The sequence below is a fragment of the Astatotilapia calliptera genome, chromosome 10 (genome assembly GCF_964374335.1).
Source record: "Astatotilapia calliptera chromosome 10, fAstCal68.1, whole genome shotgun sequence".
Lineage (NCBI taxonomy): Eukaryota > Metazoa > Chordata > Actinopteri > Cichliformes > Cichlidae > Astatotilapia > Astatotilapia calliptera.
The window spans coordinates 18,576,036-18,832,496 of NC_137431.1; the positions used below are offsets into that span (position 1 = coordinate 18,576,036).

The following is a 256,461-nucleotide window of genomic DNA, read 5'->3' on the forward strand; positions in this document are numbered from 1 at the left end:
GCCGTGTTACAAATCCTTAGCAGACCCTACCTGCACATGTCTGAGTGTGCAAGGCGTTAATACATAAACTACACAGTTTTGTTTTAAAGCATCACCTCACAAGGTGTTTACTGTAAGATGCATTAGATTACTGTGCTCAAAGAAATGAAGAGAAGATTTTATACAAACATCAAATCTCAATAAACAAAATCATCAACCCTTTGAGGGCTGGATTCATAATCTACAAAAATCAGAATTACTAGCTGAAATTGCTCATTCAGCTTGCATTATACTGTGGCTCAGTTGTGTATGTGGCTGCATTGCAAACCCTGATTCTGATGAGACAGCAGATGGTGTCCCGGGGGACCCCCCCCTCCCCTCCAGACCTGGATGCCAGCACCAGTGAGCCTTATTTGGTGACGTCAGTCACTGATTCATAACATCCCAGAGGTTCTTAATTGGATTCAAGTCTGGGAAACGTGTGTCAGTCAGTGGCTTCACTGTCTACATCATCCAGGAATTGAGTAAACTCTGGCAACATGGGCTGGACAGTGTCTTTCACCAGCAGAAGGTCTGACGCTGGGTCTGAGGACATCATCCCAGCGCCTATGAACAGTCACAGCAGTCTGTGTGACCCTCCCAGGAAATCCCTCATCCTCCCCAGTGCAGACATCCTGGATAATGTTTCAGGGGGTGAAACGTTTCATGTGCTCAGTGTGAGCCTGCTCTCCTCTGAAGGGGACGGGTCCAGTTCTGGTGTCTTCGAGCGAATGCTAGCTGAGCTTTGAGGAGAGGTCCGACTAAAACATGCGAGGCCCTCTGACTGAGTGTGTTTGTGACAGCGTGCTCAGATATATGCACGACTAACCTGCTGGAGCTCATGATATAGAGTTTATGAGACTTTCTCCGGCTCTGTCCAGTTCTCCTTGTGTAAGCGCTCATCTTCTAGTATCTCCTCCACACTGTGCTGGGAGGCATAACATATGGATGTGTGATCCTGAAGGATCTGGACTACCTGTGCACCCTGAATGTGCAGCAGGTACTCATAACAAGGACACTAACAAAAAAGCAAGACTGGAGAAAAATCAGTCAAGAAGGATCCAGAGAAAGCAGTGATCTGTTGAACCACCTGTAAAAACCATTTTCTTTTGAGGGTTTTCACCTGCTGTCAATTTCATTTACAACCACCTGGCTAACACCGAGGAGCGCCCCCCCCCATAAAAGCTCCAACCCAGTACCTTTGGGGCTGTCTTGTAGTGTCATGCAGTCATTCTTCACCAACGGTTTTAAAGTTCTGGTTAAACAGTGCAGTTGTTTTGAAGTCTACTGACATTAAATGTGTTCACATAACTGTTTTGATTACAACTGGATATTATACAAGCCCTTTAAAAAAACGGCTCACCCTTTTCAAACATTCTTAATAGCTAAAATATCTCTATTCACGACAGCCTCTGGCATCAGAGCTAATCATACCGATAAAGCACAAACCACATCAAAGTAAAAGAAAGAGAAAATGAACATGTCAGGTTTTTATAGAGAATTATATTGATACAATGGAGGGTCTGACTGGGTGGATGTGAAGCCAAGTTAATCAGCAGTGACAAAAAAACCAAAACAAAACTAAGAAACTAGCAACACAGCTGCTCATGACTTCCTTCTATCAGCAAGTACAAACCTAAAAATGAGACGCACACTACAATCGTTTCCAGAAGCAACTCTACAGTCGGACAGTTCTGACACTTTCTTTTTCAATATATGGTTTTAAAAAAAGTTTTTAATATACAGAGCTGTAAACAAAAGAGCACGTTTTATTTCTTTGTTTAAAAGTAAATTCACACAATTAACATTACATTAAAAAAAAAAAAAAAAAGGTAATGGTTAATCTCTTTCAGTTTTTAAAAGTTGACACGGAGGGAGGTTTGATAAGCAACGCCGCTTTTTGGGAGCACTTTTAATAACATGAGTGGGCAAAGGCTTTACAGCATCCGCCCAGTCAGCGTCAAACACAACAACAGAACATGAAACAGACATAAGAGACTATTTACAAGAGCGATCTATTTTTTTTCCTTTGTTTTTCCTCGTTAAAATCATTTCTACTTAATGTGGCTTAACGTCATCACAATGCAGCACAAAGCAACAACCCACAGCTGACGATGCGGATGTATTGATGTAGTGTGCACGTGGAATATGCAAGTGTGTAAAGTCGGTGTAACAGTAGGAGCGTCGGCTTATGAAAAGTTTTAAAAAGTTCAATGTCCATTTATTTTGTTTCGTTCTTGCGTCATTCCTCCGTGACTCTCGAGGAGACGTGCCGTCTTCTTTTGTCCTCTGTTTTTGTTTTAAAGTTTTTTTAGCTCATCTTCTTCGCCCAGCTGCCTTCTTGCGACCCTGAAATGAAAAAGGATGAAAACTGAACAAATAACCAAGCATATAAACTCCTTTAAAATACTTGAGTTGTTTTAAAAGACACTAAAATGGATGTGACAACACTTGACACCTTCGGTGTTGGCTCATCCTCCTCTTCCTCCACTTCTTCCTCCTCCTCCTCTTCATCTTCTTCCTCAGACTCATCCTTAGTGGCAGCTGCCTTCCATCGGCCCCCGCGCCTGTATCCGCGGACAGAACAGGAACAGCTTAGCGTGCACATATTACATTTTGTGCCCTTGGAGGAGCAGTCGCAGTCGCTGATGTGCATTTTTGCAAAAGTGAATCTTACGTTGGCTTCTTGGCCGCCGGCTGAGCCGATTTAGGCGGACGTCCTCTCCTTTTCTGCGGCGTGGACTCTGCAGAGTCAGATCTGTTAAAGGAAGACAAAACAAAACGACTTCCATCAAAAACGAAGCTCGCTGACAGAACTTTGAAGCACATCTCGTGTTTCTGCGTGCGCCGGCTGTTTTCGTACCCCTGTGATCGTCGTGGCGCCCTGGCTTGCCTTCCTCCCCTGGTCTTCACCTCCATGTTTTCACTGCTCCTGTCGTCGTCCTCGTCTTCATCCTCTACTTCCTCCTCACCCCTCTCCTCGTCCTCCTCCTCTTCCTCCTCATCCTCCTCGGGTGGAGGAGCTGCCTTCTTCCGCCCCCTCCTCCCTTTGGCAGGCGTGTCCTGACTGGGCGTAGCAGACTTCGGAGGCCGGCCCCTGCGGCCTTTCTTGGGCGGACTGTTCTGTTCGTCCTCCGGCCGGTTGTCTTCGTCCCACGGGTCCTCGGAGTCAGCCGCTGCGGTGGTGTTGGCAGTTGCCTTCTTACGTCCACGCTTCGGCTTGCTCTCCTGGTCATCGCCGGAGGTTACGCCCCGTTTGCGACCCCGGGGCTTTTCGATATCCTGCACACAAACTCAGTGTTCACCATTTCTTTGTTTCACAGTAAAAAAGACTGAAATTCAGTTTTTACAGCAGCACAAAGAAAAGGAAGAAGAAAAATGGTGATGAGAGATAGAGATTTGAGATCTTTGGAGTGGTTTCTCACACGTGACTGGTGAATTGATCTGTAAGCAATAACACACAGAGCCCTTCTGTGACCTTACCGAAGGCTGAAAAATTACATAAGTCGTCTCGATTCCTGAGGTTAACCCTTCTAAAACCCACAAACTCAGTGAGAAACTCATGTGAAATTCATATTTTTGCATAAAAAGATACCATTACTTTTTTCTGTTGTTTGTTTTGAAAGGAAGGATTTCTGAGTCAGATGAAATCATGCATGCAAAGCAATAATGATGGTTTACACAATTTGTACACGTTAATCTAGTCTCGACTTCAATCCAGCTGGTGTTTGCACAGTCGTATCATAAAGCAGAGACACGGGGATTTACGACAGGCAGCACTCTGCCGAATCACGGCAACGCTCCCTTCACTACTTTCCATCAGCTTCAGTATAATCTTTTATCACGGTTTTGCTTATTTGCTTTTGTTTTACTTTAAAAACAAACAAAAACCACCCCACACTAGAAAGAATAACTTACAATAGAGTAAGTCTGCACAGCCTCTTTGCTTTTAGATTACAGTCATATCAATTTCAATCAAGGTTGTAACAATAACTACTCCAATACACTTTTTCAACACATATTATTAAACAATACATCCTGTTAAGATCTCATCAGAAATAAAGACGTGATCGCCACATCGACGTTTATCTTCCAATCAGTCTCACAGCGCCTAAAGGAGATTTACCTTGTCGACACTGTCTGCTCTCTTTAGGCTGATGTCCTCGTTTTCACTGTGATCCATCTCTGTGCTGTCATGCCTGAAAAATACCATCAATCATTACTTGTTACTATTTTAGTTACAAACAAAACAGGGTGCAACAAGTGACACAGTCTCCTGAATTTTCAACATTTGAAAATGATCCATAGACCCTACAATATTAGAATGAAACCCCAACAGTTAGACAAACCCCTATGAGCAAGTGCTTGGCAACAGTGGGAAGGAAAAACTCTCCTTTAACAGGAAAAAGCCTACGGCAGAGCAGCTACGTATGGAAACATCCTACGTGCAAACACGGAGTGCCTGGAGCTAATCCGAGTCTTTTATCAGACCAAAATATTGCTGATACGTTACGTTTTCTGAGTGTGGGAGTCTTGCCGTTATATCTCCTACCTGCTTTTGCTGCGCTGCGGAGAGCCCGGGTTGGACGAGGAGTCGTTACTGGTGGTCTCCATACGAGAAGCTTTACTCTGGAGTTGTTTGCCCGCTGATGACAAGGGCTTGTTTACCGCCCCCAAAACGTTAGCAGACTTGGGCTTAAATAGGAAGGAGAGGCGGTCAGAGTGGAGCAGTGAGCTGGATGTGTGATCAACAAAACTAGTGAGCCCACATTATCATTTAAAAAGCTCGAGCTTACCTTTCCTGGTGTGAAGAATGCCTTCATCTCTGCTGGGAGATAATTTTTTGTGTTGCTGAAGTTCTGAAAGAGAGAAGCAGAGAGAACAGCAGCAATTAAAACAAAGCAGAAACACAAGCAGACGATCTCATTAGACAAAACATGCCTGCTTTTTTGTTTTTTCCCCCTTTTTTGATAATTTCTCTTCAAACAAGGACACGTTTATACAAAACTTAAGGCAGCTACTTTCTCATAACTCTTCGGAAGGATCTGCTAACACTAGCAATGCTGTCGTTTACTCATTTTAACAAAGTGAAAAATGTTTTGGATGCTTTAAACTCTTCAGAGCGCAGAGACCGACCTTGTCTGGTTTGGTAAAGAAGCGTGATGGCAGCACGGGGTCCTTTGGAGACTCCAGGCTGTAGGTGGTGCTCTTCGACATGATAATGTGCATGGCAACGTCACACACTGTGTAGAGTTTCTGCACAAGGAAGAAACAACAAACGCACGTCAGGGCAGCACTGATGACGGCGGCTGAAACACTGGCTGGATATCTACTGTCCATATTAGCTGCACGTTAAATGAGCACCTCATTCGTTTTGGGATCGGTGGCAGCCTGGGCGTCTTTCGTCTGCTTGATGTTTTCCACCATTTTTCTTATGAAGGCGTGGCTGTTGTTCTCATTCTTGGCCATTATAATCTCGAGGACAAACCACAGAGCCCTATCCAGGACAGCAAGTTTGACATTAAAAGGTACAAGTCATGATTAACCATCATAAAAACAGACTAAAACGTGACTGAAACCACAAACGCCAGGTTGGAATATTAAAAACCCATTTAAGAGATCATACACCGCTTACTCTTTAATTTCCTTTAGCTGCTCGATGTCTTGTACTTTGACATAGTCCGGGTCGTGTGCCAGAAGGTGGATGGTGTAGGGCACCACATACTCCGGCAGCAGAGAGAACAGCTTGTCTGTGGGTACACACACAGTGAATATGACACCACCCTCAAATGTCATCCGAAATCATCAGATATCGTTTGGTTTCTTTACCGCTGAGGGCAGCGTGCTGTTTGAGGTACTCGCGGCGTATGTTGACGTTTTTCACCAGGCACTGGCGAGCGTGAGCCCGCCTCTCCTTAACGGGGTCCTTGGCGCACAGAGCGAACACTGCCATGTATTCCAGCGGTAGCCGCAGACGGCACAGGCCCCGGTGAAGCTTCTGGGCAAAACACTGTCGCACCTGGTAGCACTCATCCTATAGCGCAAAGACGAGGACACGGAGAACAGGAAACGCGATGATGAGGAGGATGAAATGGGACAATATCAGGGAGAAGAGGCAGAGGTGGAATAAAGATGAGCTGCACAGAAAAGGACTTTAACTGAAAACGCAGAGCCGGCAAATTAAATATGGCAGTTCTTACATTAATGACGAGCGCGCACAACTGATATTGCTCCAACGTGATGATTTCGTGGTAGCAGGGCTCCTGTGCCAGCTTCAGCAGGGCGCACGCCGCCGCCAGCCGCAGCCTCGACATGTCCGGTTTGCTAGAGAGAAACAAGAGGAAGCAGATTTATTCATTTATCTACAAACGTTCTTACCATCAAAACCCTCAAAGGTCCAGAGCACCCATTAAAAGTGAGCGCTTCACTGAAAATTGCACGACCTTAATCTGAGGACAAAGCTTTCTTTGAGCTGCTCAAGGGCCTGACTAGGTTTGTCTGAGAAGCAGAGTTTATTTATTTTAATTACCCCATCTTGCCCTGTTCTGTTAGGTCTCCATCGCTGTGTAAGATAGCAGTCAGCATCCTCAGGGTGGAGTTGCCCGATTTGCTCTGGTTGTTCTTCACGCCTAGTAACCACCTCACCATCAGCTTGATGCCCTGGATCTGAATGAGGAAGATGAAAGAGTGAAAGATTAAGTGTTTTGCATTAATACATCAAGAGTGTGACAAAGTAATTAGGAGAATTCTGGCTCAGAGTAATCTTCAGATTCAACTACTTAAAAAACAAAAACAGCAGCCAGACGGAGCTTTTGAAGAGACACACAAACGTTCACTGCTGACCTTGGCCATGGTCTCTGGGGACACTTCATCATCGGGAACCCAAAGTTTGGTTGTTTTCTTTCCTGGGATCTACAAATAACACAAACAATTTGAATAATTCACATAAACTGAGACTTTAGGTCAACACAGCTGGGAATATTTATACAGCACATTTAAGCCAAAGTGCAATCAGAAGAAAACCCCCCACTTATAATAATTAAATGAGTAAAACAAGACTAATTACATCAAAATGAAAAGTAATAAAAAAGTTACAAATAATAATAGTAAAGGAGAAGCACTAATCTTAGGCTCAAAAGGCTAAAGAGAAGAGGCGTGCTTAAACACTGCAGAACAGTAAGAGGTATACGTGGATGCGTGTGTATACCCTGTCGTTCATGAGCAGATCCTTCACAATGAAGTTGGCGACTAGAGATTTGAGAGGTGCGGCAAACTGTTCTGGGGCCAGCTGGGCCAGGTGACCCAGGGTGGTCAAAGGAGTGATGAGCTGCTCCAGGTTAGCAGTGTCCAGACTTTTATGAAGAGGCTGAAGAAACACAACATGTCACTGACACAGTTTTAGGAGCACATAAAAAAAATAAATTAAAAAATCTCAGGATGGATTTGATGTAAAGTTAATGCAGACGTCACATTGGGGTAAATATTCTGAGCACATCCATGAATGCAGACGGATTCTCTTTGTAACACAAAAAACAGGAAAATCGGCTGAAATAACACAATTAAAGGGTAAAGCACTCCAAACCACATTGGTTTCCCCTCTTAGATTCAGTTGCTTTGAAAGTTCCAGATAATCAGCAGTCACCCAATACTGGCCCAGAGTTCACTCACCGTCTAAAACAACATGTTTTAGGTCTTTTCGCCTTCCTTTTAAATCGAATTTCATTTTGATTGGCTGCCCGTCACAAACAGGATTTAAGCCAGGGATAGGGATATCCTCTCTCATTGACCACATAGATAAAAACCTGGCACCAAAGTGACTGACCTCAAAGATTTGGGCAAAGTGTGTGTCTCTGTTGCTGAACATGGCGTTGATGCAGTGGATGGCATATTTAGCCTGGCGGGGAGGGCCTCTCTTGGCTTTGGCCTGTAGTACCGGCAGTAGAACACTTGGGGGAGCAGACGGGAGAACACCACGAACAACAAAAACACAGCAGAAAGTTGGGTCACAAGTCATGCACAGAGCAGCGTGTCCTAAGTAAGCGTATAAATAATGCATCCCTGCATTCCAGGAGTGTCACTGCACATTACACAGCGCTACAAGGCAAACAAATCAGCCAAATTTAGCTCATCAAACTCACGATTTGATGTGAGGAAAACTCTCCTCCATCTTGCTGCCTGTATTCTTGAAGATCTGCAGCGCTGCCTCTGCCACCTTCTCGTCATCCATTTTCAAACAGCCCAGCAGAGACTCAAACGTCTCTGCAGAGTGGAATGACACTGGATGTGTGAATGACAGCACCTGCGAGTGATGAAAGGTGAGTCAAACAGCTGCGCAGAGTACAATCAACACCTTTTCACCTTAGAAAGAAAAGAAACAAGCGTGATTGATATTTTAAGCAAACCGTAAAGGGTCGAAAGGATGTGTGTGTGTTTTACTCATTAATTATCTGTTGTGTTTGTGTCACTATAAAAAGGCAGGACTGCAGGAGACATCATCCATCACCGAGTGCTTCTTTTTTCCCCCGTCACTCCACAATTTCAACCAACAACAATTTATATATCACTGATTGCTAGACTGCAGGTAGCAATTGACACGACAGCAGCAGAAGTTACTGAGCGACTGCAGAGCCTATAATTTAGATTAATTCTTGCAGGTATTCTATTTTTGTTAAATGGTGCACTCACGCACGATAATGAAAAGGCTTACAACAGAGTATCCATCGTGTCAATCTGCAGATAAACACCACAGGCGTTCGTGTTTATTACCGATCTTTACCTTCAGCAGTTCCAGCCCTGCTCTGATGGCCTCTTCAGTGGGAACACCTTCCTCTTCGTCATCAGCTGTTCCATCTATAGATTTGTTTACCTGTTTTATCAGAGCACTGAGAGATGATGGTAGAGGTTAAATTTCTGCACGCTAGACTCGGATATGGCTGTTGTTTGCATTCTTTTTATTTATTGGATGAGCTAAAATTTACATCCTGACGCACAGTACCTGATGGACTCTGTGTCGATGTGCACAGGAGCAATCCTCTCCAACAGGAACTTCACCATTTCCAGGAATGGATTGCTGGGTTGTTTGGGGCTGCCAAGTTTTTTAGTGATGTCTCTCTGAAAGGACGACAATTAAGAACTTCAATTTATTTATGTAGCACCAAACCACAACAATACGAAGACCCTAACAGAGAGAAAACTCCACCAATCAGATGACCCCCTATGAGCAGGCACTTTGTGGCAACGCTTACAGCACCAGCTCAGGGTTTTATGGCCGTAATATTCTCTGTGCCTTTTCAGTATTTCCAAACCAAAGCCACCTGGAGTGATATTTCACAGCTGGACTAAAATCTAATGCTGCTTTTTTTCTTTTTTAAAATGTGGAAATACAAACACAGCAGCATGAACGCCCAACATCTCATATACTCACAGCAGTGAGCATCATCATTTGGTTCACTTAATTGTTGCCAACTTAGCAAATCTGCCGCAGGATTAAGCAACAAGAAAAAATACCAAAAATACTTTCTAGTGAAATACTCTATTGTGCAAGTGTCTCATGCTTCCCCTCATTTCTTTCCATTTTCCAAGAAAAATGGGAAAGAAGCACAGTGATTTATGTGCAAACAAACGTAAATACAGTGTATAAAGCAAAAACAGAGTCTGTGCAGTTCTAACAGGCTTGAAAGTCAATATTTGGTATGACCACCAACTCTCTTAGCTGATTTTTCCTGTAATTTCTTTAGTTAATCTTCAGGAATACTTCTCCAGACGTCTTGAAGGACATGGCTGCCTTTCGTTCTGTTCTCGGTCAACATGAAAGCACACTGCTTCAATGCTATTGAGGTCAGGGCTCTTGGAAGGTCAATCCTTGACAGATAGTGTTTCATTGTGTGCTTTTCTATCCAGCTATGCTTTTAGTGCACTGGCAGTGTGTTTGTGATCATTGTCATCCTGAAGCTGCTGCCAATCAGATGCTCTCCATGCTGGATCAAAATCTGGTGGTACTTTTCTGCATTTGTGCTATTGATTCTCAGTCCAGGTCCTGTATAACTTGGCATACCTGAGCCTTTTCTGTTTCCTTTAAGAATGGCTCTTCCACTGAGACCATTTCTGATGAGGCTTCAGTGAGTAGCAGATGGATCAACTGAAGGTCTCTAGGCATTTCTGAGGTCCTCTGTCAGGGCTTTGATATATTTTCCTCCCCTAATTCTTAAGATGGATCTTTAGGTCTGCCACTTTTTTTTTGGACTCGACTTGTCTAGTTTCCTCAAATTTTAAAGGACACGCTGCACATCATGCTGAGATACGAGTTTTTGGCCAGTAGCTCTTTTCGAATGACCGTCATGTTGCAAAAATACCACGTTGCCAAGACTGTTACCTTTGGCAACGTTCGCAGATTCAACTAACGAACCAGGAAAACGTTTGTTTATGCATCAGGCTGCTACTAACAAAGTGTCTGAGGACGCAATGTAAAATTGTGTCTTTGCTAAGTTGTTTGCGCAGACACAACGCTGGCGCACAGGTGCCTTTTTGTGCTTGAGTGATTCACAGGTCAATGTTTTACAAACAAAAAGAAATCCTCTGTATATGATTAGGTACCATAAATGGATTAAAAATGAGTGAAAGAGCAGCCGACGTCCAAAGAAAAACTTTGAAGGATCTTCAGAAAGCCGGGAGAATTACTGCTCAAGACCGCTACAGTCACACGTCTCAGTCTGTCTTCTGTGTTCGGCGAGACATCAGACAGAGAGACAGAAATTATGGCGGGCAGCCCTAATAACATCCTCCTTACAGCGTGGGTGGATTGTTTCAATACATTTCCCCACCGTGACAACGATCGGTCACTAAAACTGTCATAAAACCAAGCTTAAACATTTTAAAACCACCTTTGGAATGTACTCAAGTCGAGTTACTGCTCATTTAAAGGTTATTACAGATTAGATATAATAAAGACAAGGACACTTTGGACTCAAAATACTGACATGTGTATAAAAGTGTTGTCTTATGCACAAAAATTGGAAGATGTGAACTCTATGAACAAATAAGTACATTTACGACTACAGTACCTATATGAAGAATCGGGTCAAATAACACAAAGCTAGTGGAGGGATGAAAGTATTTCGCTTAAAGGAAACCACATCGTTATCTCAAAGGAACTCAACACTCACCACACAGACTTCAGCTTGCTTGCAAGAGCACGCGGGGCTGACCAAGGTTTCTAACTGATCTCTGATTCGCTCATCATCATCCAAGACCTGAGCCAGCTTCTTCACAAAGTCCTGAGCCTTGCCAGGGTCTGGCAGGTTCCCTGTTCACAGAGAAATTTCAGCATGTCACAGTGAAATCGATGTGAAATCAGGGTGAGAAGGTCACCCTGCGATCACTTTTGTTCATTTTTCCTGTTTGAAAGGACGTGCTGAATTCAGAGAGATGCCTTACTTGTGATCACCATGACTTTGGCAAACACAGCCTTGTTGGATGCTTCAGACTGAAAACAAACAAACACACAGTTACAGAAAAACCTTTTAGAGACAAGTATAGTGCAGTTATTACAGTCTGTGGTGTGCGTTAGTTACCTTGGGTTTTTTGATCAGGTCCAGCAGGTCTTTGACATGGTGTCTCAACAGATTCTGGCACTTCCACATCTCATTCAAAGCTCTGCAGGTGAAAGAAGCAAGGGACACAATGATGTGTTTGCCAGGCCTCCTTTAATACACATGTTGTTGCATAACAATTAAAAACTGACTTACTTAACAGCATTTGTGTCCAGGGTGGCATACAGGTAGTACAGACACTTCATTCTTTCAGTGGTTTCCAGGTTGTGAGGAACCATGTACTGGGCAAAAACCCGCTCCACCAGCAACCTGTACGTACAGAGGGCACATTTTATGGAGAAAATTAAATTAATAATAATAAAATAATAAAAATGTTTGGGTGCGAGTGGTTAGTAATAGTTAATAGATCCTAGCCGGTACAGAAAGCAGCAGCTGAACCTTTAACTAAAACCAGAAGAGCGATATGACATCACTGAGCATCTCTACACAGGTTACTGATTTGATTTAGTACTCTTACTAATGGCTCCTGGGAGCTTTACTTTACTGCAGACATTACTTCATTACTTATTTAAATTAGCCCATTAGCCTGTGGGCAGCCAGAAACCCTCAACAAAACCCTGCTGGCAGCTCCTGGGTCTAAATTCAAGTCTAGACGGGACTGCGCCTTTAACGTCAGGGCACCTCGGCTCTCGAAGGGCCTGCATTCAGAGCTCAGACCCAAACTGCCATCAGCACATCGACTGATCCTCTAAATACTCTCTTTCACTCTTGCTTCTATCCTTCTGTAACAAATCACCTCTGAATCTCCACCCACTCCACCCTGCCTGGACTAGGGATGGGTATCGAAAACCGGTTCTTGTTGAGAACCGGTTCCCACTGTTTCAACTCCTTGGAATTGTTTGCCATTTTTGCAAACGATTCACTTATTGATTCCAGTCGCCCCGAATGACGTCACCACGTTGCGGAGCGTCATTTACCTGGCAGGAAACACGGCGCCTACGCGGCTCAAACGCTCAAAAGTTTGGTTATACTTTACGAGAACGGATGACAATGGGGCAACTTGCAATACTTGCAAAGTAGATATTTCATTTAAGGGAGGAAACACTACGAATATGCAAAAGCATTTGCTCACAAAACACGCAATGACCTTAAATGAATGTCGTGTTTTTAATTCCACTCCGGACTCGTGAATCTCAACCCAGCAGCAGCGTTAACGTTTGCACGTCCTCTCCCCTTAATACGGCAGGTAAATAATCAACTAACAGTGCATATTATGTTAGCGCGATCTGCCTCATTACAAAACCTGCTATTACTGTGCATTTAGGTGACCATGATGAGAGAGACAGACAGAGTCTGGCTCAGATGCTGGCAGTTCTCGCTGCAGTCTACCGGTAGCGTCTCCTTTCAGGCCAGGATAGACGAATGTCACCGAGCAGTGACCAAGTTTGTGGTCAAAGGCTTGCACCCATTTGCCACAGCAGATGCCCCGACATTCGGTATGTGAATGTGTTTAATTGTAGGCAGGGACATTACTGGATATTCTTGTGTAATTGCTACAGAATAATTTATGTTATACTTTGTTATTGCTACAGAAGAATATTTATTTTATTATTTTACATTTACAATTTTTTTTCCTGGGGACCCTGTGACACCCCATTGAAGAGCCGTAGGCTGTGGATCTCTTAAGATCTCACTGCTGGGTTTGTAAGGCCATGTTACTCCTAAATCTCTATCTTGTTCAAAGAGACGATATAAAACAAAGTTCTAAGCTAATCAACCTCAGTGTTCTCCTTTTTAAAAAGAATCGATAAAGAATTTAATCGTTAAACAGAATCGAAAATGGAATCGGAATCGTGAAAATCTTATCAATACCCATGCCTAGCCTGGACCGTCTTCTTCACCTCTCTCGTGCACCACCTGCTGCTTTGGATGGCTGACCGCTAGAGCTGGGCGATAGAACGATAACGATATGTATCGCGATATAACTTTTACTCGATAGAGAAATTAAGCTATCGCGATAGACCTCGCCGCTCTTGTCCTCTTAAAAAAAAAAAAAAAAAAAAAAAGTCAGCCAATCCAAATTAAGTAGCGCAGAGCCGAACCAATCACAGCCGCAGCGTCACGTCGCATGACTTGTTACGTACAGCACAAGTGCCAAGCCGCACGTGTGTTTGTTTGGGAAGCAGCCAGCGGGTAATGGAGCCAGCGCGTAATGGAGGAAATGAGTGTGCTGACTAGAAAAATCAACCGAGTGTGACCGAAGAGAAAACAGATGATGGTTCCAATGCCGGAGAGATTGTCAAACGGAAGAGCCATAGAGGTTCCGTAGTTTGAAGGTATTTCGGCTATTTCAAGTCTGACAAAAAACAGAGTAGCGTGCACTGTGAAAGCAAGTCTGGAAATACAATAAACTGGTGCATGCGTCACACTGTGCGCCACGTTATTGTTTCGGTGAAATGAATTTCTACAATACTGTTAATTCTACTCTCTGCAGTGTTTAAATGCTTACATATACACACAGTTACTGTCCCTCCACACACACGACTCGGTTCTGCTTCTATGCCCCAGCTTTGTTTACTTTTTCCCACCGAGGCTTCTAGACTTCTGATTGGCCAACATTTCGGCACGGTTAGGAATCTAGCGCCACCTGCTGCTTTGGCATGTTCATAGCAGCGTTTTCCTTCATTTCTGCCTTTATGTGTGGACGGGATTATTTTTTAAAACGAAAGCGGAAAATCTCCGTTTTCAAAAATACCCGTGTACGTGTGGACGTAGCCTCGGTCTCTGACTGGAAGCGCTAATTCGTCATTCGGCTTTTGTCAGACTAAAGTAACTGTTAAGACTGTTTGAAAAGCTCAGCTATACAACAAGGAGAGATTGAGAATTTCCTTTTAGTTCTCAGTTTATTTGATATTGACAAAAGTTAGTCAGTTTTGTCTGTTCTTCTGTAAAACAAACTAAGATTTATTTTTAGAATTAATATTTTGTTTCTAAGTGGAATTGACAATTTAGTCTGTTTCGTTTGTTCTATTTTGAAACTTAAACGCTTTAGCGGCTGCCTTTTGTGTAGTTTGCAATATTTGCCTTTATTTATCTGAAAAAGTCTCATGTTCCTTAAGTACATCTACCCTGTTGAACTTATTATGGGAAATAAATATTTAAATAAAAACAAGCTGCTGATTATTTCACATTTTACTTGTGAGCAACGGCACATTTAAATCTTACAAATATAGTTATTTGGCTTATATCGTGATATATATCGTTATCGCCTGAAATGAAAAAAACATATCGTGATATGAAAAAATCTCATATCGCCCAGCTCTACTGACCGCACATATTTAAACTCACTCGCTTAAACACACTTCCTGCCTCCCTCTCATTCACACACGAGTATTCTGACTTCCTTCTATTGACTTTCATTCCTCTTTACTCCACATCATACCTCCACCTCTCCAGGGTGTCTTCCACCTACTCCCACTTAAGATCAGCCTTCTGTCACTGTCTCTCAGCCCTCATGGTGCTGCACCACCATCACACACCTCACTGATATGTAAATTAATTAATTCAAACATAAGCTCAAATGTCAACACTCGTCACAACAACAACGACAACAACAAAAAACCCTTTTCAGCCTTTATGTGCTGAAGTTTTAGAGCTTTTCAAGGGGAAACTGCTGAACCAACACAAGTAAAGCTACCCTGCTGTTCACACAACACACATGCATACACTCCGACCACATCGGGCACTTTCCTGCCAGCAGCTGAGTGACTCCACAGCAGCAGAGATCACCTACACCCACAGAAAGTCCACTGAGATTCGAGTCCGACGCCTCGTTCTCTTCCTCTCCCTTTTCTTTTACTCAATTTAGACTTTAAAAACCCATCTGAGTTTGCCTCGTATCATCTAATCTACTTCTAATTCAGCTGGTGACATTTTGCAGAATGATGGTTTCCATGTTGAGTAAGTGTAGGTGGAGAGATGGAGAAACAATCACACACCATCAAAGGAATGCTGCTCAAAGAATAATAAAAAGTCCCACGCACACAACTCGCTTACAAAAATATTTGGGACTGCTCTACATTATGAGCCTCGGCAGGGTGACAGAACCAGTCTCTCTTCCTCCATACAGCTATGACACCGCACTGATAAATGCAGTGCAGAGAAAGGTGGATATTAAAGGCAGATTTGAATGTTTCTGCTGGGAAAAAACTTATTAGAGCTCATTTTCTACATTCAGTTAGTTATGCACAGAGCAGGAATTGTTCATCACAGTAAATTAAGACTCTGAAATGCACCACTACCAGCTTTTTCCTCTGCAATCACACAAAAAGTTAAAAAGTTAAACTCCCCGGTACTAAATGAATACATTTTGAACTGTAGCCAACAGAAAAACATGCACACAAACCTGTCATCAATGCTGTTCTGGTAGTAGATGTGCAGCAGCTTGTCTTTGATCCAGGAAATCTGTTTTGAGGCCTCCCTCCCGCCTTCTCCCTGCAGCGAGTACTTCCTGTAGATCGATGCAAGGCCCATCATGGCCTCCTTACGCACGCGCCACTGACGGCAAATTAAAAAGAAAACGTTTCAATGAAACTACTAGTTAGAAAATAAAATATTCAACGGGCAGGTGCAGCGGCTGATGTGACTGTTTACTGCCATTTAAGCCAAACGTGTACCAACAAAAATATTAATAATCAAATTATAAATCTCACTATTAGATCAATAAACCCAAAACAAACAACAACAGTGTAACTATATCTGAAACAATCTGATACATCAATAATAAAATAATACTAATAATAACAACATCATCATCATTATTGACCAGGATTTAAAAAACATGACTTACTCTCTTGTCCAAAGTCCTCTCCTTTACATAATTGAGCAGTGCATCATTGACTAGAGACAAATCCTTCTTGGCAGCAGTTACTATAGAGACAATGACATCATGGCGAATAGCCTCCTCTGGGTCATGTGATCTGACCCTCAAGTATTCTGGGGAAGGAAACAGGAACAAATGAGTGGGACGTGAGAGGACTGGCTACCTCGAACGCAAAGAAAGCACCAGGCAGCTGCTTCTCATTTGACGTCGAGCACACACTCGAGCGGCCTTCACGCACATGCAGTTCTCAGCACACAAAAGCACGAAAGTGTCCGTGTGTTTTTACCTGTAAGGTCTTTGGCCAGGTCTGGGTGGTTCATGAGACAGTGACTGGCGAATTTGACACACTCCAATCTGATAGGCACGTGGATGTCATTAAACCTTTTTTTGATAAAAGAAACGGACGTTAATGTCGGCGACTTTAAAAGGTGGCTCGTACATGAACATAGCTCTAAGAAGACGGCGTCTCATGTGGGTACACAACATACATCAACAAGCTCACTTTATATTACACTCTGTCACATGACTCCCGCCAAACCCTCCCACATATTTTGGACACGCAGTAAAATTCAGGTATATTGGGGCCGAATAAGTCTAACTCTAAGCCAGATAAACTAGCTAAGCTGCACTTGACAGGGTCGAACCCTGTAAAACTAATGAGATACAAATTACAGCCCAGACTCTCTTTGTGGATTAACAACAACATGTAATCTGTTTAACCGTCTACAGACAGGCTTCACCAGACTCTCCCAATGGGTTTAAGAGATATATTAAGGTGAAAAAACTCACACTTCTGGTGTGTGACGTGCTCACACACACCCTGATATAAGAGAACCCAGTAGATTCTATTTTATTTCTCATGGTAAGAGCAGGAAACTGTAGATACGCTGCATGTAAGCAGTCTACTGCTAACGTTTGTTTCCATCCTGTGCTCTAATCTACTCTACTTTAATACATAGTATTATCTATGAGCCATTAAAGGGACAGTTCATCCACAATTCCACACCTGAAAACTGCTTGATCAGCTGCAGGAAGTATTCTCAACTCTTCCCTTTGTTCTTTGCAAGACTTGATTTTATAATACAATTGTACGACTGTTCAATGCAACACCATGACACGCGTACATTAAAGACAAGCACAGTTCTATTTTTCTCATTTATTTTAATTATCTACGGCCTCGTGCTCACACCCGATTCTCCATCTGTCTTTGTTTTGATCATCTCTCCGGCCTATGGCAAACAGTTCGCTGTGTTTTATCACACAGGATTTGTGTGGCATTTATGTAGTAATAATAAAGTGAAGAATCCAGTGTAACCACAACAAAAAGAAAATATATTTAGTTTTAATATGGTTTAAAATATAGTATTAATCCAAAAGTGAACCAACCAATTGATACTAAATGCAAGCTAAAAAAGAAAAGATGATTCTTTTGTCTCTTTGAAAGCAAAGTTATCAATCAAATCGCGATTATAGAGACATTTGTCAGATCCACAACACTGAATCCCACCTGCCCAGGTAACACTGCCAGAGTGGTTTGTTCTGCGCAGCCAACTCAGAGTCCTTGGCTCCAAACATCTTAGCCAGCAGCTTCACCACCTGCAGCCTCTCATCATTATCATTACTCTGCAGAGACGAGCGGGGAAAGACAAAGAGATGGGGAGAGAAATGATGCACCAAAATCGGCTGCGTCGATTGGAACGAGGTGCCAAGTCATTTACATTAACTACACGGGAAACATTACCGTTTTCATAACAGACAATGGCAGTACTTTCTTTGGTATCAATCTTGTTTGCAAATCAGAAGCAAGACAAAGGGAGACGAGGAAGGAAGAGGAAAGGGGTGAGCATGAAAGAAAGACAAAAGTGCAATAGGGGGAGGAAAGAGGAAAGAAAGAGTGAGAGATAAAAAGATGAAACGAGCGTGAGTGAGAGAACGGCAAAGGGGGAGCAAGCATCAGAAAGAGAGAGAGAGCGAGAGAGAGAGCAAGAGAGAGAGAGAAAGAGAGCGAGAGGGGTTCTGGTCTAAAGCAGAGAGATTTTATCACAGCTATTATTTTGAGGAGACAGCAGTGATCCTCACTCCCCATGAACAGTTAATGAGCGTTATCCATCAGCGGGATGCCTTTATGAGACACTGCAGAGGCAACATTATGCTGACTGGCTGACTGCTTTATCTTTCTAATATGAATCAACAAACCTGCAGAGAAAGTGAAAATGTGCAGTTCTGTGTGTAATGGCTACAAGACTTAAGGCTTTTGCAGTTTGACTGTAGTTATAATATCAATACTTATTGAAGTATTGCTGCTTAATCTAAAACTACTGCTAACATCACAATGCAACTGCTTTAAAAATATTAAATTCTTGTAAACATCATAATATTATGCAAAACAACTACACAGACAAAGATAAAATAAATAGATAAATGTGGATTTTTTCCCCTATACCTTGAGCTTGAACTCCAGCTGTGGCAGCACTGAGAGCAGCAGGTGGCTGTCTATGTTGTAAAGCTCCAAGATGAGGTCAAAAACGTGCTCGGACAGATCGCTGACTGAGGTCTTTCCCAGCATCAGCACCTGGTTGAAAAACTGATGCAGACGACAGAGCAGGAGGAGTAACGATTACTGATGAAACTCCTACATGATCGCACGACTCAAACTCGGACTGCGTTAGCGGAGAGAGGAGTAAGTACGTGTGTGCAAGACCATAAATCATCTTACGTATCTGAGATCCATCACAGAACAGCTATTGAAGGTGGGAGGGATTCGGTATTTTAACCAAGGACGTGTAAACCACGTGGATTAGGAGGCATTAGAAGTTTGCCGTAATGTTCACCATATCTCTTAGCTTCATTAGCACAGATATGAAACTCCTACAGCACAGAAACATTTCAAGCATGGCAGGCTGTGCTTTAAGTAGAGTTAATATCACATTCTTCATATCACACTACACGCCACCGACTTCAGAGCCACAGTTACACCTCTGAATGTATCACTTTTGAGTGTTATGACTGTTAACAGCTTTAAATATGACTATGTCTCCTGTGTAAAATGAAGTAAAGGATTAAAACAGCACTATAAATAAGAGTGTCAAAGATTTCATCTTACATTGGTGATGTAGGGTTCAATAGCCTGGGCAGTCCTCTTCAGCAGAGCTTTGGCCAGGTCATATGCTTGTTTATTCAAATTCTGGATAACAACAACAAAAACAAATTGGTGAATAAAACAGCAAATCACAGCAATGTTCAGAGATGTGGCTGTGAAAGACGAGGGTGTAGTCCATCATCTCTTGTCTGAATGCCATTTGGATAGTTCGGGAGCAGATGTCCACTTATTCTTGTGGACCAGTGCTTAAGCTGCTTTACCTCTTCCCACCTGCAGGGGTCTCACTGAATTAGAGAGGATGGAAAATCATACTGGCCTCTGTCTAGTGAACATTTCAATTTATTTTTTAAGGTTTTCCTTTACTGAGCCGGTTCTACTTGGATCATCTCTTGTGGCGGTACTACGAGCGCGTTACTGAGACAGTTAAACGGATGCGCATCTGCACTTCACCCGACATACCTTGTGCGCTGGCACTAGATTGACCAACACGGTGTCCAGCAGCTCCTGCGATACGGTGTCTCCCTCACAGATGATGGAGCTCATCAGATCCACCATATGCATGTGCACTTTCTGGTTGTGCCCATTGCTAGGGAAACAATGCACAAAGATTAAGGACGGACTCTTTGTATAACTGATGTGACTTGTTTTTCTGACAGGACCTCTCATTTCAAAAAGTAACCTTCCTCTCAAACAAAACACTATGCGTCTTTGAAAATGCACCGCTCACACAAAGGGTGGGTAAACCTGCTCATAATGATCTGCACTACAGCAGGGCAGCAAAGCTTATTAGCTAAAGTTAAATCTGATTGACTGTCTTCCTTAACAGTACCAAGCATTACCAGTCTCATTATGTGGCACTCTCTGGAAACACCACTTCCACACATACTAACACCATCTCACCAACACCTGCTGGATCACTGAGAATATTTTAAATGGAAAGCAGGCTTCTTTAGATTCTTTCAATGCAGTAAAAAGAAAATAAAAAGAATTAAGCACCGTGTTGGCACAACCTTGACACAGACAACCACAATCTTTCCAGTGGCAAAGAGCCAGATTCTGTACTGCAGAATTTAGCCCTGGAGGTTGTGTTCAGCACAGTAAAATTGAGAGGTGGGGGTTTAGAAGAAAAAAGAAGAGAGGCGAGAGGGCAATCACTTAGAAACAACTGTACCGCTACTGTGCATTTTTACGATGCAGCAGCAAAGACAATTTTCAGATGTTTGAATCACAGCAGCTTAGTGCTGTCAGGACTGCAGGAAGGCAAAAAAAAAAAAAAATTAAGGAAGGAATTAGAAAAAATAAAAATCTGGGCACAGACTCACATGCAATACACCATGAAAACCGAGGTGGTTGGTTGTGACTTATAAATAGGGACTCACTTGATGACCTGGAAGAGAGTTCTGTAGAGCTGGGTGAAAATCTCGTTGCTGTCTTCAAGCTCAAAGCAAATGTTGTAGGATTTCACCCATGCGATGTTCTGGGGGGAAAAAAAGAAAAAGAGGCGACAAGATATATATGAAAATATTCATGCAGCACAGCTGTGTTTTCTTGTCAAGTGGTTAAAACACTTATAGGCTTCAAAGTTGATATGGTGACAAAATTCAGCTCTTATGAACGAGCAGCAGCTCAGTGAAGTGTGCATGCGTCTACCTGCTGAATGCTCCTTCCCCCTTTAATTCAATTGTATTTATCTAGCACCAAATCACAGCAGCGGTCTTCTCAAAATGCTTTAAATTGTATCACAGAGATAAAGCCCAACAATCAAAGAGCACCCTTTGAGCAAGCACTTGGCAGTGGGAAGGGAAAAAAAAAATCCTGAGAGAACCAGGCTCAAGGAGGAGCAGCAATCTGCTGTAACTGGTTTACCTTCATTTCTGGTCTCCACCAACCTCTGAAGCCCTTTAACAGTTCAACGCTCCAATAAGTGTCTCCCATTAAGTTCACTTCCCATTTTCTGACTGGGTTGAGCTGGAGGTTGGTGCTAAGTGGGTGCTAGGGTTGGGTACTAAAATATTATGCAGGTTCCAAAACCTAATAGGCTGTACAAACAAAAAATATTGTGCCACTTATCATTAATCCATAAATATACACTGTATGGACAAAAGTACTGGGCCACCTGTATATAACATCTACAGGAGCTGCATAGATTAACAGACTGTAGGGTCCAATCCACCTGTCCTTATCATGTAGCTGGTAGAATCCTCCTCTATGGAAGGCTACTGCTACTGTCAATCCAACACATTTGCAGTTGTTGTCAAAACTCATATTGCTTTACAACATTTAATGGAAATGCATCTTGATGCAATACATGCAAAATTGTAGTTTAACATAAGCAGGCAAACACCAACAAGTACGAGAGACTTACAAATAAAGCAATCTTGAAACAATAAGTTGCAGCAAGTCTGACTGCTTTAGAAGTGCCTACTGTACCGGGTACAGTAATGCATGCAATCTTATGCTAATGGAACTTGCTAAACAAGAGGGAAAAAACCAACAAACAAAAAACCAACAGCTATAAATGCAATCATTTCCAGGTAACATTCAGTCTTGTTTTTTAAAATAAGCCTGAGGGTATTCAGCTGTGACACCGTGACCAGGCACCAGCCGCCTCTTAAGAGGACTGAAATTGGACACTAAAATAAAACTCGCACTCAGTCCCAACAGGTAAGGACAAATGACACCAGAGGAAACAGTATTTCAGGGCAGTGACCAAGTTTAATGATAAAGCATATCAATACTGGCCAGTGCAAGGGCTTCAGTGTATTAGGGCTGCATGGCTCTGGATCTGGCTTGCTCTGATACACACAGCAGAAAGCACTGAGATAGCATGACAGTGGAGAAAGCAAATGTTGAGAAAGAGTGAGAAATTGTTCTTCCAAAGCCAACAACTACTCTGTGTGCTGTTAGCACAATTAAAACCTTTGCAGTTGAAAAAGCAATTCAAGTTCTTCATTAAGCCACCCACTTAACATGCTTAAAAGTGACCTTTTCCACTACTCCCACTCTCCACTGATATGTTTTACATATCCACCGCATGCTTTGTAAGGATAACATATATTCTTTAAAGCTAGTTAGTATGAACTTGGCCTGCTTTGAAGTTAGTGTGAGCTGACTCTACTGCAGGAAGATTACTTCTTCATCAGAACTGCTTAATATAAGGCTGAGATGAGCTCACAGTGATCTTGACCATCAAATTTGAATCAGTTCATAAATTAGGCCTGTGCCATATCAAACCATCTGTTATAGTAAGGTAGAGATATTTGTAGTGATATAAAAATGTCAAATCATTGCCATGTGTTTATGTTTCCTAGTGCATTTTACAACACAATAAGCCCAGGCACGTCTGAAAGCGAGAGTTGTGTGTCAGCCTCTGATCCAGTACCTAAAAAGAAAGCTCAACAATGCACAATACTTTGTAAAATATGCAAGAATACTGTTCCCTCTGAAGGTGGAACATTGAAGTTGTTTCACTGCTTGAGGCTAAAACACACCGCCGAGTACCAGCAGTCTACAGAGGAGGAGATACTAACAGCTGGTGACATGTGACCCAAAGGTAAACAGACAACTCCACTGAGCTTCACTGGAGCACTCACTAGCTGCGCTCCATATGACAGTAAGAGCAAACAGTGGATGAAAATTACTGATGCAGCTACATGGTGGCAAAGCAGGGCTTTAAGCATTTGGTTAAAAAGACTGAGCCAAGTCACAACATCTCAGGAAGACAATATTTTCCGATTTCATCACATGGCAGTATTTGTGCAGGTTGTTGAAGTGCTTCAAGGCTAAATTTCAAGCAAAAACATTACCCAGGTAAACGATATCTCTCACGACCATCATGAACACTTGTGCTTAGTTTAAGCATGTACAACCCTTGCCCCTCCCCCAAAATTCAATAGGTGTAGTTCCAGCTATTAAAACTCTGTATTACACACTCCCACAACAGATCATTTGGACTTCACTGTTGCTGTATTAACAATAATCATAAAAAAAAGAAGAATAAAAATGGCAAGATTTCCCTCGTCTTCAAATGGCCCATTTATGCCACAGTTAGAACTGCAGCTTTAATTACAATCCTAATAATCATTACGTTGCATACAAAAGACAATGACTTGCAATTAAAAGCAGTTTGTCTCTTTCAATTTGTGGGGAAATTGCTTCTTGGCACAAACTCATAATTTAATGAAAAACGCACACACACACCGCAATGAACCACACAAGCAGGAAGACCGAAAAACAAAACAAACCATTAATGAGGGAAAAATCAAATCAGAACGAGATTCTTCAAAGAGCTTCCAAAAATGCTAAAGGCTAATTTAGTTTAAATAAATAATTTTCTGAAGGCGCAGTACATTTTTTAATCCTTTAAACGGAGTTCAGATACGGTTAGCTACAGTCATTTATTATGCAACCAGGAGTGCACACATCCATTAGGCCTCAGTCGCACAAAGTTGGAAGGAAAAGGTGTACTCTCCGACCAAACAGAGAGTGGTTGCTAGGAGTTGCTGAGTGAAATCTATTGCAAAGAGGAAGCCATCCTTTCTCAGTGCACGGCTGACCTTTTACCTGCACAATGCAACGCATGCTGAATGCGGTGGCACTTTAACATGCCTTTCAGAGACATCAGAAATACTACTTTATTGTAAAAAAGCATCTCTGCTGCCATTTAGAGATAGCATCCACACACAGAGCAAAGCCTTCAGCAAAAGAAGTAACCAATATCCAAGTGGCTGTTCCTGACAGTTCTGTGATGCACAAGCCTCCATTGTAGCAACCAGGTGTACACCTCTTGGTATTTAATGTCACAACAAACAACTCCACACACTCCACTGTTGCAATTAAAGAGCCAGGACAGCACAACACAACACCACAAATTTTGTAAAAGCTCAAATTAAACTCCTCGCTGTATTTTGATCAAACTACTTGGGACCAAATTCAATTTACTGTGACCAAAGCCCCAGTGCTACACGTTAGCCACAAAAGCTCAGTCACGCACCTCCAGCAGGTAGAAGTATCTGTTGAACTGTGCGCTTTTAGTGTCCTCCAGGCCTTTCAGTTGTCTGGTGATGAACATGAAAATGTCCTAGACAAAACAAAAACACGCATACAGTGAATCCTTCATGTGAGCAGCTCTACTAAGCAAAATTCAGGCATGATCAAAAAATTACACTAAAGTAAATAGAAATACATTGAAAATGTTCAAACTGTTAATAAAAGGACACACATTGAATGAATTTCAAGTACACCTGTTGACTGAATATATCAATTTGTCCAATTAGCATTAAATTATTCCTCTAGAGAAGCAAAAGCAGAGTTGTCTAATTACAACAGTAACTCTAACAAGACAGAGTGAAGACATTTCGAGAAAATATGAATCACCCTACCTTTAGTTTGTCTGGGGAAGTGTAAGGGGCCTCTGGGGCATAAATCCTGAATATGTCTGCCAGACAGCAGGCCACCAACAGACGCACATCTTTATCTGGGTGTTTGAGAAAGAAGTCTGAGGCCAGGTGGAGGGCCAGGTTCAGGTAGAGCTCCTTCTCTTCCTCAGAGTCCTGGTCCATGTCCATGAAGGTCTTGACGACCATCTAGAAAAGAGATGGGGCATTTTAAATGGGGGAAGGCAAGTCCCCGAGGTTAATGGCCGAGCAAGGGGTAAAACAATCATCACTCCAAGACAATGAGGTTTAAAATGGGTTTATTCAGGTACACCAAGCAAAGTGAAACATTTTGTTTTAAAAAGATGATTATTCTTTCACTGATATATCAGCAATATTCCTCAATAGAAGACGACTCCTAAAACTACTACTGAAGCAGTAATGACCAATCTGACACTGACCTTGAGCCTTCGAACCATTTCCTCCTTGGAGATTTTGTCAGAGATCTCCTTGACCCCCGGGGGGTAGGTCACCTTCCCGTCTGTGGCTCGAGCTTTAGAGTGAGCCATCCTCTTTAGCTCTTCACTGCCTGCAGAGAGACACAAGAGCATTAATTACAAACACAAGAGCAGCAATACTATTTTGACAGAGAGCAAAGGAAGAGAGTCAAACCCCAGAACCTTGAAAACTTGCTGAATCTTGATTTTTTTTTTTTTTTTTTTTTTTTGGGGGGGGGGCATGAAAAGGCACAATGTTAACTTCTTGAGACCCACAGGAAATCTTTTACTTTAAAGCTTCTAAAGCAGCCTGAAAGAGAGCAACCTCTGAAATATTCAGTGAGATATTCACAGCGCAGCAATAGCTTCCTACAAGCTGTGTCCAGGATGAAATTGCTGCATTCAGAGAGCAAGGCTGATTTTTTTTTTCCCTTCCTTGTGAGCTTCTGCTACCATTGTGCTCCACATTTCATTACCGCAGCCACAAGCATTTCACGGATTTACACCCAGTTTGCGTTTTAGGGCATTCACATGATACAAAATGTGCTTTGACGTCCAATTTAGCTGCTCTTAACCAGATAATACATGCGGCACCTTTCAAACACCTAAATGAACCATTCCCACTGTGGCTTTCCCCCCCATTAATGACATTAAAAGCAACAGAAATGTGTGCACCCAGTAAGAAGAATTTACTCTTCACCTAAAGCCTGAATTGTCAGACAAACTAAAGCCCGGCTAAGGTTTATGACTATACCAAGAGCTTGAATGAGCTGAGGGGTGCACTATGAAATCATTTTGACATAGCTAGGCTTTCTTTGTGTTAGCTGGCTTAACAAAATCCCAGTCAGAGATAACAGGTATCACAGAAGCGGTTATCGGCTTTCTTTGTTAACCCGGGATTTCTGCTTCAGGCTCCGTGTGCTCTCAGACAAAAAGAGGCATAATTTAACTCTTCTTCTGCACAAAATGGATTAACTGAGTGCAGCCTACTTCAGTCAGAGACATTATCAGAGGAACATGTGATAGAGATCTACAAAAAAAATGTTACTGCAGAAGTTAACAGTGGCAAATATGGAAAAAGAGCAAAGCTGCAGAAAACGGTTAATCTTTTAAGCAGATATCTGTATTCCCCCCCCCCCCCCACCCGGTGCACTCTGAGTGCTCTCAGGCTTTATAATTAAAGCATTTAAACATCAGTGCATTCAGTTCTGACACGGTACCACAGTCTAATAACAGAGAAGGTTGAAATCAAATTAGTTTTTAGTCAGATCAAAGTAAAATTAATTTTACAGATTTAAAAAGTTTTGGTGATTCAAATGAACCGATTCATTTTCTCATTTGTGGGCATTACAGCAGTTTAAAAACAGACTTGACAGCTCTTTAGGATCACAAGCCAACTAGAGCTGGGCGATATAAGATTTTTTCATATCACGATATATTTTTTTCATTTCAGGCGATAACGATATCTATCACGATATAAGCCAAATAACTATATTTGTAAGATTTAAATGTGCCGTTGCTCACAAGTAAAATGTGAAATAATCGGCAGCTTGTTTTTATTTAAATATTTATTTCCCATAATAAGTTCAACAGGGTAGATGTACTTAAGGAACATGAGACTTTTTCAGATAAATAAAGGCAAATATTGCAAACTACACAAAAGGCAGCCGCTAAAGCGTTTAAGTTTCAAAATAGAACAAACGAAACAGACTAAATTGTCAATTCCACTTAGAAACAAAATATTAATTCTAAAAATAAATCTTAGTTTGTTTTACAGAAGAACAGACAAAACTGACTAACTTTTGTCAATATCAAATAAACTGAGAACTAAAAGGAAATTCTCAATCTCTCCTTGTTGTATAGCTTAGCTTTTCAAACAGTTTTAACAGTTACTTTAGTCTGACAAAAGCCGAATGACGAATTAGCACTTCCAGTCAGAGACTGAGGCCACGTCCACACGTACACGGGTATTTTTGAAAACGGAGATTTTCTGTTTTCGTTTTAAAAAATAATCCCGTCCACACATAAAGGCAGAAATGAAGGAAAACGCTGCTATGAACATGCCAAAGCAGCAGGTGGAGCTAGATTCCTAACCGTGCAGAAATGTTGGCCAATCAGAAGTCTAGAAGCCACGGTGGGAAAAAGTAAACAAAGCTGGGGCATAGAAGCAGAACCGAGTTATATGTGTGGACGGACAGTAACTGTGTGTATATGTAAGCATTTAAACACTGCAGAGAGTAGAATTAACAGTATTGTAGAAATTCATTTCACCGAAACAATAACGTGGCGCAGTGTGACGTCAAAAAATGCGCACACCTTTGACGCTGCGTTTTCTCCGTTTTTCTAGTCCACAGTAAATGCAAAAACGGAGTTTTTAAAAATCTTTGTTTTCAGTGACCAAAAACGCCGTTTACGTGTGGACGAAAGGTGCAAACGCATAGAAAAATCTAGAGAAAAGTTTATTGTATTTCCAGACTTGCTTTCGGCACAATTTACAGTGCACGCTACTCTGTTTTTTGTCAGACTTGAAATAGCCGAAATACCTTCACGGCGGTACGGTGGCTGGCTGCTTCCCAAACAAATACACATGTGCGGCTTGGCACTTGTGCTGTACGTAACAAGTCATGTGACGTGACGCTGCGGCTGTGATTGGTTCGGCTCTGCGCTACGTAATTTGGATTGGCTGTTCTTTTTTTTTTTAAATTTTTCTATCGAGAAAAAGTTCTATCGCGATACATATCGTTATCGTTCTATCGCCCAGCTCTACGAGCAACCAACTGAATGCATGGGCACCGCTGTGAATAAGAGCTGCATTTTGATCACTTGTGACTTAACCTCTGCAGCATTAGTACGACATGACCCAACAGTTTGCATATATAAAATGCTGATGGCCCTCGCTGCCCCTTTTCTGCCCCCTATCTAATAAAGTCAGAAGCCTGTGACACAATTACTTAAAAATGGTACTCCAGACTATTTCAACTCAACCTGCTTTGGGCCAGGTTTTTCTAGCTAGGCAAAAAGCCAGTCATCTGTAATGTTGAGAACGCAAACTTTAAGCTCGACATACCTCGCTGACTCATTAATTTAGCTTTGCAGTGCTCCCCTGTGGGCACTTCATGACACTCAGTTCTTGTTGTTCTACCCTCCACGACAACACTAATAGCTATAGAGAAAAAAGTGTACATGTGAGACTACATTGGCATGATTTAGCCAACCCTAATTAGTGGTAATAAGGGTACTAAGTCATAACATCTGTCTTGTTCTTTATAATCTTTGCAGGCTGTTTTTTAAAAACATGTTGTGGCTTAAAGAGAACAGCAGGCTGACATTAACTAACAAAATGTCTGCAGCTCTTGTAGCTTTTGCACAATGTTTAGGCCCAGTGAGCTGCTTGGTTTAAATATATCAAAACCCTGATATTAGAAACTAGAATCCAAGACATGGCAGCTTTCCTCGGTTACAGCTCAGAAATGCTGCTATTAACCAAAACAGTAATTTTCTCCAGACTCACGTCTTGGTCTATTTTCATGTCAGTTTTCTAGCCGTTAACATAAACTCACAAAAACAGCTAACAACGCAGACATGTAAAAATATTTAATAGATGAAGCAGATTAATGTGAATGTAGGTACTTAGCCGAAGATCGTGAGTGCACAGACTCATTTTGCAGTCGTTTACTTTTCCCATTTCAATTCAATTCAATTTCCAGAGAACCATCAGAACATAAAGTCCCCTCAGGATAGCAAGATGGTAAATTGTTGCATCACATGTAATAGGAAGCAATTTATAATTTGCTATGCTGTCCAAAGAAACATTGACTAAAAGAGCCAGTATTCAAAGAGTCATATAATGGGTTTCTCAACAACAAACCAAGCAATCTGAAGACGCTTCCTTTGACTCTATGTAACTTGGGTGGGCCATCTTTTATATACAATTATAATTTACATACATCTCATTATTTCCTTATAATTTTAGTTATTTAAAATAAAAATGAATCAAAATCAAACTTGCACATAGTCAGTCATACATCAGTAATGAAATCAGATCAGATGGCGGTTTAAATAATGCAATCAAGTTTCAGAGCGAGTGATAATGATTACCTTTGTGAGTCATATACAAAAACCACACCGCAAAAGCGTCAGTGTTAACACACACAGGTTAGATGTTCTAGCTTGATATTTCTCTGCAACTTTAGTGGCGGCTAGGATAATCAGCAGAGGTGTTAGCTGCTCGCTGTTGTGCGTCGCTGTGGAGGAGTTTGTTTGTTAATTTTCTCAGACTCTCCCACATCTCATAATGAAATTTAGCTCCCTACTTGGGGATGTGATTACTTTGTGTCGTGCCCAAGTATCCGCCCCTTTCCGACTCGCCCGCTGGCATGCACTCACACTGTGCTTAATGATCTGGGTATGCTTCAGTTTGTCTCGCACCTAAACTCCTCACACAAAGTCACTGTCGCTTTCAGTCCTAGACAGTGACATTCGTGATTCTCTGCATTTTCAGGTTTAATGGGGCCCTTTTGAATGTGATGACAGACCGTCCAATCACGTGGCTTATAGATTTGTCAACATGGCAAGGTAGCTGTCCCTGAGGAAGCTTTAGAGTTCCATACTTTAGAGCAGTTAGGGCATCACACCGCACTACTATGCCGATGTACAACCTCTTTAAGCAGCCCCCCCCCAGAAAAAAAAAAAAAAAAAACAAAACAGAGCATCACCGAAACGTCACATGCCATGGAGCAAGCAGCCCTCATGCATATCATGGGGCTTTCAGTTTTTGCAACCTTGCATCTGTGGCATCACCACACACTGAAGGAATGAGTGTATGATAATGATCTAATGATTCATCAGAGCAAAAGATTTCCAGATTATACCAAGGGAGACGTTGGAAAGACAAAAAAAATCCCAAAAGACTTTTGTACTCCAGTAATAACACTGATGTGGAGGTTTTGTATGAGTGGTGACACCTCTGCCGCTTAGGAGAATACTGGAGCCAGCCCAGTGCGCCCTCACTGGTGATATAAATGATGACGTCACTACTTGTGTGCACAATGACCACTGCAGCAACCATAATGAGCCCTTAAGCGGTCATACAAAGGTGGCCATTATCTCAATAAGTCAACCAACAGGTAAGCATGTTAGATCTCCAGAATAACTTACCATTGCAATGCACCCCACTAAGAATTAGACTCTTAATCACCTGATCACACTGAAAACTGGGTAAAAGCTTGACGGTGCTTGGATCAATCCAAATCTTTCTTCATAGCAAAGGCCTCTGGTGTATTCAGGATATGTTAACATAGCAAAAAACCCATGTGCACTTAGTAGTCGTGAAAATGTTACCTGATTTAATGACACACCAATGATCTTGGCCTTCATTTTGCTCACTGTCACATCCACACTATGATGCTATCCTATTGACAAAATCTGTCCATAAAGAGAGATATGGACACCAGCTAAAGGCACATGAGGCACACTTCAAACCCATTGTGAGTTCACCTTAGGGCAGCAAATTACTGTTCTTTCAATTCAGGATATGCAGGCACATGCTGATAACTTGACTGGCAATTTGGACGTGTAATGTCAGGTCACACAAGCCTAGAGACCAGTCTGCAATCACCTGGCAACCACTGGTCATGAAGGAAAGAAAAATGGAGTATCCACTAGGGCTGGGCCATATTATACCGTTCACGGTAATACCGGTATAATGTTAGGCAACGATAGGAAAATGAAATATCGCGATAGAATGGGAGTAAAACGCGCATGCGCAGTGCCTTTGTTTTCATACGCACATGGCCGATTGTTGAGTGAAACAGATGAACCAGAATTGGTTTGTAAAAATGGTGCAACTTCCGTGATGTGGAACTGGTTTGGTGTTTGTCCGTCAGATACACGACAAAGCACATTTTTTTGCAGAACATGCAAGCGGCCGTTGTTATTGTCATATTTGTCGGACTAAGATGCTCTTAAATCTGGGAGTAATCTGGGTCCTAAACTCTGTATGCTTCAGGTCAAACAACACTGCAGCATCACTTAGAGTTAAAAACTGTCTAAATTCTTTCATCTTTAATAAAACGATCAGCATTGCTGCTTTACCAGGTGTAACTATGAAGTTTAACTTCCAGGCATCCATGAAAACTAAAGTTATTACATTTAACGGAGTTAGACGTTAGCAGGAAGCTAGCGGAAGTTAGCTCGCTAGTTTCGCTAGTTACCTAAGCATGATATAGCATGTTCTGACTGAGAGATTTCTGAAAAAAATCAAACGTACAGTTCTGCTATCACTTCCAACATAAATGAAGACAGGAAACTAAACAGCAGTGACGTTTGTAGGGTTACTGAAGTTGGGCTAGCTAATGATGTGCTACGTGATCGCTAGCGACACAGCTATGTTAGCATAACATAAACAGTGAAGCTGGAGGACGAACACTAACACTTTTCCACTTATAAAAGTTAACGTGAAGGTTCTTCATGGTTAGAGACAAATGCAATCGCATGGCAGGATGTTGTAAACGGACCAAACTTCAGTCAGGAGAACAACTGAGATAATCCATCCACAATATGAGGTTAGTCATTAATATACTGCAACAACATGGGAATAGAGCAGCTGCCAGAGAATTCAACATTAATGAATCAATGGTACAGAAGTGGAGGAAGCAAGAAGAATGAGTTTAATAAAGTTTGATTTATCTGACTGCTTTGTTTCGCTTAATGTGCCTTATAATCCCGTGCACCTTATGGTCCGAAAAATACATACTGCACACTGCAGTTTAATGTTGCAAAGCACCTCTTTTTAACTTCAGTGGATATTATACATGGTTATGCTCAGGATATGTCAGCCCATTTCTACTGGAAATGCCTTTTGGTTAAACTTTCAGCAAGGAATTTGCATTTGCACTGTTACATTTTTATAAAGCTTTAATGTACATAAAAACCAGCTTCTTGTTTAAGTGAAAATAAATGGAAGGTTGTCTTTTTGCGCTAGTAATGTTGTGGAGTTGTATTTTGTCTCGCATCAATTATATCGTCGGTTATATCGTTATCGCAAATTTTCAAATATATATCGTGATAAATATTTTTGGCCATATCGCCCTGCTCTAGTATCCACAACTGGTGAAAACCACCATGCTGCTTTGGTTCCTAGCTGATTCTGCTGTCACTCGTAGTATGCACAGAACACGCCAGCTTGTCTGCAAACACTCGCCAGCTACTCCTCCAGTAGCAGTGATAATGTGAAAACTGCCAAAACTGAGACAGTTTGCCTTCAAAGTACAAACCAGGCCTTTGCAAAACTTGCTGACTGTCGTGCTGAAACAAGTTTTACTCTGAAGGCAAATGCAGTTTTCTTCACACTTTTTCCAAGTTTACTACTGCTCGGCTAGCACGTTTGCAGAGATTTTTGGTGCAGCAAAAATCTCTTCTTTGTAACCAATTTCACCCAATAACCACCAGCAACATCCAGGAATTACTCACCAAGCACCAATATGACAGACAGCTGTCAAGCAATGTGCATGACATGGTGTTACAAACTGCTATATGACTGCAGAAACCCAGACTACGGTTGGGTATTCTGAAAAAAGGGATCATATCCCAATCTTAGTTTCTGCAATCCTGTGGTTATGCGTGCATATAGATCTCTATTCAATTCAATGTTATTTATATAGCAACAAATTACAACAACAGGTACTTTATATTGTAAAGTAAAGATCCTACAATAATATCTATTAATACCTCTGCAATTTCTCTCTGTAAAAAGGCATCACGTCTGCTCAAAAGTAAAAACTTATTTCACAAACCCCAGTATCCTACTTGGAGCTTTCAAAATATAACCTTTCAATATAATTCGAAGGTTGGTGATTCGATCCCTGGCTGCTCCAGCCTGCATGCCAAAGTATCCTTGAGCAAGCTACTGAACCACAAGTTGCTCTCTCATGCGTTCATTGGAGTGTGAATGTGTCAAAGTGTTAGACAGAAAGCATTTAAGCTTAGTAAAAAACAACAACAACAACAAAAAAAAAACGCTCATATAAATGAGTGTGAATGGGTGAATGAGGAAAGTTGTACAAAGTACTTTGAGTGCTCAAGTAGAAAAGAAAAGCACCATAGAAGAACCAGTCCATTTACCATAACAGATAAGTACCTTTTAGTGGGGAAATCTGTACGATTCCTTTGGAAAGTGCACAAAATGCCAAACCGAGATCCTCCTCATCCAACTGCTCACTTCAGCTTCCCTGACAGGCATTTGTTAGGCTGCCCGATCCACAGTTCAGACCAGGCAGCATGAAATTTAGCCAAATGTTTTTTGTTTTACTTGGCTCTAATATTATCTCCTTCTGCTCCTTAAGAAAAAAAAAAGTAGTTGTTTTATTCAATACAACTACATAACAAAATACAATTAAAAAAACAAAACACTGCACATATGCAGCTATTAGAAGCCCTGAAAAATGAACAGATTATTTTCTTCTCTCACAACTGAACTGTTTGTTCCTTCAATTTCAGCTACTTTTAACCCCGAAAGAAAAACTGATTTATGAAGCGGCCTCGGTCAGTGGGTCTGCCGTCTGACAAAAGCGCTTGATTTAGAGACCAGACTCCAAAACCTAGTTATGAATCACAACCAAACAGTTTTCTGTAGCTGTAGTTGAGCTTTTACAAAAACACACAGACACACACACAGGACATTGGCAAGCTGCCAGATTGCTTGATTCTGACCTTCTTTTCCACCCACAGCTGCTGCCAAATTTGAGTCCATCCCTCTCTCATTCTGCCACACTGATACACAGTTGAGCTCTGGCAGCCAATCACAGCAGATTATTTCTCAACCTAGGGAGGCTGCGTGGGTACCATCCACCAGGGAACCAGCACTAAATAATCACAAAGGAGCAAGCTGTCCCATACACAACCTCCTGAACATGAGCTACTTTCAGCTTATTACTGGTTTATCACAGTAAAAACACATTTATCCCCCCCACCGAAAGCCTTTCCTGCCCCCCATTAGTTGCTTATGCTCTTCCCACTTTTGTCTTTTAAAGGCAGCTGCCAGCAGAAATGTGAGAACTTTCCATTCTTCGAACCTAATTCGAACTCTGACAGAGACATCCTTGATTTTAACCCCCCTCCCATTTGGGTGATCACAGGGATGAAGGTGAATGTCAGCAAACAGAGAGGGAACCGGACACCGGCCAGCTTTAAGGGCGAACTCGTCAACCTCCGCACGGGCACTCTCACAAAAACAAAGCGATGGAAACTGGCTGAAGAAGGGAAACGCTTTCAAAGAGTTGAGCTTTTCCTCAGATTAAATGAAATGGACAAGTGAAGGCTGAATCACATCTCTACGGGTATTAGGCAGCACACACATCATTACTCCTCTGTATCCATTCACCACAAGGCAACCATCAAAGAGAAACAAACTGAAAATCTTGGTTTTGAAGAGGAAGAGCTTGACTAAACATAATTGAGCTCAGTTTACAATTCAGTTAATGCTTAAAGGAGCACAGCCTGCATTTGATTTTTTAAATAGGGCCAAATTATCTCTTGAAGAAGTGCAAAGCAGCTCCTGATAAATGAGTTCTGCCTGTAGCATTATTTTATTTGCAATTCGCACAAAGAATGAATACATTAAAATCCTATTTGGGATTTTAAATTGTGTTATTTTTAAGAGGATTTTTTTTAAAATTTATTTATTTTGTTTGTGTTTGTGTGTGTAGAGAAATCCATATGAAACAAATATCTAACCCAGCGTTTCATGGCCATGTAATCAGATATTTTAGACTGCTTACAATCTTTAATCCGCTCATCAAAACGCAATGCTGATGATGAAGCGATTTAAAAACAATAGCAATAATAAAATTAAAAACATATACAGAGATTATATTTTTCATATACATATATAGACTGATAGCGGTCACATCAGATGCCCTACAGCTCTCTGGAAGCGACTTAGCTGCAAAAATAAATATGTCCTATTTGATCACACGCTACTTTTTCACCCCCAAAGCTTCTATTTGTGTTCATATTTTCATTGTTGCGCAAACTCGTTAAGTAAAAGTCTTTAAAATCTCGAGAAGCCTTAAATACACAATTACCGCTAGAGGATCAGGTCTCTGCAATTTAAAGAAACAAAAAAAAGTAATGCGCCTTTCACTAAAAGCCCGCAATAATGAGCGTCACAACGAAAATACTACGAGATCACTACCAGAGTTAGGCTAATAATTTATTCTCAAGGCCGATTTCACGTGGGTGAGTTTATTACACAGTCGGGAAGCTGTTCGTGAATAGAGGGTATTGTTATTGGTACAGCAGCGTGTTCAGGCCAGGCTGCCTTATTGCTGTTATGTTGACTGTGGCTAATCCATCTAGCTGCTGTTAGCTCGCTAGTATCCACGCTAAAAACTAGCGTGCCGAGCTAGCGTTAGCAGCAGAGCAATCTCAGTGACAGAGGGCGGACTGAGAGTAACGCTGCACCGAACAAAACACACCGGCTAACTACCGTTATATCCATATCAATATCCCGAGCCCGCTCACACAACCAGCCCGACCCCCACTGTCTGTTCGTGCTGCGGGGAGCCCAGTCAGCAGACTACTATTTTACTAGCTAACCATTTTTTTGTTCCGCCGCAGGACCAGGTCAACCAGCGCTGTGAATCGGACAAGGCTGCCGAGAACACAGGCAAGCGAGGCGGGCTCTGCTCCGCCTTTTTTAGCGCTGGAAACCCGGGAGCTCCGCGGATACATCCTGGATCACATCGACTCTGTGGCAACGACGTCCGAAAATATCGCTGCTTTTCAATCAAAACGATTCGCTTCGTTGTGCATTTTCTTACCTGTTACGGTGAATTGTGATAAATCGTGTCCTCCTCTGCAGCTCTCTTCCCCCTCCTAGCTCCAAAATGGCGCCAATATGTATAGATTCAGTGCCCGTGGGTAAAAACCATCGATGGGTGGGTAGCGCCACCTATAGGGCGAGTTCGGGTACTTCTGCTGAGCCCTTCACGTGACGCGCAGAGCGTCTTTTTCAGTTTTTGTTCGTAAAAATTTCCAAAAAGATTTCGAGTATTCAAACACATATAAAATAAAGTTCCTGTAATATATCTAACAGTCCTCGTGAAGCGCACTTTAAAGATAAAAGCAGGTAATTTGCAATAAAAAAAACCCCACACTAAATTAATTTAGAGTGGATTTTATTTAGCACAGGCCTATAAAATACACGAACCCTGCCAAATAAAACATTAGTCTTCTTAAACAGAGATTACATTTAATCCCACAGTTTTAAAAATAGAGTTTTAAACATCCAAACGATAATGTTTTGACACTATTCTATAAGGCATTGTTGTCTGTTTTGCATATCAAACGGAAAACCCAGGATTCCGACAGAGCCTGAACTCACCACCAACCCATGATTCAACTAAAGGGGTTTGTGCGTGAAAATGATCGCATGAATATGACAGTAATGGTGCATTTACGTTAATCCTGTGTAAACTGGAATTACAAATATAAATAGTTGCTGCTGAATGGCCCTTCTGGCGTTTTAAGTGCACCCCTACTGTTAGAATATATACCATATAAAGTCATTTATTCACACAGACATTTTAAAAATAAAAATCGCATTTATGGGACAATGCCCATGGGTATTTATTTCTCAATTTCCTTTGTCTGCTAACCTACTCATTCACATTTTTAATACGTCTAACACATTTTTGGCTTTCAAATGATAGATTTTCTGACTTCAGTGGCTTTACTAAAAAAGCAATATTACTGAAGTTATACAACCTTCTTGCCAAGCTAGTTCACATAACGTCCAACTAAAAATAAATAAATAAATAAAGATGTAACTGCATGCCTCATTAATCTCCTGCTTGCTTTGTCTTTCTCCGATGGGTCTCTGGCCAACATGAGCCAGCCCATAGAGGGAGCTCCAATATAACATTTCGGATTTGGATCGTTCAAATAAAGCATCGCGCTTGCTGCAGAAGTGGATTGGGCACAGAGTCTTGTTTCAGCAGAGATTTTCTGTAGTTTTTTGATAAAAACAATTTTAATTTAACTTAAATTTTAAAGATGGCCCCAAAAATGTACCACTACACTTTCAAATGCATAGCCAGCCATTCTTGCTGTAGTCAACAGAGCCTTATTATTAATAAATAATAGAGGGCACCGTATCTCTACCTATATTCGAGCCTGCACGCCGCTGTTCTCAATTAACCAATCAGTGCCTAGAGAAGGTACGCGTAGGCTATAAATCTCACGAGCACGAAGTTGGACTGGTTTCATGGCTCCAGGATGGAGGGGTTCCTGTCCACGTTTCCACCATACAATGTATATGGTAACCCTGTCTGCGCTTCCCCGGCTCAGGTCGGCAACTGGGGCAAGAGAGATGGTCGCTTCATGAACCCCCAGAGCCTCAACTACCTGGAGCTCTACAAGACCCTCCTGTCCCAGGTCAACCCCAGTTTACCCCCTCAGCTCAAGAAGGCGAACACCAAAGAGTGCGGCGTGCAAGTGAACGCCAGGGTGGATAAAATTGTCCAGTGCTCTCTGGGCCCCAAAACGCTGTTTTTCGATGAATTTCCCACTCCCTGCAAGCTCCCCATGAGCCCCGATGCGTCCACACCGGAGGAGAAGGCGCAGTGCCACACGCCGCCAATGAGCAACCTGCGCTTCCTGAGGCCCGTGTCCATCTATTCGCCGGTGTTTGACCGCAGGCTCTTCCTAAAGAAACTCGAAGACTGCGCTGGTGAAGGAGAAGGTGAAGCCGCCGCCGAGCAGGCCACATCCGAGGCCGATGGGGATCAAAGTGGCGAGGAAGCCCCAGAAGACTCCAAGACAGCTTTCCACCGGTCTCCAAAGGGATCCAACTTTCAGGTGGATGCGTGTGGGGAAATGGCAATGAGCACTGTCTTTAGCTTTCCAATCCACGATGTAACTCAGAAAAGTCCCTCAGTCATCTATGGTTCAAGCCCTCAAACTATAGCCTAATTAGTATGACTGTCATTTAAAACCTATTATCCATCCGAAAATATAGATTCTTTTAGTTAATTGGCAAATGTCATCGTAGGCTCATTTAAATTTGTTCTGATTTTAACTCGGTACTTTTTTACACTAAAAAACATCTAACGAAACTCGATTTATTTAAGATTTAAGAAGTGTAAAAGATCATAACGTGTTCAAAAATACAAAGAAATAAAGGGCAGTATAAGATACTAATTGCCCAGACTGTTCTGTATTTAGAAAAGATAAAAAAAATGTTTTTAAATTGAAAAACTATCTTGTTTATTAACTACTTTGTAGTATGAATGGTAACGGGGTAGAGCCATTATTAATGGGAAACTCAAAACATATCATGATAGTTAAGTTCAAAATCTATGCACTCACTCACATTCTCCATAAAAGTATCATCAGAATGTTTACAGTCAGTGCAGCCCACAGGGAAAAACCCAGCTGTGGTAAAAAAAGATTTTGTACAAATTTTATTTATCTTTGTTTTTTCCAGTTCCTGGAGCAGAGGTATGGGTTTTTCCACTGCAAAAAGTGCAACATCCGGTGGGAGAGTGCTTATGTATGGTGCATCTCTGGAACGAGTAAGGTTAGTGGTAACGAGCATTGCACAAACAAATGCCTGCTGAGCTAAAATAGAGCGACTGCTTTGGCAGGTGTACTACAAGCAGCTCTGCCGGAAGTGCCAAGTGGGGTTTAACCCCTACAGAGTGGAATCTATCCTGTGCAAGGTACGTGAACTTGTTTTTGAGGAACTTTCGCAAGATGATTTGTTCACTTGGACTTAAAGTGGAGTCGCAGGGTCAGTCAGATTCTGTGTGGGGCATTTAAATAAACTGGATCACATTTCTAAGGCACTATCAGTCTCAGTAAGGAATTCCTTCTGTAGGGATGAGAAAAGCCTGTGCTGTTTCTTATGCTGGTGATGTTCTTTTACACCCCCTGTCAGGGTTGCTCTCAGACTTGCTGCATCTGTGAGAAGAAGCAGAGGCACATTAACATGAAGAAGCCTCACCGTCAGGACCTGTGCTGTCGCTGCAAGGGAATGAAGCTGTCCTGTGACGCCACCTACAGCTTCAAATACATCGTCTAAGTTGCCCGCCGTGAAAGCCTGAGGTTACACCAATAAGGCTGATGTGTAAAGTCATGCCACAAAGAGAAGCTGCCACCGCCCCCAGTAGCAAACTTGAAGAGTCACTCCAATCGCTGCCCTGGTTTGAGCCAACTTTAAAAATTCATTCCCCCTCACTGATCCTGGTACCTAACATGAAAACTATTTTTGTATGAAGAAATAAACACTGCACCTTAAAAGTTGAGATTCCTGAATGTATACATACACTATGAAGTCAAAATGGAAATGATGGGGTGCTTGCCTATTATACACAGTAGACTATGTTACTCTACTGCAATGATACAATGTTCTCCCATACAAACTGATGGCACAATTTCTAAATTACTCCAAGCTTCTTTTAACAATACTAGCGTGTCTAGCTAAAAATGTTCAGATTTCAAGCTGTTAAGATCAGGAGAAAGAGGATTAGAAATGAATATACCTGAAGGACCATTCAGGTTGAGCATTTTGGAGACACAGTGAAGCAAAGCTGAGAGGGTTTGGACATTTGTAGAGGAGGGATGTTAAAGATGGAGCTGCCAGGAAGGAGGAAGACTGCAGAGAACATTGATAGATGTAGGAAGAGGGCAGAGCCCCTTGAATACAATTAGTTTTTCAGTCATTTATAAAGCACCAAAAGACAACATAAGTTATAGGTCTTTACTTTAACAACTTTTACAGAGCTTCAACTCAAAACAACTTCACAAAGGCTGTGAAAATATTTACAAGGTGAAAAAACAACTACTGTCTTCATCTAAAAAGCTTTAAAAATGTGCAACTTCTTGTTTGGCATGCAAACACATTCTCCCACACACAGGAAAAAGAAAAACATACCCGCGTGAGCTTGTGGCTCCCTTTTGTACCTCATACAAACGTATCTTTCAGATAAAATTATCTTGTTAATAAATATTTCAAACACTCCATACAGTAAACAGAAAATGCATGCATGGCAGTTTGATTTGAGAGAACAAACATCATCATAAAACTTAAGTCAAATAAGTGTCGTTTCATATCTGATCAGATATAAATAGGAAAAGAAGACATTTGTACAGCAACAGCAAAATGATTGCTTGATCCGAACCAAGGGAGAGTCTCTCACACACACACAAAAAGGCTGACAACGACGAGTTCAGATTCAGTAGTGTGTAGCGTGGGTTTCATTTCGCACATCTACAATGAGTGCAGAATGTCAGCATTTCCCTTACGTGTAAGGTAACTACAAACCACACAAACATATCCTACTATGGTTGTGTGACAGTAACGATTAGAAGTATACAGACGGGCAAATACTTGACTGTGTACATGCGCCATCTTCTCTGCATGTGAACACCAAGTCGACAGAAATATAGTGTTTACGCTCACTAAAGATGCTACAGCTAGCCACGGAGGGGTGCACGCCACGCACGGATAATGGCATGATTACTCTACCAATGTTTACAACAGTAGTCAGGGGACAAGTTGATTCACTGATACAGAATATCAATAATAGAAACAGGCCAAAGAGCAGCGTAAAGAAATGCGCTTGAATATTCTGCATCTGCTCTGTCAGCAAGTCTTTCAATCAGGCTGAGGTCAGACGTCTGGGCCAAGCGAAAAGGACAGGACGGGAGCGTACAGTAGAAAGCATTCAGCTGGGTCATGCATTGCACAGTTTCCTCCAGAGGAGGCCTCAGAACAGTAGAGACAAAATCACTCCAGCATTTGGCTTTTCCTTCTTAATAAAAGTGACAGCCTTTTTCTCTCACAGTAACAAAACATACATGATCTCCTTTCTACAACATTTAGAAAAAACGTATAACAAAACTCCACAGAGGAAACTTCTTCCAGTGATGCTACGTAGTGTCACGGCTCATTTCCTCACTGTCTCTTTCATCCTTCCTGAAGGAGGCAGCAAGTGTCAAGCATGTCTAAAAGTTCCTCTGGGAAGCCAGTTTAAGTCCAAGCTAAAAGCCTTCACAGGTCCTCGGAGTGCAGCACAGATTAGATGCTGAATTATGACCGTCAAGCGGGACTTAAACAAGGAGGTACATTATTTTTCACGACATCTAGCTTTAGAAGCAAAGCCTGCGCTTGTATATAATCACATCAGGTCATTCTTATCAGCAGGCAGCAATCTGTAGTATCCAGAGATAAATCCCATTATACATGGGATATGATTCCCTGTCCTTAAACATTTAAAGTGTCCAGTTATTTCTGGTATGTCATTGTCTACTTTTCAGATGCAAAGACCTGATGTTGGATCGTTAGGTCCTCTGGCGTGGTAACTTTAAAGTCTCAGGTTTGGACATCTGACGGTTCAGTATTCAGGAGCCCCCCTACTGTCAGTAAGGGCAGGGCAGCTTGTCCCACCTTCCCCAGGTAGCGAGTCAAAGGCGTAGCAGCACCGCCGAAGGAGCAACAACAACCCCAAGCTGCAGCCTCTCCTGGGCCGGTGGGACAGGGAGGGGGTGGTGGGGGAGGGGGAAGAGATGAACTCGATGAAGGGCTGTGAGTTAAGACCGTGTCACGGCCCGGGTGCAGAATCGAGGACGGGCTTGAGTGTTTGTACGGAGAGCATGGGAAATGGGGAAGATGAGAGCCCCGGGAAGAAATGGGCGATGGGTTCGTGTAAGAGTGTGTGAGCAAGGTGGGCGCTGAGGCCACAGTTGGGAGAGAGCTGGATGTGAGAGATGATATCGGGTGTTTGCTGCAGTGGAAATGTGATTGCGGTAAACTGCATGATGGATGTACTCTGATAGGATAATAAAGGCTTGCGTTCTCATCTAGATAACGTCTCTTTGGCTCTTGTGTGAGCGGCAGTGTAAAATGTGATTGGCCTGGCGTGTTGGAGCTATGAGCAGAGAACAGGTCGGGGGGTTTGGGAAAATTAAGTAAAGAGGTCTCAGAGTTTGCAGTGGATGAGGATGAAGAGTGGAATGAAAGGTTTAATTCAGGTTCTAGTGCTGGGCAGGGTGGTAAGTGGGTATCTGCCTGGAGCTGTGAATCTGGGGCAGCAGACACATAGGAGGCGGCAGGGGCCAGGTATGTGGGTGCTGGGCCCCCTCTGTAAGAGCAGGCTGAGAGGATTGCAGAGGTTGTCTTGGAAGGGTCAATGGCTGCAGTGATGGAGGGAGTAAAGGTGGAGAAGGAGGGGGTGGGGGGCTCCTGAAGTCCTGTCAGAGACTGGTCGCGGAGGCACTTGAATCGGGGAGGTAAGTTGTGACGACCCGGTAACCCTGGGCGTGGCGGATCATGTCGCAGATTTCCCCGTTGAGCTCCAGCAGCTTGGAGCAGATCAGACTGAGGTCCTGCCGGGAACCGACCAGGGCGATTGTGCCCGTCTGGCCCAACGTTTGGTGACGGAAGTAGACGTTGAGCAGCGTCTGAACCTCACTCTCTGAGCTTCCGCCAAACACTCCGTTGGGCCACTGCCTCCTGAAATGGACACAAAAAGTATTATAATTATTACAGGTAGATATAAAGAGACATACTTTCTATATTCAATATTCAATGTAGCTTGATTCATTGGATCAAGCTACAAAGTATAAATACACAATTAATATATTCAACTTGATGAAATGTGTCCATAAGTACAGGAATGCCACTAGACCCACATCTATACCTTGCCAAATAACACCATATAGAATAAACTACGCAAGTAATTTTTCAGTTCGAACTCTTGCCTAAATATTCTGTAATTTATACAGATGCTATTGTTAAACATATCAGGTCTATCAATTTTGCCTCAGGTTTGGATATTCTCATCTTAACAGCTGCTTTTATATAGCGGTCATTCACCACTCCGGTATATCCCCATAAATAAGACAATCCCGTATAATCAAATATTTGTTTTAACTTCCCTAACCGTAACTTCAAAACACCTTTATCATATTGATTCTTTGGAAAAATAGACATTAAAAGTACAATTTATTCCTATTTCCATTCGATAATCTAAACCTAAAACCAATCATCCTACATTTAACTTTATCTTTATCAACTTAAATCTCCCCACTTCTTGATCTCAATAAGTCAAATGATAGGGTGAGGCAAGGTCTAAAAATGGTTTCACCCGAAGCTTACGCTGATAATGGACCACACCCTTTTTTTCACACCTTGGATCATGTGATGAGCCACATGAGCAATAGTGGGTCAACGACCCTCTTACGGGGCAATCCCCTCTAGGGCTTAAAATCTGGAAGTCTTCATCATTTGGTCTTAGAACTGAAGAAGCTTCTTGGATGAGAGGTGAAACATCTTCAAGACATTTAAAGAAGTTCAGTTGCTTTTCATTCCAAGCTCCTTAGAACAGGGGTGTCAAACTCAAATACACAGTGGGCCAAAATTCAAAACTGGAACAAAGTCGCGGGCTAACATTAATATTTACTGAAAAAAAAATCTTCCTCCAGATTTAAGAATGAATCTCTTCTTATGGACTCAAACAAGTTTTGCTGGAAAACTGAATATGGAACAAGCAAAGCTTAATACTAAACAATATATATATTAGCTGTATAATACCAGTAGGCCAGCTCTAATAATAATTTGGTATGGCTTCGCAGGCCAAATGTAATTAGGCTGTGGGCCAAATTTGGCCCGCGGGCCAGAGTTTGACACCTATGCCTTAGATCCTCCTCTACTTGTATTACAGGATTTCCAAATTTAAAGCCACAGAACTGTCCTACTTTACCTCATGCAAACATTACAATTTTACTTTCATTAGGATTTACACTTTCCTGTCTACACAACATCTTTCTACTCCATCTAAAGCCATCTGAAGCTCTGATTCTGTCAATACTACAATATCATCTGCGTACAGAAGCACAAGAGAGATAGATAGACCTCAACATCTCCCAAGCTTAAGTTTCTCAGCCAGGAATGACAGCCCTTTATAATGTCTACTTATTATATACTTCAAAATCATTTGTAAAGATTGGAGAAAGTGATGGGGACACAGTGTGTTCACATGGTCATTTTTTGGATCATTTGTTCTTTTACGTTGAGACAAAATAATAAAATCATTAAATCCCAGGATACACTCATGTATGCTGATGGCCTCGTGCTGCTCACCTGCATTCCTGGATGTAGCGCACGGCTTTGGTGAACTCATGGTTCCTAAGGCACTCCAGTATGGCCTGCACCGCTGCCTCTGAGGTGGGGAAGCTGGGCACAACCATGGCTGCCACCTGGGTGGCGTGTGAGTGAGTGTGGGCCAAGTGTTTGTGTTCCAAGTCGCTGGCTACGGCTGCCTCTGCTGCCTGCAGGCTGCTCTTCAGATCAGTAAGCTCTCGAGACATGTTCAGCAGCTAAGAGGTGGAGGGACAACAGATGGTGGTGGGTGAGTGTGTATGTGAAATTTATGTCTATATTAAAAGATTAAATGCTCAAGATCAAGTCTGCAGTGTAGGAGGGTTTTTCTAAGGGTCAACATCATTTTAATTTAACTAGTAAACCATACATATACTTATAAAAGCATATGTCTATTTAATAGGGGTGCAATGATACTCGTATCGATATTGAACCGTTCGATACAGTGCTTTCGGTTCGGTACGCATATGTATGAACAGTACAAAATTTGTAATTTATTTTATCAACTTTCCTTCTGACGATGCTGTCTGGGTTGAGCGCTCAGTGAATCTGCGTTCGACTACTTCGCCTAGGCTGCACTGTCGAGCGCAGATCCACTGAGAGTTCAACACAGACAGCATCTCAGAAGGAAGAGCGCAGGGCAAGCTAGCGAGACAGAAGCTCTCCTTGCAACATGGCAAATTGAACCTCCCCCACCCTCATTCAGATCTGGCGTTTGGAATTATTTTGGTTTTCATGTGACGTATGACCCTGAAGGTAAGTGCGTCATGGACTAAAGTAAAACAGTATGTTGGATGTGCCACGCAATGCTCAATTACATGGGTGGGAACTAGTGTGTTAGCGCAGTTAGCTCGTTAACGTGTTGGCCGTCTAGCCCCATGCATGCGGCGATCAGGGGTAGCTCGTTAACGGAGATTTGCCGTGTTGTGGCGTTAACGCTGACAGCACTAGTGGGAACACAACGAATATGACTGCACATTTACGCCAACGTCATCCTAGTGCAAAGACAAAAACAACAAGCATGCATGCTACAAACTTTACCCGAGTCATTTAGACAGCCGTTAGCACATGATTCTCCTTATGGGGACCTGATATGTTTAATATTGTGGCGAGCTCAGACAAGGTGGAGACGGAGGTGTCGTTTGGTCTTACTTCCCGTGAGCTAGCCAGGGAGCACAGCCGTTTATCGACATCTGCAGAAGAACACTGCCGCTAGCTAACTGCTCAGCGCGGCAACCGCACAGCAACAACACACAGAGCGCCCTCTGACCACGGAAGGACACACCGTCGCAGCGAGAAGGCGTCACCCGTCACTATGGCAACATAAACAAAACATAACTGTATAAACAGACCCCCGAACAGCCCTGACCCGCTACATAGCCCCGACCCGCTACATAGCCCCCACCTAAGGGGTCAGTCGTCCCCGACGACCCCATTACCCCACACAAAGTCCTGCAAATGTCCAGGTGCCTTCTTTTGGCGCACCGGCCGGTCACGACCGGTGGGGGAAAATTCACTCGGGTCAGAACATGGGGTGCCACCATCATCCCACTTCTGACAGCAATGTGGCGAGCTCAGACAGGGAGGAGACGGAGGTGTCGTTGGGTCTTGTTTCCCGTGAGCTAGCCAGGGAGCACAGCCGTTTATTGACATCTGCAGAAGAACACTGCCGCTAGCTAACGGCTCAGCGCGGCAACCGCACAGCAACAACAACAACAACACACAGGGCGCCCTCTGACCCCGGAAGGACACACCGTTGCTGCGAGAGGGCGTCACCCGTCACTATGGCAACATAAACAAAACATAACTGTACAAACAGAACCCCGAACAGCCCTGACCCGCTACAATATGCTGCTGAGAATATAACCCAGAAGAAGCGTATAGTATAGCTTTTATTTTGGAAAGAGCCATTTCTCTGTAATAAACTCTCTTTTCCAAAGATGAGTGATTCCTCAATCAGATACAGGGCTTGCAAAATCGCTAGCCCGACGTCCCGGGGCTAGCGATCTTTTCCAGTCGGGCTACCAAAATCTATCTCTGCCCTGCCCCTCGGGCTATTGTAGGAAGGAAAAATATATGTCAATGCTTTTGCATTCTTTCGGAAATGTAGCTGGGTAATTATGTCATTGGCATCGGTGAGCCACTGTCAATATGTGACATTGAAATCGCGTTTGAATTTGCGCTTGTGTTTTGCTTTCACTTTGCAAATGTCCAGGTGCCTTCTTTTGGCGCACCGGCCGGTCACGACCGGCGGGGGAAAAGTCACTCGGGTCAGAACATGGGGTGCCACCATCATCCCACTTCTGACAACAATGTGGCGAGCTCAGACAAGGGGGAGACGGAGGTGTCGTTTGGTCTTACTTCCCGTGAGCTAGCCAGGGAGCACAGCCGTTTATTGACATCTGCAGAAGAACACTGCCGCTAGCTAACTGCTCAGCGCGGCAACCGCACAGCAACAACACACAGAGCGCCCTCTGACCCCGGAAGGACACACCGTCGCAGCGAGAAGGCGTCACCCGTCACTATGGCAACATAAACAAAACATAACTGTATAAACAGACCCCCGAACAGCCCTGACCCGCTACATAGCCCCCACCTAAGGGGTCAGTCGTCCCCGACGACCCCATTACCCCACACAAAGTCATGCAAATGTCCAGGTGCCTTCTTTTGGCGCACCGGCCGGTCACGACCGGTGGGGGAAAAATCACTCGGGTCAGAACATGGGGTGCCACCATCATCCCACTTCTGACAGCAATGTGGCGAGCTCAGACAAGGAGGAGACGGAGGTGTCGTTGGGTCTTGTTTCCCGTGAGCTAGCCAGGGAGCACAGCCGTTTATTGACATCTGCAGAAGAACACTGCCGCTAGCTAACGGCTCAGCGCGGCAACCGCACAGCAACAACAACAACAACACACAGGGCGCCCTCTGACCCCGGAAGGACACACCGTCGCAGCGAGAGGGCGTCACCCGTCACTATGGCAACATAAACAAAACATAACTGTACAAACAGAACCCCGAACAGCCCTGACCCGCTACAATATGCTGCTGAGAATATAACCCAGAAGAAGCGTATAGTATAGCTTTTATTTTGGAAAGAGCCATTTCTCTGTAATAAACTCTCTTTTCCAAAGATGAGTGATTCCTCAATCAGATACAGGGCTTGCAAAATCGCTAGCCCGACGTCCCGGGGCTAGCGATCTTTTCCAGTCGGGCTACCAAAATCTATCTCTGCCCTGCCCCTCGGGCTATTGTAGGAAGGAAAAATATATGTCAATGCTTTTGCATTCTTTCGGAAATGTAGCTGGGTAATTATGTCATTAGCATCGGTGAGCCACTGTCAATATGTGACATTGAAATCGCGTTTGAATTTGCGCTTGTGTTTTGCTTTCACTTTGCAAATGTCCAGGTGCCTTCTTTTGGCGCACCGGCCGGTCACGACCGGCGGGGGAAAAGTCACTCGGGTCAGAACATGGGGTGCCACCATCATCCCACTTCTGACAACAATGTGGCGAGCTCAGACAAGGGGGAGACGGAGGTGTCGTTTGGTCTTACTTCCCGTGAGCTAGCCAGGGAGCACAGCCGTTTATTAACATCTGCAGAAGAACACTGCCGCTAGCTAACTGCTCAGCGCGGCAACCGCACAGCAACAACACACAGAGCGCCCTCTGACCCCGGAAGGACACACCGTCGCAGCGAGAAGGCGTCACCCGTCACTATGGCAACATAAACAAAACATAACTGTATAAACAGATCCCCGAACAGCCCTGACCCGCTACATAGCCCCCACCTAAGGGGTCAGTCGTCCCCGACGACCCCATTACCCCACACAAAGTCCTGCAAATGTCCAGGTGCCTTCTTTTGGCGCACCGGCCGGTCACGACCGGTGGGGGAAAAGTCACTCGGGTCAGAACATGGGGTGCCACCATCATCCCACTTCTGACAGCAATGTGGCGAGCTCAGACAGGGAGGAGACGGAGGTGTCATTGGGTCTTGTTTCCCGTGAGCTAGCAAGGGAGCACAGCCGTTTATTGACATCTGCAGAAGAACACTGCCGCCGTTTATTGACATCTGCAGAAGAACACTGCCGCTAGCTAACGGCTCAGCTAACGGCTCAGCGCGGCACAGCAACAACAACAACAACACACAGGGCGCCCTCTGACCCCGGAAGGACACACCGTTGCAGCGAGAGGGCGTCACCCGTCACTATGGCAACATAAACAAAACATAACTGTACAAACAGAACCCCGAACAGCCCTGACCCGCTACAATATGCTGCTGAGAATATAACCCAGAAGAAGCGTATAGTATAGCTTTTATTTTGGAAAGAGCCATTTCTCTGTAATAAACTCTCTTTTCCAAAGATGAGTGATTCCTCAATCAGATACAGGGCTTGCAAAATCGCTAGCCCGACGTCCCGGGGCTAGCGATCTTTTCCAGTCGGGCTACCAAAATCTATCTCTGCCCTGCCCGTCGGGCTATTGTAGGAAGGAAAAATATATGTCAATGCTTTTGCATTCTTTCGGAAATGTAGCTGGGCTGTAGCTGGAAATGTAGCTGGCCATTTGCTTCAAAAAGCAAATGGCCTAGATCTTGGTTCCACTTGTCTCTTACCCGTGACTTCAGTGGAAATTTCAAATTCAGGATCTGACACAGACTGATTCATGTCCTACACAGTTCTTACAAGTTCATAGAAATTTCTGTTCAATTAGAACCAAGTATTTGAGTTGATGATTGTAATTTTTATACAATGTTGTAATTTGTTTTTCAACAATTTTTTGATTAATGTTTTGTTTCCTTTACAATATTATACATTAAAGTATAATATTGTAAAGGAAACAAAACAGGAAACAAAACATCAATCAAAAAATTGCTCTCTTTTTTATTCGGGCTACTTACATTTATTTTGGGTTACCAAAAACTGAAGAGTCCCTGCCCGAAGGGCTACCAGGGATTTTGAAATTTTGAGAACCCTGAGATATATTTATTTTTTTAATTACTTTTGTTTCAGCAACATTAAATTTAAAAACTGTACTTTTGAGTTAAAATATATATTTATAATTTTAATAAATGACAAATTAAAAAGGCATGAACATTTTTTTTGTATCGAAAAAATATCGAACCGTGACACCAAAGTATCGAACTGAACCGAACCGTGAATTTTGTGTATCGTTGCACCCCTACTATTTAAATAAAAATAATGTGGCTCTATATATCATAGACATTTTTCTTAGAATGTTCCTTATCATACAGCTGGATGATACAAGGAAAGACCAAGTCACAAGGGGAAATTGCCCTAGTTGATATCAATCACACTGACCTAGAAAACCTCAAATTTGATGGACATTTAATGTTTAACTAATACATTTAGAACAACAACAGTCATGCAGATCTTGGTATTTAATGTGTTTGATTGTGAATTACTTGGACTCTGAATCCTCTCACATAGACATAAGGGAACCAGCATGTTCCTCTGTTAGCCTGCAAGTCACACTTAATGAAGAATGATTTGACTCACCTCAGGCACAGAGCTTATTGCATGAACTTGACCAATGAGCGAGCAGTAGGACTGGAACAGAAGGAGGAGCTGAAAGTGAAGCTTGTAAAGCCTCTGACAAAGCTCCAGTTGCTGGAAGACACAAGTGACAAAAAAAAGCTAAGATTTATCAGAAGCAGAGATCACAAACAATCACAATCACAAATTGTTGTAAGCACATGCAAAGGAATACAAACACGTGACAACAAAACTGACTGATTCAGTTGTGCAAAGTTAATTAAGCAGTTTAAGAGGAATCTAGAGTGAAGTGAAGAGAACTTACTGCAAGAGACTCCATTTGCTAGACAGCGAGAGAGCATGTTAGGGCATCAAGAGTGAAGTGAGAGGAAGACAAAGTATCAATCAAACACATGCACAGCAAGTTAAAAATCCTGACTGTTTACAGCCAGGCTGCCAAGAATTAATCAACACTGTAGAGAAAAAACAGCAACTTTAAACTTAACGACTCCGGCACGGAAAAGAAATTTCAGGAGGATATAACGATATAGAGACAGAGCCAGCGTGCAAAGAGGGCAAACATTTCAATCCACAGAGAAAGAAAGCCATTAATACAACACAAAGATTAAGCTACATAGACTGAATCAATTTGCCAGTAAAAATCTGTGCTTTCATTGGTACAGTAAATAATAAATAAAGTTGTTTGTACCTTCTCCTCTGAATCTCCAGGTTGGCAGGTAACCACACTGTCACCAGGACATCTGGGAAATGTGTCCTTACAGTTCCTGAGCCACTGAAAGACAATAAACGGAAAACTTCATTGGAAAGAGGAGTGGACAGAAGAAAAGGTGGTAAATATTTTATCTGGCACACATTTGAAGGAGGAAATAAGTAAACGTGCACTTACCAATACAGCAGCCTCCTCTTTGGTGTTGTAAGTATCCAGGTACTCTTGCAGCTCCAGTGCACTGAACTTCATCTTTTCGAGGAGGCCGTAGGACATGATCTATACAGACCAACAAGAAGAAAGGAGCAGTAAAAATGAGCTCAGTATTAGATTTGTCTTTGGGGTTTTTAGACTCCCATAGACTGAAGCAGCTACAATACTGTGATCAGCAAGAAGCCTGCCAACTGTACTCACCGTGTCAGCATCAATGTAAATGGTAGGACAATCTGAGCATGTGGTGAGCATCTGTGAGGACCTGAGAAACTTTGATCCAATGCCTCTTAATCCCTCGCCAAGATAAGTGGCAACATCTTTTGTTAAGGTGCAGAATTTTCCCTGGATGTTCTGGAAAAAGACACTGTACTGTAATTCATGCTAATGGAAGAGATATAATATATTATTATACATAATATGAGTGATAGCTTGAAAAAAATGGGTGTACAAAAAACAAGAAATACAAACATAAAAAACAAAACAAAAAAAACCCCTAAAGGTAATCCTTCATGTGATGTACCTTAAAGAGTGATGAGAAGACCTGAAATGTGTAGACAGCACATGACCCATCTGAGTCTGTTACAAGCTGGTTGATGTGGCAGCGCCATGCCTCCTCGGCATCGTCACACACCGTGGGTTGGAACGCTGCCAAGATGGCGGAAAAAAATGGAGAGGGGGGAGGAGGAAACCCAAGGTCCTCCAAATCATCAACATCATCACGCAAGCTTTAACAACAGAGATGAGAAAGAAGTGAGTCTGTGCTGTTTGCACCCAGTACGATAAGTATTTGAAAAATGTATCTAACAGGGTTTAATAATATCTCAAAAATGTTAAAAATAGGCAAAACATCCATGAATAATGTCCCATTAGGTTTTTTCTGGCTTAGTAGTTACGCTTTGGGAGTCATTTTCTGTTGCACTATTAAACAAAATCTACATTTTCTGCCATTTTTGGTCATTATCAGAGTTTCTATTGTTGATCAAACGCAACAAAACTGGTGATTTTCCTTTGGCTTGAGCGAAAACTTCTTTCCGTGTGCCACCAAAAGTTTTTACGGTAGGAAAAACCCTGACAGAGACTCTGGCAACAATCCAGCAGTGTATTCAGCATGCAGGGATTAATATTTAAATCCTGTCTTTCAAACTTACCTGGGCAGACAGTTTGGGTCTAGAAAATCCAGTGGAGGCTGGCAATAGTCTGGGTTAAGACCACGGTCCAGATTTGGCAGCTGATTTTGAGGTTGCCCCGGCAAATCCAGAGTGAAGCTCTCTCCACAGTCGGAGCCGGGGGGGAGCTCGTTGACACTCAGCGACAGTTCATCATCCTGGGCCTGAGTGTCCTCGTCCTCACCACACACCCTCACCTGAGAAAACAAAAGCATTACATTTTTGATGTTTCAAAATGTATCTAGGCAAACAACACATCCACGTCCAAGTCTATTATTTCTCACATGTAGACCAATGTGATCGTCATGGAGAGCTCCCTGGCTCGGGGTGGTGGCGTTGAGGGACTGGGGGTCAGCAGATGTGTCGTATGAAGTAGACAGAGAATCGGTGTGATTGGTTTCCTCTGATGGAGACGGGTTGGTCTGGAACAGGGAGGCAAATCATGAATGTTGACTCAGGAAAAATAATAAGCCTTTTAAGGCTTCAGAGGATTTTTAATGTGTTGATTCAGCAGCTAAGGCTACACACAAGCTGAGAATGGGAGAGGCTCTGGCTAGTTGAAGACTCCTCTTCCTCTGATGACTCGTCTGAATCGTGAGGGTCTTCGTGACCCAGACTGGGGGTACTGCCTGAGTGCTGGCTCTCCTCCAGCAGGTCGCGCAGCTCTGTGCTGTCCAGAGATCGCCGGCGCACACCCCAGTTAAAGTTATCGACAGTCTCACCCTAGATTTAAAAAAACACAACAACAACAAACACACACATACATGTTGGAAGACATGGACACAATGAACGGTAGAAGTAAAATCCCTGCGATGAAGGGAACATTTTTACTTTAATCTCTCAAAACACAAAATAATTGCTTTAGTTACAAGAACAAGATGCAAGATGGACTGTTATTCATGGCATGAATATATGATTATATGTTGGAAAGGTTGTTTTCAGCCTGTAAAATTATCTTTTATAATAACTATAACATATTTATCTCTATTTAAAAAATAGCAGTGCTGTCATAAATGTCGTTCTGCAATCAAGCCGTGAGAGCAAAATGAAGCACAAAGAGGATTTTGTTTTTACGTTCCAGATCAAAACAAAAGAGGCAGGAACACCAAAGAGCTGATGAAGGCTAATGTTAAGTACTCAATGTGAGGGACTTACCTGGAGCTCCTAGGCAGCGAGGGGAAGAAAGAGAGAGACAGAGTTAGAGAGAAAGAGATGAGGTGGGAGGACAGAGAAATACTTTTCAAATATGTTGAAGAAAGACAGGTGGATAAGTTGAAAGACACAGTAAAGGTAAAATGAAAGAAAGGACCACTGTGTCAGCATAAATCAAATGAACACAGGTGAAATACAGTATTATTGTGACTCTCACCTCTCCATCCTCCAGCTCCACATCCAGGAAGTCAAAGTCTCTGAAAACCCTAAACTGCTGCTCACTGGCGGTGTCATCTAATGTGTCCTCTCTGGTACCACCGTCCTCAGATGACACGCCGCTCTCCCGCACCTCCATCATGTCCAAGTCACCACAGGATGAGAAGATCACCTGACAAGAAGACAGAAACAGGTTTTTAGACTTGTCAGAGGCAATTAGTGAAGCCATCTTAATAACAGAAACATCCCCAGAAAACTTTAGAGGTTTTACTCCCTCTACAAAATAGAAACAAAAAAAACAGAAATACAAGCTTGAATTTTGTTGACTGTGTACATAAAGAACAAGTACAACAAGGAAGTTAGCTTACAGATGGGTTCTTGGTAAGTCCAACTTCTTGTCCACATAGAGACAAAACGCTCACCAGCTTCTCTCTGGTTCTTTTCTGCATGTAGAAGAAAAACTCATCAGTAAAGTGATGGATTTTCTTCTCGCTTCACATGCCTCATGCTTTGATGATCAAGGGATAATTTCTAAGCATGTTATAAACAGAAAGTTTTAAATCTGTTTTTCTTGGGCTATTTGAGGTCAGTATGCTAAAGAAGAATGACTTGATCAACACATTTTAATATAATATTCTTTTACAAGTCTTACAAAACCAAGCAGCACTGATGTGAAACCTTAGTTTTGGGCATTGATGCTACCTGAGATAACTGTGGTCGCCTCCAGCTGACAGGCACCAGAATGGTGTTGGAATTGGATCCAGAAGAAGTGGAGGAAGTACTGCGGGTCACAGCCATGGCTCTGGCTTTCCCCTCTCTACCCCCTGATCCTTGGAGCTCATCAAAACGGCGCCCGATCACCGGTGTCTGGGAAGATAACAAACAGAAAGACATGCAAATTTTTTGATGATTTGCATATTGCATGCGTTGAGGAAATCCTTTTCTATTTATGACCTAGCAAAACATGGGGGTGTACTGTAACTGCAAGTCAATGATGGGCATTTACAAAAAGAAGCTCAGTAGCAGCAGCTTTCTTACCTCAGAGATGTCAAATGTGAAATCCAGAGTTTTCCCAGGGAGAGCTTTAGCAGAGCCGTCCCACACTCTGCTGACCTCTAGGTTGGAAAGATCACCCTGTGTGTGGCCGTACACTGGATGAACAAGGCTGGCAGAGCGTGATACCACCAGCTTCAAGATGTTTAAGGCATCCTTCCAGTGTACTGTCTATAAAGTCACATGTCAAAGACAGAGTAAGAGAAACAGCAGTGCATGCAGTGCATTTCTCTAAAATGAAGACCGAGTACTGTCCGACACTCACCTGGACAAACTTCTCAATGGTCTTCAGGACATCAGCGTTGAACTGTTTGACCTGCACAGCAGTCAGGTCCATGTGGCTAAGCAGACAGTAGATGATTTGGAGGAGAGACTGTTGCATACTGGGAAGTCCCTTATCCAGCAGCTTGGAGAGAGAAAGTCACATTCAGTAAGCACGCAGACATAAACCCAATCTTGCTTAAGGGCAAAGTCAATATGTGTATAACCAACTTGTATAACTTGTATAACTTGACTGTAAATTATTGGATTGTCTTTTAACAACTGGCTGAACAGTGAACAGGACAGGCTTCCAACAAATAATCAGCACAAACCACTCACTCAACATTCTTGCACCAGCTTCCATAGAAACATCCGATAAATGTAAAATCCTAAAAATAGAGAAAGATAAGACATATTTTCATATATAGAAGCACTTACCTCAGCCATATAGGTGACCATGTTGAGCGTTATGTCAGAGAAAGCCTCGTGAAGGTAGCGGCAAACCACGCTGACCCAGGAGAAAGGGTCCCTCGTGTAGGAACGTGTCTTATAGAGCGTCATCACATGTGCCAGATGGGACAGCTTTGTGTTCTTTTCCACCAAACATACCTGAGAAAGTAAACAAAAAAGCAGACAGACACGTTATGTGAGAAATATTGCCTTTTTTGATCTTTTAGTTGTTCTTCTGTGTTTTGAAATGTCAGGTTTTTCCAATCCACTCTGGCTTTTTATCTTTCTCCAAATATACATCTTTACTGTTTGTCTAACAAACCTAAAAAAAAGTCAAAGGAAGTAAAGCAAAAGCAAACTAAAGCCTAGACTCAGCCCACTTGAAGAATCCATAGTATTGCAGTACCTGTGCAATCCTCTCAGCACTTTCCTTACAGAACTGATTTGGGTGGCTAAAGTGCTGGACCAGGTGAGGAAGCAGACACAGCACATTCAGAGGAAAGCCTACACAGGGAGAAGAGTTTGAACTTCAGATACAGCCAGTATAAATAAAAATAAACACGTTGCCGTACGACTACTAAACGATACAATATAAAATCCTCAGTACCTACCTATAGACTGTGAGCTGTCGACAACAGGCACGCGGGAGACTGGCGTGAGCTGGCAGAATAGCTGTAAGGTCAGGTCAGATGTAGCCTGGGAGGTAAATCCCTTCAACAAAAGCTGTTGAATCCCAGAGAACCCGCTCCACCTCAGCTGAGCCTGCAGCTTCTCCAGGCGCTCACGGTTCTCTGCTCTGTCTAAGGGCACCTGGGAAATGAGAGATTTTGGCTTAAGTGAAGCTGAAAGTTGCTTGTGGTACTTATTGTCTTCCACCTGCAAACTGAATATCTGAGATGCTAAAACAATGAATGAATCAATAGCCAGTTGCTAGGTCTGTGGTGGCCTTGAATTAATAGGTTCCAAAGCTTTCTTTCATTTTAAAATAGAAGCAGTGTGAGCGTCTTAGGATGACGTAGTCTTCGTGGCATTAAGGGAAAACACAGGTTACAGGGAATGTTTGCTTTCTTCTGCTTAATCTTGGCTTTAAGTTAACTGTTGTTTTTACAGATACATACATTGTCCTCTGTAATCAGCAATTTTTTTTTATCTCATCTACCTTTGACAGCAGCTTGTGAACGAGGCGAAGTGACATCTGGTATTCAAACTCGAAGTCTGACTCCATGAGCGACACCGCCACCCAGAAGACTGTGGCCAGTATCGACGAAGGATGAGACACGTGCGCGGGATCCGACAGAACGCTGGGATCAATGCGATTTGTCGATGATGTGCAGGAGCCTGAACTTCTTCCTGTTCGTGCAAGGCCGTGACTGTTGCAAGCCTGTAGACCGAAAGCGAGTACAAAATTAGCATTAAGGATTTAGCATTAAGGTGTCAGATTACACAGCAATTTTCCTTTCTTGCCTGTATGCGATCCAGAGTTGCACTGCGAGGGGGATCACTCGACTGGTTGCAACACTCGCCGAACTTCTTGGGGACAGAATAGGAGCGCTGGTGGCGCTGCGATGACAGGCCGACAAATCCTGGGCCAGGGAAGTTCAGCTGACCTGTGCTCTTTCTGTTCATTAGTTTGTCACTTGTCACAAAGTCTGGAGAGGATGTCCTACAAATCAAACACAATGAAAGCAAAATGTTGAATCTGTTGGAGTATCAAGTAGCTCTGAAACACCAGAAGGAGGCTGTTTAAATCTGTACATATGTTGTAATCTTCAAATTATTATTACTTCCAAAGATTTAACATTCAAAGCAGACTAACCTGGTAAGAGCTGCCATAAGGTCACTGTTTTTCAGACACTCTGCTAGATTCACCACTACTGACTCCAGAGTTAACAGCACCTCCATCACATAGCCCTGAAACAGGTACAGGTATGAACATCAGCAATAATGTGAATCTTCACCAAATGCATCAGGTTGAAAGCACTACATCTCTATTATATGTCTCTTCTCTCACCTGCACCTCGTCTCCATGTTCTCCCACCACCTCAACGAGGCGTGAGACCAGATCAGAGACAGCATGGTTGTTGATCGGCTGTTTGAGAGCTCTAAAGATCTGGAAAGATCTGCCGGCATAGTGACGCGAGGAGCTGCACAGAGCCGTCTGTAAGGCCACGTCACTAAGCTGCTGCTCCAGGTGGAAGTCTGTGAAGATGGACATATTTCACCCCTTGTGCAGGTCTAAAATGAGTCGATTATTGCTCCATTTGTGAAGATTGGGTGAGGTCTGCTGTAGCTGTTATTCAGTGGTTTCTCACCTGACTTGGACTCCTTGAAGACAGAGACAACGTGGCGCAGGAAGTTGCTGAGCTGCTCTGTGCTTTTGGAGTTGGGGTTCTTTGGTGTGATGTCCTCATGCACCCACAGTGGCCCAAATGATCTGTGCAATAACAACACAGTACTCCAAGCACTGTATACCCACCACCAGTAGCACCACATAAACGTTACACGAGCAGCTCACACAGTGTGGACTACAGTGAAATTTAAGCGCACGTCACACCCACACGCAGTGTCCACCTCGAGAACAGCACAAAAGATGACCAGAGTTGTGTTTACCTGGTGGAGAGAAACTCAATGAGTTTGTTCGTCTTCTCATCCGTCTCATTGGGCGCATCTTCAAGATCCTCCAGGTCATCGGGTGTTACAAGGGGCAGATTTCCAACACTGCCGGCTGTGCTGCCACCACCCAGGCTAGCAGAGGATGAGTTGGAGGTGGAGCTGAGACCAGAGTCCACCACGGGAGATGCCTGCCACTCCCGCAAAAAGTCTGGTGCGTCTATAGGAATATTATGACATGCTATAGAGAAGTGTACTGCTACAGTAATATAATTTCTGGAGTCTTTAATCTGATTTTTGTGTACTACACTGTTTAGTTTCTTAGTTTTCCAATGAAAAGTGGTCCATCAGGTCATATCTTTCTAGTAAATGTCAGAGGACTGTTAAATGCTTGTATACACACTCAATATTTTCTACTTACGTGACTGCTGGTACTCTGTGTGGTAGCTGGACTTGATTGTGAGGGTCTTGTTGTCGCTGATCTCTCTCGTCAGCATCAGTACTGAGGCTATTACCTGGACCCCCAAAAAGAAGTGTTGCTCAGTGAATATGTAAAGCTTTGCAGAACTCAGTAAAGTAAGTTTCAGTCCTACTTCATGTAATAAACTGGCCGAATAATAACAAACATTAAAATGGAAATCTGACCTGAAAGTTGTTGTTGCAGGAGAGCGCAATGAGGAGGTGAAGAAGGAGACGTTTGCTGTGTTCATAGACCTCTGACCTGTAGTGGTCCAGACCTAGAAAACGAAGTACACACCGAGTAAGACAACAACAGCTTTTGTAGTATTACAAAGGCTTGTTGTGCCTCAATTTGTGCAACAGTGAATGAAAAAAGCTAAAAAAAAAATAAAATAAAATAAAATCAAACATGGATTCCTGGATAACTTCATGCAAAAAGACCAGATGATGCTGAATCTCATGAACTTGAAAGTTAGTATGTAGAATATGCTGAGCGCATAATAATACAGCTGGCATCTGGGTGGGGGTAGGTATGTGTCTACATGCTAGATTGAAAGTGTTTCATTGTGATACTTGAGAACGGCCTGTCCACTTCCACGTCTCTGTGTGATGGCGATAAAACACATCGTCACGCTATGAGCTCAGTGGACGTCACAGAAAATACCTTCAACATCTCAAGGCTATTTTTGTGTGTTTGTTTCGGTGGCAAACACCCTGACACCCGCGCCTTTTGATTTTATCTTGTTTTGGTTCAAGTTCTTTTCGATCTACCACGTGTTTCATTTGCTTTATCAGCGTGAGACTGAGGAATTTTTTATATAACCCATCAAGCACTTCCACATTCTCCAAAATGCATGTAGTACATTCTATGCAGGCGATTTTGGCTTATTTTTCTTCTTACCCCATTTTCCCCAAAATTAATCCATACAGGGTTTAACCGATTCAAGCGTGACATGAGTTCAGTTATGCTTACCTAAGAAGAGGGCATGTAGTAGTAGGGGCAGGTGTAAAGCCCAGTCTTCTCTCACACTGTGGTCTACTACCATCTCGGTCATAAAGATCACTGCAATGTTACACCTGAGGAACACAAATTTTATGTGAGTACGATAAAATCTTGGCATGTTTGATGGAAACATTTGATGTTTGATGTTTCCTGTAATCTGTGCTAGTGCATGAACTGTACATGGATCATAGATTTCAAAGCTCTCTACAACAGTCTTCATTTTATTTATTTAGAGTATTGATCTCTGAAGTATCAGGACAGGCAGAGAAGATTAAGTGGGAAAGCTCTTTTAATATGAACTATTTTCCTAGTAGACCCTGAGCAAGCTGGCTTGGCTTCATTCTGTGCTTGAGTTTATCCAAAAATCTGAAAGTAGGCGTAACATGTCTCTGAAACGCTGTCTGGCCCTGCTGATTGTAACATCACTCTTCTAGCTAAGATCCTGTTTTTTCAGAAGTTTACTAAAGGTCATCTGTGTTTGTTCGTGTGCACCTGTGCAGTGGTCCTCTAGGTGTGATAGTTTCTGGAAGGTAGTCAACCAGAGGTGCCCAGCAGCCTCCATTAACAGGCATGGGTAACGGCTGAGGACGGTTGGTCTCGAGAATACTCAGCAGCCATCCAGCGTAAGGTGGAAGTGGGTCATCTATGAGCACAGAAAGATTTGGTTAGTAAAATCTGAAACATATATCCCACCAAAGCAATAATTCTGAATTAAAAGTAGTGCACAATTAACCATTTCACTTAAAAAGCATAAGGACTGATCCTTTGAGAATCCTCAAAGCACAGGCCGAGGAGGGGGAGTGGCAGCAATCTTCCACTCCAGCTTATTAGTTACCACAGACCTGGAGTTTTAAATCAATTGAAAGCTTAACTTTTTGCCTTGTCCACCATAACTGGAAAACTCAATAAAAAGTGGTATTTGTTTTATTGTAGGGACCTTTACCTTTCCTTAATACTGTAGTTGTGATTCAATTTTGTTGCGACTTCATTTTATTGTGTTTGAAAAATACTACCAACTGTAGCGCATACGAGGTTGTCATTTTTACACTTTGTTTTTTGCATGAATGAAACAAAGAGTAAGCTTGAAAGATGGCGTTTGGAGTCAGTGTTCGGTCTGTAGCTGTGTAGTAGATGGTTGATGAATTGGCCTGTGTGACTGGGGCCTTAGCTAGCTGTTTAAATTATAGGAATCATCTAACCTACTTTGACAAGAATGTCAATGGCTGCTATTACAAGGTGCATGACAACACATTTAAAACATTTGCTTTTAGTCTCTGTATCTGGCCAGAAAAAAAAAATATGTGGGATGAGAAGTTATAGCACAAGAACTGTCAGTAACAATTACCATTAAAGTCTAAAGTTAAAATGGTGAAGATTTATCACTGAAAAGTCTACATCCTCAGAGTCTCTCCAAATAACAGCTGTAAGCTGTGAAAACCCCTGGGCTCTGTGTGTGTCAAAGATTGTACTTTATTCCTCATGAGAACCAAGTCAGGGCTTACTTTTTTCATCCTCATAGGAGCCTCCGGAGCTGTTGCTGTAACGAGACTCCAGTCTGTTGTGAGCCCTCGCCCGGCTGTGAAAAATCCACCACATTTAAAGTCAAACTCAGCATTTCCAGATTTGATTGACAATATCCTCATGGTATTATCATCGCTACATACAGTAACTGATACGATGCTGACATTTTTTAGCTATCTTTATGACAGCCTCTTGAGAGACTGTCTCACCCAAATAAAACACTGTATCACCATGACAACCCATGCTGCAGCTATAAGTATATAAGGTATAAAAAATGACTTACCGTTCTTCACTCTCTCTGACCATCTTGGTCTCATCTGTCTCTGGCAGGTTTTCCTGACCAGCCACTACGGTGTTACTACTGGAGGTGGTGCCTACACATTTAACAGAAACACAGCAGAGTCATCCATCTGTCACATGAAAAAAGCTGTCAAGTTCAAACCAGGGGTAAGTGTTGAGATGAAAATCTAATTTGACTCCACAGACTGTGACAGGAACACATCCCCTCACCTGTCTGGGATGTGGAGGCTTTGTTGCTGGCAGCAAAGCGATAAAATGGAGGATTATCACAGTGCAAAACCACAGGGTTGACAGGGTCGGTCTGCTGCAGCTCAAACAGGAGCTCCTCCATAGTCTGGATGGTGTTATTGCGACACATGTAAATCACCACCTTCTTAATCTACAACAGATGAGCAAGCATTAGTTAGAAATTCTGGGTTATTTGCATTACTTCTGCATATTTGTTATGATATCTTTGTGAGGATTACTGCATTTAACTAAAAAATGCTCTTACATAAGGCAGTAATGTGGTGTCACTGCTAACACCACACAGGCTGATGAGGAACTGCAGGGTGACTCGCAAGTTGTTGCTCCACCTCTCGTTCGACACTAGAGCGTTCCAGGCATTCTCAATCTCTGGTCCGGGAACCTCATCTCCATACTGTAAAGAGAAAAAAATCTAATTAGAAAGCTAGAGGTGCGTTTGGGAGTTTTCACAAGTAAGAATTAACTCGGCTTCCCACCTTAGCAGTCATGAACATGAGGTTGTTGAGCACCAATGATGTTGCCTGCAAGGAGCCCCAGCCGCTGCCTCTCAGGCTGGGGGATGCACTCAGGCCCCGAGCCTGACCTCGAGGTTCTTCCTCTGGTGTGCAGGGACTTGAAGCAGGAGGTAAGAGACCTGTGTCCACTAGCTCAATGTTACTAAGCCAGGGTAGCAGGTAGGATAGCATGATCTGTCTGCCATTAGGATGGGTGGTTGGGAAACGTTGGCTCACCTCTGCAAATACCAGGAGAATTCACTTATTCATTTTTTTTTAACTTATGCTGCTTCCTTATTAACTTCTCTTCCACATTAAAGTGTAAGGAGATACCTTTTTCTAAAAATGCATATAGATATATTAGTTAGTTTATATTTAACTGTTCTTTTTTGTTGCATTTGTACCATTTGGAAGAATTCCACAGAAGAACAGATGAGAAGAATTTACCTGAGAAAAGAGGCAGCGTGAGCTCTGGGTACATGCTGGCAAGCTGGATGGAGAGCTGCGCAAGGCTGACACTGTACAGAGGAGGGAGGGGGCCGTGCGTCCCATACAAAATATTACCAGGCTTCTGCTCCACCATCCGCTTGGAGTATGCACACAGCTTAGATTCCAGCACCTGCAGGAAACATTTATTTTTAAATCTTTGCCAGGTTTTGGCTTTATGACTTTGTTTAATATGTGCCATGAAAGTGAGCATACCTGCATCAGCTGCATGGAGATTTCATATATTTCCCTGCTGGTGTCTGAGGCTTTGAACAGCACGAGGTTGAGCAAAGTCACAAGGTCACATGGATAATTCCTGGCATAATAAATAGAAAGAGCTATTGGTTACTGTAAGAACTCAACCAATGAGTATTAACAAGCAAGCGGGCATCGTGGTAAATAAAGTAAGCTTTATATCTACATCTGTTCCCTGATGGTAAAAACATCAGGAGTTCAGATTAGAACCAGGGTGTGATTCCCGACCTGTTACCGCACACTGTGGCGATGGCCTTGAAGCAGCCAGATGCAAGCTGGTAAGACCCGGTGAAGCAGCGGTCCACGGCCCAGTTGAACAGGTTGATCTGATCTGGATTCAGTTCTAAAAGCAGAATGACCACCTCACACCCCAGACGATGCACCTAAAGGACGACATGTTATTGTGTTGTGGTGCATGTATTAAAAACTGATTTGTAACTTCTTAGATTAAACTAAAATGCCAAAATACATGTCATAGAGAGCTAACTGTACAACAAGTTAAACCAAGAAATCCTTGAGTCCACCTACCCGTAAGTCATGACAGGCCAAGATGTTGTCAAGCCATTTGTAGAGATAACCATCAGTAGAGAGACCCACGTTGTCAAAAACTGGACCACAGCACAGAACTGCTGACATGGCCTGGGAGACAAAAGCAAAGCAATGCTTATATTTCTGTAAAATATCCTGAATTACTGCAAAAAGAAGTTTGGTGATTTGGGACCTGCTTACCTTGAGAGCACTATACTGGTAGCGAGTGATCTGGTGGTTGCGGTCACTGTACCGGTCAAGAGGCGTAAACATAACACTGAAGGGCCCGGCCCACTGGCTGAAGAGAATGAAGAGATGGTGCCTCAGAGACTGCTGAGGGAAGAGGAAGCGCCTGTGGTGGACTGCACAGACGTGAGAGAAAGAAAGAGAGACACTGAGGGTGAGAACAAGAGACAAAATGACTCCGAAAAGGCCAGTATGTTGCCTGATACTGAAAAATGGACGTGTAGTAGTCAAACTAGAAAATTACTATAAAATTAAAAGGGTAAGAAGTAAAATAATAATCTTACCAGGCACACACTGGATGAGATTGGCTACCATCCCACTGAAATGAGCTCGTATGTCTTTGAGCACGTCCAGTTCTTTCTCATTCTCAGCCTCTAGAAGCATCCGGGTTAAGTCCACGTACTCGAGGAATAAAGCACCCAAGGCCAGGGAATCACGCTCCAGAGCTCCATTAGTGCTACAGGAAAACAAGGAGGAAAATATGACCTTGGTAAACTAAACGAGACTAGAGTTACAGACAGGAGGAGATGAGAGATGAATATAGTCTAACTTTTTGTGTGCATAAGGATCAAAGCCCAGTAAACAAAACGAGATGACTCAGTGCATGATACATGTATGTGCTACCTGTCACTGATGACTCCTGCGTTAGCCAGTAGTTCAAATATCCTCAGCAGCTGCAGCCTGAGAAGATCCCTCCTCTCTCTACGCTTCTTGTTCTGGAAGCACAGACAGGTTGTTAGTTTCCTGCCACAAAGCAGATCCAGGATGTCAAAGTCATTTTACTTCCTGGGCCACAATCCACCAACTCTGACCTTAAGTAGGTCAGACCAGTGAATCTCCCCTTTTTGTCAGTGTAAAAAACTTGAACTACACACTGAATCCCTCAGATATCTTCAGCTAAGAAAAAAGAAGTGCAGTATTTCTGTTTTTCTACAGGATAATGGAATACTGCTGTAGTAAATGGAAGAAATTAGCAATTAACTCTTTCTTTCTATTGTAGATTTTGGACAAAATTGAACTTTTCTGTCATTTAAATGTTCATCTATTACTCCTTTACTTTGGTGTAGTATATATGGCCATGGTCATTTGTCAGTAGGAAAAGCTTTAAAATGTTAAGGAAAAAAAATTACAGTGAAAGTCCAAAATCGAGATTATCCTCCTAGGACCCGGGGTCCACATATGTGGACATCACATTTTGGGTTATTTAGACCAAAATACTCAGTTTTGCTTTACAAGGGCCTGATATCCACTTACAAGGACATTATACTGTTACTGTTCTATTGAAATTTTAAATGAATATCCTTATATGTGGCTCTCATTTGTCTTAGAAACAAAAATTAGGTAAAACAAAATCTGGTAATTCTTTGTTTTTACATTCATCATGTCCCAATCAGCCCAAAGCATCAGTACAACATGCAGTACTTCTGATTATAGTGGACTGTGGACAAAACCTATATTCCATTTTCATAAACAAAACATTATTAATCTATGGAAAACATCAGCTACAACCCTGATTTTATAGTAATCTAGTTTTATACTTAATCTAGAAAATATTCTCAATTTTGCACAGTCAGTTTTCTCTCACAACCTCGGTGTGTGTTTTACCTCAGGCCTACGTTCCAGTGCTTCTTTCATCAACGGATGGAGTTCTTCGACAAGCTCCCTGTTTGAGGGAGAAAAAAAATCAATCAATCAATGACCTGATTGCCAAAATGCTAAATGAGATATCCTCCCCTGTATATAAATAGTTATTATTCATGGGAACAATGAAGATGTGTGACATAAATCTATGCAGTGCAACCCAAATGTCATGTTCCCTAAAACCACTAATCCTCAGACGCCGTAATGACGGAACAAATTTGTCTGGGCAGACCTTAATCTTTTTAATAACAATGAGAGCCTTTTCAGAAAATACTCTAGGTTAAAAATAGCTGATCTCCTTTAGAATGAAAATGCCATCCTGTCACAATGGAACCTCTGTGCTTTGAAAAAATGTGATATGTCTCTGCCCCTCCAAGAATTTCTCTTCTACATCACTGACTCATTTTCTTCTCTCAGTGTCAGGTATGCAGCTCATAAACAGACAGGTGAGAGTAGGTAAGATAAAACCCACTGAAGAATCGTGTCTTTCTCATGGAAGAGATTCAGATCAAATCTGGCATATCATCTACTTAGAACTGTATTTGTTCTGTCTATTCAGTCTTTTTCAGTTCATTCTCTGCCAAAGGCAAGAATAACATTAGCACTGAAACCAAGGCTAACATCATCAAAGCAGGATTTGTGTTTTATTACTGTTGTGTAGGTTATTATTCCAGTACCTGAAGACCAGAGCATTTGTGCATCCGAATCCCAGCACTAGGGACTCTGTGATTTCCAGACTCTCAGCTCTCATCAGTGGGACGAGCTGCTTTAAAAGCCAGGCCACAGAGGGCGTGCCTATAACCTATGAAACGTAAATAAATAAGTAAAACACACGCACACAGAGATCAATCTTTACATTTTAAAATATCACACTTTAAGTCCATTTTGCTCTTTGTTTCCAGATCCAATCATTTAAGCTTTTCATTAGTTGGAAATCAATAAATAATAAGATAAGATAAGATAAGATAAGATAAGATAAGATAAGATAAGATAAGATAAGATAAGATAGAACTTTATTAATCCCTCGGGTGGGTTCCTCTGGGAAATTCGATTTCCAAAAAGCACAGCACCGACAGAAGTTACAGAATATTATATATACACACACACACACACACACACACACACACACACACACACACACACACACACACATATATAAATACAGAGACAAATATAAATAAAATATATGAAGGGGATAAATAGAATAAATAGGAATAAAAAAAAAATTGTGCACATTTCTAAACTCTACGTCTCTGCTATCAACTGAAGGACAAATGCGCACCTTGTTGTCGTAGGTGACGCTGCCATCAGGTGTGGTGGCAGTGATCTCAGGTGTAGACGCTCTGAGATGGCCAGGTGACATGATGCTTGGCTTAGCCACTCCGAGACAGAGGATTAGGTAATTGCGCCACAGTGAGATGTAGCTGTCGCTGGCGCCTGCCGTGCTCGTCTTCTTAGCGTTCACTGGGCTGCTGCATGAAGACAGGTGAAAATGCATTAGTTTAATCTTTCATACACAAGTTGCTATCATTGCATGTCATTTTATTTAGAGTGAAATCCTTAAAGTGTAATGTAATAAATGTGAATTCATGTACTTGGGATCAACCAGAGGCAGCAGCAGCTGTAGCCGTGTGAAAACGTAGGGCCAGGCGTATCCTAGAGCAACGGGGCAGTGCTTAGGCAGATGCTCTTGCCGCAAAAAGATGTGCAAACAGAGCACCCATGGGTCCTTCACACACTGGGCAAAAATCCAGACATGGCTGGGGCTCTTCACGTCGTACGAACTGCTCACCAGTCGAGCCGTCCACTCCACTAGCCACTGGAGGTCAACGTGGTGGCTGAGAGGCAAGGTGGACTGAGAGAGGCAACAGGAGCAAATAAGTCATTTGTAAAATCACTTATCACATCGATACACTTTTGTTACTGATCACTCTCACATTCTAAGCACAAATATACATACTGAGTCAGAAACAGCCACGTGAACAAAGCTGTCCATTACAGCAGGGCTCAGCTGGTCCATGACCTCTATCATGGGTTTGTCATCGTCCTTTAGGGAAAGACATTTATAGAATCAGCTATTTTTATAACAGCGTCACACAATGCATGTCTAATCACAGCAAGTCAGATGGCTCTTCTTCAATCCTATTTCCATACCCTTTCTCCCTCTTTAATCACAGTTTGTCACAAGATTGCTGTTGCATTTGTTACCGAACTGTTTTTGTATTTTTCTTCACTGCTTTGTTACCGTCTATAAAGTGAGACAAGCTGGTGAGCTGGTAGGAGAAGATGTGAGTTTTCTGTGCTTTACCTCAGCATGTCCCAGTGCCGTGAAGAGACAGCGTATTTCTCTTAACACGCCGACTGCCAGCTTCCTTGTGCTGATCTGACACGAACAGAGGAGCAGCAGAGCAAGGCCCTCCACCGCATGGAGTACTGAACAATGAGGGCTTCGCTCTGGCAGTCTAGGGCTGGCCTGATGGAAAGTTAGGAGGGTTAGTAAAAAGTAATTAAGCATGCATTTTCAGACCGACAAACCCAGAAGACCTCAACAACCTTTCAAGCTCAGTGGCTTCTCTAAATGTTTTTAATATAATTTTAAATACACTGAACATCATGTCTCCTAAAGGAAAGGAAATAGTTGGCTTAAGTGTGACTGTCATAATGATAAAGTACTCTATACAAACCTCAACTCCCCCTCGCATCTTCCCCTGGAGCTGCAGAGCTAACCTCCACTGTGTGAGCAGCTGGAGAAGAAGCTTGACGGATGCATCCTGCAGACACTGATGGGTGTCTTGGACCTGGAAGTATTTAGCATACGACACTCCTGTTGTGAAGTGAACCCCCTTCGGTCATAACTGGTAACAATGTTTTATGAAACATTGTCTTTGAAATTATGAATAAGCATATAATAAAGAGGTCCTATTGTAAGAAGCTACTATGATGGTTCTAAATGTTCACCTTTCAGTTTAAGGACCACATCACTCTGTGAGAATCTAAATTAGTTCTGGGGAAATGTTTCTAATATGTCACTATGTAGGTAGTATGATTTTAACACTTTAGAAGAGCAGCATGAAAACATCCGAAGGTTGTGCTATACCTCACGTAAAAGGAAATGTGTGTAACCAAAAAGGACGTCTTCCCTCCAGTCTGAGAAATCAAGTAACAGGCTCTGCAGGGAATTCTGGGAAATAAGACGAAGCTCATCGTCCATGTGCACTGTGAGTCTGAGGGACAGACAGACAAAAAATAAGCAAGATTTGTGTTACAAAGCTTGTATTTCACCAAAATTAAACTAAAATTGCAACTGAGTGAAAAGAAATTTGAATCAAAAAAAAGGATAAAACAATAATAAAAATATAAGGAAGCAGGAAATCTGGTTAGTTTTTGTGTGTTGTTTGCACTGAATGCCTGTTGTGAAATTCCTACATGTTTCCCCTGAAAATATGCAACCACATTAAGACAAAAAAGCCTTAAAGTAACACAGAAACTAAAAAAACTAAACTGAAACCAAGAACTTGTACTGATATAGTTTGACTTATAATTTAATGTATTCTATTCTTTTAATGATTCAGTTTTTTATTGTATTTGTGAGGAACTTGAGCTAGACCTGAAACTTACCTTGATAGCAAGTCTATGAGCTCAGGCTTGGACATGCCATCAGGAAGGATACGAGGAATGGCAGCCACACATGTCCTGAACAGGTCGATTTTAGGCTTCCTTTCACCACTAAAGATGGAAAACGGAGGAGTACATTGGACACTTATTTTCGATCACGTTTGCAAAATTTCAAACGGAATGAAACTCCACTTTGCAGTTACATACGTGATCATATCCTCTGGCTCTTTGTTGAGCATCTGGACGCTTGTGAGCATCATGCAACGACCCACCTCCTTATCCAAGTGCCTCAGGATGTTGTCCAGAGCTTTTCGCACCTGGGAGTAGTACAAGGACATGCCTGTGGGGAACCAGACAGAAACAGAGACGATGAAGGGGGAGACATTCAAATTACAGCAGCCTCCAGACACCCACACAGACCTATTAGCTTGGCTTCCTCTTCAGTGAGTGTCTTGCTGAGATATGTTTTCTTCTTCTTCAGAGAGTTTCCAGAGGGCAGAGTGGCTCCTGTGTTGGGCATAGGAGGCTCTCCATCCTTCTGTTGGAGAGCATCTGCTATCACCAGGAACGCCCGCAGACCAATGTTCATACGCTGGAAGACAGATACAGCGCCAGTTTTTATGCCAGTTTTTCAAGAGCAATGGAAGATATAAAGCAGAATTCAATGTAGATCAACATTATTACATTGTTTCCCAGTAAGACACAGATCCTGCAGTGAATGTAGCTGAGCGGGATCTATTTATATAACTGTTGATATACTGTCAAAAAGCCTCACTGTGACTGTAAACATCCTTAAACTGTGCAAAGCATACTGCACTGTCAGATTACACCAATCGATAGTTTAGCACATAATGTCCAACACAGGATACGCTCACTGCCAAGTCCATCTCTCCTAACTATTATTAGGTAAAGTGAATATCCTCCGTTTCAGGCTAATTACGTTGAAGCTTCCAGCAGACCACATACTGTTCTTTACATTCCTTTGATAGAAATCAAAGTTGGAATGCTTAGATCTATAAAATGTCCCGGGGAGATCCACTGTTGATCTTTGTGCAACTGAATGCCTGTGTCCGCTCCTTTTTACCTCTGGGTTGAGACTGAAGGCTTTGGCAGGCTTCCCAACACTCAGCAGGTCAAATATGATCTCCTTCATAGCAAAATCGAGTCTCTCCTGAAGAAAGGACAAACATGCTGGAGTTACAGGATTTTAGAGGCAACATGGTGTGAGGCAGCAGGTGTATCTGCTGTCAGCAGTGGGACATTTTAATAAAAACTATTTATAAAAAAAAAAATCAAAGAAAAAAAACAAACAAAACAGGACACTGAAGGTCTTATTTATACTTCTTATTTTGTCGGAGTCACAGAAACTCATGTCATGTAGCAACTGGGGTTTTACACGGTTGCTACATGACAGCAGCAAATGCAAGAGCAAAGAGTGCGCTGCACTTAAACAGCATTAGAGCAGGTTTCAAAACCCTCTGCCGCTAATTCAGACATCAGATAGAATGTAATCAATTTTGATAATGGATTCTAGTGAAATGTAAAAAAACATCTAATGTCCTACATTGTTGGTCAGCCTCTACTTTTCATTACTATTTAGCTTTTGAGTAGTTACTGGAACCGTGTCAGCTCAGAATTTTGGATTAATCATTGCATTGGTCTGTTTTTCAGTAACAGTACAGAAAAAAACACTATGCTATGCACACAAATGTGACTTTATTTCTCTGAGCAAGAACAACACTTTATGTGGTTTGGTCACTCATGCCATTTATCAAGGTATTCATTTTTTACAGATAATGAAGGTTATAATCTTGGTTGTTTCTGTGTTTTAATTTTTTCCTCTTTGACTATATTTAACTGGTTTATGGATTTTTATGTGTGTGTGCTATTAATTTATGCAACTTATGAGCGTACCACTTTTCTTCTTGTCCCCGGACACTCTTGAAAAAGAGATTTTTAATCTTAAGAGTTTATTTTTTTCATGGTTAAATAATAATAATAATGATAATAATAATAATAATAATAATAATAATAATAATAATAATACCTGGGCAATAAACTGGATAATCTTGACAAAAATATTCAGAGGCATGTCTCTGGGCACGACGCTACGACTCCCTTTGGGGAAGAGAGTGGTGGTGATGGACGTCAGGCGACTGAGGGACAAAGAGATGTAAATAATCTTAGCATTGTAATTCCTGATGCATTTGACTATATTTACAAGTGTACCATGTTTAAGGGAAATTCCACTAAATAACTTAATCATACAAGTTATGGCACAATTTTAAAAAAAAGAAGAAGAAGATTATTTCTGGAAAGATAACTAATGATTGCTTAACATGATGATACTGAGCTTCCGATTACATCTTACATGCTATTTTACAGAAAAGTAACAGATGTAGCATTACCTTTGTGTAGCAGTGTTGCTTTCACACTTTATCCGGATCATGTACACCCACAGCAGGCGGTAGAGTGATTCCAGAGCCACTCGTGCCATCTTGGGGTCTTTATTCTGCATTCACATGCATGCAGACAAAAAAACAATTAGACTTAAAACAGGTAGAGTTTGTTACACATTGGTAACAGAAATGTTTTCTCTCAAAACAAACCCTAAGGGGCATTTCTTTCTGTTATTGTACAGGCACAGTATAAATTGTTGCTGTGTGCCCAACATACACTGGATTCTAAAGATTTAAAGTGTAATCATAAACTTTACGAGGCTTTATGAGCCCCGGTCAGTCAGTCTCTAAGCTGCAGTGCTTCACTTGAAGCAATAAACACTGACGGGTGATTTTAAAGCTGAAGGGCTAGCAGGTAGAGCAAATATTTTGTAGTGTTTTGTGCATGTACAGTTCACTTTTCACACATAATTTATTTTTATGAGTATACTGTTTTGGGAAACAAACAGCCCTTTCTACAGTAATTTGTGGATTTGCATCGTACAGACGAAGCAGCTGACCTTGAGGTTCGAGAGGCAGTTGTTGAGAAAAATGTGCCAGCGGCTGAGGAAGAACTGCTTCTGACTGACACACAGCAGGCAGGTCACCAGAGGATACAGGGCCTGGTGCAGGGAGGGAAGACAGATGGGAGAAAATTAAATGAGGCGCATGACAAATTTGGGAGGGATGAACCGACCTGTCAGCCAAACATTGATGTTGATAAACAGCACTTCTCTGATTTGTTACAATTTTACTCTGGATGAAAGCTCAAAGGTAGTGCGATGATGGCACATCAATGCAAATTTCATTACTCATTCTTTCTCCCCAACTACACAAGAGACAGAGACAGTCTGACTAGCTGCAAACTTTAACCCAGGTATTGAAATCCATCTTTGTCCTTTAAAAACAAAAATGTATATCAAACCATCAACAGTGTGAGTTTTCAGAAGTGACTCATATTTACGGATTTTTAACAGAAATTTCATGTCCAGCAGGCTCAGACCTGACATCTCCTCTACACAGTCATTCGTAAAGGTTATGTAAGTCAGAATGCAGATCATTCTTTAAACAAATTCTTTGCTAATGATCAGCGCGGGTCGAGAGAGGCGTCGCGACTGGTTTTGGAACCTCTAACCTTGAGAAGCGCACCTGTCACTCCTTATCAAAGTGAGCACTCTTTATCTGATTCTCGCCCATTTCTTTCTTTCACTCAGACACCCAGAATGCAAATGAATAACAATTATGGAAAAGCACCACATTGCTATCATTCCTGTCATGTTTGTCAATTATGATCTCCCTGACATGGCAGATGACTGCTTGTTTAGTGTGCATGCCTCTGTGTAATTCACTTGGAAAAAGTGAACCCCCCCCCCAAACAAGAACTTTTGTTTGGAGAGAGGTGTGTCAGGTCTTGGCTGCATATGGGTGGCTTGGAGTATGCAGAGAATCTGCAAAAATAATGCAGCACAGCGGCCTGATGGCATGTCTTGTTATCAAATGTGCCCGTCAAATAACCGCAGGACACATCCCAAAGGTGGGGCTACATCTTAGAGAATGCACCACCTCAGCGAGCGTTGTCATGCATCTAAGAAATTTCTGAGAAGTTGTGTCTATATTTTAAGGAAGTTATAGCACTGAAAATCACATACAGTTCAGTAACCTTGTAATCAAAGCCTAGCCTTAGTGCACTGTTTTAATGAGTCAGATGAACTGCTGATTTCCCTGCCTACCTCCATGCTGTAGGCAAACACTGCCCATCTGGCGCAGCTTCAAAAAATAGCCAGTGCGCTGTACACTACACTCTTATCTCGTTCCCACGAAGAGATAAAAGCCCACATGTTGGGAGAGTTACAGTAAGTGCTTTCACCAACTGCTAGTAATGGAGAGGAAATGAAGAGAGATTACCAGTGGTGAAACCGAATACGGGGAAAAAGTTACCAGAGAGTGTTTCTTCCTAGAGGACAGGTCCAGTGTGGTGTCGTACAAACTTTCGACAAAATTTCGTAGACACGGCACGTTCACCTCATTCTTCACGGTCTGGAGGAGGAGAGATAATGCAGAAGTTATGTCGATATACATTGGATTTCATTTTTCCCCCCACCAGAACAATTTCTGTTAACCTGATCGAGACAAACGGAGCATTATATACTGATGATCCTAAGACATCAGACTTATCATATAAATGGAGAGCAGTAATTTCAATCTGGGCCTGTCCTAATGTCTACTCTTTTTTGTTCTGAGGAGTAAGATTAAATGCACTTACAGCAGCTACAGGTACGAGTATTTCCACAAAGAGTCCAGCTAATGAGTGCTTAATGTCTTTATCTTTCACTTCCAGGAAATACTGTGCACACTCCTGCAGACAGAGAGAAGGAAAGAAAGAAAGAGAGAGAAAGTGATAAAAAAAAATCTCTGTATGTGTCCATTGCTTTGTTTTGCAATGGATCATGGGAATTCTTGCAACTACGACTCACATCAGAGGCGTGAAAAACAAGGCAATTAACCCAGATTACTTTGTAGAACTTGGTTAGAAAGCCATATGATGACACTTAAGAGCTTCCAGGCACAAATATTCCAACCAAAAAAAACAAAAAATCTACATCATTCCTTTAAGCTTTCTAAATACAGCCCACTTTGGCAAGGAAGCTATTACAGTAGTAGCTCAGTCTACCTGCATGAACTGGAAGGAAGCTTCAAAGTCTTCCACTGGGTACATTTTGATGCGGAAAAACTTGAGTCCCATGATGAGGCTGATGGTGGACTGGATGACGTACGGGCTCTGCTCTTTCTGCCTCAGCTCCTTGAGCTCGGAGATGAACTTCTTCCTCACTGCTGGGAACCTGCCGAGGAAATGGTGACCAGATATGAGCAAGTCTCGTGAGTTTTAGTAAATACCATTATATCTATGTCTAAGTGGGGGGGGGGGTTACATTTGAAGAATAACTAAAACAAAGCATCAAGAGTCTTCTAATCTCTGTTCATTTGCATAGATTGAGCACATTTAGTCTGCCCCCCCCCCCCGCTCTTTTAAAAACACATGCACATGGGTATATGCTTTTTTGCATATGTACCAACCAGCCAGATAGATTCTACCAACAGTACAACAGTGCTCTACAAGCCTATATTTAGAAAGGCGCTGGAGGGGCAATGTGCAGGGAATATGTACGTGTGTTACTGCAGCAGTTTAGTAAGTGAAATAGTTATTAGCCTTGTTCTACGTGCAGAGAGTTTAAATAAAGCACATATAAACACTGTTATCATTAACTAAACTGAAAAGAGTATGTACTCAAATTTGTCATAGTCCTGTGTGTGCAGAATGCAGTGCAAATAAATAACAGAAAGGTGATTCAGAATGCTACTTGATTAGTGTAAGAACACAAGACAGTTTTTCTCCCTTTGCTCAATTAGATCTCATACTTGGTCGATAACTTTGTTCCATTAAGTTTGTGGATTTTTGGGGTTATTATCTTTGTGTGTGTGTGTTTGTGTGTGACAGTTTGTGAGCTGCCATGTGTAACTGTATTACATAGTAATAACTCAGTAAAATTAGATTTTTTATTTCTTTTTTTATCCTTCATCGCACATGACATTACGTGACACAGTTGGAGGACCCTTATCATTACCCTTATGCACACAAACACACATTCAGACTCGAGGAACACAGCTATTACTACACTATGTTCTTTACTTGTGCTGAAGTCGGAGAGACGGCATTTGTAATCTCAGATTTCACTGAAAATTGGGTCAAAAAGAGGGCAGATAGCAACTGTTGCCACATATTAAATTTTTAACCCAGACAAACAGGCCCACAGCTGTAACACGACCTGGATTCTACTTCAAATTAAAGACAAAAAATACTTTTTTTTTCTCTCTGTTGTATTTCTACTCTATGACCACACATCCTTAGTCAGCAGTTTTTAAAGACTGACGAGACAAGCTGGACTTTTTTTTTATTGTGAGTTCCACAACCCCACTCACTGTAGACATCTGGGAAAACAATAACACTGTGAAATATTAAGATTTCTCGTACCCACTTCAGCTGTTACATTTTGAAAACACTGGCCTCAATATCAAGCACTCGCTTTCAGTTTTCATTGAGCTTTGGCTCTGTACATGTTGGGTCTTCAGGGAGATTTATTTCTGAATAAAAAAGTACTGGCAACAGGTACAATTACATGAGAGACACAAACATTTATTGCGTGCAGCTACACAAATATGCATACAGTGTAAGCAGTAATTAATTCAACAATACCTCGACTGAGCAACGACTCCCACTACTTCAGCATAGAGGTCAGCTACTATGTGCATGTTCCCTGTGTTAGGCCCCAGATACCTAAAAATTAAACATTAACATGAATATTATCAATCAAGTGCACTAGTTAGTTTTTACGAATTTGAAAACTAAAATGCATTTAATGCATTCTATTGTATCAATATAATTTTTATAGGTCGTCTGTCTTACCCTTCCTTGTATTTGAAGTGCTTGAAGGCCAGGTTAACGACTTCTTGGATGAGTCCATCCAAAAGAGGATGGAGGGGGATCTGCAGTAAAATGTAATTTTATTACATTTACTTTGTCACTTAAACACATACGAGCTATTCTGGAAGGACAATAATAATATGCATTATTATCAGTGCTTCTCCTTTAAACATTTAAAAGACGTTATGCCAAACAGATCAGACTGCAAAATGTGCCCCACCTGCTTTAAAACTTCAATAAGCACCAGTGAAAAGATGAAATCTATCGCCAGATCCCTCCGCTCCAATAAGTAGTCCTTCTGTTGCTCATCACTGAGAAAGACAGACATAAGACGATATTAGTACACTTACAATAACGGTGTCTGTTCTGTTAGGCCCAGGTGCACAGAGCTGTGAAGGTCACTTTTGACTGCGCTATGTAATGCATTAATGTTGCCGGGTCTTCAAAGTTGTCATATTTTGGTTTCTACCTCAAATTCTATGTCTATGTTATATTAATGAGTAAGCGCGACATTCACACCTATGTTTGGACAATGACTGACCATCACTCTAATCATCCTCATCTAAATTTCAGGCTGGTTTGGGAATATTTGAGCCTACATTGCTTGAAATAAATCATTTTAAAAGGAAGGTATTTCACGATCCAGTTCATGTGTTCATGTGCACAAACAGCTCCAATATTTTAATCTTCTCTCACTTTTTTGACTTGGTGTTGGCCCGGGGTCGATATTCATGGGATTCGTCCTCCAGGCCATTTTGCCTCTTGTACCAGTCGAACAGAGTCTTCAGGATGGATGGCAGGCAGTACTCAGCAAGAGAACTCATAGAGTTAATCAGCTGGACAGATGACAGGAAGAAGAGACGGAGCCAAGAGACAAAGAGAAAGGATGGCAAAAAGGTTAGTCCTGTTCAAAATATGTGACAGTGTATATAGTATGTGTCCACATGAGACACACACACACCTGGTCAAACTGTGGGTCTTCTCCTCTCTGCAGAGATTTGTTTAGTGGCTTCTCCTGCCAGATAAGAACAGACAGAGGTGGAAAACACTCATGTTAGTCTACTAGCATTAGTAAATATTTTGCTTTGAATTTCAAGGAAAAGAAATTCAGTTCAGTTTCCTGACAGAACAAAATGGTCATTGTGTCCAAAAAGAGAGTGAGTGAGACTCATAAATCACTAGGTCAGAAGGTCAAAGCTAATAGTCGCATTTATTAAATGTAACAAAAAGTGAAGAAGTTTACTTTGTCAAACAGACAAAAAGGTGAGATGAGAGGTTCAATATTCTGGCTCAGACATATTAGGGTTACTTTGTTGTTCAAAAAACTGGAAACACAGTGCGTCTCATTGTGAACCATAAACTGAAAATTATCATATAGAGACAAGCAAAAGTGTAAACATGCACAGTTCAAGTACACTAACAGGTACATGTAAGCCTGTACTATTTAGGACTGCCTGCTTTTTCAAATGATAACAGTACAGAGGAAAAAAACCTTGGGTTAAATGTGTATTTGATCACTGACTCTGGAGTGTGCGTGGGTTTCCAAGGTAAAATACAATCCACTAAACACAGCGATAAAGAGAAGGCATTCCCTGATTTACTGCTTTGTCCATTTATTGCTTGGCTGAATTTTTTTTTTTTTTTGCCTTTCCCATTTGTTTTTTTAGCCATCAGAATTGATGTCTGAACGCCAACAGAGATACCCAACGGATTTACTTTGCCAAATGGATCGTCACGGCTTTGTCGTTTTGTTCCATTTGATCGACCTTTGTTGTTATTATTTATTTTATTTTATTTTCAGTTGTTACAGACAGGACAGACATGGCTGGGGGATAGGAAAGGGAGAAATAAAGATGAAGGAACAGAAAAGGATTTCAAATTCATTTCAATTCAAAAGGATTTTCTGGATAGTTAAAAAAGGTTGGAAACTGTGGATTGCATAAAAATGTCGAGCCAATATACACTGTCATCCAAAGTTCCGATGACTAACATAATGAAATAAGAGGGCCAAAATGCGTGTTTATGATGCTGTAACACAGACAGAAGTGGACTAAGCGTCATGGAGAGAAAAAAAAAAGAACGAATCGAAGCTCGGTCACTCACCAGTGGTTCAGCCATGATGATACGGATCTTGCGTTCAGAGAGCAAGGTGAAGTTGGCAAATAAGCTTTTTAGGACAAACTCGCCCGGCTTGCTCTCTGGGTCCACGTTGACAGGCGCCATGATGACGGGGCCCTTCCTCTCACCCAAGGGACCGCTGGCTGGTGGGATGGATGGCTTCAGCCCCACTGGAGAAGCTGATGACATATAAGACAGGCCAGTTAGTCTGAAGTACTCTGACTCTGTGGGTCACCCCTGAGTTACAGTAAATACTTCTGTGCCCCCAGCGTGCACACATTTTTTATCAGCGTTACTGCTAACTGGAGCATATTTAATGCTAAAGGTTTTTGAACTACAGATCTCATCATTTTTGGGCCTTCAGCCTGCTTTTGCTTTCTGAACCATGACAAACAGCGCTGAATATGCATTAGAAGTTCATATTTGCAATGCTCTCATGGTTGATGATTCTCACTTGTAGAGTCACGAGGAATGGGGTAGTGTAAAAATCATCTTCTTGAGCATAAATTGTATTCAAACTAATAAAAACCACATCTGTGTGTTCAAATTTCGACTGAGTTATGGCTCGGCGATGGACACCGATTCTGGCAATCCTTACACGATCCTCCCTGCTTTGCATTCACGCAGCTGAGTGCTATCTCCTGTGGTAATAAATCTCATACTTGGATAAATAAACAGAATGAAACATTTGCAGGTTTGATTCCCAGAATATGCCGGAGGAAAAAAAACGTGTAAAGTACTTCCCCAACCCCCCAAACAAAACAAAGCAATAATTACCACAACATTTCCCAGATGTGTCTAGTGTGCTTGCATTAAGAACGATGCCAGATCCTGACCTTTCATGACCATGTGACCTGACCTCACAGGAAAGGTGAGATGTAAATACTAACTCATGGACATGACAGGCCCCTTGAGTTAAACCTGAGCACTCAGGCTTTGCAAACAGGTGTTCATATGAATGCGCAAGCCTTTACGCTTACCAAGGCCCTTGATGAAGCTGATCACACTAGCCCTGCTCCATTTCGTTGGCACCTCCATGGTGCAGACAGCCTTACAAGGACACAGTGGGTGAAATGGGAAAAAAAAAAAAGGGTGGGATTTTACAGGCTGTGAAATACAGCAGCCATGATTAAAAACAAAAGCAATTCCTTGCAAGAGGTTAAAGTCACAGAGGACGTTTGTCTACTCCACCATTGTCAAAAATGCTACAGAAGTCCCTTTGATGTAAAGCTTTGGCACCAGGTCGGTTTAACCAAAGCTAAAAGTGTAAATCTCCATCCTTACGAAAATGAACGACAGAAAAAGCGAAACACACGAGCCTGAGGTCAAAAAGAAAACTGTCATGACAGCAGCACTACAGCTCTATCCCACATTCAGTCCAAATCAAACAGGGTGATGAGCTGCAGCCACACACTGGAGGAGCCATAGCCAGAGCAAATCCGCCCAAGTGAAGATGCCTCGATGCTTCAGAGCCAAGAGAGCTCCAGTTGAAAGTTGAAGAGGAGGTGCAGAAGTGTCTTCTTAAAATAAAAGTAGACAACCAACAACCATTTATTCTGTCATAAGGGCAATCTACGAACAGGGATCAAAAAACCTTTCCAGTGTCCTGCTCCAGGAGAGGTTTGAGTAGATTAGAGGCTGCGTAGGGCCTCGTGCTCGAGAGCTATATGAGCCTACAGGTCAGCTATCAGTTTCTACTTTTGCTTCTGCTCCGCCTCCGACCTGCCAACACTGCTCTGCACAACAATTCCTGTGACCTTGAATTCTTTGAAGCCCTTTGGAAAGAAGTATTGAAATTAAGTGCTTCTTTGAAAATGGTTAAGGGCTGTCCTTAAGTAGCCAATAGCAGTTAAGTAAAGTCTGCCCTTTGTGGAGATCTGACCAGAAGAGTTAGGCTGGAATTTCAACACTGCTCCGAGAGCGAGCCGAGGGGCGGAGGGAGGTGCTATATATAGACTGCTGGCGGTCACTCTCTTACATACCCACCACTCCCACTGACCCCTACTCATACACAATTGCAGACACATGAGCACAAAGACATAATATACAGAAACACACACACTCACACACAATAGAAGGTGGTCTCAAACTGAGATAATCTATTACAACTGCTCAGTGAAACACAGTGGTGTACAAGCTTGTGTTTGAGAGTCGAAAGTCGTGGCGGCCCAGGAAAGCTGCGGTGGAGCACTTCCTGTGATCATCTGTAGACCATTTGTATGACTCAGCAATGAAGGGAGTAATTCAGCAGAATTCTACCATGTCCAGTCAATACAAGCCTGCCTTGGTTTAATTACATTTACAATAAATTTCAAATTTTAATTGAGAAAAATGTATTTAAAAATGTGCGAGTGAGAACGAGACAAAGGACGAAAGGGACTGAAATGGCAAAGAGACGAAGAGGAAGAGGAATAAAAAGCAGAATTGACAATAACAACACTGTTTTTCCTTGAGCCACAATTCCACTGAAGGAAATTCCACTGCCGTTTTGATGCTGGATGGAGACAGCAACACATTTTAAAACCCTGACTTGGACTGTGGGCATCAAGTCTTAAAAATAATCAGCAGATTATCTGATAAAAATAGACCAAGTGGAGAGAATTTACATCTGGTGTTTACCTCCAACCATCATGTCATACTAGCAGACAAGCACCCTGGTGGGATGAGTCATGAATAACACGCATTATGAGACAGGGTGACTGCATACACATCTTGATGCATCAACAATGCAGCTGTCACACAGAAATCCTAATATGGACGTTTAAATTAAGGTTAGCATTTAATACCTTTACGTTTTTCTGGGCTTGTGAAAAGACATCAGTTGTGCACATGCTTGCACAGTCTGAGGGCAGTTTAATATGGACTGTGATGAATCACTTGTAAAAGCACAGACAACAACACAAACACACACTGACTCAACTCACCAAGACCAAGAAGAGCTAAACCTGTATGCTGGTAGAGAAGGTACCTGATAGATAAAGGTATTCTGGAGTTTTTATTTATTCTTGGTCATTTTTGAACTAACCCATAGTTGTGTAGTTATGAGAGGTTTAAATTTGAATGAATATCAACAGCAGTGCAAATCTTAGCCACTGTAATCCAAAATACTGCCGTGTTGTTGTGAACATTACAGGTGAAAGAATTTAGAAATGTTTTTAAGGATGTAATTTTAAAAAAGGATTAAAACTAAAGCCGAAGTAGTTGACATTACGCGCATGAATATTTCAAAGCGATGGCAGGAGATGATGAGGTCAGCTATTTGTCTAGTGATTTCACTCCACAGCAACTTAAAAGTTAAAACACCAACCTAAGTTGGAGCTAAAAGCCTGATTCTTGGCTTTTAAGTCTTCTGATTGCTATCGATATCATGACCTTGAGCCAAACAAAACCAACATGTCTGCGTCTGGTCTACAGCTGTGACAAGTGAGGAAACACGTCTGTTTCTGCAGTGATTTCATTTTTTATTACATCACCAATAGCTCAAGGGGAACCATCGACACGGCCCATGAAATTCCTCCTTAACCACTGCACCGACGTAACCCCTGCTGTCAGTAACCTTCAAAGCACACCTGACACATGAGCTGTGTGGAATCTAGAGACTTCTCAAAGAGGCACACATAAACAAACTGAAGACTGCCACAAGAAGTGATCAGCCAGTACAGGAAAATCACTGCAGCACAACAACAACAAAGCCTTGTTTTTGCATTCTCTACAAGGTAAACTACAGGCTGCACGCAGATGAGTCCAAATGGGGCGATAATACAGCGATGTGTTCTGACTACTGTAATGTCTCAGATTTGTAAAGTACAGTATGTCCCAGTTAAAACAGTCGAGAGAGATGCTGCCGGTGACGGACTGCCTCACAGCGACCTACGGTGGCTTTACCTTCTGTTTTGTAAACAGATATTTTGAGTCTTCTGGACCGCACATAATAATATCACATGTAAACAGACAGCTTTGTTTTGTTTTTATTTATTGACAAATTCTGATTGACTTTAGAATTTCTGTAAAAGGCTCAAAGTCAAATAGTGACACTTTTTTTCTGTTAAGTAATGTTATGTATAGAAAACTGCTGAGAAGCCAGATTTACCCTCATTCTCTGGAGCTCTTGCTCAACTACTTGTCTTCCATTATTACGTTACGTAATATTGCCAAATGTTGACAGTGTCGATCACATTGTGTGCCGTCCGTTTGTCCCTGAACTCCAAACGTAAACACAAATAAGCATAGTCTGCACACTGCAGGATCCATTAATGATGAGTTGAGGGCAGACTGTATCACACATTTGTTGGGCACAGCAGCAAGCAACAACAACAGTGATCTGTTAGCTGTACTCACTGCCTCCAAAGGACTTCAGCAGAGACTTGAGGCTGATGTCAAAGAAGCCCGAATCCTGCTGGCTGGTCGCCATGGCTGCAGAGGCTATGTCGCCACGGTGACAGACAGCAGAGCGGGGACAGGACGGCAGGATGAGGCGTTGCAGACGGAGCAAGTAAGAGAAAGAGGAGAGCGCTCCGACAGGAATAAGGCTCGGAGAAAGGGGGAGAAGGATGCGGGTGGGCAGCGAGCGATGCGGATGTTGCGGCTGTCTACTGCTGAGTGTGTGTGTTTGTTTGCATGTGTGCACGAGGAAGAGTGTGTGTATGCCAGAGAGAAAGAGAAATAGTGTCTCTCAGGCTTGCCTGAGCTCTGTGTTGCTATCTTGCTGGCTAACACCCCCCATCCCCTCTCTGTTTTGCTCTCTCAGGACAGTGATACACAGATGTTGGTAGACGCAAGCAGCCAATCCTCTTAGAGGGAAGACAGAGAAAGAGTGCGGGAGGGGGGGGGGGGGGGGGGGGGGGCAAACACACACACACACACACCAGCTAGTGCTACATAGAGGGTATGTTGAAAATAGAGGGCGATAAACTGGGAAGGTGAAAACTAGTGAGTGAGTGACAATGAAAAGGCAGTTTTCATACCGCTGTAGCTATAATGGAGCAGACTAACAGCACTAATGTTTCTATTGTTTTCCTGCTCTGTTTCATATTGTGCTGAGTGAGCATGCCGTCAGCCTGCACTGACCAATAAGAGCCAAGAGTAGCAGTGATAGGCAGGCTGAACCAGCAAATTGCCAGAAACAACTGGTCAGTGCAGCACCACCTCAGGTATCACACACAGATTTTAACTGGCTTCTGACTTTGTGTGGTGTGGAGCATGCTAGATTTTATATAAATATGGATGGAGATCAGCTGGGGATGAAAAAAAATCTCCTTCAGCAACTATTATGTATCCAGAAGGGGCCAGACAGCCAATATATTAATTCAGCGTTCCTACAGAACAGACTGTAAATCATTCCCAACACCAAAAGTCAATAAAAATAGTTTAGCAGCTGATTTCTGTACTTAAACCCCCCAGAACATTTATTATAGCTCTATTATGTAGAAAAAACCCCACTTTTTTCCCCTCAATCTTTTCACTCAAATATTAAGTTAATTTTGAAAAGGGTTTTAAAACAATATTCCCATTCTAAAATGCCATGTCACAATCTCATTGGCAAGGAATCTTAAGTCCTTTGATTATTGATTTTCCATAAATACAAGTGAAAAGCAGCAATTTTTAGTCAGTTTGTTCACAGTCTTCAAACGTTCGACCAGATACATTTGGAAATATTTGGAAACCTTTTCAGAGTAACTGTGCACAGATTCCAACATGTATCCAAGAAAATACCAACAAAGAAAAAAGGATTACGCCGCCTCTCCTTCCTGGTGTGGCCAGCCAATTTCCCCAGATGGCGCCTTATTCATTCAAAGGGCATTAGAGGAAAGAAGGAAAGGAAAGGAGAACTACAACCTACCAAACAAAATTAAACACCTTGAAGAAGAGAAGCTTCAACTCCAGGAGAAGTGAACACAAATAGAAGCACAAAATAGACACCTTGAAGAAAGACAACAACGCCAGCCTGACATAAACATTATTAATGAGGGCTGGGGAATAATGTTTGGTCAAGCACGAGAGCAGATTGCGTTCCTGATTAAAGAGAACAAGAAAAAGAGCGCCGAAGTAAAAGAGATATCTGCCCAGCTTCAAGACAGGAACGCTACTATTGAGGTGATGCAGTGGGATCTCCGAGACATGAGCCAAAAAAATCAGGAGCGCCAAGCAAAACTTGATGAAGCACTGGAAAAATTTAAAGAAATCCTCCAAGAAAAGGAGGAAGAAGACAAAAAGCAGAGAGAAATGCAGTGCAAACTCAAAGGCATGGAGGAACAATACCAAATGCTCAAGGTAAAGCTTGATGAAACAGAATTCAAAAATAAAATGCTTCTTCAGGTAGAAGAAGAACAGAAAGAACAACAGAAACAAGAAAAACTTATTCTCCAGGACGTTGAGAGGAAAAATGTACAACTGCAAGAATTTTGTAATGAAATGAAGGAAAAATCAACTGAACTGGAAGGAGAAAATGAAAAAGTGGAAAAGCTATGCTCGGAGATGCAGCGTAGTATCAGTGGAATTGCAAGAAATAATCAGAGCTCATTAATAGGATCTTGTTGAACTTCAACAACTTGAGGCGCCAGAACAGTGAAATGCAGGCGGAAAAGCAACAACAAGAGAAAATACATGACGACCTGCAGCGTACGCTTAAAGAAATCCAGAGAAGAAATGAGCACTTCGAACACCTGCACAACAACGCACAAGAGAGAAATAGAGACATGCTTAAGGCAAATCTAACACAGGAGGCATCAGCTAAAGAACTGAAAGAAAAGCTTGGAGAAACACAAGCAACATTAGAAGGAGTGAAGCAAAGATGCCAGAAACTGGAGAAGCAAAATGCAGAAACAATTGATGAGTTGACGGCCCTCATCCTGGCCCTCCCGACCCTGTGTTCTCAAATGAACACAGGGTAGAGAGATGATAATAAAATGATAACAATAAACACAATTGGCTACATTTTACATGTGTCAGATCAATGTCTTCATTTAAGAATAATTCATCTTAAGTATAAAAACAAGAAACGGGCAATAGTGTGTTTTTGTGTATAGTATGCATACTTTTCTTGTTGTATCCAAATCCCAGAAGGAAGAAGAAGACAAAAAATAAACAAAAATAAAACTAAAATATATTTCTCTTTCTTTAAATGGATATTTTTAACACCATTCAATACATGTGCAAGTTACATCGGGTGCAGACATTCATGTTCCCTCCATGATTCATCATCATCTTTGTCACTAGTTTGCTTGCAGTGATTTTTTATTCATTAAATCAAGCAAAAGAGTTATTTTTTAACCTTTTTGTTACACCCTTCAGATGAATAGAGATTTTTTTTTTAATTAAATGTGTTGTTGTTGTCAGCCAGCCTAGACATTGACACTGATAATGAAGTCTGACTTATTCCTGACTTATCAGCTGGTACAACTGCTTCACACCTCTGGCAGAATTGAAATGATTCATGTGGCACATGGGAAATTAACCTGTCAATAATTTAGATGCAATGTTCATGCTTTACAAATTTGATCACGTAATTAACAGCGCGACATTTGAGTGAATGTTTTTGTGATCATTTCAGGTGCCTTGGTGCTGCTGGATATCATTTCCAGACGATAAATATTTAATGTGGCGAATGTGAGCTTGATTCTTTGTTTTTTTTGCAAACGAGGTATCTCTGCTGTCTTGAGTGTGTAGTGAGAAGATACAGAGTCATGGTGTGAAAAGTCAAATCGAAGCAAAGAGTTGGCTCCCTTTGCTTATCACAGCTTAAGAGATTTGAATCTGCTTTGCTTGATGAAGCATCCCTTACCTCAGCAGTGCAGCTGATATTTAATTTTGTCTTCCTTTAAGTAGATACACAGGCCAATACCAACACACTGTATGTCAGGACTCTGCTAGCATCTCATAATAACCTGCCACATCTCATAGCTTTAGTTCAACTTCTAACTGAGTCTTTGGTGTACCTAAGTACAAACTAAATTCTTTCTACCTTAAAAAGCCTTTGAAAATGTCTGCCTAAGCATAAAGTTGTGGCAGTGATGTTACGGTTGGCTGAAAAAGCTTGGAAGTACAAGTGGATAATTAGGGTCATTGTGCAATTCCCTGGATGAACAGCGGAAGTGCCACAGGACATGTGAGCGGCCGAGGGAGGGAGAGCAAAAAAATGAGAGTGAGAGGAAGAGTAAAGAGTGTATAGGATACAGTATTATGCAAAGCTTGGCAGCTCACAGGAGAGCTGCCAAGCATGGATGGCCTGGTTCATATTAACAGACAATTACAGTTTAATCCCACAGGAGGAGAAATATATCAAAGAAGCACTGAAAGCCTATTCCTGTCTGCAACGTCTGTTGTCCCATCACAGTGCTGGGCCTGACAGAATAAGCAAATCACAATTTTGTCTGTTAACCTGCATACAAGACAATCAAGCCCAACTGACAATCATTAGATATGAAGCAATTTTCAAAATGTTCTCCTGAAACTTTCAAAACATCCTGTGTATAACAACCACTTGACTTCTGGTGCACCAAGTGCTGTACTGATGAGATGACAACTAAATATTTAAAAGTCTGCACTCTTATCTTTCTCATCCAGTCTTGCTCGTGAGACTGCATGAAAATGTTTGCATGTTTGCTTGTTGACCCACATTAGGTTAAACAGTTACATGTGCCGGCTGGTGGTGGTGGTGGGGCTATATATGGGAAATTTGAATTGTTATGTACTGCCGTTTGACTCTTTCTGCTCTGACTGATGTAAATGAAGCCTGCAGAGTGTTCGCCGGAGCACAGCGCAGATGCACAATAGGACAATCAATTTCAGGACTTACAACGGGGAAAGGGGGCATATTTCCCATTGGGTTACAATGACACACATATGGAGCCTATAAGAAAGAGAGAGAGAAAAAAATCATGGACATAGAGATGAACACACCCCTATGGAGCGGCTGAGATTCCTCACATTCTGAGCAGGGGCCCGGGCATGCCAGCTGTTGGAATGTGACTCCTTTACTCACACAGGCAAACACACATGAACACACACATATATACAGGGTACTTATACATGTGAAGCGTAAATTAAGATTTCATTTATACTTGGTCTACAAGTATAATGGGTCACCAATTCATTTTTATTGTATTTATATGTCTGTTTATAAGTCTAACATAATAACCTGACCTTTTGTGGTGCAATGAATGAGTGATACAATCAATAAGCATGAGGCTGCTCAGCATCAGATAATGCAAACCTGTTGTTCTGAAAATGTGGCAGTTATAAGATGGTTATAAAACAATACATTAGCGAGGAGGTGTGAGGACGTTATCCACATCAAGGTATGCTACCTTTGAGCCTCGGAAACATCGAGCCACTGCACACTTCTACAAAGCTTAGCCCAAAAGACTCCACTGCAAATGATGGTTACTAACTAGGGGGCCACTCCATCTAAACAATCAAAGGTGGAGCTTAAATCATGTGCAGTGTGTAAACCAGCAACGCTAAACAGACTATCTGCAAGATAAGTAGCTGAGTCATCTCCATTAATGGTACTCATTCTAAATCAAAACCGTTTACAGGCTTCAGATTGAACTAATGCTATCAACAGAATGTGAAGAAACAACACCACCCTTTCAGCTTTTGAAAGTACGAAGGGGCCTTTTGTGGAAAACCATTCTGTATCATGAGATGGTGGAGCATGTCAATGTATCCCCAACCCTGCCCTGAGTAGAAGAGAAGAAGAAAATCATGTGTGGAGTTACATATATTCTAGTCAGACAGCAAACAGTGGCTAATGAGAGACAGAAGCCAAGCTCAGAAGTGATAAGAGAAGGGAAGCAAACAAGAGTAAACTCCAGAACAGCTTTCACTGCTGGGGCTTTTATTTTTTATTTTTTTATTGTTTTGCTTTTAAAGTAAAGGAATAAATGATGATGATGATGATGATGATGATGATGATGATGATGATGATGAGCTGACGTCATCTCTTCTAGACTGGAAAGATCAGAGCTGTTCATGCCAATATTTGCCATGTGTCAACTATCTAATATGACAGTGAAAATGTTTCAACCAGAAAAGTTGAGTGGCTGTCACAGGGAGGGTGGAGACAGTCTTACACTACATGAATATAACACTTCCCACTTGCTGAGTGGCACAGAATGGGTACAGAGGTGTAAATAGCTGCCCTCCACATCAGCACAAACACAGAGAGTGATGCAGAAAGAGGCGATTTCTCACTTTCAGCATGAGGAGAAAGTTTATAACAGGCACAGAGTCACAGTCATAGTTAACCATGTGATCGTCACCGTACCTCAAAACTGAATCACTTTTTAAAAAACTTTTTTAGTATCACACTAATTTGCCAACTTTTGAGATAAATCAAGAATTTATTGTTTCTCTTAAATTAAAATTAACAGTTGTGACTTTAACAATTTACAATAACAATAGAGGGAGCGAATCGTATGTCCTTTAAACAACATCTTTGAATCAAAGACACACACTTGAAATGTAATCCCAGTGAGATTACACAATTTCATCAGTCAAACAGAGACTGTTTGATACATTGTGTCTAGCACAGACAGACATCGTTTCACTGGAGCATTATCATTCACGACCTAATGATGGAGATGTTGGAGCTGTGGATGTTTAATATTACATTTCAATCAAGGAATGAACTCCTAGCATAAATGTCTATTCATCTGTGATTGTATTACTCATTTCAGCTTCATAAATCAAATTGACACAATCACAAAAACCATAGTAAACAAGTCAACATGTGTCAGACATCTGTTAATGTGATGTGTTTTTGTCATGCTAACCGAACCAGCATAACACAGCACATGAGCACACTCTCACGCATAAACACAGATTGCAAATAAATTGCTTCAAACGACCACAGAGAGGCTGTTTGAGGCTCGGGGCTCACACAGTAGTGTGTCCTTGACACAGCTGGGTCAGATAACTCTAGTGAGAACACATTTGTGTACCATCAAAGACTAACACATGTACATTATCTCAGCAGCAGAGGCTTCTATAATCTTACATTTCACCGCATTTCTTTAACATTTGCACTCTACAAGCTCATTTATTGAGAAGTCTCAATAAAGGCATGTTTGTGCAGGTGCTGCTTTGTTGCACAGACACTACCTCACACCAGAATTCCCCCTTTTCACTCTTCAACATGCACCTATGTTTCCATCTTTTTTCAAGTCCAATCAGAGACACAAAATAAGCATTCTGCTTTTCTTATCCTAAAGTGCCTTCAATTGGATCTTCCTTCAAATGCCATTCAGTATTACTTGACTTAATAAATCTAAAAACTGATACATTATTACAAAATTTAAACAATACTCTGATCCGAAGTGTACCTGTAAAGACTCCCTAAAATGTTGGAAGTGTATAGACATACAATTCACAGAGTTTAAGGTAAGCTGAGAGAGAACAAGTGGTTTGAGGAAAACAACAATCCTGAGGCCAGAAATGGCATGCCTCTTTCTGGATTCATGATCAGTGGAGTAACCTTGTGGCATTTTCTAAAGACACAGAGGGTATCAGTTTTCACAGGGTCTTCAAAACCCACAACAAATACACCTGTCGAGTCTAGTTTCCAAGTGACAACAAAGACGAGCTTTGCAGTGGTGTACATAAAGAGGCAGACGGGGTCTAAACAGGTAGCAGAAGATCTGAGTTATTTAAAATCTCAAAGCGGCTAAAAACCGCACACACCCACATTCCAGCTGGCGAGCGGAGGATCATTTTTTCAGCTGGATGTTCGACCTGTCTTTCTGCCATTTCCACCCTTAAACTTAACTCCTCAGGTCATGACAAATAAGCAATCACATTCAAACTTCCTGGGAATATTACAAAACATGTATCTCATTGCCTCCTCTCTGTGTTGACTCATCTTGTGTTCATTCACATTTGTGCTCTTCAGAAGAAGAAAACAAAAAAAAAACCCAAAACACACAACATTTGTAGAGCCAGTCTCCACATACCTCTATTAATGATCCCTCTCCTCTTTCTGGACCTCAACTGGATCTTTGAAAACCTCCCTGTGAAGTCACTGGGATCAAACTTATCCACTGACAGAGAGGCAATACGGTCCAGAACGATCTCATCCTGGCCTTCACTTTGGTTCACCCCGTGATCCTGATGTTGGTTCAGACAGTGGCCATTGCAATGATCTGAAGCACTGCTTTCAGCCCCAAGGCTGGTGGTGCTTTTGACATCTTCTAGAGACATGTCTCCCCTATTTGCTCATTAGCCAGTCTCCACAGGAGCTCACCGACACCTCGTAGAATATTGTCAAAATGTGGCCCTCCTCAGAGGAAGAAAGACAACTTTACATTGTTCCACAGAAGACTCAAAATAAAAAAAAAATCCTTGTCCCAGAGGAAGGAAAAATACTTAAAAAGGCCATTCAGTCCATTTTCACTCTTCACCTTTTTCCCCACATTTTGGTATCCAGTTTCCTTTCAGGGTTTATTCGCTTTATGTTGTGTTCATTCAATCCCGAGACAGTGAGCTCATCGCTTTGTTGTTACACAGTTCTCCTGAGAGTTCAGGTCTTCCTCTCGAGGCTTTCTCACAGTTGTTTAAGATTTTGAAAACATTTTTTTGTAAAAAAAATCTTATTTTATTTGAAAGCAGATTTTCTGTAAAACCTTTCTTCTCTTTGCGTGCCCCACTTCAACTCTCACCTGCTCTCAGAGCGTTTCTCCTTCTGTCTTTTTCAGCCCTCTGAGGCACAGCTGTGTTTCTTCACTCTCAGGTGGTGAAAAAAGGGGAGGGAGCCAATTCCAAGAACGCAGCTTGATTGGGTGGTTTGTTAAATCTGGGTGGTTCTTTTACCCCTCCACTCCCTCGCATTTTCTTCCTCTCTTTTTCCTCTCTCCTACTCACCTTCCCTCACAGAGGCATTTTTGGCAATGAGAAAAATGATTTCTTTCTTGCGTCCTCTCTCACACACCTGCTTCCTGACTCTTGTTTCATCCTTTTTCCCCTCTCGCGTAGCAGTAGAGCATTAAAGAATGGCATCTGTTTACTGCTTTGGATAGCCGGAACACTGCGTGTTGGTGTGTCAGATACCCTGCGCTCACTGGTCGAAGCTGTTTAGCCAGTTACAGTAACCTCAATTGTTAATGGTGTAGGATTCCTGAGGACAGACACACCCATTAACAAAGCTTGGAGGGGTGGGGGGTAGGGTGTTTGGGTGGGTGAAAACACAAACAGGAAGCACAGTAGCCTAAAATTATGTTTGTAACAATCAGCTGCTGATTAGTACACACATTTCAGAGACAACTGTGGGGTGTGATTGTCATGTGGTTTTAAATCTGTCAAATAAAGTCTGGCAAATGCATATTTATGTACACTCATGAAAAAAAAGAAAACAATGACAGCTATACACGGAAGTGTTACAACATTATGATATAAGTAGGCTACTGTTACTGTTGAAGGTAAAACTTCCTTGATCTAATTCTGGAAAGGGACCAGGAATTACGCCAAATGTCAAAACGCAAATGACATCCCAGCCCCTTATCCAAAAACAAATCTCACGGGGAATACACTGCACTGTTTTAGTTTAACCCTAATTATGTGTTTCTTTAATGCTAATCCTTTAATCCTAACTCACATTACTAAAAGTCTTCCTCAATATGTAAATGGAAATTTTTAAAGTCAAAGCCTCGCAAATAATGTGCAGGGTCTTTTTTCAAACACTTACACTACATGAATTATTCAAGTAAATGTTCTTTATTAAAAAAGTGTAATCTTTCTTTACTCCTCACTCAATCTTCTCTCTGCAGGTAAGGTGGTAAACATCTCTTGGGAGCTCCATATCCTCCGGTGACTTCCTGCTGTGTATGCCATCGTCATGACATCAGCTTCACTTGGTGAATCATCCCGGGATTTTGCGCATGTAGGTGTGAAAACAAAACTTTCACGCCCTCCATGTAAAGACTGCAACACAGGTTTAATTAGGATGATTAAAACTCTCTCGTATGGGAAAACACTAAACCCACTTTACACATTAAACACTGTTTGCAGGTTCAGTGGAGTGGGAAACCACATTGTGAAAAATGCTGGATAAAGCGAGATGGTGTTGTGCAGAGGGTGATGCTTTTTATACACAGGAAGTGATGTCTTTGTTGAAAATGAAAAAATATATACGTAAGGCATGTGGAATTGACGTTACCACAACTCTGTAGCCCTCTTCTCATCCCTGCTTCAGGCCATCTGCTTGAAGCTACACCGGCCACTGGCTGCTAACAGGAAATGAGAATTTTCCTTCCTTGAATTTTGTAATCTGTCTTTCTTGAATCTCCACAATCACCACAAACAAAGGAGACTTCAAATGCCATCAAGGTCAAAGGTCGAATAAATACATCACACAAGCTAGTGTCTGGAGACAAAACAAAGAGCAAGGAAATAGCTAACGGCTGGCAAACAGGCACAGTGAGGCTCGGTGCCAAAGTCAGTTAGAGAGGCGTGCCGTCCCCTAAGGCAGTACAACAGCCAACTATTAAAAACAGACTCATTCACTCTTCCTCACATGAACACACACAAACAGGAGACTTTTATTCTGTATTTAATCTTTAATTCTGACCAACCAATCAAAGAAACCCCACAGATAAAAGTATCTGTCTTTTCTGCATTTTCATTTTATCTGCATTAAGATATGTATTAGAAACAACCTGACCTGACTATTAGTATAATATTAGTTTTTTAGTCATAATTTCTGAGTTACTTAACAGCCTGCACACAAATCAGCCTGAATATGAATTATGAAATAAGCACCAGCTTCTGCCCGCAGTACAGACATGGTTTGGTGTTATGGGACAACCAAATAGACCCAAAGAGACACACACACAAACCACAGGGTCATAGGCTAAAATAAACAGCTGCCATTCCTTAACTGTGATTCCTCCCCTGAGCGTCCCTCTGTTTTTGTTCAGTTTTATGTAGACTGTGCAGCTTTTCAACTTTAGTTATCAGCCACAACACTGCCAACAAAGAAAGAAATGTGTCCCTGCAAGTCAGAGGTGAAAGTTGAGCTGAGAAGACAAAGCGGAGCCATCCAGTCTCACATTCAACATTCAGTCTGAAATGTAGAAACTACTTCCTCCCACACAGTCTAGGTCAAAGGAGACTGTGCCACAACCATTTTTTGTGGGATCTTTTATTTTAAAAATCAAAAATTGCAATTTTGCTGCTTTTTCCATGTGTTCACATCCCAGATTAACAAGATTCATAGAATTAATTATTAATCTGAGAATGATGGTCATTTTAAACCCAATTTTTTTCCACCTTTTTCTGCTTTGTACCTCTTAGTTTAACCTCAGCAGCCCAAAGCAACCCCTTGTATTTCTTCTCTGATCATCCCTCCACCTACTATTTAAATTGCACCATCTGGGACCTCTGTGACAGGGGACTTTTATCTCTCTTGTCAGTCAAATACGTTGTCTTGTTAACAGTTTCCAGACTCCCCCGTACACTCAGCAAGCCGGTCGAACAAGAGAAGATAAACAAGTTTACTTCTGGTCTTAAGCAACAAATCAAGACTAATTCAGTTCACAGTTAATGACACCCGCGCCTCACCACAAGCATCAGTCCAGATCACAGGGGACATTTGCTCCCGCAAGAGCGTATGACTGAGTGCATATTTTGAGTTAACACTTATAATAAAGGAGAGTGATTTTACTTTGTGGTTAAATCAAGCACCAAATACCTTTCAGCCTTACTAAATCATTATCATCATTGATGCGTGTGACAATAAAGAAAATGAAGGTTAGTAAATTGTTATTGTTTAAGTAAAAGTTACATGTAAGAATCCTACATTCAAATTTTCCTTGTGAACAGTACAAAGGAATTAACATTTAATTAAAAGTAAGGGAATCCTTCATGATGTCACTAAATGTTAGAATTGGCTGGTTGGTGTGTGATGAACAAAGCTGATTAAGTACAACACCTACTTTATACATGCATGCCTTCATAAAACTGGTTTAAACAGGCAAAGTAACTGACATGTTTATATTTACTGCATGTTTGGGCAGGGTTTAAGCTGAGAGTGACTTCTCGGAGTGAAAATGAAACTTTCACTTTTAGCGGCTGCATTTTCCGCATGCTTTCAAAACTACTTTGATTTTTGTTTTATAGTGTAAAGTATGAACACCACATTGTACACTGCGTACAAGGTTGTACGCAAAAGAATTGCATTCCATAAAGGTGTGTAATTATTTTTAGCCAGTGCTGGGGAAGAATGGAAGGCTTGATTATCAGACTAATAATTCATTTTTGTTGACTTAAACTCAAACATCAAACAGATTCAATTGATTAAAACAGCCTATACAAGTGAAAAGATGTGTCACGAGTTTAAAATTGATCACGTTTAAAAGTTTGCAATGCACCACTACAATTACTGTACTGTCTGCCACCCTATTGTGATATTTTGCCTCAGGCTCTCTGCAGGTCTTTTAAAATACCTTTTTCAATCACTTTCAGTCCGGTCCTTGTCTCTGACCATTTTCAGAGGATTGTCTTTCAATTGTTAAGCAACTTAACACTAATCTAAGAACCATTCAACCATAACATAAGACAGCCTGTCACAAAAAACAAAAAAATAAAACAAAACATAATATGACCCCATTTCTTTAGTTGAATCAATGAAAATTACCGACATGAAGGCAGATGTGAAGGAGATATTATCTCAAAATGTCTCATATCTTACAAAAAGAAGTGGCGGTATATAAAAATGTATTAATAGCAGATGAACAGTATCTGAAAGTCATGTCTTTAAGGAATAGAAAACAAGCCAGATCCAGACAGGACCTGAGAGATGCATCTGGCCTTTCAGTTGACCCATCTACTGTTTGCTGTGGTCTCATCAGAAATGATCTCAGTGGAAGGGAAACAGGGAGAAATAGCCAAGGTATGTCAAACTGCACAAGAACTTGACTAACTAAAAATCAAAAACAGATCTTAACTACTTGGTTTGAACCAAGAGATCAGGAGAGCGGTACAACAGTCTACAGGTATCAGTAAAACATAGTGGAGTCTTCTTTTTTTAGCATGACAATGATTTCAAACACACTTCTAATGCAGTAAAGGCATACCTGGAGAGAAAAACACACAAAGCAACACTATCAGCCATGGATTCGTCTCTCTACAGAGTCCAGACCTCAACATTACTGAAGCAGTGTGGGATCTTGGCAGAGAGCAGAATAAAAGGCAGCAACATCCAAAGAAGAGCTTTGAATGTGCTTCAAGAAGCCCCAAGAACTATTCCTGAAGACTACTTAGAGATATAACAAGACAGCTTGTCAAAGAGATTTCAGGCTGTGTTGAATAATAAAGGTGGTCACACCAAATATTGACTTTCAAGTTTGTTAGAAGTGTAAAAACTCTGTTTTTGCATTATATAATGTATTTGCATTATTTTTGCATGCTTCAACAAATCACTGCACCTATTTTTAATTTTCCCGATAAAATATAAAGAAATGAGGAGTGACTCAGCACTTTTTCTCAGTATTGTAGCTGTATTGTCCACATTGGTAGTTTAACAACTGATTATCTTCCATCTTTTTTTTCTCCTGCCATTATCATGCCCAAACACCGGCTCTACAATGGTGCCCTCTTGAGCCCATTACAGAAACAAAAGCTCTGCTTACCAATAGCGTTTCTTTCTGAGGAGGTCAGGTTTGTTAGTTTGTACGTTGACAAGATTGTTTTAAACACAATTAGCTTTGCCTGCAGCGCAGAAAAGATAAAAGCAAGGACTGATGGCTTGATTTTAAAAACAAAATGAGACATCAAAACATCAATTACAAAAAAATGCATCACGGCATTACATCACACTAGCCATTGAAGTGTACGTGTAAACAGACACACACACAACAATATGTCTTTCCATATAGAGCTGTGTTATATAACAGTATCTCTGGAGTCTCCAATGTGCGGGCTAATGCATAATCAAACAGCCTCAGAGCTCCATTAAATCTACAGGCGTGAAACAACGCTCCCTCAACAATTTCCTAAAATCTTAAAACAAACACACACACACACAAAACACACACAAGCAAATTCAATTAATTCTTTGTTAAATCAATACATCGACACGCCGCTCAAACAGGCTTAACAGGCCATGTAAGACAAAAACTATTTAGCTGCTCTCTGAATAATATTCGGAGAGCAGCACACCCATAAAATGAGCACCTGGGGCAAAACAAACAGGGAGCGTGATGGTAAGGACTGTGTGATGATGTCTTCTGTGTGTGAGTCAACTGGTGTGTCTCTGGCAGAAGAACCACGTTATGTAAGGCAGTGGGAGTGAGGTGTCTAGTGGTATCTATGGGAACAAAGAGGGTGAGGAAAGACAGAGAGCTCAGCTGACTGAGGTTCACCAGTCCAGAGTGTGAGGTCGCACTTTCTGTTGTTCACACATACGCGCGTGTGTGTGTGGAGATGGCTGAGCAGTTACTTTCTGGCAGATTTACTTAAACAAATAAAGGGTGGCCATGCTCATCCACACCGTACAACCTTAATTAAGCTTCCAAAAATATATTTTGGAAACTTACAGCAGCATTATACCAGATTAGTCTCTGCCACTCATGTTAAAAGTTGTCTGGAAAAAATAAAAAAAAAGTTGTCATGAGCTCCTTAGATCTGATCTCTGTGACCTGTGAGCGGGATTGAAGGGCCTGTCGACAAATAGACGGTAAAGCTTAAAAGAACTCAGCCATTTACACTAACGTGCCAAAAAACAGAGTCTCAAGTATCATAAAAGGGGTGAAAGAAGGCTTCTCTACAAAACTTGAGAAACCCGATAATAGAGGGCCAAAAATTTTAAAATGATACTCTCACATGGATAGTGGCTGATAGCAAACTCTTTGTTTGAATAGCCAATATTCTCTACAACTAAATGCACAGAAACAAATGCCAATTCTAATTTTAAATAATAAAGTTTCTCTCAAAATGAATTTTTAATGTGGTTTGATGATGCTAAAAGGTAATAAATGCAGGGCTTTTTGCTCCACTACAGTGGTGCTGATGTATAAATCAGTCATGCTACAAAGGCAATTGAAGCCCGAGTGGGGCAGCGCATTATAAAGCACCTCCACGTATTAAACAGCAAGTACAAGAAAATTTAAATCTTAAAAAAAGTTTCAGATTCAAACAATTAAAGAAGGACTTCCTTAAATAAGCTTTGAATCTGTAAGAATAATCACTATCTGTGCAAATGCATTATGCTTATTTAAAAATGAAATCAAACTAGACTGGTGTAGAGGAAACTTATTCCAAAAACACCAGTCTGGATTTCAGGAATTGTACATCTTGAAATCCAGATTGGGAACAAACTTAAAGGGATCGAAGGAACCTCAGAGAAGCACAATACTCTGACACACATGTCAAACTGTGTGTGTGTGTGTGTGTGTGTGTGTGTGTGTGTGTGTGTGTGTGTTACTTGTAGCGTAAATCCATACCCAGAACAATAGAGTTAACTGGGTCACTCCTACTGCTGCTGCTGACTGGCTGTGCCAAAAAAGCTGGAGTGATGAAGAGGACTATGATTCATGAGAAAGAAAGGGAGTAAGCCTGAGATGTGTGAACAGTGTGAGCAGCACACTTCACCACAGCACAGTACAACACAACACAACACAACACAACAGAAGAGCACAAAACCCCTATTAAATATCAATCAGATTTCAAAACATTTAAAACAGTCAGCAGGGTACTGCTGCCTGCAATGATACATCCTCAAACACTGGCTTCCTCTCACAAAACATCCAAGCTGACTGCTTCTGGACATCTCAGCAATGGGATAATAACAACGGGAGACCACCCGACCTGGACTACACATTGATCCACAGCCCACAACTCTACACGTCTTCTCAATGACGAAAAACACCTCATCGGTGAGGGGTCCAAAAGGCCCAGACAGGGTATCAGACGGGCACCGGAACTGAGAGACGTGCGTGTTTTCTCTTCCAGACGTGACACACTTTTTTTTAATGCTCCCAGATTGTAATCACTGGCAAGTAGCACTGCTGGTATTTACATTAGCTCCCTCGCTGATAGCTAAAGTGTAGCGTAGCCATCATAAAGTGTGATTTACTATGATAGTCGCTGTTTTAGATAAACACTGTTGCTTTAGCTAACTTGCCTCACAAAGCCGCTCGGCATTGTTCGCTGTGTTGGTGGCACCGAGGCAACTAAAGAAGCGAGTTTAGGTTAAGTCACATTCTCCTTTTCTTTCTTTTAATGGCCGACCACTGTAACCGGCTAAGCCTATGGCTAACTCAGCTGCTAAAGAGCTAGTAGAAGCCCCCCGTGGTAGTTAGAGCTATCGATGTTGTATTAAGAAATTGCTCGGTTCCCTTTGTGGTTGACACAGAGCCGTTAAACAGCACCGGGCATAGCACTGGCGAATCATTTAGATTAACTGTACCTTTTCTGCGTCGACCTCGGCCACTACAGGATCATTTCCTAGCACCAGTTCTTTGTTTATGTGATTCGGTGGCTTGTTTTCATCAATCCTCCTCGTCTCTCTCCTCCAGGAGTCGTGCCGCCTCAGCTGACAGCGCTACTGCTCGGGATGTGAGTGCCCCGCCCTTAGCAACCAATCGAACGCCAAGAAGCCGGTAACTGAGGCAAGACAAGCTTCCTATTGGTTAGCAGCTGTGTCCATAAACGTGTCGCTAGGGGCGCACCTTGGACCAAGGGCAGGACACCTGCTATGAAAGGATGCTGAGAACCGCAGGTGAGACCAAATCAAGAGAAGTAAAAGCCGTGGAAAACAAGTCCAAAGACACGTTGTAGCAGGATAACAGGCACGTGTATTATACGTAGCTGCACAAACTAATATGGAGGTGAAACAGCTTCATTTTTGTATTGTGATTATCATTACCTTTTCTTTTTTTTTTTTACCAAGAACTCCCACTGAGAACAGCATCTCGTTTACAAAAGAAACCTGGCTAAACTAGAGACCATACAACCTAACACATCTAAAAAAAAAAAAAAAAGCTAGAAATACAACAAAATGTGCACAATCCTACACATAATAATATGAATATAAAATATGAGTGCTATTGTTATGGCTAAAAATAGTCATAACATAGAAGATTAAAGCATTAAATGACTTCTCAAAAGAAACACCCACAAGTGTCCTTCACTACATTACTTATTATGCTTTTAAATTGAATATATAAATATTACTTCATTTTTCATTTAAATTGATTAGAAATGTTATTTTTTGTATTAAAAATTTATAATTCTTTATTAATATTTATTAATACAAAAAAATCAGCAAGGAGGACAATTTGTATTACCGATAGCAAGTACCAATTCAGTTATAAGAAGTATTTTACATGGTGCTATTAAGGAATAGAATTTGGTGCCACTGCAGATAGAGAGAAACACTTTTGACTACGGTTAGAAACTGTTAACATGAGCCTGGATCTGTAAAAGTTATATCAGGTATAATTTGTGCTGTGAGAAGCTGTTTTTTGTTGTTTGTTTGTGTGTGTGTGTGTGTGTGTGTGTGTGTGTGTGTGTGTGTGTGTGTGTGTGTGTGTGTGTGTGTATGTTTAACAGCAAACTATTAAAATGTAAGGATTTGTGACCCCAGGAATAAAGGTGCTGCACTGCTTCAGCTAATAGGAATCTTGAGAAAATAAACTGAAGATAGAAGGATGTTTAAATGTAGGTCTGTTTTGTAAATTATCCCATGTCCAAAGTGACAAAGTAACCATTTAGAGAAGTGTAGCTGGTAGCTATTGGTATGTGGACAGAGAGGGATACAGAGCTAAACTGGAAGTTTAGCTAGAATGGTTTTATAGAGGAAAACAATGCCAGCACTGTTTTTTGGTAATCAAGGTTTTCAGTCATGTTCATTTTATAATAGGGAAATATTCATCTCCGTGTGTATGTAAATAAACATACATAAAGTACACCACTGCTTATTTTTGTTTGCGCTGTCTTCCTTTCAGGTTACAGAAAGCCTTAAAGAATGACCTACTACTGCTCATACAAAAAAGCCAAAAATATATGAATGTGCTTCATGTTAGTTCATGTCTTTTTATTGTTATTTAATTTAAGAAAAACCAATATAGAGCCTGACACCAACAAACACCATCAAAAAGCACACAACTCACACCGAGAGGATGCGTACCGAATTTTATACACTAAACAAACATAAGCAATTAGATATAAATAGAAATAATAATAAAAGATTATGGGAAATCCTGAACAGTGTTATAAAATGTGGGACTGGACAAAAGAACTATCCCAAGTATTTCATTTGTAATGACCATGAAGAATACAATATGGATGTTGTGGCAAATAGTCTCAATGAATTCTTTGTAACTGCTGGACCAAATTTAGCAAGAACAATCACTCATCCTGGGAAAGCACAGGAAAAACCCGATACACTGATTGACAGAAATCCATATTCTATGTTTCTCACAGCCGTTGATGAAAATGAAGTTCTTGAAATTGTCAAAAAATGTAAAAATCACAAATCTTTGGATTGTAATGATATTGATATGATAGTGGTTAAAAGAGTCATTGAGGCTATTATAAAACCATTTACATACATCTGTAATTTATCATTTCAAACTGGTCGATTTCCAGACAGAATGAAAATAGCAAAAGTTATACCTCTATACAAATCTGGAAACAAACACCATTTCACAAACTACAGGCCTGTCTCTTTACTACCTCAATTCTCAAAAGTTCTTGAAAAACTGTTTAAAAACAGACTGGAAAAATTTATAGATAAACATAAACTACTCACTGAGAGTCAGTACGGATTCAGATCAAGCAGATCAACATCATCGGCACTATTAGATTCAATAGAATACATCACAAATTCCATAGACAAAAAGCAATATGTGGCTGGGTTATTCATAGACTTGACAAAGGCATTTGACACTATAGATCATGATATATTAATAAGAAAACTGGAACGTTATGGTGTCAGAGGGGTAGTTTTAGATTGGGTCCGGAGTTATTTAAGTGACAGAAAGCAGTTTGTGAAAATAAATGGTGGTTGCTCCTTATGTATGGACATTGCTTGTGGTGTACCCCAAGGGTCAGTTTTGGGTCCAAAATTCTTCAACTTGTACATTAACGACATCTGTAAAGTGTCCAAAGTATTAAAAATGGTTCTCTTTGCTGACGATACAAACATTTTTTGCTCTGGTGATGATCTGCAGAATTTATTGGAGGATATGACTAATGAAATAAGTAAAGTGAAGTTCTGGCTTGATAAAAACAAATTATCATTAAATTTGAATAAATCTAAACTTATGTTATTTGGAAATAGTAGTTTAAATACTAATGCAAAGATTCAAATACATGGTGTTGATATTGAAAGCGTCAGTGAAAATAAATTTCTGGGGGTAATAACAGATGAAAAACTTAACTGGAGAGCTCACGTAAGATATATTCATTCCAAAGTATCACGAAGCATTGCAGTACTAAACAAGGCAAAACAGGTATTCGACAGAACATCACTTCATATTCTCTACTGTTCACTGGTTTCGCCATACTTAAGCTATTGTGCAGAGGTCTGGGGCAATAACTATAAAACCACATTACATTCACTTTTTACTCTTCAAAAGAAAGCAATTCGAATCATCCACAATGCAGGTTATAGGGAACATACAAACTCACTATTTTTGCAGTCTGAAATATTGAAAATTGACGATATAGTGAAATTCCAAACAGCACAAATTCTATTCAAAGCAAAAAATAAAGAACTGCCAGGTAATATTCAGAGTATGTTTTTTTTTTAAAGAAGGAAGTTATAATTTAAGGGGTTTTTGTAACTTCAAAACAATGAAGGTACGTACTACAAGAAAAGGCTTTTGTGTTTCTGTTCATGGAGTGAAACTATGGAACAAACTGAATATGGAATTAAAGCAATGTCCAAACATAAAACTGTTCAAAAAGAGTTATAAAAATATGATCTTCTCGATCTATAAAGAAAAGGAAAATATTTAAATTAAGTGAATGTCTCTATTTAAAAACAAACAAACAAAAAATTCATGATGTGATATTATAGTATATAGTATATCAGAAATCTGTTCACTATTTTTATTACAAATTATATCAGTAAGGAAGCTGACTAAATATTCACTGATAATTTATGGGACAGGGGTGGGATTAAATAAGTGTATACTTCTTCCCACTCCCTTTCAACATGTAAATTAATCAGAACGTTTTTTTGTATGTAATTTGTATAGTATATTTTTTTTCTCTCATTTCTTTTCTAAATGTACTTGTATATTGTTCACATGTTGAAATAAATTACCAATCAATCAATCAATCAATCAATACAGCATAACAGGAAATAAGGGCCTTGTTAGGATTCCATTGCTTGGCATATTAATGAGAAATGTATGCAAGTATTAAACAGCCATTTTTATTTATCTGTCCAGCTTTCCTTTTCATGTCATCAGTGTCTAAACTCCTCCACGTTTAATGATTGTCACTAAGTTAAAGGAGCTTTTAAAGGTCCATTGGTGCACTGATAAAAAAAAAATAAAAAAAATCAGTCATCAAAACATGAAAGAAATCTGGAAAAGTCCAGCTCCAAAGTCTCATGTGCAGATGTTGAGAGTGTCGCAATTCAGTCTCCTCATTTGTCAGTTTGTTAATTACATGTAATATGACATACGTGTACAAAATGCTTTCATCCAAGTTGTCAGTCAAATGAAGAGTTCAGAACAGTTCTCTTAAACAGCATGACTATGGCACAAAGGGCCAGCACCATATTGGTTCAGTTTCAACATTAGTTCAGTCAAAGCAGATACAGTACATGTAAATGGAAGAATATGACATGAAACCAAGAATTATGAGGATAGTTAAACAAGCTGATAAAAACCCAAAAAGTGATGGGCATGGAGGAATTAAAGGGCAAGACAAAAAAGAAACCAGTAGGTAAGCAGAGATTAACTGGATAGCTCTGTATATAAAATATGTTCTTCATTAATATTATGCCACTGGTATTTGTCAGTCTCTCTGTGTTTGTCCCACAGCTTCTAAATTTCATAAAAAGTTCACCATAGGGACTGTTTAGGATCTATGTGTGTATTTTACAAGAGTCATCTAAACACTTTTCTTGATAGACTTAAGGAATTTTAAGGCAGGGATGTCAAACTCATTTTACATGAGCCACATAAAGCTCATTTTCATCTTAACTGAAATGCGCTTTTCTATCGTTTTAAAGAAGTAAGAAATAAATGTGTAAAATTACATAAAAAGTTTTGGTAGCTCATTGCCCAGAGTGTCCTATCATTAAAAAAGTTCTGTTTTCACTGGGAGGAAGTGGGGAGCGTGGTTTTTATCAGTAGAAAAAAAGCTGTAAAACTTATGAGAGTACGGTAAAAAGTCCAAGATTTATGAGCTCCTTCAATTTCCCCAAAGCAGCCCAATGGGACTAGAGTTTTTGCCTGGCCAATTCTAGCCCCTGGGCCCTATGTTTGACACCCATTTTATGGTCTGCGCCATCCTCAGGATGGCTTGACATTAACAGTATATTTTATAAATTATGACTGGACCAGTTGTAAGATCTTGAATTTTTATATTATGTTCATTATATTTTATTAATTCAAGTGGTGAAGTGCAACAGTGGTTAGGTCTTTTGCCTCAAAGCAAAAAGGTCTGGCCTGCATGGGCTCTCTTTGGGTACTATTTGTATTTGGGTCCAAATATGTTCATGTTAGGATATTTGGTGATTCTATCCTGGATGTGGGTGTGAATGTGAACGTAAAACAATAAAAAAGGACTAGTAGCTTACAAAATGCTGTATCTTTACAAATACATCATCAGGCATAGAGAGGATCTGCGCTTATAAGTGACACCTGCTGGAGGTAAACGGGTGGCTGGTAGCACAGACCCCGTGACGTCTCCATAAAGATTGTGGACGAGGTAAGGCTTTTGCGGTCTTTCTTCAGACATAATACTCCTCCTGGCAGAAGAGTATTAGGAGTATTGCCAGTGACAGAGTAAAACTTCCACCTGCTCTCTGAAGAAGCTGGTGGTCAAGGTGTACAGGATGGGGTTCAAGGCACTGTTGATGGGAAGGATGAAGATGACAACCCAGCTGGAGATAGTGCCTAAGGAAGGAAACATTTCACAAGTGATTGAAATCTAGAGAAATATAATTGTGTTGATGCTTGTTAGCAAACTATTCAATAAAGTAACACAGTGACCTATACATACACACACACATGTATATACACACACACATATATATATACATATACACACACATGTATATATATATATATATATATATATATATATATCCATAGGTCCCTCATCCTATTCATGTAGCCCCTTCCGCCGGGGTTACTTGCGTAGTAGCATTCCAACAACGCCCTTTTTTTTGTCTCTTGCCCACCGATGCCTTCCTGTTCCAGTAGCCCACTTTTCGTCAGGGTACCCTGGTTCCTCAACACCTGACGCGGACCTCGTTGATCCGGGCGACGTCCGAGCCGGCATGCCTTCATATTTATCCGTCTCGCTCATGTCTGCGGTAGGCTTGCTTAGTATAGGGGGTCTAGCCTTAGGACCCTTACTGAATACAGACGCCCCAGGCAGGAATCGAACTCGCAATCCTGTGTTCCAAAGGCGTGTAGTCTAACCACTACGCATTCGTAAGAAGGGACTGCTATATATACATATATATATATATATATATATATATATATATATATACATATACATATATATATATATATATATATATATACACATATACATATATATATATATATATATATACATATACATATATATATATATATATATATACATATATATATATATATATATATATACATATATATATATATATATATATATATATATATATATATATATATATATATATATATATATATATATATATATATATATATATATATATATATATATATAGGCATACATACACATATACACACATATATATGTTTCACTTCTTACCAGGGATCTCCACCTCCAGCAGCGAGAGGACTTTCACCAAAAATATAGGAATCCAGCAGAGGGCATCAGAGAACACGATGAAGAAAAACCTGTTGGCCACAGCCACATCTCTGTGCAGTCCGCTCCTCAGGTCGGTGGCATTGATGCCGGTTTTATAGATGGAGCAGAACATACTGGAGTAGGAGAATACAATCACCAGGAAAGCCACCAGGTTTAGACCTAAAGAGATACAAATGCTTTTCATGCTGGCTGGGACTATATCAAACACTGTTATGCAGTTCATACAGTATTAAATACAGTATTTAAGTGGTTTTGAACACAGGACAGTTCTGCTTCACAGATTTGTACTGCGTAGTTTTTTTTACTTTACACTTTGTATATTCTGTGATAATGAACAATTTCGCATTTCTTTGGGTGTTTAAAGTTTAAATGGAAGATTGTCTTTCTTTTCTGAAAAAGACAATTTAAAAAAAAGATTTTACTGAACTCCAATTCAATTCAATTTCATTTATACATCACCAAATCACAGCAACAGTTGCCTCAAGGTGTTTTATGTTGTAAGGTAAAGACCCTACAATAATACAAAGAATTATTCCCACTTCTGAGTGCTGTCTCTTACTTATGTAAGTATAAAATATGGAATGAAAATTCATGAAAAACAAAATCTTCTATTCACCCAGAAAAATCCCTGTGGAATATCCTTTGGCAGTAGGTTTTTCTTGCCTGTCAGAGTGCAGGGGAAAGCAGACCCCATTACGTCCGTAGTAGTTCCCAAAGACGTCCTCATTCATTAGGGGCACGGCTGCAATAATAAACCCCAGCAGCCAGATCGAGGCCAGGACCACCTTAAAGCAGGACAACATACATGCTGTCAGGATTTCACACAAAGTACTCTTCAAATTCCCCAAATAAGAAAAGTTATGACTGCCTGGGTTTCCAAACTCTAGTTGACATTTATTTAATCAGATTTCAAGCATTTGCTTCAATCAAGTTGCCTCCTGCTGACTGACGAGTCACTTCATGTTCTGCCTCTGTGTGGACAATCTGGGAGAACAAGCAGTAGGTCTTTTAATTCTTTACTGGTGGATGTGAGGTGGGTGGAGGCATATTTACAGTAAATGGCTGACTCTTAGACTTGGTTCAAAGCAGTAAAATGAATAGCAGACTGTAGTAAATCTGGAAATGGTCAATATTTTGGGGATGGTGATGTTCAGGGGTTACTTTATACTTCATACCAAACCAGTAGAACAAAGGATATCTCTCTTTTGTTCTTCACACAAACTGTTTTCCCTTACAGCTAAGATTACTAGTGGACTAAAATGAGCTACCTGCACTTTACACCTACTGAAGGCATGAAGCTCCCAGCAAACAGTTTTTGTGCTGATGTTAATGCCAGAGGAGGTTTGGAGCTCTGCAGTTACTGAGTCAGTGAGCGTTGAGGACTTTTGTGCAGTGTGTTCTTCAGCAGTTTTTCTTCAAAATAAGAGTGACGATTACTTTGTAGACAAAGACAACAGTTGGATGACATTCATCAGGCACATTGTTCCCCATTTTGAAAAGTGCAACTTACCCCGGTCTGAAATTTGCCTGGGCGCAAATTTCTAAAAGGGAAAACAATGACAAGGAACTTCTCCAGAGTCAGGTAGGTCAGGAGGAGAACAGACACCTGAGGAGAAACATGCACCGCAAATGAAAACAACATGTTTTTAACTTATAAACTGAACACTGCTTTGAATATTGGCTGCACTGTTATTAGTAGAACCTCAACATGCAGAGGATGGAACTTGGGTTCACATCATTTATAAAGTCAGTCTAATGATGATTTATCCTGGAAAGTGCATAAAGTTCTGAGACAGGTTGTTAAACTCCAGCTGAGGCTTGTTATGTCTCCATCTGCAACAGCTAAAAGCAATGAGTGAGAGTGAATTATAAACACGTTTTTAAAGTAAAAGAGAGCATAATATGAGTACCTTAGTCTGCAAACATGATATTTATATAATGCAGAGCCGAAACAAGCTGATACAGCCAGTGAGCGGAACAAAAGATGATTTTAATCTTGAAGCTACTTTAGCTGAAAACAGCAGGGCAAAAGTACAAGCAAAAAGCGAAGGATGTGTAAGTGCAACTCCTTGTGATGTGTCAGTTTTACAGTACAGATCAGTTTGTCTCAATCTGCATGCATATTTGCGTGTGTTGAAGTGTGATATATACATGGGCAGTACCTCTGAGGAGAGCATGGCCAGGAATCCAATGGTCCGACACTCCGCACTTTCCATCCACATCAGGGCGTTACGGTTGTACTGACCGCGGAATTTTACATCAGATACGCCAACAAAAAACAGGTACACGCCCATGAGGCAGTCAGCACCTGGATGATAAGGATGACATCTATGAGTCTATTTACAGGCAGATGTGCCCTGTGTGATTATAAGCCCATCTGTCAGCTACATCCTTCCCAAAAACAGTATCATAATATTTTTTAAGTCACCACAACAGGCAAGATTAATGGAACCACAAGCATGGATGGATCTTGCTATATGCAGATACACTCAACAAAAATATAAACGCAACACCTTTGTTACTGCTCCCATTCCCCATGGGATGGACGTAGAGACCTAAAATTCATTCCAGATACACAATATAACCATCCCTCCCAAACAGTGGTCACAAATCAGTCCAAATGTGTGGTAGTGGGCACATCTGCCATATTGAGATAATCCATCCCACCTCACAGGTGTGCCACATCAGGATGCTGATCTGACATCATGAGTAGTGCACAGGTGTACCTCAGACTGCCCACAACAAAAGGCCACCCTGGAATGTGCAGTTTTGTCTCACAGCAAAATGCCACAGATGCCACAAGCAATGAGGGAGCGTGCAATTGGCATGCTGACAGCAGGACCAGATCTGTCGCCCGTGCATTGAATGTTCATTTCTCAACCATAAGCCGTCTCCACAGGCGTTTCAGAGAATATGGCAGCACATCCAACCGGCCTCACAACCGCAGACCTCGTGTAACCACACCAGCCCAGGACCTCCACATCCAGCAGGTTCACCTCCAAGATCGTCTGAGACCAGCCACCCAGACAGCTGCTGGAACAATTGGTTTGCACAACCAAACAATTTCTGCACAAACTGTCAGAAACCGTCTCAGGGACGCTCAACTGCATGCCCGTCGTCCTCATCGGGGTCTTGACCTGACTCCAGCTCGTTGCCGTAACAGACTTGTGTGGGCAAATGCTCACATTCGATGGCGTCTGGCACGTTGGAGAGGTGTGCGCTTCACGGATGAATCATGGTTCACATTGTTCAGGGCAGATGGCAGCTGAGAATGTCCCAGTTCTTGCATGGCCAGCATACTCACCGGACATGTCACCCATTGAGCATGTTCGGGATGTGCTTGACCGGCGTATACGACAGCGTGTACCAGTTCCCACGAATATCCAACAACCTCGCACAGCCATTGAAGTGGAGTGGACCAACATTCCACAGGCCACAATTGACAATCTGATAGACTCCATGCGACGATGTGTTGCACTGCATGAGGCAAATGGTGGTCACACCAGATACTGACCGGTTCTGGGACCCCAGACCCCCAATAGCGCAAAAAAACTGCACATTCCAGGGTGGCCTTTTGTTGTGGGCAGTCTGAGGTACACCTGTGCACTACTCATGATGTCAGATCAGCATCCTGATGTGGCACACCTGTGAGGTGGGATGGATTATCTCAATATAGCAGATGTGCCCACTACCACACATTTGGACTGATTTGTGACCACTGTTTGGGAGGGATGGTTATATTGTGTATCTGGAATGAATTTTAGGTCTCTACGTCCATCCCATGGGGAATGGGAGCAGTAACAAAGGTGTTGCGTTTATATTTTTGTTCAGTGTAGGTGGGCTGGAAAGAAATTAGGTAAGCGTTGACTAAAACTGTGTGTAAAATCTCACCACTAGATCTAGATGCACTAGATTGCAGTCAACTGTTTTCTTACCCCTCCCAATTCAAGTGCATAATCTTAGGTATGGTGGCCACTCTAGGACAAACAGCTCTGGTGTCTGTTCATCTGTAGGGAGTGTAGGCTGTCAGTCTGCTGTCAGTTTGTTTGGTGTCTATTAGGAGGCTGTAAAACTTTGTGAAAGGAGTCCGATATGAGTCGATGAGACAGTGAAGCTCACGTCTGATGACAGTGATACTGAAGTGATTGTTGTTTGAGATATGCTAAACTTTTCTGTTGGGAAATGCTGTTGTTAGCTGCTGTTAGTCATTAACATTAACATTAGTGAAACTTCCTTTATAGTGGCTCTAACGGACACCTCATGAAAAAACGCTACCCTATGGTTCAAGAATATAAACAAACTGTTTATGAGAAGGAAACTGTGATTTTTTGGATACATGATGTTAGCTTATAACCAGCTGTTGTTGTTGGTGGCTTCCACAAACCGATGCATGCTCCTTTGTATTTTTAATGGATAAAATCAGAATTTTTGAGAACAGATCAATTTGTTGGAAGATGTAATCACACACTAATCAAAGTATATTTATGAGTACTACATGAACCCTCTGTGTCCTGTGTAATTACTTATTAGAATATTAGAAATTAAACGTAAAGCATATTTTCAGTCGTTGTGGCTAGCATCTTAATTTTAAGAAGACTATGGCAATCTAAATTTATACTTACTAATAGCTGCACAATAATCTCTTCTTCACTAAGTTATTACCGCTGTAAAAACATGATTCCCTGTAACCAAAGACACCCCTGGATTAAAAATGCAATTTTAGTGAGATGTTAAATGCATTATAGCTGCTAAAGTTTCACAACTAGCTACAAATTTTGATATATTTATTGTTAAACCTCTCAACCCGAGGTTTGGGGGGTGGGGGTCTGCTCAAACAATCTCTGAGTGACTGTGAATTTCTTTAATGATCTGACAGGACCTCAACTGCATTTTAAGAGGCATTTCTCACAGATTCAAAATTGACCTCCATTTATTAATTAAGGATCTGAACTCAAGCCCACTTGCTTCTCACGTCTAATCTATTATATCAAATTTTTAATGTTCCTAGAAAGCCCGTCCTTGAGTTAGATGATTATGTTTCTTTACTTATTCATTAATGACAGAGTAAATAAACAAAAAAACAAAAACAAAAGAACAATCTGCTCCTCACATTAAAGAAGCAACTATCTGCAATCTCCAAAGAAAAGGTGCTCCATAAATAATGTACAAATAAGACAAAGTAAACAATTTAAGAAGTACAGCAGAACAAAAAACCAAAAACCTGCATAGTTTGCAGCAAACATCTTTATTTCCTTTTCCCTCCATCTCAGAGTCTTAGTGAGTTAGTCTCTTGTTTTTGTTTTCTCTAACACAATGCTGTTAGATTTCTGACATTAAATTTTAAAAAAAATTAAACATGTTTTTACTTCTGGAAACAAACCAAGTGGAAACAATTTTGCCTCCAGACAGTCTAATATAGCCACAATCCCATGGTTTGATTGGACAATCCCATATGAGCGAGCCATAGACAACAGAGTGGTGAAAGAACTCCCTCTAAAGAGGAAGCAACCTCAAGTAGAAACAGACTCAGGGAGGGAAGCTTTTTACCATGAGGGGAGACGCAAACTACAAATCCAAATCCAGAAAAAGTTGGGATCCTGTGTAAACACAAATACCAATCTCATAAACCCATAGTGACGTGCTATTCACAACAGAACACAGAAAACAAAAGTAAGTGATACTAAAAAGAAACAGCTGCAGAGACTTTTTGCAACTCATTGGGATCACTGGCAGCAAATCAGAAACATGAGTGGGTATAAAAAGAGCATCTCTGAGAGGCAGAGTTTCTAAGAAGTAAAGATGCGCAGAGGTTCACAAATCTGTAAAAAAAAAAAAACACAAATTGAAGAATTTTAGAACAGTTTTCCTCACTGCAAATTTATGAAGACTTTGGATACCTCACCAGTTACAGTACATAATATCATCAAAAGATGCATCTGGAAAAAAATATCAGTCCTGGATGCCCATAATCTGCAGGTCCTTAGACTTCACTGCAATAAAAACAGACTTGATTTTGTCATGGAAATCCCTGCATGGGCTCAGTAACACTTCCAGATTTCACTGTCTGTGAACACAGTTCATTGTGCCATCCAAGAAGGTTTAAAGCTCTATGATGCAAAGAACAAGCCATATGTGAACATGATCCAGAAATGCTACCATCTTCTCTGGGTCAAAGGTCATTTAAAGTGGATTGAGGCACAGCGGAAAACTATTCTGTGGTCAGACAAATTGAAATTTAAAATTCATTTTGGAAAACATGGATGCCTGGCTCTCTAATGGTATGAGGGTGCATTAGACCCAGGATTGCCGAGTAGCTAGAGTCCTCTGTCAGACAAGAATGGGAAAAGGCTACACTTCTAAAGGTCCAGCTGCTGGTTTCCTCAGGTCCCAGACTTTTATGGACTGATGTTAAATGAAGGCAGGATGCTATACACTGGTAAATTTTGCTATCATCGATTTCAAAATGAGCTGATAGTTTATCTGGAACTTTTTCCTTATTTCATTTCTGCATTCTGTTTTTATTTCCACTTTACAAAACATCCCAGTTTTTGCATTTTTGGAGTAGGCTTTGCAACAGTGGCATAGAAAGGCACAGGGAATGTGAAAGAGGAGAATGAAGGAGAAGTGTGTAGATTGGGAAGTCTCCAAGCAGTTTGATCCCATCCCAGTATAACAAACTTCTTCATCCTGTTTCATTGGATAGAAGCAAGGCTAAGCTGACTTATTCACTTTCCAAAAGAACAGCTTGACATTTAGATTTATTGCTGCTTTTACAAGTACTTTTATTTTGCGAAACTGTCTGACCCGGTGCTACGTTGTTACTCACAGCAGAGAACTTTGATGCAGGCAGCATGCAGGTTGTTCTCAGCACGAATCAGCGACCTCATGCCGATGACAAACAGATTACCAAAGCAGGTGATGAGGGCCATGACCCAGACAGACACCCGCAGCACCATGTTAGCCAGGAGGTCCTCAAAAGAAGAGATGCCATCTGTGTTGGGTTTACAGGACCTCACATGAGGTGCATAGGAACAGTACTGAAACTTCTTGAAATAGCTTGTAGAGAAAAGAGAAAAATTGTAAAAAACAAACAAAAACACAACCGACAAAGAAGAGATGACAAAACATGCTGGTTCTTCTGAAGTGACGGCTGTGTGTTACACATACATGTGGGAGAGGTTCTTCATGGGAAGGAACACCTTAGTCTGAATATCTGCGATCTCAATTCCCTCCAGCGCTCTGTAGGAAATAACAGATTTCACCACCGCACTAGACTACAGCAAACTCTGAAGACCAATTTCAGCATTAAGACATCAAAGTGAAGAAGCCATTAATGCATTAGAAAGATATTCTGGAGAGTCCCAGATGACTTCAAAGAAGTGTTTGAAGATTTAAACTAGTATTCATGATTGAGGTTAGAATAACATTTAGAGGAAAGTTATTAAAATTAAGCATGTAGTTGTGATGTTTGAGGCTCAGGGCAATAAAGGTCCTCACATGTATAAAAACAGGCAAACGTGTATATGTCAGAGTACTTACAGAGACTGAAGATGTGTCAGGTGGTGGAAATGGCTTGGATGAATACGGAGGAGAGGATTATGGGAGATATTTCTGAAACAAGAAACAGATGATAAACACAACAAAGCCTGTCAACATGAAATATAACAAATGGACAGTACATTCCTGACATCCTTGATTGTTTAAAACAAGTAAAAAAAACAGGTCTGTGTCCAATTACACCTGACATTAGATACAGAATGCTTTCTGCACTTTTCCCCCTGCTCAGATTACATAGTTTAGAGTAGATTTAAAGTCTTCTTTAGAGGGCCTGAATAACTACAAGCCAGAAATGTTGCAATGAGCAATGGCAGGATAGATCTGTGCAATAGCATATTTTGATACTTTGACATAATAAATTTTTTCCTGCTTTGTAAGTCACTTCACGATGGACAGCTTTTGAAGTGACAGCAGTGATCTGTGAGATCAGCCTGCACTTCCAAGAAAAAAAAAAGGGCAAGCGTAGGGATTTCAGCGAGTTTGACGAGGGCCAAACTGTAATGGGTTGACGACTGGGTCAGAGCAGCTTTTTTGAGGTGTGCCCAGTCTGTAGTGGTCACTATCTATCCCAAGTGGTTCAACGAAAGAACAGTGGTGAACCAGCAGCAGGGTCATTGATGCACGTGGGAATCGAAGGCTGGCTTGTGTGGTCCGATCCAACATATGAGCTGTTGTACTGCAAACTGATGAAAACATGTCAGAATATACTGTGCATCACAGTTTGTTGTGTATTGTGCTGCATTTTCACAGATCATTCATGGTACCCATGTTGACCATGCTGCTTTTTGGACCCAGTGTGTCCACTGCAGGGCACCAAAAAGCAAAAAGTAGCACAACGATGAGTTTGAGGTGTTCACATGGCCTCCAAATTCCTAAGATCTCAATCCAATCGAGCACCTGTAGGATGTGCTGGAGAAATAAGTCTGATCCATGGAAGCGCCACCTCACAGTTTACACGATGGAAGGATCTGTTGCTAACATCTTGGTGCCAGATACCACAGCACACCTTCCGGGGTCTAGTCGAGTCCAACCCTTGATGGGCCAGGCCCGTTTTGTCACTGAAAGGGGGATGCACTCCATTGGATGTGTTACTGTATGTGCATTATGTGACATCGAATGAGGGCAGCAGATTGTCCCAAAAGTCTCAATAAACAGCAATTCTTCTGTGATGCGAGTGATTCAAATAGCAGACCCCTAATCCGCCTTTTCCGCCTGTCTCTTTCCTGTGAGGTGTGAGATCAACAAGACTCAAAAACATTTCCATGGATAGCTCGTGCTGTGGAAAATAGCCTAATCTCATTGTTCTAGTTAAGTCTTAGCTAGTGATCGTTAGGGAGTCACACACACACACACACACACACACACACACACACACGGAGCCAGCGGACCAACTGGAGCGCAATAGTTTTATGAAAGCAATTATTCATGCGCTGTTACTCTGACTGACAGCATCTCCAGTCCTGGCCCCTCCTTTCCCAAAAAAAGGTCTTCAGCTGCTGCTCATAAACAGGTTTGTCTCAAAGTTCATTCATTTTGATACATTTTTTCCCTTCAGCACTAAGAGGCAAAAGTACAGAAATGTTGTTTTTACGTAATAAGTGGAAGATTTGAGTATACATAGAAAAGGCTGAGACATTTTATACATACAATTAACACTACAAAATCAAAACAGTCCATATGCCTTAATGCACGACACAATGCATACGAGGAGCAGCTCTAAAACTGTGAGTTACACGGACGATCAGAGTTAACCTTGTAACGCTGAGTGTATCATATTTGATTTGATGAGCCTTTGAAACCGCCTACATCAGAGAAGTCAAAGTCATCATACATTGTGGTTCACAAACAGTGAAGTAATACTTAAATATCAAGTACAAAAAAACCCTACTACATACTGCAGTTTGATGCAGGATTTTACTGCCTGTCTTCAGTTTGTAAATATTTCTTATGTTACATTACTATATATCATTTTCCTCTCACACAGTGGAAAAGAAGCTCAAAATACCACTAAATGAAAATGAAGTAAGAGGATTAATGGAGGATTATATAGAATTGGCACATAAATAAACTCAGTTTATCTAAAAATATGATGCTTGCACTTATTATTTTAACTCAATGCAACAGTTTCGTGATTGATTTTTCTTTTACATTATAAATTCTTTCTTTCAGAGCTTCCAACAAAAATAGTTTTATTCTGCATCTGATTACAGCCACCATGTATCCCACTAAGAATAAGTCACATTCTCAGAAACCTTCACAAAGTTATTTTTTCTTAATCCTACTTTAGACCTTGTCCTAATTCAGTCCTGTTACAAAACCCACATAATGACGAATGATTTTCCACACTATCATTTACTCACAGTTTAAGGAGGGAATTGGAGAGACTCTTGAAGGTGTTTTTTGGCAGCTCCCTAATCCTGTTCCTAGACAGATCCCTAAAGAGGATGAAAGAGAAACAAGGGAAAAATTAAACCTCCTGACTCATTTTATAGCACATTTACATTTTTCTCATTCAATTCCAAACATGGACAGCGTAAACATGCATAGAAAACAGCAAAGGCTTTAAATAAATGTGCAGATACATAATGTTTGCATGAAATTCTACACAGGTTTCTTTTCTTACTCATCCCTGACACTTCATATCTCATCAGAACAAAACCTCTCTAACACCAGCCTCACCAGAATCTCTTTGAGTGAACTTGAAGACAGTGGTGTATATTTATTTATTTATTTTGACATGGTTTTACTGGCTTTCTGTGAATATGCTCTTACTCACAGTTCGGCCAGCTTCCACAGAGACTGGAAGGTGTTTTCGGGAATTGTCCTAATCCTGTTGTCTATCAGTAACCTGAAGAAGGCAGAGCTGCTGTCAGAAACCATGCAGAGAGCTGCAAAGTGCTGTTGGAAAACTGATATAAATGGATACAATCTCATTTACTTTAGTCAGTCTTAACCATGTCCTCAAAGTTTGCATGACCCTGCTTAGGCCTCCGTACTCACTGAACTTCGTGTGAATCCTTTCCTCTAATTCAGCTCATTTCACTGCCAAACCTCATGGCTCATCTCCTCTCAGCCCTATGTTGTGTTTTTATTTGTGGAGTTTAAAAATGCCGCACATGCATTCATTTGAAACAAACCTTGATTGCACTTCTGTCTAGATCTCAGTTTAACCTCCTCTGAGGCACATGAGCTGCTCTGATAGGTCCTAAAAACAACAGGCTTTACTGTTGGGCTTTGCAGGGCCATTTGTATGAGGTGATCGTGTTGACAGTGGGAAGCAAAAGATCCATATACACAATCCACTGACCCTATAGTTGAATCAACAGACATGGTGTTCTGGCAGATGTGGTGACAAGTGAATGAATAGGTGCCATCCCACAAGCTCACTATCACATGGTAGTGACGGACCTGGAATAATAACCTGGCAGACTAAAACCCAGAGCATTAATTTCTGTTTATGTCCTATTTAACCCAGTGACCCTCCACATCTGGGATAAAAATAAATGAAGAGCACAATGTGCCCAGGAAAAGCTTTACTTAAGCATATTCTCCAGAGCTATTGGGTCTAGTGACATGATTGCATGCCGAGGCCAACTCCAAGTATGACTGCAGGAAAAGAGCTGGTGAGAAGCCTAATTAAGCCAAGATCAGCAGGCCTGCCTACCACAGTGTAATTTTTGGCCTGAGCCAAGTTTCCAAGCAAGTTTAGGCCAGGCCTGATAGTCACATTTAGTTGCGCCAATTTCTATTTCTATGCTTGTTTGACCAATTTCTTAAAGATCTGATTGCACAGCAGAATTTGTTTTGTTAATTAATGAAATAAATAAAAAGAAAACAAGTGTGTCTGAGGGTGGGCGCGCCAAGGGGAGAGAACAGGAGATAAACTTAGATGAACAGATAAAATAAAATGAATAAAACATAATTAAAGGATTAAAGTGGGAGATTTTCTAAAAACTTAAGCCACTTAAGTCCCTTAAGGATGATTAACTAACTGCATTGATATATGAAAAGTCCATCATTTCTAATGTATTTCCTGTAAACACAACATTAACTGCGTTTAGGCACAACTGAGACCTCAGAGATATATTAAACATGCACAAACACATCCTCATTACACTTAACTAACACTTGCTGTAGACTAACAATGCAACAGCTGTAATATTGTATCTATATCACATTCTGTTATAGTTCTGACACGAGCAACATTTCAACAAGTGATTCTTTTTACTGTGGACACTTTGTAAAATGCAAAAAAATGAAAGACACAAACTTTTTATTTAATTGTTTATCTACTAATTTGAATGGCTGTGGGGGGGGGGGGGGGGGGGTCTTGTCTTATGCATAGTTTTGTCTTTGTTGGGCCATTGTGTTTGAAACACCTGCTCTACTGGGTTGAGATGTTGAGAGGCCATGTCCAAGAAACCAGTTCGAAGTGATCTGAGCCATGAGAAGATGGGTGCACTGTGGTCATGGTCAGCAACAATACTCAGGTAGGCTGTTGTGTTTAAACAATGCTCCACTGGTCTGAAGGGACACAACGTGTGCCAAGAAAATATCCCCAACACTATTCCACCACTAACCCGAGCTTTGACACAAGGCAGGATGGATCCATGCTTTCTTGTTGTTAATGCCAAATGCTAACATCCAGATGTTGCAACAGAAATCATGACTCATGAGACCAGACAACATTTTTACAGTCTTCTTTAGACATCCTAAAAACTTGATTATGTTCATCTGGGCATAGTGTTTTCAGTGGGAGAAACGTTTTGTCACTCATTCAAGTGACTTCTTCAGCCTCGTGACATTCATTTGAACTTCAGCAGGTCGTCTTGACCATGTTTTCATGCCTACATGCACAGAGTTGCGGCTATTTGTTTGGCCGATTAGATATTTGTGTTATTGAGTAGTTCAACAAGTGTACCTAACAAAGTAGCTGCTGAGTATATATGCAGCATCTGAAGATCAAACAACACCTCTCGTTACCTTATCTTTTGGGAAACTTTCTGTGTGGTGCGCAGATTTAAACCCTGAGCTTTCAGCATTCTTATTGAACTTTTAATAAAGCAGGATACTCACAAAACTTCAAGCTTGCTGCATGTCTTTAAGATAGAGTAGTTAAGAGTTTGAATCTGGTTTCCCTCAAGATCCCTGAGAGTAGTGAAAACAGGAGGAGAGGGAAAATAAAAATGTACATTTACTAAACATACAAATATAAGGGTGTAATTTTCATAGATCTTTGGTAAAAGTTATGAAAGAAAAAATAAATGGAATATTTTTTCTTGCACTTAATCTGCTCAGAAAAAAATAAAGCAAATCTGAGCAGCCCCAGAGATATCGGCTGACTCAAACCGTCATGCAACTCAGTATCACCTCTATAATACCAGTTTAATTTGTTATTTATATATGCAAACAAGGACAAACACACATCAGCATAACTGCTACACTTTTTAGTGCACTAACATCACATGCACTACACACCTGCATGCACACAAGTACACTCTCACTCACAGCCAGTCCAAGGCAGGCATGTGTTGACAGAAGCTTGGATGAGGAAGCTGCTGCAGTGAAGTGTTCACCATGGACCTGAAGGGGGGAGGAAGACATTTAATCGCAAAACTAAATAGGACTGAACAGAGTTGTAGAGTGACTACTAAACAGATGTAAGGCTTAGACTGTGACTTTTAAGGGCCAATTTACTCCTGGACTTCTTGTCATCCATATATAAATGTGCTGATCCTCAGAGTGTAGGATCGGGGGTCAGTCAAGCAAAAGTGAGTCAAAAGTCAGACAGACAGCATGAAGCAGCAACATGTTTGCATGGAAAAATGTTCACATGTCATATACTTGACTCATAACTTTATTATCTTTGTTTATGTACAGGCTGTTATTTCACCAGCAAGGCAGGCTGTAAATTCTAAAAAGAAAAGTTAGTGTATACACGACATTATCACACAGTTTATATGACTTTGGGATGTTATTAAATTATGTCCCAGGAACTTTTATATACATTTTGAAAGGTAAGTATTAGAGATGGCACGATAGCACTTTATGTCCGATACCGATATCATAAATTTGGATATCGGCCGATACCAATATGAATCCGACATAATGTGTTTTTTAATCAATAAAACGTTTTTTTAATATCTTGCTGCTTTTTGTATAAGTTCATACTTAAGTTAAAAAAAACAAAAAAACAAACAAACACTAAAGCTATTCTGTTATATCTGTATGCAAAAAATGCACTGCACCCAAAATATTTCATAGTTCAGCAATACTGATCAATCTAATAAACTTAAACCTACTCCATCCTCCCTATTCTGGTATTTTAAAGAGTAAGCAACCTAACTAATAGGGCTCTAAAACTCCCAGCAAAAAAACAAAACAAAAAAAAAAATAAGGAACCACCCTCCACCTCATGATGCTTAATCGACGTAATCAACCTTAATTTGATGCAGTGTGAAAGAAAATGCACAGAAATAAATTATTTTTCAAGAATTATTAAATAGATTCAACATCTTTCTTTAACAGAACTGCAGACTGCACAGATGGTACCTTCCCAAAGGAAAAAGTAATATAGCTTACTAGGGTATATTAGACTTAATAGTTACTATATACAGTAATGGACTTATTTACATTTTACATCAAATTAAAACTTTGGGTGTAAGATTCAGATAATTATTTAATAAAAGCTAGACATTTTAAATGAGAATAAGAAAGAAAAGTATGTCTTTGTGCCCCCTTCTCCCTGTTCATGTCCTATCGGCCCCCCTGGCTAAACTTTGCTAGATCCGCCCCTGCACAGTTACCAGCCATCAGCTGCATAGAAAAGGATCCTGGTCTAGAAAGTAATATTAAATAAATTTTAACAACAGATTATCAAGCTTAAACGTGCTTCTGTTATTCAGCCGCTGGTTTCCTCTTTCTGGTGCAAAGTGGGAGATAAACAAACAAGAGAGACGGACTCGCGACAGAAAAGCCGATCAGCTGATCATTAAGCAGTTTCATGATTGAAATAGCAGCAGGAGAGGGAGGGGGAGAGAAGAGGCAGTCGCTCCATATATGGGTTGTTAAGCTTAACGCGGGAATGCTTTACAAACATTCAGAGATGAACTTACACACTTGCTTTACTTATCACTTCCTCGGAGATGAAATGCTGGTTTGGTAGCGAAGCTACAAATACACAAAGCCGCTCTATCACGTGAGCACACTGCTCCAACGTGGTACGGTTATGAGGAGAGTTACGCCGTGTCGAAAGTTTTGTGTGGTGCTTTTTTGATATTTAATGGATCGGATTACATTTTTTATTTCTCTCCGATATCCGATCCAGTAATTTACGTCAGTATCGGACCGATACCGATATGTAATATCGGATCAGTCCATCTCTAGTAAGTATATTTGCATGTACAAAAGAATGTCCACCCACGAACCTTTCAAAATAAAGTTACAGGTACATCTGTGCTGAGAAAATCAGAAATTCTGAGTATTTTTTTTCTCTCCATGAAGTTGAAGCTTGATTGTTTTGCACGGACCTGTTTTATCTAAAAGCTTACAGTTCCTTGAGTTGTATCTTTTGTTCATATCACACAGGTGGATGTATTACATTTATTAGAGGCTAATTAACTAAATGATCTTGCAGCCATTGTTCACCTGCTATAAAACAAGGGGTTGAAACTGGAGCATTTTTATCCAAAGCATGGCCGGAGAGACCAAAATGCTATGACCTCAAAGAAGATACACATCAAGCTTCTCATCAGTGATAGAAAAAGGTCTCTTCTAAATCACTTCTCGGGAAAGGAACACATGTCCAGATGCTTTGGGTGGGCTTAGACATATCCGCATTTCACCGCGGATGACTGGAAAACTCAGTTTTCTGATGAAACCAAGTTTTTGGTTTCTGCCAGTAATAGAAGTCTGAGATGTACAAGACAGAGAATGATATGGCAGCGCATCAAGCCCACACTGAAATGAGGTGGTAGGAATATTCAAGTGTAGGGATGTTTTGCCAGTTCTGGACTTGGACAGTTGTGTCAAACTGACTTCCCTCTAACCAATGAGAAGCGTGCTTCATTCCTCAAGAAATATGCTAGATACATAAGTTCTTCCAAGGCAGGAATGACATATGCTCACAACTGCACTGCCAAACAATAACAGAATGGATGTACCAAACTGTTCACTGTAATTTTCTTTCTTCAAATCTCTGCTGATGCTGAGATGAACAAAAGAAAAAAAAATCAGACATTGAGCCAGCTATATAAATGGTAGCTGATGGGGTTTTAACTATGTGGAGTAAAAAAATCCCTATTTGCTTAAGAATTATGGCACAGGCAGACCTCAACTCTGAAACAGTTTCCATATCAAAACAATGTTTAATATTTTGGGTGGCAACACTTCAGCGGGCAGTAAGGACAAGGGACTCTGATTCCAAAGATGAATGGGGAATCAAATGAGAGACATATGGTCATCCCCGTCTAACAGTCCCTCCGTGGAAGTGCAAACACTCTTTGAGGAGGCAGGTGGAGTGAGAACACATTTTATGTCTGAAACATAAACATTAAAAGGGTTATTTCGTGAGACGGATACCTGTTGTGGTTGGATTTAAGAAAACATGCAGAGAATGAGCCAAGCAGATGCAGCTCAGGGTGACGGGTCTGAAGTTGATTTCCAAGAAATTGTATTGTGAGAACTAAAATCACGTTCTCATGTCGTGGAAAGAGCAGCAGCTAGGGTTGAGCTAGGCCAGGTCTATGAGTCAGAGTGGACAGAGTAGAAGGAATTAATCTAAAGGGAACGATGGGCGGAAAATAGGTAAAGAGAGATTGAGCATTACCTAGTGTAAATTAATCCAGGGCTTTAGGACCTGACCTCCTGAGACCCTGCGTCATATGGGTACATAACGTTTTGGCTTTTCTGCACCTTATACGTCATCCTGCTCAGTAAAGTGTTTAATACTTTGTTGATATTAAGCCATTGTCCCCATAAGATGACTTAATATCTGTTAAAAGATTATGATTTTTTTTTATTTTTTACATTATCTGATCCAACTAAACCCAAACAGCTGGGAGAAATTAAAAATACTTCCCAAACGACAGCTCAGGTTTCAGAAAGTATATTAAAATATGATTAAAGTAGTCTGTGAGTCATGAAAAACGAAGTTAAGCGTGTTACTTGTCATCACTTTACTCCAGTATTCACATTTCTACCACTATATCTCTGTGTTGAGTTCAAGGGGTTAAGTGAAAGTAGGTAAAACGGTTGTTCAAAGGAATATGACAAAACTTCCTGTCACAGTCTTTCTTCCCTCCCTTAAATGGCTGGTTTCACAGACTAAGCTCAAATTAAGCCAGGCCTCAATGGATTAGTTAGCCTACTATCAGCTGCCCTAAATTCAGCTTAGTTAATCAGAAGTGTGTCATGGCCCAGGATATTGGACTCTTTGGAATATTTGGCCTTGTTTACTAAAATCTTCGATCATCAGTTCTTAGTTTGGTTATAGCGTTTATTTTGTTTTGCTCTTAACTCTTATTTTGGTTTGTATTAGAGGTTGTTTTTTAATCCTTTAGTGTTTCATGTCAAGTGTATTTATTTGTCTGCATTTCTCTGTTTAGTTATTGTTTCTAACTTTCCATTTTGTTTGGGCAGTTATTTGTCCCGTGTCTTGAGTTTAGTTTTACTTCCTTCCTCTTATCTCGCTGACTTCATTGTCTTCAAACTGTGTCTTGTTTACCTTCTGCTTTCACTTACCCTGATGACCTTAGAGTATGCGTATGTGTATAAATAGACTCGTCTTTCCTTGAAGTCTTTCTCACTGTGTCTGTTGAATCATCGCTGTGTCACTGCTCGTTTGAAGAATTTGGATTTCATTTTTGTCCCAATGTGCCCTGCCACCACCTTCAATAAGAAGTTTGCCTTTTGTTTGATGATTTTATCTCCCGAGTCTGCATTTAGGTCCTTGAACCAGCATTATGTGACAAAATCAATGCCTGTTGTAAGACATTCATAAAAACCCAAAATAAAAGATGAAACATCATCGTTGGTACAAGTCTTGAGAGAAACCAGTGGCAGAGGCAAACATTCAAAAATATTTTAGTGAGCTGCCAAAGCAAAGAACATGTGCTGCAAAGTAAGGTTTATTTTCCTACTGAGTGCTTTCAGGTTTGCAAGAGTTTAAGACTTTTGATTTTGTAAGTGAAGACCTCAGAGTAGACCTAGACTAGAAACAAATCCAAGTCAAAATTATTACATAATATTAAAAGAAAAATGCAACTCACAAATACATGAGAGACTGGAGCCCAGTGAAGGTGTCCTGGGACAAGCTGCTTAGCGGGTTATGGTCCAACATCCTGACACACAAAACAAGATTACCCAGTTTGACTGCTTAATTGCATTAAATAAGTCATTGGTGATTACAATTTCTTTAGATAAGTGTTACAAATGTGACCCAATATGATTTTTAAACAAATGTGATTTTCAGTATTTCAAAATAGCAGCATACAGTACAACATTAGCTCTTGTGTTTTACAGAAGAATTTAGAAAGAAGGGAAAAAACTACTTGAGTCAAGTAAGATTTCACGGGTAGAAAAAAAGCTCAATCCACACATCTGTGCACCGTTTAAACTTGTTATTTTTGCACCATTTCCACTTCTCCACTCTGCTGCTTAAATAAATAATTTTATATCCAGCTAGTGGATTTGTTTCCAACCTGTGGATCAAATGGACAACTTTTGCATCTCAACCTTTAAAATTAAAAGCAAAATTAACAAAATGTTGCAGTCTTTGGATAACTTTTTTTTAACACAGTCTCCTTGCTACCATGTATTCGTATTTGTGACTATTGAAAGTGCACATCTGTATGCTTTTGAGTTACTTACAGCCACTCCAATTGATTTAGATCCCCGAACACACCGGGACTGAGGAAGGAGATTAAGTTCTCACTGAGAAACCTGAGAGAAAGCATGAAAAGCACAAGAAGTTTGGTCATAAAAAAAGGCAACTATAATGACTACATTTGAAAGTAACAAAATACAGCAAAGGTATAATCATAGGACATACCCGTAGTTTTGGGTATGATTCTTGGTCAGACAAAAATTGAAGTCATCTTTAGACAGTTTAAATAAATGATGGCATTTTTTCCACAGTTTTATTTGTTGACATTTCATAAACTAAATCTCTCTCTCTCTCTCTCTCTCTCTCTTTTTTTTTTTTTTTTTTAAATGCACAGCTTTGCTCATTCCCACAGACACCACAGAAAAGCCTGGAGTCAAAACACAAATTACAACTGCTTTTCTCCATGTAAGAAATGAGTACCACTCAGGTTAAAAAAAATTAATTGAAGTTGACCTGTAACACAAAAGAGAACTGAAGGAAAACAAAATTAATACACTTGCTTCAGGGGAAACGAGGCAGGATACTTACAACCTCTTTAGATTGTGCAGACTGCTGAATGCATGCTTAGATATGAAGTGGAGGCTGTTGTTCTGCAGAAACCTGAAAACAGAACAGAATAAAAATAACAAATGCTCTTTTATTTCAAACTATGTTTGAGACAATAGGAAAAACAGAAAACTTTCATATGCTCTTAAAATCCTATTTTCACCTGTAAGAGAAATATTATTGTTACCCTTTATTACATGATTATTAAGAAATAACACAGAAAATGTATCTTCTTGTCAACAGACAAGTAGATGGAACAGTCATCTACTGGAAAAACTGGATGCTCAGGTCCAGTATGTCACACTATAAGGCCGCTGTACCAAACTACTAAATGAAAACGTGTATGAAAAGTGTAGAAATCAATACACTCCTTGAGCCGTTGTCATTTCTGAGCTACTATTACTACAGATTCTAAAGGAAGGATAAAATCAAATAAAAGTGATTTGACATTTGCCATTACTAAAAACTAAATTGCCCAGAAACAGACAGCGAAAAAACAAAAACACAAGGATGGCAGCATAAAAATACTCACAGTCTCTCCAGGGCAGAGTATTCTGAGAAAACAAAATCGGACAACACTCGGATCTCATTGCTCCTCAGGGACCTGTAACACAACCCATCAAATGTGGCTGTAAGAAAAACACAAACATACGTTTTGCACAAAGAGGAAAAAACGGAGAGAAAGCGATGAAATGTCTGACACGTTATGTGCAATAAACCATCACACAAACTACAGGCATGCAGAAATATGTATAATATATATAAATTTAATTTGGCACTGACTAATAAAAATAAGTGAATGCGATTTTTGAAAGAACTGTAGCTGCAATTCACACAAGGCCCAGTATACCTTTTGTAATTAGTCTGCTGACAATCATACCCTATTTTTTCCCCCAGGATATTAAACTGTGCTTCAATATTTTAATATAGATCTAAAATATAAATAAAAATCTTTTCAACTTTTCAATCTCAATTTTTTAAACTTTTATCTTCAGTATTCAAATCAATGGATCAATAAATTATTACAGTAACAAGCAATTGAGCTGATGGAATGAGAAAAGCAAGATTAATGATATATATATATATATATATATATATATATATATATATATATATATATATATATATATATATATATATATATATATATATTTTTTTTTTTTTTTTCTTTTCTTTAGAGACATGCAGAGAGGTTTTTCTCCATTTAGTCAGTATCCATGGGCTCTCCAAACCTGTAAACCTTTGTGGCTGTACCATGTATGGTTGTGGGACTGTGACAGACAGAGAAACACCTTTGAGTACTCAAAACTACCTCTTTTGTTGTTCTTGGCGTATAGCTGTCTTCAAGGCCATATTTTGCCACGGTGACACACCCACAATGACATGGGCTGTTGTTACCTGCCAAGCCGTTACAGCTTGTAATAACCTAACCTACAAAATAACAAATCACTTGAAGAGGACAGAGTGATTGGAGTCAAAGGACACTTACAGCCAGGTAACATTTGGCGAGAGCGACGGAACATCCTGCAGGCTGACCTCCACACACTCAACATCTGTCTGTATGCAGTCACAGCTCTCTGGAAACTCCTGCAATACTACACACAGACACACACACATTGTTTTTTATTTAGAGGCTCATTGAAAATTATTTGTCGAATGAAAACATGGCATTTGTTTTTCTCCAGAGCCCAACACAGTTCTCCCTCAGTGTCAACATAACAGTCAATTCTGTGAGTCGTGTGCTGTCGTATCCAGCTGTCAGAATTTGCTAATTGCTGTCCATTAATCTTTGGTGGGGCAACTTTTTCTTTTCTAGGTCACATCATTTGTATTATTTGCTAGCTGATGTCAAAAACTGATCATATTTTCCTTCTTTGATCATTTGTATCATGTCTCTCTGTGGTCTACATGTATTAATGTATCTGTGAAGGTTCTCAGTCATCCAGGTCATCGTAGTCTAAGGAGCTTGCAAAGAAAAGCGTCTGGACTTCTTTAGGTTGGTTTCACCTCTCATCCGAGAAGCTTTTTCAGTTCTAGGGTCAAATGGTGGAGAGTCCCATATTTCTACCCCGGGGTGTATTAATGTGCACACACACACTTACAACACTCATTGAGGAAGTACTGGTCCACAGGGTTAGTCTTCTGTAGTGTGCGGGCAAATAAATCTGCCCATCCGATGTTGTCCCCTGCCAAAGCAAAGAACAAAGAGTTAAATTCACTTGACTGGATAGTAATGATAGTTTATCAAGGTTTTCCTACACTGGCATCACCAGCACATGAGCATTATGGGTACTTTCAGCTGCTCCCTTCTTTTCAAACGAATCACCACAGTACATGGATCCAAACCGGATGCCATTCCCGATGCAACTCTCCCATTTTTCCTGGCTTGGGAACGGCGCTAGGAGTACATTAGCTCGTGACCGCCTGACGCTGGGTTTGTCTACTCCCAGTCGCAAATCAGGAATGTGTTGACCCACCTCACCACGAAGTCACCACCAGAGTATAAGCATTATACTGTGTCAAATGACCTGACATATCCTTGGAACATTATAAGCATTTTAAACGCATCCCTAATGCTATACTGGGAGCTATAAGTGCCCACAAATCAGAAACAGCTTTGACAAATCAGTACCGATGAGGAACAGCAATGATGGAGCAATATTTTCTGTTTTATGGGACTGAGCTACTTTTTGGAACGATTTTATCCCAGTTTTTTCACAAAATGAACTCTAAAGCCTCATCTACCATAGCTACATCTTTCTAAAGCTACTAACAAAAAACCCTAATCTGTTATCAAGCTTCTCTTTAAGAAACATACAAAATATGCCAATCATTATCACAGTGCTGTGTAAAAATGTTCCAAGGAGACAGATTTCTTGTTTTTGTTTTTTGTTTTTTTAACGGTCTTTCAAAGTTTCTCTTTGGACATTGTCTGCTTTTTCAATCGTTTTCAGTCCAGTCCTTGTATATGACCATTTTCAGAGAAATATTTGTTTGTTAAGCCACCCATAAATCATTCAATCATATAAAAAGCACCTGACTCAAGGGATGAACCACTTCTGTGTCTACAGGTAACATACAACTTAGCACAAAAAACCTGAATTAGATCTTCAGGTAATTTCTTACTAGAAGCTGGTCACAATGTGCATGAAAGTGATTTGAGCCTAGTGTAAATAACGGGGAACAAAAACACAGAAATCTTATGGGTGCAATCATTACCAGGGATTATCGCATAAAAAGGAAATGAAAAAGAGCTTCATAGTACTTTTGTCATGGGGGCAGAACGATCTGGAACTGGTGCAGATGTCCTTCTGTCTTCTAGTTGCAGTACTTCTTCAGTACTTACAGAAGCAGAGCGAACAAAAAAAGGGATAAACATTTTTTAACTGGCAGGTAATTTTTGAAAGTTTTCTGAAACTATCTGCAAAACAAACAGTGTGCAGGATAAACTGGTTAGATTTATGATGTCCTTCAACAAAGTACTTACTTTCCTTCTTTGAGTACATTTCAGAGCAGATTGAACTTGTATAAAGTAAAGAAGTAAAAGCACTTCAGTACTTTTTAACTTCTACTTAAATAAAGAATACCTATACTTTTGTGCAAATTACACAAGAACTGGACTGAAAATTAGTGGGAACAGGTCTTATGGAGTGATGAATATGAATTTGATATCTTTAATTGGTCTGGTCTGGTCTGTGTATGGAGGAGGTCAGGAGAGAGGTACAACTCCTGTCAAAATTGATGGAATTCACGTATCATCAGTACCATCAGATTCTGATCCAGCCTGAATACCAACTGGTCTGTGTCAAGTGTCTGATTGGCAGTAGCTTCACTTTTGAGCATGATAATGGTAAAAACGCACCATGGAGCACGATTCCTGAAGAAATTACAATAGAGCTTGTCTAAGAGAGTTCAGGCTGTATTGAAGAACAAAGGTGTTCATACCAAATATTCACTTTCAAGCTTGTTAACATTGTACAGACTCCATTTTTGGCTTATATACTGTACTTTTGCTGTTCCAATTTTCCTAAGAAAATTAAAAAAAAAGAAGATTGATAAAGTGCACAAAGTGAACTTCTTTACTGCTGTGCTTGTCATCGTTATGGCAGTGTTGCATAGTGTGGTGGTGAGGCAGATGACAAGAATGGAGAAGTAATATAACACAGAGTGGATTTCTGATAACTAGCATGCCCTCGCAGACAGACTGAAACTAATTTGCGCTCCTTCTTGACCTGGGTGATGAGAAAACTATGCTCTGCAGAAATGAAAACGTTTCATAAAAAGGGCTTAAATGATTAAAACAAAAAAAAAACAAAAAAATACTAACTCATGTTTACCGTGGGACTAATGCTAAAACAAGCATCCTAGGGAGTGTTTACGAAATAGTTACAAACACATTGGCATTTTAATTGACAATGACTGATGAATATTTGAATGGTGTAGCGACTCTCGACTGTTAATTAAAAGAAATAGATTATTCTCGGATGTCATGGTAACATTTATAGTATTCTTTTACACAATAGAGGTAATATCCAACAGATGATGACCCTGGTCTTGAATGGTAATTTGAAACAGATTAGTTCTCTAAAACTGGCAAAAACGGGATGTTTCTTTTGGAAAATTACTCTTGGCTCTTGGCTTCAGTCTTTTTCTGAGGCTTTGGAGATTGTCAGGATTACAGTCTTCGTGCCCATGCTCAGCTGGTTGATTTGCAGTTGCAGGAAGACTGTCATGAGAGTTTGATCCAGTGGCTAATACGCCGAGGCCCAAGAGAGGTTGTAGGAAAGCGAGGCTCGATTTGGTCTGGAGTCCCACCAAAGAAAAGAAGGGTTCTTTTGTTTAAGGCGCATGTCACTCCTAATTATCGATTTATAACAAACAGAAGTTCCTTCACTGCTTTATTTATGACACTCAATGGCAGGGGGTAAGTGAAGGTCTGGAGAGGTATATCTCTAGTGAATGAGAACTGAAATGCATAATGCTGGGCTGCGGCAACAGGCCAGAATAAAGGAAGTCAGGACCCGTTGCCATCCTCATGGACTCTGTTTCTGACAGTTTAGTCAGAAATATGCACATGAGTATCCCATCTGAGGTCATTTTGTGTGACTCTGGCATTGGTAGTCCTGGTCCTCCTCCCACAAAGGAGTACACACCAGACCTGATGCTTGATCGACGCCCTTCTACAGTACTTCTTGTGTAACAGCTTTTCTCCTGTTTCAAGTAGTCTTGCTGCAAGACTACCATGCTGTCTGTACCTCAAAATTTTGAATGAAAACTAAGGTATTCAAGATCAGCTTTATTGATTGAAAATTGACCAAAAGCTTATAACCTAGAAACTACGATTCTTACAAGTGTGGTGTGAATTCTCAACAATAATATTGTATGAAGTTTTAAAATATTTCATATTTGATCACTGACTCTCTTTTTAGGGGCAATAGATTGATCTGAAGGTCAAAGTGTTAAGAAGAAGCACTACAAGAGTGCAAACTCCAACTATATAAGGTTTTGCACTCTTTTAGTGCTTCTTAACACTTTAAGAAGAAGCAGTATTTACCTTAAAGGGAATCTGCCTGTTAAATATGACATCATTAGCTATTTCCAGGTCCAAAAGCCCTTCAGGTCTCAAACAAACGCTACAGCATGACTGAGAGTTAAAAGCCGTCAAAATTCTTTCATCTTTAATAAAATGATCAGCATGTCTGCCTAACCAGGTGTAACTATCAAATTTAACATCCAGGCATCCATGAAAAACAGGATTATGAAGTTTAACAGAGTTAGAAGTTAGTGGGGAGTTAGCTTGCTAGTTTTTATTTAAGATGATATACCATGTTCTGACTGAGAAAAATTAAAACATATAGCTCTGCATTCACTTCGGATATAAATGAAGAAGGAAAACTAAACAGCAGTGACATTTTTAGGGTTACCGATGGTGGGCTAGCTAGCATATGGTGGTGTGCTACGTGGTTGCTAGTGTTGGGATTAAATAATTTGTAGTGCCTCAATAATGCTATGCTTCTTATTAATAATAACTGTTATAAAGTTATATAGTGTAGTATTAAGTGGACACAACCCTGAAAAATAAAGGCATGAGACCACGTGTCCTTGGGGAGTAGAAAGCTGTAGCCTCTCGCTCACGCTTCCCTGGGAAAATGTAGATAAGAGGGGACCATCTCTAGAGGAAAGTTACTGAGACACTGTTGTTTAGACTAGAATGAGAGAGCTTTTGTAATAAAACTGTTAGTGGCACACCACCATTTTGAGATCCGTGGCAGAGTGTCATGCAGGACGCATCTCCCTTCTAGAAGTAATAAAGTGTTAAACATTCTACTGAGCAGTGTTTTGTCTTCCATTAGATGCCTCTGAGGAATCAAAAGAACTTGGTGAAGTGTTGATATTTAGAATTGGGGGCTCGTCCGGGATTTGAACCCAGAATCTCTCTACACAGCTATGGTTAGGATAATATAAACACATTAGCACAGCGACACTGGAGTATAACTGCTAACTTTTTCCCATAGATTTTATTTCCAATAAAAGTTAACGTGAGAGTTCCCGATAGGTGGAAACAAATGCAATCGCACGTCAGGAAGAAGCTTCCAAACTTCAGTCAGGTCAACATCTGAGATACATCGACAGCACAGGGTTAGCCATTAATATACTGCTGCACGTTTTAGATTACTCGCTATGAAAAAGTCCTGATCCTCACATTCATGTACTCACTCAAATCTTTGTTAGCCTCAAAGTGATTCTTTTCTGACCCATTCAAATATTTGGTGTCAGGCAAACCGTGAACAGCTGTAGTTACATCGTTAGGTTTTAAAAACTGAGCTTTAAAATGTGCTACAGATGAACAGGGGTAATAAAAACCCAGAGAAGCCCATGGTGATCACTGACTATTTTTAGACAGTTGTTTATATTAAATAGAACAAGATCCAACACAATAAAACACAAAAGAGAAGACAAGATCCTTAATGAATGCAGTGTAGTTTCGACCAGGAAGCAGGGATTGTACATGATCACTAAACAACCTGCTAGTCGTTAATGCTACTATTGAATGCTGTTTATATTATTTATTCCTTTGTTTTGAAATGTACAAAAAAAAAAAGTAGGAGTAGGTAATGGACAACAGGCACTGATTTATAAATAACTAAACATGAATACCTTAAACTTATTGTATAATATTATACTACAGGATATTTCTGACTGGGCTTGTCGTTCTCTTTGTCTTGCTAAAACTTTTAGTGTCACCTTGAAAGAAAGACAGTTATGAAGTGAAATCACAGGTTAAAATGTGAATTTTCGACTCATGTAAGGTTAAATAAGGCCAAATCTTCATTGCATTAGTTCAGCGTTTCATAAAATGCGAGCTACAAACATCTAAAGTTTATTTAAAAATTCTAACTTATATTAAAAAATAAGAAAATATAATAAAGTCAATATAAACAACATACTATTCCCTTAAAAGTAAATACTGCCTTTGGTCATTTATAACCACTGTTACACTGGCTCACACTTACCACACTGTCTCTCATCAGCTCCATTGGGACAGTCTTTGTGTCCATTACACTGCAAAACTTGAGGGAGGCACTCACTCGTGTTTCCACATGGGAATTGGCCAAGAGGGCATCTAACCCCTTCTTCCACCCAGCTGGTCTCCAGAGCTGAGAAAGGGAGAGGAAAATATAAGAAGAAGGTGCAAATTTATCCAGATAAGAATTAAAATACACAACAAAAATGAAAATAATGCAAAAACATATTTAAAAGAAATGAAAATGGGCTGATAATATTGCACTGATACCTGTGAGTTAGGAGAGATCAACTCGTGCAGCTCTAGGCAACAAAAACGTCAGGTGCAGACCAAATTTAATCATGAAATTCATAAAGAATTCATCAATCTGAGGGTTTTCTGTGTATTTTTAAAAACTATTTCAAAAACACCCCTAATAAATCCATCAAAGGTATCATTAAATCTTTGACTAGACTGCTTTTTTTCTTTTGCATCTGTGTCCCACACATAACGACTTGTAAACCATCGTGTCTGATCAGAGAATTCATTTATTTTAAGGTCTTTCACAGTGAGTCAGACACATGACTCTTTAGTTAGCATGACGTACTTTAAAACAAACCAGAAAGAAATTCCTCATTATTTTTATTTATTTTTTGCCTGTTGTAAAGAAACATGAATTACTGAATGCAGACCTTTTCCTGACATTAAAAAAAAAAATCACAAAATGTTCCGTCTTTTACATGTTTTTTTCCCCGTCCACTAGATTTACCAGTAATCAAACCTAAATATACATTGGCTTTTTAGTGCTTTTTTCCATCTTCTGTCTTGAAGTATTTCTTTCAGACGGGGTTATTAGCTGCAGATTTTTGGCTGCACATTCTTGATGCTCTGTTGAGCTGAGATCTGGGGGGCTGTGGAGGTCATTTGGGTACAGTGAACTCATCGCCATGTTCAAGAAACCCGTTTGAGATGATTTGACATGGTGCGTTATCCTGCTGCCATCAGTTGATGGATACACATGGATACCCAAAGCGCTTTACAATGCCGCTATTCATTCACTCTCACATTCACACACTGATGGAGGCAAGCTACAGCTGTAGCCACAGCTGCCCTGGGGCAGACTGACAGAAGCGATCGGCCCCTCTGGCCAACACCAGTAAGCGGTAGGGTAAAGTGTCTTGCCCAAGGACACAACGACCAGGACAGAGAGCCCGGGGATCGAACCGGCGACCTTCCGGTTACAGATGCGAGACTCAAAAATCCCAACCCCCTGAGCCACGGGGCGACCAGGGGGTTGGGATTTGTGAGTCTCGGTGAGCCTGTGCAAATTAGAGCCTAATTTTCTGTTCTTAGCTGTGTGGTCCCTGTTTTCTTTTTTCAAAAACCACTCTGTATTACATTTGCTTTCCTATCAGCTCACAGCAGTCTAGCCATTCTCCTCTGACCTCTGACATTTACAAGACCCTAGAGCACTGCCGCTCACAGGATTTTTTTATTCCTCTTTTTTGGAACATCCTTCGTAAACCCTAAAGATGGTTGTGTGGGAAAATTCTGAGACCAACACGAACAACTGTGCCACATTCAAAGTCCCTCAAATCACCTTTATTCCCACATTCTGCTGCTCAGTTTGAGCTTCAGCAGTTTGTATTAATTTTTTTTTCATACCAAAGAGGTATACTGGAAACCAAGAGTGACAAACCCACAGGCTTTCTTAGCGTTAGCTGGTTCAACAAACACAGAAATCTCTCTGGGCTATCCCAGTGACAGATATCAGCTTTTTCTGCATTTGTCACTTTGTCTCTTCTTCTACACAAAATAGATCAAGTGTTACCTGCTTTGATTAAGAGGAACAGGGATGGGGAAAATAAAGCAAAACAGCACTGCTGGGGCTTAATTTACCATTTATCATTACTTATCATCTGTTATTACCATTGTTTAATCATGGCAGCTGCTCACTAGAGCCTCATTCTGTTTGCTTGATCATGATACTGAAGAAAAATATTAAGGTCGGAAACTCACACTGTTAAAATGCTTAACCAATATTAACAGCAGGGCAGAAATGAATCAATCTGCAGAAACATGTAAAATAGTTTTTATCTAATGAACAATGAACCTGATGTTCTGTGGGCTTGAAACAATTACCGGGATTATTCAAACAGGCCAAAGTCTCATCTTGTTCATGCTGATGATAAACAAGAATCAGAGTGCAGAGATAAACCGTTAAAGTCCCAAAACCCAGAGTGTTCTTGTCTCCTAATGTAATTTCCTAATGTAACATTATTACCTCATAAAACATGTGCAGCATTTCAACCTTAAAATACATGATTTTATTGCCTTTTTTGGATGTAAAACACAGTCCTGAGAAACACATTTGGGTCCTTAAGCTGTTCAATGCTCCGGTATGTACACACGTTATACTAAATGCTAAAGGAATATCAGTGATAGCTGTTTAGCAGAACTCTGTGTAAAAACAGACACGTGAATATTTCAAAATACTTTTTTTGTTAATCAAAGCAGTTCTCAAAGTTTCAGCAAGAAAACAGGCACATTTGTGACCCATCTTTCTTTCCTCAGAAACTCCCTATCAATTATCTAAAAACTTTTATTGTTCTTGTCATATTCACTTAGTACTATTGCAAAAAAGGTAATAAGCGTTACTTCGTTACTTAAACCATGATTTTTTTGTGAGTGTCTCATGACAATGATGTAAGCAAGTGCGACGTTCGTGACAACAGAATGGATAATATGTCAGTGCGAGAGAGAGTATGAGCGTGCAGCGTTTAAAGTGTGGAAGTACTGGCCTTACTTTGAGTTTGATTCCATAAAAAGTGACAAAAACATTAGTGTCCATTGTGCGTGGGAAGAAAAATTCTTTTTACAGCGAAAAAAACCCTAAACTTCCGAGCAAGCACCAAGTGCGCTACCACATAATGGGAAAGAAACTCGCGGATTCTTCCACTGACAGCTGCGGCACACCTGCACCAGGGTAAACCTCCGCCTACCACAGTCCTGCTTTACAGGTGAAAAATAGAGCAACAGGACCGCTAGTCTTTGATTTTATTTATTTTCGGCTGTGTTTTACTTGCATCTATTTGAAAGATATTTTAAAAAATATTTTATTTTATGTGCTGGAATGTGCAGAAAATAGGTTTAAATGTTAAACAAATTTCTTCCAGTCTGAGAATGTTGCATATAATTTCATTTTTGCTTGATGCATAAAGTAAAAAGATTAAAACTAATAAAACAAGTTTTAAAAACGGACTTTTCCATTTGATTACATTTTGTATGATGGATTATGCAGAAAAAGTAGAATTGGGCTGAAAGATCTATTTCTTTATCACATATTCAGGTTTAAACCATGTTTTTAAAAAGTAACTAAGTAATTAATTACTTTTGAAAATAAGCAATCAGTAAAGTACCCAGATTACTTTTTTGGGGAAGTAATCAGTATTAGTTACTGATTACTTTTTTCAAGTAAGTTGACCAACACTGCTTACGAGCAGAGATGGGCGTGTTACTGTAATCTGATTACTTTTTTCAAGTAACGAGTAAAGTAAGGGATTACTATTGCAAAAACGGTAATTAGATTACCGTTACTTTCCCGTGGGAACGCTGCGTTACTGCGTTACTAAAACCGTGATTTTTTGCGAGAATGGATCATATATCGAGTGCAGGAGAGAGTATGAGCGTGCAGTGTTTAAAGCTTGGAAGTACTGACCTTACTTTGAGTTTGATTCCATAAAAAGTGACAAAAACATTAGCGTCCATCGTGCCTGGGAAGAAACTTCCAAGCAAGCACCTAGTGCGCTATGCCGTAATGGGAAACTCGCAGAGAAACTCACGGATTCTTCCATTGACCGCGGCACACCTGCACCAGGGTAAACCTCCACCTACCACAGTCCTGCTTTACAGGTGAAAATAGAGCAACAGGACCGCTGAGTCTTTGACTTTATTTATTTTCTGCTGTGTTTTACTTGCATCTATTTGAAAGACTGAGTGCAAACACAAAAAATATTTTATTTTATGTGCTGGAATGTGTAGAAAATAGGTTTAAATGTTAAACTAATTTATTCAAGTCAGAGAATGTTGCATATAATTAAATTTTTACTTGATGCATAAAGTTAAAAGATTAAAACTGATAAAACAAGTTTAAAAAAAGAGACTTTTCCATTTGATTACATTTTGTATGATGGATTATGTAGAAAAAGTAGAATTGGGCTGAAAGATCTATCGCTTTATCACCTATAGGGGCAGGGATAGCTCAGTAGGTAAAATGGTCGCCCCATGATCGGAAGGTCGGCGATTCGAATCCACTTAACGGCTACCCTGAGGTACCCCTGAGCAAGGTACCGTCCGTACACACTGCTCCCCGGGCGCCTGCTTAGTGGGCTGCCCACTGCTTCACTGGGTGAATGGGTCAAATGCAGAGAAAAACAAGTAATTTCCCCATGGGGATCAATAAAGTATCCGTTGCGAGTCCGTCTCTCTTGTTTGTTCATCGCCCACTTCGCACCAGAAAGAGGAAACCAGCGGCTGAATAACAGAAGCACGTTTAAGCTTGATAATCTGTTGTTAGAATTTATTTAATATTACTTTCTACGTGTAGCTGACGGCTGGTAACTGTGCAGGGGCGGGTCTAGCAAAGTTTTGCCGGGGGGGCAGGTAGGGCATCAACAGGGGAAAGGGGGCACAAAGACATACTTTTCTTTCTTATTCTCATTTAAAATGTTGAGCTTTTAATAAATAATTATCTGAATCTTACAACCAAAGTTTTCATGTGATGTAAAATGTAAATAAGTCCATTACTGTATATAGTAACTGTTAAGTCTAATAGTTAGTAGGATATGTACTCTTTTTTCCTTTGGGAAGGTACCATCTGTGCAGTCTGCAATTCTGTTGAAGAAAGGTGTTGAATCTATTTAATTACTGTAGAACAATTATTGATTTCCGTGCATTTGTTTTACACATGCATTAAATTAAAGTTGATTACGATGAGGCAGAGGGTGGTGGGTAGTTCCTTATGTTTTTTTGCTGGAAGTTGATTGTTGTTTAATATTTCCCCCAAGTACTCTTTAAAATATCAGAATAGGGAGGATGGTGTAGGTTTATTAGATTGATCAGTATTGCTGAACTTTGGGTGCAGTGTATTTTTTTGCATACAGGTATAACAGAATAGCTTTAGTGTTTTGTTTTTTAAAACTTGAGTATGAACTTATACAAAATGCAGCAAGATATTTAAAAAAAAACAGTTGCATTGATTATAAAATACAAATGCTCAACCAGACCGCCGACATGTCTCGCACGCCACAGCTGCTCTATCACGTGACGCATACCGCTCCGACGTGAGGTCACGAGTTGGGCTACGCCATGTCGCAAGTTTTGTGAAATATTTTTGTGATATTTAATGGATCGGATTACATTGACTGATACGTAATATCAGGTTGGTCCATCCCTACCTTTTATATTTTGTTGAATTTTTGTATTTACTTGTGAGTCTGCATTTTGGGTCCAAACTCACAACATGACACAGTGAGGAAAAAATGCTGACATTCACTTTGAATGTCCTCGCTCTCATCAGAATACAGATGTAAACAACGAGTCAAGGTTTTACTTCAAACCCACTGTGCCAGAGAACAGGGCCAGTGCACACGTGGTTTATTAATCATTTATTATTAATGTGTAATGATTAGCTAGATCCACCAGCTTTTATTGTTGTTTTTTTGCACATTAAGCATAAAAAACGAAAACACATTCAATGGAATGCAAGTGAATGTGACTGACCAGGGAATAAAGAAAAGACGTCACAGTTTTTAAAGCCCTCTGCCGATCAGATCCACAATATGTTATGGATATTTTAATTCCCCAATTTCCCTTCAGTTCATTGAGGTCATCCTCCCGAAAACTTCTCTCAGTGGTCTCCTCTCTCCTAAAAAACGTGCCGAGGCGAGCTTTCTCTGCTGTTGCTTCTGGGCTCTGGAATAATCTGTCTTCCCACATAAGAACCGGTCCAGTGATTCGCAATTTTAAATCAAACGCAAACACAAGTCAAGCCTGAGATGCTTCGTGGTTTTGTCAAACCATGTTTCCATTACATTGGATTTTATTTGTGCATTTAATTTTCTAATTGATTTTTTTATTTAAGCCCTTTTATAAATTTAACCCAGGGCGTTTATACAATTTTATTTTGTTATCTCATTTAAATGGTTACTGTCATGTTTTTTTTAAATCTTTGTTTATGTGATCTTGTTGCTATGTACACTTACAGTGTAAGTAAAGTTACCTGACTTAATGAGTGAGCTCTCCAAATAGGGAATTTTAAGGCTCATAGTGTTGGTATGTTAAACCGAATCCCCGTTTTCTTTGTGTCATGTCAGAAAATGTGGGCCCTGATCCACAGTTTTAATAATAGTGATTAACAGTACTGTAAAAATTTGCGATAGAAAACATGCAATTTAAACAATGCAACGATTTACTTTCAACATAAATATTAAGAAAAACAATGCACTTAAAGTTTTTTCCATGCTTTATGTAATATGTAGAACAGCGATGCTGAACTCATCTTAAATTGAGGGCCACATACAGCTCACATTGATCCAATTTTCCAAATGGGCCAGATTTGAGTCTTTGAGGATCAATTCAGGCCCCTGAACCTTATGATTGACACCACTCATGTAGAAACAACAAAAATTCCCTGACCACTTTTATGTGGTTTTTCAGGTTCCTGGCAGTTGCTGTGAAATCAATTTCTAAAGCCCTGGTCATAGAGACCCGTCAGTAACGCCCTAGTAACCACTGGTTAATAAGGAAAATAGATAATTCTCTATGCAGTTGACAATAATAAAAAAAATAATAGAAAAAAGAAAAAAATTGTCTAATATACAATAAATAAACGATATAGTTAAAATAAAGGTGTGACAGGCGCATAGTGAGGGCTTACGGAAAGTTTCAGGCTTTTTAAGATTTACTACTGCTTGCTGATGTTTAGTCAGTGGGTGTTTGGAGGCAAATTGCCATCTTCAGTGCAAACTACAGGCAGCCCTAGCAATCTGACACCAACCAAAGCAGTCTTAGGGAAGTTTGTAGCGTGGAACCCTCTTTGACGCCAATCGAGGAATACTCACTTTTCCCTAGTGACCGAAGGTCCTGCAGGCTGCCAGGACTGTGAGACTGAAGCTAAAAGCAGCAACTAATAAAAGAGAAAGTGAAATGTGGCTGTGACATCTTCTTTTTGTGAATGCCTGTTTCAGTACTTCGAAACCAGAGGTGTCAGTCGTTTTATATCACGGGCCACATACAGCCTGCTTTAAACATAAGTGGGCAAACTGGTGAAACTCTGCTTCCTGTGTAAAGAAGTCAATTTTTTTTAACTGTTTTTCTACATGTTAAAGAAAAAGCTGCTGTTACAAAAACGGAAATCTGTCAGCGTGACTCTGCAAAATTACAGAATAAGTTCTGGCAGCTCATTGCTCAGACTGTCCAGTTTTCTATTTTTATTTTTGTTTATTTTTTTAACAGTAGTCATAAAACAGGATTGGAGAAGTTTGAAACCTTTTGTCCTCCACAATAGAAAATAGCTGAAAATAAAAAAAGGTATCACTGTAGCCAGCCCCTAATTCTATAAATTCTGCACTCAGCTTTGCATTGAAATGCAGCCAGACACTGCTCAGTTTGCTTCACTTTTTCCCAACACGCTTGCATTTGAATCCAGTGTTTTGCCAAAAATTGATTGTCCGCCAAAAATCGCTATAAAAGCTATAAATCACTCGTTGGTCCATGACATGTGAAATTATGGTCCCTCGTGAACAGTATAATTCATATAATTCATCTTGAGCTACAAACATTCCTGTCAGCATGTAGTTTTTGGCACTTTTCATATATCCTTTATTTATCCAGTTAAAGGGTCTGGCCAAGTGGGCGGCAGAAATTGCAAAAATATAGCAATAGTTCTACAAAGATATTTTAATTGGTTATAATGTAGGTAAAATGATGGGGTCCTTAAGATACTTGCAAACATTATATTTCATATATAACCCCTTTGTCCTGTCCACTAGTCTATTTACCAATACGAGTAAGGACATTACAGATAAAAAAGGTTTTGGCAGTTCTGCCATCTCTCTGTGTACTTGACCTGCAGCACTACACTTGCTGTCTTGGAACGTCTGCCCCGTTCCTTCCTTCACACAATGGCCGATTGATTGGCTGAATGGTGTGCCAGTCCCATCCCTGCCTGCAAGGATTTTCAGCAGGGTTTAAAGTTAGTCTCCCACTTACTAACGGGCCAATAATAACTGACACATAAAATTATCTAGTGGGGTGGATATAATTGTATTGGACACCACATCCTGCCCACGGGCTGTACATTTGACACCCCTGGTATAAACTCTTGCTGCTGTTATGTCTATGACTGTGAAAGAAAACCCTCTCATGGGCACAAAATATGGGTCAAGGGTCAGAACAACTCCGTGAAACAGCTGTAAAACCCAAGTGCTCTCGAGCTTCTGGACACTCTTGTTCAGGGTTTTCTGCTGGAGAGACGAATTCGTGGTTCCATCAATTACAACAAGTCTTCCAGCAGCAAAGCAACCCCAGACCGTCACACTATAGTGGTATACCACCACCATGTTTGATTGTTGGTATCATATTCTTTTTACGTAATGCCTTGTAATGACTTTTTCACACACGGTCAGGTCGACTTTTTCCCCTTAATAAATAAAATCAGCATTTGAACACTGCATTTCGTATTTGCACTGCATGTTTTTGTCCAATATTAAAATTTGTTTGATAATCTGAAAAACCTAAGTGCAAGAAATATAAAAAAAGATGAAATCAGGATGATGGAAATGTTATTTTCACAGCACGATTCTTTTAAGTTTGTGATCTCACTCTTTGATTTTAAAGCCAGAACTTACTCGTGCAAAATTTGTGGAGTTTAGTATAATCCCGCACTGCATGCATCATGTTTTAATTCATGTTCAAATTGTTGGTGACTGAGTTGTTTGTTGGATGAATTACAGGCCACTTCCATCAAAGGATCAACACTCTGTTCTGTTTTTGTGTATGATGAACATAGAAAGAGAGATACAGCCTGCTTTACTTGAAATATGACCACATTTGAGAGAACTCAGGCAGTCATGGAAGAAAACAGTATACCGGTGTCTCGAGAGTCTTCCAATAACCATAAAGATAGACTTAATTTCACACCTTTGTCTGAGGCAGAGGGAACATTCACACATAAAGAGAGCAGTGGAGAAAGAACACAAAGTGACATCATGTCTGCCTCTGTGCTGCCTGTTCACCTCGAGTGTTTCTATTCAGTCACCAACGGGTCAAATATCAGGTGATCAACGCCAATACATACTCAAATGATGATTTTATGCATATCTGTAAATATATTAAATATATTAATAAAATCAAAACTTCTTCAATTTGCAGATTTTTTTCTCCAAATTTTAAAAATAAGCATGATTTTGAGATAAGCTGAGGAGCCTCTGATTCACATCACTGTAACTTCAAAACCTAAATTAGCCCAAAACACTGAATTGTAAAAACAGTAATGGGTTTCACTACTGGCTGAATTATTGCTCTTGCTTCACTGTATTTTCTGCAGTTGAACCTCCCTGGCTGCACAACTGGAAACATCTGTAGTGCAGGTGAGCTGAACACAGAAAATATGCCTGACCAGAAAGAGGGAAGGACTGGCGCAACCTGTGCTGTCAGCTGCTTGTTGATCCATGACTCATAGATTAAATCAGTAAACTCAAGAGCGTCCTGGACACTGAATTAAAATGTAAAAAATGGGGTCCGTTCTGTAAACATGTATTAAATAAACTCTTGTAAGTGATGCAGCTGATAATTTCCTGAAGTGTGAATGTTGTGTGGTCTCTTGTTTGCCGCCTGACTCACACATGCCTCCGTCATGATGTTAGCACTGCTCATTATTAATGTCCCCCTTTTGTTTTAAAAAAAAAACAAAGCCTACAGTATTAAACACATATAATTTATTGATCTTCATATTAGGAAGTGGTGATTTTCTTAAGAGTTAATTAGGCGCTTATAGACAACATCACACAGTCAAACTTTTCTAATGCTGTGGGAGATGAGATGAGTCTCAGGGTGGCAAGTTGTGGAAGAAATGTTCATTCATGTTGCAGTGGATGAAAAAAAATCAGAAAAACGTAAAATAATATCATTCATACTTTAATTCGTCACAATGGTTGATACAGTTTCGTCCCGTTGAGCAATTTAGCGCTTACACAAATTCTCGGCAATGCAAATTCAAGCCTATCAGAGCGTCCGTATCGCATCCTGAATTTTAGGGTCTGTGTTCGTTTTGTTTCTCTCAGATCATTCTGCTCACGCTGAAATGAGCACTCGCAGTGTGTTTGAGACTTTTCCACCCTCTGCGGCAGGAATAACACCTCAGTCCGTCTCAGATCACTGCAGGACAGACGAGACTCTTTGAAAGGGGAGCGCATGGTTTCAATCCTGCAGTTAACAGTGTAAATAATGCTGCGCAGATTTTTTGCCCCTTCGTGTTTCTCGATATTCGTGTCCATCAAACATGCTGGCACATGAACAAAAAATAAAAAAAAAATTGAATCTGTTTAAAGTACGAAGAATAATTGAAATAACCTATTGAATGCATTAAAGTGTCTTTACCTTTCAAATGAATGTGGGTCAAGTGGATGAGCAACATGACGGCAGGTACATTCATCCTGAGGCTGTGAGGCTGTCCTGCTCCCGCTGCGCTCCGGCGGCGATGCTCAGACCAAATAAAATAACCTGCAGGTCGCCAAATAAAATAGGCCTACAGGAGTGAAGTCCGAGTCCGACCAGTGTCTCAGAGCATGTCCGACATGTGGAATTCAGAAAAAAAAAAACCCTCAAAATGTAGGATTACTATCGAGTTAAGCATGTACCGTGCAAAGTTAAACTGAGATGGTGCTTAAATACATCCCGATAACACTGTGGACTTCCAGGAGCTCAGTGGATCTCTCTCTCTCTCTCAGTGGGTTGGCTTTATTGGAATGTAGGTTAAGAGCCTCCCCAGAAAATAACATATTCATCCACCTCTTGCCACCTTTGCCTTGTTTACGGCTGCAAATTAACCCCACCCCATCATGCAGCTTTCCCCCACTTAGTTTTAACTCGATACCTCGATACCTGTTCAAATGCCTCTCGTGTTAAATATATAAAATTTATAAAATATATAAAAACGTATATAAAATGTATTACAGAACTGAATCTGATAAATGCTCCCCACAGCTAAATTCACAGAGGAGGTGCATTACTGCTTTAGCCTCACCTGTTTCCAAACAGGAAACAAAGATGCCTATCTAATATTGAAAGGCAGCGTATTCCAAAGTTTGGGAGCCATAATTGAAAACGCTCGTTCTCCTCTATGTTTTAGCCTAGATTTCGGGACAACCAAAAGCAGCTGGTCGGCTGATCTAAGGGCCTGCGAAGGAATATAAGGCTTGGAAAGGTATGCAGGACCAAGACCATTTAGGCATTTATAAACCAGCGTTAGGACTTTGAAATAGATTCTGTCATGAACAGGAAACCATTGAAGAGAGGACAGGATAGGTGTTATATGTTTGTGCCTGCGGGTATCAGTCAAGAGGCGGGCAGCAGCATTTTGAATGAGCTGAAGATGTGCAAAAGATCCTTGGGCTGACTCCAGCATAAAGTAACACTGTGTGTTATCAGTGTTAGGAGTGTGTATTTAGTGTCCTTACCGCCCATGTGGAGAAGCTATTTCTTAATCAACTTGTTCTCCCATATGGAAAAGAAATAGTAAAAACTTATATGTGATTACTCATGAAAGTGGCCACTTTCTCATTACTTTCATACATTTTTTTAGTAAGTATCCAAAACATACAAGTTTCATTATATAATTTTTCAAGGGATCTTATATCTGTTTTCACTCTTATATGCTTTTCATACAAGTTTCACACAAGACAGATACAAACTTTATAAGATATATCTTTTCCATATGGGCTACTTTTGATGCTTCTGCACTTCCTTCTTGAGGGCGGTATGGCTGAACGAGTGGTGGCCAGGATGAGGCGGTCTCAGATTCTTTTTGCGAGGTATAGTTGCCAAAGAGCAGTCTTACAGCAAATCTAAGGCATTCCAGGTGACTAAGAGCAATATGGAGGGCAGTGGAGATGGCATCACTGGTGGATCTGCTTGCTTTATCGCCAGACTGATGGGGGTTAGTCTTTGATCTGTTGAAGCACCAGCCTTTAAAGCATTTTGTTCCCACAGGTGTAAGAGTGATGGGTCTGGAGTCACTGAGGCTGCGGGACAGCAGCGAGGGTGACAGGGTGAGATCGATCTTTTCATGTCTGCCCTTTTCACTTTGTTCACAGTGAGTCTCTCCTTGATTAAGTTTTTTTTTTAAATTCTGGCTCAAACTAGAGAGACATTGTGCTTATTTATCTCTTTTCAGGTCCAAATAACCAGTTTTTGCCTTTAGTTTTGTCTTTTCGGTGGCTGTGCTTTGTTTTTCCTTTTGTGTGATGAGACTGTGTCTTGGTACAGAAAGCAGGCAGTTGGTCTCATCATCCAGTGGCATAGGTTGTACTTTTCTGGCCTCAACTCTGGTGTTTGGAGGGCATCACTGGCATCACAGCTGCTGTGGTCCCATCAAGATGTTTAAATGTTGATTGATAGTTCAATGATGTCAAGATCAAAGAGCTTATTACGATTACGAGACAACAGTCTGTGACACAAAGATGGTTTCTTGCTGAATAATAGCCACTAAATATTCCTGGAAGTGAATTTCAGAGGTGGTGAAATCTGTTTTGTGTATGTCTGTGTGCTGTGCATCTATACTCATGAGGAGCCATTGGAGTTTCAGACTTCGAGGAAAAATTTTGGAAGTGAAGATATTTTATGTGCTGTGCTGAGTGTTCTCTGTATGACGCTGAGGGACGGGAATACTCAATAAAGCTGAAATGAGTTGGCACAGCGCAACTTTTCTCTGGATGTTCCTCATGAGATGACAGGGTTGAACAGCAGCTATTCTTATTCTCATGCTTTTCTCTCGGTCTCACTGAAGAGCCTGGGGGTGCACTCGGTAACATCTTTGTTTTCTCGCTGATTTCTCAGAAAACACAATTTGATATAGTTCAGACGGTACGTGTTCATTTATCATCAAATTCCCAAGACGGACCTGTTATTTCACCTTTGCAGAAGTAACGTGAGCTGGAACAACAGTCACGTGCAGCTCATGGCACAATACTCAGTGAAAGCACTGTAGATCATTTAGAAAGTAAGAAGTAGTGCAGGTTATGTTATGCTGCTGGCTGTTAACGCTCACCACAAATTACTGGTAATTCCATTGTTTTTGCTGTTATTTATACATTTTCAGTCTTCCCCATTAGTTCAACATATCAAGTCATGAAATCACTTTCAGCATTTGGCACAAAACTGGGAGAAATTCTTAAACAACCTCCCAATAAAACACTTTTTTTCCTCACACAGTCAAACGCTGAGAGGCACTAAGGAGGATGCAGGCATAATAAAAGACCCCTGCCATCGATATGGAATCAACAAACAGAGAAAAAAAATCTACCAAACTAACTTTCAGCAGAACTCAGTCCTCACCACCATCTGCAGTGGATTTTGCTTGGAATGACAAATACACACCCGCTGAAGCGCTTCATCGCAAAAAAAGGGGAAAGGGCTTATGTTGTCGCCTTATATGTATTCAGCAGGAGATTGTAAACAGCTGGAACGGGAGACGGTTTTCTGCTTTCTGTTGCGAGAAGCGCTGCGTTAATCAACATCTATGAACGCGAGAGATCAGAAAAGGGAGCGCTCTTCCTCGTCCTTCATCGCTACAACCCACTTGTTCATTCAGTCACAAAGAGTATTCAGTATTTAAGTTTGTTTCAGGAAATCAATTTTGAAATTTAAGTTATTTAAGATTTTAATAGACAAAAAAAATTAAAAAGCCCGAAAAAAGGCAAAATAAAAACTTCTCCCATTTTGTATTTAATTAATTTTGACTGAGTGAACTGCACACACTACAAATTGTTGCAGACCTCTGTTAAATTATTTGAAAAGCTATTAACAACATAATCACAGTAACTTGCTTGTTTAAGAATATGAAACAAATAATTTTTTTTTACTGGAGTAACATCAATCATGAGGTTTTGCTAGTAATTAAGCCACTACATATGATGCACATTGATGGGAAACATTTTTTTGCTCTATTCATGTGAAAGCACGTTTCTCTGAAGTTATGTTATAATAACAATACTACTACTACTACTACTAATAATAATAATAATATTACAGCACAAGTAAATCAGTAAAGCAAACACATGAACCCAGTTCATTCATTTCTACCTGCATTTAAAAACTATTTAAAAACGTATTTTTTAATATTTTTCTTCGCTCAGAAATGTAATTCATTTGATTTAATTACTTCTTGCTCATTTTTGGATCATTTTATAATGTTCGTCTTGTCGCCCGGTAGTCTGTTCGTGTCTGCCCCTCACACCTCTGCTCCATCTCCTCCATCCGCTCTACTGGAGCCTTCTAAGAGAGCACTGCACTCACCTGAACCAGTTCGCCCATGAGTTGTAAAAAGCCACTGATTTGACTAAATTGGCACAGATGGTCATTAATCCAAATGATGTGGCATCATATGCTGAATTTGTTAACAATTTTAAAAGTGTGTTTACTGTGATACTGGCTAAAAGACCAAGTGGGAGGAAAAAGCACCTCATGGTGCTTTCCTTCATGACCTGATAAAGCTGACGAAATGTGAGTTGGTTGCAAAAGACTTGCCAGTCACCTTTGACCAACTTGTGTCTATAACTTTAGTCACCATCCTGTCAAAGTTAGATCTCCAGAACATACGTGATGTGGACATTGAACTCCCACCAAGAAAAGTGGTCATTACTCTTTGCACGATTCAGTTCTCTCTCTTACCAGTTTGCAGTCTCAGATTCCCCCACAGGAGATGAATCAATCCTCCCAGCGTTTTATTGCTGGGCCTCAGCCAGAGCCAGACTCCGGCATCTGTCAGATCTCAGGTACTGCATTGGGTAAACAAAGTTAAATTCACCTGTCACCCTGGAGTTCAAAAAACAGTAAGCTTTCATCAAAGACTGTGCATCAGTTGCTATTTTGAATTTTAACCTGTGTTTCTGTGCAAATCCAGCAACAATTCCCTGTGTGTGTGCTCACTGATCGCCAGAATGATCTACACCACCTTCCACAGAGCAACTTTCTCTGTTTCTAACAATCTGTAAATAAAACTTCCTGCACTTTTCACAGCGTTCTGCACGCGGGTTTATCATTCTCTTGTCTCATGACAAGAACACTAACTATGCGCTGTTCTGTGATTAATTTAAAAACCATTTAGATTACCAAACGGGTTTTCTACGGTGGCCCTGAGAGGATAATGGGCTGCAACTTAAAAAAACAACAACAAAAAAACAGCAATAAGAAAAATGCTGCAAAAGCACACAAAACACAACGGAAATAGGAAAAACGACAGCAGAAACAGGAAAAAAACAGATTTTCAAAAGCACAAGGGAAGTGTTTTTGGAGAGACAATGGCTGTGTCCCAATTAAGAGACTGCACGCTTGAAGTACGCATTTAAAGTGCGGTTACGTCACTGCCACGCGACGACGGCTGTCCCAATTCGAAGTGTGCTTCAAATGCATACTCCAAATGCTCCGTCGATTTCCCCAAATATCAAGCGTGCTCCGGTGCACGCTTCGTGGTCCCATATATCCCACAATTCATAGCGCGGCGGTGGGTGTGGATAATTTTGCCGCAAAATACGGCAGAAGGGAGCGGCTGAAGAGGTTGTTTTTTGGTTATTTTTCCAAACTTTATTGAAATCATAAAGCGAACAGTCAGTCATTCCAGTTCAGTTTGTACAGTAGACATACAAGGCAAATAAGAGTAACAATATACAGTACAATGAAATAAGAAGGATAAATAAATAAAGGATAAAAAAAGAAAAAAGGGGGGAATGTGACAGACTTCATAACAACTTTGTATTTGAAAGTTGTGACAGCTCATTCGTTAAACATTTCTGACTGAATTTCAATCAATGATAAACCTTTTTTATTGGAAGTTAATTTAAGAGAGTTTAAGTAATATTCAATCAAAAACAAATTAAATGATGGGGTTGAGTTTTGAAATTTACATTTATGTATGTGGAATTTCCCTAATAAGATGGAGCGGCCGAAGAGTGAACTGTCAAAAGTACTGAATATGACGTCACTTATTTATGTGCCAATGTGTAATAATTAAAGTCAGTCATATATCCACAAACACAACAAGCTGAAAGTCAGTGATATATATATATATATATATATATATATATATATATATATATATATATATATATATATATATATATATGTGTGTGTGTGTGTGTGTGTGTGTGTGTATGATAATAAAAACAAAAGATTTTCTCCTTCATTTCTGTCAAACAAAGCTGTATGACACGTTTCCAGTGGTTAGTATCATGGTTGCTAGGCAACCTGAACAGCGCGACGAAGCGTATACAGTCCCATTTCACAAGCCTCTCACTTCCGCACTTCTCGTACTTATAGTACGCACCGTACGTGGTACGCGTAGTGCGCGTACTTCAAGCGTGCAGTCTCTTAATTGGGACACAGCCAATAACCCGACGGACCAGTTGCAGGAACCAAAATATGCTAAGAATTGCGCTGGGAGACACTTAAAAGAAGTGGAGGATCTATCGGTTTTGTGAGAAAAGAAAAGATGAGGTGAGCGTGTTAACCTAACTATTAGGTTAACACGCCTAAAAACTATTAGCCTAAAAACCCTGATAAAACAGGAACACCACCCCAAAAACAGTTGTTTTTTCTGCAACTGGTCCGTCGGGATATTGTCTCCCCAGGAACACTTCCCTTGTTCTTTTGGAAATCAATTTTTTCCTATTTCTGTTTTCTTTTTTTCTTATTTCCGTTGTGTTTTGTGTACTTTTGCAGAGTTTTTCTTACTGGTGGTGTTTTCTTCAGTTGCAAGGGAGGTTGAAATTACAGTGAGAATTATTATTACTGCAAACAGGCATGAGGAGCAACAGACGAAGCCATACATCGCAAACACAACCATCAATGAATATTATTTTAATTTGTTAAGGCACTGCATAAGCACCAAGAAACCCTTTTTCATAGATGTATTAAAAACAGCTTTTAAAAAAAAAAGTTTAAGTTTTACAAATATTTTGACAGCAAAGATTAAAAATGGTCTAAATCAGCGGTCCTTTTTTGCGCCACGGACCGGTTTGTTCCTGACAATATTTTTACGGACCGGCCTTTAAGGCGTCGCGGATGAATACAACAAAATAAAACTAGTACCAATACCGAAAAAAGATTTATTCATAACACACGTGAAAAGACCCAGGAAAACCAAGTTAACGAACCCCCCCCCCGCTAAAAGCCGATGAAAAAAACTGAAAACCATACATTTCGCACCCGAGTCTCAACTCTCGCGGCCCGGTACAAAATGACTCATGGGGACCGCTGATCTAAATGATCGATGACCAGAACTACAACCTGCTTACTCAATGAAGTCCATTTCTCATTACATACAGCTGCATGTTTAATCTTTAAACTCCCTCTGGAACCCCAGAAGCAAGATGTCCTTCCTCCTCCTCCTGCCAGCAAAAGCAAATAAACCTCGAGACAAACGTAAAAAACATGTTGCAGTGATGTTCATTCTAACATTTGCACTTCCTGTCATTCACTCCAGTGTTGCCAACTCCTCAGTAAGGAAAATCGCTCGGTTGTCCTAAAAGTCGCTAAAGCCGCTAAATGACGTCATCGCCTAATTTGCATAATTTGTCATGCTAATATAATTGTAACCTATGTTGTTGGAGAGAGAAATAACATCGTGGAAGAGACATAAAGTGAGTAAAAAACGTCCTAAATGCATTTAGAGTTTATTTAGAACTACAAATTAAATTTATTTTAGCAATTATTGTTTTTTTTAATGTCACAATTCCAACCCTGCTCCTTTACCCGGGCTTGGACCGGCAAAAGTGACCCGAAATAGGCACTCTGGTGGAGTTACTTTGTGTGTGTGTGTTTATAAGTAGTTTTAAACCTTGTGATCCACAAAACAGCATAAGAGTAAAAGAGTAAAAGAAGAATTGACTGCGTTACAGCACCCGCTGCTTGTTGAGAGTAAAAGCGATAGGCGCTTTCACGTCTTTTTTTTTAGCGTCGTTAAGGGGTCTGAAAACTCGCTAAATATAGCGACAAAGTCGCTAAGTTGGCAACACTGATTCACTCTCGCATTGCTTAACATCACTCTTCCCTAGTGAAAATATTTAATGGTTTCCGTGGTTATGCTGAAGCACGTGGTCTCTGTTTTCAATCAAAGGTAGCAGCAGTGGCTTTTTTCTTTTAGGGTTTTGGCATTTTAGTAATGTCAGAATTGATGAAGATGCAATCCAGAGACAATGTACATTTCCTCTAAACTATATCTGGCAAACAAAAATGCCAGAGTACTTAATATTATAGTTATACAACAAGGCAGCATCTGTTAACAGCAAATGGGACACAAATGATGATTAAAGGCAAGAAAAATTAAACCTATTAATTGTTTTTTTGTAAACTTCAGTTGTACATCTTTGGTTTTAATTTACAGCTTCTGTTTCTTTTTAATGTGTTATAGTTGAAACCTTCAAAACTGGAGATTATTTTCTGGAGCACGGAGGTCTGTGTGTCATTTTCCTCGTTTGACAGTGCAGGATGAGAGACACAAATTTAAAAGTTTCAATATGTATATAGCTGGAGGAAGGTTTTGGAGAGTTAAGAAAGTAAGGCAGATCTTATAAATATTGAATTCATGCAGTTATTTGTTAATTACAGGTAAGAGAATAACCAGGTGATTGTTAATCCAGACTTTTAATGTTTGTCCGAATAGTCATAAAGTACGCAGGGGTTTGGAGTGGTGAATAAATAGTAGGTTTCAAAACCGAAAAGCCTTCAGGCATTTTTAGAAACCATTCATTTCATGTGGTCCTCTGCACTAAATTAGCTTTTGTTCCAGGGTGTGGACAACTCAATTCAACAAAAACAGAAGCAGGGCCAGCTCATCGTAGTTGAAACAATTAAAACATAAATTAATAAATAAAAATCACTAAAAACAAACAAACAGATGAAACCGTCATGGTCCTGCAGGCCTGATCGCTCTGCCTCCTCTCTCCCTTCTCTTACTTTTTCTCCTGATCTCTTTGCTCTCAGGTGAAGCAGGGGGCATCCTTTGGTTCCTGGCTTGTTCTCTGGGAATGGGGTGTTCCCAGCTTCAGTCCAGCTAGCATGCCAACCTCTCATTAGTTCATTAGGCCCTGTGGCTAAAGCCGTTTTTCTTTGTGGTGTTTTCCTCTGGTGCGTGCCTTGGCTGGACTTGAGGCGCCTGCAAAGGAAGGATTTATTACAAACCTAAGCTTCTCTGATTCACACTCTCCTGCCCACCCACTCACCAACAGACAATGCTTTATGGAACGAAAAACACTATGAATCGCCTATAGATTATAAAGGAAATACGAGTAAGGATTCAGTTCAAGTTTGATAACAACTCTGCTAAAATACTCAGCTGCAGCAGTACTTACTTGTCTTCTCCTTTCTGGTGGTTCCCTGCTGACTTCCCCCCTTTGTCCCTGTGCTGAAAGACAACTTAGCTGAGTTAAATTAACCTGTTTCTTTGGAACGAAATGAGATCCTGTCAAGACAAATGTGCATTGGTCTTTGGGGTTCTCATTTCATGTGCATTGATTCCTGTAATAATGGCAGAGATGCAAGTGCAGAGACCCACCTGAGCAGCACCAATTAGATCATGATGAGGCAGAAATGAGCGTGAACCAAATATTAACACTATCATGGTTTCGCCCACCCAAGATTTTGGCTGCTAGGATGTGAAGGGTGTGGGTCTGTGTTTCACATGCTTATTCCTCGTGCCACTGACTGTGGTCCATGTAGATCCCAGAGGTGTGTTTTTTGTTACATCGCACAGCATTTTCTTTTATCATTACAATTTTTTATGACCTAACGATGTCACTACATTAGTGCTTTTTAAAAATACAAATGTTTTAGGGTCGCAGTCAAAATCTGCAAATTCGCCTTTACATTTTCAAACATGTGAACTTTTTGTTCACTTAATATTTGCCAATCAGCCTAATTGAAAGTCTCATACAATTTCAATAGGGGGTAAGGGTATGCAAGACATTGTTATATCTACCTGAGACTGATACATGCTGTGGTCATGCAACACATGAAAAGGAAAACTAATGGTGCTACACAGCGCTAATCTGAACAACAATGAGTGACGGAAAATTTCACCTGCTGATGTGGCTGTTCAAGGCTCGGCAAGAAAATGAATTTGAAAAAGGTCCTGGAAGGCAGACAGGAAGGAAACGGCAGCTACTTATTTCTCCGGTATGATGCCAGCTTGTCCCTAGCAAAGCATGAGGGAAACTGCGTGCTATAACCGCATGGTGTGTGCGTGTGTGTGTGTGTGTGTTGTTTCCAGTCCATGTGCAGCCATAGTAAGAGCCTGTTTCCCATTGCCAGGAATAAGTTGCACACATTCCTGGTGGATACTGAGCTCCACCAGCGCTGCTCTTTGTCACTGATTTTGTTCACAATACTTTTTGACAGAATTTGGCAGCACAGCCAAAGGCTGGAGGGAAGAGGGTGTTGGGTTTGGTGATCTCATCTCTGCTGTTTGAAGATGATGTGATTCTTTTAGAATAGAATAGAATAGAATAGCCTTTATTGTCATTGTACAGAGTACAACGAAATTGGAGTGCCACTCCCTTGGTGCAAGTTTCAATAATAAATATAAATGTAAAATATAAAAAGTACAATAAAACAATCGCAAGTATTCAAACAATAGTAAGTAAGATATATACAGGATAGCAGCATCAGTCGGTGATGTCCCAATTGCACTGTAGAAGTTTGCAGCTGAATGTGAAGTGATTGACACTCCAAGTCTGCAGCTATCGTTCTCAACCAGAAAGGAGTGCAATGCCCACTCTGGGGTGTGAAGGATTGCTGCCCCAAAAAGAGGTGTATAGATATATATCTCTGGATTTGTTCACAAGGGACGGGAGAGTGCAGCAGGAGACTTACAGATGGATTGGTGCAGTGATGTGGACACTGTACCAGTTTGTTGTGGTGAAGAGAGAGCTGAGCATGTAAGAGAGGCCCCAGGGCAGACCCAGGACACGCTGGGTGGCTGGTTGTGTGTTAATTTCAGCTCTTTTATACTGGGGTTAAAATGATCCCAATTGTTTTCATCATGTAACTATAACACAAATAATGTTTACTTGAAATGACTGCACGCTAAGTGATAACTGAATCAAAAGTATACTTTGGATAAAAGTTGAATGCTAAATTGTAATGTGGTGATGATGGAGGCGACAGATAGAAAAATAGACAGGTGACACGACAATATATAGATGATTACCACATGCAGAGCGTGTAACCAGTATTATAGATGAACATCTGTTATACTTGAATTTTGTTCTTCTTGACTGACAGTACAAACCACCATCATCCCTCCTGCTCAGCGTGTAATTCATTTGGGCCTGGTGTTCATGATAGATAGATAGCCAGAGGGAGTGTTCGCCCAGGGCGCCAAACAGGCTAGGACCGCCACTGCACACGAACACGGGCAGCCCCGCGGCACTCTTAACATTAAAGCAGAAACACACTGAGTAAAACTACAAACATACTGTATACCAAGCTTTATACCAAGAGTTATAACTCCTCACCCTGTCTCTGAGGGAGAGGCCAGCCACCCTTTGGTGAATGCTCATGTCCACCGCTTGTATTAGCAATTTTGTCTTTCTGGTCACTACCCACAGCTTGTGACCATAGGTGAGGGTAGGGAAGTAAATCAACTGGCAAATTTACAGCTTTGCTTTTAGGCTCAAACAGAAAAACAGATACTTCCATGCAGCAGACTGGCATTTTATCAGGATCTCTTGGGTCTCTCTTCAGCTCACTGCATCATGGATGATTAATTCTGCTAATGTATCCTATTTAAAATGTCACGGGTCAAAAGCTCGGGAGAATCTGTCGGACACATTGGCACAGACATTTTCACTTTGAAACCTCTCATTAATTTCCAGCTTTAATGCCTTTGTGAATGCAACATCTTGACACGATATTTGTTTCATGATCGGAGTTATTCTGGTTTTATTCAGTTCCCTGGTGCACAGTTGTTCAGTACTGCAGCAGGATAAGGGACTCTTCACCTCGAATCTGCTCACCATTGAAGAAAAGCTTTGATTTAAAACTTCTTTCATACGTTAATTTTTTTTTTAAAATCAATTGGATCTGATTTATTTATCTTTAAAAAATTATCTTACGTTAAACCAGATAAACTAAAAACATACTGTATACCAAACTTCCTACAAACATGCACATGAGCCAACATTTTAAAACAAAACAATACATAAATTGGACTGGCACTGTGAAACTGCAGTGATTAATCTGTTAATTAAATACTGACAAAAAGCAGATTTTTAATGCTTCGATATTAATTTTATTAACTATTAGGTAATAATCCCAAATGCAAAAGGATTTGATGCTTTATATGTTAGAATTTTGGATGGTTAATATTAATATTTAATATTAATATTTAATATTTCTGTTATTTTATCGACATAGTGATTTATCAAGGATCTCATTGACAGATAGGTATTGAAAATTATTAATGCTTGTGCTTTAATAAAGGTCTGTTATTAGTTTAGTTTAGTAGTTTCTCCCTGGTACGTGCTCTATGCTCTTCCATTTCATTTCATAATTATCTACTCTACTTAGCAACATGTACTAAAGACATTAATTACATATACAATATTTTAACAATGATGGGTGTGTTTAGATTTTATAGATTTTTCTGGTATTTCCCAGTGATGCTTCGGAATGTCTTGAGAGTATTGGTGAAACTGTAGCCCTCCTACTATCCATGCCCAAAGATCTTCCAGGAATGGTGACTCTATTTTCCGGTGAATTGAATAGTCAGTAGATAGAGATTCCACACCTGCTGAACCATACCAACATGGAAGGACAACATAAAGACTCAAAGACACAAAACAGAGAATAACAAAGATGAAGAGGTGAAAAAGACAAATAAAAAAAACTCAGATGGGAAGAGCAGATATCACCTCCGATATCCCCAGCACTCAACACACAGTGACCAGCTGTATTTGCAGACACATATCTTAAAAAACGGGGGGAAAAACCCACTCATAACTCTGCAGCTACAAAAATACAAGACAGAGGGAGAAACAGAGCAATGCTAAAACAACTAAAGCTGCTGCTTTTAATAAAACTTGACACAAACCACAAGACATGATTACAAAAGTGAAACTCAGCACTAGAATATCAATAAAGCAGAAACAGGAATCAAATACTCAGTGCTAAAATCACCAGAAATAAAAGTGACACACTACTAAAACAATAAAACCCAAACCCCAAAATATTCACTGAGAATCCTGGTGTCTACAACGAGAAGAGTGGGAGGGTGAGGATCACAAATAAGGAATGTGGGACATGCTGCTCTGATGCTGTGATAATGAGTCTCTGTGGTAGCCTCCATAAGAGCAGATCCAAGCCAGCTTCTTGATGAAGAATAACACCCTGTCCCATGATGGCAATTCATGCAACACTGCACTGGGAACAGTCGGTACGACAGAAGCTAAAACACACCATACTATGTACCTCCTTATCTTAAAATGCCATGCAATCTTCTCTCCCCCTTCTGAAAATCTTAATCCTTAACAGACCTATAATTTACTCTGTGAAGAATGTTTACTTCTTATGCTAATTTTCCCTTCAGTTTTCATATCTGTGTAAAGTCATATTGACTACAGCGACTGATGTATGTGTGGAAACAATCTGAGCTTTATTCCTCTGTATCGATGTTTCACTTGGCAGCAGCTAAATGACATCTCAATGCTGCGCTTTCAATATGCGCGGTGTGAAACTCACTGGAGCGTGTCAGCCTACATTTTCAGCCTCTGAATGTTAATAAAAGACTATCCGCCCCCTTTTCAGCCAACTCGTGTTGTTTGTACAGCATGCGTTGCACAGTTTGTGTTTCACACGGATGAAGGATGTGCGACTGCATACTCAGAGAGATCTGCTAGATCAGTTCAAGCCAGAATGAACGACTTGGAGTTTCATATCTCTACTGATAAGTCACAGTTCATATCCATGTCTTCCATAAAAGATTAGTGTCATCCAATTAGTATCTGGAAAATTACAAAAATATATATTTTTGTTTGTTGTGACTTATCATGTCACTGTGAAGTTAACTTTGGACCTTTTGGTTGAAAGACTACCACTTCCTCATCTTATTCTTTTAGACTGACTCATGAATAAAAATGATGGAGAGGAGGAAATGAACAACTTCCCTGTGTAGAGATTTGACACTGCCGTGAATGATCCAGAGCTCAGTATTTAAATTTAAAATATCAATCAAATTCACTGCAGTGGATGTGGGTTTTTTTGGTTAAAGTTTAAATCCTTCATAAACACAAACATGTTTTCTCACCTCTGTCCTTTTACGCCTTTATGCTCTTCTCCCCCTCAGTCTCACACTTTTTTCTGTTCTTTCTACACCTTGAATTTATGTAATATCCTTCGTTTGTTCTCATCTTTTCTTCTCTTACTGCTTTCATGGAGTAAAGGCACCCGGCCCCAAACCTTACTTAGTAAATTATTTGCTAGCTTATATAAAACAAACTGCTAGGAGACAAATTGGCAGAGTAAATATAGTCAAAATAAATATGGTCAATTATGCATGTTTTTTCTGTTAATTATTACATATTTGAAGATATGGAATTGGGTAAATGTTACTGAAATTAAACTGTTTTGTTTAAGAATTATACTTGTGAATGTACAAATATACCAGATTTTTACAAGACTTTTATTGTGAAATTACAGATGAAAACGGGAAAAGTTTTTAAAAATAATTTTCTTATAATTGATTGAACGACAGTTGATGCAGTTTTATCTGAGAAAAAAAAATTCTGAAAAACTGTTAAAGTCATAGCTCCATTCACTTCTGGGGGCCCCCGAGGCGTTCTTAGCCCAGACGAAAAATATAATCTCTCCAGCAGGTTCTGGGTCCACCCGGGGTCTCTGTGCTGTCTCTGACTAAATTAGGAGTTCAATGATAACAGGCAGCAGATGAGTTGCCTGGCATGGACTACATTTGTTCTTTAACCTTGTGTTGCAGATGACAGTCTGTCTCTACACAGCAACATACGTTTTTGTGCTGTGAAAACACTCCTGACAACCCCCCAATCCACCTCCCCCACGCCAAATACAGACATGGAGACACTGAAATCACACATTGTACACAATGTTTTAGGAATATGGTATAAAGGAACTGCAAAAAGGCAAAGAAGACATGCACCTACTGTTGATTTATAGCAGTAAACCGCTTATTCAAACTATCTATCAAAAATTACAGTTGTCAGAATAATTGTACATATCAAATATGTTTGGCCTGCCTTCCTTGTCCGTCTAATCCCTTCCTGTTTTGCATTGGTAACATAAGACTAACACTACTATGTCCAGTCCACTCATCCCGACTTCACAGCAGCAGGGTGTGGACACAGATGTTGAGAGAGGGTAAAGCGCCAAGCTGATGTCAACAAGAAACGTGCTGATTTATTCTGACAGTAAGCATCAAGCAACAAAAGCACATGATGAGTTTCGGATTTCGCACAAATGCAGGTCAATGAAAAAATAGCCTAGCGTTGAAGAGCTTGACTGGCCCACTTAAAGCCCAATCTCAACCCACAGCTGGAGACATCTGGAACATCACTTCACTTCACTGTCTGACCTCAGTAATCTCTTTTGACTTAATGGGAGCAAATCCTAATAGACAGGTTTCGAAACCTTGTAGAAAATCTTGTAGAAAAAGTTTATTATGACAGAAAATGAAAAAATTAAATCCGCTCCAACAAAAAAGCCTGATAAAGTTGCAGCAATGCTATACGCTCGAAGTCTTTCTGTGAAGATTTAACATCGAGGGTCGAAAAAAATGTCAGCATGACCTTAAGTGACAAAAAGAGTGTTTCTAATAAAGTCTTTAGTATTTATTACAAATAACTGCTGCCTAATTTAAAAATGCAATCAATCTGAGTCAGTCTGTCACAGTGAGCCCAGCTCAACGTGGAATAGAAGAGTCAAATCAGCTGGTTGTATTCTGATTATAATCCACACTAGTGTCTTTACTATTTTGTAAATGTCACTATTGGCACTAGAATTTTAGAATTACTTGTTCAGATCTGTGAGGTTGTGGCTAGATTACTGTGAAAGTAGATATGTAGGTAGATATTTTGATGATTTATCACATTTAATCACTGTATTATTGGAAAAAGATTTCACGCGATTGCCAGCTTGACCCGATTCAATCATAAACCAGTAGCAGACTGACAGGAGACTGGCTCAGTTTTATTGCATTACCACGGCGTCTTGGAGCACCAAAGTTGCGCTGAAGACAGCAATTAACTGCAAGTTGTTGCACACCCGTTCCCCGTCTTCAAAGCGACCCTTTCAAAGTCAACAAGACAGCGAGATGATTGTAAATATTTCACTGTAAATCGTTTTGGTCATGCTGTGTTTCCCAGCCACTCTTGTGTGACTGTAGCATTAGTGTAAACATGTGAAAAGAGGCAATGTGCAGGGATGCCCTGTTCTGAAGCACATCAATAGGAAATTACAAAACAGTGACAACAAATTGCAAGAAAATAACCAAAAAGTTGATACGCTTTGTAGAATGAAAGTAAAAACAGAATGCAATGATTTTCAAAACTCGATAAACTCATAAATCTCATTAAAATGTTTAAACTGAGAAGATGTGCCACTGTGAGAAAAAGATGGAAGAAAAGCATCTCCAAAAAGTTTACGCCTCTGCAGCATCCTCTCCTCTCCTCTTTTAACTACAGTCTGTAGTCCCCCATGCCATCAGAGATGTTTTAGAACTGCGTGCTGACAACAAGCTGGATGGTCCCTCTCCTCTCTTTTGTCCATCTTTTCTAATTCCAATTTCAAATGGTCGAACCAGAGAACAGCTTTTTCCATTTTGCCTAAGCCCATTTGAAATGAACTCTGACCCAGAGAAGAGGGGACGTTTGTGGAGCATGTTCACATGTGGCATGATAGAGAGGGTGATTTCTGGGAGCCTTCCTGAGCCCACACACTGATTTCCATCACAGAATCATGTTTTTAATGCAGTACTAACTGAGGGCCTGAACATCACAGGCATCCAACACTGAGTTTTGGCCTTGTTCCTTGCAGGCAGAGATTTCTGCAGATTCTCTGAAACTTTTGACGATATTATCTTTTGCAGATAATGAGATATTCAAAATCTTTGCAATGTTAAGCGGAGGAACATTATTCCACAATTTGCAGACACATGTTTTCTGCAGATTGGCAACCCTTTGCAAATAAATGTAATTACAAACAAAACATTTCTGCAGCTGTCTCTTTTTTGTGCCACTTACTTTTCGGTTTTTTTCCCAGCATCCCAACTTTTTTGAGACAAATTGCAGTTATCAAATTTAAAATAACTTAAAATGTTTCTTTTTCTCAGTTTAAACATTTGATGTTTTCTATCATCTACATTTTACACAGCACTCCAGCTTCATGAAATTGGGGTTTATATTGAATTAGTTTGTAATTCACTGGCACAAAACACTCAAAATACACAAGCCAAACGACAGACAAAGCTAACTGCCATTAGCAAGGCAAATATTCCTCAGAGAGGACACCACCCCAAAAGAACACGTGTAACACAACAACGTAAAATAGCTCGCAGTGTCTGCAGATCTTAAAGCAAACACAAAATGGCAAAATCCACCAGCATTAAAAGCAAAGTTTGTCATCAAGACTTGATTAGCCTTTGAAAGGGATGACAGATGACTGTCTGGCAGGCAAGCGCAGAGAAAAAAATGAGTCTTTTAAGCCTTCTGAAAGCAGTTGTTGGCAGAAGAAGCACGACATGAGCATAATAACAGTGTTACAGCTTCTAAATAAATCAGAAGCTGCATGGAAACATTTTGCAACCTTGAATAGGACGATGTGCAGAAACTGTTTTGTAAAAACTATGATGACAAACTTGTGCACTAGCTCCAACCTAATCAACTTAAATGATCCCTGTAGACCAAACAGCAGAACAGCAACTGTGTTTACATGGATCTTTCTTAAATTCACTCAATACCATCTGTTTGTTTTCTGGACCGAGCCATTCCACATGATATTCCTGGGAATCGGCTATTTGGGGGGAAAATGCCTTATAAGATTTTAAATGTTCTGGGGTGCAATTTGTTTAAGTGTAGAAATTGTAGGCAGAAGGATTCCAGATGTGTAGTTGAAGAAAATCATAGCATAGAGAATCATATCTAGTGATATAAGATTTCATGGTCATACAGCTCGATGTCCCCACTTTATTTATGATGACTTCCTCATGACAGAAAAGAAGGGGAGCATGTGTGCATTGTGTTATGCTACACTACATTAAAGGCCTAAACTGGTTAATAAAAAGCAGGATGCAGAAAATGACGTGCTTTGAAGTTCAGATGTCCCCCTTAATGCGTCACATTCATGAGTGGTGACGTTCTCTCAGTGCAAACACCCACCTCTGTCCCACCATCAGGACATTTACCTGCATAGTTTTGATGATTCTATTTGGTGTTATTCGGCAAAGTTTAGATGTGGGACAGGCAGATTTTCTTTTCTTTTCTTTTTTCTCTCTTTAGAGATTTTCTTTTATGCATACTCTGTAGTTTGTAGATGAGTATTGTTATTTATCTGGTCTTAAATTGCAAAGACAGAAATATCTGTCTGTATATTTCAGGTCGAGTCCAAATGCATATAAGATGGAGACGTTGTTTAACTCGAAAGATGTTATTATGAAGGGTAAACTTGCAAAGGTTTGCACTTTAATTTCATCTACATTTGGACTTTGGGTAACTTTTTGATACATGTATTTACTTCTTTTCCTTTCTTTTTTTTCTTTTGAAAAAAAGAAGTTGCTTATTAACTGACCGCTTTATTTTCCTCAGGAGGGTCTAATGAGAATAAATGAAGTAGAAGCTATTGGCACAAACATGAGCAGTGTTCATAGGGCTTTCTTTTTTTCCATCTCTGCTACTTTTCTCTCTATGATGCCAGGTAAGACTGATACCTACTCTTTTTGTTTGGGTCTGTTGGGATCCTCAGCTCATATTAGCAACTGTTTTACTTGGCACACTAAGTGCAAAAAACACTAAGTGCAAAAAATTGTTCAAAAACAGTGAAAAGTCATAGATGGCTGGGCTGCAGGCATGGCTTCAGGGAAGCTTCTGGTGATATCTGTAAGTAAGTGAATTCAAACTTTATGGATAAAGCAAAACTTTATTATTATTCAGTTTGGTTCAACACACTGTAGCCAGTCCTATCGGTTTTGTCCCACATTATACAACTTTACATCAGGAAAGACTGAAACACTGCATTTAACCTTAAATTATATGGAAAGAAGAAACACGCTGCCAATTCTGAAAAAGTTAGAATAGTGTGCAAAATGGAAAGAAAATCCACATATTTTTAGTCATATTAGAACAGAAAACATATCAAATGTTTATACAGAATGATTTTACTATTTCATGAAAATATGAGCTCATTTTGAATTTGATTAAAGCAAATCATCTCAGAGAAGTTGAGACAGGGGCAACAAAAGGCTGCAAAAGTAAGTGGTGCTAAAAAAAAAACAGCTGCTGGGACATTTTGCAACTAATTAGGTTACCTGGCAACAACTCAGCAAGGTATATGAAACAGTTTCACCAACCTGGAAAAATTATGTCTACAAATTGCAGATTTGTCTTAAAATAATAAATTGTCTGAGTTCGAAGCTGTTAGGAAGCCTTCTGTTTTTACATTTTTCACAGCATCCTAACTATATTGACATGGGGATGTAAAATGCCATAAATACAAGAGGGAGAGGGAAAGCTTTTTATATGATGTTTTTAATACAACATGCTGACATCTGACTTTTGACTTATGACACTGAAACATCGCGCATTAACATTGTCTGTTTTATTATCTTTAACCATATGATTGGACTAGAATTGGCTGACAAAACTTGAGATTTTAAGATATATTCATGCAGCGTGTGATTTGTGTCTTTATGGTGTCATTGTGACGTCGTAGGGCATTGCGTTAAAAAAATAAAAGTGCGTTGTACGGCTCTAGCTCTCTCCATGCCAGTGATGGATCTAGAACATTTTAATAGGGGAGGGGGGCATACACCTCTTCAGTGAAATAGGTGACAATCCCCTTCATGTAATTGGAGTCAACAAAATATCCAGAAAAAACACTTTAAAACTATTTATTGTACTATTATATCTTCTAAGAAAACAAAGCCAATTTTTAGGTATAATTTACACCTAAATGTGTCTGTTGTTGGTAGATGACGTTTGATATAGGGGGACCCTAAGATTATTATTAATTTTATATGGTAAGTTAATATTTAATTTGAAGGCTATAAAAGGATTTTGGATGTGTTTTAAGGACATAAAAGTTGGGGGCAGCTAGAGGACAAGCCTCTACAGCAAGGGGGCAGTTGCCCCCCTGTAGAACCCTTCATATGCTATATTACTCAATATGGTTTCTTGACCTTTGTCCAAGGGTCAACTTGGGCAAAGGTCAAGGTCAACGCTAACACTGTTTCCTGGGGTCATAAAATTGACATGGGAGTAACTGCCTCAGTGCTTCAGTTACTTGGTAAATAATCTGTTTGTGCTTGCAGTGTGGTAGAACATACTCAGTAATTGTGGACAAACCTGATTTATTACCACTTAAAACAATGATAATCAGTGCTTGCTTAATGAAAGTAATTTACTGTTTATTGATGGAAATTCCAAAAAAAAAAATAGTGAAGCACTGGACCTGCCGAGCAGGCCGTGTCTCATCTGCACCACTGAACGTACCCAAAGGTTTATGAAATCTACATCAGTGTCTGCATGTGTGAAAGTGCAACGGGAACACAATGATCCATTTGTGAAGTTTGCCACGTGACACCTAGAAGTCAAAGACAAACATAATGATAGGAAATGAGATGTGTGACATTGTCGCAGCCGAATCCGGATATTAACGCTGGAAATGGAACTTCTGGGAGTCAAGGAGAGCAAAGGACTCCGAAACAGTGTCTAAATCAACCAATTTTCCTCGGATGAATAACGTCAATGTGATGAATTCATTACTTCTGCAAGAATTCATGCTGAATATAAGGGTCTACCATGATACACAGCCCCCACTGTGGCCCCTGTTCCAAAAAATTACTGTCACAGTGACATGGCGCCAAGCTGCCTCTCGGGGGATTTTGGCCTCAAGGATGTGATGAGCCAGGAAAAAATAAACGGCACACAGCCCCAGGCAGAGAAAATGATGAGTTTGCTGTAATATCATCCATATATACTTATATATGGCGAGACAGACAAAAGAAAGAAGAATTTCAGACGAGATGCGAATTCGACACAAAACAAAAGTCACAAAAAGCCAGCGTGTCAGTCGGATATTTTATTAGTGCCTTACCAACAAGCTTTGAAGGAATTTCCCCCTCAGGCTACTGAATCCACGTCCACACTATGAATAATAGCTTTGTTTGGGCGACTGCATTATTTATTCATTCATTCATGTATTATTTACCCCTTTAGTTTCATTATATGACCTTGTGAGGAATAATTTCTTCGAATCTTAAAACCAAATCTAGTTTTCCAGCAAATCTTACCAGCAGAAAAAAGAACTGTTCAATTCTGCACTTATCATAATGCCAGGTTTGGACTCTGGTTTGAGTTCAACATTTTATTTCTGTTTATTGTTATGTGTTGTTTTTCCTTTGTTACGAACTTGTATGTCCGTGTGTTTGTTTGTGCAGGTGCTGTGTTTTTGTCTATGTTAATTTAGCTGTGCCAGGTCCCTGTTCCGATTGGTGCGTGGACTTACTGCCCCGGCGTGATTGGATCCAGCTGGAGGACCCGCCCAATAAAAGGAGGCTGGAGCGCTACAGTGGGAGAGGTCCTCGCATTTCTCCTCATCACCCAGCAGTAGTCCTGTGGTAGCCGCTGGCTGCAGTATACGTGCGAAAATTGTGGAAGTGGAGTGGGTAGGGGTGAGCTGCCGTTTATTTTGATCACCCGTTTTCCCCTGTTTTTGAGTTGGTTAAGGAGGTCAGACTCTGTCTTTATTTTGACTTTATTTTGGTGAGGTCAGGGGTGCGGGATTTGTGTAGGTTTGTTTTGTTTATTGTTTTGGCCTTGGCTCACCCTGAAGTGTTGACACTCCCGTTTTGGTTCTCTTTATTCACCTTGTAAATAAATCACTTCACATCTAACGGATTTGTTGCGTGTGACTGCTTGGGTCTTGGGGAGGGAAGCGAGTGCCTCGCTCATGTTATGGCCTGGCCCTAGACGGGTCGTAACACCTTCTTGCTGGTTAGTTTCATATTCTGGTTTATATTTTGTTTATTGTTGTTTTATATGTTTTGTTTTATATTTTGTTTTCCATGATTTTCCTCTCTGGTTTGGTTGTTTTATTGATAATTTGTCATCGCAGCTGATGTTAATTCCCTGAGTTTCAGATTTCCTGCCCTCTTGTGTTTCCAGTGTCTGTGTTTCTCTGTTAGATGTTAGTTACCTTTTTATTTTGATAGTCTCTCCTTTTGTGAGTTTCACTTGTGTTTTCCTTTTTTTTCGCATCTCCGATTAGTCTTGTGTTTTTAAATCCTCCCTCTGTTGTGCTCTTTGTCGTGTTGTATTGTTGGTACTCGGTTCTTCTCCTCTCGTGTGTCTTCATGTTTGGATTTTTTTACTAGATTTCAAAAATAAAGATCTGTTTATTTCACGAGTCTACATCTGGATCCGCCGCCACACATAATACAACAATTCTTAATGTCAGTAACTCAACAAAAAATAAAAAGGCTTTGTTAAATGTTCCTGAATATTTATTTCAACATTACGAAAAAACCTCAAAAGTTAATTTAAAGACATGGCAGATTTTCAGTTAACACGCCAACATTTCCACACAATGGATGAAACATTACATTTTAATTCATCTCGTCACCTCTGATGGCAACTCTTTAACTGACCCACATTCGCACAGTGCTGCCGTTCACACATCAAAAATAAAGTTCTGCTTACTTCAACTGAACCTCAGATTTTCAGATTTATTCAAAGAAAATAGACAAAAATATGCACACGTGGAATTTACTGTACAGATAAATAGTCTTCACAGTGTGCATTTCAGAATCTTTCTGTATAGTGATGACATATGAAATGGTAATTAGTGTACTTTATGAGACTGATCTCAAATCGTCTTTTTTCAGGTTTCAGACCGAACCCCCCCCCAAAATAAATAAATAATCTAATTTTACAACACAAAGTTAACAAGTTTTCACAATCCAGGCAACAGCTAGTCTTTAACCAAGAAATAGGAAAAAATTATCATGTCCTCCAACTTTTGTCTATGCTGACCAGAAAATACGTCAAAACTGGACAAATTCACACAAATCGCTGTCCGATTTTGTGTAATAGTCTGTGGGGTTTGGGGCTTTAATTTTGCCCTTTTGGACAGGTTTTCAGCTGTTCTGTGTTTGATTCCAGTTTTTCTTTGCTTTATTATTCCAAGTATATTAGTTTGACTTCTTGGTCCTTAAGCAGAAAAAGCTGATGACTGCAGTCGTCAGGCATTCTTTGGCTTTGTTGAACTTCCTCTGTTGATACCCTTCTGTTTGTTACCTGGAGTTTTCAGATGCCGAGTGTGTTTTGGACTTTTGCTTGTGACCAGAGATGGGCAGTAACATATTAACGAGTAAAGTAAGTAAAGTAAAGTAACGAGTAAAGAGGTGACAATAGAGTTGAGAGTGACGGGACTTAGTGCTGCGGAATCTTTGATTTTATTCATTTTTTGCTGTTTTACTTGCATCTATCTGAAAAAGCGAGTGTAAACACAAAACATTATTTTTATTTTATATGCTGGAATATGCAGAAAATAGGTTTAAATGTTAAACAAATTTCTTCAAGTCAAAGACTGTTGCATATAATTTAATTTTTGTCTGATGCAATGTGCATAAAGTCAAAAGATTAAAACTAATAAAAAGTTTTAAAAACAGACTTTTTCATTTGATTACATTTTATATGATGGATTATGCAGAAATAAATAGAATTGGGCAGAAAGGTCTAGTGCTTTATTATGTTTTTGTTTTTTTTAAAGTAACTAAATAATAAAGTAACTCATTACTTTTGAAAATAAGTAATCAGTAAAGTAACAGGATTACATTCTTGGAGAAGTTTTTTTTTCAACTAATTACTATTTTTAAGTAACTTGACCAACACTGCTTGTGACCTATTAATATTTTGTTTGTTTACTTTGTCCGACTCTGGATCCTAATTCTGCAAAATATCACATGTTGGGCAAATTCCTCCTCACTTTACCATCATCACAAAGTGCATTCATCAAACTTTTAGTCTGAAGTCCATTACTCACAGAGTGCGTTGCAAATAAACAATGGTTAAATGTCCAGATTCAAACGTGTCGCGTAATGTATATAGCATGTCGAATGCGTTGCGTTTTTGCTGAAAATTTGTCCTACAAAAAAAAACGTACAGTGAAAAACAGAAGTCAACATCAAGCAATGATGAGCCGAACCTTTTCTAAAGAAGAAAAGGAAGAGACTAAGAATTTGGTTCAATCCACGTCTTACAAGAAGGCAGCAGCAGGGAGAATTTCATGCTTTGATCCAGGAGTTGAAGCTGTATCACCACCACTTTCGTACATTTCGAGCTCTTGTTGGCAGAGTTGAAACTGTGGAGGTAGAGAAATAATATCAATGAGCTGAATGACCCACAGCAGCGACTAGCTTTGTGTCTGAGGTAAAATAGTATTATTTTACTCCTTGGACCAGTGTGTGTACTGAGCTACGGAGCATTTGTTGCCAAATGCAGCGGTGGGATTCGTCAGATCTGTTTATTGGGATCTCAAAAGTCTACACACCAATGTCAAAACAAATGTGGCAAATTCCCCACATTATCTGGATGTTACAGCAGCCTTAACAGTGGTTACTGATTCTTGTCTACGACATACTTACTGCATAAACACAGTTTCTACAGTTCATCTCGTGGTCGCGTGTCCTGCAGCCAGTATCTGTAGACAGCCACGGGATCTACATTCCAGTGCTTGTGGAAGGAGATGGCGTGCTGCGTGGAGATCATTTCCTCGGAGTAGTCATCTGGTCGGGCCTGAAATATCAAGGACAAGCGGTTTGTCTGTCTGTGCGTGTGCCCCGCACGCCTATCCACAGAACAAGGATATCTGTATTATCTCAAAGAGCCAGCAGTAAACGCATAATCATAAGTTAAACTATAATTAACAGGCAGAAAACACATGAATAAAATTCAAAAAGCCCCACCAGTTTAATTACAAAGCTGCAAGCTTCTGGGACAAAATGATTAATGTCTCAATTATTTTTCTACGTGGCAAACATTGTTTCTCTCGGGTTGCGAGGTTCAGCACTCTGTTAGGAAAGCAGAACCACATGGCATTCTCTGGGTCTCTCTAATTGACCTTCATTTAAACAAGGCAAACAGGAAGAGAGTATCACACTCTGCATCATCTGGTCCTAAGTAAAGGTTAATGTCTTCATTAACACTTGGGGCAATTTGGGCTCATTTAAGTGGCGTCTCTGTGCATTTAATCAAGGTGTGAGTCACTTCGCAAAAGCAAGAAAACAAAGACAGAAATGGTTTGAAAGGCTCTTCTTCTATTCTCCTACCCACACATCTTAAACTTTAGCACTTTGGATTTATTTTTACTAAACAGCCTCATATTAAATTGGTGCTCCAGTAAATGAAAACATTACAATAGATTTTAAGTTCATAAGCAGCTGCTCTTAAAAAAACGATTCCTATTTAAGTCAAGCAGATATTTACTGTTTAATTAAAACTTCATGCTTTACATCTGTCACACATTTTCTGTGTTCAGCTGACCTGCTTAAACAGACCAAATTAATTTACGCATTGCTTTCCCAGGAAGTTTTAGACCCATTTCTGTAATATACTTACATATCTATATTATTGCTAATATATATTGTAATATATCTATATCACTAAAGCACTTCTGGATGGATGCAAACTGCATTTCGTTGCCCTGTACCTGTGCATGTGCAATGACAATAAAGTTGAATTCTATTCTATTCTATTTTACAACTCTCATAAAAATAAAAACAACGTCATCAAGAGAGCTGTTCACCGTGACAAGAACACGTGCGTGTTGCTCTCTACCTGGTGGAATAGTGGACTGTGTGTAATGGGAACACCGAGCGTAGTGAAGCACCTGCCCAGCACCATGTCATCAGGAGCATCATCGCTGTAGCAACCACAACTACTGGAAAGTAGCCTGGACACCGCCGTCCTGCTGAGCACCATCCTTCACACACACACACACACACACACACACACACACACACACACACACACACACACACACACACACACACACACACACACACACACACACACACACACAGTGTTCAGTGTGTAGTGCTCCCTCTGTTATGTTCTTACTATGTAGGCATATTAGGTATGTATACATTAACCCCTCCAAAAACTATTTTTATTTTAGTCATCAGTTAAAGATTTTCAACAAGAACAAATGTGCAAAAAACATTTGACTGGATTACATAATGCACAGAAGAATGTGGTTATATTATTATCAGTATTTAATTCAAAGCTGACATGAAAACTGCAAGGAAAGCCAAAGGTTTTGGGACAAACCCCGTGTAAGAAGCATAGAGTTTGTATTGCAACATTTATTTTTGCTTTATTGCAACACTGGTAAATCCTCACACAGCCTAACAGCTTTAACTCCCTTTTACTATGGTCTGGCTCTTTTAATGCAAATTGAGACCAAAGCCAACGGAGAAGTACAATGTAACAGAAAAAAAATTACTGGTTCCAGCTAATATGGGCCTTGATGCCATGCCTTGCTTGTATCTGATTGTAGCTATGTAATAGCTAAGGTACAACTATTGCCTCTAATGTTAAATAAAGAAAAATCAGTAATGTTCAAATTTTCACACAAGGTTTTGCATGTTTTGGCTCAACAATCATTAACACCGACAACCCAAAAATATCATCTGACCCAGCCTCACCCTCCTCCTCCGGTGGTGTAGCTGTATCCCTTCTGGGTCAAGCCATAGCCATATCTTTCCCCCAGGCTCACTGCTTCCTTTGGGTCATAGCAACGCAGCAACTGTCTCAACCGGGGTAAACTGTTGGTGGACCAAGAGAGAGAAAGTTTGCATAGCATACGTAGTACCTACATGCCTACAATAAAATATTAGTTATGTCCATGTCTCATCTCCAGTCCCCTTTTCCCTCTGTATGTTTTTACAGTGTCCGTGTTCCTCGTCCGTCCGTCACGTTAAGTCCACATCTACGTCTGTCGTGTGTTTCACGTCTATGTCGTCAGGCTCGCATTGCCATGTCTGCGTCTCGTTATGTTTCCTGTTTTATTTTGAAGAGGTCTGTCCCATGTTCATTGAGTTTAGTTTCCCTCTCCCTGTCGCGTCATTATGTTCATTCCAATTAGCTGTGTTCCACGTGTGTTTCCTTTCTCCTCGTCTGCCTCGTATGTATTTATGTAGTCTGCTGTCATGCATTCATTGTCAGGTCGTCTGTTGTTTCAAGCCATGTTTCCGGGTTTCATGTATCCATGTCCTGGTTTGTTCATGTCAAAGTTTTTCATGTTCTATTTTAGTTTACCCAGTTTAGGTTAATGCTTAGTTTTGCATCGGTTTGCCTTGCCCTTTGTCTGTACCTTTTCATCAGCCTTATAAAACAGCTCGCCTTTTGTTAAATCAAATTACGTTCCATGTTCCATTGTGTGTGCGTTTGGGTCCACTATTCAAAGGCCACGCAGTGTGCTTCAGCCAGATTGTGACATTGTGGAAGTTAATCTTAGTAACAACAAGTAACAACATTATGATATAAGGATCAATTGAAAGGCAGCAACCCAAACAGACATGTTTTCTATGCTACAGTATACATTAGAGGTGGGAATCACTATACATCCCACGATACGATATTCTCACAATACTTAACGCACGATACAATATTATTGCAATTTTTTAAAATATTTTGCGATATTCAGATTCTGTACATAAAGGTAAACTTTATCAATATTCATTTTATCTAATATCAAAGTCTCACACTCAGTCTTTCTCTCATTTCAGTCAGTTTTATTGTTGACAAACTGAACGGTTTGTATTACAGTCTAGTCCAACTTAACTGAATGTAACCATCTGGTACAATTATAGCTATTCTGAACTATGCAATTTATGAAAACTGCAGCCCATTCAGCAATTGAAGAATTTGAAAGTAAATTAAAACAAAATATAATTTTACATTAAATAAAAAAGTTTTAAACTTAATTAAAATAAAACATGTCTTAAATTAAAATAAGTAAACTCTTATGTTTATTGCTGCCATAAAAAAAGTTAAACACATTTGGACAGTGAAGGAATGTCAGGATTGTTGCTCAGAAAAAGTCTCTGAAGTCAGAGCACAAAAACCTTTTTTGTAACAAAATATCGATTTCTGCTGTCCTTTTATCGATACATTATTAGCAAACAAAATATCACGATACTACACAGAATCGATTTTTCCCCCCACTCCTAGTATACATATACACTATAAATAGAAAAAAGTACTGGGCCAGTTTTTTGCTCATGCCAGAGGATGTTTGGAGCCCTGCAGTTATTGAGTGTCGGAGACCACAGCGTTCGATGAGTCTGCACTGTAACTTTACGTGGTTTCTGCTACGGCTGAGCTGCTGTGGTTCCTGATTACTTGCATTTTGCAATAATAGTATTTACAGTTGATTGTGGATTACCTAAGAGGCAAGAAATGCCCCACACTGACTTTTTTCAACTGTGGCATCCTATTTTAAGGCGTGACGCTCAAATCCAGTGTGCAGGGCTACATGTTTGATTTTATACAACAGTGTAAATGATACTAAAAACAGTTGAATTGAAACATTAGACATTAGACATTAGACATTGTGGCCATATATTCAGGATAGGAGGATACACAAGATTAACATTGGGGACTTTTTTGCAAACTTCACTACAATACTTCTTTTTTTTTGCATTTCATATTAAATATGCAGATTAGAATGGAAAAAGTACATCATAAACCTTTTTATAAACAACTTTCATGATTATAGTTACTGGCTGACTGGCTGTAGCTTTTTATTTTATTCATAACATTGTATTGTGATATATATGGGCTCAAAATGTGGTCATAAATATTTTGTACTTGTAAAAAAGATTTGTATGTGTAAAAAAGATTTGTGTGTGCGTAAAAAAGATTTGTATGTGTAAAAAGAATTTGTGTGTGCGTAAAAAAGATTTGTATGTGTAAAAAAGATTTGTGTGTGCGTAAAAAAGATTTGTATGTGTAAAAAAGATTTGTGTGTGCGTAAAAAAGATTTGTATGTGTAAAAAAGATTTGTGCGTGCGTAAAAAAGATTTGTGTGTGGACTTAGAAAAAAAACCCCTGCAAGTTACAAGTACGGATTTTGACCCTATTTTTCTTCCTTTCATCTGATTGGTCAATGTCATGTCAATCACAAATGTAACAATCCAATCAGAGAACAGATGGGTTTGGCTGTCGGGGGGGCGCTTTTTTGAACTGCAGGTCCTTGAAGGGTGATACAGTTTGAAGCTGGAGGATCGCTATATAAATATCCGATAGCAGCTAGGTCCCCTAACTTTCAGTAGCTGTTGAAAGGAAAAAGTTGTGGTATATCAGTGGCTAGAAATACCATTATTACTTTAGGATTAGTTTAACACAAAGTCAGGGCTGACCCAGGACCATTGCTGTGAGTCACAGTGCGCAGCATAAAAGTCCTTTCACATCGGACGCAGGATGTGCTGCTAATGCTAACTAAAAGCAAAGGATCCAGAATTTGTTACGCTGGCTGCTGGGCTCTGTGGGTTTTTGCAGCAGCTCTACCTGTACTAGATGCACCTGCTCCTTGTCTTTTCTATCTCTGACTTTATGTACTCTACAAGAGTTTGTTTTTTTTGCTGGTTCTTCAAATGTTCAATAAAAACATGTATGCTAATTCATAACGAAGAAAGCTTTGTAATGAAGACTGTCACATTTTGAGCCCATAGATATATCAATGTATTAATTTCTGTGTGTGTTAAATAAAGAGAAAAAATATTTTCCAGCTTACCTGATGAGAGTATCATCATCAACGATGAGCAGCCAATCGGCTTTCGGCACAGCTTTGCCTAAAAACCGCCTCAAGATTGCAAACGTCTTCCCACAGTGTCCTTTAGGGGAATAAAATATACAGAAGAAAATGTGAAAAAGATTCAACATCACATTCAATAACAGCTCGAGCTGATTTATTTTGGTTGATAATCATGTCAAGGTCATGACCTTTGGATGAGCTGTCCTCTCTTAGTGCACTTGTTAATGTTGTGTTTCAATAAAATGGAAGAAAATGTTTACAAAATGATAAAAAATGGGGAGAATTGGAAGAATGAGCAAAAGCACCTGCATGTGTGTGAAATGACAAAGTAGAGCCAAGAAAAGGTTGTGGACAAAGTGCAAGAGGAGAAAGCATAGATATGAGGAATAGATGGATGTGCAACTCCCTTCCATGTGAATGGACTTCAAGTAAAGCACAAAGGTGCATCTCAGACAAGAGTGATATCATTAGAGAGATAAAACTGGTGTCCGTGTCTTTTTCACAGAAGCTCTGTTTAGTATTTTTTGCTCGAGCGCCTATTATGACAAAGATTAGGTGACATACACACTTCTTTTCACCGCTAACAGCCAGTTAACTGATTAAATCAGACTGTCTTTTGATTTGTCTGCTCATAGACTGACTGTGGTGCACTTCAAATGTGTAAGGAAATATGGAGCTCGATACTTCAGTCCTCAGGAAAGGAGCTATTACATCCTGTGATTAGCCAGCTGTGCAGAGGTGAGCCAGGGACCAGGAGCTTTAAATTTTCCTTCATTAACTTTAACACTTGCAGCTTTTATGCCTGCAGCTCAGGGCAACATTGTGCTCCAGTATCCCCAAATGTGTTCCATGTTTCACTGAGCATGATCAGACGACACTTGCATAAATGCTGATACAAATCAGGCACAATGTTTGCCATATTTCTCAGCATACCAGCATCTCCTAAATAGTACGAAACATAAAGTGCATTTTTGGCTTATGACCAACTCTGCCTTTCTTATTGTCATGTAGGTAGTTTCGTGATGACTTTATTAATGCATATTCTGGAGTGTCTACACAATCTGACTAGTCTTCCCAACAATTTTAAGCTACAAATGATCTTCATCTGACCTCTGACAGGGGACACATCTCTGTGCTTGTTCCGTTAGACCTCAGCGCAGCATTCAATACCAATGACCCCAATATGTGACCACAGAGATTAGAACACAACATAGATTCATAGCTATCTGATAGATTCCAATTTGTTCATGTAAACGGGGAGTTTTCCTAAAAGCCGGATCCGTACACTATATTGCTATTATATATTTGTCTGCTGTCACATGCATATGAACTTGACAACCCATTCTTAATCCATAGGGTTTACTATGATGCCGGCCCACCCTTTGGAGATATAATAGCTTTAACACTTCTGGGAAGGCTTTTCACAAAGTTTAAAAGTTTGGTTATTGGACTTTAAGTGATGTACAGTTGTGTTCAAAATAATAGCAGTCCAATGTGACTAACCAGAGTTGTGGTAAATGGCCTGTATTTGTACAGGGAGTGCAGAATTATTAGGCAAATGAGTATTTTGTCCACATCATCCTCTTCATGCATGTTGTCTTACTCCAAGCTGTATAGGCTCGAAAGCCTACTACCAATTAAGCATATTAGGTGATGTGCATCTCTGTAATGAGAAGGGGTGTGGTCTAATGACATCAACACCCTATATCAGGTGTGCATAATTATTAGGCAACGTCCTTTCCTTTGGCAAAATGGGTCAAAAGAAGGACTTGACAGACTCAGAAAAGTCAAAAATAGTGAGATATCTTGCAGAGGGATGCAGCAGTCTCAAAATTGCTTCTGAAGCGTGATCATCGAACAATCAAGCGTTTCATTCAAAATAGTCAACAGGGTCGCAAGAAGCGTGTGGAAAAACCAAGGCACAAAATAACTGCCCATGAACTGAGAAAAGTCAAGCGTGCAGCTGCCAAGATGCCACTTGCCACCAGTTTGGCCATATTTCAGAGCTGCAACATCACTGGAGTGCCCAAAAGCACAAGGTGTGCAATACTCAGAGACATGGCCAAGGTAAGAAAGGCTGAAAGACAACCACCACTGAACAAGACACACAAGCTGAAACGTCAAGACTGGGCCAAGAAATATCTCAAGACTGATTTTTCTAAGGTTTTATGGACTGATGAAATGAGAGTGAGTCTTGATGGGCCAGATGGATGGGCCCGTGGCTGGATTGGTAAAGGGCAGAGAGCTCCAGTCCGACTCAGACGCCAGCAAGGTGGAGGTGGAGTACTGGTTTGGGCTGGTATCATCAAAGATGAGCTTGTGGGGCCTTTTTGGGTTGAGGATGGAGTCAAGCTCAACTCCCAGTCCTACTGCCAGTTTCTGGAAGACACCTTGTTCAAGCAGTGGTACAGGAAGAAGTCTGCATCCTTCAAGAAAAACATGATTTTCATGCAGGACAATGCTCCATCACACGCGTCCAAGTACTCCACAGTGTGGCTGGCAAGAAAAACTAATGACATGGCCTCCTTGTTCACCTGATCTGAACCCCATTGAGAACCTGTGGTCCATCATCAAATGTGAGATTTACAAGGAGGGAAAACAGTACACCTCTCTGAACAGTGTCTGGGAGGCTGTGGTTGCTGCTGCACGCAATGTTGATGGTGAACAGATCAAAACACTGACAGAATCCAGGGATGGCAGGCTTTTGAGTGTCCTTGCAAAGAAAGGTGGCTATATTGGTCGCTGATTTGTTTTTGTTTTGTTTTTGAATGTCAGAAACGTATATTTGTGAATGTGGAGATGTTATATTGGTTTCACTGGTAAAAATAAATAATTGAAATGGGTATATATTTGTTTTTTGTTAAGTTGCCTAATAATTATGCACAGTAATAGTCACCTGCACACACAGATATCCCCCTAAAATAGCTAAAACTAAAAACAAACTAAAAACTACTTCCAAAAACATTCAGCTTTGATTTTAATGAGTTTTTTGGGTTCATTGAGAACATGGTTGTTGTTCAATAATAAAATTATTCCTCAAAAATACAACTTTCCTAATAATTCTGCACTCCCTGTATAGCGCTTTACAAGTCCCTAAGGACTCCAAAGCGCTTTACACATTCATTCATCCACCCATTCACACACACATTCACACACTGGTGATGGCAAGCTACATTGTAGCCACAGCCACCCTGGGGCGCACTGACAGAGGCGAGGCTGCCGGACACTGGCGCCACCGGGCCCTTTGACCACCACCAGTAGGCAACTGGTGAAGCGTTTTGCCCAAGGACACAACGACCAAGACTGTCAGTTCGAGCCGAGCCACGATCTTTTTGGTAGAAATCGTATTATTACATGGCAAATAATTTACCAGTAGGTGTAGTAGAGTCAGAGAGACCAACAGACCCAACATTCATGATATGGATGCACCTGAGTCTGTGTAATTAAATAATTAAGTGAAAGGGGCATGTTCAAAATAATAGCAGTATGGAGTCCAATCAGTAAGGTCATTCATTATGTGAAGAAACAGGTGTCATTCACATGGAACTTATTTAAGCATGAAGCCAGCACGTGTTTTACATGCAATTCTCTCTGAAAACCTGAGAAAGATGGGTCGTGCCCGACATTGTTCAGAACACCATGCTTTAATCAAAACATTGATTGTAGAGGGGAAAACATGTAAAGAAGTGCAGAAAATGATAGGCTGCTCAGCTAAAACGATCTCCAATGCTTTAAAATGCAAAGCCAAACCAGAGAGACGTGGAAGAAAACTGAAGACTACCATCTGAAAGGAATGAACAATAGCCAGGAGGGCAAAGACTCAGTCAATGATCAGCTCCAGGAAGATCAGAGTAGAGCAGGGCGATACGACCAAAAATATTTATCACGATAAACATTTGAAAATTTGCGATAATGATATAACTGACGATATAATTGACATTAGACAAAATACTTTACAACTCCACAACTTTACTAGTGCAAAAAACCCATTAATGTATTTTCACTTAAACAAGCAGCTGTTTTTTATGGAAGCCCGTTTCCGCCACTAAAAAAAAAAAAAGCTAGTATCCATAACTCGAAATTTCGAGTTATTTTCTCGAAATTTCGAGTTAGCTCTGCCAATCAAAAATATACGTGAATGAGGTCGCTTTCTTGTTACCCGGAAGCATATGGCGCAGGACCGCGCACTCAAAAACGGATCCCAACAAATTAAAGTATGTTTGCTGATAGTAACACCATGTGATTCAGCTAATAACACAGGGATTTCATCATTTGTGAAGCCAGGCTGAAAACACTCAGCAATCTGTGCATTCACGACTGGATGTAATACCGGTAGCTTAGCTGTAGCATTTGTAGCTGAGGGCTTCAGCTTCCGGGTAACATGGAAATGACGTCATTCACGTAGATTACTGATTGGCAGCGCTAACTCGAAATTTCGAGTTGCTTTTCTCAAATTTTTGAGTTAATATGTCGAAATTTCGAGAAAATAACTCGAAATTTCGAGAAAATAACTCGAAATTTTGAGTTATGGATCCTTTTTCCTTTTTTTTGTGGCGGAAACGGGCTTCCATAGTTTTTTATGTGCATTAAGGTTACATAAAAATTTAACAGTGCAAATGCAAATTCCTTGCTGACAGTTTAACCAAAAGGCATTTCCAGTGGAAACTGGCTGACATATTCTCAGCATAACCATGTATAATATCCACAAAACCTAAAAAGAGGTTATACACACACAATACGGTGCATCACATGATTGTTGGGGTTTCATTCTAATATTGTAGACTCTTTACTTTACAATATAAACCTCCTTGAGGTGACTGTTGTGAATTGATGCTGTATGAATAAAATGTAATTGAATATTCTGATCTGTATCCAGCAGTTATCAGTAAAAATTGTTGCTGCTAATGAACTTACCCCTCTCAGTATTGGACACTCCCAAACTGACTGTTGGTATGGAGGCATCAGTAACATCGCTATAATACTCTAAAAACCCAGACTCTTTCTCCCAGGTCGCCTTCACCACTGGTACTGTGGAAATGAATGGGGAAAGATAACCGAACCTGCAACAACATTAAGCCTTCACCACTGAGCTGTAGACACATACAAACAGATATATATACAGTAGCTATGACTAGTGAAGCACTGATTGATGGCAGGCAAAGCTTCTATTTAATTAATAGACTATAATTTATAGTCTTTAGTCTTTAGACATGACACAAAAAACCTACAAAGTAATAACTTAAAAGTGATCCATGATAAGGGGGACTCATCTTACCTTAATTTATTCTGAAACACATCCACTAATTATTCACTTGTACAGAGCATCAGTGCTTTGAATAATTGCACAAATTATTACAAATACAAAAACTTTAATATACTGAAATATATTATTATATCTGAGTTGCATTGTTATTATTCCTGTGTGTCTCAATCACTCTCAATTACCTGTGTGTGTGTGTATATATATATATATATATATATTTATATATTAGGGGTGCAACGATATTCGTATCGATATTGAACCGTTCGATACAGTGCTTTCGGTTCGGTACGCATATGTATCGAACAATACAACATTTGTAATTTATTTTATCAATTTTCCTTCTGACGATGCTGTCTGTGTTGAGCGCTCAGTGAATCTGTGTTCGACTACTCCGCCTAGGCTGCACTGTCCAGCGCAGATCCACTGAGCGCTCAACACAGACAGCATAGTCAGAAGGAAGAGCGCAGGGCACCTCCCCCACCCTCATTCAGATCTGGCGTTTGGAATTATTTTGGTTTTCATGTGACGTATGACCCTGAAGGTAAGCGAGTCATGGACTAAAGTAAAACAGTATGTTGGATGTGCCATGCAATGCTCAATTACATGGGTGTGAACTAGTGTGCTAGCGCAGTTAGCTCGTTAACGTGTTGGCCGTCTAGCCCCATGCACAGAGCGATCGGCGGTAGCTCGTTAACGGAGATTTGCCGTGTTGTGGCGTTAAGGTCATTTCAACGAGATTAACCTGAAAGCACTAGTGGGAACACAACGAATATGACTGCACATTTACACCGACATCATCCTAGTGCAAAGACAAGTGGAAGCAGACAAAAAAAAGCAAGCATGCTACTAACTTTAGCCGAGTCATTTAGACAGCTGTTAGCACATGATTCTCCTTATGCTGCTGAGAATATAGCCCAGAAGAAGCGGATAGTATAGCTTTTATTTTGGAAAGAGCCATTTCTCTGTAATAAACTCTCTTTTCCAAAGATGAGTGATTCCTCAATCAGATACAGGGCTTGCAATATCGCTAGCCCGACGTCCCGGAGCTAGCGATTTTTTTCAGTCGGGCTACCAAAATCTATCTCTGCCCTGCCCGTCGGGCTATTGTAGGAAAAATATATGTCAATGCTTTTGCATTCTTTCAGAAATGTAGCTGGGTAATTATGTCATTGGCATCGGTGAGCCACTGTCAATATGTGACATATTGAAGTCGCGTTTGAATTTGCGCTCGTTTTTTTGCTTTCACTTTGCAATCGTGCGAACTGTGTATAGAGAGCGACAGCACTGATCTGTGAGTGATGATAATTTGTGCACCAATTCCTCTGACATCGTCTTATTAATCGTTAGCTTACTATGCAAACATGACAAGTGAAATCTCCCGCAGCTTACACATGTGAGAGGTTGATCGCGCAGAGAATCGCTGAGCTTATGTGAGTGAGTGTGTAAAAGCATTTCAGTTCTGCTGAGCCAAATAAGACAGGTCAGGGTGAAGAAGTGACAGCCAAAGAAAAGCTTACCACAAAACGGAGAAGTTATGACAAATCAGACTATAAGGCAAAAAGAAAGTGCAGCTTTATGGTTTCATGGACAAAAGAATTTCTGTGGCTGCGATATGACGAGCTAAATAACCAGGGCTGCACATAAGTGGTCCGCAGGTGCGCATTCGCTGTCAAAATAAAAAACACGCACAAGGGTTAGGGTTAAATTTAAAAACTGTACTTTTGAGTTAAAATATATATTTATAATTTTAATAAATGACAAATTAAAAATGCATGAACATTTTTTTGTATCGAAAAAATATCGAACCGTGACACCAAAGTATCGAACCGAACCGTGAATTTTGTGTATCGTTGCACCCCTAATATATATATATATATATATATATATATATATATAATTCTGTAACTCTGTAACTTCTGTCGGTGCTGTGCTTTTTTGGAAATCGAATTTCCCAGAGGAACCCACCCGAGGGATTAATAAAGTTCTATCTAATCTAATCTAATCTAATCTAAAGTATACTTGTACTTTAAGGTTCTTTCTATTATTTGAGATAGCTAGAGCTGTAGCTAGAAGATATATTTTAGATAACCAAATGTATTGAATGTTAAATAATTAATTTAGATTAACAAATTTTGAATTAGTATATGTGTGCTTACTGACATGATGGATCTTGTTACCTACTTACACCTCTGCAGAACAAAGTATTGTTAATTTGTCCGAAGTTGTACACACACCTCGATCTGAGTGGAACTTTTGGCAAGTTTTCACAGCAACAAATACATCATTCTTCGACACTGGATGCCCCTAAAATAAGAGAGAAAGAGAAAAAGTGTCTGCCTTCATTGGGGGAAAAAAAGCACTGTAGCCATCAATGGGTAAAAAAAATGTGCTTCAGAATATGTGTTTCATATCAGCAATACATGTAATGTCTACATAATATCGCATATGCTCAACTCGTCTTATGTTTCAGATGCATAAAAATCATGTAGCAGAGATTTATACTCGATCTGTTCAAATAGTTTTTAAAGCATTCAGTGCAGGTAGCTGTGCACTTGATTTCCATTAACCCTTCAGATTAAATCAGCTCACTTGCTCACAGAAATTTCTGTTTGCATTCCCATACAGCAGACTTTGGCAGTGGCATAAAGGGCTGACTTCAGTCTAACTAATATGGACAGCTCAGCTGTAATTTGTTGTGACTTAAAGTGATGGATTACTGCACACTGGAAAAAGGTCCAACGCGTTTAGCCAGTTTTTCCTGTGCTCATATTTGACAATTTAAACTAAATAAGAGGAATATCTTAAGATTTCATTGAGTTTGTTGAGTAAACAATGAACGTTACGTATTATTGCCAAGATGTTAGCGATAATAAAACAGTCTTGCCGCATACGTGAGTCAAAAATAACTATTGTTGACTTAGAAAAAAAAATCTACAGGTAGCTGTCATAACAGATTTGGTTTTACACCAAAGTTCACACAAAATGAGAAGAACTGAAATGAAAGTTATATCTAGAATAACCAGACAGAGTGAAGCTGTTACATACGCAGTCGGGCAGGTAGGTTGTAAACGCGGTAGCACAGCCGTCTCTCGGCTGTGTGCAAAACTCTGGAACTGCTGTCAGCTTTGGGCCATGTCCTTCCTCCCAAATAAACAAAGCAATCTAGAAAAACAGAACATGCATGAAGACAAATTCAAAGGTTAAAGTGTTTTGTCACTATATTCAAATTAGTGATGGTAAACTTGACAAATAAGTAAAAAGGCACAAAAAAAAAAAAAGTCAAATAAGGAAACAGTAAAGATAAATTCCAGTCTGGTCTCAGATATTAACAACAGCTAATCCAGGTCCTTTAAACTTTAAACGTGTTTTTACTTCCACTACTTTCTCTGTCAGCATTTGGTCTGACCTGGAAGACTGTGACATTGTGTTAACACACACCTGAATGCTCAGAGCAGCAAACCACCAAAACTTCTGCTTTTTTAAAGGTGCTCAAACTTGCTGATGATTATAAATTAAAGTGCATTTCAGCTGCACCTGGTTGCTACTTACCCTCTTAATTCTTATGGAAGCAGTAGGGGTGTACTTAAGTTTTTCACAGGACTGTAAATGCTAACTGCTCCAGTGATGTGTTGAAAAATAATAAACGATCTACCAAAGCTGCAGATCAAAAGCTACGGGGAGGAAATGCTGTTATAATGTACTTTAGCTCAGCTCGTAGACTGAAAGACACTGATTTCAATTTTCACAGAAGAAGAAGCACAAAGTTGAACTGAACCAGTTTTTGTTTGGTTATAATTGATTTAAACGCTCCAAGAAAGTGACAAAGTACCTCATGCTTCAGGTCGATTGTAAAATCTGACTTGAGATTCTCAGACCGTATCCGCTCTGTGAGTCTGAAACACATGAAGGTTGAAGAAAGAAGGTAACAAAGCACAGATGAAATGAGCAGGTTCCCATATTATATAATGAAATTAACAACAATGACTGAAAGTTACTCAGTTATTATTTTGCAGGAAAGCAGCCAATCAGAAGTCAACCTTGAAGGGTAGGCGATTTTAAAGGTAGAAAGAGACGGTGGACAAAGTAAGGGCCTGCAACAAATCCTAATATAAAATATATAAGATGTATTTTACACTGTGAGTGAAGCAACAGGTAATGGTTAAGATTAGGGATGGGTACCGGTGTCCGGTGCCATGATGGCACCGGTTCTGACATAAACGGTAGTAACCAGACCGAAAAGCAGCGCACATTTCGGTGCTTTATTTCTGTGATACACTTCTAGCCAATAATTTTACGTTTCCGAGGATAGTAGGCGGGTCCAGGTACGTACGTTCTTTTAGAGCAGAGCTACAGATTAAAATGTCCAAGGCGAAGAGGTCAAAAGTCTGGCTGTACTTCACAGCAAAATATGCAAACTCAGCAGCCTGCAACAAGTACTTTAAGCTGATACTGTGATACTGTCAAAGGAGGTAACACCTCGAATCCGATGAAACACCTGGCGACGCATAGCGTTTTTTTTAAAAGCCCAGAAATGCGCCGTATGATAGCTTGCTGCGAGACCTCACACCGAGCGCATCTACTGTGCGTGGGTTGCCTGTTATCTGACCCGGAGTTAGCAATATCCCCCAAAAACCCCGAAGAGGAGAGTCCTGGCCCCTAGCCCTGCCAGTGTAGCAGAAATGATGACGGATGATGATGCAGCAGGAGCCGTTCTTCTCTGCGTGAGTAGCTTAATGTTCGTGTGTAATTTACGTTGAGTAGGCTAACCACGTTATTACATTAATGCATGTATAGTGAACTAGCAAACATCATCATAGCTACATGCGGCTGTCTTCTTGTTTGATGGCAGATACTCCTTTCACCCTGGCCAAAAAGGCTAAAATGACCAAAGAAAAAGTGGAAAACAGCTAAACATGAGAGGTTTAGGACAAAGTTTGTGTTTTTTCCATTGTTTAAGCACTGCTTCCAGCCAAGAGTGATGCCATATATGCCCCATAGCTGCAGAAAAGGCTAACATTGTTATCTTTTTACAAAAAACCAGCTGAACATGAGAGGCTTTTGGACCAATTTTGTGTTCTCCATTCTTTAAGCACCGGTTTGAGCACCGTTTGAGCACCGGCACCGTTTCAAAAGTACCGATTTGGCACCGGTATCGGATAAAACCTAAACGATACCCATCCCTAGTTAAGATTGCAGCTGATAACTTTTTTCTTAGTGGGACAAAAAATAAGTGCTGCATTAAAAGTCATTCTGGGAACATTTCTTTTTTAAAAGATTTATTTTTAGCCGTGCCTTTTCTTTCTCATCTTTTCTTTTTTGTTTTTGTTACTGTAAACTGTCTCCCTCACTCTTGTAGGTCCTTATTTTTATTGGCTGAATTTAGCTTAGTCTTTACAATTAACAGATGTCTTATTAGAAAGCTTATAAAGGTCTGCTAAATGTGTAAAAGAAGAGAGGAGAGCAACACAGGGACTCACTTTAATCTTTACGCTCACCTCTTGAGCAGCGGCGCACTGAGAGCCCAGCCTGCTGTGGTGTCAGGGTAACTGAAGGAACTGGGGTCCTCAGAGAAGGCATAGTGGTGAATGATGGAGGCCTCGTTGTCATGGAGACGCTTACCCAAAAACCACTCCTGTATTGCAAAAAGATCACCATGATCATCATTTTATGCATAGCAATTGAGTGCACAGTCACTACTGTTATTGAGGTGCTTGTGTGTGTGTGTGTGTGTGTGTGTGTGTGTGTGTGTGTGTGTGTGTGTGTGTGTGTGTGTGTGTGTGTGTGTGTATCCCACCTCTTGAGCTGGATATCTGTTGAGGACCTCCAGCAGAGCAGACAGTGTGACTTTGGTTTCCTCCTCTATGAAGAACAACCAGGAAGCTGAATGTCCATATTTGACAAAGAGCCTGAGAAGATTGACAACTTAACAATGCCAAACCATCAAGGTTAAATAAGCTGTCATGCAACGTAATTTTAATAAGTTACTCATCTTCATTTGAGTGCTCAACACTCACCGAGGAAGTGCAGGGAGGATACTCCAGTCCCCTTCATACTGTGACAGCTCATGGAGAAGAACAATCACTGGAACTCCCTGCATGGCACATAAGAGCTGAATCATCCTGCAGTCACATGAAAAACACTGAGCTGAACCCCTACAGAAGCATTTTAATGATTCATTTATGATGATTTCAGTTTCTCTGCATAAGCATCTTATGTCCCCACTATGTCCCATAGTTTACTAGTACGGGTAGTACCAATACATCAAATAACATATTTCGCATACATATGATGACCGTAGTCTTACAACAGACAAACGCACAAAACACCAGAACTACAAAGGTGTAAATAAATGCAAATGTGGACTAAATTTCTATTTCAAACACCTAAACTTTAATGAATGCAGATTTAAATCAATCAAAAACAATACGTTGAAGCCCATTGCTTTGTTATATTAGCTAGCATTTTTCTTTAAAACATAGTGATTCATCAGTACTGTATGTCAACTTCAAACTTATGTTACAGGATGGATATTTAAACTTTTTATTTATTTACTGGAAAAGTTCTAGTGACCTACCCTGCAGCTCTGTTGGAGTCGTTTTTGGATGTTTCTCTGATATATTTACCTTAAATGTTATTTTTTGAGTTTTTTTCTGAGTTCAAGATTTGGTTTTGTTTTGTGTCTCAATTGTTTCTTACTTTGGCTCTTTTGTAATGTTTGTAAGATTCCTATTTTTCCTTTGTCATCATCATATCCTCCAGCAGTCTGTTTGTATTCTACGTTCTTCTTCTCTGGTTGAGTCTTATTTTTATCTTTTGTTTTCCCTTTCTGTTTCTGTTTCCAGAGCTGTGTCCTTGTGTCGGTCTGGTCTCTGCATCCTGCGTCTGTATTTGTGTCAAGCTGGTGTTTCTGTTCCCACGTTCTGTTTCTTCTTCTTTTATTCTGGTGTCTATTCTTCTTCTTGTATCTTGTGCCTAATTCTACTTCCTCTGTCTTGTCATCTGAAATGAGTCCCAGCTGGGCTCTCGCCTGTTCCCTCGCCTCTCGTTATCCTGTGTGTATCTTGCTAATTTTGAGTTTTTTGCATTTTGCGCACAGTTTTCATAAGCTCAGTAATAAAGCTGCCTTTTATTTTATCCCTCATTCCCGAGTCCTGCCTGCCAAAATGTTTCATGACATTAAAATGTAACTCAAATTCCACCATCTGGGAACACAGACATCTGAAATATGACAAGAGGCACAACTTGACCTGAAGAGAGGTAACAGCAAGTTCCATTTATAGGTTTTGACAGGATTTTGAGTGCAATAAAATGGCTTTCCAAAAGTGTTTGGGACATCCCAGTCACTTTATGGGATTTGCCAGTTTTATTCCATACTTCAAAAGAGTCATAGTAGAGAATTTGGGGGAGCTACCATGTGATGTCAGTCAATTTCAATAACCAGAAGAAGCTGCTTCTTATTCAAATTCATAAACTGGTTCTGGTTTTGATTTTACTGAACTCCTAACATCTGTTGCAGCTTTGGTAGAGTGCCATCAAGACTACATTATGTAGTAAATCCTTAAGTATTTAATCTGCGTCCATTTTTCAAATTAAAAAAAGTTAGTATGGTTTCAATTAAAATCAAACATATAATCAACACTTTATTTCTGATAATTAAAAAATTTTTAGACAAAAAAATGCTTTTTTTTCTCCCTAAAATCATTACTTCAGTAACTTAGTTCTCAGTGAAGAAGAGTTCAGGAAACAATCTTGCAGACACCCTCTGCAGCAGGTTTCAGTATAGTGGGATTTGTGCTACTTCATATAGAGCCTATAGTCTCGGCGATTACAAGCTCAGAATGAGACTAGAAAATAGAGGATTCGTACAGTCATAAGTCTTTTCCATGTAGCTATTTAAATTGGTTGTAAAGAAGCAATTGGGAGGAATAACTGATGTATGGGTCAACTGAAGTGAAAGCTGGTGCAGAGATTAAGCCCCTCGTTACATATGTTGTTACAGAACCAGGAGACTAAAAGGCCTTTAACTGTCTGGCAGCAAGAGAGGTGTGCAAGCTATTAAGTTATGTCAAGTGTGCAAATTGATTTATGCAAGATGAACGGCTGCTACAAAACATGACCTATGACCAAAATAAAATGCTCCACTCTGTTGTAAATTTATGTCCGACCACACGGATGTTCTTTGCCAGTATATTGAATAAAGCAATTATCTGATGTTCCATTTACAAAGCTTGGTTTGATGATTCCCCCTCTCCTTCATTTTGTACAATCATACAATCTTCAGACTGAAAGAGCATATGACAGCGCTAAACACCTCCTCATTTAAAAAAGGACACAACACTTTTCCAAAACTGTTATAAAGGTCACTCAGACATGTTGCTCTACGTACAAGTGGGCTGTGTGTTTTAGTAAAGAACTTTCTCACTTGTAAGTTGAAGCGCTGTTTTCTGGTGAATTAAAACCTGAGATGCTATTGATGATATTTTAGTCACATTTTGACCACCACCATTAATTGCTGCAGGAAAAAAGCCTGCAAGAGAGTTAAACAACAAGCTGGCAGGACATCAGAGTCAGCATTTAAACCGTGCCGTCAGTGAAAATCAACATCAGCAGAAAAGTCACCTTAAACAAGGATTACGCAACCGCTTTAAGGTCTTTATGCTGCAATAAGCATCAAATCAAAAGCTTTCAGTTCCAATCACACCCTTCCAGCTTTTGTGAAGAAATGACATTATATCCATGAAAAGTCATCAGATTAACAAGATTCCTACAAGCATGGTGCTGCACCCATATCCGTCAAACAGTCTCATTTCCAACTACTTTCACTGAACCTTAGACGAAACATTATAGAGATGCACAAAGCTTGAAAAGCCTTTCTAAGGACCTGTGTGTTCTCCCACCTACGAAACTGTCTACAAAAGGCAGATGGTTTTTGTAGACAGCACATGGAGACAAAGAATAGGTAGAGCTATTTTGGACCTGTGCAGCTGAGGGATAGCGCATATATACTGGACAAAGACATTAAAGATAGAGGTGCCAAGCAGTAAGAAAAGAGGAAGGCCACAAAGAAGATTCATTGATGCAGTGAAGGAGGCCAGAGATAGAGACTTTACTAATGCCGCACTGAGGAAATTCACTTGTTAAAGCAGCACAAAGGCCAAATGTCTTACAGCCAATTTAGAATCACCAATCAACCTGGGAGGAAGCCAGAGTACCAGGAGCGAGGGAAAGGATAACATGTTTAAATGTTACATAGAATGGCTCCAGCCAATCACAATGCTGGAACTCTTTTAGTTTTTTCCAAAAACTAAAAGTAAAGCATATTTTTCTGGGGTTTTTTTAAAACATTGATTTCATTAGTAACTCACCAACATTCATCGCCCTTTTCTATTTTACGCCTTCACTACAGTTTTCGATCACCACCTGCTCTTTAAAAAAAGGGTGAAAGTGAAGATTTTACGATTTAGCTTTGGAAATCTTTTCACAGAGCCCCTGCTGCTTGAATTTTTTACCATTTCTTGCAATCAGGCAGTTTTTCCTCAATTTAAACTGCAGGTAAAGAGAAAACATCAGACTCATATTTCACAGTACCAATTCATCTCAAAGGAAAATAAACATCTACATCTACTGCACCCCATCACATCCATAAACCTGTCATCTCATTTCACTGGTAACAAAATACTTTTGAGAGATACCCTGCAGGCAGGTACCATTAAACGCTTACTGCATGAAAACAGTGAGCCTGGCTTCCTTCAGAGGCTCTGTGGAAAGGAGGACATCTATTGGTGCCATGTTAATACCGCAACAAAGCATAAATCAGTTTTAACATTTTTTGACACCTAATAAAAGCTAAAGTACTTAAAGGATTGCTGTCCTGTCCTGCTGGCACAGTAAAGTGCAATCATAAAACAGGCATAAGAATCAGCCATAAAAATCCACCATAGAAACTAAAGTAGCTCACTTATGAGCTTTAAACTAAGCAAGCGTGGAGGTGGCTTTATGTTTTGTCCATTAACACCAGTGATGCTTATCGATACAAAAAACCCCTGAGAAATAAATTGTATTCTAATTAGACAAAATTCACCCATTAAAGCTTTAAAATTATGGTGTAAAGTGTAAATGAACCATTGGATTTAATGAACGCCTATGGCAGCAATAACCTCCAAATTGTGTTTCAATTATCTGCGGATTAGACCTGCACGATGCTCAGGAGGACTGTTGCGTTTTACACAACTGCTTAAGCTCACCCATAATGGAGTCAATACATCAGCATCTGCAGTTGAATGCGGTCTGTGTGTGTGTTTAGGTTTACTTTGTTTGGAGTAATCGTCCACCTGAATCACCAAGGCCCAGAAACAGCAAAGCAGCCCTAAATGATGATGCTCTCTCTGCTGTACTGCATCAACGTGACGGTGTTTTCATGCTGGGATGCTGGCGTCTCTTTATGCCATACGCAGTAATGTGTTTTTTCCACCTTGTTTGCCTTTTTAGTTAAAATACACTATATCTGTCCCGTTTGTAGCAACCGAAAATAAAATAAATTCATAATTATAATAAAGGTCAATCAAATGGACCAATATGGCAAGGCCATGATGATCCACTTGGTAAAATAAATCCGCTTGGCATCTTTCTTGGCCTTAAGACAACAATTCTGATGGCTAAAGATCCAAACGGGACACAAAAAATGAAAAAATAAAATAAAATAAAATACACTATTGCAATTTTTAATTAGAGGTTGACCTGGAGATTTTCAAGACAAGTTTATGTAAGAACCTGCCCCCAAATGTCAAAACAAGCATCTAATTAGGAGAAAACTCTTGTAATCTTTTAAACTGACTTGAGTAATAGTTCTCCAGCTTTTCTTTCTTTGGACATTGGCTGCTTTTTCACACATTTTCAATGCAGACCTTGTACCTGACCATTTTCACAGGAATGTTTGTTTCTTCTTGTTGAGTCATTCAATACTGCACACAAGCATATAAGCACCCAAGTGAAGGGATGTAACAGTTTTGTGTCTATACATAACAAACAAATTTTGACATTTGATCCATCCACTGTTCACTGAAGCCTCTACAGAAATGGTCTGAGTGGAAGGGTGGCTGCCAAGAAGCCATTTTCAAAGAAAGGAAACAGGGAGAAAAGGCTGAGATGTGCCAAATTATGCAAACCTGACCTGAAAATCAGTGGCGACAGATCTGATGGCGTGATGAATCCAAATTTTAAAATCACTTAATTAATTAATTAATTAATTAATTAGGTTAATGATTTAATGAGTCACCAAACATCCAAAGAACAGCTTTCTATGTCCTTTAAGAAGCCTGGAGAACTATTCCTGTAGACTACTTAAAGAAATTACAAGAAAGCTTGGCTAAGAGAGTTCAGGCTGGAGTTTTTTTTAGCCTGTCTTCATGTCTGGCAGCTTTTGCAATCAGAATCAGGATCTAAATGAACTGTTGTGCCAAACATATTTGCTTTTCCAAGACGAGCTCTGGAGTCTTTAGGCCCCCTTTTGTTTGTGTTTTCTTTCTTTCTTTATTCATTTCTACTATTACTCACATGAGTGCATGTCTAATACAGCATTGCCAGAGTTGACAAGCACAAGAAAAAGAGCAAGAAAAAAAGGGAGGGGAAATAGATGAAATGAAAAGGACAAGAGGACAGAGCACAAGTGAAAAAGCATGATGGGCCTCCAAGTGCTGCACCTGTAAGAATAAACATGCAAAAAAGTAGCACCTGGATGGATGGATACACAAACTAACAATTTTGGTAATAACGGCCCCATCAGACAGAGAAAGACCCAGGAGACCCAGGCATCTGCTGCTCCCACAGAGTACTGAAGAGCCGAGACCACATCTCGATGACAACTGTGTGCACATAGCAGCAGAGGAAGGAAGTGGGCCCCAGATGGAGCCCTTAGAGCCAAAGAGCAAGGCCCCCAGAGACCCAGAGACGGCAGGCAGCCCATGCCACCAAAGACAAAAACAGGGCCTCAGATGCCTGAGAACCGCCCAACTCTCAGCAGAGCCCCCAACTGCACTGAAGAGGCCACCCTGGACCACAACCTCCAAAGGAGTGGGCCAACAAGTACGGCAAAACATCAAGCCATGCACCCTGGAACCAAAAGTACTTACATCCCGGGGGAGGGGCAAGGCCACCCTCCTCAACCATGTCCCACAGGGGCCAAGGGTCACCCAGGCTGAGCCATACATAAACACACCTACACATATACAGACACACACAGACCACTCACACACACACACAAGGACACACAACCATCACTATCAACCCCCCTGTGAACAGATGTGACCCCGAACCAATCGGGCTGTGTTAAAGAATAAAAATGGTCGTATCAAATATTGACTTTCAAGCTCATTAGAATCATGCAATCTCTGTTTTTGACTTATCTACTGTATCTCCATGTATGCTCGCACATGTTTCAATAAATCACTTGTAGAGAAATGTAAGTATAAGAAAAAAACCCCATCTTGGCTGTCAATCTCATTCTGCACTGGGAAGATGGTTGATACAGGATGATGGCACGGAGATTCATTTCCCTCTGAAGTCGGCTGCTGCTGCTGATTTTCAGTAACATCAGGAAGTTAGTTCCTTTAGAATACGAGCCAAGAGCCCAAAAAACTGAAGAAAGCCACAACATCTGCTCAAGATGGCTGATGGTTGATGAGAGCTTTTGTAACGGGAGATAGCCTTTGTCTTCACTGCCTCTCTCAGACACTCATCCAAGAGGCTTCTTCTGTAGTTCTAACACCTGCAGAAACCTCTTGGATGAGCAGTGACATCTTCACAAGCTTAAAGAAGTCCAGTCGTCTTCTTTTTAATCTTCTAAGAGGTTCCAATCAAAGCGAGCACTCTGACCATCACTGACCATGACACTGTCATGAGTAGAGCCTGCTTGTAGCGCCTCATTACTTCACCTTATGATTGCAAATGACTTCAAATGGTTAACTTCCTTTATTCATTATCACTGTAAATGAATTCACATAAACGATTATAGCAGATTTTTATAACATAAGAAGAATGTTGATATTTTCTTATGGAGACTATACTCAGCGTGCCTTCTGTACAATACATGTATGAGCGTGTACAGGAAAATAGGAAGATTATAACAAAGCATGGCAGATGTTACCTGCCCAAGTCGGGCTGCCTGCTGCAGAATCTCCACTTTCCTTTGACCACTGCGACGGGCATGGTAGGAGTTCCTCTGGCTCTGGATCACTATCATTACGTCCTCCAGCTCTGTGAAAAGACATGCATGGAATATGTATCCTGATGACTGGTTAAGAAAACAAAGAGGAAGCGCTAATCCTTTCATCCTTTCATGTTCGAATTTAAACTCATCTACAATATTTCAAAGTACGCTCTTAGACACATTATTATAAGATGCGCTATAGAACTTGTTTATTTCCCAAATAGTTGTACAAAATGTTAGATCGCCCTCTCACTCACCGACAGAGTGTTTCCTGCGCTCTGCTGCCTGTGGACAGTCAGAGAGATTGACAAAAACACATTGCTGAGGCACGTGGCAAAGCATTAATTTACAACAAGAAACTAAAAAGCAGCACTTACATGATCAGGCCCTGTGTGTTTGTCTCCAGCAAAGACGTCTTGGTATGGAAAGAAAAGACAACTGAACAATTATTTGTGAGGAGACAAAAAATATCTTTTTTTGATTTTTCAGTTTAAATCAAACCAGTACCTACACTCAATGGCCACTTCATTAGGTGCACCTGTTTAACTGTTTATCCAGTCAGCAAGTCATGTCAGAGGTCAGAGGAGAATGGCCAGACTGCTTTGAGCTGATAGAAAGGTAACGGTAACTTACGTAACCTGTTACTATCGAGGTATGCACAAGAGCTTTTCTGAACACACAACCTTGAAGCAGATGGGCGGCAGCAGCAGAGACCGCACCGAGTAACACTGTTGTCAGCTAAGAACAAGAAACTGAGGCTCCAATTAAACACGGGCTCAGACAAGAGAAGATTAGAAAACTGTTGCCTAGTTTGACGGGTCTTGATTTTTACTATGACATTTGGATGGTAGTTGTATACAACTAAACTAAAACGACTTTTTCTGGTAATAAAAGAGAACAATTATAAAGTGTAGAAATTATCAGCATGTATCAGCATGTTTTTTAAGACACCTTCAGCTTCATTTGCAGCCCCCCACGCTTCGGCAGACCTGTCAGCAACCACAGCGGATGATAACGATACCTGCGCATTAATACCATTTCCTCTTTTGATTTTAAAAATAAAACCATGCGCTATATCTCTCACTTTCTTTAGAAAGACAGAAAAACAGAACAAATGTCATTATGACTTTACGTTAAAATTTGACAAGGTTAAAAATGACCTTGGTTCATAATTTTTAATGCAGAGTTAAACAACGTTATATTTCACTACTTTCAAAGAACAACTCAAAGCCACTTCCGGCTGCTGACACAGTGTGTCCAGCTTTGTGTGGCGGGTAAGCTAACTGCACCCCTGCCTCGGATCTGCAGACGTTTCACTTCACTTACCGAGACAAATGAGAAGCACAGCGACCAGTCTGCATCCGTAAAACATATCACGGTGTGACATGACTCCTAGTGGTACTGGTTCAATCACCGTGTTTCCATGGCGAACTGAAGAAATCGGTTTGCTACATCTCTGTACCGGAGGCGTGAGCTTTCATGTAGTGGCAGTTAGTGCGGAGCTGTAGCGACCTCTAGCGGACAACAAATGAGTAGTTTGGTTTTCGATGTCTGGTATTGGATCGGATTGTTACAGAAACGGGATATAATATAAATAATTGTCTCTGGTCACAGTAAATAGGAATTCAACCTAAATTTTTGTACTATTCATGCCAATAAAGGTATGCCCTCCTAAAATCTAAGATTAACTTAAAAAAAATCAGCAGGTTTTAAAATTAGGTAAATACACATTCAGATTAACAACAACAGATGGTATATTACACTGTATTATTATTTTTATTATTACCATTATCATTATTATTACCATCCTAGGACATCACATTTTGGGGTATTTAGACCAAAATACTAAATTTTGCTCTACAAGGGCCTGATATCCACTTACGAGGACATTATACTGCTACTGTTCTATCAAAATTTTAAATGAATATCCTCATTTGTGGCTCTTATTTTTTTTAAAAACAAAAATCAGGTAAAAAAAAAAAATCTGGTAATTCTTTGTTTTTACATTCATCGGGCCCCAGTATGCCCAAACATCAAATAGAAATTAAAAATGCATGCTGTGGAAGAGTTCAGGTCCTAGGAGGTTAATATTATTATTATTCACGTGGAAAATATTCAAGAAATTTGGCAGTCTTCTCAGGAGTGGACAACCCAGCCAGTTTCCCCCAAGGTGAATGAAAGGAAAGGGAACTGCAAGGAAACCACGATATACACCTCTGACTTCACAGGCCTCAGTTAGCATGTTAAATAATAAAGGTCATGACAGTACAGTTAAGAAAAGACTGAACAGGTATGGAAGTGCTACCAGGAAAAAGTCTCTTATGTCTCTCTAAAAAAAAGAACATGGCAGCACAGCTTAGATTTGCAAAGATGCATCTGAACAATTCACAGGATCTCTGGAATAATGTTACACAAGCCAAAGTGGAGATGTGTGGCCAAAATAGACAGCACGTTGTTTGGAAAAACAAACACAGCATATAGCACAAATCGCATACCAGCTGTGAGCACAGTGGTGGAGGGGTGATGATTTTGGCTTGTTTTGCAGCTGCGGTCGACCATGCACTCCTTTGTATACCAAAGAATCCTTGAGCTAAATGTGAGCCTGTCTGCCTGAGAGTGCAAGGTTGGCTAAAACTGCTTCTTATGGCAGGACAATGATCCCAAACACAGCAGCAAATCTAAAACCGAATGACTGAAAAAGTGTATCGAATGAGTTTAGTTTTAATCTTAATTAATACCATTGCCATTATGGCTTCTCGTGTTTGTAAATAAGTAGATCGATCCTGTTTGGGGTTTTTTTTAGCATTAGCAAAGTTTTTTTTTTATTACTCTGAGTCAGAGGAACATAAAATAGGATAAGGTGCACAACAAATGCCTCTTCACTGAGTTTGTTGACATTATTTTGCAACCACCAACTGTCAAAAAAACATGCCAGCATTGATGCTAAAAAGTGATACGCTTCAAGGCATTTATGATGGGCAATTATGAACAGTTTCTGCACTGGGACTGTAAATCCTGCCACATTTAATAACGCCAGTGTAGTTTTGCTTGAATTGAGTTTCTATGTCTCATCAACAGTAGACGAGCGAGACATATGAGCTGCATGATTAAATTATATAAAAGATTACACCACAATATTTCTATTACTTGCTGTATGCCACAAAATTATGCACTCAAAATCAATAATTTAAAAAAAAATGCTCATAGAGGAAGTCATACCTTCTGTTTTCAGAGATCAGAGTTGTACCTGCTGCACATTGATATACCGTACTGATATTTCTCAGCTAATGTGAGAACCACCACATGTTATAAAATATAGTAAAAATTCACGTTTTATATTCACTCACTGACCATTTTGTTAAATACAGCACCACCACTGGCCTGAACTGTTAATGCAAGGTAGGATGGATCCATGATTTGATTTCTCGAGGCAGAAATTGAGACTAATCACTTGTTTTGGGTGATCCTGTGTGACTTTGCCTTTGTTTCCTATTCTTAGCTGACAGGAGTGACACCGGTGTGGTCTTCTGGTGTAGCTCACATCTTTTTCAAGGTTCCACATGTTGTGCATTCACAGATGCTTATCTGCATACCTTGGTTGTAATGAGTGGTCATTTGAGTTAATGTTGCCTTCTTATAAGCTCACGTGATTGGCTGATTAGATATCTGCCATTATAAGAATGAAGTATGAATAAATAAGACTGAAGCTTCTCACACTTGGAATGGGCAATGCCTCTACCTGTCCTACACAGGGAAGACAAAGTTTAGCTGCACCTAGATAATAAATAGATACAATCTAAAACAAAAGGAAGGTTCAGTGAGAAATACAACTGGAATCTAGGTCAAACCACTTTTATTTTCCAGAGTATGATAGGCTTGTTTAAAGTCTCGTCTGAGTACGTGTGGAGAAAACAGGCTGAACGTACTTTTTCTGTGGAAGCACACGCAGACTGGTGGAGACATCCAGAACAAATGAGTCAACAGGCTCCTGACCACAGAGGCTAAAAGTGAACTGCTGAGCCACAAACATTAAAGTAGGCTGGTTCTGTTGTGAAACAGCACTTCAGAGTTCTCACATTGTTTTGCAGATGGAGTGAACTGTAAAAAAAGAAAAAGAAAAAGAAAGAAATCCAAAATTGGAGAAAGCTTTAAAGAATCCAAGAACTGCAGGCCTAAGTATTGTTTATTCACAGGGATAGGCTGTATAATGTGTCACATTGTTACTCACAGACAGCAATAACGCATGAATGTGTTTGAAGTTAGGTAAAGTAATACTAAGCCCTTTTGTTCACAAAGTACACCACAGCACACATTAGGCCTGTTGATGAGAAAACATGGCAACGTGATCAGAAATTCCTGTAAGAGGAACAAAAATGCTGCACAGTAATTCTATACGTGAAAAGTGAGCGCGAGAGCCCTCGGTGCGCCTGCTCGCTGCTGAAGTCAAAGTAAACTTTATTGTCATCTCCGCTACATACAGTCCAGTATATAGAGAGACGAGACGACGAGGCTCCAGTTACAGCAGTGCAAGTAAACAAACAATATATATAAGAAGAGTAAGCAAATAAATATACACTTTAGGACTCGGGGTAAAGGGATCAATAACAATTTAAAATTTATAATTTACAGTTTGATGATTTGAAGTCTCACACACAACCCGTCGAAAGGGGAGGAGAGTCCTGCTGCTTCCAAGTAGACCACATTTCATTCATAATGTTGTAAATCCAAGCCCATTATGTATTCATGATTTGAATCCTGGATTGTGTGAAATCCTCGAAATAAACCCTAGACAAAGTGAACTAAGTTGTAGGTTTATTAGGTTATGTTGTGGTGATCCCTGAGTTGGGGGGGTGGGTGTTCATACTGGAGTGTAAAATTAAAACCAATGGAAGATGGACAAGAAAAGTTCAAAGCCATCATGTCTTCAGTTTAGAAAAAAGAGAAAAGAAGAGGAGGAGAAACGAGCAAAAGATACAGGCGAGCAGATGTGTCATTGGATAATGGCAGGTCATCCTGAAACAATCAGAATCAGAATACTTTATTAATCCCTAAGGAAATAATGTAGGTTACAGTTGCTCCAAGAAGAAATAGTAAAAATACTAACAGACTAAACTCCAAACAATACATTATGTTACAGATTTTAATATTAATTAGTCGTTGTCAATTGTTGATTTGTCCTGTTGTATGATAAATTATGATGGCTGTCTGGTGGCTGTGTGTGTGTTTTATGTTAATGTACAATCCTTCGCCCAGGGCGCCAAACAGGCTAGGACCGCCACTGGGTGTTAGTGTGCAGCAAAGGCTTGTATGTGACTAGCTTCAAGTGTTTATAGCTTCTTTCTCAGTTCAATAGTCCACCTGAGGTTAATTTCAAACAGAACAAATGCTGTTTTACATGCCTTCGTGCATTTATAGAGGTCAACATAAGTAACAGCTCTGTGACATCCCTCATTCTCACCTGTATTAGTTATGTACAGTATTGTGCAAAGGTTTTGGGCCACTGTCGCTTTATATTTTGCAAAGAAAATGGGAAAATAGCGCAGTGGTTTATCGAAACATGTGCCAGCATACATGGAAATAAGATACTATATGAAAAAAAAACGGGCCTTGAAACACAACATTTTGTATAATCACCTTTATTCTTCAGCACAGGCTGAACTGTCTTAGCCAAGCTTTCTTGTAATTTCTTTAATTAGCCTTCAGGAATAGTTCTGCAGGTTTCTTAAAGTACATTCAAAACTCTACTACGAATGTTGGATGCCTTTTGTTGTGTTATCTGTCCAGATGATCCCACACTGCTTCAATAATGTTGAGGTCCAGGCTCTGGGGAGGCCAATCCATGACTGGCACTGTTAAAGTTTCTCTATCCCGGTATGCTTTTACTGCATTGGCAGTGTGTTTGGGATCATTGTCATGGTGAAAAAATGACCTTGTTGCCATTCAGATGCTTCCCAGCTGGTACTACCTGGTAGATCAAAATCTGATGACATAGAGCAAAGGGCCCAGGTCAGCCCAAAACCATGATAGAGCCTCCTCTGTGTTTTACAGATGATTGTAGAGTCTTACAGTTTACCTCTCTTCAGTTTAGATCTCTTCAATACGTGTTGATGACGGTTTGATCCAAAAATGTTAAATGTCAAGTTTAATCACTTCATAAGACCTTTTGCCTCTGGTTTGCAGTCTAGTTCTTGTGTAATTTGGCACACCTTTCTCACTGTTTCACTTCCTTAAGAATGGCTTTTTGACAGGACACCAAACTGAGATATGCCAAGTTTGCAGCTAATAGCTCTTAAGCAGTCACATTGTCAAACTATGTTATGTTTAGAATTTTTCATACATTCAACTCAATACATCGGGAATAGACACCTGAGACAAAGTGTCAAAAGATACCAATTAAAAGTTGCCATTTTTTGTGCTTTAACAATCTCCTTATAACCATAAAGCCCAGAGGAGGACTGCTCGAGAGGACTCTTTAAAAAATGACATTAAGAAATAAAGAGTTAAAATAAAATAAATTAACGAACGTCTGGCTCCTTGGAAGCAAATTAAAAGCAAATGATGCGTGGCTCCAGACTGTTGCACAGTACCTTAGATAGGAGGGTTAGATTTGTGTCACCGTCAGTTGGTCAACGCCACCTTTTCTGGGAAGACGAGCTTATATCTAATTTCTGCTTGTGACTCACATTGTCAGAGGCTTAGTCTCTTTTATGTGTGTGAGCAGGTCAGCTGATAAAGTTTGGCTTTAAAATGATCTCATATCAAGCAAAATTAAAGAGAAGAGGCGTTCCTTCAAAATAATAGCATTTGTGGAAGAGGGAAGTTTCTGCTGTTTTCTTGTTCTTTATGTATTTATTTACATAAATGTAATGTGATTTAATGTATAAATTAATGACATTTGCATAACATTACATTTTAATTTAATTTAGGTTTTAATATATTGACTTGTGTGTGCTCAAATGGATTATTACATCGATATAAATGAGGAAAAAGCGGTTCTTTCCTTTTGAAAAGGTAGCACAGTTTGAGGTTTTTTTTAAAAAACAAAAAAAACGTTTCTTATTTCTCCATTTCATCAACTAACAACTGCAGCTATGGATCACCACCAAAACGTGGTAACTAAAGGCTTTTATTCTGGCTCAAAGGGAGCGGAAATCATATTAGTTTGTCTCTTCAAACTTGGCGGTCGGTGGGCGTTACTAAAGGCTCAGAAGTCCATCAACTAGACCACATTACACCATTTTGCTGTTTGCCAACCCTATACAGAAGAAGAAGAAGAACTAGACCATATAAACGTCGGCAGGAGGTGAGAGAAGAAAACGTGACAGCATGCCGGTAAACAAGCAGTCGGGCAGCAGGATGAGAGTGACAGAAGTGGAGGAGTTTGTGAGAAATCCACCGCCAGGTTTCTCTGTGGAGACTCTCGGATCGGGTTACCGAGTCCGCTGCAACGAGGAGAAGAGCCTGGTGCTCATCGACGACTTCCAGTCCTGCGGGAAGAAGTTCGTTTTCCACAACTCGCTGGGAAGGTGAGAAAAGACAGAAATGCACACCCAAATGTATATTCATTTATTTATGCGTTCATATGCACAAGCAATGAATATGAAACTCTTTCTGTTTTGCTTTTGGCCACAGAAAAGTGAAAATGCACAACTTGTGGGAATACAGCAGCACGAGGAAGAGTCTGCTGTCCAAGGAGATCTATCTGCTGATTTCAGCCTGCGAAGAACAATCCTCAGTGAGCAACAAAAAGGCAGCCAGAGAACTCAGCGGTAAGTGTTTCCCTACACACAAGCTGTCATCTAACAGTAATTACACACAGTACAAAGAGCTGACAGTGGTGAAAACAACTCCGTATGTTACAGCTGTGGGCTGCTCGCTGGCACAGCTGACTCATGCAGGCCTCCAGATTTGGGTGGAGTTCACATTACAGTGAAAGCTTGCTTCTTACACCATGTTTCTGCGCAAACTCTCTCCTTTTCTGACTTTTTTACTCTTTCCTCATGAACTTTCAGTGGTGAAGCAGTATGTGGTGTGCATCGATGGCAACGAGCCGTTCACCAAGTGGCAGCTGGAGAGAGGCATGGATGGGACCATCTCTTCTGTTGCTGGAGAAAGCTACAGAGTGGATGTGAGCAGGACTTCATGGTGCTTCTGTTGCACGAGCCTCTTTTATTCAGAATCACTATATGTTACCTTTCCCTTCATTTCAGATTGACCTGACTGAAGAAATGGAGAGCTGGGCAGCAAAAAACCTCATATCTGACGACCTCATGAAGGTCAAGCCCGTGTGGAGAGACGCCTCCTTCACCCTCAAATATTATTCTGATGCTCTGTTTGACTTTCCACACTGGCTTGGCTTCAGCAAAAGAACATTTAAGGTGCGTCTCTAATTGTTCTTATCAGATCTTAAACTAAATCCATGTTTTTGAGTCTCTTTAGGTTTTTGTCTAACTTTGCTTTTCTTGCATCTGTTCTTATTACAGTTGAGAATGACATGAGCCAGCTGAGGATGAAGAACGATACGAAGTTGAGTTTAACTGTTCACTTTAACCGGAGCTTGTTTTTGCATCTTCAGTAAAATAGATGAATGGTTAAAATATCATCCTGCCAGACCGACGGCTTTCCTACCTCTAGATTTTTTAGGATCTGAGTCCAGATATTCTGTCTGTTCAGTGGGTGGAAACTACTGACAAGGACTGAAAAAGACTTTCTGAATGTCATAAAGATTGTTTTAACACAATATGTGTATAAAACTTCTTTTGTGTGCCTGTAAATATTAATTTTTTACACGATTTTTAACTACTGTATGTACTGTAAGGAGGGTTTAAAGTAGTCAAATCTGTGCTGCTGCAAAATGAAATGCTCGTACTTTTGCACTAAAAAAAGATATTTGTTCATGACAATTGCTTGTTTGTTTTTCTTTAAAAAAGCAATAAATGCTTTAATAGCAAAAAATCTTGTATTTCAGTGCATAATGAAGAATTCCCTTTGGGTCTGTATTTTATGGTTCGGGTCTATGAACAATGATATTCCAGGTAATGGTGTGCTTCTTGTGACAATGGGACCCAAACGAAATGTAGTTGTATTTTACATTTTTTTGGCAGAGAGTTGACGTAAACAGGAATGTGTTTGATGTGTTATTTTAATGTTGTAAGACTCAGAGTTATTGCTTTGTCTCTAAAGCTCTCTGGCGACAGTCAGTTGCTTTTTCCACCGCAAAAGTAGCATTTTGATCTCTAAAAACACAAATTCTCTCTCTAGCGGGAAAGCATTTTCTAATCACCCCCTCTAATATCAGTACAACATGTCTAAAAAAATTTAGACTGCATCTATTTTGACCTGACTCCAACGCGATCGTAAGTGTTGCAGCTTTACATTAGTAAATTCTTCCGACATCCACCTGAACTTATTGTTCTGCCATGTTGGACCTGCGATATCAACATTATAGGAGGGGCTCAGGTTTTTGCTGAAGACTGTAAAAAAGTTGTACAACTAATTTCACCTAAAGCATGATAAGGTAGCAACAGGATGAGTGAGAGGTCCAGGTCAGAGGGGCTAGTTTGTGAAAGTGAGGCCCAGGAGGCACCGATCAGCTACAGCAGCTTATGAAACAAAGCTACGATTAAGGCTTCAATTGATCTCCACCCATCATTCCTGAATAGGGGAAAACTACCCTTAGAGATAAAACTCTTTGTATCAGGTTGTAAACATGTGCGATAAGGTTGTTTAGTTCAATGCAATTTTAATTATGTCACTAAATCACAACAACAGTCGTAGATATATTGGTTTACATATTGCCAGATTAAAGATGTAGATCTAAACAATGTGGTGACCCCTGGTAAATAAAGGAGCAGCCAAAAATAGACAATTGAGGCTTTTGAGATGGGAGCCTATGGGTATTGACTCCACTCCAGGAACTACAGGTTTTTGCACTTCTTTGCTGGCTTTGCTTTTCAGCAACAGATTGTAGTAACATAGTTGTCTTGTCTATCGTTTTGAAATAACTTCTCTAACCTTTTTACATATGAATATATTGTGTGTCCACACACCTTTGGACATATAATGTAAGCACCACTAAATTCAGAAGCAGGTGTGATTTTGTTCTTCTCAGAAACATACTATGATCTACAAGCAGAGAGCAAACGCTGCTCTCATCTGTTTGCCTTTATATCATAAATTAAATTCTCTGTGTGGGTGTGCAATGTTTACACTGTCCTTTACATTCATTTATGAATCAGACATGACATTAATACTAAGAAAGTGTGATAAGCATCCATGCAAATGCGACCAGAACAAGCGTAAACACAAGCTGTTATTAGCACATTTTGAGGTCACCTGCGACAAGAGCCTAGGAAACAATCACAGATCATTTACAGACAGCAGAGCTGAAATGGCTGTGACAGCAACAAAGCACGCAGATTTCTGAGTGCCTGAAACTTTTTAAGTGTTTGAGGAACAAAGATGAGAAGGAAAGTCAGGAAATGCTGACAACACTCTCTTAATACAGTGCAGTAAACAATAAAGCACGTTTGACAAAGTCGGTCTCGTGTAATAAACACATACTTCACAAGACGCGTTATTTATGTTTTTTGTCTTATAGTTTCCTTCAGTACACTCATTTATTTATTTATTTTAAATAAAACAAAAACAAAAAGACAGCAGGGATATTATACCATCAGAGATGAGCATATCTCTGTATGGTTGACGCTGTACTTCAGAGAATTTCACAAACCTTTTTCCGTGTTTGCCTTTGCTACTCAGAGACACACAGGAACCGTGGGAACAGAGCAGGAAATGGCATTCAGTAAAAGGACGGCCAAGGAAGAACGGTGACTGGCAGTAGTTGGAAAATGATTAATGACGGAAGTGTGTAAAAGTATGAATTTAGCTAAAGTAGTGCAAATGTTGTTCGCTTATCCCCAACAATACGTGCACTGTAGCCTGTGATATGTACTCAAACCAATTGGTCACCAGGTCACTTGATCCATAGCCTTTAAAAAGAGGTTATGAAGGGAGTAGCACCATTTAGGGGTCTTATCAGTGATTATTTAGATGCAATTAGTTGCAATCATTTAACAAAATATACATGTCTTGCTTGTGAAACATGAGATCTGTTGGCTTTTCTGTCTACATGATAGAAAATGTTCGGGCAAATGAAATAAAGTGTAGATGACAGGCTGATTTTTTCCCCTATTTTTTGTCTTTTCATTCAAGATTGAGCCATTATCCATCCATTCCCTCTATTTATACTCATTAGGCTTGCAGGGGACGGGGCTGGAGCCTATCCCAGCTACTACAGGGCAATACTGGACAGGTGTTACTCTCATGTCTGCCTCTGTGACGCAGAAAGCAGACATGAGCCATTAGGTGAGTTAGAAATATTAGAGATAACTTTGTGTCTGCTGCAGTGTACCTGTGAAAACTCATGTAATGGATGATGTGTGGAACATCAGGTATTATTGTCATACTGTAACTATTCACTGTTCGTTACAGATGAATTTGATAACTATGCCTGCTGTCTCAGAGACTTCACATTTTCTGCATGATGATGGAGAGTCCTTATTTCTTCTACCAGCACTCTATGTGCTGTATGTGTTTATTTTTTGCTTTTATGAAGAATTATAACATTTTTGTGTGTTTCTTGTCTCTGATCATATATTTTTACTTTGATTTTGGTGTTTCTTTTTCCATTTCCTCTTTTATTAGATTTCATTTATAAATGGTAAATGGCCTGCATTTGTATAGCGCTTTTCTAGTCCATAGGACCCCAAAGCGCTTTACACTACATTCAGTCATTCACCCATTCACACACACATTCACACACTGGCGATGGCAAGCTACATTGTAGCCACAGCTGCCCTGGGGCGCACTGACATAAGTGTATAAGCCTCTGGAGTGTTAAAGTCTCTCCTACAGAACAACATTTGATCATTTAATGCACTGAACTAACTGAGCTCTCACTTTGCTGGGTAAATGTTTTGTCTACAGAATGCAATGGAAAACATAAAAAATAATGAAAACCTATTTCCAAAACACTGCTGTCAGATATTCTGATTTTTTTTAATGAACAGTTTAATACAAATAATCAGTTAACAGCAATAAAAAGAGATGAACCAATGTCTGCTTCCTTTCAAACAGAGACAAAAAAATCACTTGCCAAAATTGCTTTAAACTCCTGAATTTATCAAGATCAAGTGAGTGCTTTGATCCAGTCTGCCTCACACTGTCCCCCAGTGGGTGCATTTGACCCCAGCAGTGAGAGCCCGCTCAGAGTTCGCCTCCCCACCTTACCAGGTAAATCAAAATCGATATTGGCAGCATAGCGGTGAGGTGGTTAGCACTGTGACTCTCTCAATGCATGTTAGCGTAACTAGTTATTTCTAAAGTGGCTCAAGTTTGAACAGAGACTGGAGCCTGTGCAGGAATGGCAAAACATGAGCGATATGTGATTTGTAAATGTGATCTGAAGTTAAATAAAGCAACAATATAACAGCAGTTCTAAGGGACTGTTTGAGATATAATGTGTCACATAGGACCCTTCAGAATGACATGCAGCAAGTTTGAAGCAGAAATAGTATTTCATTAACAAGATATAGGCCACAATCACTTTTTGGCAGGCTGAAAATGGCTTATTATCAATGTTAATGTTCCTTTACAGGTTATCCAGCAGTTCTAAGGGACTGTTTGAGATGTAATATTTGACATATGACCCTTCTAAATGAAATCCGCCAAGTTTGAAGCAGAAATATTGTTTCAGTGACAAGTTATAGGCCACAATCACTTTTTGGCAGCTTGAAAATGGCATATTATCAGTTTTATTGTTCCTGTACAAGTTATTCAGCAGTTCTTGGAGAGTTTTTGGGATATAATATATCACATGTAACCCTTCTGGAATATATCCAACAAGTTTGAAGCCGAAATATTGTTTCAGTGACAAGTTATAGGCCACAATCACTTTTTGGTAGCGCTAAAATGCCATGTTCTCAGTCGTTATTCTGAACAAACAAGAAAGAGTCATGGTGATACTGGCACAATAGGTCTTTATTGTTTTAACTACTATTCGACAGTCTTATAACAAATATGAACAACGAGAGTAGACATACTAAACCTGTGGGCATTAATTATTCCATCGTGATGCGTGTAGTCATTCGTGACTGCGCTACACACTGAAAGCAACCTTCTGATAAGCGTCATAATTCGGTTACAAGAAACGTTAAAGCTCCATAAATGCATACCTTTGCCTAATAACAAAGGCATAAATGTGTTTGGGTTTTTTTTCCCCCACGTTATATCAGTTGCACGAAAGTAGCTGGCAACGCAAGTAATCCGGGCGCTTTAAGCTTTAAGCAGCTGCGCGCTCCCGCGGACGGCAATCAGTTTCTAGCAGACAATCACTTTTTGGCACAACACCTGCAATAAGTCGGACTCGTTCCCGGTGGGTGATGGGCTCCGCCAGGGCTGCCCTTTGTCTCCGGTTCTGTTCATAATTTTTATGGACAGGATTTCTAGGCGCAGCCAAGTGGCGGAGGGCTTTCGCTTTGGTGGCCTCAGAATCTCATCTCTGATTTTTGCAGATGATGTGGTTCTGTTGGCTTCATCGGGTGAGGGCCTCCAGCTCGCACTGGAGCGGTTCGCAGCTGAGTGTGAAGCAGCGGGAATGAGGATCAGCACCTCCAAATCTGAGGCCATGGTTCTCAGCCGGAAAAGGGTGGAGTGCCCACTCCGGGTCGGGGATGAGTTCCTGCCCCAAGTGGAGGAGTTCAAGTATCTCAGGGTCTTGTTCGCGAGTGATGGGAGAAGGGAGCCGGAGATCGACAGACGGATTGGGGCTGCAGCTGCAGTAATGCGGACGCTGCACCGGTCCGTCGTGGTGAAGAGGGAGCTGAGTGTAAAAGCGAAGCTCTCAATTTACCGGTCGATCTACGTCCCTACCCTCACCTATGGCCACGAGCTGTGGGTAGTGACCGAAAGAACGAGATCGCGGATACAAGCGGCAGAAATGAGCTTCCTCCGAAGGGTGGCTGGCCTCTCCCTTAGAGATAGGGTGAGAAGTTCGGCCATCCGGGAGGGGCTCAGAGTAGAGCAGCTGCTGCTCCACATCGAAAGGAGCCAGCTGAGGTGGTTCGGGCACCTGACAAGGATGCCCCCTGGGCGCCTCCTGGGTGAGGTGTTCCAGGCATGTCCCACCGGGAGGAGGCCCCGGGGCAGACCCAGGACACGCTGGAGAGATTATATCTCTCGGCTGGCCTGGGAACGCCTTGGTATTCCCCCGGATAAGCTGGAGGAGGTGGCTGGGGAGAGGGAGGTCTGGGCCTCTTTGCTTAGGCTGCTGCCCCCGCGACCCGGCCCCGGACAAAGTGGATGAGGATGGATGGATGGATTATGCAAAATCTTCCTTCTTCTTCAATCTTTCCTTCTGAGAAGCTGGAATCGGCCGCTGGCGTCTTTGAACAGGATGAGTTAAAAGGTTGAATCACCTGATCAAGCAGCTATGGATCACCTCCATAGCGCGGTAACTAAAGGCTTTTATTTTGGCTCAAAGGGAGCGGAAATCATATCAGTTCATCTCTTTAGACTTGGTGGTCGGTGGGCGTTACTAAAGGCTCAGAAGTCCATCAACTAGACCACATTACACCATTTTGCTGTTTGCCAACCCTATACAGAAGAAGAACTAGACCACATAAACGTCGGCAGGAGGTGAGAGAAGAAAACGTGACAGCATGCCGGTAAACAAGCAGTCGGGCAGCAGGATGAGAGTGACAGAAGTGGAGGAGTTTGTGAGAAATCCACCGCCAGGTTTCTCTGTGGAGACTCTCGGATCGGGTTACCGAGTCCGCTGCAACGAGGAGAAGAGCCTGGTGCTCATCGACGACTTCCAGTCCTGCGGGAAGAAGTTCGTTTTCCACAACTCGCTGGGAAGGTGAGAAAAGACAGAAATGCACACCCAAATGTATATTCGTTTATTTATGCGTTCATATGCACAAGCAATGAATATGAAACTCTTTCTGTTTTGCTTTTGGCCACAGAAAAGTGAAAATGCACAACTTGTGGGAATACAGCAGCACGAGGAAGAGTCTGCTGTCCAAGGAGATCTATCTGCTGATTTCAGCCTGCGAAGAACAATCCTCAGTGAGCAACAAAAAGGCAGCCAGAGAACTCAGCGGTAAGTGTTTCCCTACACACAAGCTGTCATCTAACAGTAATTACACACAGTACAAAGAGCTGACAGTGGTGAAAACAACTCCGTATGTTACAGCTGTGGGCTGCTCGCTGGCACAGCTGACTCATGCAGGCCTCCAGATTTGGGTGGAGTTCACATTACAGTGAAAGCTTGCTTCTTACACCATGTTTCTGCGCAAACTCTCTCCTTTTCTGACTTTTTTACTCTTTCCTCATGAACTTTCAGTGGTGAAGCAGTATGTGGTGTGCATCGATGGCAACGAGCCGTTCACCAAGTGGCAGCTGGAGAGAGGCATGGATGGGACCATCTCTTCTGTTGCTGGAGAAAGCTACAGAGTGGATGTGAGCAGGACTTCATGGTGCTTCTGTTGCACGAGCCTCTTTTATTCAGAATCACTATATGTTACCTTTCCCTTCATTTCAGATTGACCTGACTGAAGAAATGGAGAGCTGGGCAGCAAAAAACCTCATATCTGACGACCTCATGAAGGTCAAGCCCGTGTGGAGAGACGCCTCCTTCACCCTCAAATATTATTCTGATGCTCTGTTTGACTTTCCACACTGGCTTGGCTTCAGCAAAAGAATATTTAAGGTGTGTCTCTAATTGTTCTTATCAGATCTTAAACTAAATCCATGTTTTTGAGTCTCTTTAGGTTTTTGTCTAACTTTGCTTTTCTTGCATCTGTTCTTATTACAGTTGAGAATGACATGAGCCAGCTGAGGATGAAGAACGATGCAAACTTGAGTTTAACTGTTCACTTTAACTGGAGCTTGTTTTTGCATCTTCAGTAAAATAGATGAATGGTTGAAATATCATCCTGCCAGACTGACGCCTTTCCTCTGGAGATTTTAGGATCTGAGTCCAGATATTCTGTCTGTTCAGTGGGTGGAAACTACTGACAAGGACTGAAAAAGACTTTCTGAATGTCATAAAGGTCGTTTTGTGTGTGCAAATATTTGTTTTTACATGATTTTTAATTGTTGTTTTGTTTGAGAGGTTTTATAGTGATCAAATTTGTGCTGCTGCACAATAAAATGTTTACAGATTTTGTAATGTCAAATCAATATTTGTTTGTGAGAATTATTTTATTATTTTTCCAAAAAAATGCAATGAATCTATTAAACAGTGTTTTTTAATGCAACAGAGATCCAGGAGCTAAATTATTCATGTGGAAAGGTTACATGACACAAACTCATTTAAGGGATAAGCAGAAGAGCAGTTGCAGCGTTAGTGATGGTTTCCACATATTCTTTATAGTCGCTGCCGTAGAAGCGCACCAGCAGGTAGTTGGCAATGCCAATGACACACATCAGGGAAAGGAAGGTGATGACCCGTTTTCCAAACAGGTAACCTGGGGTGCTGTACAGATGTGAAAAATTAATGCGATACTGCTTCTAAACACATAGAATACATGCTACTGGGTCTGTAGGAATTTACCTTTGAGAGGTTTGTCCCAAGTATCCAACAAAGTACTTCTGCCTGACGACGAGATAGATGATCCCAGCGAAAGCAGCGGGAGCTTCAAACAGAGGACAGAAAAAGATTCTGTATCTGGTTTCATAATACGCTGTGGGTCTTATATGGTTTAGGTCTTTTTCCACTTAGTCAATCTCGACTCTGTGGCACAAACAGTAATATTTCAGCTAATAGTGTGCTTCATTCTTGTGACATCTGCACCCAAACAGAGCGTAGGCCCATTTTGCATTTTACTGGAGAGAGCTCATAAGTACAAAACACCCTGACCAACTCACACTGCACGCACTGTTTTCGAGGAAAAATCCAGTTATCCAATCCTATACTATTGAATGTTGCGGATCGCCCCGTGCGAGGGGCTGCATGGCGCTAATGCGTTAACGATCGTGCTAACGCGTTGACGTTGTGCAGCGCTTGCACAGGGCGATCCGCAGTAACTCGCTAACGGAGATTTCCCGTGTTAATGCGGTTATGGCGTTAACGTCATTTTAACGAGATTAATGCTGACAGCACTAATGATAAGGTATTTTAGGTAAGGTCAGGCAATACAGAGAAACAGGCCAACAAGTAAAGAGAAAAGTTTAGTGGTCAGACGAGAGATAAAATAAGCTATTTGCTCGCAATGGCAAAAGGTCAAACATGGTGGTGGTAGCATCACGCTCTGAGGGTGTTTTGCCTCCAGCAGTACTGGTATATTTCACAAAGTGGATGGAATAATGAAAAAGAAGGATTACATCCAAATTCTTGAACGTCATCTTAAATCAGCAGCAAGACGGTTAAAACTTGTTGAAAAACTGTTAGGTGTTTGAACAGGACAACGATAACAAACACACATCGAAACTGATTTCGATGTGTGTTTGCTAAATGGCTAACATTGAACAGGCTAACAGCCCTGACCTCAACCCTATACCCTAAGCCAGGACGGTGCCAGGAAATCAGCCAATTTAAATGCAATCTACCAATCCTTCCAACAAGACTTGTCAAATATCCAACCAGAGTTATTCCAGAAGGTTCTTGATGGCTACCAAAAGCATCTGGTTGAGGTCCAAATTACTAACATTAACATTTAGTTCAATTTTAGTGGGGTATATATTGGAGCTTGTATCTAAACTTTTGACCATGTGTGGATTACAAAGAATCCAAAATAAATTCAAACAAATCACTACACACAGAAAAAAGAACAGTTGAAAGAAATCATTAAAAGCTCCAAATTAGCATGACATTCATTCCCATGATGAGTTGATGTAAACTCTGGACCACAACTCTGGCTTGAACCACAGGTTGGTATTTTAAGCTCCCAGTCTGCTGACATGGGAATATATGGACTCCATATATTCCCATGTCAGCAGACTGGACTCCATATTATGGAGACTAACTTGCTGTTGGATCCAGCCTCAAGTAGCCACTAGAGGAACTGCATTTTATGTCAGCACTTGTGCTTGCGCTTTATTTTATTTTATCGGTTTGGCCTAAAGCTTATCCTTAAATTGTAGCAGCATGATCCACAGAAGGTTAATGTCAGTAAAGTCATGTGCAGATCTGACTTTCTACCTTTGAAAAACAGCAGCGTTTCAGGCATATTGGATTGTGTTGTGTTGTATTGTACAAGGAGAGAACAAACACTTTTCTAAATGTTTGCTTTTGTTTCCTGTGTGGGTGTGCACTGTTTACAGCCTCCTTTACATTCATGAATGATTACCTTGACTGAGACACAGACCAGCACACCACATTACTGCCAAGAAAGTGGGGTAAGCATCCATGCAGTTGCGACTAGAGAAGAAGTTTAAACAAAAGCTGTTATTAGCACATTTCAAGGCAAGTGTGAAGAAACTATGAAGCAATGGCAGATTAGTTAAAGGCAGAAGAACTGGAACGCCTGAGTCCCAAAATCTAGCATTTTGTGAGGTTTTTGTTGTAATTGTTGTGGAAGACACTTTGAAATGATAGTTTCCAAATTACCAAGTACTTCACAAAGGTTGAAGCATAGTTTATTAAAAACAACAATTTGCTTTACTATTTTTCTGCTTCTTTGTAAAGGAATGAATTAGCATGTTGAAGATCAATCGAACAAACTTCTTGACATGTCATTGCAACTGTATAGATGGAACAGATATATGAGAGGTTGGCCTTAAATCAGGGGTGTCGAACTCCAGGCCTCGAGGTCCTGCAGGTTTTAGATCTCACCCTGGGTCAACACACCTGAATCAAGTGATCAGTTCATTACCAGGCCTCTGGAGAACTTCAGGACATGTTGAGGAGGTAATTTATCCATTTAAATCAGCTGTGTTGGATCAAGGAAACATCTAAAACCTGCAGGGCACCGGCCCTCGAGGCCTGGAGTTCAACACATCATTGTTATTTCACCATCAAGTATTCAAATAAGGTCAGCGCCAGCCAGCTCTTTCCCCAACCGGGGAGGGTTCAAGCAAATGAGGACTGCCTCTGGATAGAGTTAACATTTGGTGGATTATGAGGCCGAATGGAAAGCCTATTAGGAAACAAATGTGATATTGTTTCAGTTCGCTGGTATTGATGTTGCAATAGAGAACTAATTGTTGAAGAAAGAGCACTCACTTGGCACAAGACACTCGCTCAAAAGCTGATGTGCGGGTATTATGGTTCTTGCATTCCCTCTCCACCTTCTGTGCGAAAAAAGCTTAAAAACAGAGAGTCAAGATTAAGCATTTGTGATGTGAGCGATACATTTCCAGTCACTGGGTTAGAGTTTCTCACCATTCTGAAGCACGCTGACAAGAGTGACGATGACCAGGAGGTAGATGTTTTCCACCACTTTGTTGGAGTCCATGATTATCCTGTGAGCTTTAGGAGCAGGTGTTTGCTGGGCTGAAAGAGACAAAGATTGTCTTTCACATCCAAACAGGCGTATTTAAAGTCAGTAGCAAATCATAAACCTGATCTCTCCCTTCATGACATCACGTTGTCCCATCCCACATACACACTTGTTTGTGGCTTCCCCTTTATGTAAATGATGCTCTGGTTTAATACAGAGGGCTGCAAACAACTTTGCTGCTACTTCCTCTGTGTGCTTGTGTAAGACCGGATTTCATGTAAAGGCCTGGCTTGATGTTTTGCAAAATTATTTGCATCACTATTACGCTATGTGTCACCTCTCATTACTCCCAGTAATTATATACATGAGTAGTGTTATGAACAGACACTTAAAGTATTTCTGGCAATAAATAATCAAGACCATGTATGGAGAATGTGTCAACATATACAACACAGTGCAAAAGGTTTGATTTAACCCTCGTTTCTTTATATTTTGCCTCAAAAGAGACAGACTTTCTATATACATTTGTTGTTATTTATATTATTTTAAAATAGTATATTTTGGTACTTTGTCATTTGTTCCAGTTTCTTTAGTTAAATGTATGAAACATGTCAAAGATGACACAGTTTGGCATACATAACATTTTATTTTTGTACCAAGAAGGTGATTCCCAAGGAGCTGTTAGCTGAAAACTTAGCATTTTACAGCACAGTGTGCAAGTAGAGGACAAATTTACAACAGGTGAACAGTATGTGAAACTGTCAAAAAAAGAAGAAAAATCCACCTGACACAGCACCGAGAGATGCATTTAGCCCTTCATGATCCATTCACGACCCATTGTCTTCAATGAAGTTTCATCAGAAATGGTTTCAGTGGAAGGGAGGCTGTCAAGACATGGCAATAACAACACACAAGAGCTTTGAATGTCCTTCGGGAAGACTTCTGAGTTATTCCTGAAGGCTACTTTACGAAAGTTTGTCGAAAAGAGTTCAGGATGTGTTGAAGAATAAAGTTTGTTGGAATTGTACAAACTCTTTTTTGCCTTATATATAGTAATTCCGAGTATGTTTGCAGATGTTTCAATTAATTGCCGACCTATTTTCTAGTTTCCTAGAAAAACGTCAATTACAGCATACTGTATAACACAACATCCATTTAAAATGAAGGTACCACCCCCAGAAACAATGTAATCATTTTTTATCCTACAAGAGTAAAAGTAGAGTAAAAATAGAGCTGGCTTATTCTTATTCTGATTTGACCCACTTACAGTCAAATAGCACCTGCGTGCGCCTTTCAAAGGAAATGCAACGTCCTCGCTGATTTTTTTAAATCTCTTTTCAAAACTTTATACTGAATGACTTTGATGCATTCTCGTATCGACTAAATCCAAATAAAGACGTCCTCCGCCCTACAAAACCCCAAACCCGAAGATATCCAGAGACTAATGTCGTTCTTAATTAAAAAATGTTTTTGCACACCTCTTCCTAACACCTACAGTGTAACACCGAACATGTTTATAATGCCTTTGGTTTACAAACACCAGTGAAGATGAGCTGGACTAAGGAGCTAGCTTAAAACATGCTGTTCGGTGTCAGCTGTCGGGGAACGAATCGCTAACGTTAAAGTTATTTTAGGAACGTCATGTCGCCAGGAACAAAAGTACCATTATCATCTCCTGATTCGTTTGCTATCCATTTGTCATATACATATGATGATGATTCTTGGCCGCAAATCCCATATGGTCTAGCGGTTAGGATTCCTGGTTTTCACCCAGGCGGCCCGGGTTCGACTCCCGGTATGGGAACGCCCTTTTTCCTCGAGTTTCTTTTTTTTTTTTTTTACATATCGTCACGTAAGCAGACGCAGGGTGCTTTATATAAAAACTTCACCCTACAAAACGACAGGACCACACACGCAGACAGCTTTCCTTTAATAAGTGCTTAATTTTAAATTTCCTCACCAATAAATGACACAACCAAAGGGTTGCCAATGCTAATGCTGTATCTTATTTAAAGCTTATCACCTGGCTGTGTAAAACATGCACCCAATAAACAGTTCTGAAACAAAGCTGCAGCCACCAAATGCAAATTATTTGTGGCTGGTAGTAAATTTACCCGCTACCAACCAGCATTTCCTGAGATTCTCTTGCGAATATGGTATATCATTAAATTGTTTATTGTTAAAAACAACAAGTGTGCAGTATGGTACTCAACCAATAACTGGGTACTTGAATGACCTGAAACCAGCCCATTTGACATTTAATACTAAAGTTTTAAGTAACTAAAGTTGAAAAATCTGAACATAAATATTTTATTTATCAAACAGGAAGCTAGTTGGAGGTTATGGTTATGTCTTGCCCCTTCCTTTTCATAATAACTGACATTTTGACAAGTACAAGAATCATATAAAGAATTTATTATTTAGACTAAAAGACAGTTATAACTAAGTAATACATCAACACAAACAGAAACAAAATTTAATTGGCTTCAAATGGCCAGTTCCTTAGTTCAAAGTGCCAAAAATGCAAAAAAGCAACAACCCCCCCAAATTTCATCTGTTATTTAACATGACACACCTACAAACCTTCATTAACAGAAACATAAATAGACATTGAGGAGTTCTCCCTTCTTTAATCTGAACTAAAAAAAAAGACAAGGTATAGCTGTTAAACAACTCCAGATAATGGTAAACATCACAGCTTAAATGAAAAGTTCAAGTGCGCTGAGTGCTTCGGTTTCCATGTCGGTCGGGGTATGACTCGCAGCCTGAGAGAGGAACTCGTCAAGGAAGTTTTCGTCGTGTTGCCCGTTTGTTCCGCCATTCATCTCTGATGGTCTCCCAGCAGCTTCGACCACACGCTCTGCTCCGTCAGGCCCATTGGCGAACATCTCGAAGAAGCCCGTGCTGTCTGGCGAAAGGTTGCTGACTGTTGTTGCCGGCGAAAGCAAGTCCGACAGGAAGTCGTCACTGGTGGCTCCATCGTAGGTGCTTGAGGTGACGGTGCTGGGAGAGTCCAAGTCAGTGCTGTCCGGTCGAAGCTGTAGTCCCTCATGTTTATCCAACATCTTATTGATTCTAGCAAGCTGCTTCTTCCTTGATTTGAGTTGCTTAAGCAGTTTGTATCTGAGGGCTTCTGTGCTGCCGAGGCCTACAGGAACCTCTGAGGAATGGCTGCCATGTCTCTTTAGAGAGGCTTTAAGGAGTGCCTTTGCTCCAGGTGTAATCAGGGACGTACTAGACATCACTGTAGGGGTGGTTAGGTGGTTAGAAGTGACTGGTTGTGACTGCACAGTAGGTGATAGGAGGGGTCTCTGGTTGTTTAAGCTCTTAGCACGAAATGCCCCGTACATGTCTGCAGCTTTCACTGGCAGATCTTCGCTGTCCTCTGTCCGGAGTTGTGGTTTTGGGTAGAGCGCCATTGGAAGATGCGGTCTCTTCACAGGGTTGGGGGTAGAGTGAAAAGGAGGAGGAGGGGGGGGCTTTAATTGTGTGTCTGATGCAGGGGCAAACTTAGCAGTGGACTTCTGAACTTGGTTTAGTGGATGTTTGCTAAGCAGGAAGGACCAGCGAGAATTCTGATCTAGTAGTGATGCTGATGTGGGATCGCTCTCATTGGCAGAGAGGGGTGGGTTATCAGTAGAAGACATGAGGGAACCCTGTTGTGTAATTTCAGTAGATGGACTCTTATCCTCAGTATCAGGGACCACAGGCTGTTCACAGTTTACTCCACAGGGCTCTGAAGATGTCGATGATGAAGTATGCAAAGCTACTTTTGATGAAGCTACCTTTTTACCTTTTGCTCTGCTGACGGTTTTCCCCCTGCTGATTCCTTTCCCTCGTCCTCTCCTGGCACCGGGCACAAATGTCGGATCGCTGGACGAGCCGTCCCCTGAGTCGGGATCACTTGAGGTGGAGGGAAGGTCAACACTGGGACAGTGATGCAGTTTATTACCTTCGGCAGCAGAAGAGCTGTCAAGAATTTCATTCTTACCAGCGGTGTTCAGATCTAGAGTTTTGTGGTTGTTGTTTAAAGACTGCATTTCTACATCGGGTTTTACTTCAACCAGTGTGAGCGTAATGATTTCACTGTGGGTTAGGCCCTCAAAGGTGTCGAGCAAAGTGGTGGCACCTATGGAAGTATCAAAGCCTGCCGTGACCGTTGTGTCCATGCTACTGCTGGTGTCTTCAGTGAGAGCGCAGATGATGTCGGTGTCGTTATGAGGAATAAGAAGAGACTGATCTGGACTGTGAACCAACACCCCATCCGCTACCGAACCTTCATTTAAACTGTTGTTTCTCTCATTGTCAGAGAGTGCAGATGTGGAGGAGGAAGAACAGATGTGAAGCTCTTTGTCGTCTTCCACCTCCCAGAAGACGATATGCATCTCATTAGCAGGGACCTGAAGCTTTTGGTGGGTCTTACAGTCAGGGTATTTTAAATCATCATATTCCAGCCACGAGCCTGCAAATTTAAAAAAAAGCACAACAAATGGTTACAGCAAAATGCTGCAGGTTCAACTTGGTCGTCTATGTCAAGGGTTTGTTTTATTTGACCAATGAATAAGAAAAACTGAAATAACATAAAACAAAATAAATAATGCAGAATTACGGTCTCTTCCAAGAGCAACTCTGCGCAACACAGTCTGCCATATGTCTAATCTATTCAAAGCATACTGCAGACTAGTTAATTATCTAACTTGTGAAAGAAATGGCTACACATCACAATAACGTTACATTTGCAAAATCGGTAAGCTAGATACAAAATAAAATCTAATTATTCAATAAATCTAATTATTAAATGACAGTGAAATAGACAGCAAATAGGGTTCTTCTCTTGCATGAACTGTCCAGCAGAATGTGCTGTTGGCAAACTACGGCAGAGTCAAATCAGACTCAACCATTAAGTGTTTCAACCACAAAGAAAAGCACTTAAATGTAACTTCCAGTTTAATAAAAACCAAAAAACCTAATTTGACCTCATTTATTTGTGTAAAAATACTGCACTAACAACTTCAAAATATCTACTTAATCAAATTCAACTTGTATAAGGAAAAATGCATTACAAAGATGACATATGACAAATGTTTAAAGTGAGAATTGCTTTAGTTTTGAAATGCTTATTTATGATTTTATAAAAAAAATAAAGTATGCATCAAAGAGCTGGGACAGGGGCAACAAAAGGCTGAAAAAGTTGCGTAACAATAAAGAAACCATTTATCCCACAGAAACTGTTTCAGACACAAAGAGAGATGATGTTGAGCACTCTTAGAAGAAGACTACAAGTCTGTACACAGCATCTACTGAACATCTAAAATCAAGCGAGAATGGAAAAACAACTTTATTTTTGATCTACAGCAACGTGCTGTCGTTAAAAGGAGAGCTGATGCAACAAGTGGTAAACATGCCCCGTCCTACCGCTTTTGAAATGCTTCTGATTCATTTGAAATTGGCATATTTTTAAATAAATAAATATTTCTCAGTTTCAACATTCGATTCTCTCTCATTTGCACAACATTAAATAATTCTGTCGTCTGTTCACATTTCACACACAAATACGTACCATCAGCGCTGCAAGTCCAGGTGACAAAGTGCTTCAGGTGACTCTTGTACTGTATGACAGTGGTGACGGAGTAGTTTCTGCCCTTGAAGTTGAAGGTGTACGTACTGACATCGTTGTTAGGGAGCCCCTCCACAAAGTGCAGTGCAAACACTGGAGGCAGACTATAAAACACAAAGCAAGGCAAAAAAAGCAAAAAGTGGTGATAGGTATAAAAAAGTGAAAATCCAGACAGACTTTAACAATGCATTTGTTTTGTGTTTTTAAAAGAATCTTATTTATTTTAACCACTCCGTGCATTAGTTTTGCAAAGAAAAACATACCCTGCAATAACTCAAGTCTGAGCTGCACTCTCTTTATTACTCTCACAGTATATTCATAAGGACACCACTGCTACAGATGACCCACTTCAATTTTTTTTGTCAAATTGTATTTCCATTTATATTTAAGCAGAAAAAAAAATCTGCATAACATATACACTCACTGGACAATTAACTGCTCGTTAAAGGAAATATCCAATCAGCCAATCACATGGCAAAAAGTCACTGCATTTAAGACCATGATATCAGGTGGTGCAGATGCTGGTACGAACTGAGCATCTGTTGAAGTTCAAAGTAAGCATCAGAATGAGGAAGAAAGCAGACTTAAGTGACATTCAACTGGCATGACTGTCAGCGTCAGACAGGTTGGTCTGTTTTTCAAAACCTGCTCATTTACTCTCTATGTTTCAGAGAGAATGGTCTGAAAGAGAGAAAACATCCAGCGAGCAGCAGTTTTCTGGGTTAAAATGTCTTTTTGACGGCAGGGGTCACAGAGGAATAGCCAGACTGCTTTAAGCTTATAGGAGGGCAACTGTAGCTCAAATAACTACTTGTTAGAAACAAGGTATGAAGAAAAACAACTCTGAATGAAGAGCAGTTTGAACCTTGATGCCTAAGACTTCACTGGCTCATGCTCCTGTCAGCCAAGCAAAACAAACGGGTCCTACAATTCACACGAGCTTAACAAAATTGAGTAACAGATGATTGGATAGACTGATGAGTTTTAATATCTTCAGTAAAATTCAGACTGAAGGGTCAGAATTTGGTGTAAAAAACATGGCAGCACAGATCTACAATCTGTGGTGTGTCAACAGTTCAGACTGATGATGGGGTAATGGTGTGGGGAATTTATGCTAGCGAGGTAGTTAATAAGGTGTCCAGTGAGTTTATTGGTAAAAGCGATGATTAGATTTATTGATCTTTTACTTCTATTAATGTGTTCATTAAGTAGTTATTAACCCCTTCCATAACTGAATACAGTAATTTCCACCAACCTCTGTGGTTTGAAGACAGTGGACTAAAACAATTCAACAAGATGCTAATTTATGTTCATAAACCCAAAGTCCAAAAATAAAACCCAACAAAAACCCCCCAAAAACAAACAAACAAAACAAAACAAAACAAAACAAAAAACCAACCCACAACACTTTGATTCTTTTGATTCCTACCTTTCCCACACCATAGTTCTCATCTCATTCTTCTTACAACACACATTGCAGGGGCCTAAGTGTGCTGCTTTTAGTGGGTGCCAATCAGGTACAATATTTGTTAAAGTAGGAAGAGTCTTCATATCCCTGAAAAATTACAGCATAAAATGTATTTAGGATTCAGACACAAAACAATTACAGTGATGATGAGAAGTGCAACTAACTAGTTAAAAAAACAAAACAAAAAAAACATGCCACTACCACGTTTTTTGTAATGTATTGCTGGCATCGCATTTATTTGACATGCTGATTTTCATCAGCTAAGCTTTCAACTCTTATGTATCTGATAACATTTCTGGCAGAAATGCAGCTGAGGAATTTGTACAAATTTGCCTTCAATTACTTAATATTTCATATTTTCCCTTTGCCCTCTTGAGAGATGCCCAAAGCAGAGTTGGGCCTCTTCCAATTCGTATAATAAACAATGCATCTGCTCCCAGCAGTATAGTTATTCTGTGCTGTAGTTACACAAAGATCAAGTTTTATGGAATAAAGTGTAATGCAGTATTTTGTACACCTCAGCTGGTTAAAAATAAATGAACCTACCTTTTTCTCACAGGTGTTTTACATTTGCTGCACTTCATTTCCCAGTAAAAGGTTGCCTGGAAGAGACACTCTACCCAAGAATCCATCACAAGCAGCAGCGGCATAGCAAATACCGGAGTTTCCCTCTGACCTGAAAAGTAAAAACATGTCAGAGTTCGAACACTGTTACACGCTCAGATGCACGCTCCTATTCCAGGTGATTTTTAAAAACATAATCTTTGGATGGGGATTAAGATAAACTTTAGATATCACAACAGGATAGCCATCGCCTGCTTGGCTTTCATCTTCATTATTCCCATCCATCCCTTTGCACTTACATCATGCATTTTCCAGATTTTATACATTGTAATAATTTGGCTCCAACAAGCTGAGCAAAATCCAAGGTTTGCCTGCCCGGACCTGTGTCTTTCTGATACCATCAGGTGATAATGACTGTTTTGAAGGGTTTAAGATTAAGTCTACACAAAAGAGTGACTGGTACTCAATACAGCATTGTGGTATGTGGTATTTTCTTGTGAAACGCCAAATATATAAAAGGATTTTACACATAACAAAGTAAAAATAAAAACAATTTTAAGGCAAGTATTTTATTTTTTGAAGTTCTCAGATGGGGCGTTTCACATAGTGTGTAAACTACTGTACGTGTTTACATTTTACAGAAAGAACTTGCCAGAACAGGACCAACTGCTTCTTAAAATACTTCTTTTGTCACTGATCTGCTGGAAAAAACTGCAGCACTAGGCTATGTTGAAAATTAATATTCAAGAACAGAGGGTTTGAGGGGCCCCACGAGCCTTATGCGGTCGAGTTTGCATTCGCTCAGACATCTCTTTCTTGCTCACAGTAGCGTGGCGAGATTTGCATATCGTTTCTGACCTAACACTGGTTTACTATAACTGCTGGTGGATTCAGAAATGCAGTCCAGAAAACAGACTTTTTTATTAATACTTTAAAATAAAAAAGTTAAGATTATATCAGTTGTCAACGCTAGGAATCTTGTTTTTTGTGGTCCAACTAAACTTTCTGAATTAGGGGAGTATGTGGGAAGAAATTACTCAGCAAATGTACAGGAAAAGCTATGGCAAATATGGCTAGCAAAAGAAACCCAAAAAGCCAAGGAAAAAGTGTTTATCAACTGCTCCCCCTCCCTTTTTTCTAAAAATCTCTAAAGATCTTTTTCCCCCAAAGATCTTTAGAGATTTTTCCCCATTTTTTTTCTTTAAAACATATATATTTGGGCAATTCTATCATCTCCTAATGCAAACGTTTAGTCTTTGTCAGCTAAAATGTGCTGCAACAAGCTAAATCCTGAACAAACAAGAACCAGACATGCAGAACTGGGCAGCAAGACCTGTCTGGTATATGACCTATTATAACTTGAATGGCTGAAGACTAAAGGCTGAGTCACACTGAGGACTTTACTTGTTGCAGCAAAGAGACTGAAAAATGCTTTAATGATCAGCATTTTCTTAAATAATAATGTAAAGGCAACATTTCCTGGACACGTTGGTAGTTGGAGCCCTTCTCCATTACCTAATGCATGCTTTGAGCTCAATGTATATATTTAAAACTACACTTAAATAAAACACCCCAGGTCATAAAATACATGTATTTATAAACAAACATGCAGCTTTTCTTCTGCCACACTTCATGTTCAGTGTCATGTCTGTCAGCAAGATCATGAAACCTTGTGGAGAGGAGGAGAAAACACCCCCCCCCAAAAAAAAAAAAAAAAACCCAACCATGGCAGCTGATGTTTATATGCTATAAATGGGTAATTTTAGCCCGTTGCTAGGCAAAATAACAACATCATTTTATCTGATATAGATAAGAACCTTCAGGGACCCAAGATCCAGCTGTGCTTCAAGTTTGGCTGGAAACTTGAAGCAAATTATTAAGGAAATAATTTGGCGCTGAGAACTCACATTTAATGCAATAATTCTAAACCAATAACTATTACAACAACAATAAAAGCATATTGCAAAATCTGACAATAAATAAACACATTCCAATAATACTGTATTGTGGGTGAAGTACTGTAATAATAACATATGGTAGGATATCCAGTGATTCCCACCTCTAGTAAAAAGACCTTTCAGATGCTACAAGTTGTTTTGAACGGCCGATGTAAGGGTATTGCTTCAGAGTATCTAAACAAGACACTAATGAGCTGTAACTTAGGTCTGAGGCGAGCGACAGGACATGTAATTCTGATTTAAGAGGCAATGTTGGGGAGTAACGGAATACATGTACCGCCGTTACGTATTTAAAATACAAAATATGAGTAACTGTATTCCGTTACAGTTACCGTTTAAAAAGGTGGTATTCAGAATACAGTTACTTTGTTGAAATAAATGGATTACACTGCGGTACTTTCCTGTTTCATATTGTCGCGGGTCAGGACTGTTTGGGTTTTGTTTGACAGCTACGTTCTGTTGTTCCAGGGGGCAGCGTTACGGTTGCCATGGTTACAGGGCGACGCTCTCTCTCTCTCTCTCTGCGACTGTGTGTTTCCTGGGTGAGAGAGCGCCTTTTCGTTGTTGTTGTTGTGCTAAGCTAACAGGCAGAATGCTACAAGCATAGCTCTAAAGAATGTAGCATCATGGGCAGTGTAGTCCGTGCTGCAGGGAGAATGGACTGCCATACACGTTATGGGTCTGTGAGCGCGAGGAGGGAGAAAAAGGGGAGTGGAAAGGTACGAGTTGTCATCGAGGAAAAACAGGAGCTGGAAGCATGTAAATATAATAATAACCACTGCAGCCAAGAAGAGTGCCTGACGAGCCCAGATGTAAGTAAGCTATTAAGACTGGACTGTACACCGTGTTCGTGTTTTCCTCCAAAAACAACAAGTTCCGTTGGAGCAGACTTTCAACGCCTCTCTCTGTCTCTCGCAAGAAAAGTTGACCCACACAACAAAGTAAAGCTATTTTTCGGCTACGAGCCGACAGGGACCCCGCCGTACTAGTCAGAGGTCCCTTTACTACAGTTCGGAGTCGCGGACCTTTCAGTAACAGTAATAAATCACACAGCAATAGTACATTCACGTTGTTGTAAAAAGCATGATAATATATTAAGTAATCCAAAGTATTCAGAATACGTTACTGTCATTGAGTAACGTAACGGAATACGTTACAGAATACATTTTGGGGCATGTATTCTGTATTGGAATACATTTTAAAAGTAACCTTCCCAACACTGTTAAGAGGTTTACTTTATATTATTAAAATAGTGTCACACGGTATAAAAACTACACCCACCGATACCTAATGAAGCTCCCTGTCTGACTCCAATGTACGCTGTCACTCATTATTATAAAGACAGCAACATTAACAATCAAATGCACATGCACTTATCTTTATACATTACGCTTTTCTTATGCAAAAATTAGAAACTAACTTTGCAGTCTGTGCAAAATTTAAACTAAATCTTCTTAAGACTGTGGCTCTTACAGGCCCTCTTCCCAAATGGTGATATGAACCTTCTAAGTTTACCCAAAATACACTCTTATCTGTTCTCAAAAACAAACACACACACACACACACACACACACACACACACACACACACACACACACACACACACACACAGGATACCACTGACTGTTTCGTTTACTCTACATAACAGACATTAAATTGGGCCAGTGAAGCAATGATACGTTTACCTAGATATTTGTGCTCAAAATTGATCACAAATTGTGCTGAACAAAATATTTTGGCTGTAGATTGTGACGCTTGGACTGGGCGTAAAATAGATTACGTTTTAGGCAAGGCAAGGCAAGGCAAGTTTATTTGTATAGCACAATTCAACAACAAGATGATTCAAAGTGCTTTACAGAGACATTATTTTAATTATAGATTGCGTTTCAATGCGTTTATCAGCCCAGGAACAATGTAAATTATAAATGCTAAATATCAAGCAACACCTGTGCATTTAAAAATTCTGCAAATAGCACAGTTTTCATATTATGAAGGCAAAGTTTTGCATGCATTCACTGAAAACAATGCAGATTTTTATGGAATGACCTTCTCACCAGGCTGCTCAATTATGACAAAAACTATTGCAATGACTATTTTGGTCAATATTAAGAACACAAGTCTGACATCAGAGACAAGACACATTTATTTATTTATTAACCTTTATTTAACCAGGAAGATCCCATTGAGATTAAAAACCTCTTTTTCAAGGGAGACCTGGCCATTTACTGAACTTTTTCTTGGTTGAACTGAACAAAATATAACACACAGTGGCAGAGGGTGGTCTTATTAAGGAAAGAGAAAAATCTGTCATCTCTTCCACTTATCCAATTCAGGGGCAGGAAGCACATCCCAGCTGCCATAAGGTGTGAGACAGGGTACATACTGGACAGGTTGCCAGTCTGTCGAAGGATTAACAGACATTCATACTCACTTTCACACCTATGGTAGGGCTGCTCAATTAATCGAATTTTAATCACGATTACGATCTGGGCTTTCAACGATCATTAAAAATGACGGAGCCGATTATTAGCCCCTCCTTCATTTATCCGCGACACCTTAAAGGCCGGTCCGTGAAAATATTGACGGGCATAAACCGGTCCGTGGCGCAAAAAGGGTTGGAGACCGCTGATTAAGAGGACCCGAGGGAAGCTCGGAAAGCTAAGCAGAAGTTATTTGGAGAGGAGAGTGACTGCTGTTGGTTGAAAAGAGAGGTTAAAAAAAACTTCAGTGGTGTTGCACACTATTTTATATTATTTTTTAAAGTCATTGTTAACCCTTTAAAGCCGGTCAGAGCAGCACGCTCCGTTTTGTGTAACTATTTTTAAATCCCTGTAGAACCGGAACCGTGTAAGCTAGCGCAATAATTTGTTTTGCATATGAAACCGGAGGAGTTGTACTTACATCTGATGCCATCAGCTTGTCCTCGGTCACGGTTTCCTTCCACATAAAGCTTTGCAAAAATTGCATAAAAAGCGCTTGCAGGAACAAAAACACAATATTCCAGAAACACGCTTTGCCGATCTGATCAGCTGTTCGTTACACTTCCCACAGTTAAACAGATGTCAGCGCGAACTGTCACATGTCCGCCATTTCCTGCCCGAAACCGGAAGTGACGTCATTTTCGCGGAAATTGTAGTTTTTTTTTACTTGTAGGCCTTAAAAACCTATACTGGTCATGTTTGACTTTTCTGAATAGTTGCTGGGATGCTTAGAACTCAAATTGCACTGCTGGAAATAGTTTATTTTGATGCACCTGCTGTTTTCTTTGCAAATTTGCATCATAGGATTGTTTTTTCGTTTTTCCTGCAGTATATAAAAATTGGTGTATCTCCAAAATAAAACTATGAAGACACTCAAAATAAATTTCCTGTTGTTGTAAACTATTTTTTGCAACTTTTTTGTATTTAAAGTTTTGAAGGATAAGCCTCTTAAATTTCTCCAAGTAGAAATATGTAAAAAAAACAAAAATGATTTTGAATTTTTTTTGTAGTTTATTGCACTTTTTTGCAATTAATGTAGTTACTATGGACTTAATGCATACATATTATTAAAATATGGGCTATAACAGTTGCATAGCAAATTGAAATGCTCCCACAAATGGCACTACAACATGTAAAAATTTAATATAAGCTCTGGCGGACTTGGTTCTATAGTAGGTCTTAAAGGGTTAAATAAATATCGTCAAATAATCGAGATCTCAATTTCAGTGAAAATAATCGTGATTATCATTTTTGCCATAATCGAGCAGCCCTAACCTATGGTGTAATTTAGAATCGCCAATTAACCTAATCCAACTAAATGCATATCATTGGACTGTGGGAGAAAGCCGGAGAGAAGCCACACGGAAACAGGGAGAACTCTGCACAGAAATGCTTGGCCAGTTGGTAGATTCAGTCCCAGGACCTTCTTGTTGTAAGGCAACAGCACTAACCAGGAAAATCTGGCATTGTTAATGAATGTTGGATTTCATAACACCAGACAAAAATAAGCAGTGAAAGTGAAACAAATACAATAATTGCTTTATCTCTATTATCTTGTTTACATAATCTCTGAATGTCAAACTCATAAATGAAAATAAAATCTGGTTACCGTATTTCCCGGACTACAAAGCGCACCTGAATATTAGCCGCACAAGCTAAAATCAGGGGAAAATCCTGTTTTGTACATACATTAGCCGCACCTGACCAAAAGCCGCAGGTGTTTCAATGTTGACTTATCATATGTAAGAGAATGTGCACAAAGCGAATTGTCAGGAAAGAGATGGCTGTTTGGAGACACACCCCTTTTATTAATATTTTGAAAAAAAAGTTATGGGTACATATTTGCACATGTAGTACATAACAGTAACCTACAGCACACCAGAAAAATAGATTCGGACTACCTTTTAGGCTCAGGTGCAGTGACACGGCTTTAACAAGAAGAAAAGTCAGTCATTCACCATCTTTCTCTTCTTCCTGCGCACTAAAACCACCAAAGTCCTCTTCTCCAATGTCGGAAACGAACAGGCTCAAGATGGCTTCGTCATCCACTCTCAGCTTCTTTCCTTCGTTGTCACTTTCAAAACCAAAGAAATCCTCGTTGTCAGTGTCAGAGTCGAACACCCTCAGAAGGGCCGTGGCGGTGTCCTCCTCTTCATCATGCAGCAGTCCAGCCCTTCGAAATCCGTTGGTGATCGTGGATGTTTTCACACTTTTCCACGCTGTCAGAATCCACTGGTGGTGTTGAGCATAACTTGCTTTTCGCAAGTTTATCGCCGCTGGTCATCCACGACTCCCGCTGAACGCGTAGCGCTACTTTGAAGTTTGTTTTTCGCGCTACTTGTACGGCACTATGTTGCCTGGCGGATGGACATGTGACCAACATACCACTCTTGAACCCCGATCCTTCCGCCAGGCAACGTAGTGCCGTACAACAGCAGAACAAACAAAACAAATCGTCTTACGATATCACAAAAATCATGGACAATCCATAGAAAAGCCGCACCTGACTAAAAGCCGCAGGGTTCAAAGCTTGTGCAAAAAGTAGCGGCTTATAGCCCGACAATTACGGTAGTTGCCCCACCCTACTTCCTGTATTGTTTGGGCAAACGCAACCCCTCCAGCACTAGTTGCCTTATAATTAAGGCTTTGAGTGGTTTTAGTGTGACTGAGCTGATAATCCGGTTGTTCAGTGATGACGCAACGAATCCTACTTCCGGGCCTAAAGTAGTCTGCGTTTAATATGGCTTTTGTGTTGTTAACATGTTTAATGTTATGTATTTTCTTCTATTTGATCTCAAAAAGCTCCTAAAACAGTCAGTGATCACTGTTGACCTCCCTCGGCTTTTATTACCACTAATCATTTATTTAAGCTCAGTTTTTAAAACCTTAGGATGTAACTACAGTCCAGCCCATGCAGCAGTATATGAATGACTAACCTCGTATTGTGGATGGATTATCTCAGTTGTTCTCCTGGCTGAAGTTTGGTCCTTTTACAGCATCCTGCCATGCGATTACATTTGTTCCTGACCACCGAGAACACTCACGCTAACTTTTATCGAGTGGAAAAAAAGTTAGCTTGTTTATATTATGCTAACATAGCTGTGTCGCTAGCAGTCACGTAGCACATCATTATATACCAGCTAGCCCAACTTCAGTAACCCTACAAACGTCACTGCTGTTTAGTTTTCTGTCTTCATTTATGCTGGAAGTGATAACAGAGCTGTACGTTTTAATTTGTTTCCAAAACCCCGCAGTCAGGACATGCTATGTTGTATTTAGATAGAAGCTAGCGAGCTAACTCCCTGCTAACTTCTAACTCCGTTAAATGTCATAAATTCCGTTTTCATGGATGCCTGGATGTTAAACTCAATTGTTACACCTGGTAGAGCAGAACGCTGATCATTTTATTAAAGATGAAAGACTTTAGACAGTTTTTCAACTCTCAGTAATGCCATAGTGATCGTTTGATATATGGACCTGCAGCGGAGTTTAGGTCCAGACACGGCTAGTGACGTCAGACTGAACAACCGGATGTGTGTGGATTAAACCAGTAGCAGTAATACACAGAAACAGGACAACATTCTTTAGAGACAGAAATTCCTCATGGGGATCTCAGCACAGCTACACCTTTATTTTCAATGTTCTCATTGAACATAGACATGCTGATAAATGCTTCAACAGGAGAACACCACTCTGCTTACGCTTTTAAATAGCATTCCCTGAAAAACTTGTCTCTTAAAGTAGGGCTGGGCGATATGACCCAAAATTCATATCTCGATATTTTTTAGCTGGATGGCGATATAAGATATATATCTCGATTTTTTTTTAAGCCATAAAGTAAGAACAAAAAGAGAGTTCTTAGTCAAAGCTGTGTCCCAGATGTCACACAGGCACTTTTATTAACATACAGCACAGATGTACATGAAAAATTACTCAAAATTAAATTATGAGCATTCATTAAATAATAATGCTCCATAAATAAAAGAAAACAAGGTTGTTTTTGTGCTAAACAAAGAGCTCACAATTGTGCAGTCAAAATGTAAACTAAAAGACGCTGAGCGTAATAACAAAGACAGACAGATTTCACAGCTGCTCTGTTCCCAAGTTTTACTGTGTGACTGACAGCCTGGAGTTTGAAATCCGTTTCATAACCACCTCTCTTACAGGTGCCATTTATGGTCCTTATACACACACAATACGGTAATATTACGTTGATGCACAGTACGTATCACTCCGCGAAGCTCCTCGGTAGCCGTAATGCGCCGACAATCTATCAAGCGGTGCAGCTCCGTAGCTTACCAAAGTCGTACTCAAACATTTTTGACAGATTGCTGAGCGCCGTGTACCACATAAAATCGGTTCGCGGCCATCAAGCACAACCAGAATTCATACATAAGGCGCGCTATCAACTTTTGAGAGAATGAAAGGATTTTAGGGTTAGCGCTGTTAGCTCGTTAGCATGTTTAGCTCGTTAGCATGTTGACGCCGTCCAGCCCCACGCATGGGGCGATGCGCAGTAACTCGTTAACGGAGATTTGCCGTGTCCGTCTTGTCGCTGCCTGCACGTGAAGCGATGGGGGAGGAGGGGGAGTTGTCTTCAGTGAAGGCGAGGCGGAGTAACGTTGCGTAGAGACAAAAGTGGACGAAAGAGAGGCAAACTTGCGGCTCCACAACTATAATTATAACGTAACATAGACTATATCGATATAAAGGATATTGTCACATCTTATATCTCGTATAAAAATATATCGATATGTTTTAAAAACTCGATATATCGCCCAGCTCTATCTTAAAGACATGACTTAAGACTGCCTGAAAACACTTACCAACCTGTCATGAACCTTCATTAAGTGTAAAACTCTTGAGCTTACCGAGTTTGCAGTGCAGTTTGGGTTGCAGTAGTCTGAAGACTGACATTCTTAGACTCTGAAGGTCTGCAGTGGCCTTTTGCAGCACATGACGTGGAACCCGCACAATGCCATCTAGTCAGAAAAAATTTTCCACATGAGCAAAACAAATACAACAAATGCTGGGTTTCCACAAGTCTATTCATGGAGGGCTATGGGGCTAAAGTCACAGCCACTTTCTGTTAAGAACTTTGTTTTCCTTAGACAACAGCTATAACTACTAATGCATCTTATTAGCCTGCTGTTCACTGTAACAATCAACAGATGAAAACATCTGTGTATGTTTCTGTTCTGTGTCCTGCGTACTGTTTGTTTGTATATATGTGTCTTTTTGGCTGCTGTTACAACCAAATTTCCCCTTGTGGGACAATTAAAGGATTATTCTATTCTATTCTAAAACAGACATTAACGAATAAAAGTTAGACATTACACTCGTGCATAGATTGAAATTCACTTCAACTTACCACTGCCAGTCTGTTGGTGGACTTGAATGGCCGCACATATGTCTTCATATCCTTTTAGGAGCTGCCACAGAGATGACTGCTGAGGTTCGTCTTTAGGTTTACACCTTTGCAAACTCTTACAGTTGAACAGAGCAGCAAGCAGCGAGTCCAGCCAACACAGGTTGTCACTGTTCCTCCAGAGAAGCTGATCTGGAATAGGTACAAGATCTTCTGACTCCTTTAATGTATTCTCTGTATTCTTACAGATTTCAGTCCGTGATATTTCTGTACACATTGTCAGCTCACTTTGAGGACTCTGTGAAATATCGATTTCATTTAAATGAATGTCCTGTTCAAAGCCGTTTTGGATTCCAGGAAGACTCCTCTCGTGGTTTAACTCAATCCCTGATATACCATGGGCACTGCAATGTGAACTGAGCACAGCCTCATTTTCATCAGTAGTCAAAGAAAGTTGCAGGGAGCTTTCAGCTGAGAGTATAGAGGGGGCAAGACCATCTGCATAAGCAGCACAGTCTGGATCATTTTCTTTCACAGATTCCCTATTTGTCACTTCTGCAACTCGATAATCCCTGTGGTATCCATTCAGCTTTTCCTCATCTGTCGTGGGTTCTGCATATTGGTCATTTCTGACAGCATTTCCAGCACCATCCTCTGCTGAGCTAACAGGTGTGGCAGTTACACCTTGTGGCTCGAGACCGCCAAGTTCATTTGATCGAAGATGTTTGAATGAAGGTTTAATCAACTCTTCCTTTTCCTGTGTGGAGGCATTTTTTCTTTTGTTCCCAACAACTGGCTCCACGGCATCCAAGCTAGCCAAAACATCCTCCAAGGAGTGGCTGACCAGTGGGAAGAGGCACTGTGAGAGAATGGATACAAAGAGGTTACCGAAGATGACGGCAAAACAAATATATCAAACTGTGACTTGAGTGGTTGGACTTACCTGTGGGTTTGTGCAGACAGTGATCGAATCCTGGAGGCTGATTCGGTACGAGCGTAGAGCATAGCTCAGCCCCTTCGATGTACACCAAGGGCAATAGTCCAGTGAAGCAGCTCTTCCCTGCACCTGGGGAACAACATGGTGTATGTTAAAGCCCCAGACGTCTACCAAGTTTACCAAGTTCACAGGTGAACTGAAGACAACAGCTTAAAAGAAAACACAAATCTAGAAAAAGATCTAACTGATGAGATTCATTAACATTTTAGATTTTAGACTGCATATATTTTCAACTGATTACTTTTTTTTTTTTAAATCAACCATTTCTTTTATCTGTCAGCAGCCTTACTTTTATATATTTACACATTATGTACACATGAATCGAAACTTGAAATACTTTACTTGATTTACCTTACAAGACCGATCAAGATTTATGTTTTAAATGCTTGTAGTGAGGAGCAGTTCAAGTGAGGCAGGACAGGGGGAGTCAAGTACTTGAAAGCAGATGCATATTTGTAATAAAATCATAAGTAGTACACAGTTTCCCATGTTACAGTATGACAGATTTGACAATTGCAAGCCTGTCAAGACAAGTAACGTACCAACTTTCGCCTTTTACAACCAAAGATTTCCGTTTTTGTTTGTTTTTTGAATTTGCTTTGGTACTGTCCAGTCACAGTCCAGTTTCAAATACAATTCAGCTTTGCGCAAGTGACAATGAGAGGAGAACAAGAGCTCTACTGACTTTTCCCAAATACCCCGCCAGTGGTGAGGCCAAAGCCTCCAAACCAGTGTCTTCACCAGTTATTGGCAAACAGCTGCTGCGGCTATTCGGGTCCATGGCTGTCCGGTGCCATCCACAATATATAACCATGTCACCACAAACTCTCTCACCTCCGAGCACACTAAGGAAGAAAAAGAAAACAGGTATGTTATGAAGTTATCAAGGTACAAGTTGCTTTGAAAGTAGTTTTGTTCCTTTTAATAAATTTGGTTGTGTTGCAAAAAAAAAAAGAAAAAAAAAAGATCACTTTATATCTCATAGGCTTGAAACAGTGATGGTAATGCATAACATTAGAGGTACATTAATCTGTTTTTAATCAGGAATTTGCGCCTCATCAGTACAATACTATGCTATTTATTTTTTCTTATGCAGGGAAATAGCGCACTCATAAAAAATATAGTTCAACTATTTTACGTTATTTCAACCATATTTAAACATTTAGCTGAAACGAAATGATTTGACAAAAGAAAAACATCAACTATTGCCATCTGTATTTACCAGTAGGAAGACGGCAGTCAACAAGGATGATATTAGCAGATAACGATGTTCAGGCAAGATACTGCAGCATCCCTACTAAAGGAATAAATGTACACAATAAATACATTAAAACACCCCCAAAAAAGAAAAATCTTGCAAATGCTCAAAGGTGACCTCTTTAATCTTTTCACTGGCGTAATGTTTATGCTTAATCTTTGTCAATCTACAGCCAGCCTGAAGGCAGAACAATAGACGGGTGATGATCACTGAGTGGAATTTAAATTGATTCAGAACTTATCTTTCAAACAGATAAGAAAGCTGCCCTTCTTTCCTATAAGTTCTTACAGATGGTTTGGATACATTTTTAAATATATAAGTCACATTTAATTGACCAAAACAACAGTGTATAGAGATTGATCTTCTCTGAAATTTATAAAAGAACCCTCACAAGGTTCTAACTACAATAAAGGACTCTACTTTTCTAGGATGGTCCCGGCATGACTGCAGCATTCTTGTGTTTACCCCTAAAGTCAATCTATTAGTTTCCAAATTAGTTAAATTCATTTATTATGAGCGTCTCATTCATCTTTCTAGAACATTCACAGGGTACAGTATATAAAGTATACACTTTAATTGGCAAGGCTTTAACCATATTGCCCACATGTTTTCTCCGCATTTTTCTCCAAAGGTATTTAGATCAATAATAGTACACGACACAAACCAGGAACCAATTAGTTTCCCAGCAAAACTAGCTTTGATAGCTATTTAACACTAACATAAGCAAGCAAAAAAAAAAAAAAAAGAAACCTCACTTAAAACACACTTTTGTAATAAAATGCTTAGTTACCATTACCCTGTTAATGCTGTAAGGATATAGTGATTTTATTTGGGAAATTAAAAAAATACGTTAAAATCAGTCTGTTAACCAGTCTGCATGCCCTGACTGAACTATCAGACAGCTTGAGCCTGGAAGGTAGCATGCTAAACGCTTAGCCTAAGGCCGGGCAACCGTTTAACTCGCGGCTAAAAATTATTCTTAGTAAAAATAAATAAATAAATCATACGTACCCAAACAAATGTTAAATTATATTTCCTGTTACACTGAAGTCGGTGCACATTAAGCTATAGTTTTTAAGTCCCGCCGGTGTAATGGGTCCATGTGCAGCTTTCTATCGATTCGTGTCACAAACGTTTTCCCAACCGCGGGTTTGTGCAGCGGCCTTTGTCTTCCCCTCCTCTATCACTGATGGTTCCGCTGGCCGCCACTCGGCTGTTCAACTGAACTGCAATAACGTGGGCTGAAGTTATATTGACACAATACTATCACCAACACTGTGCGACTAAGGATACTAATAATATTTTATTTATGTATATTATTTTTGTAGGATGAGATAGGGTATGTCTGTTGCACAGTTTGTTTATTTATTTATTTACTGTTATTACTGTTCATTGTAATTATTATTATTATCACAGTAATCAATACAATGATAACAGTGATATCTTCTCTTTCTTTTCTATTATTATGTTACTATTATTTATACATTTGTTTTCAATTGTTACCCCCCAAAATACTGAAATACTTACTGAGCGAGTAACCAGACCTCAGTAGACACACCGAGAGCCCCGTTTGCTCACCTCCAAAAAAAGTTGCCTAGCTATCATCAAGGAAGGGAAGAATGTGTGCTGTTGTTTTAGTTGCTCTTAAACAGCAGTTTTGTTATTTTTATTATTTTATTCTGTCATTCCCCTTCACACACACACAAAGTGAGTTTTTCTTGTCTGAATTAACCATAACCAACAGAACTGAATATTTTAGACAGATATTTTAACGAACGTGTTAAAAAATCTGCTGATTTGAAAAAACAGTCTTTATTTACCCATCTTTTTTCACATAGCATATTTTGTAAATGAACGATAAGGGCGACTATTTCTCTGGTGATTTGTTTTTTTGCCAGCCCACTGTATGCTTAATTTTGATGATTGGGTGGGGGTGGGATGGATTTTACATATGTCCCCCATTTCAGTTCATAATACCAGCCCTTGCAGGCTCCTGTACCCCCCATACACACACATGCTCAACCCACCCACACACACATATGCACACACACCTCCCTCCACCCAATCCCGCCTCTTGCATGGCATGTGCCCCCCCCTTTAAGCCCCTCCTGTATCTGCTGCTCTCCTGTCCTCTATTTTCCTCTTGATGACAAAATGAATTTGCATATTTTTCCCAGGGAGCGTTCATTAGAATGCATAAACCGGCCGCCTCCTAGCCTCACGAGCAGGCTATAGCTTTCCGCCGTGGCATCTCCTGATGCAAAATGAGACACAGACAGGCAGCATCACTGGCAGACATGTGGCCTGAGTCTGGGTTGTGATTGGCATTTGGAATCACTTCACCCTTCCCGTTCTTAATTCAAGGATAAGAATAAACTCTGTCAGCCATTTTTCTTTGTTTCTATGTTAGCTGCTAAGAAGAAGAGCCGTTTATTTATTCTCTTTAAACATATAAAGAAACAATTCATTCATTTTTAAACATGCGCAATTAAAGGAATATTTACTGTAGGGATGTGGTTATATTTGAAATCATGAGAGACTGTGGGCACCTTCTTTATTTAAGCACCCCACCCCCCTTCATCAGCCATATTCAAACACACAGACAAACCTTTCAAGTCAAATTACATTACTGGCTTGAATCCACTCAGTGCAAAACAAGTCGTTTTAGGAAGGGCCTCTGTCACAGACTAAAATCACACTCCTGGAATGTCTTTTCTACTCTGTGGAGGCTCTTTTTGCCTTTATTTCCATATAACTTTCCATATAACTCTGTCTAATGGTGGCGCTAGAGCTGAGGTCCCAAAGTGACAAAATGTGCATTTTATAGACTGATGATCTGAATCTATACAGCTCATTCTTCTGTGCAGTTATTCTGTGCTGGTAGTGTAATGGGTAATTATTTATAACTCTACGTTACACACTGTTATACTGAATATAATGCAGTATAACTGCATATTATGCTGTATTATCAAGGATAATAGCAATTTTCATGTCTGTATATGTTATAAGGTAGGCCATGCTAAACAGGCACACTCAATAAATTAATCTACTCCTTATCTGATGGTAGTGGTAGAGCAACACCACTTGGCACTAAAGCTCATTGGGTTACCCCATGCACACTGCGTTCAGAATCTAATATTTCCCAGTCTGTTAATCAGACATACAAGAAAATGTATTTGTGTCACCTCTTGGCTGTACTAACCAGACACATTATTCAGCTGCATAAGAGTAATACAAAGAAAATGTGTAACAGATGCATATTGTACAGGGAAAAGTGACAAAAACCTTTAAAACCTCATATAAAATAAGTTATATGCTATATTTTGTAAGGCAATCAGTAATAAATGATTAATTAGGAATGTACTGTTAATACAATATTGGATAATCTTGAACAAAACAGCTTGCAAAATTAATATAGAAAATATATATACACTGTACATGCATATGCACTATATGTACTATACCTGCTGTGTAGAGTGGGTTAGATTGAAAAGCACTTATGAATAGACAAAACAAACAGACTCCTGGGTTTGTTTGTTTTCCCCCATTTTGGATGTATTGGAATTTGAGTCTATGACAATTGTATTATGTTTATTATAACAACGTGCCAGGTGTTGGGAGTAAGAAGCCCTCTGCTATGAGGCTATCATGCAGACCTGTTGGACTATATCTAAAATTCCAAGTAAAAGCTCACTATCTTTTAGGGCAAAAATAAATAAATAATTGAATGAATGAATAAAATCAGTCAAAATGCTCATTTACTGCTTTTGCTTTAAACTGAGCAGCCGCCCTTTGATCTTCATAAGTCTTAATTAACAATAAGCACATGACCATCTCCTAATCAGGCAATGTATATGAGACCTCGAAATATCAGGATAAAAAAACATACTGTGTAGAAAAACATTAACTGACAGATCTTAATATTAATTTCCCATTAAATATATTTACCATAATTTATTATCTCCAGCTCCATTTAATCCTACTATTAATATTGGGTCGTAAGTAAACATAGTCAAAAGCACAGAATGAGTGCTTAAAAAACGAATAATTATGGATACTTGTCAGAGAGAATAAGAAAACACGGTTTAGTAGTGTCAATGCAGGGACTTTCTGTCGATCATGGGCATAAATGATAATAATGGTTAATACACTGATCACAAGGGAGGCCAATCATTGAATTCCTATGGTTTTCATTCATACTAAGAGCTAAATCCTTTTTTAAAAATTTCATATCTGGACGTAACTATCACGCATGGGACGGGTAATCGCTCTTTATGCCCTTTACACGGGAATTTGCGATGTCCTCCCTATACATTTTTAAAGACATAATTTGCAAATAAGCTCACGTGTATTGTGCAGAATGCACAAAGGAGCCTGTTGATAAGGAGACGTACAACCCATCCAACACAATCTGACAACATTTTACGGCCGCCTCGTTCGCTGGCTACAAGCGCTCCTCGATGTCTCATTCATTTAGCTTGCCTACTGTACACTGAGCTCAACGTAGTGAATTCAATACTATGGCAAACACACTACACTACTACCAGCTCCAGCATGCTCGGACAGAAATATTTTTGTATCCACGCGCCTCACAAAACTTCGGTGACGTTTCACAAAAGACAACCAATGGAACCTCGTCTTCTATTAGGACAATGAAAAGCCTTCGACCAATCGCAGGGACGCCAGACTGGGCGCTGTCCAATGGCGTGCGAGCCCCGCCGAGAGTAATGTTAGAGAGCTGAAGACTGAAGACACTGCGTATCGCCTGTGCTCCCTCATACACAGCCATTGCAGACCATTGAGATCCAGCGATAGTCACTGGGTAAGTATCACACACACGAACATTTTAAGTGTCCGTAAGGATGAAAATGACGGTAACATTTAAAAATATCTTACTTATATGTCTGCCACGGTTACACGCGAAACCTTTTACTGTTTGCAAATAATTTTATTGCGGGGAACCTTAAAAAAACAACAAAATTGCCGGCGCTAAGCAGGTATCGTTACATTACTCTGCCTGGGAGTGAGGACCAGACGCTCAGTAAAAAAGAAGAATTGAAAATTAACCTTGACGAAATTCGACGCAAAGCGTCGATTTCGTTAAATAAGAATAATTTTGTATAATACAATCGTGTCGTTTTCGCAAAATGGAGTCGAATCAAATGGTAGTTATCGCGAAAAAAATCAGGAATGTCTAGCGGACAACACGGTTAGCGACAATGGTAGAAGACTCACCGTTAGCTAGCCATTGGCATTGCAGTGCATTGCAAAGCTGAACGGCTGTCATGCGAAGACCGGAGGAGCGTGCGGAGTCTGGAGACGAGCATCAAAATTTATAAAAACCTAAGAAAAAGAGAGAGCATCTAAAAATACACCCGGGCAAATGTTTGTTTGCCACACTTCACCCGAGAAGACAGCGAAAAAAAATACCTCACGATCTGCGCTTTACTGTAATGGCTGACTGTATTCGCATAGGAAACAAGGCAGCGAGGCAATGGGAAGCCAGTGACAGAGGCGCAGTTCAGTTCAACTTTTTCTAACCGTGTTTTCTCGAGAAACAAACTCGTAACTATGAGATGTGACGACGGCAAAAGAAAATTCAATCTTTCGTGATTCGAATGAGACCAAGGGGAGATTTTTCCGATGCTCGGAAAAGGTTTAAATCGGGGCTTGAAATGAAGTGGTGGCCGCGGTCGCTCTGCCCTCTATTGCGTGCAGTGCAATGGCTGAGCGTTGACACAAAGAGAAGGAGCCATATTCTCCATGTTAGTGGATGAAGACGAGCGGCCATTAGGAGCTCATAGAAACCAAGTCAGTAGCACAGCCCGCTCATAGACACAGTACAGACCCAATGTATTACTATACAAGGCGGCTAGTGCAATAGGAATCAATCGGGGAAATATTTAGTCAAGATCGCCGGCTTTCTAGACATATTTGTCGCGTAGCAAAGCGAACTGGGAGGCGGGAGGAGACATTTGAGGGGGACTTTCTTTCATGAAGAAGGCATTCTCACAAAATGGAAGAAGAAATATTGCTGTCGTTGTTGACCTCCTTTTCCTCAACGAGAGCCTTTGCGCCATTACTACTTCGCTCGACGCAGCTTACTTGGGACTTACAGTAGCATTTAATAGGAAAATGTAAAGGGGAGGGGGAGAAAAATAACAGTTTTTAAAACATTTTTCGAAAGCTTTTCACATTATTTCCCGAATAAGAGACAAAGAAGAGTTATGAGAGATGATTGTTTATGTCACGGAAGCGCAGTTTGGAGTGTTTTATTTGCAATAAATACGTGTTTTTTCTCCAATTTGTGTCTCTTTGTGTCAAAGTTATTTCTTTCGATTAAAAACACGAACACGAGTAAAACTATGGGTTTTCAGGTGATTTATTACTGCTGCAGGTTACATTTGAGGATATTTATGTTGCAAAAGAGAAAAAAAGACGGGGGGCAAGAAAAATATTGTTTGTTTGTTTTTTAACGCCCAATCCACTCATATAGCACCACGGATGGTTCAGGTTTATACCATGCAGTTGAACTTTTGCAGTTCGGTGTTTGAGAGCGATTCCGGGACATTTATTGCTGCAAACCAAACGCACATTAATGATCGCTGCTGGCTGCGATGATGGGATTTCCTTCTTTAATACGCAGCGGTGTTTTGTCATTTGGTGAAACACCATAATGAGGAGCTGACCGCGGATTTTATGTTAAGGCCACTGTAATAAATAAATAAATGGTATCAATATAACGTTTTTTATTTATTTATTTATTTTTACATCAGCTCCGTCCGTTTTGGGCGGTGTTATTTCACAGGACTGCTTTAAGTGATATTAACTTAGTGCAGTTTGACAGCGGGGAGGGCGGGTGACTTATATAGTGCGTGCGGTCAGTAGAGACATGATTGTGTGGGTTGGACAAACATTGTAGGTCACTTTTATTTATGATTTTCTTATTATAGTTAATAATTTAAATGACACATAGCATTATTTATTAAATTTTAATATTATATTGCAGATGAATACTGCATCATTAAATTGTTGATATTCTTTATTTTATTTTTATTTTTTCTAATTGTTTTTAGATACTGTCACCAGGATGGGGAAGGATCCAACCAAGCCGAGGGGGAAGATGTCCTCCTATGCATATTTTGTGCAGACCTGTCGGGAGGAGCACAAGAAGAAACACCCTGAGGCTTCGGTTAACTTTGCCGAGTTTTCCAAGAAGTGCTCCGAGCGATGGAAGGTAGTAGAGTTTAGCTTGAGGTTTTGTTTTGGGTTGGGTTAGGGGTTTTTTTTTTGAAAGTGAAATTTGTAGTCCTGCTGAGGGGTCAAGGATATATGACAAGCAGGATGTTGTTGGTTACACCTCTTGACTTTAGCTGAAAAGGTGCAGGTGTTGTGTAATGAGATAACACAAAACAAGAAATAAGCAAGCTTGGGTACAGAGGGCGACGCCTCAGAAGGTGCAGTTGGTGAGATGCCTGTTTTTGCTCTCAGACAATGTCGGCCAAGGAGAAGGGCAAATTTGAGGACATGGCCAGGCAGGACAAGGCGCGCTATGAAAGGGAGATGATGAACTACGTTCCGGCGAGGGGGGGAAAGAAGAAGAAGAAGTACAAGGACCCTAATGCCCCCAAGAGACCTCCGTAAGTACTGCAAAACCACATTTAAGGATTTTTGAGATGTATGGCGAGTGAGTTGTGTAAATGTTTTTCTGTCCCCCCCCCCAGATCTGCCTTCTTCATCTTCTGCTCAGAGTTCCGCCCTAAGGTGAAAGGCGAGAGCCCCGGCCTGTCAATTGGGGATGTTGCCAAGAGGCTGGGCGAGATGTGGAACAGCACCGCAGCCGAGGACAAGCAGCCCTTCGAGAAGAAGGCGGCCAAACTGAAGGAGAAGTATGAGAAGGTAAGAGTAAAATGTGAACGTCGACTGAGCTCTTCGGTGACAGCTGTCTATTTTTGTGTCTCGACACTGGTTCACCGCGTTTTCGCTCCTCCCTCGCAGGACATCGCTGCGTATCGCGCAAAGGGCAAACCAGGCAGCGGTGCGCCAGCGAAAGCCCCGGCCAAGGCAGAGAAGAAAGACGATGATGATGACGACGACGATGAAGATGAGGAGGAGGAAGAGGATGATGACGATGAGGATGATGATTAGTAGGTGGCAGGTGACATAAAGTGGTCATTTTCTTGTTTATAAAGCATTTAACCCCCTTGTACACACTTCACTTACTGAAAGAAAATTCATTAGTATCCAAGGGGTAAAAAATAAAAAAAAATAAATAAAACGACAAAAAAGGCTGTGTATATCAGTTGTTTTTATGCTGTACAGTTTTTTTTCTCCTTTTTGTATAGTTAACACTACACAAGTATCGTGTCTGTATCTTTCTGCCAGTCTTACTTTTTTTTTTTTTTTTTTTCCCCAGTGGTAGTTACTAGACCACTATCCTGCCTGGTACAGTGTAAAGGGGTGGGCTTTACAGTATTTACCTTAGCTAGAGGTGCACAGCACATAAAAATGTTCTGAGTTAGATCTGAGTGCTTCTTTTTTTTTTTTCCTCCTTCACCTGTGTGTTTTTATTTTAAATTACATGTTATCAAAATTGACGTATCACAGTTGTTTTACTGATCTTTATGTACCACTGTAATAGCAAAATAAGACAAAAAAACCTTGTTTATTGTTGAAAATTAAATTGCTTCTGATGTCAATAAACATTTTTTTTTAAATAAATTGGTTTTGTATTGTGTACAGGTTATGTGTTTAAAAAACAACAAAAAAAAAACGTGTGAGATTTAAGCTGGTAGAGCAGGAGTAAGATGAGTTGGATTATATGGCAGCTCTATGTGGGGGGGAAGAATCAATCAAAACAAATTTAATTAAAACTAACACCATAACAGATCATTCTCTTTCGAGACCTGAGGATCAATAGTTATCTTTCTGGAAGGTGAGACGTATATTAACTCGCACTGCTGCCTTGGTTAAGTTAAAGTGACTCCACATTATGAGACCCCGACGCAATTAAAGAGAGCGGGAAAGCGTCTAACGACGCAGGTTTGATAAGCTGTTCCTATGAAGTATGACTCATCACCACAACTGTTTGTATCCTCTGTTTTTAAGTCTACTGTGGCTGCGTGCAAAAAAGCTGCTAGGCTCCTTGCCACACTAGGAGGTTCACTGAAAGTTGTAGCTTTACTGCCTTCTCTTCATGCCAACATGCATCACTGACTCTTCCTGTTTTATTTAGATCCAGCTGCTTCATCTCCTGTACTCTCTTGGTCTCATCTAGGGTATAAAAAAGAGGGGCATTTATATAAGAAGGATTATGTGCTTTGAAAAACCCAGTGACATAAGAATATGGCTGGTGCAGTCGAACCTAAAAGCCACACTTGGGCTGTGCATCGAGGCCTCAGCAGCACTCCCTTTCCCCTTGGGAGAGTGCTCATTGAGGAAGAAGGGGCTTACCAACTCCCAGTCTGAGAGTATACACAAGTCTGCACAGAGCAGGAGCAGGGCTGTGGTGTAAATTACTAGGATATGTCTTCCACTGGGCTATATCAGTCCTCAGTCTATGCACTAAGGTCAGCCTTGGCCTACTGTATGAGCTTTGGTATGAAGTGGGCTAGAAGACAGGCAGACACAGAGCAGCAGCTGACCTCTGCACTGCTTTGATAAAGCCCAGTCACCTCTCTACTCTGAAGCCTAGATATGACTGCCTTAATTCTGAATCCAGCTGCTAAAAAAAAACAACTTTCCTGTTTTGTTTTTATCTCCCATTGTTCCTCAAAACTGCACAAAGCTGACTCGAGGCAAACCCACTTACCAAATATTTGACAGCTGCACACTCCTCGCGCTGTTGGGTATTTCCCCACTGTCTCTGTGCTCACTGTGCCACTATGGTCTGCTCTCAGTGTACAGCAGACTGTGGGAAGCGGTTAAAACGTGAATGTTTACACTCAACATCCACTGAACGGGCCAACTGGAGCGGATTGTGTGGTGGTGAGTGGCAGGAAGAAGGAAACTATGCAGAAACAGTTGCAGTTGCACTCAGCTGTTGATCAGTTTCTGTGTGGGCCTCTTTTTCGTTTCTTTCTTTTCTGTTTTTTCCAGGCCTGAAGTGCGCATACAGTACTGCAGGCTTTAGCCACACAGCGCCACTGCTGGATCTTAAAAGCCCGCTAATCCCAGCCACCTGGTGTTCTCTGGGCACGCTCTGGGCTCCATCAGCGGGCTCCGGGCGACACCTAGTGGTCACGTTGTGCGCTTGCATCCAAACTGGTGATGAAATCTCACGATTATAGTTTAAACCAGTCAATAAATACTTAACTTTGGGGTAAACATTAAAAGTCCTTGGATTACATATTGATTTAAAGCTGAAAGCCGCTGGTTCAATGCTAATGTGGACTTTATTATCGGATATGAACTTGTGTAGAAGCTTAAAGCCTTAGCTGGAAGAAATCTAAAACAGCTCACGCCTTCCGTATGTCCTCTAATGAGCTTGATCGTGACAGATTATGAAGCTGGGTTGGCATCCATCCATCCATTCGCTTCCGCTTATCCTTTTTCAGGGTCGCGGTAGGGCTGGAGCCTGACCCAGGTCAGGGTACACCTGACCCAGGTCAGGTGTACCCTGAAAAAACGGGGTACACCCTGGACAGGTCGCCAGGTTTACAGTTGTGCGATACTTCTTCCATTTCTGAATGATCACTTGAAAAGTGCTCTGTGGGATGTTCAAGGCTTGGGAAATCTTTTTGTAGCCTAAGCCTGCTTTAAACTTCTCAATAACTTTCTCCCTGACATGTCTGGTGTGTTCTTTGGACTTCATGGTGTTGTTGCTCCCAATATTCTCTTAGACAACCTCTGAGGCCGTCACAGAGCAGCTGTATTTGTACTGACATTAGATTACACACAGGTGCACCAAAGGGGGCTGAACGCACACCCAACTTTTCAGTTATTTATTTGTAAAAAATGTTTGGAATCACGTATGATTTTCGTTTCACTTCTCACGTGTACACCACTTTGTATTGGTCTTTCACTTGGAATTCCAATAAAATCGATTCATGTTTGTGGCTGTAATGTGACAAAATTCTAGGGGAATACTTTTGCAAGCCACTGTAGTGGAATTGAACTCACGACCTTCTCAGTGAGTGATAACCACCATGCCACCGTGCTGCCAGCACCACATCTATGGCACAGCTCGCAAATGCTTTTCATTATACAGTAATTAGAGGCAACAGTGAAGATGTAAGGAGCAGAGGTAGTAGAGGTAGATGAGTTTAAGCACTTGGGCTCAATCATCCAAAGCAACAGACAGCTCACAAGAGAGGTGATGAAGCGAGTGCAGGCAGGGTGTATGAGTGACAAGAGGAGTGTCAAGATGAGTGACAGGAGGATAGCAGCAAGAGTGGTGGTGATTTTCAGTCCATTCATGGACTGGCATCCCCAGAGTCCGTACCTCAACATTATTGAAGCAGTGTGGGGTCATCAAGATGAAAACGGGACAAAAGGCAGCCGCCATCCAACAACAACCAACAAGAAGAGCTTTGAATGTCCTTCAAGAAGCCTGGAGAACTATTCCTAAAGATTACTTAAAGACATTACAAGAAAGCTTGCCTAAGAGAGTTTTAGGCTATGGTGAAGAACAAAGGTGGTCGTACCAAATCATGACATTCAAGCTTCCTAGAATTCCCGTTGTTCATTTGTGTACTGCATTAGCATGTATGTTTGCACATATTATATATTGGTACTTTGCCACAGTACAGTACAGATATACTATCACATGAAAAGGCCTGCAGCTGGCTGCCTGGTCACTCCAATTTGAAGATGCACAGAAGAGCATTGGGGATTTTTACAGAGTGACACCAGTGTGTGTATTGCTGTCTTTCCTTTGGCACAACATTTGTTATACTCTCAGTGTAACAGATTTATGTCCTTATGTGTATTCTGTTAAATGTGTGTTTTGTGTTTCCTTCCTCAGCTTGTGCTCGTTTGGATCCTCAATCCTGTATTTTGTGGCAGTATTATAAAAACTGAAGCATAGCCATCATTCGTCACTGCAGATGAAGCTGTTGGATTTCAAAGCTGTTTATTTTCCAGTCTGTATGTGTGAACCACCTTTCCTTTTCACTTATTGAACCTATCCTATAAATAAAAGTATTTATTACTACCATTACTTATTTTGCATTGCTTCTGTTTTGATCCCTCGTGTGTGTATTTAGAAGACTTTGATTGCCTCATTTCAGACCTTTACATCCGAATCAGACTTCAATCAGACATCAATCAGGCTCCCAGCGATGAGGAATGTTGCAACAAAAAGCACAAAATCATCACTTTTAAGTAGGAAGTAGCAGTCATCCGCTGATGTAAGATCTGGTCCTAATAATGGTTTTTCCTTGACAGTAACACTGTTCTCTACAGTCACTCTGCACAGCCAGAAACCTGAAGTTTACTTATGGGGCTCTGCAGAAGATTAGCACAACAGTTTCAAAAACTGTTTCTACCTCTGGGTAAAAGAAGAGACCACCTAAATATTATGATCAGGCTACTTTTTCTTGCTTTCTTAAAAAATCATTTTTCTTTTTCCATTACTGGGACGGTCTCATAACACTGTGTACTTTTTTTTTTTTTTTTATCACAGAATACCATGGTTGTTAGATTAGGTGCTGTGTTGTAAGAGCAAATTAAAACAGTGAATTTGTGTGTTATTAGAATTATTGATATTATAAATGTGTAAAGTTCAGAATGTAACTGAGGGAAACTTTATAGAAGGACATTGCCATGGTAGGATTCAGCACGCATGCATTCATTGATGTTTCCTTAGAAACCAGCTGTACTTATTAGTTTAGTGTGCGTGTTATGTACACACACACGCACACACCGGTTGCTTTATTAGGTACGCTTTGCAAGTATCAGGTTGAACCCTTTTGCCTTCAGAACTACCTTAATTCCTTCATATCCAAAAGCTGCCCTGGTCTGGTGACTGTAGAGGTTGTTTGTCTACAGTGAACTCATTGTCATGTTCATGAAACCAGCTTGAGATCATTCGAAATTTGTGACATGGTTTGTTTTTGTGTGTTGACTGTAAATGATGCTCATTGTGGTATTCAGTTTCCTAATCTTTGCTGACAGGAGTGTAGTCTTCTGCTGCTATAGCACTGCTTTAAGGTGACGTTCTTCTGCATACCTCGGTTGTAACAAGTGGTTATTTGAGTTACTTCTTATCCAACTCAAAATAGTCTGGCCGTTCTCCTCTGATCGCTGACAAAAACAAGACATTGTTCACTCAGATAACTGCTGGACCATTCTCTGGGGGGAAATCCCAGTAGATCTGCAGTTTGTGAAATACTCACCACCCTGTCTGGCACTAATAACCATGCCAAATTCACTGTCACCTTTTTCCCATTCTGATGCTCGGTTTGAACTTCAGCAGGCTGTCTTGACCATGTCTACATGCTTAGATGAGTTGTTGTGCAAAAGGATTAAAAGGATGGCTAACATGCGTCTCCAAAAATATGACAGAACCTCCACCTTGTTTTGTAGAAACTCACTCTTGCACCTCTCTCCTGACCTCCTCCATATTTCAGATTGGGATTCATCAATCAATCAGACTCGTTGCCACTGATTTTCACTTCTGTTCTTGTGCCATTTTGAATACCTAAGCCTTTTCTTTTGATTTCTTTTCCTTATGAATGGCTTCTTGACTGTCACGGTTTGCGGGGCAAGCCGTGTGGATTTGTAGTAAGGACCCAAAAGGCGGCAGCTCTGGTGCAGGTGAGTGTTTATTTACAGCAGTGGGTACAAACAGCAACAGGGTGTGAACATGAAACCGAAACCTAAACTGGGTAAACTAACACACAAACCAGGAATGACGGTGCAGGGAGGTCCGGGGAAATACATACAGGGAGACCGAGGGGAAACAACACAGACGAACCAGCAACTACTATGACAGAAGACACAACTTAAATACACTCAGAGAACACAGGGGGATTACATACAGGTGGGAACACAGCTGGGAGTAATTAACATGACGAGACTAGGGAGGCAAACTGAAAACACTCACATAAGACACAGACCTTCACAATAAAACAGGAACTTACACATGAAAGGACACAAACTAAGAAACGCGGACTAGATACAGGAACACACGGGCAGAACAGAGTAAACACTAACCAGAGGAAGAACAGAACCAAAATCGCGAAGAGAAAACACAAAACGCTGGGTCAAAAGGACCCAGGATCATGACATTGACGGCCACCCTTCAACTGAACATTCTTGATGAGGCTCCAGTGAACAGTAGATGGATCATCTGAAGAGCCAGATGCATCTCTTAGGTCCTGTGTCAGATGTTTTCTTGACTTTTTTTTACTATTCCATAAAGAGCAGATTTTTAATAGATATTTTCTGGCCTGTCACTTCTTCTTGTGTACTCCACTTGTCCAGTTTTGTCAGATTTCTAAGGACACACTGGACACCATGTAGTTAATCTGCGTGCTGGAGTGGCTGTAGCTCAGGAGGTAGGGCAAGATAGATAGATTAAAAAAAAACACTTAGGCTTGTATAAATGAGTGAATGAGCCAAGTTGTATAAAATGCTTTGAGTACTCAGAGTAGAAAAGTGCTATATAAAAACCAGTCCATTTACCATGCTGATTTATAGAAAGTCTTCAGTAAATGGCTTGTTTGGAATCACCTTGTTGGCACCAAAATGCTATTTTATGTCTGTCAAATTGTTTCTTTGCTAAGTTTACTGTTATGTGTGATTAATGTTTAGAATTAGGTGCCTTTTTATGCTTGAATGAGTCATAGGTCAGTGTTAAGTGACTTAACAAATAAACAAAATAAAAGTAAACAAAAAAGCCCATTCCTCTGAAAATAGTCAGGCACACTGGACTGGACTGAAAAGTGAGTGAGAAAGCAGCGAATGTCCAAACACCTTCAGAAGGCCTGGAGAACTATTGCTCAAGAGCATGTTAAAACATTTCAAGTGTGGCTCCTTGAAAGCAAAATATAAGCAAAGGAGGGCTGAAGAATTTGGATATTGTGGTATATTCCAGTATATTTGTAGTGAACTGCTTAAAAGGAACTAACTTTGATTCTGTCACGATCTTCTCACTCAAACAGTGTCTAGTTATAAACTCTATCTCCACTTGGTGGAGCTATTGCAAAGGTGTGTAATTGTTGAATTTCCTTTCGTCCCAGCCTTCCTGTTTTCTGTATGAATAACACATCAGAAGAATAAAAGATCTCAGTGTAATTTCTCACTCTATGGTTTTCTTTTTAGTCTTCTTTCCCCTCTGAATCCTTTGTCACTGTAGGCTACAGCGCTGCCAGTTTCACATCTATCCCACGAAATCACTTGCGATACATCCCTGCACTGCCTCCACAAAGTGAGAAAACCAAAGTTATCATCAAAGCACTCCCCAGACACGTCTTTGCTCTATAGTTTTTTTTCCTGAAATGATCTGATACATGCTGAAAGCACAATGGCAGGAAATTACAACTGGGCGATGAATAAATGTGGCGGTTACAGCAAGCATTAGAAGCACACAAACATCTAAACAAAGAAACTAACGTTTGGTAGCAAATGTTTTCATTTTAGAACCCTATTGAAAAAAAACCAAAACGTTATTCTTATCTGATTTTTCCCCCTTTTTTTGAGAAAGGGTTTCCAGAAAAAGAAAAGATCAGCCATTAATTTTGTGTTAAATGTTTTATTTTCTTTATTTCTATAGTTCAGACTGCTTAAAATGTGCGTCATTCCACTGAAGCCCAAAGAAAAGAACTATGTGAGTATGTGAAGGCTTTTCACAGTGGGAGACGAATCTATCGGTACTGCTCTAAAACACACATGTATGTGTGTATTAAATTGTCTTGGTGACAGCAGTTACATGTGTGTTGGCATGTCCTTTTGTTTTTAAGCGTGGAAAGTGTTGCCAACGATCAAGTAGGCGGTGACACAAATGTTGAGTTCTTGTAAAACAGAATTTGTCATCCTGCACTCGTGGTTGTATCGAGTGAATCATCTCACATGTCTTTTCTCCCTGTGTGTGTGCGCCCAAGTCTTTTGTGTGGAACAATATTGGCATTTTGGCCGTGAGAACACGAGTGAAGAAATGCATTTCTTTGTGTTTATGTGAACAATGTGCACAAGCAATGTTTACCTGTAGCCAGTGCACAGGAGAAGATGGAAGAGGTGAAATACAGAGAAAACAGAATTTATAAACAGATTTGTAATGAAAACACAATTTTCCCCACTGATTTCCTTTAAAGTCCCGTTGAAGACGTAACACCTCCAGGAACTCCAAAATCTGATGGCGGTGTTACGTCATGTAGATTTACGAAAACTGATCTAACACGCCAGTCATTATGGGAAAAATTATGAACTCATGGCATGAGCACCAGTTACCGATTAAAATTTGTGGTTTTCAGTGAGATGTCTTAACAACATTTGAATTGTTTATCATCTGTCAGGTTATGGTGTAGAGCAGGAATGTCAAATATCTCGAATCATTCCGCCAAAGACTTCAATCTGGCCCACTAGACTGCTTTGTAAAATGTGGAGAGCAAAGATTTTTGACTTTTAACTGTATTGTCATACGTTTTACAGCTTTTCCTGAAAACCTCCCCTGTGGCCAATCATTCTAAAGTGGAGAAATTAAGTAACAGATAAACGGTTAAATGAGAGAAAGTTGATGTTTTTCACTACGATAGAAATTGAGTATTTCTTAAAAGCGGGATTTTCCACATTCATAAAAAGGTCCCATATGCAAAGCAATGTTTTTAAAAATATCTCTGTCCACATGAAAACGCCATAAAATTATGTCAAGAGCATGCTAAAAATAGAAAGTGCAGATATAACCCCGCTGACCAATCACAAGCGTCGTTGTAACAACAACAAACAGTGACATGGAGCACAGTCTGATGTCAAAATAGGGGTTAAAGGTGCACACCTTTGATGTTCCAAGACAAAATCGTTCATATCCTTGTCCAAATGTAAACACTGACAATGAGTTTCTGCTACCCTTCTGTCACAAATGACCCATCACTCATCTCCACCTGCTCCATCCCCCCTGCACTCTCTTCTTTAGCTCTCTTGTGCTGTCTTTCTTTGAATTGTTGGTATTTAAACTCATCCACCTTACACCTGTTTCCCTCTCATTTGCAAAGACAGTGCAGCTCCTACACATCACCCTGTGTTAAACAGTCTGATTCAAAACTTCACTGCCCTCTCCCTTAGATATCTCCATACCAGGTATGCCACCTGGCCTTTCCACTCTTCAGTCTCTACATAGCTGCCCTCACTTCCTCCTTATTAATCCTCTGCACTTCCTGATTTGCCAACTGTCCTCCATCTGTCTTCAGTGATGGAAGAAAACCGCACACACATTCACAGACACGCGCGCAAGGCAGCCAGCAGAAGTTAAACCTGTATCACCTGTATCACTAGTCAAGGTGCTGCATTTCCTCTTTAATTATGTGCAGGCATTGTTTCCACAATAACATTTAGAGCGTTAAACATTAAACACCCCTGTCCTGCTGTACTGTAAACCTCTATGGATTCTTTTGGTTAGACTTTGTCCACATGTAAAACCCGTTAAAAAAAAAAACACTGAGCGCTTATCAAGCATGAAGTGATGACGTTTGTAATGAGACACTGTGGTGCGTGTCCAAATCATGGCTTTTGTGATGATGCATTTGTGCAAAGATTTGTAAGATAACTTTAAAGGCCTCAGTGTCAATGTAACATCTGCCTATCCTCTCTTGCTGAAGACCTAGTGACCTGGGAGCAGAGATTGAGAAGTAGGACGCTATCAGAAACCCAATAAGTGCGCTTTTTCAAAGCGTTTGCCAGCGGTTTACAGCGTCGAAATCTCTTAAATGAAGGTCTTCACTGTAGAATTGGGATGCAGATTTAGCGCATTCATTAACAGAATGGTTATCAGCTTAAATCATCACACTGATTACATTTTAGAACTTGATTGGATGTTAGGGAAAAGCCAAGATGATTACAGTGCACTCATATTAAGGACGGAGCAATGATGCAATTTCACTACAGGCCTGAATAATGAAATTCGTCTATCACAAACATAGTATTAAATCAAAGATATGCTGGCTTTTCTTTGCTTGGCATGTGGTGTTGTTTCTTCAACTAATTAAAAGCTGCTTTATTCTTTGTTTAATCACGGGGAAATGCAATATTATTCCATTTAATACCGAGCTAAATAACTCAGTTACTTTTAGACATTGTTGCCTAATCAGCCTTGTGTTTTATTGTGTGCCTTTATAGCTTTATGTCAATAAAAGTAAGCTGATGGAAACCAAAGCAGGAAGTTGCCTCTCTCCATGAAGAAACTGTCTTACTGAATGGGATTTATTAGGCATCACCTGCCTAATATTGTGTTGGTCCCCTTTTTGCTACTAAAACAGCCCTGACCCCCAGAGGCATTGGTTCCAATAGCCCCCTGAAGCTGTGCTGTTGTTTCTGGTACCAAGCTGTTAACAAGAGATCCTTTAAGTCCTGTAAGTTGTGAGGTGGGGGCTCCAAAGACTTGTTTGTCCAGCACATCCCACCGATGCTAGATTGGATTTAGATCTGGGGAATTTGGAGGCCAAGTCAATATTCAAACTCATTTAAGTCTGTGCTCCTCAAACCATTCCCAGCAGAACATTACCCAAAGCATCACACTGCCTCCATGTGATTCCTGGTGCCAGGTGTTCACCAGGTAACCAATGTACACCCACCCAACCATCATGTTATGCAGAAGAAAAAAATTCATCAGACCAGGCCACCTTCTTTTATTGCTCACTTGCCCCCTAATATATCCCGCCCACTAACAGGTGCTATGATGAAGAGATAATCAGTGTTATTCACTCCACCTGTCAGTGGTCATAACGGTCTGCCTGATCGTTGTAGATATAGTGTTGTATTTACGGTAGCTGCTGTTTCATGGTCTATAAGACACACTATTGAGAAAACTCGGCCAGAAAGAAAGCGTTAAAAATAAATGTGGCACACGTTAAAAGCTGGCTTGTTGTCTTGATGTTGTCTGTACTATTTCAGCGTGTGAAATACTGAATGGAGCCAGAAGTTTGCAGAACTACTGTAGCCCCCTCCCTCCTGTATCCTCAAACAAACCCATCAGATTATGTTCTTGGCGAGTCAGGCTGTCTTTGTCTGTTTGTTTTTTTCTTCTTCTTCTTTTAAGCTCTGCAAACACTCAGCGTTGATTAATCTGTTATCCTGTCTCTGTCAAAAAATAAACCCTGCATCAGCACAGCACTCCCACCAGCTGACTCACAGAGCAAATAAACAAGTGAACACCTGAAAAACAGCGGCTACTTGCAGACTGAGCTCAGTAAAAATAACACATAATCCTATTATTTGCTTGTTGTTACATGTGTTTGTTGGATGAAGACTGAATAAAGCAGATGACATGATCCCTTTTTTTGTGTGACATAAGCTACTTTTCTGTTATGTGACCAAAGAATCCTCCCTGGACTTGTCTTCCAGCTGCTTTTGTTCTCTGTGGAGGGCCACAGCTCATCTGATCGCTGCTGTTTTGTTCCGTAGCAATTTTATCGCACAGTGGCCATAACGTTATTCAAGTGATACTGATAACAGCACCTCACCTTTCTACTTTAGTCACCGTGAGAGAGAGCAGAGTGAAACGTGGAAAAACTGGAGAGGGTGGAGGTTTAGGTGGAGGCTGGTACTGCCTGTGGTTTGCTCTAAAAGCGGTGCGGCCACACCTTGGTGAAACATTGCTGTGCCGGTGTTTCATGATCCCAGAGGGGACTGACCCACGGGGACTCATGCCAATGTTAGACATTAAAGTGTGTGTGTTTCTGCATATCTCTCTCTCTCTCTCTCTCTCTCTCTCTCTCTCTCTCTCTCTCTCTATATATATATATATATATATATATATATATATATATATATATATATATATATATATATATATATATATATATATATATATATATATATATATATGCGTGTGTGTGTGTGTATGAATGTATCTCCAGAAATAGCAGACAGGTAATGATAGTTACAGATTGATGAGTCACAGTGACAACCCCGTGGGGCCGCACAAACACTCATTGTAAATAGGATGAATGTATAAACTGGCCAGACGGTGGTGTCAGAAGAGAGATTTTGTAACATACTTAAACAGTTTGCAAATGACGTGAATTTGTGAAAGTTTTTTGTGCAACAATTTGTGACATTTGTCCTCAGAGTTGAAATTTTGGGTGTCACATTTGGGGAAAATTGAGACGTCAGATGATCATAAAAATCATCATAACGATAAGTAAAACTTTTGGTTGGTGATGTACATATGACGTAGATTTAACTCATCAGTATAAATCTCCTCTATCATGAATGTTTAATCTACGTGGTGTTGCATATACTCCCCAGAAAGCTGATTCTGTTCATTTGACCTAGCGTTTTCAGTCTCAGCTGACGGTATGTACCTTTAGGCTCTCTCTTCGGGTCAGCATTGGCTATTTCATTTCCACATAAATGGCCTCCCTTGACTCCCCCCTCAAACAAGTGTGCATCCTCAGAAAGAGTGTCCCATGGCCTCAGGTGTAACTACACTGTGAAATCCTGTCCTGACCAGACAGCTTTTCTATGTTGAGCCAACCGCTTAGCCAGGTTGTTTGGTTTTCCCAATGGCACCATTGTGGCATTTAACTGTGTACACTATATCAGTGTCAATGTCAACAGCAAGTTTTACCGGTGTTTACCAGTGACAGTTGCGCCACAGTTTATAAAGCTTTTTAATATTGAATGTGAAATGTGTCCTTATGTCTTCTTTTCTCTTGGTCCTGAGCTTTGACATTTTGTCAATGAGAAACAAAGAGCATGACAGCTAGTTGTATTGTTGTATTGGAAGATCATGTGTGTGCATCTAATGTTACTACACGAGGTTTCTTCTGATTGGATGACTTCCAAATTTGTCCTGCTTTTCTACACATTTTAACTTGTTCTGATTAGAGCTCGTGTATTATATTTTCATCATATATTAACAGTTTTTGTCCAAATATTCAGAAAACTATATTCTGCAGTTTTGGTCGGCCAATCTTTGGCGTAGCATGTTTTGGGGTTTTAGAGCCACACAGGTGCAATGTTTTGAAAAAATATGTCTCAGCTGTTCCTATACGCCTGACACCTAAGGTACCATCAGTGTATTTTTTGTTTGCTGTCGTTTTTCTTCCCTGGACTGCCTGGAGCATGTTTTAAGGGTTTTGCAGGTTTGGTGAATACCGTGCTGGGGTAACCAAGGTAACCATGCTGGCAGTTTGCGTAACAACGATGATGAAACTGAGCTCATGGCTCATTGTTAGGCAGTGGGGCTAGTTTCGGTCTTTATGCAACTGTTTATAAGGCTGGGAAACATGCAGTCAGTTTAGAGTAAACAAGATACTTGGATAAATGATGAAAAGTTTCCCCCACTAAAAACACAACAGAACCAACCTTCCTTACCCTGGATTATCGAGCATGTACCATGACAACATGCAGCAGCATCAGAGGACATCACATTCTTTCTCACCTATTCACAAGATTTCACCACAGCAGGTAGCTGTGGCAGTTTTAGATCAGGTGCTCTTCCTTTTACAACCTCTAGGGTATCTGTGCCTCTGCCTGAGCTCAAACCTGTTAGGCAAACATGCCACTGGCTCTTATTTAACACTGCCTTGTTTTAATTGTCCTAGCCAAAACCTTACTCCGATCCTACTCAGACCAAGGCTGAACTCAGGTCTAATTCAAATCTTCCAGGACACATGTTAAGTGTCTTCAGGTGAGATACTAAAGTCCAGGTGAAACCAAATGTGTGAATGTGTTTGTTGCCAATCAAGCACTGTGAATGTGGCTTCTAGGGTAAAGTGCATTGCGTGATCAGGTTGAATGAAAAACACTGTATGTGGAAATACCTGTCCATTTTTCCCCCAAAGGATGGCAGATTTACGTCCTCATAGCGTGAGTAATGCAAAACACATCCAACATCAAGGACGTTTTTTTTTTGCTTGATGAGTAAACCTGTTACGCCTAATTCCGGCAGGCAGTGCCTGACATGCCTACTTTCATGCAGCACTACAGACTTACTGTGTTGAACAAGCTGAACAGGCAGTGAAGAAAGGGAAGAGCACAAAGCCAGCCGATGGACTGAACAGTGCCTCTATGGGACGTTTCTTACAAACACAGAGAATAAATGCTGAATAACTCACATTCACAGGTAAACAGAGAGTGTGGAAATAAGGCTCCACACTCCCTGCAGCAGGTGCACGTCGATACAAAATACAAGTGCCAAGTGTTTATTTTACTCCCCTTCTGTGGTAGACAGATGGCAAAAATGTGCGGTGATGACAAATGTTTTCATAGCCATGGAGGGGGGAGGTTTTAACTGTGACGAGCATGTACCGCTTAACTCCAGAGAAACCACCAACTGCACTCGACAGCGATTCAAAACAAACAGATAAATGAAGTAACTTGAAATCACAGACACGACTAGATTTAGCCTTCAGCAAAGGTCTGTCAGGGGGATGTCAGGCCAGATGCCTGTGCTGATTTAACACTAAGTGTGTTAGACAGGTGGACAGATTAGAGGTGTACCCACCTCCGCTTGATCTGCACAACAATAGTTCGCTGTAGATAAGCTCAGGCTTAGGGTGTCTCCTGGTAAGTCTGAGCCTAATCCAACTCAGGTTTAGACTATGGCTTTTGAGGGGGACCTGATCCTGCATAATAATGGCAGCTCTTTTGGGATTGGTGATATTTGTAGCAGAGTTGTCAGTCTGGGAAAAGATTCTCTGGAGATTTTCACACACAAAAAACAACAACAACAAAAATGACAGGGGGATTATTTAAAATGAAAGAACTTGTTGAATTCAGTGGCTTTTTGTTCTTATAAAACGCTCCTTGTACTGGCTGGTTGTTGGTTTTGCTCATTATTTGGATAAACACATGTTTTTTTGGAAAAAACACACAATTGTTTAGGTTGTTGATCTCTCTCAGTGAGGGACTGATGAGCATGAAAGCATATTAGCAGGAAGGAGATGTTACTCCGTGCCCGTGGTAGGGAAATAATTGCTCATACCTCCATTGGGAGAGACAAACTGGATTGTCCTCTCAGTCTGAGGGTGTTACATGTGAGGGTGTGTTGTGTTGGTAGTTTCCAGAGGAAAAAAAACAAACCCCCCCCCCCAATCTTTGAGCCACAGTCTAAGCTCAAAATCTACTTCAGGATCTAAGAATAGCTGATGACACACGGCGCATGTTAATATTCTGCGGGAAACATGGAGAGGCAGAGGGCACTGGTAGAGGACTATCCCAGCGCTGCTAGGCTGACAGTCAGCGTTTATATATGGAGCAGTGTTAACCGCTGAGTGCTGCCCTTCAAAGCTGAAATGCGACAACTGTTTTGTAGCGTCACTGGAAGTGGAAAGAGATCTTCTCTGAAAGTGGATACACTGTGCTGCTTAATCTCTAATCAAGCCCTTTGACCTATGAAGCAACCAAGGATTTGTTTCCTTGTCGTGGCCAAGCATTGTAGTTCCATAAATGTGTCGTTGTATGTGTGTGGCCTGAGTGAGACAGCAGAACAGTCTAGAGCCCGGGCAGAGGCTTACAGAGGTGTACTGTCTTTAAACTGAATGTAACATTTCTATTTGATCAGCAGACTTTGAATAGAGGAAGTAAAGGACTGCAGAGGTGACCGGGCAGTTTATATTACACAGACCTGCACTGTCAAACAAGCAAAGACAAGTGCTGAGCAGGGAAACACATGCTGCACAGGCACACTGAGACTCTGAACGCTCGCCAATGCTTGGATTTATTTATGGTAAATGGCCTGTATTTGTATAGCGCTTTACTAGTCTCTAAGGACTCCAAAGCGCTTTACACGTCCAGTCATCCACCCATTCACACACTGGTGATGGCAAGCTACATCGTAGCCACAGCCACCCTGGGGCGCACTGACAGAGGCGAGGCTGCCGGACACTGGCGCCACCAGGCTCTCTGACCACCACCAGTAGGCAACGGGTGAAGTGTCTTGCCCAAGGACACAACAACCAAGACTGTCCAAGCCGGGGCTCGAATCAGCAACCTTCCGATCACAAGACGAACTCCCAACTCTTGAGCCACAATCGCCCGTGGCCAGATATAAGACATTTTGGTTGGAGCACATCTGCAGAAGAAAGTCTTGCATCCAGGCTTGGATACAGAAGGCATAGATCAAATACCATGTGACATTAGGCTTATGTACAGCTTTAATATAATGCAAATAACCTCAACCTCTAACCACAATGCAACAATAATAAAATGTCACCCCATGAAAGTCCTACATACAGTGATATAATAACATAATCAGTGAACTGATAACTTGTGCAGAATTCACCTGCTTGCTGCTACTACTGCACATTCACCTAATATACTATAAATATAATGTTCTTTCTCTACCCCCCCCCCCCCCATTTTTTTGCACATGTCGAGGAGAGTGTCAGGTTACATTTCACTGTGTGTTATGCTTGTATAACTATGCATCTGACAAATAAAGAACCTTGAACCTTGAACTTGGCTGCACGCAAGCCAAGTATGTGGACCTTTTACAACCAGATGTTTCTTTTATGGATCATAATGGAAAATATCTGCATTTCAGCTTCACTTAATAAGCTTGCTAGTACCAGGATGGACAACTTTCCCTTCAGATCACTCTTAATTCTTTGTGGCATAGAATCAAGAAGGTGCTGGACACATCCCTCAGAGATCTTTGTCCATAGTGACATGATAGCATCTAAGAGCTGCAGTAGAAAAGTCAGCTGCACATCCATGATGTGCATCTCCCGTACATCCCAAAGGTGCTCGACTGGATTGAGATCTGGTGTCTTGGGAGGCCATTTGAGTACACTGAACTCATTGTCATGTTCAAGAAACCAGTTTGAGATTATTTGAGCTTTGTGACATGGCCTTTTAGAACAATACTAGGCTGTGGTGTTTCAGTGATATTCTGCTGGTGCTAAGAAGCCCTAAGTGTGCCAAGAAAATATAGAGCAGGCAACATTCTTCCAATCTTCTGTTGTGAAATTATTGTGACAGTTTCCTTTTCAGAGTTGACACAGGTGGCACTCGGTGTGGTCTTCTGCTGGTATAGGCCATCCGCTTCAAGGTTCAACATGTTGTCCTTTCATAAATGCTTTTCTGCATGTCTTTGATGTAACAAGTGTTTTCTTTTGCGTTACTGTTGGCTTCCTATCAGCTGAAGGCAGTCTGGCCATTCTCCTATGATCTCTGGCATCAACAAAGCATTTTCACCCAGAGGTGCTGCTCATGGGATATTTTGGCTTTTCTGGCCTGTCTCTGGAAACCCTAGAGATGGTTGTGTGGGAATATCTGAAATCTGAAATACTCAGACCAGCATTTGTGGCACCGACAATCACGCCACATTCACAGTCACCTTTCTTCCCCGTTCTCATGCTCAGTTTGACCTTTAGCAGGCTGTCCTGACCATATCATGATGAGTTGCTGCCATATGATTGGCTGATTAGATACTTGTGTCAGGTATACCTAACGTGTACTTAATAAGGTGGCTGTGAGTGTACGTGTGCCATGTATCTAACATATATTCAACATTAAAATGACACAGCAATTAGAAGCAATCGTCTTGAGTTTGCAATCAGTTCTTCTAACATTTTATAATTTTATATATTGGATAATTATCAAGCAGGTAGAAAATAATTAAGAGATGACTTGGTAATGGCAGTACTATTCAATCGATGCCCTCCTTTGCTTGGCGAAAATCACACACTGACCGTAATTTGGAAAACAAAGCCAACAAAACCACTTCCACACTTTACTATGCTTGTACAGGCATGCTGATGGTTGTGTGTGTGTGTGTGTGTCTGAGTGTGCGTAACTCACTTGCCCTCTTCACTCTCCCTTTATAGTGGGGAGATTAGGTAGTTAATCCAGTAGATCTCTGAGAAAAAGCCTCTCCTGATGCCACAATGGATTTCATTCACTCCACCAGAGAGATGACAGACCTGCTGCCGATGCATATCTCGACCCCTGACGGAAACAAGGCCACACAAGTGCGCACACACATGCACATGCACCCACACAAGGCAGAGCACTCCATGAAGGACAGGATATTATATTACATGTATTAGATGTATGCTATAAATAACCTGACAGCTATATTGAATTCATATTATAAAGCTGTCATGTTTTTTCACTTCTTAATCAGATTACTTGTTAAGTAGTCCATTTATTGTATACAGTACTAACGATGTTAAATGTAAAATATACAGTACTGTTTTATTGCTGCTCTTTACTCTTCCCTGTGTACTGAATGTCTGATTTATTGATTAAGGAGGATTACAGGAGGATCCTTGTTGCCTTGTCTCATCGTCTAAGTCACAGCTCACTAATGGAAGTGATGTCACACAGTCCTGTCTGCAAGTGCAACTGTACAACTTTGAATCCCCTACCTTTAACCTTTCCAGAGGGGGCACTTGCAAAGAAGGGTATCAATCAACACGATATATTAATTTCATTTAGTGACAAATGATTAAGAAAGGCTTTATTAACTGAGATTTTGTAAATAAAGACAAAAGAAGAATAAGATTACAGCAATCTGTGCAAGATTGGATATGCCCTATTAGATTTCCACCTTTGTCCCTCCTGTGTGTTCTCTGCCCTTCTTGCTGCTGTGGAAGTGTGATTGGTTATTCTTCCACCAAACTGCACTGCGCTGTCTTCCAAACCACGGTCCCACTACTTTTATTAAATATGTTCAACACTCCCTTTCCTGATCCACCCTCCAAATCTAGCTACTGACGCCATGTTAAATTAAAAAAAAAAACGGCGCCGACATCCGGATATAAGCTAATTCTTACTTCAAAATAAAACAAAAATGAACCCTGAGATATTGGTTGAAAATTTCTGAAGAATTTGTGGTTTTCATAATATATATATTTTTTTATTGCCAATTAGTTCAACCAAAATGTTAACCCTGTAGCAGCCCACTCTTCCATTATTATTGCTCTGTCTATTACTTATAGATAGGTAATAGAGCAATAATAATAATAATAATAATAATAATAATAATAATAATAATAATAGTAATAATAATAATAATAATAATAATAAGGTCTGGGTTCAAATCCACCAGTCCGTGAGGAGGTTGCACATGCATGTGGAAAACTGTTTTTTCCCACAGTCCAAAGACATGCATGGGTCAGGTAAATTGGCCACAGGTGAGTGTGACTGTGTCT

At 40.4% G+C, this 256,461-nt stretch overlaps 10 protein-coding genes and 1 non-coding gene across 20 annotated transcripts; 5 read left to right on the forward strand and 6 right to left on the reverse strand.

Moving 5' to 3' along the window:
* Nucleotides 1-1,501: 1,501 nt before the first annotated feature.
* Nucleotides 1,502-36,359, reverse strand: pds5b (PDS5 cohesin associated factor B). Its single transcript, XM_026181703.2, has 35 exons — nt 36,242-36,359; nt 25,386-25,513; nt 24,931-25,134; nt 24,543-24,629; nt 20,929-21,026; nt 20,009-20,135; nt 19,553-19,633; nt 18,893-19,033; nt 17,957-18,072; nt 16,736-16,830; nt 16,417-16,562; nt 15,973-16,124; nt 11,763-11,876; nt 11,589-11,670; nt 11,452-11,500; nt 11,181-11,320; nt 9,014-9,129; nt 8,795-8,900; nt 8,157-8,317; nt 7,841-7,964; nt 7,226-7,384; nt 6,862-6,930; nt 6,548-6,684; nt 6,219-6,342; nt 5,848-6,052; nt 5,654-5,768; nt 5,383-5,515; nt 5,155-5,274; nt 4,815-4,877; nt 4,571-4,713; nt 4,145-4,217; nt 2,882-3,300; nt 2,696-2,776; nt 2,477-2,585; nt 1,502-2,367 (listed from the first exon to the last, which is right to left on the reverse strand). The coding sequence occupies exons 2-35, from the start codon at nt 25,491-25,493 to the stop codon at nt 2,335-2,337; spliced, it is 4,230 nt and encodes a 1,409-aa protein (XP_026037488.1). The 5' UTR covers nt 25,494-25,513; nt 36,242-36,359; the 3' UTR covers nt 1,502-2,334.
* Nucleotides 36,360-37,651: 1,292 nt separating this feature from the next.
* On the forward strand, nt 37,652-39,722 carry zar1l (zygote arrest 1-like). Its single transcript, XM_026181032.2, has 4 exons — nt 37,652-38,279; nt 38,908-39,000; nt 39,068-39,142; nt 39,361-39,722. Exons 1-4 carry the CDS (start codon nt 37,698-37,700, stop codon nt 39,502-39,504), a joined length of 894 nt encoding a protein of 297 aa, XP_026036817.1. The 5' UTR covers nt 37,652-37,697; the 3' UTR covers nt 39,505-39,722.
* Nucleotides 39,723-42,639: 2,917 nt separating this feature from the next.
* Nucleotides 42,640-98,310, reverse strand: fryb (furry homolog b (Drosophila)). 6 transcript variants are annotated; one of them, XM_026181029.2, is made up of 67 exons: nt 98,151-98,310; nt 77,738-77,931; nt 76,596-76,649; nt 76,331-76,470; nt 75,855-75,945; nt 75,617-75,696; nt 75,407-75,487; nt 73,826-73,994; nt 73,418-73,510; nt 73,093-73,191; nt 71,676-71,777; nt 71,125-71,228; nt 70,764-70,872; nt 69,801-69,887; nt 69,137-69,308; nt 68,924-69,056; nt 68,720-68,827; nt 68,199-68,325; nt 67,786-67,899; nt 67,410-67,574; nt 67,062-67,148; nt 66,697-66,956; nt 66,384-66,573; nt 65,779-65,903; nt 65,066-65,123; nt 64,085-64,176; nt 63,745-63,917; nt 63,416-63,576; nt 63,215-63,325; nt 62,915-63,069; nt 62,648-62,747; nt 62,393-62,564; nt 61,928-62,184; nt 61,699-61,845; nt 61,416-61,584; nt 61,189-61,279; nt 60,887-60,960; nt 59,877-60,027; nt 59,355-59,458; nt 58,568-58,659; nt 58,344-58,437; nt 57,923-58,142; nt 57,625-57,776; nt 57,324-57,511; nt 57,129-57,223; nt 56,777-56,975; nt 56,472-56,693; nt 55,924-56,122; nt 55,719-55,816; nt 55,301-55,471; nt 54,867-55,007; nt 54,587-54,772; nt 54,251-54,415; nt 53,917-53,991; nt 53,550-53,720; nt 53,336-53,344; nt 52,709-52,903; nt 52,465-52,602; nt 52,163-52,377; nt 51,535-51,739; nt 51,216-51,365; nt 50,982-51,080; nt 50,784-50,867; nt 50,400-50,417; nt 50,099-50,209; nt 44,566-44,801; nt 42,640-42,936 (listed from the first exon to the last, which is right to left on the reverse strand). In XM_026181029.2, the coding sequence occupies exons 2-67, from the start codon at nt 77,855-77,857 to the stop codon at nt 42,678-42,680; spliced, it is 9,012 nt and encodes a 3,003-aa protein (XP_026036814.1). In that variant the 5' UTR covers nt 77,858-77,931; nt 98,151-98,310; the 3' UTR covers nt 42,640-42,677. The 6 variants fall into 6 exon arrangements, with proteins under 6 accessions (XP_026036814.1, XP_026036809.2, XP_080163701.1 ...); XM_026181024.2 differs by lacking the exon at nt 98,151-98,310 and adding an exon at nt 89,704-90,083 and having other exon boundaries at nt 57,625-57,746; XM_080307575.1 differs by lacking the exon at nt 98,151-98,310 and adding an exon at nt 89,704-90,083.
* A 5,232-nt stretch (nt 98,311-103,542) lies between these two features.
* On the reverse strand, nt 103,543-142,112 carry rxfp2a (relaxin family peptide receptor 2a). The gene is made up of 20 exons (XM_026182802.2): nt 141,907-142,112; nt 131,258-131,401; nt 125,846-125,929; nt 125,233-125,338; nt 124,276-124,347; nt 123,726-123,797; nt 123,182-123,253; nt 122,581-122,652; nt 117,821-117,895; nt 117,389-117,460; nt 115,089-115,160; nt 114,673-114,747; nt 112,295-112,366; nt 111,923-111,994; nt 111,582-111,811; nt 106,918-107,063; nt 106,266-106,361; nt 105,372-105,540; nt 104,696-104,914; nt 103,543-103,824 (listed from the first exon to the last, which is right to left on the reverse strand). Exons 1-20 carry the CDS (start codon nt 141,959-141,961, stop codon nt 103,691-103,693), a joined length of 2,109 nt encoding a protein of 702 aa, XP_026038587.2. The 5' UTR covers nt 141,962-142,112; the 3' UTR covers nt 103,543-103,690.
* A 22,129-nt stretch (nt 142,113-164,241) lies between these two features.
* b3glctb (beta 3-glucosyltransferase b) lies at nt 164,242-191,553 on the reverse strand. 3 transcript variants are annotated; one of them, XM_026182975.2, is made up of 16 exons: nt 191,373-191,553; nt 190,424-190,461; nt 190,304-190,331; nt 189,984-190,093; nt 182,857-182,933; nt 182,637-182,748; nt 182,338-182,474; nt 180,672-180,735; nt 179,888-180,004; nt 179,077-179,146; nt 176,494-176,607; nt 171,559-171,658; nt 168,467-168,586; nt 167,598-167,742; nt 166,406-166,556; nt 164,242-166,122 (listed from the first exon to the last, which is right to left on the reverse strand). In XM_026182975.2, exons 1-15 carry the CDS (start codon nt 191,431-191,433, stop codon nt 166,422-166,424), a joined length of 1,428 nt encoding a protein of 475 aa, XP_026038760.1. In that variant the 5' UTR covers nt 191,434-191,553; the 3' UTR covers nt 164,242-166,122; nt 166,406-166,421. The 3 variants fall into 3 exon arrangements, with proteins under 3 accessions (XP_026038760.1, XP_026038761.1, XP_080163265.1); XM_026182976.2 differs by having other exon boundaries at nt 182,857-182,961; nt 191,373-191,444; XM_080307139.1 differs by lacking the exon at nt 191,373-191,553 and adding an exon at nt 190,558-190,988.
* A 5,657-nt stretch (nt 191,554-197,210) lies between these two features.
* On the forward strand, nt 197,211-199,001 carry LOC113031149 (mesenteric estrogen-dependent adipogenesis protein-like). The gene is made up of 5 exons (XM_026183081.2): nt 197,211-197,572; nt 197,679-197,815; nt 198,059-198,174; nt 198,257-198,424; nt 198,530-199,001. The coding sequence occupies exons 1-5, from the start codon at nt 197,373-197,375 to the stop codon at nt 198,542-198,544; spliced, it is 636 nt and encodes a 211-aa protein (XP_026038866.2). The 5' UTR covers nt 197,211-197,372; the 3' UTR covers nt 198,545-199,001.
* Nucleotides 199,002-204,627: 5,626 nt separating this feature from the next.
* On the forward strand, nt 204,628-206,368 carry LOC113031150 (mesenteric estrogen-dependent adipogenesis protein-like). The gene is made up of 5 exons (XM_026183082.2): nt 204,628-204,966; nt 205,073-205,209; nt 205,453-205,568; nt 205,651-205,818; nt 205,924-206,368. The coding sequence occupies exons 1-5, from the start codon at nt 204,767-204,769 to the stop codon at nt 205,936-205,938; spliced, it is 636 nt and encodes a 211-aa protein (XP_026038867.2). The 5' UTR covers nt 204,628-204,766; the 3' UTR covers nt 205,939-206,368.
* alox5ap (arachidonate 5-lipoxygenase-activating protein) lies at nt 206,294-210,431 on the reverse strand. The gene is made up of 6 exons (XM_026183083.2): nt 210,276-210,431; nt 209,434-209,544; nt 209,275-209,356; nt 208,400-208,470; nt 206,665-206,746; nt 206,294-206,586 (listed from the first exon to the last, which is right to left on the reverse strand). Exons 1-6 carry the CDS (start codon nt 210,316-210,318, stop codon nt 206,424-206,426), a joined length of 552 nt encoding a protein of 183 aa, XP_026038868.1. The 5' UTR covers nt 210,319-210,431; the 3' UTR covers nt 206,294-206,423.
* Nucleotides 210,432-211,223: 792 nt separating this feature from the next.
* On the forward strand, nt 211,224-211,295 carry trnae-uuc (transfer RNA glutamic acid (anticodon UUC)). Its single transcript has one exon. It is a non-coding gene; the product is annotated as a tRNA-Glu (tRNA).
* A 591-nt stretch (nt 211,296-211,886) lies between these two features.
* Nucleotides 211,887-230,357, reverse strand: uspl1 (ubiquitin specific peptidase like 1). 3 transcript variants are annotated; one of them, XM_026182041.2, is made up of 10 exons: nt 230,213-230,353; nt 229,166-229,240; nt 228,629-228,788; nt 227,890-228,012; nt 226,950-227,805; nt 226,450-226,560; nt 217,123-217,252; nt 216,538-216,663; nt 215,052-215,212; nt 211,887-213,953 (listed from the first exon to the last, which is right to left on the reverse strand). In XM_026182041.2, the coding sequence occupies exons 3-10, from the start codon at nt 228,755-228,757 to the stop codon at nt 212,191-212,193; spliced, it is 3,399 nt and encodes a 1,132-aa protein (XP_026037826.2). In that variant the 5' UTR covers nt 228,758-228,788; nt 229,166-229,240; nt 230,213-230,353; the 3' UTR covers nt 211,887-212,190. The 3 variants fall into 3 exon arrangements, with proteins under 3 accessions (XP_026037826.2, XP_026037827.2, XP_026037828.2); XM_026182042.2 differs by having other exon boundaries at nt 229,166-229,237; nt 230,213-230,351; XM_026182043.2 differs by lacking the exon at nt 229,166-229,240 and having other exon boundaries at nt 230,213-230,357.
* Nucleotides 230,358-233,882: 3,525 nt separating this feature from the next.
* On the forward strand, nt 233,883-237,922 carry hmgb1a (high mobility group box 1a). Its single transcript, XM_026182405.2, has 5 exons — nt 233,883-234,023; nt 236,278-236,438; nt 236,693-236,841; nt 236,926-237,100; nt 237,200-237,922. The coding sequence occupies exons 2-5, from the start codon at nt 236,292-236,294 to the stop codon at nt 237,347-237,349; spliced, it is 621 nt and encodes a 206-aa protein (XP_026038190.1). The 5' UTR covers nt 233,883-234,023; nt 236,278-236,291; the 3' UTR covers nt 237,350-237,922.
* Nucleotides 237,923-256,461: the final 18,539 nt, after the last annotated feature.

Excerpts from the sequence above, each read along its gene's own strand:
- pds5b (XM_026181703.2), bottom strand. The coding sequence starts at position 25,493 with ATGGCTCACTCTAAAGCTCGAGCCACAGACGGGAAGGTGACCTACCCC. Across the intron at positions 20,136-20,928 it reads ACTCTCTTCCAGGTCATCAA|CAATGGGCACAACCAGAAAG; the intron begins GTGAGTCCCTAT and ends TTGTTTCCCTAG. Across the intron at positions 19,634-20,008 it reads ATCTAGTGCCAGCGCACAAG|AATTTGAATAAACAAGCATA; the intron begins GTATGTCGGGTG and ends GTTGTTATCCAG.
- zar1l (XM_026181032.2), top strand. The coding sequence starts at position 37,698 with ATGGAGGGGTTCCTGTCCACGTTTCCACCATACAATGTATATGGTAAC. Across the intron at positions 38,280-38,907 it reads CAAAGGGATCCAACTTTCAG|TTCCTGGAGCAGAGGTATGG; the intron begins GTGGATGCGTGT and ends TGTTTTTTCCAG. Across the intron at positions 39,143-39,360 it reads TGGAATCTATCCTGTGCAAG|GGTTGCTCTCAGACTTGCTG; the intron begins GTACGTGAACTT and ends ACCCCCTGTCAG.
- fryb (XM_080307575.1), bottom strand. The coding sequence starts at position 89,950 with ATGTCTCTAGAAGATGTCAAAAGCACCACCAGCCTTGGGGCTGAAAGC. Across the intron at positions 73,192-73,417 it reads TACTCGTACCTGTAGCTGCT|ACCGTGAAGAATGAGGTGAA; the intron begins GTAAGTGCATTT and ends CTCCTCCTCCAG. Across the intron at positions 53,721-53,916 it reads GACTTACCAAGAACCCATCT|GTGATCTTCTCATCCTGTGG; the intron begins GTAAGCTAACTT and ends TCTTCTTGTCAG.
- rxfp2a (XM_026182802.2), bottom strand. The coding sequence starts at position 141,961 with ATGAATGTACCTGCCGTCATGTTGCTCATCCACTTGACCCACATTCAT. Across the intron at positions 117,461-117,820 it reads ATGCCTGCCTTGGACTGGCT|GGATCTTGAGGGAAACCAGA; the intron begins GTGAGTGAGAGT and ends CACTACTCTCAG. Across the intron at positions 106,362-106,917 it reads TGGCCATGCTCTCCTCAGAG|GTGTCTGTTCTCCTCCTGAC; the intron begins GTACTGCCCATG and ends GTTTCTCCTCAG.
- b3glctb (XM_026182975.2), bottom strand. The coding sequence starts at position 191,433 with ATGTCACACCGTGATATGTTTTACGGATGCAGACTGGTCGCTGTGCTT. Across the intron at positions 182,749-182,856 it reads ATCCTCCCTGCACTTCCTCG|GCTCTTTGTCAAATATGGAC; the intron begins GTGAGTGTTGAG and ends CAATCTTCTCAG. Across the intron at positions 180,736-182,337 it reads AGTGCGCCGCTGCTCAAGAG|ACTCACAGAGCGGATACGGT; the intron begins GTGAGCGTAAAG and ends CATGTGTTTCAG.
- LOC113031149 (XM_026183081.2), top strand. The coding sequence starts at position 197,373 with ATGCCGGTAAACAAGCAGTCGGGCAGCAGGATGAGAGTGACAGAAGTG. Across the intron at positions 197,573-197,678 it reads TTCCACAACTCGCTGGGAAG|AAAAGTGAAAATGCACAACT; the intron begins GTGAGAAAAGAC and ends TTTTGGCCACAG. Across the intron at positions 197,816-198,058 it reads GGCAGCCAGAGAACTCAGCG|TGGTGAAGCAGTATGTGGTG; the intron begins GTAAGTGTTTCC and ends ATGAACTTTCAG.
- LOC113031150 (XM_026183082.2), top strand. The coding sequence starts at position 204,767 with ATGCCGGTAAACAAGCAGTCGGGCAGCAGGATGAGAGTGACAGAAGTG. Across the intron at positions 204,967-205,072 it reads TTCCACAACTCGCTGGGAAG|AAAAGTGAAAATGCACAACT; the intron begins GTGAGAAAAGAC and ends TTTTGGCCACAG. Across the intron at positions 205,210-205,452 it reads GGCAGCCAGAGAACTCAGCG|TGGTGAAGCAGTATGTGGTG; the intron begins GTAAGTGTTTCC and ends ATGAACTTTCAG.
- alox5ap (XM_026183083.2), bottom strand. The coding sequence starts at position 210,318 with ATGGATCATGAAGGGCTAAATGCATCTCTCGGTGCTGTGTCAG. Across the intron at positions 209,545-210,275 it reads ATCTCTCGGTGCTGTGTCAG|CCCAGCAAACACCTGCTCCT; the intron begins GTGGATTTTTCT and ends TGTCTCTTTCAG. Across the intron at positions 206,747-208,399 it reads TGGTCTGTGTCTCAGTCAAG|CTCCCGCTGCTTTCGCTGGG; the intron begins GTAATCATTCAT and ends CTCTGTTTGAAG.
- uspl1 (XM_026182043.2), bottom strand. The coding sequence starts at position 228,757 with ATGGTTATATATTGTGGATGGCACCGGACAGCCATGGACCCGAATAGC. Across the intron at positions 226,561-226,949 it reads CCACCAACAGACTGGCAGTG|ATGGCATTGTGCGGGTTCCA; the intron begins GTAAGTTGAAGT and ends TTTTCTGACTAG. Across the intron at positions 215,213-216,537 it reads AGAACTATGGTGTGGGAAAG|TCTGCCTCCAGTGTTTGCAC; the intron begins GTAGGAATCAAA and ends TGTGTTTTATAG.
- hmgb1a (XM_026182405.2), top strand. The coding sequence starts at position 236,292 with ATGGGGAAGGATCCAACCAAGCCGAGGGGGAAGATGTCCTCCTATGCA. Across the intron at positions 236,439-236,692 it reads AGTGCTCCGAGCGATGGAAG|ACAATGTCGGCCAAGGAGAA; the intron begins GTAGTAGAGTTT and ends TTTTGCTCTCAG. Across the intron at positions 236,842-236,925 it reads AATGCCCCCAAGAGACCTCC|ATCTGCCTTCTTCATCTTCT; the intron begins GTAAGTACTGCA and ends CCCCCCCCCCAG.